The sequence below is a fragment of the Aptenodytes patagonicus genome, chromosome 5, assembly GCF_965638725.1.
Source record: "Aptenodytes patagonicus chromosome 5, bAptPat1.pri.cur, whole genome shotgun sequence".
Classification (NCBI taxonomy): domain Eukaryota; kingdom Metazoa; phylum Chordata; class Aves; order Sphenisciformes; family Spheniscidae; genus Aptenodytes; species Aptenodytes patagonicus.
In genome coordinates, this window is record NC_134953.1 from 15074870 (window position 1) to 15351138 (window position 276269).

A 276269-nucleotide genomic window follows, 5' to 3' on the forward strand; every position below is an offset into this window, starting at 1 on the left:
AGTGAAAAATAGTTATCTTCTACACCTTTCTTCATAGTTTTTTCCATATTTTTTCAATAGCTGACCATTGAACTGATACGGTCATGTACAGACACCTGGGTCCTTCCCTTGAGCTGATACCTAATTTGATATTCAAATCCAACTCTGAAATACTTTATTTTCAAGTCAGTTTTTAATATTGTTGCTGCACAATACGAAGCACCTCTGTGCTATGTTAAAGGAAGAAGAGATCAGAAATTCGGGCGCCTTTCTTACCTTCCATATAATTTCAAAAGAAGCCTGGCCTATGTAGATTCTGATGAAAGGCTTTTATTTGAAACATTTCAGACTCTACTTACCATTCAAAGAATATACTCATAAGTTACAGTATGTGCTGTTGGTGGAATATAACGCTAATAGTATGTGAAATCTGAATTGCAATTCAAAGGAAGAAAGTGTGTGCAAGGCCAAAGGCCCAGCAGTATGGGAAATGTCACAATTAAACCAACTTACTTGAACTCAAGCATCTAAACAGAGTTTAAGACTGAAAATATTTATGGCTTCTTAAATTAATATTTCTAAGCCACCCCAAGGCTGTTAACTAGAAGTGCAGCATTAAAGGATGTAGACACCACACTGCTGAGCATTTGCCACTGTTAACTTTCAGGACTCCCTCTTTAGTGATGCAGTGCAGAATTCTGAATTAAATTTCTTGACTGTTTGTGCAATGGATGAGGGAAGATACACAACTTCAAGTGGACTTCAGGTTGCTGTCGCACTGAGCGAGGAAGAGACGAGGCTTAGCCAGTCGGAAACTCTAGTGAGAGGCATCCAAGTTTAAATCCTGCATCTTTCTGAGGATTCGCCACCACGCGTATTAGACGTGCTTCCTTCTGCTTCAGATTCCCATTACAGTTGTCACTGCCTGCTCGGCTTCCCTTTCAAGAAGGGGAGCAAGGAATCGTGGTACTTTTCTAGTGACTGCAAAAGATACGTAAACTTTTCACTGGAGCAGCAGCTGGAGCTCAGGACCTCCTTCCAGCCCGCCCCTCCACCCGTACACAGAACTGGGTGTCCCATGGTACATGTGGGCTCATACGTGCACATACTTTGGTGGTGAACGCTTAGTCTACAAAATCAGAACAGGTTCAACAGAAGGGAATGAGGAGGTCCCCAACCTACGTTACTAACCCCCTGGGAAGTGGGGAAGAATGGGCTAGAGGAAATTGTAATAGAAGATGGAAATGTCCACTAACTGCTGAGTTACGGCATGGAAGAACATGCTTTTTATGTGAAGTCTGTTGTAAAGGATGAGCTCCTGTGATGGGAGAGAGAGAAGATGACCTGCTTGTGAATTCCAGGGAGATGTAGGAGATCAATACTAACGCATTTTACATGGTTTAAGGCTGAGTCATTTCAGAGCATGCGCAAATATGGGATTCTGGGAAGTCAAATCTAGAAAATGTGGGTGTGTACAAATGTTAGTGAAAGCTGAGACTGGGCTTTGAAGATCTAAATTTTGGATGTGATGCCTTTTAGTGGACAGGAGTCTTAAAAACTTGCTGTATAGCTATTAAAGTGGTGCACTTGGTAAGGCAGTGTTGGAACTGGTTTAAAACACCAGAAACATGTAAACATTTCACAGCAGTAGTGCTCAGAAATAGTTCCCTTGGTATCTTTCAAAGTTTCCAATGTGCTTTGGAATGAAGTAAGTTTGGCAGGACAGGTTTCAACCCAAATGATGATTTGCACGTGTGTGTAAAAGCCAGGGAAGTTCACAACAGATTAGTGCCCGTCTGTGCTCTGGAGTCAGTAAGCTGTCAAACCGTTCAACGTTTCCCCGCTTTATCTTTTTGTCATTATAGTAACTTTTAGCCTGCTAATATTTGTGCGTCCCAAGCCTTCTGCAGTATCGGGGGGAAAAAAGTGTTTCTTATGACCACTTACTGCAAGTGAAGTTCTGTGTTTCGACTGTGAGATACCAATATCGTTCACCGGCACGTATCTGTTAAGGGTGAAGCGTCAGGAATCTGAAAAAAATCTATGCAGATAATTCTCCCCTTCACAGACTTGATTAATATTCATTTCCAGGTAAAATTGTAGGAAGAGAAAGTAATTGTGACAATTCTGCAGCATTCAGTGTATTTTTAGGAACACAGGAATCTGTACGTATAAGTGGATCTGGCATCTCCACAAGCTGATTGCTTAGTTCTGATACTCTTTGTGTCATCTTCAAAGGCAGAGACGTCAGCTGTTCATCTCGCGTTGTGTCATATCTCTCTCACCAAGGTGAAGTGACCAGATACTCCCATTGTCACATCAGCCAGAAGTGTCATTGATGTCCCTTTAGCACTGGCATGCACCGGGTGTGGGCCGCATGCGTGTTCTAGGGTATTTTTTATGTGATTAGAACTTATCTTCTAATCGTGGTAAGCTTTATCCATAAAATTACACATACAAAGATGGCATCTACAGTATGTCAGCCTGGAGAGCCACACTGGACTGCTGCTGAAGCTCAGCAAAGTGAGAGATTTAAGCAAGTAGAACTATTTGAGAAATAACCTGAAAACAGGTGCTACTCAACCGCAGCAGGAGACTGATCTGCTGTTGTATGCACAATATGATTTTATTGCTGTGAATAATCTAATAAAAATGTACCTTATGCAGCCTTTTCCTGGAAGTAGGCATATTTAAGAGTGGAATAGCTTGTAGGCTTTGTGTAACTTGAAGAATGCATATAAAAAGAATGCTTGTAGTTGATTTTCCACTTGAATTTAAATATCAGTAATCATTAGTTTAAAGATGTTATGAATGTGAAAATACAAAAGATTGTATTAAGCTCAATGTATAAAAAAATGTAAGTGTGAGCTGGGGTGCTTGCCCACACTATGAGCCACTTAATAAAAATAATGTTGAAATGGAAGATAATGCATATAAGTTGAAAGCAACTAGTTGCATGCCATTTTGCACTTCTTGTCTGATAATCATGTCTATCTGTTGCGTCATTGTGTATAAATTATAAATTCCTGTGAAAAGGGGTCGTGTGTCATGTCTGTAAACTACCAATGCACAACTGTGGCGCTGTATAGCTAACTATGTATTAGGCTTTTTTAAATGTTGACTTGAGTAAGAGCGAATACAAGACCTTATTTTCAGGACAACTTGCAGTGTCTGAACAGTCTTAAGTTTCTTTGAGCTTTGAAAGCAACAGAATAAAAATAGCAGAATCTCTCATTAATTTTATTAGCTCTGCATTCTCTACCAAACAGACACAAAACAAAAGGCGGTTGAGAATTAATATCTAAATACTTAAGCTGGCCTGACAACTGGAGTATATTGATAACCCTAGATTATAAAATATGTGTATCGTAACAATGGTTTTGGCATAAACTCTTGACTAGTCATGTAAAATTATCTTAAATACTGTTGGAATAGCTCAGTAGTCCTGGAAGTCTTGTAACATTCATGTTTGTTCTTGAATTTGAGATCCAGATATAGGGTCTCAGTCTTGTATAGAAATAAACAGAGCCCTGTAGTTTCATAGCTTGTTGGACTGAGCTTTAATTTGGCGATGGTGTACAGAGATCTTCTGTGACAGAGATGCCAGGTTGCAAAGATGCCGGAGGAGAGCTGCCTTGCTATTCCCCAGGAGTCACCATACACCGTGCAAGCAAAAAGATATACATTATCTTGGGGTTTAAGTTCATCTGCGTTTGTAAAGTATGCATTTGCAATGTAATTAATCTATCACTTTTTTTTAAGATAAATAATATAGCTTCTCAAAACTGTGAGGAAAGATTTCATATATCTGGTTGACCAGCAGCTCAGGAAGAGGTAATTGTTCAGAAAATGGACTGCAACACAAAATCAAAACCGAGTGTAGATTTATGTCTAAGACTATAAGGGATAGCACAATCAGTAAGCTTAAACTATTTTACTTATTCTGTTGGTAATTTTGGGTCCATTGAACGTGCTGAGGTGCCCTCATAAGTGGTACCAGAAATGTACTGGCAACAACGTGCGCAGTCCTGGTAGACTGGTATTGCAGGAGAGAGATCACACAATTTGGAGAGACGTACTGAGAATGGACAGCACTACAGTATCCACAGACCAACAGCAGCTCTTCGATATAAAAAGCTGAATTTGTAACGTTTCTTCCTGGTCCTGAAAGTATGAATGGCTAAATGTATCAGGAGAGGATACATCTTTGTTGGCCCCTTGCAATCTCGGATGGCTTGGGCAAACAGCAAAGTTCTGTTCTTGAGCAGCAGCTATGTCGAATCAAATCTCCTTACTCAACAGGTCTTTCCTTTGGTTCGATTTAATATTAAATGGTACTACCTTTTCCTTGTCAGAAAGGAAATTTAATTCTCTCTCCTCTTTTGCAGTACTTCTAGCGCACTAATCAGTGCTATTTCCAACCAGTTACCTGTGCCTCCAGGTAATGGCTGTGCATATGTGTTTGAAATTACCTGTCACATCTTGTCCCTTACCTTTGGAATGAACAACAGAACTGGGTGTTTTATTTATGGTGATGCAAGAGAGTGAAAGACCTGAAGTTTGATTTTTTTTCATCCCTTGTTGAGTCTTTAGAGCTGGCACTTACCAAAGTATGTTTTGACCTGGACAGTCAAGCAGAAGTGACTTAATTGACAGTAACTATTAAACTCTTTAGTGCCATTTTTACAGTAATAAGAATAGGATTGTATGCTTAATTTGCAGAGGGATGTTCAGGTTCATTATGTAGTCATGTATATGCAATAATTACTTCCTACTGTTTGACCAGGTTGGGGTAAGGGAAGACCAGGAAAGGAAGAATTTTTTTTTTTTTTTAGGTTTTCTTAAATGTTTCAAAGTTTAAAGAAAATTTGCTATGCAAGAAATCGAATTTCATAGCTTAATTTGTAGAAAGTGTCAAGTTTTTTAAACAGGTATATTTTAATTTTTTTAATGTAAAGTTTAATTTTCATTGCTTGGAAAACAGCATATACTTCAGAATAAAAATGTCAGCTTAAAAGATTCACCGTGAAACAAGAAGCTGTTGTGGTATCTTTCCTTCACACTGTAATTAAAATTCTTCTTGGTGCTATACGACATTTGCTGTTATTCCCTATAACAATGTGAAGAGTTGCGCATCTCATCTTTATGCATGAAAATGATTTTCTTCGTTCCGCTGAGGAAAATTGTGTTTGTACGGTTCTACAGATAACGTAGAGAGGACTTTAAATGCTTACTCGGAGAAAATAAATCACTTTTAAATCGCAGAAACGGTCCAGGTGTGTATTTTATAAGGAGCAAGACGGCGTGAAGTCTTTATCTTCACAAGTTTAGCATCTTGTTAGGTGTCCTGTCCCCTCAACCCGATTGCTTTCCAAGGGCTATCCAAGCCGGCGAGGCCTGCGGGGGTGGGCCCCGGGGATCCCTTCTCGCCTCTGCCGTTTGCTGCCGCCCTCGCCCGGAGGGGGCCCGGCGGTGGCCCGGCGGTGGCGGCCCCGTTCCGCACCCCCCTCCCCGTCCCGGAGGGGGCCCGGCGACGGGCCCCCTCCGGGACGGGGAGGGGGGTGCGGAACGGGGCCGCCGCCGCCGCCGCCGGGCTCGGAGCGACGATCCGCTGCCGCGAGGAGGTGCCGCCGAGCTGAGACGCCGTGAGGCGGGGAGAGGGGCCAGGCCTGTGTCGGGTGTGGGCGGGCGCCGGGCCGGCTGGGGGTGAGGAAGGGGCCTCGGTGAGCTGATGGGAGAATGGCGGGCTTGGGGGCGTGTGTCCCGCTGGCCGGGGCCCGAATGGGAGCCACGGCGGGGCCGCGGCCGGGACCGGGGGACGCCGCCTGCCCTGCCGCCGCGGGAGCTGGGGATACGCAGGGCAAGATGGCGGCGCTGGAGCCCGGCGGCTTGGGGCTGCACAGGGACAGCCGGGCCTCTGCGGGCCGTGGGGTGCCCCAGGCTCCATTTTGTGTCACAGCCGCCTCTCTTTTTTTAGGGGGTGGGGGGCTGTCCACGAATTAACAGGGGGGTAATTTGCAGCAGTATCGAGAGCAGCAAGTGGAGCTGCGGCTTTGCCGTGCATGGATTGTGAGACTGATGTGATGCCCGTTATTCTGAGTAAAAAAAATATATCAAATCACGGGCATCACAAGAGGGATTATCTAAATTCGTCGGCACTGCAGATCCCCCCGTGCTGCTCGCTCCCCACCCAGCCCTGGGGAAGGTTGTACTTGTGGAGTGCTTGGCACTGTAGCAACAGGCACCACAGGGAAACTCAGGAAAACAGCAGCAATTTTGCCTTCGAAGCAGGTTTCAAAGAGTGGCATGCAGGCGGCTGTGGAAAAGAGTGAATGGTCACGTCACGGACAGATCCTTTCACAAAAGGGGGGGGGAGAAATAAGGTTGCATAAGCCACCGTGATTCTGGTATTTCCTAGCATTTGGCATCATGGGGAGCTTGGCAGTGAAGCGCCCGTAGCACAGACTTGGGGGTGTAATTGCCAAGTGTTCAAATGAAAAGGGAAACTGGGGGAGGGAGCAGCTTTCATTATGTATTACCTTGGTGACACGGACACACGTTATCTCATGGGGGAGAGCCACAGGATCCGTCACGTGCTGGATGTGCCAGTGGTGAGGACGTGTATCTGTGTGATAAGCCCACGTCACTGGCATTTCCAGGTGCCGGGGAGCAGCAAAGGTGCTGAGGCACACACTGTGACCATCCCCTCCCTCCACGTCTCTGGATCCACATCCTTCTCCCCTGGCCAGTCTCGGTCCTCATCTCACCCCTTTGTCACCTGCCTCCTTCATCCAATCTGTGATCCACTGGCCCCCGCACCCTGAGCCCCAAGCCCTTCTGTGGCTCCCAGGCTCTGTGTCACAGATTGATGCCTGCAATCTCTTACCCATTTTTCTCAGTGACTACTTGGTCCCCAACCTCCTTGTCCTTCATTCACTACAACTGTTGCTGAATCCACATTTTATCTTTTGCCTTTGAGTAGAATAGGCTAAGCAAGGATGTCATTGAGAACTCTGGAGGACAGACTTTCTGCTTTCAGGTCCAGCTATACAGCACTGCAGGTAGCGATAAGGTGCTAAGACCCATTTCTTCTCTTAATGTGCCCCTCTTACAGAAAAAACCCTTGGGAAATTCCAGTTCGGTTTCATCAAAGCACAGCTGAGCAGCTTCAACCTTCAAATTTTCAAGGTGTTTGGGAAAACTCTTCATACAAGTCACAATAGCCACCACCTCAACCACCAATCTGAAGTCCTCCCTACACCTAATTTTCAGTTCCCTGCTTCAAACTTTCAGACTCTCAGAGACCTGACACAATTTCTCATGAAGTGACCAAACTATCACAGAAGAAATCTTCCATAGTTACTCACTGTGGGCCACGTAGCATGGCGTTTGAAGTTTGACAAGGTTCTTAGGAATTGGAAACATGGTCTTATTAAAGGAAATACCTGGCGACTTGGTGGCAGTAGCAGCTTTCTTGTGTCAGGTGGGAGTGGAGGAGGAGGAAACATTTCCTCTCAGAGCTCTGTAACTTAAGGTCGACTTAGCCTTGAACAGAAAGGATCCTGCACATTCATCTCCCAAAATTTGTGCTAATAGTCTCCCCTTGTCTCTAGACTTTCTAGTCTGGGGGAACTCTGTGGACGCGTAGGTATGTGCAAGCAGATGAGTGCTGGGGAAAGAAGAGCAGTATGAGCCTTCACTACAGAGCACCAGAAGAGAAATTGCTTGGCAGCAGTGGGTAACACTCATTAATCGCATACTTTGCACAGTGAAGAACAGAATTACACAGCAATACGGGAATTGTCTGCCCCTTTCTCTGCTCTTTGTCATGCAGCAGGAGCTTCCTTTTCCCCTGAGTGAGGCTCACCGCTGGGTGTGAGCATCCCTGGGCGGCACCTGGCTGTGGTGGCTCGCTAATACATCTGCTTGGAAGAGATGCCTGGTTTGGACATTGAAAGGATAAACTGCTTATCCTGTTTTCTGTAATTCTGTCACAGAGAGCAAAAGCTTATCTGACTGGTTTAACTTCAGGGTAAATACAAGGCAATGTGGTTGAAGGAGATACAGAAAATGGAGAAAGGACTCTGAATCAGCAGATTTGTATTTAAGAGCTTTAGTCTGCTTGCTCTCTCTTTCTAAATAGGGTTTTTTTCTGGTTTGGAGAAATAAGATATAAATGATACCCTGGCAAGAAGTGCATAAAATCTGACAGACGACTAAATTGTGCTCTCCAGAGCTGCAAGCTTGAAAAGAACATTGCAGAGATAATACATGTTCTTGGCTTGAGAGAAGTCCTGTCCATTAGAAATATACCCCTCTGAAGATTGATCTGAACTTTTGAGCTTTCAGTTGAATAATTGCTCTGTGAGAGTTGAAATATTTTGAATTATTTAATTTCCCATTCACCGAAACTGAATAACATTGCAGTTGGTGATTTAAAATGTTGTTGAATTAATTATGACATTTTGTTAAATTCCCTTTCGTCTTTCCTTTGTCGTTTTTTTATTTCAAAGACCTCGGTTAATGCAGAAAGCGTATCACCCCAATACAGGGGAGAGATGAATCACAGATTTGTCAGCTTGAATGGCCTTAGACCTACTTACGCCTACTAACCACCGTGATGCAAGTCTGAAGTGATGTTTACTTGCATATTAAAGAGGAAGACTCAGAAAGTTAAAGCGTCCTTGCTAAGCAATGTTCTTCTGACCCTCTCTGCTACAGACTTGCACTCCCGCTGCCCGACGCACACGTGCTCCAAGCAGAATGGGTGCCGCCAGCCCCGGCCCCTTCCGGCAGGACTCACCACATGAGCTCAAGTGCAGCATTTTTGGTCAAAGCTGGTTTACATATTGATGCCTCAGACCACAGGCAGTATAAACGCCTATGATCTGCCTCAGCTCCAAACTGCAAACCGAACATGCTACCCATATTAAAAGAAGAAAGGCCTGCAGCCATGACTTAGAGAATGTATGATGGGAAGGGAAATTACACCCTTGCTGATGACAGGCCTGTCAAAGCCTTTTAGGATGCGGCACGTTGGTCTGTAACATTTCAAATTTCAGCTGAAGGCAACTTTCTCCCTTGTCTGTATCCTATAGCTTATTTTTGTGTCATCCCTCCAACTTTATTTTTCTCTGGCATAATTTATAGCAAGCTATTTATGGGACTAGAATAACTGTCAGCTTGGAGAAGGGCCACGGTTCCTCCTGTATACAACGCGGGTTAGACGGCTGTTAGAAGGTTGCTGTCCCAAAATGGACAGTGGTATACCTGTACATGAAAGGAGAAAAGATTGTTTCTTACTCCAGTTTCTCACCATCCCCGTTCTTGTAATGAATAGTCTAAGTTTAATTTCAGGATTCTGTATTCTCTTTCTGTTCTAGGTATGCTGTGTTGTATACTAACATCGATACACTAACCGTGCTCTTTCTTACTTGGACTTCCTATGCCTAATGTTATAGTTGATGATTATTTTTAGATTATGAGAGAGTAATTGCTGTCATATAAATCCCCCTGAGACACTGGTTTTCATTTAAAAGGGCAAGTGGATTTGTTTTGTTCCCGCGCTCTTGTCTGCACTTTACTGCATTGGGGCAAAATTTATTTCAGGCAAATAGTTCTTGCATATTTTTATATATCCTTTTATACACTGTTCATTAACTTGAAACATCTCTTGATGAGAGAGCGAATCAACAGGTTAAACAGTAATTATCTCCCACAAATCACCTATCCTTGATAGAATAAGGCATATTTACAATTTATTCACCAGTGTTTGTGGCAACCACTTTATGATAAAACAGAATGACGGTGTTATGAGGTACAATCCAAAGATAAGCCATTATCTAGACAGGACTTCAAGAGCACAACATGGAAGTTTTCAACAAAAAGAAAAGTGAATTTATGTTTTGGTCTTGGAAAAAAAGGCGAAGGCTGGAACTGAGAACAGTTACAAACCTCTACTGAAAAAATCAGTGCATGCTCATCACCTTGATGCTTGCAGGCAGAATCAAAAAAATCTCAGCTCAACAGCAGGAGCCACATGAGGGAAAAAAGCAATCTTCCCCTAGGATTCAGTCCTCAGTCTGACCACCTGCTGGTTTTTGAGAGAGGAGTTATCCCTGGAATACTGCATTTGCATTGTGTCTGCTAACGTCAAGGCTTAGCCCAGGACAAAAACATCATGAATTTAGCAGAAGTACCAATTCAGATAAGTACAGGCTCAGCTGTTGCTAAATTGGCAATTATAACTAGACAGTCTCTGCTCCCCGCCATCATCATTATCGGTGCTGGAAGTTTTGTCTCAGTTCAGCGAGTATTCTATTTTGTAAGCTCTCATTTGTCTTCTGTTTGACAGCTTACAGTGATTTTGTTTAGCTGTACTGATGAACTGCTGTCAATGGAAAAAACTCCAACCACCAGAGGCAAACGAGAAGGATTAGCCAAAATCTACAATTCCTACACAGTTGGAAAATGGGGAGGTCAACTATGAAAGGACTGAACCAGAATATGAGACCAGATCATCTTCTCAAATACTGCATGTGTTCAGGATTGCAAATCCATATCCAACTATCTTTATCTCTGACCTTTAAAAGTAACTTTTCAGCAGGACCGTAACTACTGGCAGGAACAGCAGAAGCAGGAAAAAGAAAAAGTGCTGGCAAGTCCTAGCATTTTACCTGCTGGGAGCCTAGATCTGCTTTCAGATTAATGCAGAATTTTAAAATTCCAGCATCTGCTCTAGGCTTACTTTACAACCACAGCTGTGATAAGGAGGGATGCTCTTGTTCTAGACATGATATGAAATCTATCTCTTTTCTGCCAAGCAGTTGGTACGGTTCCAGAATCCTGCCACAATGCTCTCATTTATATCTTTTGTTATTTTGCAGACTCTGAGGCTAACCTGGCCTCTGTAAAGCTGTTGCACTGTGGTCTGTCTGCATTTTGGTGTCAGTCTTATAATGCACCACTAAAGACAGAGGATTTTAAAATAAAAATATTGTGCCTGCTGGGGAAAAAAAAAGTGCGTGAAACTTGTTCCATAGAGCAGATTAGTCTCGACCCCATCCTTACTTGAAGCAAATACCAGCTAACTCAGCTATCTGCATTTAGGCTGTGCTTTCACCGTACAGCGATGGCAGAGGGCACCCTGTGCCCTTTATGCCTCTGACTCTACAGCATGACTCATGGGCCTTTCCTATGTCCTAGGAGAACTGGACTTGGCTTCCCTCCCAGAGGAAGAGAGGGAAGAGAGAGCCAGACTGGCTCCAGTACAAAGTAATTACTTTCAGGTCAGCTCAAAGCTCTGTAGTTGCCCAGTGCCCCAAGAACAGAGCCCTGGTGCAGGTGTGCAGTAAGCTGGCACCCTCTCAGGTGTACAGATCCCTTTTTTGTATGTATCATTAAATAAGAGTAAGGGAAAGAGGGTCTCAGCCCAGCTCTGAGCTTTCCCCCAGCAGTCCTTATACCACCTATCCTGCTGCTTGAGCTGGGAGCAGGTTACCCTTGCTGCCTGGATGAGCTGTTAGCAACAAGTGGTGGTCAGGCCCCAAAGCAGAGGCACCTGCTGTGGACTGCAGGTGCTTCCTGTTGAGGCAACTGAGCCTGAAGGCAGGAGCATCAGGGTCTCACCCAAAAGAATCCCACTAGCATCCAGCGATCATGTGGAAAGTAGGAGTAGGCAAGGTGCAGTACAATTTGAAGTATCGGGTGGCATATCCATGGCTTACTCCATCACAGAGTTCCTCTATGTGCATCTGCTCATCCAGCAAAGACCATACCTGAGCTGCGTAACTGCGCCTTGAACCAGCTGAAATTTAATCTGCAAGAACATTCAGCTGTGACAAACTTGTCAAATACGCTCAAGAAACCCCACTGCTCCATTAGGATTCACAATTTATGTTGTCAAGTGGTTGCTTTGTTTCTGTAGATGGAAAAGGGAATTTGTTTGTCAGACTTCTGGGACTGAAAAATCAGATTGTGCAGATAAAAGTGACCCTGCCAGTCACTGCCTGTAGCATCCCTCACACTTCAGTCACTAGCTGATTGTGCTTCTCCAAGTGGTTCTTCACATCCTCTAGCTTTTCAGCATGCACTGCTATCTCCAACCAGGTGAGACCCCTGCACAAGATGAAGAGAACAGTGTGTGAAGGGCAGGATGGCCAATACAGTAGGCTGCCGCTCCAGTATCTCCCTTTTGGTATCAGTATTGAGCAAAAAGGCAGATTTTGTTTTGTGTGTGTGCATGGGGGGGGGGGGGGGGGGGGGGTATAAACTGATTAGATGTTTCCTTTTTTAATGCTAATATATTTTGAAAGACAAAATGAACTATAGGCACTACTTCAGACGTAGCACCAAGTTCACCTGTTAATAGCATTGGGAACTTCATTGTACACTCTCCCCATTCTTCTGCTTCCTTACCTATCGGACAGGGAATATTAAGTCATGTTACTGTATTTTGATGATGATACTGTTCAGTTCCTCCACAAGTCAATTGGTAAAGAAAGAGACTTGACTTTCAAAAAAGGGTTGTTACAGAAAAAAAAAAATATATTTTGAGGCCATCTAATTACATCTCAAAAGTGCCATAATAAGGAAAGAATCTGCTTTGGGAATACAATAAATGTTAGGATGCAAAAATACACCACTCACTTTTGGAGTCTGCTTGCCATGTGCCATATAATTGTGGTGCATATTTGATTTATCATAATTACATTTCTGTATATTTATTTGCTTTCTGACTGGAGCAGAACTGCCACACACTGAATTCAACTTGCTTAGGCCTTTTATGCCTTCCCTGTGGTGCGCGATACCACAAGCCTCGTTCTTTTAAAAACAGAACAGAACCAAAACAAAACTAAAACCCACCATCCACCCTGCACATCATGGCTGATGTATAAATACTCAGTTTCTTTTGGTCATGTTCATATGTATGCAAACGTGTTTCAACATTGGCTCAGTGGCTGCCACTCATAAGAACACGTTAGGTGCAAGAAAAGGATTACATGCCTTCCCAGATGATGATTATGCAGCTGCCAAAAGGGATGAATTCAAGTCTTATGCAATGCTTTTTAAAATACTTTGTTAATTTGCTCCTGAGGAATATCCAGATGCAACTAATTACCCTGTAATGAGGCTCCTAAAGCTGACTGTCTAGCAGGCTTTTGAAGGTGTCCAGCTTACTATACAGCATGATTTGTTTTGACTTTCTTTAAACTCTTCATATGTGGATGCCATAAATGGTTGTATTCCTCAATGATGAGACACTCTAAGTGAGGTTTATGGGATTTAATTAATGTGGTAACAAGGACAAAGAGGATAACTATGGAAGACACATTCTGCTTGTCAAGTGCAGGTTTGCAAATAATTACCTATATAACATCTGAATGCCAGCTGCAATAAATAAGGACTTTGGCCACCATTTTGACAGTAAGAAGCTAGTAAAGTTAGTGAATACTTGTATCTCACACAGTTTTGGGAGGTGTCCGCAGTATTGTTTCCCATTCTAACAGTCTCCTATAATTACATTATCTGCAATTGCAGTTTTCCACACAGGGATTTTTCCCTGTCTTGCTACTCAAAAAGACTGAGGCGCAGAGAGCTCAGTGCTGCAAGCCACGTGGTATTGACCTTTGCAGAGGATGTACTCGAGATTCATGCTTGGTCAAGAAAGGCCCCATGATACTCACATTTTTGAGGAGACAAGATGATCCCTGATATCTGGGGCAATTTCCATTGTCTCTAAAATGTCTCCAAAGATTCCACTAGTAAAGCTGTTTTATATTTTTCTTGGTCCTAATCTGTAGATTAGGACAAAATATTTCTGTGGGCTGCTAATGACTCTACTCTTAAGTGTTACATAAAGGGATTCCAACACATAGTGTATGTGATTTAGCTCAGCAAGAAGGGAAATGCCCTGAGCAGGAGTTGCTGAGAGGAATGTTACAGACTGTCTGTGATCACCTACTCCAACTCTATCCAAAATAGCTTAAGACCTGAAGGCTCAGGAAATACACATACGTTTTCTGTCATTTGGCATATAAGTAGCTACATGTAAGTGTTATAAATGTATTAAAAAAAAAAAAAAATCTGTGTAATGAGTCTCACCACCTCTTAACCAGAAGAGCTTTCTGTTTGGAAGGAAAATAGAACAACATCTAGAGCTGAACAAAGAAATGCAAGCACCTGTACTTTTGAAATCACTTGTGAATTTACTCCGTAAGTTAGTTTGCATTTTCATTCTCTTGGAAATGAGATGGGAAAAGAAGCCTAGTTACCAGCAAGGTGGTATGCGACTTAAATACGTAGCACAATTCTGTGTCTTGCAATAGGAGACAGCACTTGGTAATGTGGGAAGGTCAGTTGCATTGCACAGTATTTAATTTATGCCAAGTGGAAAGTACTTTCATTTTTATAGTACCTTGAAATTTAACAACACTCTGGGGTAGAGAACCCTGCAGTTAAAAGACACCATTGCTTTTTCAAAAGAAACCACTGACAAAACAAAAAGGCACCGCTTTGCATTTAAAGGGTACCAAAGAATTTAAGAAAAAAACAAACCCTTTGTTTAATGAAGTTCAGGCTGAATTATCCTTATAGGTTAGCAACAATTTTCTATGCCCCTCTCAGCAGTCAAAAGAATTGCTATTGCGTTGGTTATGAGAAATCCCAGTAGCCATTCATAGCTTGGTACTGAGGGAATTTGGTCCAAGTCTCAGATGCAGTATGTCAAAATGGCATTTTTTTCTACCTCTGAAATGATCTTCCAGTAAGTTTTTATTCCCTCAATCCCTCCCCTCTCCAAAAGGCTTTCATCATGTAACTTGCATTGCATAAAGCTTCTGCAATGCTTCTCATCCAGAGGGAGTTATTATAATGTTCTGTATATTTAACCAACATCTGTCTTGGATTAAAAAAAATAAAAATCCTTGAAGCTGAAGTGCAAATACACTGAAGAAGCAGGACTTTGCTCCTGCATGGTGGTCTTGTTGTTTGAAACAGAGCAAGAGTAATGCTGCAAACTATCACTACTAACAAACTTGGAATTACCCATGGGATCTTAACCTAGAACTATGCAAGGGAGGTAAGGTGGTAGAGATTTTCTTCTATCAAGTTAGTCAAACACTCCTGAACCAGCTACCACTTTGCTGCAGAAAAAAAACCCCAAACCACTCTTAATTTTCATCAAAATAAAAACATTTTTGATTCCGTGCTATTTTATGTATACTTGTGTGTATGAGAAGTGTCTGGAAAAGTAGCGGGGGAGGCTCTTGCAGAGGTAGTGAGTACAGATACTAGCTTCTTGTAATGATTCATGGCAAAGAAATGACAATTACCTCACAAAATCGTAAATAGTCCTTAGACATACAGTCAATACCTGGATCAGCGTGTCAATATCTACCAGCTCCCATTAGCTGCTGCTAAGTGTTACTGAGTTGTAGTAAGAGTGGAGGAGCAATTGAAAACCACAAAACTCCCAAAACATCAAGCTGTGCATGCTGTATCAGAGTGGTCTGAAGCTGGAAATAAGTTGCATAATTTATTTTTAAATAAGCATAGTACTTCCTATGGAGGCCCACTGCTGAGGCAATTGCTTTTCCATGGCTTAGTCATCCAGCATTAAATGAGGTGCCTGCAAGATATGTTTTGACAGGTGTTGCTGAGCTGTTTAGTTGAGGCAGTTTCAAGTCATGTCCACTATTTGCTTTTAGTCATTCTGGAATGGAAATTTTCTACTGAACTACTTAGTATAGCACAACCAGGAATAACTGCTTTATGCTCACAATATTCAGAGGTGCAAAAGCAATTAAATATCCAGAGCACGCGAATAACTAACTGGCAAGAATGGACAAAGACACAGATCTTCAAACCTTCCTGAGGTATAGGGGCCATGATCTAATGGAGATAGTTCATCCCTGTTTACAGAACAGATTTTTTTTTCCCCCACGTGCAGTAATACTCTCTTTGCGCACATGCCTTGTGACTGTTGCCTTTCCAGAAAGTGAGCTATATTACTCAAGCTCTTGAATAAGGCCTCAAAGTGAATTAGTAAAGCCTATGCTTTAAATTAGTAAAGCAGAAAGAATTTAAATGGCTGAAATGCTGAGCAAACTTTGGCACAAATACTTCTAGTTTTACAGCTCATTCCAATAGAGCAACCTGCTAAACAGCAATGAAGAAAGAAGTCTTGGCCTCAGTGCCTACAAGAATTGAACCAACCTGTTAAGGAACACTGGCTTCCGATTTCCCCAGATTATGCTGGAATTTAGTGAAACGGATTAAAATGAGAATCTTCTGCCAAGTCACAGCAAGCGTGAGAGACTAATGGGGGAAGATGTGTCTTTTCAGTCAAAAGGGTTAGAAGATGGTAGTTCAGATACTGAGAGGCTGTGAGGATAAGGAGGATGATACACCACTGAATCTGGCAGTATATTCCGAGTACATATGAGAAGAGTACTTATTTATGTCATTAAGTTAATTATCAAAGAGTATGTGTGATTTCTTGAAGCATTTGAAGTTCCCCCCCCCCGAAAACCCAGGTAGAAACAGTAAGAATAAATTGTCAATAAGTCATGGTAATGGAAGAGTCAAAAGTCTCAGTTTAGGGAAATGGAGCTAAGAGTAAGCAAGATGGCAACAGCTGAATTCCTCAAATGTTAAAGTGAAAAGAAATTAAGCCATTTAGATTAGTGAAGAAGAAAGTAGTTAATTAACACTGCACAGCCTTAATGTTTTCAGGTCATCTTAAATATTGCCTGCATCAAATTCTATTTAGTTGACAAAACCGCAAATAGACTTGATCCTGACAGTGTGTAGTAGTGTGATGGATTAAACTGTTGCCTCAGTCCTAGCAAGAACCGTTTTCCAATACATTGCTATTTACATGTACTTATCTATAGCCAAGAAAACTTTTAGTACAATTTCTTTATTTATACACACACAAATATACTGGAATTAATAAAAACTTCTGAAAATTCAGGACAAAGGCTAGCTGTCAGCCTCCTTGAAGTTTCTTTCAATCTAACAAGTGTCATCCCAGTCAAGTAGCCACATGTCCCTGTCTTTTGAGAAAAACAGGATGAAAATTAAGGTGATGAATAACACTTACATGCCAAAACAGAATCACTTCCATTTTAAGCTCCCTTCAAAACCACAATTACTCTCAAACTGCACAAGAACTAATGAATACTCAACTACTTTTTGGATTTGGATAGTAAGTTCTGTTTCACACTACATAGAGCAGAGCAGTGACTTTGCAAGGGTGAGAGGAAGGGGCCTGTTAGCGAGAAGACAACTGCTAAGACTGTTTTTCAGAATTTACTAGCTTTTACCTACGATCCTATCCCATGCTTTCCTCTATGAACCCCCACCCCCAGCATGCTTTAAAAAAAAACCAAACAAAAAAACCAAACAAACCAAAACCAACAACCAAAAACCACATCAACACAAGTTTCAGCAGCAATTGCCTACTAGAAAAGAATTCCAAAACCAGACTTTTTAGTGAAACTGGCATTTGTACTTTAAAATGGGAAGCAGGAACTGTTAGCACAGGATTTCTTATGAGAACAGATAACATGACTATACTCAGTGATGCATTAAACAAATTTGATCCTAGTTCTTCAAAAAAGAAAACCTGAATATAAAGTGGCATGGACGTAGAACATTACATCTAGGGTTCTGAAAGCAAGATTACTGGTGCAACAGTAAATGGATCCATAACCAGTTCTCTCCATCACTAAAAACCACTATGCAAATAGAGACACATTTGTCTGTGGTTAAAAACTTTTCTAAAAAGCAGCTAGTAAAAAGCTACTCTGAACAACCCTCAAACACCTACTCCATAAACTTGTCCAAGTCCCACAGAATTATTCCACATTTAAAAGAGGGGAATCCTCACAGCTGCCATGATAAACATTATGCAGCTGAAATTCTAGTAACAATTGTGTCCTCAATTAAAAGAGATAATTCTGACTGAAGTCACAATACCTAAGCATATCTTTTCTTACGAGCACAGAACTACTCTAAATGCTGGAGAGGCCTTAAATAGCTACATGGTTGGATCCTTCTCTGATAACCAGGGGAGACAGCTAACCTTTGAGAAACAGCTCCAGATGAGGAGGGAATTAATATACTTCAAACCAGGCAAATCATGCAAATTGTTACAAAGAAAAGCTTTTGCAGGGGAAAGAGGATGAAGGAAAGAACCACCATTCAAACAAAAAAAAAATAGTGACAAGTATAGTAGGGTTCCATCTAAATCTAAGAGTTTAAGATAGGAGGGGAGAGAGAAGGGGAGAAGCATCTCTATGTATTTACATAATCATGGCTCAGATAATTTGCATTGATGTAATGGAAGGCTAGGAGAAACCAAGTTACAGATAAGAAGGTACACTGAGAAATGCTAGATAACATTCCATATTCCTTGTTCTGAAAGTAATGGGACATAAATTAGCCATTAGTGAAAAAAATACTTCCTACAGCTAGTATCATCTTTCTCAAAGAAAAGGGATCAGTGTATTCCCCAAATAAATGCTGCACATCAGCCAACCCAGAGATATGTAGTAACTCCCAACCCCGGTTCTGTATTACCAGAAGTTGTTCCATGTTGCAACAACTCTTTTGCTTTAATTGTTTGAGAAATGCATTCCCCTACATCATTTATTGATCACTAGAGAGGAAAAAAAAAATACAAGAAATGTAACTTTAAAGTCCTATAGTAATTCTTCCTTCATCCCCAAGACACTTCTTTAGGCTATCAACTTAAAATTGATTACATAAATCCTTAGATATGCATTAAAACAAAACACTTTTTTCATTCAGAAGTTTTGCTACAGGCTTTTGTTCAACTGACAAAATACACTAGGGAGTGTAAAAAATATTTATTCAACCTAATTTACTGTAACTATAATTTGCAATACTTAAAAACAAGCTTTACAACAGAGTAATGACCTTCTGCTACTCAGGTGAAATCATTTCATAATCCATACAGTATTCTTGTAATTTTATTTTTACAATAGCTTTAACTTCCAGAGGAGACAATGAGCTTTCCCATGGAACAAGTTTCAAACCCACTAGTTTGCATCATTCAATTCTTCATGAGACTTTAAAAAACAGTAATAAATTGGTTGGAAATCTGTACAGTGAAGACCACTGAAAAGCTGTTTTCTCAAAATGAGGAATTCTTAAGAAATATGTATTATATTGTTTCAAGACTATCTTACAGAAAGCAGCAACTTTCAGAGGTTGCTACTCTATATTTAGAGTTTTATATAAAAGTGAGCCCACTAAGACAAATATAATCAGCAGACTTACAAGATTATACTAATTCTTCAGTTACAGCAAGAACCTCAAAAGTATTTGATATTGATTGAATGTATAATTTTCAATACCTGTATAGTTTTTGAATACTAGGTGGTTATTATATACACTTTTGTACAGTTCTAAAATATTACATCTCAGTAATGAAGATAAACATACTATAGAAAAGGTACCATATTTTGAATTTCTCTAACATACATTATTGTAGTCAAATATGAAGTCCATTCTGCAACTGCTTCATTTCTGGTGAAAAGAAATATTTACTTATGAATACTTCCACTAAAAGATTTTTTTAAACCTTTCTCCATGCCTATGACATACTAATATGTACAAGAAAAAAACAAAACAACTTGAGAAAAACAAATAAATTGTTGTTAAGAAAAACCTTCAAGTACTAGATCTAGGTTAGGTCTAGTATGAATATTAAATGGCCGTATTACATTTGTCAAAAATTAACTTCACAAAACAGTCAGTTTCTGTTGAAATTAAGTTTATAAATACATCAAATAGCTGAAGTGCTAATGTCTTCCTCAGCTGGCTACTTCGAACATACTGTAACAGTAAAGCTTACTGTATAAATAAACTTAGTTTATTACACATTTAAGATTTATCCTTTAGTCCTTTACAGAATGGAGCCAAGTTGTCTTAAGAGTGTCTAGCCTGCTGGTACATACGATGCTCAGATTAGGTACCCAAAGTGTAGTGTCACCCCCTTCCAGCCGATCCTTCCACTGGAATCCTTCCACTGTCTGACCTTCTGCTAGAGGTGGTAGGGGCAGAAGAGAGCCTAGTCCTAGTACAGAGCCAAGTTAGGCACCCAGGTCTGGAAATTTAGAAGGATGCCCTAATCTGTCAGTTTAAATTAGCTGTTTAATTTAGTGTTCAATGTTGTTTCCTCACACCTCTCCTGTTCTTTGTACTTGTATGGATATTTACATAATCAAAAGGAACATGAAAACTAAACAAGTGCTCTAATACTTAACTACAAAATAAGCAACTGAAGTTTACTTTGCCCCATGTAATTATTTTACTGTGGAGGAAAAAAAAAAGCCATCCAGCACCAGTTACAAAACAGTAAGAGAGCCATGAGAAAATAACACTAGGGACTGCAGAAGATACAGGACAGTAAAAGTTATCAGTAATAAAATAGTCACCTGGAAGCCATGCTAATTTCAACACCTAATACTTAGGTGGCTAAAGCTGACACACAACTCCTGTAGAGGGTGATCTACCTTCTGCTTTCTCTGACCAGTCATTTGAGTATTTTACACTCCCTGTTTGATACCAGCAAAAACCAAGGAAATCTTTATTGACTGATGTCCTGCAATTACTTCTCCTTGGTGATGACTCACATTCCTTTCTAAAAAAATTCCCTTCATTGTGTGAAATGCTGAACTAGATGATAGCGTGGGTATGAAAACACATATAGAAAAGGCATTTGGATATAGCCTATGTTAACTACACAAGTTAGTGTTCTTGTTCTATAGTTGATGCTTTTTTTTTTCCATTCAGCATATTGGCTCAAAGAAAATAATTCAGAAGCCTGTTGCCCAACAGAAATACCCAAAAATAATGAAAGCCAAGTCACATTCTTAGGTTCAGTGGTTGCTGAAAGGATTTACCCTGCCACAAGACAGCGCTTTATTAAAGAAAAAAAAAAATAGGAGCAGCAACTTATCACAATTCTCCACTACTGTGCAATAATGATGGAACCAATACAACATGGAAACCTGTTAGGTGAGACTGTACGACATCTGGAGATCACAGCCTTATGCTCCTTCTTGCTCAGGATAATTTAAAATTTTGCGATGAGCTTGGCGCAAATATTGCTGCTGTTTGAAGTAAACCTTAAAAGCTCCTTTTATAGCAACAAAAGCAATTCCACCCTGAAATAAAAAGATATTTTGAAAACCTGCACAGTTCAGTGTCATATCATTGCAAATGTTCTTTTTAAAAATTTCTGGTCAAAGAAGATTTATTTTCCAATCATACAGCATTTTCTTTTGAAGTTTAGCTGATTAGGACAATTCCAACTGAGTATCTCAAAGTTTTCTGTCACAATGCACAATTACAGAGGTTAGTGTTACTTAAAGGGATTACATACTGGATCTATAAAACCTTTCAAAAGCTTTATTTGCTTGGAAGTCTGACAAATTTTCTAAAAAAAAAAAATCAAAATACATCCTATTTAAAGAACAAAGTAAAATGCAGATACGTATCTGCTTTCCTCCCTTCTCTGAATATATACTATACATGACACAAGGGAGTAATACTAATTACCATTCTATAATCACTGTGAAAAGGCCACTTGCCAAAAGCAAGTGTGGAGTGAAATAAAAATCTGTTTTTTGTAAAACAAACCTTTTTCCCCAAAAAGTTTTATACTATGTTTATCTCAAGTCTTCAAAATAAAGAGAGACACTAAGCCACCTTTAGTCTGCATGAACAGTTGTAATATCACTGTTTCTTCCATATGGAAGAGGGGCACATTAACATGTTGGAACTGAAAACGGGCTGAAGTGGCAGTCAGATGACTAGGGATACCAGCTTACCAAACTCAGCGTGCTTCCCCTTGAAAGGCTGCAAGCCAGAGAGGTTATTCACAAAGGAAGAGATTGTCTCCTCTCTTTGTCCTCCCCCCTCCATTCAACTTCTTTGGAGGGTTTATTTTTCTCTCCTTATTTTAATAAGTAACAAAGGGATTCTCCCAAAGAATTAGTAAACAGAAGTTAATATGAAAAGGTTGATAATATAAGCCTCAGTCTTCCCATGCAGAGATTGTTCTTAGAAGATGCTGGTTCCTTATCTTCATTATTGCCCTTAATTACTGCTAAGATCTGCCTAGTACAGTACCAGATACAAGTTTCAGCCTTGTCTAGAATTGAGATTAGCTTCAGTCACAAGGACAAAGTCTCTCACACATGTGATGCTTGTCTACTGCCAAGATAGGCAACCTTAAAAAAAACCCTTTCCCTTAATCAAATGCGACTCTTAAGTTCCAGATCAATGTATGTACCTTTTTTACTTTTCCTCCCTCCCCCCACAACACTTCATATTGCCATATTATAATTGTTCATGAAAAACAATACTGAATCTTACCAAGATTGTCCTTTGTAAATTTGAGTTAACACTGCTGAACATCAGCTTGCCAACTATCGTGGCAATAGTAGGGAAAACTAGAGCTCCACATAGAATACGCGTAGCAGAGACATGATCTGCCAAAGGGTTGGCCTCTGCTGGAATACGAGGAACAGGACATCCAATGCCTAAAGGGGTGAGAGTGGGGGAAGAAAAGGTTATATAGCCACTACCTCAGACAGAACACAGAAGGCACATTAGTGCCCACCCCCCACTCCATTATAAATCTATAGCCCAATTACTTTGAGAACTATCCCTCTTTTCAGTGAATATTGTTTCCGTTAAATGACTGTATTAATTTCTACTTTCAAATGAGACCCATGGTTTTTAGTAGCTTGTTTTGTTACTAAGGCTTTAATTGAAACCATGCTCCTGCTTCTCTTGCCCCACCTTTCTCTCTAGGTACTATACAAACAGTCTGAATAGACGAACATAAAATAGCGGGAAGGTGTTACCACTTTAACTTAAGAATGGCAAAAACTACTTGCCTATCCCCACCTCCTAAAGGCACCAATTCAAGCCTGATATTTCCTTTTAAATTTAATCACATTACCTGGAAATATGCTGTTCAAAATTTGTAGCTTATTAGAGTATTTGCGCCACAGTCTGAGCACATAGTCCTCCCAACGAATCATCTTGCCCAATATTAGCATGACTGGGATAGTGGGAAGTCCAATCAAAAGAAATAAAGGATCAGCTCTCTCCATGACATCAAGACCTTCTTTATGACCCACAACCTGGTAAATATGTATATAGTTGACAAATATAACAAAGACCACAACTGAACAAATACAACTTACAAAAACTCTAGTTTGTTTGGGGCTGCCCATGCATTTTAAGTTAAAGAAAAAAGAATAATACTGTTTTACCTAACATACTCAGTTTTCCCTTTGCATCCTTGATTGCTTATCAAGTGTAATGCAGACGACCTACCAGCCCTAATTTGCAAGTCATTAATCTTGCAGAGAGCTGTAACAGTTCCTTACCATCAAGAAAAATTTCATGTGCTTCTGTATGAGTAAAAGCTTAAACATCTGAAATATCAAAATAGCATGCTTTCCAAAACACACAGAAGAATTTACAATTTTAGAATGATTAATTCTACACTCAGAAATTGATTAGATACTAGTCTTTAAAGGATAAATTGATAGCAAGTATCTCAGGATGTTTTAAGCAAAAATTTCTGTTACTTAGGAATACCTTATGCAACAGAGATCACAGTATTAAAAAGTATTGCTTCTCTAGACAATGCAGGAAGAGGTACATTATTTTCAACTGTAGTGGAAATAGCAGCATATCTTCACTTGTACTTTATTTTTAAATGTGGTTAGTGCTATGATTTTAAAGGATAGTCATTACCAATGTGTCTAAACCTTTCTACTGGCACATAAAAAAATAATCAGACTTTGCAGTTTATAAGATACAGGTATTAAAACTGTAACAGAACAGTGCATTATGTCTTCCTAAAAAGTACATACTTTTTATTTAAAATAAGTAACTCTAATAGGGCTGAGGACAAAAAAAGAAATTGAAGTGGTAGATATCCTCTAGAGTTGTCTCAATTTAAGAATTACTAAATGCTAACAAAGTCCTTGAAGGGCTTCTAGAAAGAATAGGCTCTTTCATTACTTTTTCCATAAGAATCCAGAAAGACTGAAAATACTAAATAGTGTGGTGGTTTTGGCTGGGATATAGTTAGTTTTCTTCACAGTAGCTGGTATGGGGCTGTGTTTTCGATTTGTGCTGGAAACACTGTTGATAACACAGGGATGTTTTCGTTATTGCTGAGCAGTGCTGACACAGAGTCAAGGCCTTTTCTGCTTCTCATACCACCCCACCAGTGAGGGGGCTGGGGGTGCACAAGAAGTTGGGAGGGGACACAGCCGGGACAGCTGACCCCAACTGACCAAAGGGATATTCCATGCCACATGATGTCATGCTCAGCATATAAAGCTGGGGGAAGAAGGAGGAAGGGGGGGGACGTTCAGAGTGATGGCGTTTGTCTTCCCAAGTAACCGTTACGGGTGATGGAGCCCTGCTTTCCTGGAGATGGCTGAACACCTGCCTGCCGATGGGAAGGAGTGGATGAATTCCTTGTTCTGCTTTGCTTACGTGCACGGCTTTTGCTTTACCTATTAAACTGTCTTTATCTCAACCCACGAGTTTTCTCACTTTTACCCTTCTGATTCTCTCCCCCATCCCCCTGGGGGGAGTGAGCGAGTGGCTGTGTGGTGCTTAGTTGCCAGCTGGGGTTAAACCACAACAAACAGTAATTATTACATTTGTCAGGCACTGGATTTCCTGATGTGTTTTCATTGACTTCTTGTTCTCCCCACAAATGCAAAAAGCTATCAAGTCTTCACTTGCACAATACTTAGAATTAGATGGTAAGAACATGCAACAATAGTAAAATGGAATAGGTGGGACACAGGGAAGAAGCTAGGGTAAAGCACCACAGTACCTTCAAACTGTACTTTTTAGCCTTGCTTTGAAAACCATTCCATTTTATTCTTCTAGAACAGGAAGTTATGTTATACACCACATCCTCTAAAAATAGGGATAACCAATATTGTTGCCACCAAAAAGTTATTCCTTCAAAAAAATATTCAGCATTTGTCTTCCAGCTTCTTCACTATCTTCCACCCAAATTGTGATGTCTGACACTATCCTTTTTCTCCTTATAGTCCTTGTCCATCAAAAAAAGCCTCAGTATCTTATCTTTTCTGCTTTAGATTACTTTTTCTGTTTTCAGTAACCCCATATGACTTGTTACTGACTTAGCTATCACTGTAGTCATAATGTCAATTCTGTATTTATTTTTCTCCATGTGAAGCTTAACCTTTAAAAATAGCTTTTGTGCTTCTCTCTGGCCCTTCAACTGAAAGAAAGAGTCTGAAATGCATCAGGAAACAAGTGGTATTAAACCTAGCAAATTTGGGGTGGCAAAAGGGGTGGAACAGTTTAATTTCCTCCATTATAAGCAAAAATAAGTTATTCTCTTACCTAGCGTGCCATCCATATGATCAAAACCACCATTAAGTCAGAGGAAAATAGCTAATTCTTCATACCTGGGATTTGACCAGCTGTCTTAACTAATGTAGATGTGAAGCTCTAACCATGCAGTTGCTCAGCTAGACCCACCACTTCCCTTTGCTTAAGGCCAGATCCCCATTTCAAAAGCAGAACAACTACAGAAAGGAGCATTTATCTTTCCATTTGGTTATGTAGTTCTAGATAAGCTAAAAAGGTCATATAAGTTCCTATAGAAAAAGGCTCAGTGTAGCAGTGAGCAAGGAGATACGGACTGGTACATTTCACGAAGTCTAGTTGTAGTATTACAGCTGGTTGCAGTGTTCTGTAAGGGCCACAACAAGAACAAAATATCAGATGAGGAAATTCCTAAGTGTACCACTCTAATATAGAGACTCATCCACTGGAATGGAGGAAGCATTGAAAATCATTATACATCACTTATGCAGCCGCTTGACCCTGGCCACACTGGTACCAGGGAGACTGCATGAACTCATTTGAGCTCCACTTCAAGTGGTTGTCATATACATTTCTGCTATGAGATCACGTACAAACAGAACTAAAATAGCACACAATCTTGAGATGGAGTGACTTGTAGAACTGCAGGGCAGTACCACACAATTCAAGAAAAAGTAGTGCCATATGACTTACATGGATAAGGCTGCACAGGTTGTATATTTAAAATTAGAACTGTGTAGAGGAATACTTATTAGCATACAGATTTGTTAATTCTAGCTATAACTGAATTAGCATCAGAAATACTTTTATGCTTTCAAGCAAGACACAGGTTATGGGCTTGATATAAGAAAATCAACAACTAAAATGGTAACAAAGGTCCTTCTAGTTGTACAATCTATGAGAATTCTTGTCTTGTAGTCAAACTAGGACAGCCATGAATGAGTCCTTCCATAGTTAAGTCTACCACCTGTCAACGTTATTTTTATACTTAAATAGCAAGTTCACAAGAACAGAAGTAGGAAAAATATGGGGTTTTTTTCCCCCTTTCAACTAACTATACAGTCTGAAATAACTAAAAGAACATACTATTAATTTGCAGGGTTTTGCACTTGTTTATGAATTAATTGCATGATTCAGAGCATGCATTTTCCTTTATACAATAGAAAGTGGTAGGACTGAAAAATTCACCGTATCTCAACCCTTTGAATGTTACCAGCAAAATTTTTCTACAGGTAAAAGAGATTAGTCTCATGTCTTTTCTGAAGAATTAGACTACCCATTATTAGTAGTTAGGTGGTAATGGCACCTTTTCTGTAAGAACAGAAGTGGGTTCACCAGCCTGCCATACAAAGGGCAGCCAGCTGCAGTAGTAGTGAATTTTGTTAGTTGCAGACTGAACCACTTGGCTTTATACAGTACGATCAGTCAGAAGTGAAAAGCTTTCTATCCACCCATCTTGAATTCATTTGTTAACTACACTGAAAGTGCTGAAAGCAGCTAAAGCATGTTTTAAGCCAAGGAAAGAAGCATCTTAAGTTTTTCTTTAGAAAACTTGCTTCAAAGCTGGTAAGATGAGGGAATACATGTGTACCTGCATCACTGTCACAGCTCCATATGTAACAGCCGTCCAGTATATAGAGCCCACCATTATTCCAGCTGCAGCAAATGGACATGCCTTTGAGATCAGTCGATCTGCAAGATCCAAAACGTAAACAACTGGACCTATAAAGGAAAAGCAAGGTTTCAAGATATATATATACACACACACACATATATATATGCGCGCATACTGAAGAAAGCTCTCAGCATCTATCACTGATAAGAAGGAATGAACTTGGCAAAATACAAGTCTGACATCCCACACATGCTGTTTAAATGAGAACATATAATTAAAAAGCTACTAAGCTAAACTTGTAACTTATTTCTACCTACCATTTCAGTCACCGCAACATCTTTCTGAAAGATTAATATACTGATTAGAGCACTGACTGATTTACCCATTAAAGTTGACTAGCTTCCTTTGTGTTGAATCAGAATTGTTCTGTTGTAGAAAACGTATTAGGCTTAGTGGCTTTTTTGTTAGATATTTTAGTTTTCAAAAGGAAGAAATACTAATTAGTTGTAATGTACTTCACGTGCTTATCTTTGACAGTTTCACTTGAGAATTCTGTCACTAAACTATCCTGCTCTACAGTAGAAAGCAGCACAGTCAATATGAAAGATTCCTTCCGCTGGAAGAGGCTGCATTCAATATTTTTAGACGACCACCTCTCAAATGTTGGAGGGAAAAAAACTCCTGTTCAGGTTATTTAGTGCCTTTGACAACAATGCAAGAATAGAGTTTCATTGTTCTGTCTATGGACAACTGCACTTTCTAGACTTACACAGAGCCAGACATTGCCCTGACCAACTTTGGTGAGGTAAACAAGGGCATGCTTGCATATTCTCTTTGAGAGACTGCAAGAGCACCAGCAAAGCAAAAGCCAGAAGTTGAAGTCTGAAATGTATGTATGGAAGTGAAAAATGTCATCACCATGATCAGATTCCACACTACTTTTGTATTTGTCAACTAATTCTACATAAAGACTGTCCTCCTCCAGCTCATATGCATGAATAGTTCTTAGCTCCCTTCTACTTTTTCCTATCGAAATCAGTGAAAATTAAAGTTATTCTCAAAACCAGCCTATAGGCATTCAAGTAACTAATCCTCCATGTCTCTCATCACAGTTTACCCACTCTGGCCTGTAATTCTTTTACTACTTCCTAATCTTTTATCTTTTTTTTTTTTGGGGGGGGGGGGGAGGGGGGGGAGGGAAGGAGTGATCTCTTGAGCAATGGTTAAATGACTTACTGAAGTCCTGATATACTAGATGTACAGGACTTCCACTAGATGAATTTTAATTGCCAGGCTGTTTTCTATACCTATCCTGAGTTGTATGCCATCTTCCTCCTGACCTCCAATTAATCGAAACTTGGTCTGACCTTGCACAGAATTGAGAAGATTAGGTGCCAAGGATTTTTTTTTTTACAATACCTTTACCTTTAGAAAGGTATTTGGCATTCTCCAAATATAGAAAGATCACTTGCAGTTCAGTTCTTAGCTTGAATACTCCTAGTACATCACAATTTTATATTCTTAGTTTTTTAGGGTGGTGATAACTTAGCACCTGTTCCCAAAGAGATTGTCTCTGAACTATCATATTTACACCAAATGAATTAAAAACTGTGCATTTAAACATACAATCAAGATTTGAAATTCACTTCAAAAGAAGTTTGCAGAAAATTTACTTCTGTCAGCCACACTGACAAAATTGTGACTCCTGTTTCATGACTTAGTTGGTTCTTCTCTTTCAAGAGAACAGCTCTAGTGTGAATGCTTTCAAAATAACCTGTTCTACTCAGCTCAAGTCAGCCAGTGAAAACAAGCAACAAGAACATCTAATTGAACTTGTTCATTGTCATGTTTTATCAGCACTGGTATTCTTGTAAAGCATTCCCAAATACATCTGTTTTGTGGTGAGGTTTTTTTTTCCCTTTTTTTTTTTTAAAAAAAGAACAGGGTAGGATTTTACATACTGTTTGTACAGCGGTAGCATCCAGAGACCTTGTAGAAGGATTGCAACTTTTTTTTTCCCCATACACAGGTATGTGTGCGAATACCATATTGAAGAGCTGCAATTTAAACACATTTAGCTTATATGCAGTCTTGACAGAAGTCATTGCAAATATTGCCAAGTTATGTATCAGACTAGTGGGCAGCCCTAAGCAACTTGGGCAGAATATTGCTTAATGTACTCTCTACTTCAGCTCTACTGGAGCCTCAAGTTCTTAACCTACTACTCATGTACTTCAAATTGGTTACCTGTGCATGCATCTTCTAGTACAGCACGCATTCTTTGTTTTAGTAATAAGCTCTAGTTTTAAGGGCAGGAAGCATCCTCCTATGTGGCTTGTAAGACAGTAAACACCTCACCAGCACCCTGCTTCAAATACACCAACCAATGTAAATTAGTCCATAAGTAACTGACAATGTGTAACTACAGAGTTAATTTATTCTCAAGTTGAGCATGCTATTATTGATTAGCTACCAAAATTAAAAGGTTTCTGAAGAAGGAACACTACTCAAAATACAAAACTGGAACAAGCAGTTCAACTGTATTAAGTTATGTTTAACTTTCCAGGACAGACTTAAGAAAGTGCTGGGATGTCTATCAATGTGCTGAAAGTAGCAACAAGGTCATAACTGCAAGTACTAAATGCATGGTAATTTACACATCTTGACTGTTTCCCACAGTCACTGAAAAAGTTTAGTTGTACCATTTTGAAAACTTACATTTGTTTGAAGAAGGTGAAGACAAGAGACTCAAAAAACCCATCATATTTGTCAAGTCCTAAAGGGCAATACAAAGCACTAAGCTTGCCTTATACATCTTGACAAGGTGATATGGCAATAGCAGAAGTCTAACACTAAAAGTACTAACAAATTGCACCTACTGATACTAATCATTGAAAGAAGCAAGCTACAGAATTGGGTATAGAATCTTGAGAAAAGACTAGAACGACATTGTTCCAATGATTGATTTTTTTTTTTTTAATTAGCCCTTTAGGAAGGAAGTAGTGAGAAAGAAGAACAAATGTAACTTTTTTTTAAGATGGTATTAAGGAAGAAGCAGGAAATTAAATATTACTGACATACAAATTAAAGAAGGAAATATAAAACAAAAAATATTTTTCATTTTGTAAAAACTATCATGCTTTAACAGCTTTTTCTGCCAAACTGTTTTCTATTTATTAAACTGAAATAATTATCTAAAAAGATACTTCGGTTACTTTCAAAGTGGCAATAATATTTTCCTATTTAATAAAAAAGTTCTCAGAAGAGAGGAAAACAGCCAGTAAGAACACAGTTACTACCAATCTCTAAAATTGATATGCACTATCAAATTTGAAATGGAATTGTATTTTTAAGAAGATATATCACTAGGGGGGGTGTTTTGAATTGGTAAATACATAAAAAGACACCCACTGTTACTTATAAAGATATTCACTGATGCCTCCTCAAGTTGGTATTACTTCAAAACTATAACCATAAAAGAATGGAGTGCCCTACCACAGAAATTTATTTTTAGAAAAAAAAAAGTTTCCAGCAGTACATTAGAGAAGTCTTAATGTAAATAAGTTTCTGAACTATGATACCTCAGGGAAACTTTAGTTGTTACTTCTTCCCTGCTCAAGTAATTTTAGTTGCTTGAATGGTATGACTAGTAATGTCTTCAAAAGATACCTGCTGCAGCAGAGATGGGGCTACTGGCAAGACTGCTTGAAAACATCTTACTGTCCTAACTCTGCCTGTGTGACCTTGACTGACTTATAGTTGAGCTGCGATACAACAGTTTTGGGTTACTAGAAAGAGCTACAAAAGGGCAAGACTGTCTCACTTGTTTAAGGCACTTCAGCCTCGTGATTGATGTTTGATGGAAGCAAATTCATTTCCCTGCTCTACTATCAATATCTTGTGTACTCTTACACAAGTCTGAATTTTTATGCCCTTCTCTTTAGAAATGGAAAAAGATGGTACTGTGAGGGAAAATACATCAAGAGATTCTTGCAAGCCTGCATGCAAGAGCTGAACAAGCTCGTGCAAGGATTTTAGGCCAGCTTCAGAAGCTAGACATGTTAGCATTTAGGAATCTTAGCTTTCAAATAAAGCATGCCACAAATTGCAAGAACAAATGGAAATGCCTTTTGTTGTTTATGTGCATGTATCCTCTCCAAACTATAGGTGCTTCCCCTTTTTCCCATTGCCAAAATAAAATGCAAATGCAGCTCACATTACAATTTCATCATTCAAGATACAAATAAGAATTTTAAACAGCTTCAAGTTTTGTGGTACATTGTAAGTGTCCAGATATCAAACTATTTTTTACCCCAAAGCCAATGCTAAGTGTTACCATTTGATGCCTTCTTCATGATGGAGATTAAGATTCCTCTCTACCTTAGACTTATAGTGAAACTGAATTGTGGTTGATAGATGAATAACTTGGTAGTAAGTTTCATGCTGGTTTATGTTTTCTTGAATATCAACAATACACTAGTCCATATTTTCTTTCCCATTACTCAGTGTTCCATCATGGAAATAAGTGTCATCACCCGTATAAAATTCCCTTCACACCTTAATTTTGTCAGCCCTTATACTAACAGAAAAGAGGTCCTGTCCCAAAGAACTGACAGTACAAGTTATTTTTAGCTGTTTCATCACAGAAATAAGATACTTAAAAATCTTCTTTAAAATCCTCTAAATGCCTGTACTCTCATGCTATATCAGCATTTCTTTAACAAGTAGTTTTACTTTTGAACAAAATTTAAGTTTCCATGGCAACATTTCATTTTCTTGCCCTACTTAATATACCCCATAGAAGATATGGGCAAATGAGGGCTGGAATAACAGCAACCACTGCTAATTTAAATATACACAACATATTGTGCAGTGTCCTACTCGGCTACTCAAGTAAGTAGACTCTGGAAGTCCATCTCCAACTTTTTTCTTTCACCTTGACAAACAGAGCTAGAGCTAGAACAGTGCCCAGCAACCACAGATATTCTGCCTCTTGAATATAGGGTAATATTGACTCAGGAATACCTCCCAAACAAAGTAAAAATATGTTTTTCAGGTAATGCAACAGGTTGCTCAAGTAAGGTTCTCTGAATTTCCTTTGATAACAGTTTCTGTGCAAGCTGAGGAAAAAAAAGGGATGCATTTATGTGCTAATATGTGGCAATTGCTGAAAGAAGTCACCCTCTGCTCAACAAGAAAAAAAAAATCACATTAACCATGAATTAATTATAGGTCAATCACTTATAAGACTTATCAATATACCTAAGTGGAACACATCCAAAATATTCAGAAGGTATTTAACTAAGCCACCAAATAGGACGCGAGCAGAATATAAAGTTATTTCTTTGTCTGGAAAAGGGACTAGACAAGTTTTCAGCAGAAGTGATGCTCCGAGCACAAAAAAGGGAAAAAAAAGTAGGAACAATATAAAGAAACAACCCATTATATTATGTTTAAAATTTAAATGATACATATCTTACCTAGCTTTGGAAATACTATTAAATATTCTGCATTGCACTGAGGACAAGCAACTCTAGCAGTACTGTTTCCTCTTTGCTTTTCATCCACCCAGCGCTGTAGACAAGTCTGATGGACCCATTTCGTAGAGCCCCTGCACCTGCAAGGTCTCACCCACTCTGCTGTCCGATCATCCTCATCAGTAGCAAAACAAACCCAGCAGCTTCTGTAATTACAGGAAGGAAAAAAGAAGATTTTTTTTTTGCTACTTTTACATGCTTAAAATAAACTTTCACACCTGAAAGCATGTAGTTTTAGAAAATGTGCACCTAGAGGAGATGATGCTTGTTGCTTCATTCTTAATCACCAAAAATCCTAAGTATTTTGTACCACAGTCTTGTTCTGGTATTAACATAATGTTACAGACAGCTAAACAACTAGTTTTAATACATTCTGAATTACTAATTTAACTCCTAGATAATTTATGAATTAAAAGTATTGAGACTGTAGTTCAACCTCTGAATAATTCAACATATGAAAAATCTATATATTTTTAAATGTATTATCATCTCCTTCTACAGCAGACATTTTGGTAAGTTTTTAAAATTAAAAATATAAGATCAATACAGTAGTCTGTTACTTGGGAAACTAAATCCAATCCCCTTAAATGACAAAACAACACAAATTATACAATGTATCACAAAACAAACTTTAAATAATTATTTCAATTCATTCCCTCTCTTTGAAAAGAGAACGTACTTCATTCAGATAAATCGATTGTATATAATATAAGTTAAAGTACTTCAAGAATACTATTGTACCACTACAGGAGGAAATTTCTGCACTGAAGAATTATCTGGATACATAAAATTCAAACATACTAATTCTATAAGGAGAAAAACACAAGACTGACAGGCTATGTGACCTGACCTGAAGAGAGCACACATCCTAGTAATTCCCAGATATCTGATGATTAGGCCAGACATTTGGACACCTTACAGCTTGCAAGAGAAAGTAAAATATGGATCTAAACTAGGAAAGTATCAGGTATGTTGACCCCATAATTTAGTTTTTACTTTGAAATAATTTGCCAATTCCCATATTGAAGTTTAGATAATAAACCAGAATCTAACCAAATAAGGATCTTACTACAAATATAATCTGGTTTGGTACACTTTCTAAAATAAATATTTTACACAAGCCATTGCAATCAAAGTTAAACCTTTATAAAAGTGTATGGCAACAGCATCCCTATAATTTAACTATCAAGATACAATCTAATTAGACATTATGCACTAACTGAAGTTTTGCAGCACTATTTTGATGCTTAAGTTTTGTTCTCTTAACAATTTGAGTAACATCATTAAGATGAAATAGTAAAAGGCTTCTTATGTGTAAACACTAACAGACAGTAATTGAGACAGTAAGAAGCTGAGAAATGCTCTGGCACTCCTAAACAAAATAATGTTAAGATTCATGATTGTAGTTTCCATACGCGGATGTTAGTGGTTCATGACACTTCTCTCCCTCCTCCAGCATTTTTTGTCAGTAATAAACCTTCTTCCTAGCCTTTTAAACTCTTCAATCAAATTTTTCCTTGTTTCAGCTTCTCAACTACTCCTCACTTTTACTCCCTCTCCCCTTCATATTTTTTGTTTCAGTCTGCCCTTTCTGCATCCCATGTCTAACCTTTGTTAGCATGTGGGAGGAGAGGTTACAGCTTAGAAGTCCCTTCCAACTCTAGTCATTTTGCCAGATTGTCATATCCTCTCTTATGGAAATCAGTGCTAAATAGTTGTCAGAAAAAACTTACTTGATAAATTTATACTTGAACATATACATACTGAAGGTCTTTCCTCTGCACACCTTCAAAAAAAAAAAAAGAAACAACACTGTAACTAACTAAAGCTCGTTAGACAAAATTTAGAAGGAATTTACATGCACAGCAAGGGCCAATCTTACTAGAGCCACTTTCAAAGCAACAAAAATACAGTAATTACTTTGAAAGGTCACTATTTTCTCCCTAGCATGTCACTTGTAAACAGGTTGGGGGCTTTGTTTTAGTTTTGTTTTTAACTCCTCTATGAGGGAAAAGGAGGGGGGAAATCTACAACAGGAAACTTGAATTTTGTCAGGCTCAAACTTGAAGTAATGAAAAATACTGTTATCTAACAGCTTCCTTTTAAGACCTCACTATTTTGGATGGTATTCTATTTGTAAACTGAAAATGTTTCTCTACAGAAGAATAACCATGTTTTGTTTATAGGAATAACTATGCCTCTAAAATATTTGCAAGAGATTCTTTTAAAGCACTGAATCTTTTTCTGATTTATAGTGGTGGATGTATACTGAAAGTAAGTTGCGAGTGTGTAAGTGCAGAAGGTAGTCTGCAGCAACTTATTACTGGCATACTTGGGAAAGGGAACACAATTTGAGATGCAGATTCCAGGGAAGACTGCAGGAAAAGCAATTTAGTATTGAACAATAGGTAAAACTGTCATGTCCACATGTCCAGTTTTAAGTACAGAACATATTGTAGTAGGTACAGGTGTAAGTTTTTAACATTGGTGCTCTAAAACTAGAACTGCATCAGTTTTTACTCAAGAAGACTGTTCAGTTGGAAGACTGACATCTTGAATCAGAACTGCAATTTCTTCCATTTGTTTTAACGGCAAAGTAGAAGCAAAAATCTGACTTTGCTTCTTTCTGTCCTTCCCCACAGCATCTGTTTAAATCAGAATCGTCACGTTATGCACTCCTGTAATACGATCCCTCTTCTCACCTTCATGCTCCTGATATGCACCTATAGCAGTCCTAAATGAAAGGACACATTAACCTTCCTAAGCAGGAGGAGGAAAGACAGCCAAGCCACAGGTTCGTAAGAATCTAGATGAAAATGCCGAGACCACCACGAAGATTTGAAAGTATTACAAAGCATGGCAGACATTTTGATTCATTGCAGTTGATATCAAGGAGTTCTTAAGGAACACAAGTTCTTGCAATGTTTATTAATTTTCTATTTATGCCAAGAAACCCCAAATCTACTGTAAGAACAAACAATACAATACAACAGTACTGATAATTGTTCCTCTTCGACATTTTTTTTTCCTGCATTAAAGGTTCACTCATTCATTCCACCTCCTATTTAGGTCTACAACTGCTCTAAATTTGTAACTTAGATTTTTATTTTTAAACTAAAGGCTTCACAATAGAGCTAGTTAGGTCTGTGGGTGCCAGTAAGGTCAGATGCCACCACACCACACACAGAAGTCTACAGTTTATTCAAATAATGACAGATTTAAACATGAACATAACCTTGCTACACTGCAATTTTAACTAGTGAATTTGTCCATGAATACTCTGTAGATTAAATTCCGTTCAAGTTTTCTTGAAACTTGGTATTTTCAAGAAAAATATGCATCTTTCCTTTAATTGCTTCACTGAATTTCTTGCCAGGCAATCATACCTGAAAGACCCATGAAAAGAATAACAAAATCCTTTACAGACCTAAACCTTTAGCAAGTCATGAATAATGAACAGTAAATTCCTTGTATTCTGTCATCAGCTTTATCTCTTTCCATTGACAGCAGCTATAGCAGAAAGGGCTAAATAAAACCATTTCAAAACAACTATCTTGGCTCTTGCCAGATTTTCCATTTTCTTGTACTGAATAAAATATGACCTTGATTTTTAGCACTGAATCAGGTTGCTACTCAGATAACCTGAAATAGAAGAGGCTGACAAGGTGGAACAAAGCATTGTTTCTGATAGAAACTCAAACCTTTTTCCTTTATGACTTTCTACAGATCCAAATCAATAACACTAATGTATTTTTCCACACTTCCTTGGCTTAAAAAAACATCAAAACAAAACATACACAAAAACCATGCCAATATAATTTTTTCAGCTTTGAATATAGGGTTACAAATGCCTTTTAGATTCAGCTCCCCAGCATCTCAGGCTCTCTGGTCTCAAAAATTCTATTCTGACTCCAAGAAAACCCTCATTTATTGCATCTGTTTTTTTTCTCTACAAGAGACAAACTCTTTTCAGGACATTGCATATGTTAAGAGCAAAGCGGATGGAGAGAAAGTTGTACTAAAGACTAGAGATCCTACACTCCAAATGTCATATGACTAATCTAGGAAGCCAAGGCCTGCCTAAAAACAGGTTTCTCCAAACCACGAGTTTCTTATCAGTAAGGAAGCCTGTACCTGGTTGGAGTTACAGCTCCAACACACCAGTAAGATCCTCCAGTACCAGACACACCTAGAGGCAGACTGCTTTCCTTTTATTGAGCTATACTCCTTCTAAAGGTTACTTTTTTCCCCAACCCAGTCTTAGATTGGAGGGAGGACAGGATATAATTCATGTTATTTAAATCAAATCTGCCTCAGTCTGTGGGAGCTGAATTCACCACAATACAGCTTTGTTTTCAAGCTGGCATGACTGTGTAAGCAATACAAAAAAGTAATTTAAAAGCAGAACGTTAATTTTATATATACTAGTAAAAAGTTTGCAGAAATCTTTAATGCCCCATAAGCCCAGCAAATACCCTTGTGCCCACAACACTTAGTGGAAGATGACTTGTGAGACTGGGACAGTACAGCTGCTTTATAGGCTGGTTTAAAATATTCAGTACTGCAAGACAGAATGCAAAAAGCCTTGGAATTCTTCCCTGATATTCAGTGGCACATACGTTTGAATGGCAAGCAAAACCAGAAAACTTCTGGGAAAAGAAAGTTCTTGCAAGACGTTTAGCAGCACCTAACCCCTACCATGGGAAATGCAAATTTGAACATACATGACGTGCTCTAGAGCCATGAGCTAAAAAAGCATTTTTCCTCTCATTACAGATCCTTCATAAAAATATAAGAAATCTCTTTAAGAAAACTTTTCTGCATTTCTCCCACATCATAAAGCACACTGTTTTCCCTTAAAGCAGCAGGAATTTGCTGATATCTTGCTATCAGAGTAAAGCATCCTTGTTCTGCTAAGCAGTGACTGACTGAGTGGCTTATTGCAATTGAATTTCACATCCAAAAAGAAAAAAGTGAAAAGGCTGAAACATAACTAATAGCAATGATAGCACAGAGAGCCAACGCAGTGAGGGGTGAAAATGTATCTTGGAAGAAATGACTGAAAGCACCCCAGTAACTGGCCATAAAAAGGCACTGTTCCAAAGGATGACCCACAAATTGGAAGAAGCAATTTTTCATGAGCTTCTATAACAAATTTTTATGCCTAGGCTATACTGACAGATAAAATATCTTTGATGAAGAATAGTGATAAGCTTCCACTAGACCTGCCAACTACACTCTAAATACTGTAAGATTGTGTTTAAGTGGGAAGACTAGGATGTCGGAAAAATCAAGGGAGTTACCTAGCAGTATACAATATGGATAGGCTGCTTTGGAGCTGGCTAGAATTTTAGTAGGGGAACACAGCAAACTGTTCTCTCAAAAAGCAAGAGAAACAACACATTGCAAATGCTACTGCTAAGCACTTTCTTCTCCTGCGTTTGAAGGAACCAGCAGGAATAAGATTCTTGGGCCACTACCTACTCACAACAGAATAAAAGCCTAGCCTACATATCCCTGATAAAGGCTACAAAGAGGGGAATACCGCTTAACGCAAGAAACGCTAGCTTACGTCATACTTCACAGAGGAGATTAAGTGCTGATAGAGATGAACTCAGCTACAAAGCCTAAAGCATCATGAAGACTTCAACAGCAGAATACATACAGACCTATCTACCACAATGGTGGAAGTTGTTTAGCGCAAGACTGCAACAGGATTATAGATGGAGCACCACTCTTTCCCCAGTATTTTCCTGGCCATCATACACAGCAGAAAATACTTTTATCTTCAACCCAAGCTCAAAAAATCCTTACACTATCCTAAGGCGGGGGGGAAGACACACACAGAGTGAGGAACAGAGATACGAGTGCAAAAATAGTAGTCTTAGGTGCTCCATGACAACTTCTGCAGATCCTTTTTAAGGCAGCGTGGCGTAACAGCCATGTGCCAGCCTGGATCATTCAACTAGAAAACATGCTGCCACGTTGAAACAAAGTCTAAAATCTTGAAAGGAAATTCCTGAAAGTCATCTGACCTAATACCCACTCTGCCCAGTCATCAAGTATAAGGTGTGATGCTGACTGAAGGAGAAGTTGATGAGAATCTAGAAACAATGGTAACTAGCCTTTACTACAAAAGTAGTGCTTTCATTAAAAACAGCAGGGAAAGGTTAAATACAGAATATCAAGTTAATGTTGGTGTGAACATATGGCCACACAAGTGGTATCCATACATAGGTTCCAGACTTCTTCTAATCACAGGATGACATTGTTTAAACTAGATTTTAAAAAGCTTTAATAAAAGGCCATGGATAACTAAAACCCAATAAGCAGTCAAACACATAAAAACAAAACATAGAATAATTAACTAGAAAGTGTACCAGAAAGATCTAGTGATTACCAGAAGTTCTACTTAAGCTTATTTATATATTCTCAATTATAGCTCCAAATAAGGAGAAATATTTTACACTTGAGTTAACCACACTATATAAAGGCAGAGATATGAGTAAAGGACAGTTCACAGAATCCTGCTGGCAACTTTCTAGCTTGTGGATAAAATTAAACCTTTGACTGCCAGGCACCACCTATTGTGCTTGAATCGTGCCTTACACTGCTTTTATGGCCTTTGCTTCTACCCAACTTAGCTAAATCTGTGGGGGATTTCTTATTCTATCTCACTGGGTTTTAGTCTCTAGTTTGTCAAAGACAATCCAGACTATCAGTAAAAAAAATTACCTTTCATTCTGGACAAATTAAACTTTTGCAACCAGTTATTCAGGCATATCCCTTTCGCAAAGATGTCAAAATTCAGTTCTCTTAAAGGCTTTGTTTAATATTACCATACTCTCACTTTTTCAAAAGGAAAATTTGGTAAGTCACCAAGGCTCAGGGGCCTTGCTGTGAGCCTCTAAATATACAAAGAACTTTGCTGTTAAAAACATTTGTTTTATTTCTTAAGGGAGGTAGGGAAAACAGGGCCCTCCTAAAAATGTGCAAAGGACAAATCAGGTAAAACTATTACTCATACAATAAGCACCTTATTACTAAAACATTACACATTTTGCTAATTAAACTATTATTATTATTATATATTAGGAGCTTGGCATACAACTCTAAATTTAAGCTGAGTGCCTGCTAGGGGGCAGCAACACTGATTCTTAACATCATGTTTAGGAAGAAAAATAAAAGAGTGACTAAATCCAAGTGGAAAAAGAAAAACCAAACAACAAACCAAAACAAAGAACCCCATACACACAAAACAACTTACTTCCAAAACTGAAATATGCCTTGAACAACATGATTGGAAAAGTCATCAAGTATATACATACACAGGAAACACTAACTTAATGCTATTAGAAATCTTCAATGCCTTAAACATTTCATGGATTTTTTTTATAATGCAGATACCATACTACATAGGGAAAACATTTTCTTAAGCATTTTTTGACAAAGCTGTCAATCACAAACATGGAAAGTAACAGATACATGAAGCAACTAGCAAATTATGTTTTAGAGGCTAAAGTTACTTCCTTTAACATTCCTTTAAATATCTTAATTATGTATTAATTGCCTGTAATATTCATAAAATTGTATAGCAGTATGTCTGAAAGCTCCTCCTGATGAGGAAAATGAAAAACAGGAGAAATTCCTTTAAGTCTTAGCTTCTCTCAATCTCTAATTGCAAAGCAGCATAATGTCAAGGTATAACTGAAGTAGTAAGAGGCTCGATCAGCTAGAATTCGTATACTAATATTTACACTGGCTGAAGAAAGAAAAGCTGCTAGCATGTTCAAGGTACTGCAAGAACTCTAGATGGCAAGACCACCACACACAGCCTTCTCTAACAGATAACATGACCTACTATACTAGGAAGGTAGTTCAGCTTGTCAGTAGTTGGGTGTCCTATCCGATTTATGTACAAATAAGATTTAAAGGAGGATGGATTATTATTTGAGGCTAAAGAAAATTGTTTTAGTTCTAGCAACACTGCCAGATTTAGCAAAGGAAGACAGCTTCAGACCTCAAAGTAGTTTTAAAAGCCATTCTTGCTGTAATTCATCTGCAATCTACTGTATTAAATTCTTATAGCAGTCCTCACTCCCTAAGGATATTACACATTTCACCCTGTGCTAAACTTTGGGTTTTGACTGTCTCCATGGTTTCCAATACATCGGATTTACCTGCCAGACAATAAAAGTATAACAAACAAGTAACAATATCTGTCTAACTTCAATTATTTGAGGCCTCCTGGAAAAAGTATCTTCAGCTATACCCCTGATTGCAGTCATCATGACCTGAATTCTACTCTTTTTAAGAAAAAAGAGCACTTGCATCATTGTTTTCAGTAGCTCAGTTAATACCCGTTAAAGTGACACTTAAATTAAACCAAGGCATACAAAATGTTGGTGGGAAAAAAAACCCAAAAACATTTGGTCAAGAACAGTGCACAGAAAATTACTCATTTGGCTCTCCAACTTATTAACGCTAAATGACCACAGTTAAATAGAGGATAGAGGGAAGATTTGTGTGAAAAATGTCAATGCAGGCAGCAGAAAATTGATCTGAAGCTCTAGAACACAGGAGGTTATCTCTTAGTAAATAGAGACTCAGGTATGCTACGATGCCAAGACACTGCTATAGCTTAATTACATATACAAAGATTCCCCAGTCAATGTTCCCAGAAAACAACTTCCTAACATTATTGAAGAATTTAAAAATACTAGCATTGAGGCTAACCTTGACATCAAAACAATTCTGCTTACGGCATACTGCTTGCTTGAAAATGCTGCCTATGGACCAAGGTTAGGAATCACTGCACAACTGCTTCATTGCTTTGTCAGAATTCTGTAGTTAGCTGTGCCATTCGATGAGCAAAACTATATCCATTTTTCCTCTATTAGCCAAGATGTAAGTTAAAGCAAGTGTTTTGTCATCTTAAAGGAATTTAACTTTAACCTTTATTCCTTCAAGTTGTGAGACAAGGGATAACAAGCATTAGCCCTTTGTATCTCCTGGAAGATTTACTTTTCCATAACAGAAGGTTAACATGTGCTTATTAGCTTCCTTAATCGAGCACTAACGATATCTGTGTTTTCAAAGATTGGTATCAAGATATTTTTAATCTGCTGTTTTAAACTGGAATGTTAAATACAATTCCCAGTCTCAAAAAGAATATAGAAATACGTAGTTTCTATTAAACTAGCATTAAACAAGTTACTTTGCACTGGGGGAAAGGGGAAGAGAGTTGCATCAGAAAAATACCAATACTGGTATTTGTGGTACATGTACAGAGTAGATGACACGTGTTACAAATATCAGGAGCAACATACATACAGAATAGACCAACTTTGACGTGTCTAAAACTGTAACCGTCTTGACATTGAACTGTTGCTGTGACGAAGCAAAAGAAAAGACAAGAAATGCAAAGTTACATTCCATTCACAGTCTGCATTATGTGAGCTCAATCTCCTGCAGCAATTTTCCAGTATCACACAGGTAATGTAAAAATACAAATTAATCGTTAGGCACAATATCGTTAGTTACAAAAGTAAATGCATTAGCATAGACTTAATCTGTTAGAAAGCAAACTTATGGCTACTCACTTTACATTCCATTCTTAGGCAAGGTAATTGTGAAATAAAAGTTCAATTTTTGTATTATGTGTGCCTAGAGAGTTTCATGGTTAAACTGACCATACAGGGTAAGCAATTTTTCTGTTATGTTCTTCCAAAGAAAAGAGAAGAAAAAATAGGAAGTGTAGTCCTAAAGCTGCAAAAATTGGCAGGAAGACTCCAAAGCAAGCAAATTGCTTTGAACTCAGAGTTTATATAACGACACTATTACTCAAGTTATTCTCAGTTTATAACTTCTATTTTTATCAGATGATTTACAGTATGAGAGCAAACCAAAAAGCTCTACTGAAGTCAGTCATCTTATATCCTCCTAATATACATAATAAAAACTGAACAATTTGAGACCTAAAAATTACAAAAAAATTTTAAACACCAAGAAAATATATTCTTGGGACATTAATACCTCAGACCAACAAAAAACACTCAAATGTGGCAGACATTGAAAACTGGAAATGTCTTTACTCTGAATAAATATGAACAAAACTCCAAGATGTCTGATCATAACATTAAGTAACTCTCCTCAGCACTGTAGCATTGACTGCATGACTCACCGGTAGAACAGTCACAAGCACTCAGCACATGGCCTTCTGTAATTATATCCTTCACAGAAGGCTAACTTATGTTGGCATGTTTTAGTCCAATATAAAATATCCACTTCTAAACAAAAGTATTCAGGTCTGAAGAGGAGGCATTTATAATAGGAGAAACAAATGAGAAGAGATCAGATAACATTACAGCTTTAAAACAGAGGGTCTAATCTTATTTCTTCACAATACCTCTAGAAAAAACTACTATATTAAAATGGCTTTAAAAAAATAAATAAATCACTGAATGCCAGCCCCTCTTGTCCATAACACAGTGTGAAGGTAGTGAATAATAGAGTTAACACTTTCTTTTTAATATGTACACCTTGAAAAAGAGATGCATGACCAAAGGGAGAAACAGGCACAGATACACAAACTGAGAACACTAAATAGTGTATAATGCTCATCAGCAATCAATCACCTAAAAGCCTAGAAACACTAACCACTTACCCAAAAAGTTTGTTTCCTGTGAGAGTTGTTTCCAAACATAAGCATATACCAAGATTCCATGGTTGGCCCTTAAATCAATTGGTATTTACTTATTATAGGGAAACTGTTATATAGTAGGTCAGTTTAATTTTCATTTTTATCTTAATCACTTAAGATAATTAAGATTTAAAACTATAAACAAATGTACAGCTAGTCCCAGATTTAATACAACTTCAGTACACTTTTGTCTTTAAACCAGCATTTAAAAGTGGAGATTTTGATTGGAAGTTTTTCTTATCCTATATTAGTGCTAGGCAGGAGGTGTATAGTCCTTTCCCCAGAATCATTGTCACAAAAATCCTGAGCCTAAGCGCTTTCATTGAATGCTAGAAAGCTATTGACAAAAAGCACCCATCTTAGCATTAAAATAACAGGAGAACAAAAAATCTTAAAGGAAAAAACAAGATTCCAGTACAACTAGACAAGAAGTTATCTTAACTTCTAGGTACAGATTTCAGAGCAGATGCTAAAAAAGGCTAAGTGCAGATTTGCCAGAAGGTATTAGTGGACTGTACCTCTCATATTGGCACCTCCAGCACAATACGCTCATGTCATGCAGTGCAAACAGAGCCCTAATGCTGTGTTGCATCTAGGTTGCATCTAGACTGGTATCATAGAATTATTTGGGTTGGAAGGGACCACAGGAGGTCTCTAGTCAGACCTCCTGCCCAAGGCAGAAGCAACACTGAATTCAGACCACACTGTCAGAGCTTTCTCCAGCTGGGTCTTGAAAAGCCCCATGGACAGAGATCCACAGCTGCCCTGGGCAACCTGTTCCAAAGCTCGACTGCATTGCTCCCCATCCCCACATGCTGAAACCTTCTTTGTTCAAATTTACAGTCATTGTTTCTCATCATCCTGCCAGGAACCTCCAAAAAGAGCCAGACTGTCTTCTCGACAACCTCCTCAGTAGGTATTAGAAGGTTATTAGGTCTCCCCAGGCCATCTCTTCTTCAGGCTAAGCAGGCCTAGTTCCCTCTAGCTTTTTCTAGCAAGTCATGTGCTCCAGCTCCTTGACCATCTTCTGTAACCTTAATAACAGTTTCATTTAGAAACATTAACCAGAAGCAGTTTGCTTAAAAGAACTTAACCACTTCAGATTGGGTCTTTTCATTCTTCTGCACTGAAGATGGATTTGCTACTTCTGGTAAACCACAAGTGCCAGTAAAAAAATTAGCAAGTCATGATCTCTTTTGATAAAGATAGGTACTACATCCTATAACAAGCTAGTACCCAACTGATTCTGTTGCTGAGAGGAAGAAAATAAGATGCATCAAAAAGCTCTTAACACTTTCACACAAGGAACTTCTCACCAACTCTGCAGTACAGTAAGACCATAAGCAGGTTAAGATATCAGAAGCACCAAGCAAACAAGTCCTAAGCAGCTGGAGTATTCATTACCACTTTAAGTATTACTTAAATAGATGTTCCAAAATTAATACCTGAACCTTTTAATTAATCTTTCTCTGTAAATTATTATACATATTAAGATATTTATTCAATACATTTGCATTAATTGTCAAAAGTTTTAACTTCAGCAAGCACAGTAAGACACCATGCCAAAGGAAACAATCACAGTTAAGCACTATTATAGAGGTCTGAGCACTTCTATGTGGAAGATATCAATAAACAGGTTTTTGTATAGCTTTTTTAGATGAAGCAGATACATTGTATAAAAATATTATTTTAACGCCTTGATAATACATGGAATACCAAGATTTTTAGTACCAAAAATGATAAGTAGTCTCTCAGGAGTTTCCCCACACTGAAATAGGAGGAATAATTGCCTACTGTCTGCAGGTAGAAGTTAACAGTTAAGCAGCAATTAAAACATGTATGTTTGTTCCTAAGCATATCAAAGCAGACGTCAAAGATAGAAATATAATGCACATAAGATGACAGCCAACAGGTTAAGATAGTTCATAAATAACATGCTGATGCTTTTGTACTACAGATGGGCAAAAGGCATTCTACAGGTCTGCAACTAATCTTCACTAATCATTTTTACTGATAAGACACAGAAAGAACTCCATCTATGCAGAACCTTGGGCATAAAGAGAACTGGAATAGCAAAGGATGTACCTGGGATGAAGCAATAATGAAAAAGTCAAGCTATTAGAAAATTATTATCATTTCAAACTTTCATTCTTCAAACCCACTCCAAGATACACATAATTTTGCTTTTTCCTTCCTGTATCAACATCAGCTTCCAATCAGTTGGGGTAAAGACAGGGAAGAATACCTTGTTTCCTTTCTGGTAGAGATAATCCAGCACAGCCCATTCTTTATTCTTATACTCTCTTCTTTCCTAAGGATGCATAACCTACTCTAGAGGAACAACAGAAAGCCAGATACTTGTAGTTGCTGACAGACTTCGACCAGAAGCCAAGGAAAGTCCTCTTTCAAAAAAATTAGTTTAACTGTGTTGAGTAGAAAGAAAACAATTCCTTCAGGTAGGACAATGAAGAGAGGCATGCTTGATCAGCGCAAGTAGAACAAACAGACTGAATAACTGCAGAGACGGTAAATAGTTTGTGAAAAGTAAAAATACTACATAAATCCTGTAAAGTGTTTTATGTTGTTTATTACTCTGCATATCTTTTACCCAGTTGAACTCCACTCCTACAACGATTTACTCATGTGTCGACTTTGGTCAGTGAGATTATTCACAGCGCACAACATCCAGTAGAAGTTTAAGGAGTTTGGAATAAAGGTCTTAAATCAAGGACCACATTGCAGTAATTACATTGGCTAGGTTGTAACATTAAGGTCTTAATCCAAACCCATGTCTTTGGTTACTAAGGTATCAACAGTTAATTGTCCAAACAAACCTAAATCAGTGGCCGCACTTCCAAAGAGGGAAGGAAAAGATTCATACAAACACCACCACACATGGAATGAAAGGAGCAACTGAAAATCATGTACAAAACCATTGCATATGTTTTTTTCTTTTAAAAAAGACAACAATTACCATGGAATCAGATGACAGTTCAGAAAACTGAAATAGAAACCCCATGAATTTGCTACTTTGCAACTTTTGAACCTCAATTGCTAGCATTTTTCTGACAAATCAGTGCTCTGGAAAAGAGAAAATTTAGTTGCAACAGTATTCCTCTCTTGACAGTGTAAGTAATTTCTTAAGCCAACTACGATTCTGCATTTTATCTTTTAATTGCTTTTAAAGTTTACCTGCAGTTTCAACTCAATTATCTCCTTTAAACAAGGAATGGCAAGGGTAGAGGACAAAACAGTCGTATGATGTTGCTCTAGTTTCTATCAAGGAGGGCTGCGCATCGACCACAGTTGAACCAACTACTTCCCATTCAGAAAATAAAGCATGCCAATTCAAAAGTTAAACCATGCTAAAACTACCACTACACTGATTCTTCAGCATGTACCTGCACAAGCCTTGAACAGATTATTTATCACATTTTTACTAATATCTCTGAATACTGAAAAAACAGAAGGCAGAAGTGACTGCGTTCTGGCCAGCTGGCAAATATATGGGAAGGAGGGAGCAGGAGTTGTCTTTAAATTTAGATAGTATAAGGAGTACCACAAATCACTACCACAGAACATGCTTTAAAAAAAACCTACAAAACAAACCCCCAGCATTCTGAACCCTTGGTATAGCCAATTGCAAGAACAATCCACACATAATCCAACTGAAGTCAAGAGAACGAAACTTAAAAATATGAGTACATTTTAGCATTACGGCTCACATTAAGGTAGATATAAACAATGACATAGCTAGGAAAAAGCTGGTGTGTGGCTAAGCATTTGGTTTTTTGTAGACAGCAGATTGACCAGATTATCTTCACAAACAAGTAAATTGGAGACCATCTGATGATACACTTATCACAAAAGTAACAATATTTTTTTTAAATTTAACCACATTGAATTTTTTTAATTACTCAAATATTTACATTGTCTAGGTTTTCTATCAACATGGTCTTGCCACTGACTTCATTATGGCAAGTACATGTTTAATAACTATTTTTCAAATCTTGTCACTTCAGAAAGCAACTGCTCAACCAACACAGTAAAAAGACTGCACAGTAAGATAAATAGTTATCAGTTTTGTTTTCTCATACGTATTCTAACAGCAACTCTGGCGAGACCCAGTCAAGTGTTCTGTAAGAAGGCTAAGTAGTACAGGATCACAGCCAATTGATGTCCTGGCAATAAGATACAAGCTATTATAGAAAGCTATAAAAGAGCAAACTGACAAGATGTAGCTATGGACATAACTTAAAAACAAACTGAATTTACACATTAGTTCTACTTAAAAACATAACCATAAAAAATAGGAGAGGTAAAGTCAAATTGTATTTGACAAGCAAGTGACACAGGAAAAAATGCTAATTATTTAAAGGATTAAGTTTTTTATCAAATAGAGCACCAAAATCTGCCAGAAAGTTCAACATCTTACCTTCAAAGTTACTCAGAAGAATGAAAGTATTTGAAAGACACATTAAGAAGCCAGAATACCTGTTATGACAGGTGGTACATAGGGCAGCTAGAAGAAACAATTAGAAATGTTCAATTGAAAGAACTGTTGTCAAACAGTGCTGAGACAGAAAATTTATAGGACCTAATTTAATAGGAAACATGAAAAAAGCCCATAAAAGACTGAAGGGTTTTTGTGTATTTTCAAAGTTATATTTGAAAACACAAGGAGGACTGACTCAGTTCATATCTTGGCATACGAGGCACAAAAATGTCACTGTAAAGGTTCTACATCCTAATACCATTCAGAATATAATATTTCTAGGTATTTCCTTAAAAAATACTTTTACATTAAAAATATGTATAGCATATCAGATAGCCTCTGCCTGTTAAAACTGGACAAATGCATTAGGATTGACTTTCAAGTAAAGTTTGCCCTGTGCACTCAGTAGAGTAATAGCTATAATTTCTGAGACATTTTCATGTAATCTGACAATTTTATTTAAATAAATCTTGAAAAACGTTTTTACACTGATTAACAGCATATAAAAAAATCACTGCCACATAATTTCAATTTTTTAATGGAAATTCCTATGATTCTGTAATTTATGCATTAAAACAACATGAATAAAGGGATTAAAGATAAAACCTCACCATTTAGATAGACCACTAACCACTGCCTTCAAGTGCACACATTAGTCCAGGAGTATGGCCCTTTACTATAGATTGCAAAGAATTCTGCACACAGAAAAGGATGGTATTTTAAGACTATTATCTAGGCCTGTTATTTAAACATGAGCTAGAAGAAAAAAAAAAATTACAAGAGGGATGGAAATTCCAATTTTGAGGCCAGACAGGATCATGATAGTCATCTCAATTAGTTTCCTAAATGCTGCAGACAAGATAACTCCAGAATGTAGTGTCACTTCATGGTCATATCTACTTCATGCTTCTTGTATTTATGCTGTAGCAAATCCTTCAGACAAATATAAAAATCCTTAGCTAGAAATTTCAAATAACAAACTCCTTATACCTTAACAGCTATTTACCTTCTTTGTTACAAATGTGTGGTTTGCTTCCAGACTGAAATTTTGCAGGGAAAATAAAGGAGGATGGAGCACAAAATACATAAAAGAAAGACGCATCGCAGGCAACAATGTTGAGATGCTATCAAGACACGCCTTACACTGGAGAAATCCAAATTGCTTTATTAAGGAAAAAAAAACCTGTAAGTCATACAATCTAAGAGTCAAGAGAAGAAGCCAACCATTTTGTCTCACAAATACATAATTAACGAACTTGCTGTAAGAGCTCTGACCCTTGTACACAAAGCAGTGCATACATTCAGATCTGCAGCAACACCTTACTCGTGATGCAACAGTACATCACCACTCTCAGTGTGACCACCTGGGTATCGGAAACAAAAGAAAACCCTATTTTTTCCCCTCCTAATGACTTAACTATTAGAATCAAATTAAAGTCTTATTTGCTGAAAAGCTATTTTCTGCATCCTTCACTAAAAGATCCGAATTTGATTTAAAAGTACATGCTTTGTGTTAAGTTATAATCCATTAACAGTTACTCTTACACTTTTGCATATGTACTTTTTCCCTTACCCAGGAGAACAACTGTCTGTCATTAGCAATACAGATAACAGGATAGTAGAGGCATTTCAACCCCTCAGAATCCCTACAGATGATTTGTTCACAGGTTATGTCCCCTAATGTGAAATATTGAAGGTTTATCTTGATCATCACTACATACAACATGAAAACAGTTATGTATGACCTTTAGAAACAAGAGATGAATGAAAACCGGTTTCTTTCAATGTAACTCCACTCCATAAACGCAATACGTAACCAAAAAGTTATTTACACTGACTGCCTTTTGAGGTCTTGGTTACTCCAAAATCCTTCTATTGGTATTGTACTACACTCTGAATTAAATTCGAGTCCTAAATACTTGGCTCCTTCTTACCACTCCATTCACCACTTCTCAAGCTACTGTTTCTAAAGTTTCCTATACTGAGCCCAATAAATTCTTATATGAAAGCCACAGCCTCTCTTCATACCTCCTTTTATGCTACCTAGGTACTTAAAACTTTTCCCCCCACTGTCCTTGTTATTGAGGATGTCAGGGACACTTCCAATTGTTTTAGATTGTATCAACTCTGCTACTCCAAGTTTACTGGAGAAAGTCTTTGAAAAGGGCCAGAGACACAAATTACAATTTCACAAAGCTGAAAGGATACAAGAATATTAAATGTACATCAAACCCCACATATCCATTACACATAACAATTGAAGAACAGTAAACTGGTTTGGCCACTAGTTAACTAATTTCCCTTTTTTAATTAACTGTTTAATTTAACAGTTGTTCACAACACAGCTTGTAAACACCACCTTACAGCCATTCCCCAAAAGGGTGAACTAGGACTTCATGGTATGATATAACAGCCATAGGCAGTAGGGAATCTACTCAGAATATCATGGTTTCCTAAATCTCAAAAACAGAGTATTACATATTATTGGACTACAAACTTCAGGATGAAGATGAGATTTTTTTTTTTTAGTTTCAGAGGAGTTGATTCTGCAACGTTCTTCCTGATCTTTTCCTTCCCCGCCCCCCCCCCCCCCCAACAGTTCTATCATCCTCCTCCGGATTCTTTTTGTCTTCCTTAATTCTTCCCTTTTATTCCCTACAATCACAGGAAGTGTAAATGGAATACTTTTCTGATAGTATTTCTAAAAATCTACCTCCTTCCTGTTACTTCTTGGAAATGCACTTATTGTTCCTGACTGCTAGCCTCCTTGACAGGCATTGTTCTAAATTATAACCTAAATCATCCCATTGTCATCTCTCGCTTCTTCAGTTTTTCTAACACACAAACAACTTTCTCTCCCTCCCGCCCCAACTCACTTTTATCCTCTTTCTACATCAAACTGAAATTTCTCATCCTCACCTTCCAGGCTGCACAAATTCTGCCCCTGCCTCACATAGTTTATATCTCCATCACTTGCCTGATGACAGCCTGTGTTTTGCTAAATCCTCTTTCCTTAGAGGTGACCTGGAAAGGAGAAAAACACCAGGATTTTTTTTGCTTCCTTATGATGAAAACTTGACAGGTTCATCAACAGATGCCTGATGTCTTTTGGGTCCCCACCTTCTGAAATACCAGGCTATCACAACTCCTGCAATAAAAGGCTATCAGTTTGGTTTTGTTGTTTATAGGGGCGGGTCTTAAGGGCTTCCTGGATGACTCAAAATTATACATAAGAAATCTTAAGCCCTCAGTAGAACAGGGTGAAAGTGCTACATATTCAGATAAAAGCGTAAAGAGAAAACAAGTGTAATAAAAATAATTTAAGAGTCAGTAAGCGTCTTTCCTCCCCTACACTTAAGTCAAAGTAGTTTTTAGATTGTACTTTTTAACAGCACTCCAAAAAGCAATTGTAGGCTTTCTTCAAAGATCATAAAACCAGCAACAAAACACACAAGGCCAGTTAAGCTTTGGTCGTCTTCTGGTGCCTTATTTTACATACATGCCAATGCGTTCCATACCTACAGTATCTCCTAGACCCACAAAAACCGGACAGCCTTCTGCAGACCTGCACCACTCTCCCCAGAACCCGTGTCAGCCCAGACACACCTCCTGCCCAAACGCTGCCAGAGCGATCCTTCCACACCCCACCGCGGATACCACACTGCCGCCCGCAGTACCTTGCGCTGATTTACGACAGAGCTGGCACGACTTCGCCCAGACCACCAAAGTTTCGAGAAGCCAAAAAGTGAAACCGGACCCGCGCCACCGGCCCAGGCCCTGCCTCGCCACCACCGCGCCTCGGCCCCCCGCCGGCAACGGCTGCAGGGGCCCCGCGCCGGAGCGTCCCACCGGCCCGAAACGCCACTGGCAGCGCGGACCCAGAGACGCGGGGAACTCGCACGCCCACCCTGGGGGTTCCCTCCCGCTGTGCCCCAGCGCTGGGCCCTCCCCATACCTGTCCATGGTCTGCGGCAGGGCCAAGCCCGTCTGCTCGGACATGGCTCCCGGGAGGAGGAGCGGGCCTAGCCGAGGGCCCAGAGCCTGACAAAGGCGGCCCCGGCGCCGACGAAGCCGTGCGTCACGCGTGTGGCAGCCGGGGAAAAGAAGCGAGAGGAAAGGCAGCGAAACCGCCCTCCCGCGAGGCAGCCGGGACGGCCCCTCCTTCAACAGGCGGGTACGGGGCGGAGGACGCTGAGGCAGGACGGAGCCTCAGGCAGAAGCTGCGCGGCCCGGGCCGCCGCGCTGCCGGGATGAGAGGCGGCGGCGACGCCTCTATGAGGTAAGTGCCGAGCGCGGCCGCGACACCCGTCGCCACCTCCCACTCCCCACAGGGCGCCTGCGCCAGGGAACGGGCGGCGGCCCCGCGGCACGCTGGGAAGTGTAGTTCTGCCGCCGCCGGGAGTTTAAAGGTGCGGCGAGGCGCGCCCCCCGCCCTCTCCCCTCCCGGTGGTGCCGCTCTCGCTCCCCTCCCTATGCCTCTCCTCGCCGCCGTCGCGTAGTCACTACCCGGCACCGCGCGCGGGGCAGGTAGGGGAACGCGGTGGCGGCGGGATGGCCGCGCTGGCGTACGGGGGTACGCGGAGGGAAGGTCAGCACTCCCTGTGGTGGCTGCCACCCCTTCCACTGCCCTCCGCCGCCGCCCAGGTTCCCCCGAGGGCCTGAACGGGTGGGGGAGTAGGAAGGGCCCTCGCGCCACCACCCTCCTCCTCGCGCACCGGCCGTTGCCCTCCGCGGCGGGTGAGGGGAGGGGCGCAGCCCCGCCCCCGCCGCCGGCCGTCCCTCCTCACAGGCGGAGGGAGGGAAGGAGGGAGAGAGCGGGCCGCCTCCTCCCTTGCCCCCTCCCCGCTCACGCAGGGCGTGGGGGCCCCCTCGGGGAAGGAGTACCGTCCTGCGCACCCCCTCCAGTCCCTCGCCTGCCGAACAGGTGCAGGCGGCTCCCGCCCCCTGCTCGGCCGGCCGGCCTCAGCGGGACCTGCCCTTGGGGCAGAGAGGCCTGAGGGAAGAGGGGACCTTGCCAGGTGCCTACCCCGGCTAGGCTGCCGAGGAGGGCGGTGGCTGGCACGGCGGAAGGGAAATTAATCCGTTTCTGTGGGCTTGTTGGCAATGACAAGGACAAGCACCCGGCGCCCTTGTAAGTGGCCCTTCGTGCTCGATGGAGGCCTGGTGGCCACTAGCTTCGGCGCGCAAGTGGGGTGAGGCGTGGGACGGCTGGTGGTAATGACAACGCTCTCATTTCAGTCTGTAGGTGTGCTTCCTAATGGGAAAAAATCCTTCTAAAGTGCTTTTAAAATTTGTTATATGTTCTGAAGTCAATACACAGCATCGCAGTCTGTGAAACTGGAAATTCAGAAGCTGAAAAGCATTTATAGAACAAAGAGGTGGATAGCACCTGGAAAGAAGTTGCCTTCCCATTTATCTCCACCATGGGTGTCTGTCTCCCACTCTTCTCAGTATAAGTCTATGCGTATTTGCGTGCATGTAAAGGTTCTGCATAATGTCATGTTCCCCAAGCAAAGGGCGAGATCCTGCTTTTCAGAGGCAGTTGTGACTTTCCAGATTCTTGGGAAGGTTGGTCAGTAAAGATCAACTTTGAATTTTCCTTTTCAGGTTATATATAAATATATATGTATGTATATTTTTAATAAATAGCTCTTGTAATAAGTTTTGTTACATGTAGCTTGTCCCTGATACCTTGTGTAAATTACAACTTTGTTATACTGGAGTTGCTGTACAAGGTAGTAATTTACATGGCCAACCCCACAATTGTACAGCTGCATCAACCTACATCTGTTCTTGGTTGAGAGAAGTAGCATTTACATGGTGGATATACATGACTATAGAGATCAGGTAGAATAGGAAAGAGACTTTAGTGCATATACTGGATTTTTTGACTGTGCTGCCTTAGCTAGGGAAAAACCAGTATGGTTTTTAGAGTCTTTGTTGAGAGAAAAGTGTTGTAAAAATGTGTGTAAAATATCTGGACTTGGACTTGTAAACTGTGTTATAGGTATAGAGTAGGGAGGGTGTTGTTTATTTTCTAATTGCTACAAATATAAACAGGAATGCTAAAGTAGTTACAGTGATGTAAATGTTCTTTACAGGAAGTATATATAGAAGCAGATAGGAAGAAGGCATCATGCTGACGTCCTGTCCCAGAAAATTTATTTTGTACCTATTCTTGGGACAGTAAAATTCAGTTTTGCTTGTACTGCTGAGAAGTCTTGGATGTACAGTGGCCCGAGTAAACCATATGGTCATGACTTCCTGGAAGAGAACCTAATACACACTGTCCCAATTACAGCTGTTCGTGAAATGTAAGAGCAATATTAGATATCAGAGTTTCTGGTTCCTAATCTTCGTCTGGAGTAAGTGCATTGTCTATTGGCCAGAGCGATGATCAGCTAGACTAGCCAAAAGCTTAGGTTTTATACATTTATATTTATTCTCAAATGTTACAAATGGAAATAGGGAAGCTGGTTTTATTCCTAGGATTATGTGATTTGTGCAATTTCTGTATTTTTGCTTTGGAGTGGGAGGGATATGCTAGTTGCCTGCCATTTAGGATAAAGCTATGAGGTCATGATGAGTAATAAAGGCTGTGAACAATACTTACCTGAAGAAATGTAACCGGAACCCAGGATCGCTTGGCTACCATTTGAGGCTGAAGAACAGTCTGTGACAAAGGTGGCTGCTTTGCTCTACCACTGGCACAGGGAAGGATGACAAGACTGGACAAAACTTGAATATCAGGTCAAATAGTGAACGCTTGGTAGGTTTGGACATCTTTTTTTTTCTTCTTCTTTTTTTTCCAAACATGAAATATAAAAACATAATAGGATACATAAAAACATGATAGTACAAGGGGGAATGGCTTTAAACTAAAGGGGGGTAGATTTAGACTAGATATAAGGAAGAAATTTCTTACGCTGAGAGTGGTGAAACACTGGAACAGGTTACCCAGAGAGGTGGTGGATGCCCCATCCCTGGAAACATTCACGGTCAGGTTGGACGGGGCTCTGAGCAACCTGATCTAGTTGAAGATGTCCCTGCTCATTGCAGGGGGGGTTGGACTAGTCGACCTTTGAAGATCCCTTCCAACCCAAACTGTTCTATGATTCTATAATGGCAGACCTCTTAACATCCCATAAATAGCTTAAAGATCCTGAAATTTAAAAACTGATTTGTGCCTTTTTATTGTTGAGGAGTTTGTTGGACAGCTTGGGGTATGTGTTCTCCATTTGTCTGCTCTTCTCAGAATCAAAGTGTGATCCTAAAATACATATATAACCAACTGTTTCTAAATTTGAGAAAAAACTCCTTATTCCCTGACAGAGCAAGAGTTGTCATTCCATCTTCATCTCTTCCCCTTAACAAGACCGGATATGCAGCTGCTCTATTCAAATGCTTGCTTTATTCTCCCCAACAATCTCTTCCTTTAATTCACTCTCATCCCCTTTTTTTCTTCATTTTCTTTCCACTTTTTATTCTTTATGCTTCCTTCTTTGCATTGGCAATTTCCACTATGAATCTCAGGTTGCTTCTTGCAGTTTTTTCATTTTTTAAACCATTGCTTCCCATAGCATCCCTTAATAGAGTTATCTTTGTTCCTTCCTTCTGTCTCCATGATGTTCATTGCACTGTCTCACTCTGTCCTCTCTTACCTTCACCTGGTAGTAGCTGCATTTGAGCCCAGAAAGAACTCTCCCCAAAACAGACTCACTTTCGTCAATGCAAAGTGAGGGAAAACGATTGCTACTAACTGAGATTCGACTGAGTTCAGCCTCACTGATACTAACTGGAGATGGCAGCCATTTTGAATTAAATAAAACTGCACATTTGAAGGCAAGTACAGAACTTAATGAAAATCACCAAAACCAATATAGGTTATTTAGGGCTTCAATTTGAGCCCTAAATTTGGCTATCAGATTTATGTCAAAAGATCAACTTTTAAAACACTAAATTGATAACAAATTTATACAGATTTAAGCTTAATAAAGAAGTTGACAAGCAATTACTGTAAGAATAATATGGAGGTATATTAAATATTTATCTGACCATTTCAGCAAGGCCTGAAAAAGAGGCCGAATAATGAAGGAGTAGTATCTTAATACATTTCTTTTGATTTGACAACATTAAGACTGTTGGAATTATTCACTGTTTTCAACAAAACTAAGTAACCTGGCAATATGAAAGTATTCTATTTTGGCAAAGCTACATTTTAACTGCTATGATAGTAATATGTAAAATTAAATTACAAGATCAGTTAGGCCTTTTTAATGTACTTGATTCCATATTTAAAGAGACAAGGAGCCCTCAAGCTAAAATGAAACAAATCTGAACTGAGAAAAATGTTTCTACAATAAAACTCATTTTTTTCAGTAGCATAATGCTTCATTTTAACCTTCAAGCTAGTTGGAATATTCACTTTCTGGCAAAAAGATTAGCGTGGTTTGTTAGTCATAGTAGGGTTAAATTGCTTCATAATGAATTTCATAAAATAAAAATACACTCAATACAATGTTAATTGAATTAGCTAGGCTTATTTGGGCCTTTCTTACATTTGTTTCTTTGGAACTGGCCCAGGTCAAGTAATTCAGATACCAGATTGAACTAAGCTCTTGTGTTCTGATACAGCTGTTGTTATTATCTTTTAACTTCCAGTTACGAAAGAGTTGGCTGGTAGAAACAAACAATGTTTTTCTTCTAATGGCTAGTTGATCAAAAACTGTCTTTACATCCTGATTTTCTTTGGTTCTGGAGTGCTTCTCCATTTGTGAATATCGTAATGAGCACTCTCCTTATGTTAATAATTGATCTACAAAGTGAAGCTGTCTTCTGGGAAGAACTGACAGCAAGGGTGCGGTCCCTTCCACATGAATCCTCAAATCATCTGAAAAGCAATAACCCAGAAGTAAATAGGGACATAAAGGAGGGGTATAGAACGCCTAGAGCCAGCCCTGTGCTAGCTGGGATATTTCCACAAATGAGGTATTTTCAACTGCTGTAAGAAAGCAGTTTTCCTGCCCTTAATGATTCAGAGTAGCACAAACAGGTTAGAGCAAGTGCTGAGAAACTCATTACAGCATTGATTTAAGGCAGGCAGACCATACAGTCCAACATAAACAGACTGTAGAAAGCAGAGACATAAGTGTTTTAACAACCCATTTTCAGCTGCCCTAATTTATCTTTCTCAGCTTTAGTCATCTCTTTTTCACCCATAAAGCTATGCACATTTCATCCTTTGAAAAATCAACCACTTCTGGTTTCAACTATGTAATTTCCATACAAGCATTAGTATTTGGTCCTGAATAATTAGTATTATGAATAATTACCCAGAATAAATATCCAGAATAATTCATGGACCAATACAAGACAGAACACAAGTGCCAGTAAATGAAATTCTGAAAACTTCACCCAAACTACATTAATCATCAAAATATTAATATCTTATGAGAGGAACTCCTGTCAGGCTGCGTATTGATGTGGAGGTTGGAGATATGTGGCTTGTGGGTAGTGGAAGGGAGGTAGTTGAAATGTGGAACCACAGTGTACAGAGTAGCTGGAATGTTAAATAGTAAAATTTGCACCTTCCTTTTTTTCTGAGTAGCTTATTTTTTGGTGGAATTTTCAGTGCAGTAACAGTAAATCAGTAATGAAAAAGTGGTAACTTGGAAATTGGAAACTATTCAAATAGTACAACTTTTTGCTTACGTGCTGATTTTGATTTTCGTACTCGACCTATTTGAGTTTCAGAATGTTTTTTGAAATTATGATGGGTGATTATTTAATATTTTCTTCAGCTAAGCAACATGACACAATCTCCTTTGTAATAGCTGTATATTTTATAGCTGGTATGAGCTTATACTAGAAGCCTGGAGTTTGGAAGGAAGTTTGGAAATACTAGAACTATTTCTTTGTCTAGCGATTGTTCTGAATAGGTAGATATTTGATCTGGGCTTATAAATTAAACTGTTAAAAGGTCTTATTTAATTACTCACTTTCAGCCCAATCTGACAGATATTTATTTTCTCAGAGCTGGTGATTCAGATTGCAGCAATTTTCCCTGGAAAGAGGGAGTGTGCACGCATTTTTTTTCTCCTTTCGAGCCCTCTTCCTTTCAGGATAGGCAGCAGTGAAATGCCATCTATAGGTAAGACTTCAAACCCCATGATTCCTTGGGAGAGCATGCGCTTAAAGCTTCCAGTTGTCAAAGTGCTCTTGCCAGAGTGGTCGACTATTTGTCATATACCAAACCTGAAAGAAGAAAATAAATATACTGTCATTTTGTTGATCTTTAAATACAGAAAATCCAAAGGTAACTGTTCCTTAAAAATTTCTGTGTTGAGTGCGTGGGTTATTGCATGCAAACGGAGCTGGTATTGCTATGGGGATATAGATTTCCTGTACTGGATTGTAAATTTGTACAAATACTTACACCAGCAAATAATCAAGAGGTACTGTGTATTAGTCCAACATTAGACATTGGCTGGCCTGTCTTTCAAAGTCAATTATTATGCAGTGTTTTTCCATTCAGACTGGCTTCATTCATTAAAGGTAGGTCTTGACCTTGACAAGAGGGTTGAATTGTGCAGTGATTTTTACCTTTAAGAAGCAGCATGAAAATGAATGTGGATTACAGTCCTTAGGATAAAGTTCAAAAACAACTAGCTAAGTCAAGGTACATATTTGAAGCAACTGCTGTGCTTGCCACTATAGATAACCTGATGACTAACTGATTTAAATATACTTTATTGACAACACAATTTTAACATTTCATTTGTACTGAACTAGGGGAGGGATAAATATAATCTTCTTCTCTTTCTGATGTAGAATCATCAGTGATTTTATGTAGCCTTAGGAGTAATAGTGATTTTGATAGAAATGAAGCTAATGGAAAGCTACACAGAGCTTGGTATATTATGGCTTACTGCGGTATTGCTTTAAACTGCCTCGCAAGGTTTTCCAGCAGCAGCAGAGCTGCCTGTTACAGATGCAATAGTTTACTCCATTCTTCTTAGGAACTTGCCTTAATGTTGTCTCACTATACAGTCTGTTCATGAACCCTTGCTGTTCGGTTTACATATTGAACAGGTAAATAATAGGGAGCATGAGCAGTAACTTAATAGATAGCAGAAACCTGTCCTGACATTCATTTTAACTAAAAAGTGTGTGTATGGCTCAGAAGAGATTTAAAAGAAAGAAAGAGAGAAACAAAAAATGCTGAAGATGCACATGGACCATCTGAAAACTGTTGATGTCAGAAAGGAGAGGGTCATCGATTTCACTCTTTGCCACCTTTCTTAAACAGTTAACGGATTTGGCTTAACTTTACTGTGTTACATTAAAAGAACAATCCTAAAAAAATGCAATCTTAGGAATGTACATGTCATATGATTAACTCAACAGAAATGCAATTAGGTATTCAGCGGTGACCATCTTTAACATAGTTACTCAATTAAAGTGATTTTTGGCTCATTTAAAATACTTTCGAGATTTAGAACAATCTCATCAATTGACTGAAAGTCTGCAAAATGAGGAGGTTCCTGTTCTAGTTTCATTGATGTCTGTATATGCATTAGTACTACTGTGTTTCAAAATAATAATCAAATTATATGATCTGTCCTATTTCATATGAAGGAACATTTCTTGCAGATATAAGACTCAACCATTCTACATACATTTACTTTTTAAAGTTTAAACTTATGGATTGATTTAGCAAATAATTTGCATCACTAGTCTTTGTCTTGTGCATATAAAGATGGATTTTAAAATGTGGCATGTCCATATTTTAGATATTTCAATTTGCCCCATTTTTATTTTTCATTGTGAAAGCATCAGAAACATCATAGTCTAATAATACCTCCCAGATCCACTCATTTTGACCTTATTTTTTTCTGATGAACAAATTACTGATAATTTCATACATAGAGAAATACAGCGAGTAGAAATACCTTTAAGCAAAGGACTGCTTTGATGTAAAAGTGTTTTACACGGAAAGATCGTAAGGTCACTGAAGGCAAATACAACACCCGTCGGTGGCTTTGTACACGGAGTGTCTTCACACCCCCCCTCCCGTCATTGCGATCGCTTCTCATGCCTTAAGCAAGCGGCGAGCCGTGCGGCAGAAAAAGGCCAGAAAACGATCGTGCAGCTAAGAACCGCTCCCGTGTCAGTGCGAGATTTCGTGTGTGCTTTCTCTCTGATAAATGTAAATAATTGAAAGCTTGTTTGTTAATTAAGGAAAATCGGTACCCGGCTCCTTTAAAGGTCCCCTAATAGAAAAGGGGGTGGAGAAGAGTGAAGACTGGTGTCTTTTTAACCTTGCTGAAGGACGCAGCAGTATTTATTGACGTATGCAAATAACTAGGGGGAGGAGGTGGAGGAGGAGGAGGGTGCTTGGAAAAACAGGAACCAGAATCAGTTTCTCATTGCAGGGTGAGAGCTCTGAGTTCCGGTGTAAGAGAAAAGAGACGTGGCGAAATTGCTGTATATCTCTGCCCTATAAGCATATCTCTCATTTAGACTGAAGGGAAACAAGGCATCAAAAAGGGTGAAGCATCTTAAGAAATATTTTAAAGGCAATCTAGCACGATCAAAGGTTACATATTCCTAAATGGGGGAGGGGGAAGATTACGGGTTTGCCTTGCAACTTGCTGTAGCATAGCACTAGCAATAGGATGAGATTTTTGGCCGGCAAATGATTAAAACAGCCTGGTTTGTGGTATGAATGACAATGTTAATAATCTGTCTTTGTGGTTTTTTCCCCTACTGTTTCAGCTGCGCAAACCATGCAGGATGATTTACTGATGGACAAAAGCAAAGCCCAGCCCCAGCAGCAGCGGCAGCAGCAGCAGCAGCAAGATCCAAACTCAGCAGAAGCCCCCTCTACACCCATCTCGTCGGAGACACCCAAACCAGAAGACAACAGTTCAGTGACTAGTATCGGCACATCGGCTCCTTCCCAAAATAGCAAGGAGAAGATGCAGATGGAGTCTCCCATTTTGCCTGGCTTGAGCTTTCACCAGCCTCAACAAGAACCTGCAGCCGGCACCTCCTTGTCTCCCTCCTTCGGCAGCACCTGGTCTACAGGGACCACAAACACGGTGGATGATAGCTTTTTCCAAGGGATTACTCCAGTCAATGGGACAATGCTTTTCCAGAATTTTCCGCACCATGTCAACCCTGTATTTGGTGGCACTTTCTCGCCTCAAATTGGCCTAGCTCAGACTCAACACCACCAACATCAGCAGCAGCAGCAGCAAGCTCAGCAGCAGCAGCAGCAGCAGCAGCAGCGGAGGTCACCTGTAAGCCCTAATCAGGCACCTTTTGCCCAGAGAAATGCTGCTTACAGCCATCAGCCCATCATGACCAGCAAACCGTCTTCCTCCTCTGCCTCCTCTTCTTCCTCCTCCAGCTGGAATAACCATCAAAACGCAGCTTGGAGTACACCTTCCAACCCTTGGGGTGGGCTGCAGGCTGGTAGGGACCCTCGAAGGGCAGTTGGAGTGGGGGTCGGCGTGGGAGTGGGGGTCGGCGTACCCTCCCCCCTCAATCCCATTTCACCCCTTAAAAAACCGTTCTCCAGCAATGTCATTGCCCCTCCGAAGTTCCCACGGGCTGCACCCTTAACCCCCAAATCCTGGATGGAAGACAACGCGTTCAGGACGGACAATGGCAACAATCTGTTGCCTTTTCAGGTAAACGACTGTATGCACCTTCTACGTGGTGACAGCTATTACAAAGTTGTATTTTTTTCAGGGGGGTGTTTCACGTTACTGTTCTATCTGAGAGGCATCTCCATAACTCATATTTGCATTGAATAGTCACCTTATATGAAAGAAGTGGGGTTGATCCTAGGGAGTGCATACACAAAGATTCCAAATTCTGGTTTAAGGTTTGCAGTCTTATTTTTCTTGTAACTTATTCTTAAATGTGACAGGGCTTTTTGTGTTTTTTTTGTTGTTTTTTTTTTTTAGCATCCGAAAGGTAGTAGCCTTCCTTCATGAAAAACAGGTTTGGCAGACTATGTGCTCTTGCTGCTGTGTGTTATAATTTTTTTTCATATTCTCCCATATGTGAGAAACAGGAGACGTTAAAATTGCTGGCTTCAGTTTTCTAACTGGCATGTTAATTTTAACCAAAGATGCTTCTTGACCTGATATCCGGTTAATTATTTTATCACCATTGAAATAACTAATTGTCCTTATGTTGTGGTGGGATTTAACAGGGAGTCTGTTTGCATAAGGTATATATATGAAAAGCTGTATACGCCTGATATGTACACCCTGCTGTTATATTCACAGTGGACGTTTTGAATACATCTAGAAGCAGCGTGGGTGTGTATGGAAAGAGTGGCGTATCTGTCCTTTCCAGTAAGGAAATGCCTAATACAATTGACATGATTTAGAAATGGCAGGGAAGTATTGTATAAAATAAACCATTTTATGCTGTTCAAAATATTTGCAGGGAAAAGAGACAATAGGACACGACCTTCAGAGCCATATTGCAATGGAGTCTATTTACTAGCTACATAGCTCTGAAATATTTAAAGCTGCAGTGCCCTTCACTGTTTTTTTTTTTTTTTTTTATCTATGACGACAAAGCAGATCAATTGCAGCTGAAACTGGGCCACATAGAAGATTTGCAATTTTAATGCAGAATGAAACCTGTCATGGTGTGAAATCCATTTTAAGTTGAAAAAAGCAGAGCATGCACTTGTGGTTATATCTATACAAGGTGAAGTGAATCTCAAATTTCTTCCAGGTTAGCTTTTTTAGTCTCAGACAAATTGAAAATTTCTGTTTTGAAATACAGTGAAATCATTCATGTATGCTTTCTCTTTAGGTAATCGCTTTCTCAACAAAGTACGAACTCTCAAACATTTTTAACTTACCAGTATGGTAAGAATAGCATCTAGATTGACACTTAGTATTAGAGACAAAGTAAAAAAAACACCAACCAACCAACCCCCCCCATTACTTTAAGAGATTGTTGAAGTAAAATATATGCATTCCTAAGCACTTTCCAGTATCATTCAAAGAGGGCACCTTATAGTCAGCCCTGAAATTTCATTTTGCTGCTTCATTCTGTTTAAAGGGAGAGTTGCTAATTTTTTATTGGCTACCCTAAATGAAGGCGGAGTGGCTTCTGGTGAACTGCTGGTCAATGTCTCTGTAGCACTGAAGTCGGGAGAAAGATTATACTTTAGACACAATATGCCTGGTGAAACTACTATGTTCCACGAGCACAGCAACACAAAAGCTAATGAATATAGCTCCCAGTAATTTTTTAGGAGTAGGAAATGTGTTTCAATTTACAATTATTCTTTTATTTAAATTGTCTACATGTAAGACATTACAAATTCAGGTAAATTTGAATTAGTAGGGAAAACAACAGTAAATGGTCTTATTTCTGTAGTTTGGTCAGTGAGATACATCTTCAATGAATACACAACTTTATTATTGTGACTGTAAATTGTCACAAATTAAACTAGCAGGTATTTAGTCATCACTAGGAAAAAAAGTAGATAAATATTTTTAAAGAAAAGTTCCCTTGATTTTAAAATTAAGGTTTTGAAAAGCTAAGGTATTAGCCAATATGTAAATTTGGAAACTTGTTTTCTTCTCTGTGAATTTAAGCTGGTATTTTCCTGTTCAACTGAAAGCAAATACTTAGACTACTCTCAGCACCAGCTGGAATAACAGTCTGATTTCAGAGACTCAGAAAACTTGTATTTTTTTTCCTATTAGGCTCTTTTTAACACAAGCTGATGAATTTTGCGTACAAGATTGTAATCTGGGTTAATGTTGCTCCTATACTTAACAAATTGCCAAAGAAGACTTGAAACCATACTAACGCTAGGAGTTTAGTTACATTGATAAAAATGAAATTCAAATTCATATGAGAGTTTAATATTTGCTGCCTGGGTTCTGGTTGTCTTTTTTTCTTCTTTTCTTTTTTTTTGCCCCCCCCCCCCCCCCCCCTCAGAAATTGGGCAATATGTTGACACAGTACGTTCTGCTTGTCAGCACTATCAAGTAATTATTGCAGGTTTATCCATGTACATCTGCCACCCTTCATAACTGAGCGTTTTTGATCTGCTTCAGAAATACCTTTCAGTAAACTTGCTAGCAACAGGTTAATGCACATTAGCAAGTTCTTTGTGCTAACCCGTTCTTTTCTCTTATGTTGAGACTATAAGACTCTCTAAAATTTGTGGTTTATATTTAATTAATTCCTTAATAAGATATGAAGCTCAAGATGTTCTAAGTAAAAAGAAAAATATTAGTATGTTTACTGGTTGAATTAACATCAATGATACCTATTTTTTAGTTCAGTGATCAAAAATTTTAAGCAGAAAACTTCTATAATCAAGATTTGTGTTTTGAGTCTGTAATATTTGAATACAGCTGATACTCAGCTACTGATATATCTAGTTCTAGGAAAAAAAGTTGAATTTGAAAATGTTTCTCTTAAGAACATGTGTATATAAAGCAACATGCTAGATGTCTTCATCCCTGAATTTGAGTAATACATTAGTGCACCTTGTATGTCAAAACCAATCGGCATCTGTCCCAAGGAGTTGTGCTGCGGAACATATCTGAACGTTTACAATATCAATTAGTAGGAATTCTGTTGGCATCTGCCTTGTGATTGGTGTTGAGAGGCAACTAAAAATGCTTTGAAGGAGACTGTTTTCATATACTTACTGAGGAAAATTGATTGCACTGTAAAAAAAAAATTCGAAGATACAAAGCTGATCGTAGAAAGGGAAAAGAAAAGAAGCAGTCAGTCTGGAATGAAATGTAACGTAGCAAATAAGAGCTGGAGATAAGATCGCAGGAATAGATGTGGAACAAGGCCAGACATGAAATGTAGAAATGTGGCCAGCTTGTTCTTCTGACTATTCTTCGGCTTCTGGGTGGTTCAGGTGAAGGTCCTCTATTGTGATTGTCATGTGACAAGCAATAGTGTTGTGCCATTATGCTAGGTGATCCCCATTTCTGGCATTTGAGGCTGACATTAAGTGATTGTCCCTGGGACCTGGGCAATGGTTCAGTTCCTTTTTACAGCAGAGTGGTGGGGCTTGAAGAGAGTTATTGTCATCTCGTGTTTCTGAGCTGCTCCCAGAATTCTCTTCTTCACTTCTCTCAGGTAAATAGCGTATTTCTTTTGGCCATATGAAGATACTGGGACACAGCTTGTGGGGTTAGGAGGATTGATAGTGCCTGAAATAGACCCTTGGAAGCATGGATAAGAAATTCTCTTTACGGTGGAGAAGATAGAGAAGGAATTAAATGTTTGGAGACCAGTGTGCTAATTAAGGAAATCTGCCCCGTGGATGATTAATAACAACAACACTATAACAATTTCCCAGAAATTGTTCAAGTTTTGCTGCTTCCTGAGTAATGTTCTTTAGAAACAATTAAAAAAGCACAATTGCAAGTTTTAGATTTAAAAAATGCATAGAAATTTGATGCTCTGAAGATTCTGGCATACATCAAGTCATTCTTGGCAGCTTTACTGATAAATATTTCTCTAGCAGAAATAAATAAGATGGTATTTATTGTGGATAAAGATAGTTTTAACATGCTATCTTTTGCAGGGAGGCTGAGGTTTTAAGGGGGGGGTTGGTGGTTTTTTTTTTTCCTTCATTGATTTCAATAGGAATTAGTCTGGACCCAGATAACATTATAAGCTAAATTTAGAAATTATATATAACTTCAATATTTCATACTTAAACAAAAAGCAAATCCAAACATGCAGCAAGTTTGTGTATAAATATAAGTATATATACATAAATATATGTTGGTATGAATATATATTTATACATTTAGATATAGATACACTAATTAGTAATACATTAGCAGGCACAAGTACTTTGTCATGTGTTGTACTAAACACCCTGTAGTTGTTTGTTGAGTGAAATGAAGGGCAAGGGAATGGCCACTGTATGATGTTTATAATTCCAGTGTGACTTTTGGTAGATGATTAATAGACAGCTCCTTAAGAAGCTGCTTCCTTTAAACATTTAAAGTTCTTCAGGCCTGTGATATTAGCCCATACTTAGCTTTCTCCATGCTAATACAGATTGATATTCAAAATAAATTATGTGCATACACACACTTACATACAAATATACACGCATATGCAGTAAACTAATGCAGAGTATTTTTTGTCTGCAAGTCCTAGGGAAAAAAATGTTAACTACACTATTAACTTCAGTTTTATAATGTTTGTGCTAACTTCTTCGCAGGCAATGAATTGGCTGTAGCTTGTTTGTCATAGTTCTGTTTCTTAGCACTACAGTAACCTGAAATGCATGTTAGCATATATATATATGTGTGTGTGTGTATTAAAAATGATGACTGAATTAAAATGAGTTCAAGTATTGGAACATTCATGAGTGTAACAAATACAGTTTTATATTTATGAGTAAAGGTGTTTTACAAGCTAATACACTATGGTGACTGTCATTTTAAAGTCTTTGTTTAAATCTAGATTTTTTTTTTTTCCAACCAGAAATAGTTGTATGCAATAAGTCTATTTAAAGATTAATTTTTAAAAGACTGTATTTCTTTATTCTAAATTTGACATTCTGGGCTCTGGCTTCTTGACAGTTTAGTAGGTAACCATACTTAGTAGCATTACTGGTGTCTTAACGTGTAGTCTAATCTATAATTTTTCTTACATGATGACACACAAGTACTGGCAGCCTGCAACTTTATGAACAAAAAAAAAAAAAGAAAAGGACCTAGTTGTTGTGGAAGTAACTTAGTCCACTTTTTTTTTCTCCTCCTTTTTTACATGCTTCTGTTGTTACTATTAACTAGCACAATAAGTAGGCTGATTCTGAATATTAAAATGTGAGAACACATGCAATGGTATCTCAGTAGTCTTCCAGTGTAACAGATACAAGCAATACATGACATTCTAGCCTTAGTAGTTGTGAAGTATTTTACAATTTTTGTTAGATTTTAAATTTGATTGAGTTCTAAATGTCTGCTTTTTCAAATTAATTAAAATACAGTAACAGTACAAAAGAAAAAGCACATGACTGTTTCATATTTAAAGTATGATGATTTGAGCACTAATTACTTATTGATTATTGTCTTGATTTTAAGTAACCAACGGAAGCATAGATAAGCCCTCAAAGTTAGTGAAGGTAGAGCAACGGTGCGAGTTCAGTATGCAGTTGATATTCTGAGCAACTCCGCATATAGGCAGGACTTCCTTAAAAACATTAAAGGTATTAATATAGAACAATGAATCAGTAATTTTGTCTTAAAGATTTGATAAAGGAATTACCTGTCTTTCCTTTGGGAGGTAAGGTAGAAGGGAAGGTGAAGGGCATGGCAATTTTGCTATTTCCCTTCTTGGATCATCTTCCCCAGTTTTCATTTTTTTGCTTAGAGGCTGCCCTTGTGAATTGAATGTAAGAGGAATAGAGACCTGGAAAAGTAATGTTTTCCTGTTCCAGGTGATTTTCAAGAAGAAAATTAGAGTTTGCTGAGTGGATGATGAACATTTCCATTTCTTAGAAGTTGGTGAAATAGCTCCCCTTTCATTAAGGTCACTCGTGAGTGATTCCTGGCTGAAGCATACCAAAGGGAAGCTAAAAGATAGCGCTGCTTAGTTTGAAGTTATATAGTGATCTTAAACTGTATACATCTGAATTTTGCTTGGACTGGGTGGACTACTGTGCTTTCAAAAACTTTTAAATTAGGCTGAAGAGAAAAACATCATACCAAAACTATACAGTGATGACCTTTGAGAGAGACTCTAAGGCTCTCTGGCCTTTGTTTGTTTTTCTTTTCCCTACTGATCACTTGAGATAGTGTCACAAGTTTGAAAATACTACTCATAAATAAAAGATGCTTGTCCTAGAAATTAAATCAAAACATTACTCCAAATTGTGGCATAAACTCCCACAGGAAATAAAGGCCTTTACAAACTTCACTGTTTTTCCTAAAATAAGCATGCTGCTTTGCTTTTGCTTTTATCATAGTAACATGTAATATGTTATTTAAGGAAAAGGATCAGTTCAAGACCTTTAGCACAATGGCAGTTAGCAGACTTTAGATAGAAAAAGCATCTCTTTTCTCTTTCTTTTCCCTATTTCCCCCACTCTGTCTTCTCAACTCCCAGAAATCAGTATTGAAAGCTTTTCATGTATAATTGTTTGTTGCAATTAACTGCTGAAAATGGAGCACCATATTCTTTAGGCATGAAAGAGGATTGTTTGCTCGTATTCCAGGTCTTCAGAAAAATCATGGTTTTATTGTCAGAAGATATCAAAAGCTAGGTAAAGAAATTCCATATGATCTTCAAGTGGGAGGAACAATAGAAGTAGGTGGAAGTTATTGCTTTCTCTCAGGGGTAATCAGACTGTTGTGCCCTTCTAGCCTATTGCAAGCCCAGTTAAGTACATAGTTTCGCAAGATGCTGCCTGAAGTAGTTCTTACCATTTCTCATCTCAACTTGCTTGTTTGGTATGGTGGGGTGGAAATAAAATTTCAGAAAGGGCAGGAAACAGAGTTTTCTAATTCCTATTTATTCAGCATAAGGTCAGCTAAATTTCCCTTTGGATTCTTTCTGGTGCTATGTGGGCTAATAACTTCCCTTTTATAGGGAAACTTCCTAAATGTCCATATGGGTTTAGAGATTTTTTTTTCCCACCCTCTAGCCAGCAACTAGAGTAAGTGGAACATGTAGTATGAGAGAAATAAACCATGCATATTTCAAAGCTTTAGGCAAATTTTCCATTCCTAGTAATGGTAGCATTCTGTGTATAAATATACACAAAATATATATGTATGTACATCTATAATCTATATCTGTGTATGTATAAGCAGTTCATTTTCTCCAAAAAACAGTTGTTACTAATTTCCAGTAACACCTGCTTTAGAACTACATTGACAAAATAAGTTTTGCTGTTATTGAGATAATTTGCCTCTTTTTCATACTTAAACTAAACCTATTTTTTCAGCGACTGTGCGAGTTGAAATGTAATAGTTTTCCATTCTCATTTTCTAACAAGTATGTCAGAGCATGTTTAGACTTTTCAGGTTTTAGGCTATTGTGACATTTTATACATTCTGTAACTCAATTTAGGGTACCATTACCATGTTTTGTTTCATTATTTCTTCTTTATTAAATTTTTCCCTGTTTCATTTAGTAGAAATTTATGAGAAGTGCAAAAGCATTGCTTTTAAGCAATTATTAGAATATTGTACATACCGATAATAAGGAGGTGTCTCAGTAGCTAGATGAATGTACTGTTTTTGTATACACAAATTAAGATCTATTTCTATAATCTTTTAATTATTACTTATAAATTTTAGAATTTAAAAAATGCAAGTTGTGAAATGTCGCAGAAACTTTACTTGTGTATCGTCAGACTTGGTCAACATTTTCATTTTCATAAGTTTCAATTATATGATTCTGTCTTTTCCTACAAGTTCCCAGTAGCATTGTGTAATGTAGCTTTGTCTTTTTATTGCATGCTTTTCAAACTCATCCCAGAGATAAAATTGTCAATTTTTCTAAGATCTTATAGAAGAGAAGCACTGTGCTGATCAGCATAGATATTGATCTGCTTTGTCACAACACCGTTAGGAGAAGGGGTGGTGTCATCTCCATTCTACAGATGTAAATAAGAGGCACAGAGTTTGGGGAAATCATTTTCTTCTCAATATTCAATCTTAGAAGACTAAAAAGTTGATTCTTTTTCTGAAATACTTAGCATGTATAGCTCTTTGAAAACAGAACATCTATTGACTGTCCCTAAGTTTGCTGTTTGTGTGAATCTCAAATTAGGCACCAAAAAGTGAAGAAAACAAATTGTTACTTGTGAAAAGCTTTAGTTTAAGTTACATACCAGTTATTCAGGAATTAAGAACTTTTCATCAGGGAAGAGAAAAGAAGAAGAATATTTAATTTCCTTAATTGAGACCCACTTTTCTTTTCCTTCAACTGTCTATGTCATTCTCTGTACATCTTCCAAATTCTGCAAGAAACAACATAAAACTTCTATAAACAAACAACCTCTTAATTATTCAAAAACATCACTGATGGGCACTGGATGAGATAGAGTTTTGTCAGAAAAATGGTTTTGAAACTTAGCTATGGTTTATTAATGCAAAATGGTAGAATTTAAATTGCACAGGCAGTCTACCTCCTGCACTTCCTAACTTTTTTTTGTGTATGGCTTTGCAAAATTTGCAAGAATTGCAGATTTCTTTTAAATTCCTAGAGCTTAAGTAAAATACTTAAGCAAAACAGATTCTGTAACATGTTAGGATGATGACCTTCACATGATTCATCAGCCAAGTTGGAGTCTTTTGATCAACTCTACAGGTTGTTCTTGGTTTAACAAAGTTAATGAAAGTAATGTGTACAGAGCTTATACTGTCAATGGGTTTCAGTTTTGGGTGAAGTGTGATTTTTGTGGGCATGGCCCCGTTTTTTTTGTTTCATCCAGCCTTGAACTGTTCAACTCCACTCCTTTCAAACTTCCCTTCTTCGACTTCTTTCTGTTCCTGCTTTTTGATGCCCTTTTTAACGGAGGCTTCTCATTTGAGTTGGCCTTCCCTATTCCGCTATGTCAAAGCTTCAAGGTACAGGGGAAGGCCCAATAAACCCTTGTAATCATAAGCTGAATTGTGCTCTCTTACTCTGAGGGAATTACTCCTGTGCAAACTGAATAGCATGAGGGGGTTTAAGTAGGTTTAAACAAATTCAGGGAAAATGGAGTTTTCAGAAATACTAGCTAGATGTTCTAAATCTTAGAAATTCAGAAATCTTAACCAAGTGATAACTTAGTCTGAACATGCTGAACTGATTTTCTTTCCCCGTCCCTGCACCCAGCTTCCAGAATGTGTGACTTGGGATGGATTTTCACACAGACTGACAGAAAACCGCTTCTGACATAAAATGAGAAAAGCATTGTGTCTTTAACGTGGACATTTTTTATAGATATAATTTTCTTTTGTGTCATAATTGTAAGTGGATGTTCCGGTGAAATTCATCTTTCCTACATGGAAGAATTATTGCTAGAGGTGCTCATCTTAAAAAGTTTCACCCTAAAAAGTTATTTTTGGCAACACTGTAAGCAACTGAAAGCTGACCTTTTATGAGAAATGTCAGGCAACTAGTGATGCTATCTATAATGTGTTATGTTTCTGAATTAATCTCTTCTATATATAAGAATGGCTCTTCAAAACAAAGAAAATCACCCACTGAAGCTTTCTTGGTTTTGCTCTCAGTGGTAAAGGCTTTTTTTTTGAGTAAGATTTATTTCCTAAAGGAAGTCTTTGGAATTATAGTTTCTTATGAAAGTTGCTAAAAATAAAACATAACAAACATTTTATTTTAAAACACTTGAATCCAAAAGAATATTTTACCATTCAAGTGTTTTAAAATAAAATGAAAATTCATAATTCCTCCTTGGAAGCTGCTGCTTCATTCTGCTTGAAGCAATGGAAATGTTTTAGGCTTTTACTACTGCTGTTTGTTAGTTACCAGCAAGGGGAAAAAAAAAAAAAGAAAAGGAAGGAGTTGCCATATTGTCTTGAATGATTATGTAATTTCTACCTGATAAGAATTAAAAAGGCCAACCCAGTGATTTTGACTTGATTTTGAAGGATGAAGTTTAAATCATCACTATACTATCAATACTACTACATTATCACTACTGCCTAGTTTATTTACACTGTATGAGTAGATGGACTAAATTTAAGAACAGGAACTAGAACCACCAAACTAATTATATTTTCTTCATTTTTTTGTTATTTTTCAAATTTTTTTTTTACCAGTTATTTCTGTAATTTTAAAAGTTTTTAGTGGTTGTGCTTAGTCTTTTACATGGTCATAATGAAAAAAAGCAATGTTTATGTATTTATGTCTGTATTCTAAATCCTCACTACAGTGGTGTGTGTGTGTTGAAGTGTGAATTTTAGGGTTTTCACTTTTTACGAAGTCTTTCTTAACATCCTAAAAGGTCTCCTGGATGTTTCTTCAATCTTAAACTTACTATGCTTATCTCTTCTGCTAACCTCAGATTTCTTCTGCCTCTAGCCTTATTTAAAAAAACAAATAAATAAAAAATTAAGACCAAGTTGACAGTTTTTTGTTTCCAGATTTTACTTTGCTGGTAAAATCAGTAACCATCATGATTTACTAAAACTTTCTCACTGGCATCTGACTGTGAAATGCCATTTAATTCTAGTTACATGTCATACAATGTATGTAACGAACAGTTCTTACCCTGAAAGCATTTTAAACAAAAAAAGGCATGAAATGGGTGAATAGTTTTAGAGCTTGTGCCAAGTATCGTTGGACCATCTTCTTAGCTCAGCTATGCTGAGTGTTATCCTTTATACATACATTTTTACTTTCACCCGGGATGGTGTTCTTTTATGGAATTTTAGATTTATTTTTTATGCCCTGTTTGTACAATTGCTTTTTCTGATGATATTTAAAATAGTATTTTTTTAAAATAATTATGTTTCATTTGGCTTACAAAGTTGCTTTATTAAATTAGAGTATCTAAGAACAATGCATTGCAAGATGCTCTATTAAATGTTAGATCATATCAGTTTTTCAAGCCTGCCTTCCACTGACATGACCATGACCATCCAGTCATTCTTTTTCTCCTTTCTATTTCTGACTTTCAAATTTTTCTATTTCTTTCCTATTAATCTAAAAAAATATTTTAAAAAATCAATCTTTCCAGACCATACAATTAAATTTTAAAAAGGCAGTGTTAAGTTGAAAAAATTTTACTGGAAAATTTAACCCTTATTTATAAGAAAGTACTTGTGCTTTAGTTCAAATAATGCATTTTTCGCATGTTCAGTAATATTTTTTTCTAAATCTCTCATGCAGGTATGACAAGCTCTTCTTGAATTGCTCTGAGCAGTTCTTGTTTGTATATTACTGGTGGTGCATTGATTGAGGTCCAAGAGAGCTTGTATCTGCTTAGTTTATCAGGGAGACACCTAGAATGGAAAAGACAGAAATCTAAACTTCTCTGTAAAGTTTATCATGTGTTAAGCAGCTGGAAATAAGGTAGAGAAGTAGCAGCATGTGATAGACAATCATGAAATGTTATGACCTTACAGCAGTCAACAGATCATACTTCAGAAACCTTAAATCTAATATATTAAACTCTCATGTTCCCTGTGGTCTCACAAGGAAGTGTTTTCCAGACTACTGCTCAGTGCTTTTTTTCGGCAGATCCTTTAATGCAGTATTTTACTTTGTGAAGGAGACTTGTTAATTCATTAATGCTTTTAACATGTAGGTAGCTAGTGTTACTACCATTTACTACATGACCTTTACAGTAACTGTACGTTTGTAAAGGTTTAATAAATTATTAATGTACTGATTGTTACGATCCAACACATTATCAGATAGCTTGTAACCAAATCTAATACCATCTATTGATGTGCTTAGTAACCATTAAGATGTATAATAACCAAGTCTGCCAAATGTTTATAACATACTTTGTGGTTTTGAAATTTTCTTTAAACTACTTGTAAAGGTACCTTTTAGTTTTAAATTACGATTACCATAACAGTCTGACCTAATATTTCATCTCGTTAAATAATTCTCTTACTCATGTATTCTTTCTAGGATCATATTGTTTATTCCTGTGTCATTAAAAAAAAAAAAGAAAATTTGAAAACAGTGAAACCTCTCACAGTAACAGAAAGGGCTTAAAACTCACAAAGCCCTAAGCAGCAGCTAACTGTTCAGTAGGAAGACTAAGGCGGAACAAGAGGGTGGAGGAAACAGAAGTCAGGGATAAGAAAAAGTAGGATATAATACAAAATGAAAGTGAAATTGTGGTGTTTTCATATGTGGTAATCCAAGATGGCAATATACCTGTTCACTGCCTGTGGCTGAGAATTTCTGCAAATAAAATCTTGCAAACTTTAGGCTGGGTTTGACATTTCAGCTTGGTGGCTCCTGCTACTTTTGGCTGCTAATAAATGAAGCTGTACCTGTGACTTCTGAGTAATAAAATCAACCATAACTGTCAGCAGAGTTTACAAGTAATGTTTTGATGCAAGCTTCTGCAGGCAGTCTTACCTCCCTTGTCTAAACAGGAACACGCTATTCTGACATGATTTCTCAAAGTAGAAATAGTAGATTACTTATATAAAAAATTTTTCTTGTCAGGCAAGAGAGAAGTAACTGACATCGTGTGCGCCATTTAAAACTACTTGAAAATGGATTGTAGTAGATTTTACAGTTTGTTTGGAAGGCTTCACTTTCTAGAGAAACTGGAAAGTTTTCTTGCTATTTCGCTTACATAGTAGCCTTGTTTGAATATAAACTTGAACTGCTCAATGTTTCAAAATACAGCTCAGTCCTTGGCTCTGTTGGGCGTGTAGAGGAAGGAGAATAATTTAAAAGAAGAAATACAATGAAAATAGCTTTTTTTTAAAATGAATACAGATATGGATAGATGCAAAAGGCAACCCTACTAGAATTTTTCATACATTCATACACTGTAATTTTGTTTACCTTTTCACACTTAACATTTTACTCATGGTTTATAATTGTCCAGAAATTAACTAATAAACTCTTGTCTGTCTTCTTTCTGTGTCCTTTTGGTTGATGAGGTGCCAGTTTATAGTGAAAATTGAGTCCTTGAGGTCATGACCTTGTAGTTAGTGCTATTAAATACCATCCTGCTTTGCTGCAGTTCTTCAAATTAATTCAATGCTTTCTGTATGATGAGCTGATCTCTGTATTGATGATATCTTATGAATATTATTAGCGTGTTCCTACTTTAATAACCAACATTATTGATAAAATTGGTCTCAAGATTTGTCTTTAAGAAACTCCATTAGTTACTTTTCTTTAGCAGATTTCTCTGTTTAGCACTATCACTTCTTTCCCTTTTTGTCATTTTCTTTCTTACCTCAGTTGCACTAATTACCATTTTTCCCCCCATTTATGTAGTTACTTTGCTTCTAGCACCATATGAAATGCTATGTTGAAGTCCTTGTTAGATCAGCCATATCATATTCTTTCAAGAACCAGAAATCATACTTTCCAGGATATTGCATCATTAACGTATGATGCTACGTTATCTCTGCTTGTTATTTCTTAAAGAGAAGACATCCTTGAATTTCAGTCATAAAAGCTAGAAACAGTGTTTGTCATCTATAGTTTCATATCCTGCTTCAGTTACTGCAGTTCTTTCATTTTTATTTTGCTGGTCAGACATACACAAGTACTGACATTCTTACTTGGACTAGCTTTAGTTGTTCCACTAACTGTGCCTTGTCAACTCTGGCTCCTTTTGATGACAGTGTTCACATGCACCTGATGTCTATTATTGAATTGGATAGATAATATTGCTTTGTCTCTTACTGTTTACCTGATGTTTACCCTTGTTTACCTGATTTTCCCCTCTGTATGTGAAGACTGATTATGGAGGCTACATTATTTTCTCCTGACTTCTTCTGATACATTTTTAAGTCTTTTATCAGTCTTGCTAGACTTTTTCCTAGACGTTTGTTGTCCAAGGTATTCATGCTGAACTTGTTACGGTTTCCCTGAATGCACTTAAGTGGCTGAACATCCTGGTTCTTTCCTTATAGCAACATTTCTTAAGGTGCCTGTCAATCTTTATTACCTTGTACAAAAAAGGAAAATTCTGTTGCAAATCAGGTAGGCTTTTATCCCAAGACATTTTCCCTGTCTGGAACAAACTTTACTAAATTTGCCAAGTGCTAAATCAGTTTAGCTCTTATAATGTAAAAGGAAACCGTTTTTCTTGCTCCTGTGAGTATCCTTTCCAATTTCTGTGAAGAGTTAACATAAAGAAGATTTCCTTTTGGTTAATTGTCTGTTCATACATGTACTTCTATATCTTGTATGTGATTTCTGAATTATTTTAATTCATTAAATCCAAATGTGCAGCAGTAATTTGAATGCGTAACCCCTAACTGATAACACAAAAATGCTTATGGCTTCTTCTCTTCTAAGAAGAAGAAATATCTCTTCTGGTTGTTTTTCAGGGTTTTAACATAAGTATTCAGGCACCTTGTACATGAGACAGTTGTTCTTTTCCTCATATCCTGTATGCCTTTAAGCCCCTTAGGTAATAAAAGATGCAAGTATGCATAGTGTGATTCAGTTACTATTTTAATATATTTATTATATGAAATAATATTTAATATATTAATTTTGAATTTGTTATTAAACTGAATTTTTTTAATACACGGGATGATTCACTACTTGCAACCAGAAAAATTCCTTCTTTGTTTACAAAATTTGATCTGAAATGGAATTGCTTGCATATAATGGATTTGAAGAGTTTGCTTTTAATTAAAACATACTTTTGGGCTGGGATTTTTTTTTTCCTCCCCTTCCGCCCTTCCTTCCTCTAAGTGGAGCTTGATGCTATGAGTGGTCTTTGGATTGCTACTTTCTGTTGTTTCCCACCTGTTCAGTTGCATATATGCAGCCTGTGGTAACTTTGAAGCTGATCAAATAGTTAATAGCAAATATTCTTAAATTGAAATTTCTAACATAATGACACTTTTGGAAAAGGATTGCCTCGTATCCCAGTGCCTATACAGGAGTCCTCAACTCATGTTTAGAAGTAGGTGCACAGCTTGAGAGAGCCTGTAGTCCTCTTTCCCTTACGAGAAGGTGACTATGACAGCTTGGGATTCTATGATAGATTATGTCATCGATAAAGTCGCAGGATGGAGAACATTTGCTGCCTAACTATTCTCAATTCCCATTAGGAAGAAGGTGGCAGAGTCGATTTTTGTGTGTACCTCTTTAAAGCAGGTTTTAAATACTTGTGCCACAATTTGTCATGCATATTAATCATGCTGTAATAATATAAAGTTAGGACTTGGACAAATTACGTGAGTAATGTTAGTAATTAAAAGTATATGGCAGCTAATAGGTTAAATCCTGCTGGATGCAAAGTGACATCACACTGGAAAGGTCACCTCTGTCTTCTCTGGGAGCTGTTTTTCATTGAGAGTGTTTGTGGCCTGGTTTAGGCCTGTGAGTAAATATTGGTAAATGACACACACCCACACACACCCACACCCACACACACCCCCACCCCCCCACACCCCCACCCCTTACTGAACCACTATTCCCACTATATTTAACATTTTCGTGGTTTCCTTTTGGAAATAAAGGGCTATATTGGCATTGAAATGGCAAAATTACTGTCTTCTCTAAGGGTAGTTCTCGAAACCAACAGGTGAAGGTCTTGTCCTGTATGAACAGATGAAATGTCTTACCCCTTTTTTGTTGAAATATCTATCTGGAGTTCTGGGACCTACAAGTTTTTTTGCTCAGGAGGCACTATTTCCTGAGCACAACAGAAATGGAACAGGAGCCTGACTTGAAATATGCCAGTTAGATATTATTTTAGTCACATTGTTCTTAAAAGCACAATGAGTTTGGGTGAGAGACAATATTTTGTTTGTCACAAGGCTTAAACATTTCAGTGACACTTTTTATTTTTTAACCTTACCAAGATATCCCACATCACTGATGATCAGTAACCGTACACAAACCACTGTTTCTGTTTAAGAGAAATCCTTGAGATTCATTTACTGTGGTGGCCACAGTAAATGAAGCTACTGGGCAATGGTGCTCAGACATCTGTTTGACAGTTATTACTTGTATTCTTTTCTATCTCCCATTTTGTCTCACTATCCTATAATATCATGAGACAGACTGTTCCTATTGTAAATCTTTCTGAGACAATAGCTTCTTTATACAGTATGTCTCTACTGTCTTTTATATTATGTGGTCCAGACTGTGAAGTGTGATCATTCAGATCCTTTCATGCTGTAGCATCCCCAAAACTCCCTTCTCCTCTGTTTGCAGTCTTTGCATCTTTGTAGTGCTTTCATCTTGTGATTTGAGGTTTGCATTTAACTCGTGCAAAGGTGTTCTTAGGTCAATGTTAGTTTTTCCTTGCTATGGAACACAGGCATCATTCTACTGAACAGCGTGGTAGAAGCCCAAAGGTAACTTACCAGCATTGAACTCTTGCACAGCAGGCCAATGAACCAGTTAAATTATGTCATTTTAATAGCTCAAGGGTATAATGAATGGCCTTGTAAATTCTACTGCTGACATCTTTTTTTTTCCACTTGCTTGTTTTTGTGAATTGATGATCATCTTGGGTGTAACTACTTTAATCCTGTATTTTACAAGTGTTAGAACCATTTGTTACTGGAATCAGTAACTATAATAGAAAGTGGATACATCAGCTTTTTGAGATGCATTCAGCCACAGGACTGATGAGCAGATTTTTATCTAAAGCATCACATTGAACAAAATATGACTAAACATAAATCCTGTCAGTGAGTGCTCAGTCAGTTGTAATGTCTGCAGATCATTCCCTACACTAGTGTAATGGGTGTAAGAATAATAGCTGTTTTGTAGATTCTTTTGATTTTTTGGTTGTTGTGGAGTTTTTGTTTGTTTGGGGTCTTTAAACACATTGTCTAATTGTTTTCACCGCAAAAGGAAGATGTTTGAAATATTAAGTGTATTATATTTATGTTTGCTGGTAATAAACAGTGTTCACTATTGAAGCATTAGGTTAGGTGATTTAAGCATTTGACTAGGTGCTTTACTGTCTTTGAATATGAGGTAGAGAAATAACACTAGTGATTATGTAAGTAGTGTGCTTGGCGTATTATAAAAGTCTGTGTTGGAAGAACAGCTAAGGGTGCTTCAAAGACCACAGTAAGTAGGCTATTGCTTAGTAAGGCTCTGATGAAAAAATTAACAATATAATATAGAACAAGAGATAGATATATAGTTTGTATCCAGTAGGGCCATATTGTCGTTTGTTCCCTGCAACTCCAAAACATGAATTGCCTAAACCAGGGAAACAGTTAAAGTATTCCTCTCCGTCTGCCCTGTAGCTACCGCCTCTATTTAGGAAAAGGCAGGGTAAATTCTATTACTTTCTTCCCCGCAGTTTGCAAGCAAATACTGAATATTCAGTAACTTGTCAGGGTATTCTGTTTAAGTGATTATCATGCCAAGTCTTATGGCTATAAAGCCTGAACATTTTTATATATATTTTGACTGTGTATTAAGTGTGTACAAAAAGGGAATCTCATCTTAACTGCAAAGTAAAATGGCCTTTAAATTGAATAATATAATTTATATTAGTTTTTGTAATTCTATATAATGCCTGTTGTATTTCTTCCTATTTCTGTGCTTTTTAGTTCATTTGGAAATAAAAATTGCAAACATTTCACTGAAAGATTTTAGTTTTCTGGTAACATTTTAGAACTCAGAATTTATAAGGGGGTAAAGTTTGAATACAACCTTTACCTTTCTTTGCGGAAAAATTGCTTGAGTAGGTCAGGTTTTCAAGGCTTTTGGATTCAACCTGAGTTCTTGCATGTTAGCTATAAATGTTTACATAACACAGACAAGATGATTAAATATCATTAACTAGAGTTCTGAAATGTTATTTTTCAAATTACATGGAAATGTTTCCATAACCTGTGTACAATTAGAAATTGTTTTATATTTGTATTAAACTTCCTTATTTTTCTCAGAAACTTTTTGAACAAGCTTAAAAAAATTCACCTTTTGCCCAGCGAACTTCTGAACAGCTATGAAAGTAAAATGCACTACAGTTGGTAGTGAGAAAAGACAACTGTATGAAAAGTTGATGTGTTTCTTCTGTGGGCATTCCAAAAGCAATAATAACATAAGAAAACATTCCCCTTTTTGTTCCACTAAAGGAACATAATAAATCTGCCTTAGATTAATACTATCCAAAATTAACTGGAAAGACCAAAAAAGAAAGTGGAATTGAAATAAAATTCCATTAAGACTTAATACTAGTAGCTCTGCTGCAATGTTCTTTATCATTGGCATAGACAGATTTACCCTATTTTTCCCTCCTACCTACATTTTATGCCTTCTTATTTGTTCTGGTTTATTTTATGTTTTATTTTATATTTTAATGAAATCAAGTATAAGGAAAAAAATGCTGAAATTTCTGGTTATTCTAGTTCTGCATGCATCTGTGTTGTCAGTCATGTTGTTATTGGCAGCATTCCAGCACCAAGCTGCAAAGGAAGTGACACTTGCTATTTACAGGGGTTTTTTTATTCTTTTGCAAAGCGATCATTTTACTTTACCATGTGACCATATTCCTCAGATTTCCTATCTTTTTAAAGATTTTTTTTTTTTTTTTTAAACTTTACTGAGAATGCAAGTGGGATTGCATCACAGCTGAAGCTGTTAGGAGCTAAAGACTGCTTAGTGAGTATTTAGAGCTTGCTGTATGTGATCATTCATGTGCACCATCATGGCAGATTGAGCATGTATGTCCCAAGCCAAACTTCATAATACTTTTTTTGCAGTTGCTGTTCTTGCTGGTTTGGATTGGGATATTGGCATGAGACAAACTTGTTTTCCTTGTGTTCTTAGTAATAACCCCTGCTGCAGGTGCTAGAACAGAGTGAGCAAGCCCAGTTTAAAACAGTGCTGGTGTTTTACCCTGTATTTATTCAAAGCTGTGCTTCCATTGACTTCAGCTTTAGTTGGCGATGCTTAGCAATCCTGTGCAGCCAAATCCAGGCTTATGTCAGGCACAGAAGAATGAAACACAGCAGTGACCACAGTGAAGAAGTTTGCACCGATAGGAAAGTTGTTTAAGCCATAAGAATTTTAGCCGTTCCCCAGGATCTCATCTCTTTCTTCCGATCAAAATACTACATGTAGTGTCCCAGAATCTAGTAAGTAAAAAATGCTGAGACTTCTGTGAGCCTAACTGGAGTTTTGGTATTCTCCTGGAAACAGTTAATAGTTCAGTGAGTGGAGGCCATCTTGTTGCTTGGCAGAGTTGGGCTGCGTTGTGCCACATACTGGTGTAGGAAGCTTGAAAATCTAGGGCAGCATGAAAATGTAGAACACGGAAATAAATTACTGAAACGGAGATACTGTTCAGAATATAGGAAGCTTGGAAGTTTAATAGGAAGTCAGTCAACAAATGGACTGAACTGTATAGACACAGGGAAATGTATCTTTGGAAGGGTCTAGGTACCTGAGGTTTTGCTGCTTGTATACTAAAAAACAGGCAGATCAGGTGTATCTCTCAGCTCAATGTGTATTTTATGCTACAGATGCAGATGCCCATGCTAACAAGGATTCAACACATGCATAAATACATGGTCAAGGGTTTTGATTATGGACAGTAGCTAGGCTTGGGCAACATGTTAGATTCCTGACATGGTTTGTGTATCTATTGGGAGGGAACTGAAGTAGTGCTAGGTGTGCCTTGCCTTATATGCCCATGCTCTGAGTCTGAAAGGGGCAGGACAAAGCACACCACATTACAGGGTATGACAAAGGGAAAAAGTTCTTTTGATTTCAAATGATACACATACATGTCAATTACATACTTCAGGTACTGCGAAGTAATCTTTGTTTCACAATTAAGATAACCCTTAACTTTAAGAATGTTTTTTCCCCCTCCTGGAATTTGCTGACACACTGATTACACCTCAGCCATCTCCTGGAATAAGCAACACAGGCATCTGTCTTAGAGATAAACAGACCTCTTCAAAGCACTGTTCTGATTCATTCCTGGAGCTGGTTCATTATGCATATTGGATAGAGACTGGAGACCTCTGAAAAATTATTATGGTTGTGTTATTAAAGGCTAGCATAATACCTATGCACAAAAGTGTAAAATGCAGGTAAAATGCAAATTATTGTATTTTCTCATTTTATTTTAGTGTCTTGACTCTGCAGTTATTTTTTGGCAAAGTTACTGTTTTCTTGGTTTTGTTTTTAAATTAACAGACAGATTATAGACACTGTATTTTGTAACATTTTTAATCAGCCTTACAAGTGAGATATTTGAAGGTAGACAGTTGAGACCCAGCTTCAACTGGAAGTCCATTTCACATTGTGATCCTTCAAAAATCTGATCCTGCATATGCATTTGTAATTTTTCACTACACTTAACATACACACTTTGAGGAAGTCTTTGTCATGGATGAACGTATAGATAACAGCCAAGGGCTGGGATTTAAAGTGCTGGGACCCATATCTTCTCTAAGAGTTGTTATTACTAAGCTGTTTTTCTTTCTTTCAAGACTAGAGTATTGTAAGAACTGAAATATGCTGCCACGTACACTAGAAGCTAACAAGGAAGGAGCTGCTGTCTGTACACAGCAAAAGTACAATCTGACATGGGCAGGCTGGACTTAATCTTTTGCTGATTTAATGATTGCTGTGTAGCCAAAGACAGTGCCTTGCAGCTGGAGACTTCTCTTTTATCCATAATGTAGTTTATCTAAGTAGGTCTTAGGATCTTCGTCTTCTCTAGAAGATCCCAGCAGATTTTCCAGACTTGCTGGATTTTCAAACTGCTTTTCCAAGTTTTTTTATTCTGCTTTATGATTCTGTAGTTTATATTTTGATTTCCATTCATGGTTCTAGTCCCAGAACTCCTTGCAAAGTTCTCATGTGCTACTGAGGACCTTTATGAATTGTTTCCATTGTGGGGATTGTTTGGCAGTAGATCGGTAGCCTGTGGAAACAATGCAGAAGACAAATCTGGGAAATGGAGCAGTATCAGTTCATAAAACCAGGAGAACCTGTTCATGTTGAGAAATAAGGAAACATCATCCTGTGCGTGTGTGTGCAGAAGCACCAGGCTTCTTGGAAGAAACTGCTGAATTTAGGAAACAATCTTCAAATCTGCTGAGTACAAATGAGTTACTACTGAAATGAAAGCTACTAAGAAAAATGGTAGTAGCCCTTTTACTTAGGAGCTAGAATGTTAACGCTGACTTGTTCATCACCCACACTACAAAATCTGTAGCCAGCATGCGTTATACGTGTGCACGTGCCACAACATATTCATAAAAATCTGTTATGTCTAAATTTCCTTTGCTTGATTTACCTTGCTCAAGTGCTGTAGTGGGAAGGGTTATAATTGCCTAGGTAAAGGGTTTTGATTAAATTGATCTTCCTGTGTCCAATGTAGGTCTAATTTAATCTTGAAAGTATATTGCAGCTTTGTACGCCCCTTAAAAGATTAGAAAGATCCTACATTCTAGCAAACCTGCCCTGTATAGCCTTGCCTTTGACGCTACGATTTTTTTCTCCCCTTTTTTCACATGCATCCATATGCACAGCTCCTTGGGAAGTTTTAGAACAAAGTAGGACCTGCCAGGGATTTACTGCTATAGTAGCATACTTAAAATATAACATACGTATGTTAATAAAGGACAATTAAATTCAATTTGTACACTGTGTCCTCTTCTGAACTCATTCCTTCTGGCCTCTAAGACTGTAATCTCAGGAATGTTTAAAGCTGGAATAAACTATCATTGTGGCAAAAGCAGCAGTTCTGCCCTTTTGCTCTCCTGCCAGTGTTGGTTTTGCCAGCTCATCTCTGCTACAGCTGTATAGTAAACCAGATCAGGGGACTGATCTGACTGAAAAATACTTCCCCACCCCTATTTAGGATATAAGCTGTGTATTTGCTTTCAAATTTTCTCTTCAAAAAGATGCCATAGTTCAGTACTGTAACACCTGACCTCCTTACGTATTCACAGTACAGATATTTAAAAGGTATTTAAAAGAAACAAATAAAAAAAGATGACTAAAATCCTTGCTTTGAGGGAATAATATAGATCCTATTTAATCAAGTTACTAATATATCACAAGAATAGAAATTTTTTTGCATCTAAGTTACACTTTTTCTTTTCAATCTAGCCTTGCATTTCTTTTAAGAAAGTTAATATGAAATAAAATGAACTCTTCTCTCCTACTACATTTTACCAGTGTGTTGTTTTAACCAAAATAGTTTTCTGTTAGGGAAAAAAATTACCTCAGGGTGGTGGTTTTTTGTCATCCCAGTCCTGCCCCCCCGCCGATCTATTTTAGATTTCATGGGCATAAATTTTATTTCATATTCCATATGTATTGATCCACTTGGATAGGTGAACAAGTACTCTTTTAAATACAGTATACAAATGTTGGCATTCTAAGCAGCTGTAGTAGACAAAAATCATCAACAATGAAGACTGAAAATCAGTGAGCTCATTTGAACTTTAGTGCTTAGTATAGCTTCTAACAGAAATCAAGTATTATTCTTTGGACATCATGTTTGCCAAAAATGCTCAATAGATGTGAAGAAAATAATGCTAGTCCACTTACAGAAAATACAAAATTAGCATGTTGGAGAAGGGAAGTTGGATCTTCAGCGCAGAGTAGGCAGACTGGGAACATGAGATTTTTGGCAGTAGGAAGATCTGTATTTCAGAGCTTTCTGTAACAGCAAACTTTTAATAACGTGTATTTATTTGAATTCCAGAACAGGAATATTAAAAGAAAGCTTAATTATACCAGTCAACTCATTCTCTCCTTTAGTTTTATTTAAAGACAACCTAAGAAAAAGAGGGTTCAAGAGAAATAATACTTATTAAGACAAAACTTGTGTTACATTTTCTGTGGATACTGCTGCTTCTTGTCTGAGGATTTTAAATTTTATTCTTTCAATCAATAAGATTATCTTGTAGTAACCAGCATATGGAAAACATTGTTCCAGGAATTTTGGGGGCATATTACAATGAAGGTTTCAGTTTGCACAGTAGAATGTAATACCACTCTTTATTAACTGTAGCATAATACAGTGTACAAAGAAAAACTGCTATCTTTTACATACTTGTGCTTTACTACTTTTTTTAATGATAGTGATGAGAATAAGAAAATTAATGCTTTTTAGAAACTGACTACAACAAGGGGACCGTTCTGTTATGCTGTCCCATTGCGTACAGTACTCCAGATACATGGGCATGGGTGGATTGTTCCCTCAGTAAGATTGTTCCTGAACTTTGAAACTGGTTATTTTAATAGGCCTGCTAAAGGTTGTTTGTGGTTTGTTTGGTTGGTTTTTTTTTTTTCTTTTTCCCTTTTACTTACTTTAAAAAAAGAAGCTGAACTACTGTGAATTAAAAATGAGAGGTTCAAACAATACAAACCAACCCTTGCTCAGGTTTTTGAGTGCCCTCGTCTGAAAGTGTTGCATATCCTATCTTGCTTTTTGTTTTGTCTTACATTTAGTGTGCTTTCCTTAAACCTGTGAGATTCATGTTAGAGATTTGAAGAATTACTAGGTATTTTCTGGAACAAATGTGCCTGCTGGCATCTTGAGCATTGCTTGCTTCTGCTCTGATGTTAAGGTAGCACTGTGACAGAAGGCAGATGATGAAGCTATAGAACAAAAATCTCCGAACTCTGAAACAATTTCACTTCTCCAGTGTAAACATTAACATTGCTTTATTTCTAAGTTCTTATTTAAATGATAATTTTTAGAATTAACTATTGTTTGTATATATATTTTTAGAAGTATTAAAAAGCCTATCTGCATAGCTGTACTGGTGATAGCAGCAGTTGCAAAATGCAAGGTATCATTTCAACAACTGTAGGCTTATATTTATCAATTTTTTTGTAATATAAAAAGTTCTATCAAGAAGAAATGTAGAATTGGATGCTGGAGTTTTATAAAATAAGAAATGAGCCTGTGTTAGAAAATTAATTTTTTTTCTATAACAGTCTTTTTTTTTTTCTTTTTCTTTTTCTTTTTTTTTTTTCCCTTCTAGGACCGGAATAGGCCCTATGACACTTTTAACTTGCACTCTTTGGAAAATTCCTTAATGGATATGATAAGGACTGATCATGAGCCTCTGAAAGGTAAACACTACCCTCCCAGTGGCCCACCAATGAGTTTCGCTGATATAATGTGGAGGAATCATTTTACAGGTTAGGAATATTCATATGTCCATGCTTGCTTGGTGTTTAAACAAAAATCAGCTTTTGAGTATTGCTATACACTTTTTGCGAATGAATGAGTTGTCAGTTATGTAAAACTTCTGGTTTCCCATCTTAAGATAATCATCTCTACTGTAGGAAGATAAGGTGAAATGTGTATACGTTTATTATAAGTGCACAATCATAATATTATCTAACTGGCATTTCCGAAACTTGGTTTTGTGTATCAGTAAATTGCACAGTTGGGTCTCCTGCTGCAGTCACTCAGTTCAGAAAATGAGTAGTGCAATTGGAGTCCAATTGTTAAGTTCAACATCTTATTCAAAGTTAATACCAGAACCTGGTATACAGGGTTCTGAAACAACCACTGTATCAAGCTTACTCTCTACAGTTGTTTCAGGTTTCTTTTAAAAAAATTTATCTTAATTTGGATTTCAAATTGTTAGGAGGAGCCAAAAGCTATAAGATGTTGTTAAGTGCTGGGAAAGTTTTGATTATTTATACTACTAAACTGTGTTTGTTCTACCAGGTGTAGCATTGGAGATGAAACCATTTCTAATACTTAGCTGATACTGAATAGTGAAAGGATGTGGCAGCATTTCAAGGAATAAAACTGGTCGACTTGCACACTCCTCTCTTAATCTTTCATTGGCTAAGTTTAAAAATAGGTACACATTCTTGCTCATGTGTGTTCTTGCTGACTTTGAAGACTGAAGCTAATAGTAAGCCACATACAAAGGAAATATTGAACTAGAAATGATTCCCAAAGTCTAAGAAGTCAGGACACTGGAACTGATATAGAAGAAATTTAGCTGTGTATGGCACTTCCTATGCTAATGCTTATACGCGTACTTTTCTGATGTCACGACTGCCTCATTTGCTCCCCTCCCCATTTATATATTACATGTGGAAAAATATTTTTTTTCTTGGTCTAAGGTCTTGTGCCTTTTTCACCATCTTTCTGGGTACAGAGTTTTTTTATCAACCGTACCAAACTGGGTTCTGTACTCTCAGCTCTTTTAACCTGTGCTTTCCATTATTACCTTGAAATTTGCTGTGCTATAGCCTTTATGTGTCTTTAACCGTTATTCATCTGTCTAAAATGGCAAGAACTACTCTCATATCTATTCTGATCATAGTCCTCCAAAATAAGTGTTAACCTGAAACTTAAAAAAACAAGCTCAATAAAATTGAGATTTCTGCTGGATATACATTTCGTATAGCTTGTATTAAAAAAAAAAAAAAAAATCAAATTGCTAGTAAGTAGATTTTAAGTATTTATTGTATCTTACTCAATGTATTATAATCTAGCTAAAACTCCATGTTTTTTAAATCAGTATTTATTTAAATATACAAATTGAGACTAATTTTTTAAAGACTGAATTTCCATATGAACCTGAGGATGGAAAAAATGAGAAAGGTTGGATTAGAAGTTGTATTACTCTAGAAAGACTTTAGCATCTTGTAAGTGCAATTTTGCTTATACTTTTATTACTTTTATTATTGTCTCTTTATAACAATTTTAAAATGTTTTTTAGTGAGAATATTAGCACATAAAATAATGATGGGTACAAATCTTTAATTCTTTTGTGTTGTTTGGTCATTCTATCAAGAATAGTTTCCAATACTCAGCTGAGCTGGTCTATGTAAGTGTTGCAAGTGGCATATTCCATAGCTGCACCTGAGTGTCATAATGCTATTTAATGTTGGTGTTTTGCATGAGGTAGAAATAAAATTCTCAGTTTCCTTAAGCATCTGCTTTTCTTGAAAAGTATCGAAGCCTTGGCTTGACCTAGTGTGTGCTTTCCTCTATTCCTGTTTTCACACTCTGCAGCGTACTGGCAATATTCACAGGAGTGGCTGTTTCAGGACACTCTCCCTTCCAAGAAGTGTTGTCTTCCTCTGTGTTAAACAGATCTATGTTACTATTTCAACTGAATCCTTTTCATAAAAACCTAACTATTTTTCTGCAAACGTTGATCCACTCCTCAAATCACTTTCCTATTGCATTTTCATTGTTGCCTTTTCTGTGGAAATTGGTCTTGACTCTTCCCCTGTACTTCCAACTTTCTGCTTTTCCTCCACCAAAGATGCAGAAGGTTTTCAACTGCTGTCCTTCTCTGCACCTTCCTCAGATTTCACTTAATCTTGTCTTCTAAACTCACTTGCTTTTTTCTTATTTATCCCACTCTCCTCTGTCTCTCCCCCTTAAAGTAGCAGCACATTTTAGTCTGTAATTACCTTGAGAAAGTAAGTGATCGACTCTGCTTGCTTTTGCTTGTTTCTTAAGTCGTTGTCACATTTTCATTTATTTTTACCTTGAAGCTTTCTGAATATACTGGTTATGTACTTCAGCTTGATTTTTCAGTTCCTCATAGGCATTCCTGTGTGAATGCCTCTTGTGCGAAATGTCAACTGCTCTTTCTGGATTCTTATTAACCAAATCACAGAGCTACTTCCTCTTCATTTTACATCCTCTGTCTTTCATAGTAAACTGGGTGTGTTTTTTCCCTTTAAATCTGGACTTCCTCTGGCATCTGTGACTGTCCTCTCCTAGGTTTTGTGCAGCTTAAAACAACCATAAAAATCCTGGTTTAAAAAACAAACAAAGGAAAATAATGAGATGGCTTTCAAATTACTTTAAAAATTGTTCACCTTTTGGTAAATGAGCCTTGTTTTCTCAAACAATTTTAGCTAACAGCAGTTACATGTCAGTTGGCCTTATATTTACTATCCAAATTTTTAAACAGAAGGGGTGAAAAGATGAGTACCAAAAGCCTCTGATTATGAAAACACAAACATTTAATTCTAGAAAAGCTATACATGTCTTGGAGCTTCCAATGCATGTTACAAAGCCAGTGCAGCTATTTCAGGAACATTTCAGCCTGCCGCTGGCAACAAAGTCTTCAGCAAATCCATATTTTTTAGAAGTACTGTCTTTATATGTATTCATTAGTAAAATATTGCAGGTGGTTTATGTGAAGTTTGAAACTTTGCTTGGAATGTAGCCCCTCTTGGCATATGTGCCTCCTCACATCCCAGCAGAAACTTGAAACAAAAAAATAATTATCTTGGATATAGAACAAGGGCTCTAGATTAGAATGTGGATGGGAGGGTTAAGCATAAAAGATTCTGATGTGAAGACCAAATTGACATGGTTCTGGGATATTTTCTTCTCATTTTGGTGTATAAGTTCCTCATGCTCTGCATTGTTCAGTGGAGGTAGTGGAGAAGCTCAGGGGTGAGAAAGGAATAGTCTATCCTCTTGTTTGTAGTAGTTGAAGCTTCATACCTTCTCTGAATCTGAGGTATGATCAGACTTTGTCCTGCAGGCTGAGGAAATTGAGTTTATTTCAAGTTCACCGAAGCAGGTAATTTTTTTTCTTAAAGCATGATCCACTTGGCGTTGAGAGGGTATGTGATTAAGTGAAATTTTTTGGGGGTGTTGCTTTCAAGTGTGGAACAAAAGAAAGGCTGTAGGATTGTTAGTGCAGCAGAAACTAACTGATCCTCAGTCTTGTGATATTGAATTACTTACATTGAGCGAGTGCTAACTCAGTCTGATTGGCAGGCTGGCTTGGTGCTCTCCAGCTAGGAGAGCTAGGGTCACTTAGTTCTTTTTGGGTGTTTCTTGCTGTAAGAGAGATTTGATACCTAGCTCTGAGGTTTCTGGACTTAGATAAATTACCAGCTTATCCATCTATGTTGCATTTTATCTTGAGCCAAGTCTTGGGAGAAGGTGTTCAGTGTCAGCTCTTATTCAGTTTCTGTCTAAAACTGGTTTCTTTTTCTCAGCTTTTCCTACCAGATAGGGGTACCCTGCTGTAGGTTCCTGTCTTTCTGTCCTCGTAGTCTGGCAACTGTGTAACTTTACAAATTGTTTGCCATTTCCATGCTTTGAGATCTAAAGAATGTAAACTCATTAAAAAGGAAGTCTCGTTTTCTTTTCTCCCAAGATGGTTAGGTAGACTTCCTTACCTGCTTTCTCTACCATCAAGACCAGCTTCAACATTTTTCTTCTCTTTCAGTCAATACTCGTAAATCCTTTTCTCCTTTCAAAAAGGAGGGAAAAAAGAGGAAAAAAGTGCAGTAAAGGAATTGTTAAGCTTCTTATAGTTAAAGACGAATTACTGTATATGGCCAAGGGTATCTGGTTGTTCCCTCTGTCAGTCATAACCAGGCCTATATGACAGAAGTGTACAATATTTTCTAAGATGTTTTTCCTGAACTGTCTTACTTATTTTCTGAGTTGCCAATAAAATACATTATATGCTACAAAAACATGGGAGAGAGTTTTGCTTTAGGGAGGAAGGAATATATTTGCAGTATTTTATAACCTGTTGGTATTTATATACTGCTTCTACCTAATGCTATAGGGCAAAACTGAATTATCGGAATAGCTATGGGTAGATGCTACTTATTACTGACTAACATTGCTTTCCTACATCAAAGTGTCTCCAGTCTATGGTGTAATATGTCACTGTTGCAATATGTTTATCCGTGTCAAACTATTGCATTACAACACAAACAGAGGCATTCTGATCTATAAAAAATATTTTGATCAGTAGTAACTAGCAGCTGCCTTTGTTCTATTTTTAAATAATTAAATAAAATATTTCAGCTGTGTTAGATCATATGCTATGCACATGTGCTACTGACAGGTCATGAAACTGAATCAAAATATAAAATTGAGGAGAGAAATCATGTCCCTTTTGAAATATTTTTAAGTTTATTGTTACAGTAGATAACTAATATTTGGGGTTTATTCTAGATCAGAATGGAAAAAAACTTTGTAATGTGCAAATCCCCAACTAACAAAAATTCTGAGGTTTTTATAAAGTATCAATGTGACACATCTTCAGGTATGAGTATTTGGAGACAGCACGTGTACAAGGAGAATTTTGAGAGTAGGCTTTATTAAAACTCATTTTAATGAATATCATACTGTAGGATACATAAAATGTGCTGATTATGTCATAATATTTCAGTAGAATGTACATGTTCCCTGACTATCTTAGCATTTGTTGTTCTGAGATTGAGACTTCGAATACAAATGTACAACACTTCAGAGGTAGAAACAGCATCTGTGGTGAAACTTTATCTTGATTTTCAATACTTAATATGAATGACACCTATATATTTGCACAACGGAAAACTGAAGTTACTGGGGTTACTACTTTTTAGCTATTGTAAAGACTGTATCAGGTCATATGAAAACTAAGTAAAATTTAAGATTTCCTGTTTACATTTAACTTAACTATGTTGTTTATGAGGTTTGACAGCAGTGTTTTAAGTTTATATGCAACTTAGACAATATTGTAATACATATAGAATGGATCTTTACTTTTCCATCTTGATCTTCATTTAACTTCAATGCATGCCACCAGATTTTGTTCAGCTCTTAATTGTTCATAAGCTTTCTGTAAGCAAAGCAGTAAGTTTGCCACATGACCTGAAAAAGTGAAGGTGAATGGATCGTATTTGTGTTTGCAGTCAGCAGCTGAACACAAAGGTCGTGCAAATAGAACAAATGTTGTCATCTCAGTCCTAGAAATGGTGCCACCCAGTTAGAGCTTTTTGCCACACTTTCGTTAGAAAAAAGTGCACTGTAACCGCGTTTCTCAAAATCTCAATGCGCATCAGGCACCTTTCTGTAAATGCACATGAAAACCAGAGTGAACAGACAGATGTGTTTGCACATCTATTTGTGCGTAAAATTAGGGCACTCAAGCTAATCCTTTTAAAGGAAACATACTCTGTTTCCTTTCCATTTGAAACTCTGTTTATTTAAGAAAATCCTCTTTAACATTTTGTTTTCAGTACAGAATATGACCATTAAATGGTTCATATTTCTTAAAATAAGTGCTTTCTTCAATGATCCTGTAGTATGATCATACTTCCTAATTTGCTGCTGGCATCCAGCATGTCCTTGTCTTTGACCTGCTGAATCTGTTTTGGGCAGGATTGGTGGGAGTTTTTTGTTTACTTTGTTTAGTTTAAGGAGTGGTGATACAGATACCAATTTTTCCTTCTCTTTATTTCCATTTTTTCATTGTACTATTGAAGACTGGCCTCACAGAGACCTAAAGCTCTTTCTCTTTTTTCTTTTTTTTCCTTCCTCACTTCTCTACTGTTTTGAGGGTTTTGTATGTTTTAGCATAGATTGCTAGTGGAAAAGTCTGCTTTCATATTGGTTTATTTTATTCCCTCCAAACTCGCCAGTAAGAATACCAATGTTGCTCTTCTGAGTACAGTTCTAGAACTACATGTAGAATGGGTATATGTGTACATACACTACCCCTCACAAGTAAAGCCAAATTTCTTTTTATGTTCATCAGGTCTTGCTTTTAAAGTACTAATATTTTGAAAATATAACTGTTTTCAAGCGAAAAATGTTTGCACTCTTAAATATATGCAAGACTTTTGTGTTTTATTGGAGCAATGTAATTTACTTATGAAGAATGTATTTCGTTGTAATGTATATGCTGTTATATTTTATAGTTTGCTTTCTCTACTGATGGCATGCATTTGTTTAGTCAGTGATAGGAAGAAGTTAGTATCAGCAAGCTTTATTACTGATATTCATAACTGATAATTATATACTTCTGTTCACATTGCTGCAATATATATTTGCACAGTAAAAATATATATGTGTAAACACAGTAATACTTCTTCGTATTTCCCTTCTGGCAAACAATAGTATTTTTGTTCTGCTGAGTATGTTAACGTGTAAAAGATATGTAAGTCCCAAGTAGGTGTTTAAATTATGGGTGTGAACAAATGGCAGATAGACTTAAAAAAAAGGAGTGGGGGAGGGGAAAGGAAAAAGAAAAAAGCCAACAACCTTCTTCAGGGAGTTACCTTTTATGTTTATAACTCTTTATGCAGACCCTTGCTTACGTAGTTCTTGCTTTTGAAATTGTTTTGGGCATGTATGTTGAGTTAGTGTAGCATCAGTTTCAGTTGTTTGTATTTTTGGGGGAAGAGGAGGGAGAATGGTCTGAGGTCTACTCAGGTAAAAATGATTAAAATTCTTATATATACACACACATGCTTCATGCTTTTTGGCCATTTGTGAATCATGGAGCAGAGACTCACGGTTGAGCTGAGGCATGGGTGTGTGTGTGTGTGGGGGGATAGGTTGTCCTGTAAACTAGACCCCTGAATACATACGGCTCAAAATAATCTTCTTGTTTCAGATGTTTGACAGAATAGTGGTCTTTGATTTTTGCACTTTCCTGTGTCTAAACTTTGCTCTACCCCACTTGCTACCTGTCCATCCAAATAACTATTGGTGTTTTGCAATGCCTTTTGTTGGCACCAACTTTGAAATCATTTGATAGAAGAGATAAGAATGATAAAGGATGTATTATTACTAAGGAAATATAGCAGACCTAATCCTGTTGCCAGTTTCATTTGACCTTGCCACTGGAGTGTCTAGTCATAACTTGTAATTGATATCAACAATGATCTTAAGGACTATGCAAGAGGAAGTTCTCATTCCCAGTAAGGTCAGGACAGGTCAAAAGCAGGCCAGCTTTGCTATTTTCTAGCAAATCTTATGCCAAATACCAATTGCTGAATTGGTGTAAGTGGTTGATCTTGGTGAAAGACATGAGGTATAACAGTGCAAGAAGTTTTACTCAATATATAACCAATGAACATCGTTTCTTGGAACGTTGATTGTAACATGAAAATGATGAGAATAGGTAACTGTAATCTTAAAAATCCTTCACTGAGTGAGTGTTCATGTCCAGGAGCTGATTACGATTTCACAAGTTCAAAAAACCATAGAGCACTTAGGAAGAGAAAATTAATAAAAAGAGAAAATTAATTAAGAAATCTCTTAAAGCAAAAACAGTAGTTATAGATCTGGAACTGGTTAATCACTGATGTTTGTTTCAGACATGGGAAAATAATGGTAATACCAGCACTTATATACGAAGATTAAATCAAAGATCAGTTTTACACTTACTTGTAAACAGATTGTGCTCATAAGCTTGAATATCTGCGAAAACCAGTGGATTTTAAAGTTGAGGTTAAGGGGAACACTATAGGCAAGCCTGGCACTAAACACTGTCAAAAAACTGCAATAGTGGTAAAACTGTGCCTGATATCCAGGTTTGTTATTTCTGGAACAACGTTCTTTTTCAAAACTGTTCATGTAACTTGAAATTATCTAGACAATTAAAAAAAAATCAGATTATCTATTTGTGAAAGATTTAATAAAGAGACTCATGTGGGAAGGGTATAATTCCTTAAGTTACTGGAAAGATTTCAGAATTGTTTCAAAATCATGACTCTTTTCTACAAAGAATGAGGTGAAGTTAAATTCCATTTAACATCTTATTTCCAATATAATACAGAGGAGAAGATGCACATACTTGAGATGTGCTCTAAGAAGGAATTGGGCTCTCTGCCATGACAAGCATGATATTGGGCATACAGCAGAGCACTTAGGCAGTCCAGCCAGAAAAGTCTCTCCAAATGCTGTTAGGAGAGAGAATTTAAGGAATTTAATAACTTAAGATACAAAAAAGAGCAGCCCAGGCTGTACAAGAATCATTAAACCCTCGTTTATACTCTGAAATATTTAAAAAGCAAGAAGTATACAACTGAATTTTTTTTAACTTAGGAATTGAAAAGACTTACGTAAAAGAGCGATTATCGTTGCAGCCTAACTGCAGTAATATAAGTGTGTGTTATAAAAGCACATAATTGAAAATATACTCAGTAGATAGTTATGAAACCAAGACAGGCAAACTGAAAATGGCAGATGTACGCTGAATACAAGTACTGGGGATGTTGTTACTGGAAGGGTTCCTATTTATGACTTCAGTGAACTGCTGGAGTCCATAACTTCTGTGCTCTAACTTCTCTGTGTTTCTGCTTGTTGTGCTTAAGATTCTTGAAAAGTAGAAATTTTATCCAGAGATTTCATTTTAAAACTATAATTACAAATATGTGCTTATATAGACTTCGTAAAGGTCCAGGTAGCATACATGTGCTTTTCTTAAAATTGACTGTTTTCTGATAGTTGTTTCTATGTTTAACCCAAATATGTCTTTGAAAGTACATATTCTTAATTACATTTCCCAGTTTTAAATTGCACCTTTAAATGAATAAATTTATAATTTCCTTTTTGTGCTCTCTTCTTGTTCCTTAGATAATTATGCAGTTTTGTAATCTGCGTATGGCCTCTTTTTTCAGTTGAGTGATGTCCTTCAGGCAGCAAGATATTCAAATGTTGTAGCTAATATGAAAGGCTATATAATTATTGGTAACTAATTGTCTTACGATTGGTGCATTACCAGTCTGTTTTGAATGCTTTTCATACAGGTGTGTTTTGAAAGTATTCCATTAATTTGTTGCTATAGAATTGCACTAGGGGACCTCTGAAGATGCACAGAATTATCCCACACTGTTGCTTAGCTCAGCGTGAGAACATGTCCTTCTGCTTGTGCTGCTCTGTATTTTCTGCTCCTCTTAAAAGATAGCTGACAAGAACTGTTTAAAAATAGCAGGCCAAGGGCAGGTGACAAATGTCACACAAGCAGCACCTGGTCCAGTGACAGCCTGGAGGGAGGAAAAAACCAAACCCAGATGTCACAGATACGATTCTATTTCTGAAGCTGGTCAAACAGCAGAATTTCAGCTTCAGCAAAGGAAAAGAGAAGGGCCCATCCAAGCATTATGCATTCAAATTTTACTCTAGTTTTTTCATAGCAGTTCCCTTTTTTCCATTACAAGTATTAGTTTACAAGTATAGATTATTGTATACACCTTTTCTCTTTACAAGTAGTACCTGTAACCTCATGCTCATTAATATGCTGTTAAGGAAAAGGGAATTAATGTCAATCTGGCAAGATTTCTGAATATTTTAGCACAAGCTTATACTAACTGAAATAGTAGCAGCTTTAATGTTTCTGCAGTGTCAGATTAATGTGAAAATATGTATAGGAGAATTATGTCTGTAATTAGGAAATCTGAAGTAATTAATGAAGATCTCTTTAAGAAGCATTGCTCAAGGAGTTGGAAAGTAAAAATGGAAATTTTATTTACCTTCTTTCTGCCCCCACTTCTTTCTGGAGGTGCTGTTTGCTTCATAGTCTTGTGGTGGTGGCACTTTTTTCTAAAAGAATGAGAAAATTCTCTGAAGAAAATAAATATATGGGTTTTTTTAAACTGCTTGTGACAGTTTCAGAAGTGTACTGAAACTTCATGTTGCATCTGTTCAGAAAGAATATTAATTACAGCACAGCGGTCTCTGTGACTTGAAATAGAAGGCTTTAACTTATTGATAGGAACTAAAAATGTTGGAGAAGATTGGCTTTAGTTCTGCTTTGTCAAAGCTTATTTGTTAAAACTTGGTTTTGCAGAAGTATGGAAGAGAATTTACACTACAGGAACTTAACGGTTATATTGGTTATTCAGTATAGTGAGTGGGTCTTGAGCTCCCATATTTGAGGGCCAATGTAGTGAAGAAATGTAAACTGCCTGCTTCCTTAGCTCCTGAACTTAACTGCGAATCTGGAGAGAGCATATGAAATGGATTACAACACTTGTAAGTAACTTAAGTTACTTACATTATTTAATTGAAATAAATTTTTACGTGGCTATAATGATCCTTTTATATCTTTTTCCAAACAAGGACTAATATCAGTTAGAGCTTTCAAATTGTTTCGGGGGGGGTTAATTAAGAAAGTCCTGTTACAAAGTTTCTTCAGGGTAAGTTTTTAATACTTCAGCTCAGTTAAATAGTATCTAAACCTAGTCTGAACAGTAGTAGAGTTGGCTCATTTCTTCCTTTGACAGTAAAAGTAGATTTCAGTGGACTAAGTCTCCTTTGAAACAAAATAACCGTGTGTGAATTTGTTCCCACTTCCAGTTCCTGAAGTCATCAGAGATCTTCTTAAGCCAACCTTTCAATTGTTAAATCTCACCTGAGAAAATTGGTACTATTTTGCATCTCTAGCTTCCTGGAAACTGACACCAGCAGAGTTCATTTGAATTTCATGGTGAACCTTCTGTATATGATGGTCCCATATATGGGTCAAGAATAATTATTTTTCAAAGTACATATGAATGTACTCCATGAGAACAATGGTCCCGCTAACCCAGTATCTTATCTCAAATAGTAAGCGATAGCAGATTCTTAGGGAAGAATACAACAACAGCGTAAGCATTCTGTCTCCAACAATCTGTTAACTCAAGAGCTTCTGGTGTCATAGGCAGTATGGAAAATAGTGATTTATTTTTGCTGATTAAGTGGAGTTTTTGTAATGCTGTACTCGTTATTTGAAGCCTACTATAAATGGCATAACTGCAGCAAGGTTGAACTTTGAGGCCTTATTTTGAAAGGGTAAATGTAATACTTTCCTACTACAAAGCAAAGGGATGTATTAAAAAATGATTATTTCATCGTTTATTTTGTGATTTTCAGTATTTTAAGTACATAACAGTAAAGGTGTTACAGTGTTAAATATCTTAAATGTGTATTCTTGGGAAGTTGTCTTCAGTAGATGGAAGATTCGGCTACCCGGACTGTTCATCCTCTTTAGCAACTTTTCATATTAATAAATTTAATTCAGTTTGGAAATAAAAACATTAAAAATAGCTTTTATTTATATTGCAGGGCGTATGGGAATAAACTTCCATCATCCAGGAACAGACAATATTATGGCTCTTAATAGTAAGTAGTTAATATCTAATGACTAATATTGTAATGTTGAATATTATTTCTTACATTTATTGTGTACGTAGCTGTACAGTCAGACATAAATATGTGTAATAATATTTGCATAGAAGTTTATGTGCACCATCTTAAAACGATTTTCATAAATCAATTATCTCTGATTTTATTGGTAGAATTGGTGATTCTTTATATTAGCTTTATAATAGCTTTATGTGTTCCATTGGAAGCTTCATAATGCCTGCTATAGATAGTATTGCAAAACAATCTCTGTTGTTCCCTCTTTTGTGGGTGTGTATGCGTGTTAAATCTGTAATTTTAATTTCTGATCTCTCTCTAGACATATTTCTTCTTGTTGGGATGAGTTGTTACAAGTTTTGCATACAGCTACATTGGCTGATGGAGTTTACTTTGTTGGTTTCCCTAAAACATTACGTAGGCAGGACTGGAGAGAATGTTTAGACATCTAAATGATGAGGAAAAAGTGTGGGGCTGAATGTTGGGGAAAGATTATTGCTTTTGTTTGTGTTGGAAAACAAAAATAAATTTTAAAAATCCAGTCATGAACATACGCATTCAAAAACACCTGCCAAAATGGATCTGGAAGCTCTAGAGACAGCCTCGTATCACATAGTGGGGGGGGCAGTGGGGTGTTAGGCACCACCAGCAGAATGTAGAACTGAACTATGCAAATCAAAGCACAGTTTCTGTCCATCTAATCCTAAGAAATGCTAACTATTTTGAAATGTCCATTTTTGCTTACAATGTTGTATTAGAGGTGTTAGGATTAATTTACTAACTTCTCTAAAATTTTTTTCCATTGCACTGTCTATATAAGTTATACTGTGTATAGTTGAAAACTGCAGTTTTTTAGAGTCTTAAAATTGTATTATTGTTTGTGTAGTACCAAAGAGAATTAAAAAATAATTTATAAATGTGAAGAACTGAAAATTTGTAATAGACAAGATGCAAGGGTTTTAACATTTGGCTTTAAATGCGAGCTTTTGGAACCTATAAGACTTTGATTGTGCTCTTTTTCTTAGTTTGATACCGTTAATGATGAGGTGATATTTTACAGTTTCTGTTGTCATAGTTAGCATATATGCCCCATTTTCTTATGGGCACGTGAAATTATGGGAAATCAAGTAATTAACTGGGAGAAATGCTCCATTTAATTAAAGACTTTATTAAAAGGGGAAGCTGGTCATGTGGGTGTGCGTGTGCATAAATATGTTCTACACAGTACAGTCTGCTGCTGTTTGACATGAATTCTGGTCTCAGAATGTATTTGTTGTTCTAATGTGGGCATTTCAGTGAGCTGGTTGCAATACTAACATAATTGTGAAGATGGGAGATTGTGATTGAGTTTTGAGTTATTTTTAAAAATTGACAGTTACTATGAAATATATAGCAGTATTTCTTACAAAGTCTTATAGAGATTTTTGAAAGATAGGAATGAAAAACTGATACAAAAAGCTATATTATATACTGTACTATATCAAATCAGGGTTGTTTCATTTTGAGACAACTCACTTTTGTCCTAAATGGATGAATATTTCAATGTCTATTGTTGCTAGATAAACTTTAAAAAAAAAAAAAGTTGCCTTTTAAATGGAAATAAATTTAAGAAAATATTTCTTCTTCCCTAACTCCTTTGAAATTTTTACAGCAGATATATACTCTAATTGTTTATAAAAAAGTAATGATCCTTTGCAGCTACAGGCCTGGTATATGGCTAAAAGATTAGTATAGCTAACTGAGGGACCTAAACAAAATATATTTATGCATTTCCAGTATTTAAAATATTATGGGTTTATTGAAATATTAACTGTTTACAGACTTACATAAACCTGGATTCATAAATATGCAATTCATGCAAAATAGTAGTGATTGTTCTTTTGAATGACATTCAGCGCAAATCAAAAGTCTGGGTAAATTCCCATATATTTTCCCTCTCCTGCATCTCTTCTCCTTCCCATTCTTTACTAGGTGAGGCCACACCATTTTTGGCCATTACTAAGAGCCCAGAAGTTAGCATTATTGTACTGGTTTTTTGTTCTTAAATCTTTGAAGAGTTAAGAATAAAAGCAAGTATTCAAGTACATAAGCTTAAAAATTACTTTCTGTGATTTGAAGCCTCTTTTTTATGCAGCTAAACCTGAGAAATTTATAACTATGTAATTTCCATGTGATCTATTACCTTTGCCATGGGGAACTATACTAAGGAAAGTTAGTCCAATAAGAAATATTCTTTCCTGTGCTGGAATGGTTGTGGTTTGGGTTTAAAAAAATAAAATAAGTAAAATAAAATAAAAATTCCCCCAAAAGATTTCATCCCAGTAACTTCTGGAACAATTTGGAGAACTTATGTAACTTCTTTAAATCATAATACTTGTAATATCTATATATAATTTCTGTGAAACCAAACACCGTCTGCTGAATTTGCAAATCCAGCCTTCACATTCTATTTATAGTCGTTGCTACATAAGCATTTTTCTCTTTTCCTGCGAAGACACGGTAATAATCTTTAAGATGTATTACTCAAAGCTCAATTACTTACTAACAGTGTACGCAACCTTTTGAAGCTGGAAGACAACATAAGCTCATGCCAACAGCAATGCAAAACTTTACTTCATGTGTGGTAGGGAGAGGGGAAGTTTTCTGAGGGGTGTTCGTCTCTTTAGCTCCTTCTCATCCTTTATGGCAACACTTTCAACTGTACTTCAGCTGATATTCTTATTTATTGACTACAGCCTTTTGAAACTAGGGATTTTCCTGACTGACTGTCTTGAGCTACTGTCTGTAAATGTTGAAAGGGATTGTTTGCTTTGAGGGAAGGTGTTACTTGCTTAGTTGGCAGGGCTTAGTGTAGAGCATTCTACCGCCATTTTGTTCATCATTGTGCAAAGCTATAAATCATCATCATCTCAAAGCACTGAGTTTGGAAATAATAAAATTAGTGAGGTAGAAGAGATTACTTTTAAATGCATAATTATTATGAATCTTTTCTTGTCATTAATGGCATTATGCTTGTGTACATATACGAACTGTTGCACATGTGTATAAGCATGTTTATATTGTAGAGGCGCTTGAAGTTCTCTGTCAGAATTAGACTTCTATTGAGGAATGCAATGTTTATTCAGAGAGATCTGAGCATAATCCTAAAGAGCATTTAAACAAAAGGAAGATACAAATATTTAGATCTGAAACATTGTGTAAAGAGAAAAAGCTATAGCTTTTGTCTATACTAGCTCTAATTGAAATAGTGTTTTTAATCAAGTAGTGACATGTTTGTTAACTTTTTAATAATGTCATTCATACTGAGCTAAACAGTAGAACAATTTTTATAAACTTTCATCTACAGCACCTTATTAAATACAATTGATACTGTAATTTCTAGGGGAAATGTGGCATAAATTGCATTATTGATTTTATTTATGTAAATTCATGTATGAACTTAAAGAGAAACCATCTATTGATGATACTTTTAGTAGATGTTTGCAATACTAATTAAAAGTTATGTTTACAATACTAAGCAAAACCTGAAAATAAATTAATTTGCTTTCCCAAAATTAACTCAAAGGTGTCCTCCATCCCCTTCTCTTGCTAGTATTCACTCCTATTTGCAGTCATACATTTCTGCAGCCATTGCTTCTGGATGTTCTCTTGAGTTAATATGTGCTCCTTTTTAATTAGCTATATAAATAGGACTAAATGGTCAACATGAATACACAGTCATCTATGTGCTAGGTAGCGAGCTATCTTTAATGCTTCCTGTGAACTCCAGAAAGCCAACAATAAACTTTAGTGGGAGAGAAGTATAGCAGGTGAAAAAGGAAGACAGGGAATAAATGAGGGTGTGTGATCTTTCTAAGGAAGCACTGAACTGTATTGCTGGGATCCCAAACGCACTCCTGTAAAATGAGTTTAGACTAAAGGTAGTTAAACCAACAAATGAGAAAAACCCCTTTGTGAAATGCTGGAATTTTGTTTTTCCTAAAGCTCCTCTGTACAGTGACTTTGCACTGCTGTTGGGCTTCATATGTTCCATCTGCTTCCAGTGTTCATTCTTGCCTTATGTGAAAATAAATGTCATCTGTGAGGTCTGGTACTGTTTGCTCTCCATCTGACTGTCTTTTCTTCTTTTCATTAGTGTCATTTAGTTCTGTTTGTTCTGAATGAAATAATTTGAAAAATACATTAAGGCAAGGGTTTAGGGCACCTTTTTAGATGTTTGTGTAGAGATTTTGGTTTTGTTTTATTAACATAGATAATAATTATGTGGGGAGGTCATCATGCCATGACAGAAAGTGTAATGGCAGCAAAACAATTTCATTTTTTATTTTCATGCTTCTATTGATTTTAAAATTGCCTTGTCTCCTTGAGAGCTATTGTGCTTGGCTCTTCCTATATTCTGATGTATTGTTTTCAAACACATACAGTGTTTAGATATAACTAAGTTGCTGAAATAGCATTTTATATTTAAGTCTTTTGCCAATGCTATTAGTATACCTTGAAATGAACCGCTCTGAATAGAAAGTTTATTGAATTATTTTTGTCCTGCAAAATCTTGGGTTGGCAGTTTAATAACTATTAAAAGCTCGGGTTTTGTAGTGATAATATTCTGGGAAAATGGGCGGCTAAATTTCAAGAGGCATCAGTCTCTTCTAATAGTTTGGTACCTGCCTATAGGAATTTGCTGAGCTCTTTAGCCCAATTGCCAAGTAAGGTTAGTAATGTGTTACTAGCTTATCAACATATAAGGAATAATATAAAGGAATAAAAGACACTGAGAGAGCTAATAAGGTTTGCAAAACTAGACCTGATTTAATTGTGAAGAGATCAGAGTTTATTTAACTGGAGGGAAAAAATGAATGATGTAAAGTGTGACATAGCAAAGGCAGCAGGGTTCATAAGAGTCCCAGAGTGTGCGAACTGTCACTTTATACATAACCTTGATAAGTCTTTCAGAACCAGCTGTACAAACAGTTAGTATTGATGCTGCCTTGGGGGCCGTGAGGCAGGCTAGCTGATATCTCAAAGTCCCTTCTATACCTGTTTAATAAAAAAAAAAAGGGGGGGGGGGAGGCAGGGGAGCAATAAAATACGCTTTTTCTTCTTTCTTCCCTTCAATTTTTTATATTAGCGTCTGAACTTTCCGAGATCTGATTTGGCTATTACTGAAGTCAGTATCTCTTATCAGTGGCTGCTCAAATCTTTTTCTAGCAGAGGAAGATTTCTTAAATTTTCTTCCTTTTAATCCAACTTTGTAGCTCTTTACTACCTTCTTGTTTGCTTTTTTTTCCCCACCGCTTTTCCTGCCTCATAACCTCACCAATGTGCTTTCCTTTCATCTATGTGATCCTCTCTATTGTGGGTGAGTGCCATCTGTTTCTGTGGAATTTTAAGAAAAAGATTTGCCAGGCTATTCCACAAGCATTATATATGATGCTAGAAGAGATGAGACTGCAGTCCAGAATTAGGTTTGGTAGACTGGGAGCAATATGAAGGAAGTTCCTATCAGCCTGGCTGTTAGAAATGTGAGTTTTATCATTAATCTATTTTTTAAACTAAAACAAAGAAATGAAAATAGATAAGCCTTACCTCCTGCACAGATACTTGGCTGGTCAATATGCCTAAGGAAGGAAGAGCTAAGCTGGTTAGACAATAGTTTTGAGTATCAAATGCAGTTCACATGTGTGATCAAGTGTTTGAGGTCAAATGTGTTGGGCCTTAACTGCATACAGCTTGCATATAGATTGTATTTTTCCGATGATGGGATTCAATTGTATATGTATGTCAGCACATGTTATCAGGGAGATTGTTGTAACGCTTGCATCGCTGGCATTGGAAAAAAGTGAACCAGAAAGGACTGTTGAGGCTAATATCACAAAACTGTTGCAATGCCCATCTGCACGTCCAGCCCATCTATCAGTGGAAATTGAGCACCGCCTTTTGAACCACTCTTATATGAGCAATAATTTGTCCCAATCCCAAAACCCAAATTATTCGAATTATATGTTTTCTTTCAAAGACCTCTTTAAAAAGACTGGAGGATAGAAGTCTTGTTCTTTGTGAACAGCTTTTCTAGCCATAGAAAAAGGAGAAGAAAGAGCATTATTTTCTTAAACAAGCTGTTCTGTTGCATTGCTCATCATGAAAAATAACCCCTTGAATCTCAAATGCTGAAACATGCTGAAGTAAAAATAATTGCAAATGCTATCCCTGAAAAAGTGGGGCAAGCGTTCTGCAAATAACGGATTAATGTATACAAAACTTCCTTTGGAAGCAAATAGATTTCTGTACACATAAAGCTCAGTACAAACGTACTATGTCAAGGAACCCAAAAGTTAATATAGTGAACCAAGTTTAAGTCTTTATTCTCCCAAATGTAATTCTTATTTTTCCCCATGTTTTTATGCACATGACTTACTGAGTTTTATCATGTCATGTTCATTTATCAGCTTGCTTCTTATCTAGATAAAATCCAGAAATTGTTATTCAAGAAATAGTATTTTATACTCAGTTAATTCATGCTGGTTTTATTAAGCATTGGCCTCATTTTTGTATGCAAACTGTTCTTGTCAACCTTTACTCCTATTTTAGTTAGTAAAAATGTTGAATTTATTCTAAACTATGTTTATGTGCATATAATTTGTACCACTCGACGTAAAAAAATTGTTATTCAAATTGCTTCTGCTTTAGCTACTGCCTTTCATATACCTCCAACTGTATGAAAATCCACTTTTTAAATAGAATGTTCCTTACCTAGCTCTTATTCAGTGATTCCCCCCCCCCCCCCCATTTTGACAGTTTGTTAGATAACCTTGACCATTCAGACAGAGTAGCATGGACTGACAGTGATCAAAGCGGAAACTTTTGATTTGTCTTTCTGGAATTGCAAATATGATTTTTCCACGTGGGTAGTTTGGGACAGGTTGGTGAATGGTAGATACCTTTAAAATCATAAAGATGTAAATAAAGTTTATTTATGTCCATTATCGCAAATTAATTGACTGAAATGAACAAAGTCAAGGATGTTTCCGAAAGGAACTTTGAATGTGTGGCCCAAAGTTTAAAAGAAGTCTAGTACTTTACAAAGATGCAATATTCATATGTCTCATCTCAGAATTTTATGATGACTCAAAGGAAATCTTCAAATCCATTGATAGTAATTCTATGTTGCATGCACTTCTTGCATCTGCGTTTCTTGTTATATGCACACAAATACTTGATCTCAGTCTGTGTATTTTTAATGACGTAAAAATAGAGTTCCTAGATTATTCTGGTCATTTGCTTTTTGTTACTTTAGCAAAAGAGTTCTTCAGTGAGTTCAAGGTGTGTGCTACAGAGATACTGTTATAGCAAAGATACATTGTGTAATTATACTTGATTCTCTCAGTTCATCAATTCATTTTCACTGGCATGTAATTCACTTGTAAACTTCCATATCTCTAAGAACTTCAGAGACCCACTATTCAAAAGAAAAAGCTTGACATATTTTCCTTTCTGATCTCAGAAAATTATTGGGCAACTCATAGTGTCCTAAAGCAAGTATTGTTCTGAACTGCTGAGTGCTTCAAGATTACAAATGAGTTTTCCAAGTTAGAAATAAGATTCTAGTACCTTTGTAAATCAAGGAGGTTCCCAGTCTTGTCAAATAAACTTTTCTTTAGCCCTTCTAGCTCCAAAATTTCAAATCTGGAAATGTTGACTTTTTTTTTTTTTCCTCATAGAGATAATGCTATTTTAAGTCAATTTAAGAAATGTCTTTAAGATTTCCTTGAAATGTGTATCTTTGATATTGCGGACACATTATTGTGTGAACAAGATAAGTACCAACAGTGAAGAAAGCATGTTTTTAAAAATCTCAAAATACTTTCTGTTAAGTCTTCCGTAAAATGTGATAATACAAAAAAATGGCGTCGCTTATTTCTATATTTGAAATTACCTGCTCAGATTCACTTTTACCTATGATATGGAAAGAGGGTAGATCTAGTTCTTTTGAGTTAATGTTTTATGGATTCACAAATTTATTATTTCCTTGAAATGCTAACTATTTGACCCATATACAACGTGCAGATCCAATCCTGTATTACAATAAAGTAATGAAAAAAAATCAGAAAAGAAGTCTCACTGAGATCAGATGTCAGTAATTTGTAAGTCCCTATCTTATTTGGCATATAAGATCTCATGGCTTAGGCATTCTAGTTAATCTAAAATAAAGAAAATTTTTTAAGGGGCGTGCCTAACCAGGAAAGATTATTTTCATGGTCCAACATAGTTTAATAACATTATAATAAATGTGTTTTCAGTTTCTTAATTTTACAGAGTTCTTCCAGTAAGGAGCGTCATGCAGTCTTCAGACTCTAGCACAAATTAATCCTGTCCATACCTCTGCTGAAATCTGTGAAGAGGATCTTTCACAGCTTGTCAGTTTTATGTTGCTGTTAGAATCTGATTTAAAAGACAAGTCAACAAATTAATTTGGCAATATAATCTGCTATATGAGGATACTGGAAGTACATCAGCTTGTCTATAGACTTAAGTTATCAGATTTTTAATGAGGTTTGATGCACTTGAAAAGGTTCTCCAGAAAGTTTTCTCTCATGAGTTATTAATTAAGCCACAATGAAGCTGCTGAAAGCTTTTGATCTGCTTGATGTAGGTGAACAATACTCAGGTTTCTATACAGAACATTTTCTTGATGCTAGTGATAGTAACATGTTGAATAAATATCAGCATGTGATTGATTGGCTTCATAAAAAAAATGTTTTAAGAAGGTGATTGTGTTTCAGTCAAGCTTGTTAATTATTCTACCAACTTTCTCCTTTGTAGCTAGCTGTCTTCCCAGGGGAACTTTTCCCCACAGTTTCTGATCCATAAAAATTGAACCCTTAATTAGAGATTAAGCTGTTAGAGTAGATACTCATTGTTTCACATGACTAATATCTGTTGTCTCCAGGAGATCAAGTAAGGTGGTTTTTGTTTTCACAAGTGTTTCTTAACTTCAAAGGCTTGGTTCACAGGGATGTTGAACTAGAAGTTATTATTACGCCTTCTTGTACTGATGTATTGTGTCAGCATTTAATTGAATCATGTCAGATGATACACATTTCTAGGTTGAGCTTTTGTGTAATCATCACTGATACCTATTTTTCCCAAGTGCCACCGATTTTTATTTTCTGTTGTCTTATAACTGAAGTGTATTGTGAACAGTGCATACTACAAGCCTTATATGAGTATAGCCAGCCCAGTTACAGAATAGTAAACCAGTACAAGCCCTAAAGCATGCATAGGTTTTTGAAGAAAAGTGTTCTCATGGCCTTCCTATGGAATAATCCTATTCCATAGGAATAAATTAAACTGGTGACAGCACATAACTTTGGGTTTTGGAAACTTTTTGTCTTTGCAGCCTTGGGCAAAGCTAATGAGGCTGATAACAAACATCAGTTTCACTGCTTTATTTCAATTTTCTCTATTCCCTTTGGAAGCTTAATTTTTTTTTTTTTTCAGTTAGCTATGCTCTTTCCTTATTTTGTATTGTCAAAATAGCTAACTACTAGAATATAACTTTCTCTGGATCTTATAACTGTTCTTTCTTATAGTCTGTCTCTACTGTGACTGTACTGAGTTACCAAGAGATGAAAGAAGCTGAAACGCTTCAGTTTGGGGAGGAGAAGGCTGAAGGTGAATGTGATGGAGCCTTTGAAAAATCCCAGGGGAATGCAGAACTGCTATTCACCATGTTCCACAGAGCTAGAACTAACGGAGCAATTGGTGAAACTTCTGGGAGATCCACTTAAAACCCACAAAAGGAAGTGCTTCTTTAGTTTACTTTTGGAACTTGCTGCCACAGGAATTTGTGGAATCAGATAGTATCAGCAGGTTCAAAAAAGCATTAGACAAATTGTTAACAAAAGGCCTTTAAGCAGGGATTAGAAGTAGGTGAGAGTGTGCCTCCTAACATGTTTCATCCAAATACTGTGAATGCTAAGGTAATAGGAGAGAAACATACCACTGATATTGGCCAGTCTAACATGCTCTTTCTAGTGTCACTATTGAAGACTGAACACTTGTCTGGATGGTTCATTGGTCTTACCCAGCAGGGCATTGCATATGAGCTCTCATAGGTATTCTAGCTGAGCTATATGGTTCATGTCTACGTTATGCACTAAGTTAAGTTCATAAGAATATGTTTTAGTCACAGTCCTTTCTTTTCTGTAGGTTGTCACTTGGTTTCATCTCTTTCAAATAAATTGCAGAACACCTGTCTTGCTAGTAATAATTCTCAGAAATCATTTGTGCAATTCTGGTATTTATTTACATGGTTTGCTTTTATTACACAAATTACACAATGTTCCTTTTTGTGTTGGAACCTTCCAACACAAACAACAGGGCAAAACCAAACTTACTCCCAGCCTACGTAGTGAGCTGAAGAATGAAGGTGGTTTACTTGTTGATATACAATAAGCTATGTCCTGTTGCTTGATTGTGTTCTTGGTTTTCAGGATGTATGTTAACTGAGCAAGAGTAACTTTAAACAGCAGAGTAACTTCCATCATCCACATAACTTGTCTTCTCTTGCCAACATTGTCGCACTGTGGATGTTCTGGTCCTCTGCCTTTCCAGGACCATAGGCAAGGGTTGTTAGGTCACTCTTTCCTTCTGAATCCTTGAGGGCTATCTTGTGTGGATGTGTGCTTCTGCGTGTCACACAGCTATGCTTGTCTCATAAACTGTGTTATCTGGTGGCTCACAGCTTAGACAGGTGTACTCTTCACTGGGTAAAAAACTGGCTGGACGGCCGGGCCCAGAGAGTTGTGGTGAATGGAGTTACATCCAGCTGATGGCCGGTCACGAGCGGTGTTCCCCAGGGCTCAGTTTTGGGGCCGGTCTTGTTCAATATCTTTATCGATGATCTGGATGAGGGGATCGAGTGCTCCCTCAGTAAGTTTGCAGATGACACCAAGTTGGGTGGGAGCATTGATCTGTTCGAGGGTAGGAAGGCTCTGCAGAGGGACCTGGACAGGCTGGATCGATGGGCCCAGGCCAACTGTATGAGGTTCAACAAGGCCAAGTGCCGGGTCCTGCACTTTGGCCACAACAACCCCATGCAGCGCTACAGGCTTGGGGAAGAGTGGCTGGAAAGCTGCCCAGCAGAGAAGGACCTGGGGGTGCTGGTCGACAGCCGGCTGAACATGAGCCGGCAGTGTGCCCAGGCGGCCAAGAAGGCCAATGGCATCCTGGCCTGTATCAGAAATAGTGTGGCCAGCAGGACTAGTGAAGTGATTGTCCCCCTGTACTCGGCACTGGTGAGGCCACACCTCGAACACTGTGTTCAGTTTTGGGCCCCTCACTACAAGAAGGACACTGAGGTGCTGGAGCGTGTCCAGAGAAGGGCAACGAAGCTGGTGAGGGGTCTGGAGAACAAGTCTTATGAGGAGCGGCTGAGGGAACTGGGACTGTTTTAGCCTGGAAAAAAGGAGGCTGAGGGGAGACCTCATCGCTCTCTGCAACTCCCTGAAAGGAGGTTGTAGCGAGGTGGCTGTCGGTCTCTTCTCCCAAGGAACAAGCGATAGGACGAGAGGAAATGGCCTCAAGTTGCGGCAGGGGAGGTTTAGATTGGATGTAAGGAAAAATTTCTTTACTGAAAGAGTGGTGAAACATTGGAACAGGCTGCCCAGGGAAGCGGTTGAGTCCCCATCCCTGGAAGTATTTAAAAGACGTGTAGATGAGGCGCTTAGGGACATGGTTTAGTGGGCATGGTGGTGTTGGGTTGATGGTTGGACTTGATGATCTTAGAGGTCTTTTCCAACCTTAATGATTCTATGATTCTATGATCTCAAAAGAGTTTTGTGGCTCTTCATGAAATTGTACAAGTGTGTTCTTATGTCACCAGTAGACCCCTTCTCCCTTGACTGCCAGATAGATGTTTGCAAAATGCAAGCCTTTAAAGTTCTTTTTCATCAGTTTCATATAGCTTTCCTTGAGATGCAGTTAAAATTGGAGCATTTCAGTTGAATGTGTTTTGATTTATTGCAACAATGGGTAATCTTAGCTGGAGGCTTTTGAGAATTCCAATAGTGTTAGCGCTAAATTTACTTAATTGCATTGCAAGATTTGGGGTTTGGGGAGTTTGTTTTGCTTGCTTGTTAAAAGCTTAGAGTTCTGTTCTTCAACATACAGTTTCACATTTGTAAAAATATACTCGGCTTCTGGGATGAGGTGAGTTAATAGTTTCAGGAAGGTTATCAGGAGGTAAAAAAGAATGTATTGTTCCTTTGTATTTGAGTACATGCAATCTGGGACACAGTGGTTATGTAACTTTCTACCTGTCAGAGGTAAAGAAAGTTGCAAAGGGATGGAGAACCACTAACACAGAGGTGATCATTCTGGGAGTTGCACAACTAATCAGTGCCTGCTTGCAACAATTCACATTTTACATGGGAAAATGCACTCACTGCTTCTTAAAGCAGGTATGTTTTCATTAATACTGTAATGTTGTATGAGGTACCTAGGAAAGAATCACTTTTGTGCTGAATTTTGAAACCTTTCAGGAGGTGGTTTTCTGTGCAAAATGATGTTCATACTTGGCACCAAAACCAGCATATGGGAGTGGCTTCATCGGTGGTGGTACAATTTTGGGAGCTCCCAGTCTCTTTTCTTTTGTCTTCTGTTGGAATTGCCCAAGAGAGAAAGTAACTTCAGATACATAACACTGGTAACTTCATTGTTTGTAGCAGTACAATAATTTTCTTATTGGCTCCCAAATGTCTTCATTCAAGAATAATTTCTAAATCGCTAAATTTCTAAAATATTTACTCAAACTGGAGGTGTTATGAAATTTACCTGATGACCATTCTATTAAATCTGTTGTGCTCTGAACTTTGACTTATGTACAAGATGGGTATTTTTTATTAACTTGTCTGAAATGACACATTCTTATTTTGCATCCTGTGTAAACAACATAATAAAATGTGTGCTGACATTCTTAAGTTACCATGCTGAATAACTGTCAGCTTGTTGGAAAAAGTAACATTTTAATGTAAATACTGGATAAACTTGAGTTCATTTTCAAATTGTGTGTGTATATATATTAAAAAAAAAAATATAATCAACAATGGTGAAACTTCACCTTCTTTGAGTGTTTAAATGTGATGCAATGTTTTTGAATCAGCAAAAGCTGATTAGGCTGACTGTCTTCCTGTTTAAGTGGATTGCACTATTTTCCTCCTGGAATTTACAGGCAATTGTAAATATACCTTCAGTAAATTTTTTTTATGGACACAAAGATTATGTGTGTGAGTGCATATATAAGATAAAAGTAATGTTATACAGTGCAGTATAACATTGAAGTGTTATAATACATGAATGGCAATAGGTTATTCTAAAATTTACAGAAGTCTGTGGTAGATTTCTGCCATCATGTACTGTTATCTTGTCCAGAGCCTAAATGTTTACATTAAGCGTATAAAGCTTTATTTTCTTAAAAAGAAACACAGAAGTCTTTTTCATCTCATACTAAAGTAATGCTGCTTTATTTAATTTTTAGATTGGTAACGTTGTTTGAGAAACCTCTTCCAGATAAATTATTCTCAAAATGATACATGCTTAGTTTTTGGTGTATGGGCATTTAGCAAGACCAGGACTTGCTACATGAGGTCTGACAGTGATTCTTTGCTATCATAATAAGTAACGAAATACAGCTTTCGCAGTAACTAGAAAGGAGGAGGATTAATTTTATTCTTGCTGCAAAGCCAGCTCTAGTATTAATTCTCCCTATCACTTGCTGTGCAAGGAGCAGAGTCTCTTTCAGGGCTTATCAACTACCTCACTGTGGCTGAATAGTTGTTCACACAAACAGCCCCTACTGTCTTTACATTAAACATAAATTGTGAAGGAGTTCTTCATCATAGCCCTTGACATTTTTTTAATCCCCTTAATGAAACACTCATGTAGTTGCTCTTCTGTGGCCTCACTGATGGTGGGGGAAAAAGACAGAGGTGTGTGGTATCTGAGACCGTGTTTCTTCAGGGCTTGAGGAGGAAGCTACTTGAGTGGAACAGAGGTTACTAGTGCCTGTGCTGAAGGAGGTTCAGCCTTGCTCTGGGTAGCCCCTGTGGCCACTCAGAGGTGACAGCCAGGGGACCAGTCAGCAGATGAGTAGTCCTTGACTAGCCACAACTGATCAGTCATGTAATTGCTGGCAAAAGAAAAGTAGGTAGGGAAAGCTGAGGGGTATAGTAGGACACCTCAGGATGTGCATTTGAAGATGGAAGTAGAAAAATGGGAACAATGGAAGGCTTTATGGTAGAGGACACTTGGGATGTAGAAGGAGGGAGTGGGAACTAGATGAAGTGGGCTAAGGGGGAGTGTAGGGAGAGCTAAAGGAATCACACCTAAAACCTGGGCACATAGGGTAGGACCAGAAGGCATTGTGTTAGGTTTGGAAATGAGATGGGGTTGGGAAGGAGGAGGAACACAAATGGTATTGCAGTGAAGAGAGAAAGAAACAAGACAAGGTTCTATTACCTATTGCCTACGCTCATTTTCTCTTGAAAAACTTCACCTGATCCCTAGCCTTCCACATTTAATTACCTTGGAAGACCATAGATATCTTTTGTGACAGATTGAAGTCCCTGTGTAGAAGACACTGTTTTCCAGATTATTTTCTGGTATTCTAAAATTTCAGATAAAAAATGCTGCTTTTTGCATTTTCCATTATATCATGAAATATGCTTGTACAACATTGTGGATTTTGCTATTGATGCATGTGTCATTGAAATGCTGTATTTATTCTGGTAGTTATAAAGACGTTTTGTCAATCTGTTTTTATTCATCTGAACATACTGGCTATTGAGTTCATATTGTTTTGGTAGGATTTTAGTATTTACAGATGGTTAATTATTTAAATTGAAACATAATCGGAAAATATGTTCTCCACAACTAATTAATAAAATGCAAAATGAATTCTTTTAATTAAGATTACTGTTGATGAAGTTGATTGCCTCTTAAAACCATAATCCTAAATTATTATTTTATACTACTGTAAGTCTGATATGCCTGATTTTTTTTAATACCTTTGCTATGTAGAAAACTTGCACAGCAGGTATGTTCCTTTTTTTTTTTCTTCTCCCCCTCTCCCCCGGCTCTGTCATCTTCAAACTTTTTCTCTTGTCTTGGGTTGTTTGAATTTCATCTTGCACTTTTTTAATGTCTTTTCCTTCTTTATGGTGGGAGGGGAGAAAGAGGAGAGAGGGGAGAAACAGGTAGAAGCTACATTTTCTTTGCTTTTGGAGCTAAATCTAATGACAGCTGTACCCACAATTTTCTTCTGTGTTTACATGCAGCCAGGAGCTATGGGCGGAGAAGAGGTAAAAGTATTTACTAAATGTTTTGTTTGCTGAATAGTGGGAGAAGTAAATATTTAGTTCTCTTACTGTAAGATGATGTTACCAATTTTAACATTATTTGATTGATCAATTGCTTCATATAAATCAATCTCATATTCTTCATTTGCAAAACATCTCCCTTTTAATAGCAGCTTAAAGCAATGGTGATCTTGAGCTGATAACTTCAAGTGTGTTGCTATTACTAGTGAGCTGGAGGATGACTGATTTTAAGGACTCTTTCATGACACATATTTATGACTTCAAATGCGTAATGTTCCAAAAAAAAGATTGTTTTCAGGTTTGGGGGTTTTTTTGGTAGAACTGCAATGTTTAACTAGTACATTGAACATTTAAAAAATACTTTTTTCTTAGATGAAACACCTTTCATTGAATATTACGCTTGAGTATTACATTGGATTGCCTTAGGTAGAACATTGTAAATACGAATACTAATAACTGTCCTCAACAGTGAGTATTGATGATGATGATGATGATAATAATAATAATAATAGATACAACATTTGAGCACATTTTAACTTTATTTCATCATAGGCAACCCTTAAAAAATAAAAGCAGACTGAAAATATTTTCCAAATGGACAGTGCTGCATGTAAGTTTATTCTGAGAGATTAATGAACATGGACAATAGCAAGCTCGCTGACTACCAAGAAAGCTACTAATGTACCTTATATTTATGTACTGTGCTGTAGCTTAAACAGACTGGTTTTTATTGAGAAAATAACGGTGAAGATTGCAGCTTTTAACAATTAGAGTTGGGCAGTGCCATCTGCTTGAGGTACTTTGGCATTAAACTTCATTTATTTTCTTTTTCATCTATGTTCTGTGACAGCTGTGCATGTGACACCACTTCCTTTTCAAAATGTAGAATTTGCATCACATTTGTGAAGAAGCTTGGAGACAAACCTAGCCACACAAGCAAGCCGATAGCGTATAAGTAACTTGTAATTTGCACATATGTATGGATTGAGGTAGTAGGCTGTATGGGCTGTACTAACACAGTTAGAATTTGAGCTGATTTTGTTCAAAGCTGACTGGTTTTAGTGTTTATTTGATAGCTAAAACAAAAAGAAAAGATTTAAAGTTTTCCCCACAAACTTACCTTCCTATTTTTACCTGCTTCCAGAGAACAGGCTATTGTTAACAGATGTTGAAAGCATCCTAATACTTATACTTTTTCAGTGCTCTCATGGTACTGAAACAAATTGGAAGTATGCGGAGTATATAATATTGTATACTCTCTGTGCATCTGAACACTGTTTTAATTTCATTTTAAGATTGTGGCAAGTGTTTCCAGGTTGATCAAATGGCACCAAAGTAGGGAAGGAGGTGGGAATCAGTTGGAGGCGATTAACTTCTTGCAACTCATATTTACTTGCAGAAGCGAAATATAGTAATGTGGCAGTAATTGTGATAAACACCCTGTAGGTTGTTTTATACAAATTGTAGTGATGACAAAACAGGGCAAACAAGTTCTGAATGTGCTGGACTTTCAGAATTCTTTTTACTCTACCAAAAAAACATGTTTCACTCCATAATAATGGTTTCCTATGTGAAATTCAGGCTTTTCTATAGTAACAAGTAGATTTGTGTGTGTGTGCGTGTGTCTTGTCATTAATGTTAGGGATTTTGTGACTTGCCTTATTCGTACAATATTAAAGTTTGTGATATTCATGCTTTTTCATTACCTTGAGTTTTATAATGTTGTTTTGAGCTTTCTTAACCTTAAGAAACATGAAAATCTACAATAGTCTGTTAAAAAAATGATGTTTTGTTTATCAAATGTTCTCATATATCCCTCTCTATTATTGTTTTTACTGTTTGCATTGTGATAATATGCAGAGTACCCAGAGGCGAATCTGTGCAGGGACTCATTTCATGTTTATTATACTTGGATTTGTTTGATTCTGTCACTGTGACTAAGCATCTTCAGTGAGAAGAGGTTTTGTCAGAAATTTCTTGGGGCTTGCCATAACCTATCAGTTCTCTACTTGATCTTCTGTTTTTTTTTCTGAGTAAAGAGTCGAGCATTTCTTTGTAGGTATCATGCTTAGAGCTGTTGAGTCATGTTCTTTTAGGTACGTTGTTTTAACTTTTACAACCAGTTTTTCAGGTACAGATGTAAGCACAGCTATGGGAAATCAGCCCAAAATCTCTTCTGCTACACTGACAACTCAGAGATGCCAGGGGAGGGGTGCAGGAGTGTAAAAATAGGGCATTTAGTGATGCTTTCCCATAATACTGTCACAGAGATTTGCCTCTGGGGGTTTCTTGAGGTGACATCTCAATATTTATTGCTTCAGAATGGGTTTTTCTCCTGTTCCTGCTCATTCCCTTTTCTGAACCTACATAAACTTTTCAGCCACCTAAAAAGCCTGTGGCAAGGGGTTCCACAGCTTGACTTGCTTTCAGCCTTGCCATGTACTGATTGTGTTCAATGCACTTTAGTTTTCCCTTACTGGAAGAGACAGTGAATGACAGAATCATTCTCTATTCCCTTGTCTGTATGCTTTCCATTATTTTAAATGTATAGTTCATACATTTAACTCTATACTTAACTATAAAGTTTCAGATCATCTTTTGCATTTACTTAAGATGAGTACAATGCTTCCAGACTGTCAAGCATCTGGCATAAGAGGTGATATCTTGCTTTTTAAGCTGCTGTCCATTTTTATTATTTCCTTCAGAACACAGCACTTATTCAGCTTTGTCTGTAGACCTGTATTTTAGTTGAACACCTCGTTCTAGTATCTGTTAATTTGTCAACTTCCACTAATGGCTCATGTTTGTTGGTTTTTTTCATTTTTTACAAAAAAGTAGGTTGGGGGGGTGGAAATTAAAAGATTATTTTGCTTCTTAGTAATGTCAATCTCTTAGGGATATTCTCAAATTTCCTACTTTTCAATGGCTTTTCTGATTTGATATTTTTACAGTTTTAGTCTTCCTAATTTCTCCCATGCATGTATTCTCTTTTATGCTGAAATGCGTATGTTTATATATGTGCATGACCTGTTTATCCATTAATGGAATATTCATCAATAGTCTTTCCTGTTTTATGCTCTAAACCCACCATTTCTGACAACCAGTTACACTAGGCTTTGAAGAGTAGCATCTCTAAATCCTTCTCTGATTGTGGCATTTACCCTGTTTTTTATGTTGGCACTTAAAAGCACAGTAGGATTTTTGCATCAGTGGATTTTTGCTTCTGTGATCTCTGTCAATGTTGTGCATTCAATATATTCTTTCTAATCAAGACTTTTCTAGTACCTGGTGTTCATAAAAAATCAGGCTGGTGTTCTGTGTCAGTCAGAGCATCTTTCCTGGTTTTTGTTTGTTAGCTTGTTTTCCATATGTGGCATTGCTGCTTCTTTTTGTAATCTGTCCTTTACTACTGGAGACTCAGACTATTACTGATATTTTCAGTGTATACATTTTTCTGACTAGTGTCCCTCTGCATGTCTTGATTTTTCTCTTTGCCCCTGTTTTATTTCCTGTACTTCCTTGTGCTGTTAATACCAGTATGGTATTAATTCTTCCTTAGGTCTTGCTGGAAGTCAGTTTCATGTGATCCATTACCTTTGAATTTAATTATGTGCCCTGCTACTTATATTTGTTATTAACCCCCCTATAAACTGTTTGTATCAATTAATTCTAATTCCATCCCTGGGAGCAATCCTCCATGATATGAGGGGACAATTAGCTTTTTCAGAGTTGAGATGGGGTTCCCATTTATACATCTCTCAGGATTTAATTTTTCAACTCAGGTACAGGGAATTATTAAATTCTAAAGTTGGCATGTTCTACAGTGCTGCTTACATACAGACTTTGAATATTTCTTTATCTTCTGGGTTAATAAATCTGTTCTTAAGATAATGTGTGTATACTTTGGCAGTAATAGCAACAAGTTAATTGCATCAGATGGTCACAAATAAATTCTTTACTTTCCATTAACAAACCGAATAGCAGCCATTTATGTTGCTTTTTGTTAATTTATTACTGAAAGAGTGTTTTAACACTGAGTAACAGCTTAACAGGCTGTCCTAGCTAACAACTTTTTTCTTCAAGTGCAAGTTTTTTGTGGTTTCTTTAATAAGATTTTTTTCTCTTGTTACTAAGCTTCTTGCTTCACCTACATGTTTAATATCCCCAATACAAGGCTTTTCTATGTTTATTTTGCTGTTTGCCCCCTTACTCAGACTGGGCCTCCTTTCACTCGAGGAGGAAGTGATGCAGCCCTTGTGGTTAGGACCCTGTAAAGCACTCTGAAGGAGACTGTCCTGCTCTGCAGTGTAATGGCTTGAGGGATCTGCTCTTTAAGATCATTCCTTCAAGATCTGTTACGGAAGATTTAAATCTCTAAGAATCGGTTTGAAATGTAGAACTTACGAAGGTTCTTTCTATAGCTGTGACACAATTTCATCAGATAACTTGTTGGTTTTCACTGCTAGCCATTTGCAAGGGTTTGTTTTAAAGTCCAATTAGGTTTATTGTCTTGAAAGGATAATATAGTCTTGGAAAAATAGAAGCAATACTAATGAACATCATTTGGATAACTGGACCACTTAGCTGGGCCCTTTAATGCGAATTCTATTAAAGCAAAACAGTAAAAGGAAAATACAATGTTTTTTACTGAAACATTTAATTCTCCACGAAATAGCGTTAACGATAGATACTACAAAATCTGTTACAGGTCGGTCCTCACTCTTTCCTTTTGAAGATGGCTTCCTAGACGACAGTCATGGTGATCAGTCTTTATCATCGGGTCTCAGCTCTCCAACACGCTGTCAGAATGGTGAAAGAGTGGAACGCTATTCTAGAAAGGTGTTTGTTGGAGGTCTTCCTCCTGACATTGATGAAGGTACTGTGAATAAGTTACATTGGTGAGATGTGGGAATTGGCTTTCATGTAATTACTTTAAAAAGGTCAGATTTTCATAAAAACAAATGTATTTTCCCAGGTATGTCACTTGTAGCGCTTGTGGCATTATTTAAAACAAACAAACACCACCACCCCCTGCAACACCTGAGAATTTACTTGACATTCTTTTGTACTGTAGATCAGAAGAGATGGAGACAGAAATGCCTGCATAGCAGGCCTTCTAATCTGCAATAGCAGCATGTGTTCCCACGTATGTAAAGTGGGAAAGCTGAAAAAGGGAACTTAGTGGGTACTGTCACTCCTCCGTAGTCTTTCCCTGTTCTTTTTAAAAGATGTGGTTGACTTTAAGGACTTTGTTAATACAGTCCTTACCAAAATTAATCGGGCTTTAATTAATCAGCTCTTATATCCAGCATATATGCAGTGTTCAGTTGACAAATGTAGGGCAATTAATATGGTTACAAAATAATAATCAGCTTAGTAGGGATGGTCAGGTTTTTTCTCAGTCTCAATCAGTATCTGCTCTACTTGTGTGTGCCCACACACACCCCGACTCCCAAACCAAAAATATGACAGGTTTTGGTGTATTTTTCTTATTATAGCTGGAATCCACCACTATCTAGCTTCAACTGGCATACAATAGGGAATCTGAGGATGCCTTATAATGAAAAGAGAGGGATCTCCGAATCTGATCTACTAAATTGAAGCTAAACCACGTGCAATTTTAATAAAGAAATAGTATGAGTTGCCAATCTGTGGTTTACAAACAGCTCAAATGCAGTTCTCATGTCACATCATGAGTTGCAGGATTGTTGATACATGGACTGCTGGGTAATCTGAATCCCCAGCTCTAAGAAGAAGCAGGCCAACAGGTACAACCGATGTGAACATTGCTGGGTCACTCAGAATCAAAAATAAATGCCCAGCCTATTCTGTGAGGAAGTAACATGGCCACTTGGGAGCTGTTACCCTCTTCCATGAGAGGTCTGCTCTAGTAACACCTTTTTCCTTCAGCTCCTGAGTTATGCGATATGTGTTTTGTGGCTCTAGTTGCTTGAAAAATCGGATGTGCAGCTCATGGGGTCACATAAACTGGACACATCTCAAACAGCAATCGGAAAATTGGAAAACCACTGCCTTTCTGTTCAAACTTTTCTCCTGATGGATTGTTGCTCTGATCTATCTAGCATCACATTAGACACAATTTTAAACTAATTATTTCTTTAAAGTACATAAATAAATGCATTGAGAAAAAAGATTTTTTTTTTTTTTAAATAACTTAAAATACTTTTTTCTGAAGCATTTGCATGTAAAACAAAATTGTCCTATAGGATAGTTTGAGATGTGTGTTCCACGGTGTTTCTAAACTGATGCTTAAAAATCAAAGAAATAAATCGGTAATTCAAGGCAGATTTCTAGAGGGGACTGAGGAAGGTGAAATCCCCACAGTCGCATGACCTGATGCAGCCTGCTTTCTAGGGCATGCTACAAGGAGTGGCCGTGCTGACATGTAGCTCCTCTGTCAGTCCCATGTGGCTGCATCTGACCCTGCTTTGTGGCTATAATTAGAAATAGACCGCAGCTGAAGCATATTCACTTCTGATAGATCATGTTTGCATTTAATCCTGCTGCAAACTTGCATTAGTGGAATGTAAAATTACTTTTTTAAGCAGCCATGTGTAGCATAGAGGTGAAAGAATATTTAGGCATCCTCTATGTACATTATTGCAGTTTTCACTGTTCTTAATAGGTGTAGAAAATAGTCTGTTTTTTGTTTTGTTTTTTTTTTTAAAGTAAGAATTGTTACCTTACCACTGTCAGTCTTTGGATTCTAAGGTGCCTCATTTGTTTTTTGTAGATGAAATCACTGCCAGCTTTCGTAGGTTTGGACCTCTTGTGGTGGACTGGCCTCACAAAGCTGAAAGCAAGTCGTATTTTCCACCTAAAGGTAATTAGTTTAAAATACATTTATGCAGGCTGTTCTGGTAAAAGGAAACTACGTCTGCAATGTGGCACTCCATTACAAAGAAAAGATTTGACTCTTCATGATGAATTTTCTCTCTTTCAACAAGCATATTTTCAGCAGTTGTCATGACGGAGAAAACACAATTCAGTGACTGAAATGTGGTCCTGTGTGTGTATTTCTTCAGTAAGCCTGGAGTCCTTGAATCATGCCCTAATTTACACTAGGCTTACTTTAGAAGGCAAGTTGCAGAAATTTCCTAGTGCTGATTTTGTTGCAGTTTGCATACTGTAGAAACTATAGGAGTAATAGCTGGAAGTCACTGGTGGATGGCAGTATTTTGTAGAGACGCGTGAGTCCGCTTTGTGTGTTCTGACCCAAGCAGCTGTGGTCCTGCTCAGAACCACAAGGTCTGCATCGGGGTGTGCCGGGTGCTGAACCGCAGCAACGAGCTCTGCTAAAGAGAGGGCAGGCTGGCATCACGCGCCAAGGTCACAGAGCTTCTAGGTTGGAGCTGATTCGGTTCAGGGTGGTTTAGAGTGCGTGCAGGTTGGGCAATTTCATGTCTGTCAGCAAAACACTCTGCAGACCTGTTTTGGTTGAGAAAGAACAGTTTACGGGAAACCTGTTTGGGAGAGTTACTTGGCTAAATCACATTGCTCTTATTGTATCCTAGTCTCTCCTATGAGTTTGTATTATGCTATATACATTCTATTCTCAGTCACACGTGCCTCTTGGATATAGTTTGGGAGTTCACTCATGATCTGAAACAGTAGCATGAAGTTATACATAGAATTTCTGATCTATATGTTAAGATTTTCTGTTCTCACTGACCCTGAAAGTTCTTAATTGCTCATTAAGGCCACTGATTATTTTGGCAGAACAATGGGCTGTTCAGTCAGTGAACTAGCTAATCCTACAATATTTTGATAGATATATTTTGACTGTAAAAAACACACAAATAAAAGCCAATTTAATTTATCTGGAAGCTTAAGTGCTGGAGGTGAGAGAACTCTGTGACAAATGCTTGCCCTGTAAACAGTATTTGGGGCACTTAAAAACAGAACAAAAACCCATACATGCTCCCTCTTTCCCATTCCATTCTCACAACTCAGCCTTGCTGTCACTAGTTATTATGCAACATCTGTTCTTGAATTTAAAAATAACCTAAACAAACAAAAAAACCCAAAACCAGCAACAAAACACCCCAAACCTCCCAAAATCTAATATATTCCTAAGGACAGTTGGTAAAATATGATTTTCCCTTTTTATTTTATATTTAAAGGTCTTTAGGGTCTTCCTGGCTAGTGAATTCTGATTGTACCGTCACTTACAAGTTAAAAAAAAAAAAAAAAAAAAGTAAAACCAGCTTCTCCTTGTCCCTAATATCTCCTAATACTCTCCACTTTTTTTTTTGTGTGTGTGTTCTTATTAATTCAGTAAGTAACTATTCATGGTAGATCAACATGGGACTTCAATTATGATTTTGTTCTGTATCTGACAGTGGACTAGTTATGCCTCGCCAAACTTGTAAAAATGTTTTTGAGTAAGATCTATTTTAGCAGAAGACAAGGGAATGCAGCCTCACTTCTATTTTTGTCATGATTCTAATGTAGGAAACAGCTTTCAAAGCCCCTGCCAGTTGCCCTGAATGTCTGTCTGAAAGTGCTAAACAACACTCAATCCCAACTGTTCCAGATTTATTTATAACTGACTTCTTAGTTATCAATCAGGACTGCAGCATCATACATCCTGCATTCCTGTCTTTGAGATTCACTTACAGTCATGTTAAGCTCGGTAGGTCAAATGTACTTGACTTACTGTGATCCCATATAGGCAGCATCTGCATAGAAGACAGGATGTTATTACCAGGAGTCAAAGGGTAAAGTTTGAATGTGTATTATAATTTTTTTCACAGCTTTTTGGTGTATTTTATATATAAAGAGTACTTTTTTTCCAAAGTTGTTATGCAATCATTGAGAGAAGTACCACAATAAAATGTCTCCACTGCTGTTTTTCATTAGAAGTTCCTTTAGAACTAAAATTGTCTTTTTTATTATTTTTTTTACTTTTTTATTTTAAGTTGTTTTGATGCATTATCAGGCATTTCTTTAAAAAATAGAGTGAAATGAAAAGAGATATTTGAAATTATGCTTGGTACAAAATTCAGTGAACATGACTTACTCAGCTGTCAAATACTCATGAATTCAAATGTTTTCTCCCTTCCTTTTTCTACATATCTTCTCTTCCATGTTGCGTTGCTAGTCTGTAAATTCTCTGACATTTTGAATACGATTCTTTCAAATGGAAAAAATGTGTCCCCCCCTAAAAAAAAGACAAATTAAATTATAGAGGAGGGAATGAGTTGGTTTTTGTGTGCTAGCAATCTCAAAGGAAAACAAGAAAAATGCATTGTTGGAAGGCAGTGGGGATGATGTGGAGGCTAATATTTGTTCACACATTAATAAAGCCTGACCTCCAAGGCTTCTCCCACCTACTTGAATGTGCCCCACTGGCAGTAAAATTGAACCCTGCTCTTTCTGAAAATCAGCCATCACCTCCGGACAGACTTTAGTGTCCTCTTGATGGATAGCCTCTTTCATCACTCCTTCATGTCTGTAAGGTCAGACCAGCGGGCATTGTCTGGACTTACAACAAAGTTCAGTATTTTTTGTTTGTTTGCCTTGATAAGCATTCAGTTACAGGTTTGGAGCAGACAACATCGGTAGTTGATGCCATGGGTCAGCCGAGTTTTACACTGGGGCAGTTTTATATCATGGTTTTCTGTCTTCATAGTTACATCCAGGTGATGACATCCCTCGCAGTCCTAAGTGTATTAATACAGACTTCCAGTATCTACTTGCTGGTATAATTTATTGAATTTGTGGAATGTTTACTATATTGGTGCAATATATGATCTTCCTATAGTTACACTATATTAGGAGCACTTTGTTGATATTCTTAGGACTAGGAACAAAAGGCTGCAGAAACTATTAGCTATGGCTAATCTGATCAAGCATGAAATCTGAAAGCTTAAAATAAAATGTTGCTCACAGTCTAGTGACCACCACCACCCCACCATCCCCCAACAGCTTTATCTAGCTAGTTTAGTGGGCAAGTCAGGCCATAGATGTGTAGTCAGTTCTAGCAAGCCTTGTTAGCTAATTTATTAGTTGGTATGGTTGACTAGCTTAGGTGCAGTGGCATGTAAGCTGTTTTCAGGACTAGCTGGGGTCCAGAAACATTCCTGCAGCACTGAGCTTGAACAAAGAAGGTTTTCCTGGATTTGGCATCCTGAGCAGGATGGTGTCACCACAGGTCCGCTTAGGCATATTACCTCAGATTTAGTGCTGGACCTGATGGACATAAACTGGTTGTGTGTGAAATACGCTGAACTGCAATCTTCAGCATGGTGAGTTACACGAGGCTTATTTCAGTGCAGTGCCAATGTTATGAATTTGGACCTTGTGGGATCGCAGATCAATGCGGATGTGTCTGGACCATATTCCTCAAACACATCTATACTAACTATATTATCCAGGTTTTCCTGTTTTCCCAGATATTCTAGGTTTTCGTTACCCTTACTGAATCTTGCCTGACATCACAGAATACACTGTGAGCACGTGTTTGGGACAGCCATCTGGCTTGGTCAACGGTTGAGTTTTGGTTATTATAATAACAAAACCAAAATCATCTGATAGATCAAATAGCCTTTACAGGATGCATTGGTTGCCAGCGAACTCAATATTTAGGTTGCTGAGAGAAGAGGGTCCGGTGGCACCCAGTTTTTTCACTGAAAGTGTATATTATGCACTTGTGCAAGAGAAGCTGCTAACAGCTGACAATGTGTGTAAGAGGTTGCTATTTCTAGTTCTGAGCATCTGTATTATTGCCTTAACATTTCCTTTTACCCCTCCTATGCATTGTAAAGCTTAGCACCGTGTTTTTATGTTCGTGTCATCCATGAGGTGATTTTAATGCTTTGCTTCTGAATAAAGCCAGTTCATTCCCGTTGCCTGAAAAGTCTTTGGATGACTTCCTTTGGCATCTGTTTGGATATGTTAGTAACGGAACTGGCAAAATTATAAATGCCACGTGTTGGTCTTGGGTAAGCAGATGCCCAGTTCGTAATGTGTTTACTTGGCTTTCACCACAGAGTTTTGGGAATTAAATGTGGTTTGTGGCTAAGTATTTTTTGAGTACCTATGAGATGTTGAGAAATAATGAAATATGCGCTAAGGAATGTTACCAAATGTAGTTACACATTACCATGACACAGTCTATTTCACTCTGGCAAAATCCAGATAATTCATATTTTATTGAAATATAAATTGATGGGTTTTTTAACTTATTTGCTGGTCCGCTGAGTTAAGCAATGCTTATGCTAACTACAGTCATTTTTTTCCTTTTTTTTTGTTAAACAGATGGTGCCAACTGTTTCGAAAACATTCTTTTAGGTTTTTTTAACAGATTGCTAGCTTTAAAACAACTTTTTAAAAAGTCTTTACTGATTTTTTTCTTTGTGATAACTATGATTTTTCTAGCAATCACTAAAAACTGCACAACATATTTTAAAATGACAAAAATTATGCAAAAGTCTTCCTCTGTTTCTTTTCATTTAGGAGGACTGATGTTTGGATAGAGATATAGAGTGAGAAAATGAAGCATGGCAGAGCTTGGAAATAGGATGGGTTTGGAATGGGAGGAATGCTTTGGCTTTACAGTTGATTTAGCTGTGTGGTGCAGCAGTCTGCACCTCTTGTGTTTTCCCTGTTCTTCAGTTAGTTATTCTGTTATTTCATAAAAATAAGCACACGTGTCCCTACTGCTCCACAGGGGACACTAAGGGTGAACAAGATCTCGTGAAGAAGAAAATAGCATATGCAAAGTTGCACAAAGTAGCATTGTGAAGTGATTCTCATGCTTTGCTTTAAAACTGGTGGGACAGACTGTATGAGCCTTCCTGATGATCTCTAAGGTAATGTTAGATGGGAACACTGTTGCTGGTAGTCTTCTGACCTTGATTTCATGGATGAGGACTATTTGCATGGTTAATTCCATTGCCACTGCAGTGGCAACGGTAGCTTCTGCCAGAGGAACAAGAATGAACGGTTGCAAGGAGGAAGTACAGAGTCATAATTCTAATTTCATCAGCCATATTCACGAGAAGGTATCTGGTTTGTCCGAATACAGCAATCTGTTGTACTGAAACTAATTGCTTTGGCTTAAACGATCTAATACCATACCACCAAAGTCCAGCATAAAATGCCTAGCCAATTGTTATATTTTAAAAACTGAAGTCAGAGATCATAATATTTGCTAGAATGGAAACTGACGTTCCTTATTGAGAAATATATTGTATGGCAAATAGTGATGCAAGATCTTTTTTAAACTTTGTTTACGTATGTTCCAACACACACATGCACAATATCAGTCTTTTACCCACTGAAATCTGAGGCCATGTATGTAATTCGTAGTCCCTGTGTCTTCCCACAGCAGGGCAGCATAATCCTCAATCAATGCAATTCACAAAACGCGTGGTAGCAAAATGCAGTACATGCTAATCTGCTCCTCTGTAGCTGTGTAACTTGAGGTTGTTCTTGTATAGAATTTTCTTTTAGGTTTTCGATGACTTTTGTTTAAGCTTCCCTTTGTAAAGCTCTTCACGCTATTTCCTGTGGTGGTGTACTGATAATGATGATTTAAAAATGTTTGTCTTTGAGACTGCTATGCCAGTTATCAAAGAGCATTCAAGGAGCTTGCTTCATATAAGAGAATCTCTGTCCCTAAAACTATGCCATTTGCAATTTTTTTTTTTTTCTAGGGGTAAACAAGAATCTGATGAGGCAAAATATAAAAATATTTTTGAGCAATCAAGCCTAGGCAGAACAAATCTGATTCTGAAGTAGCTTTGCAGAATTATTCTCTCCTAGCTTTCCTGTTGCTTTCAACAAATGCTATTTCCTTTCAGAATTGCTAGGTTGCAAGAGAATTTTTTTTAACCCTGAAGAAACCACAATTTTTTAGCAAGCATTTGTTGACCCTTCTTCAGTCAGCAACTTCTGATGCCTAAGGAATGACCAGGTCTCTTCAGAAGGGGCTCAGCATCCATAGTCTCCACAGGATTTGGTAGTAAAGGTGTTTCTGTCAGTCTTACTAGTTGCTTATGACTACAGTAACCAAATAAGTAAATAAAGGCTATTTATTATGAGAAGAATGTAATGATTGTAGCCAAATATTCCTAATGTAGTTTAGGTTATTACTGAAAACCTTATTTTGAGAGCCAGGACTGTGCAAGTTTAGAAAGGATGGGTAGTGTAGAATTCAAGAATGAAACTTGGGTTTCTGGGTTCTAGTACTAAGTCATAAAGCAGAGTAAATCCAACCCCAGCAGCTTCTGTCTTCCTCATTATTGTAAACCGAATGTTCCTATGAGAAAAATCTTACTTTTCAGAAACCAATTTTTCCCTTTCTGCCTACTTCCCTCTCTTCTTTATTCTCCTTCCGTGGTGTCAGAAAGCTTTTTCCAATCAAGACATGACAAATTTGATGTAATCCCCACAATTACTGGATTGGCTCCTTTTCAGGACTGTTTCTGAGGTGTGGGGTCGGGGTTGGGAGGGGCAGATGTTGGGCTGCAATTACTGATAGTGGCTCTCAGTTATTAGTCTCAATTATTCTTCAGTAAGAATCAATCTTGCAACACTACATGCTTGATAACACTCCGTAAGACATTCTCCTAAGTGGAGTAATCTCTTGTGAGATTTTATGTAATGGGACCAAATCAAATTATTTTCTGCCTATAACACAAAAGAAGGCTCTTGTCCAAATTTAGATCTCTGTCCTATCAATAAATTTATCCCTCATTTATGTTTTTTTTGTGGTGTTTTTTTTTTTGTCATGTTCTCAAGAAATTGTAGTTGACTTTTAGTCTACAGGACACTTGTCTATGTGTAGACTTTTTTTTTCCTTCTTTTTTTTTTCCTTCCTCCAAAGACTTCAAAGTTCTTAAGATATCTCTGATAGGCTGGAGTATATCCTCAACAGATTCTTGGTTACTCACCAGTGTCCTGGCATTTTTGATAGTTCTTTTGTTCAGATAAATAACATTTTTAGGATCAACAGTCAAATCACACTGGATAATACGATGCCTGTGTACTGTAATATGTTACATGTGTACAACAGACAAAGGACTAACTTTTCTGGTTTTTGAAGAAGTAATACGCATTTGGGGCTAATGTGTCATACAGGAAATAAATTCAGTAGCTCTCCATCACCTAGGTTCCTCTTTATTGCTTAAGCAGATTATTTAAGCAGGAAAAGTTCTGTTGCCTCAAAAGTAAGAGTTCAAGGGCTGTGATAGTCCTAGAGTAGCTTTTCCAGTGCATGTTGTTAATATGATAGATTTTACTGTCAGACTTACTTGTTATCCACATGAAAATGAAGGTTTTAGTATTTGGCATCTGAAGATGAATACAAGTCTACAGGTTTTCATGGCTGCACTTCTAATTTGCTAGAGAAACAACTTGTTTTCATGCTCTTCCTCACTAATGTGCTAGTCCCCAGAGTTTCCAGAAAAATATTGTAAAGACAATCCTGTGTGATGTTTTCAATTTCAGCCTGGATGTGCATCTGTCAACCAGCCTTTTTCATATCTGAATCTATTGAAAAGTGGTTTATATAATCGGGGGGTTGACTGCAATTAACCATGTAACTGCATTTTACAGCATTAGTAATAAATTGCTAGAAGAGTTTTGTAGTCATGACTGTTCAGAGGCTGTTCACAAGGTTTTGATAGAGGCAAAATACCTTTTTTACAACACAGAAGTCAATATGGAAGGTTGTTTTGCTGTATTCAAAACCGCATTAAATTCTAGACGACTTCTGTTGGACTGTGTGTTTATTGGAAGAAGACGGGATGTCTCATAACTTGGTCAGCAGTCTTATGGCCAGTATCATCAAAAGGCCTTGAATTTCCCACAGAAAAAGATCAGGTTTCTAAAAGACCTAATTGATTTGTTGGTAGCAATTAAAGGAGGCGTACTTTGGAAGCCTATATCATGGTCTGCAGTCTACGTATCACTTTTCTATTAAGTTGTCTCTAATGCCTCTCAGTTTTGCTTTGACTGATGGGCTAGGTAGTATGTTACATGAGGAGAGATATTCTAGGCCACATCCATTGCTTCCAGCAAAGCCAGTTTTGAAGTTCATATGCATCGCATCTGCACCTACTGATAGAGTTTTTTTCATAAGCCTCCTGACTCTTTAAGAAAAACTAAAGGTCACATGTTGGAGTTGCATAATTTCCTCTTTCCAGAACAAAGTCTTTCCATAAATCATCTAGATGCTTTTCTGTTGGTCATATGCCAGAGGCAGGCTGTTTTCTCTCCCTCACTGCCAGGAAGGGTTAAGATTGCAATGGGATTTCATATATTTTACACAAACTATCTATTTTATTAGACTACATTGAGTTAAGTCACAGTTGATATTTAAGGCTTGTCTCAAGGGGATGCCCAGTTCAGTAGGTTCTGTTTAAATAGCAATTCCAAGCATCCACTTTCTGGACTAACTGTTGCAGTAAATTTGTTTGGGCAGATGCTGAAATAATTGACTAGGATTTTTCAATAAGATTTACCTGTGTATAGTGCCCATATTTTTTTTTTCATTGTTGTGCAGCTGTTACTTGCAGTAAAACTTCTTGAAATTCTGACTTATTTAGACTAAATATACCTCTGACTTAAATGGAAAAGAGACAAATGTTTGGTTAAATGATGCAGTAATCTGAATAATTGATGGTGGCTAAAAAAAAAAATCAAATTTCAGACAAGTTTACTGATGTCGCTTTTTGGACAGAAACAGGAAATCTTAAAGATAGTCCTTATTAAAGGATGCATTCTTCTTTGAGTTTTTCAGGAGTATGTCTTGGGTATTCGGTATTCTGTAGTATGTAGGTAACTGACACCAACTTACATGCAAATTGAGTATTTTTTAATTTATTGGGCAATTAATTTTAATAAAGCTAGACTTGGTTCTGATCACAGGTTTTAAATCTTAATGTTCTTAAAGATTATCTCAAAGAGAAAAGAGGAGCCCTATGAATTTGTCTTCTAATAATCAAAGATGAATCTTACAAATCATCAGCTATCCAAATCAGGGACAGCGTTAAGTTCAAAATTTTAACTGTTTTTAGCTCTTACTTCAGGAGATGCAGATCCTCTTTCAAAGAAAGCTTTGTATTTAGTGAAACAGAAGCACATAGAGCTTGATGACTGACTTCATGACGTTTCCTAAATAAGAACACTGAATCATGCATTTTTAGGGGTGTGCATCTCTTTGTCATTTTTGTGGATGATAAATAAATGTATTAGACTGTGATATATGGTATACTAATTGAGCGTACATGTATATTATACTGCTTATATCAAAGTGAGTCACTGACTAGTGTGATGTGTACATCACAGATGGCCTGCTCAGGAGGTAAAAATACGGTCTGGCATAGATTCCCACTGGATTTGTAGCTACTATGAAATGTCTGTATGGGGAAGAAAATATGAATTCCAATTGAGAAGTCTCTTATTGATGATATATTTAAATAGTGAATGGATATTTAGCTAAAATGAAGTATATTAAGTAATTCTATGTAGCTACTGTTTATACTGAAATTTTGCATAGGATAATGGCTAAAAGACTCCTACACAGACTGAAAAATATGTTCCTTCTTCACTATTGTCACTTCATAGTACACATATGAAAGAAAATGCTGCTAATTGTGATTTGAATGACTGTTAGTTCATAATATCTAGCTAAATTTTCTTTCAAAACCCACAATGATCAAGACACTAAACAAAAGGTTTAAGGTGGCAAAAACAGAGTGGAGAAGTGAAAGCATTACCTGGAATTTGAACACACCTAAGTACAGAAAAAGCTTTCCATCACTTATCTATAGGAAGTAACCAGACGGCTTTTGTCAAATGGAAGCAGTTAAATATTTGTCTGATTCTCATTAACCACTTCTAAAGCCAAGTAGATTTTACTGTGATTTGTGTACCACCCCACCAGTTGAAATACTACTTTCATTAAATGTTGCCTTTTCTTTTGTTTTGTAAATGGAAATATATTAATTGATCTGTAAGTATTACGGGCTCCAGGATAAAAGCAGTCCTTTGAATAGTGATATCAAGGACTTGATAATATTTAGTGCTTTGCTAATAGCTTGTGCTATGTCTTGTTTTGCTAATAATTTATGAAGCACCAAATTCTTCTTTCAAATCATTGAAATAAGTTCAAGGGGATGACTGGGGGTGGTGGAGAGATTCTATACTAGTACTGCAGCATATTCACTGTTTCTGAGGGTCATCTAAAAAATAAGTTGTTCCTTACTTGCGCCCCCCTGATCAGTTGTAATAATTTCATGCATTACAAGCTCATGCTCTCTTTATAAATTCCTATAAGCATTACATTTATAATATTCCATATTCCGTTCCTAAAATCACTGCAATGATGCACACAATTCTACCCCTATGGTAACGATACGGTAATATAAAATTAGTGCAATATCATCTGAATATCTAAATCAGCAACTTATCAAAGGTAATATCCCAAATTATACTTCTGTTCTCTCAAATCAGAGGTTAGGACTGACAATGGGCATTCATTGGGTACTGGAATGAAAGATGCTGTGGATGCCTCTGCCCAAGGCAGCATATATGCCGTTTTCTGACTTCAAAAGCTAGGAGCAGCTGAGAACTGGTGTGTCTCTCAGATGTTTCAGTGCTGTGTTTGGCAGCTTTTATCTACTTTATACCATGCAAATTTTACCTAGTTTTGGGACCTATGATGTATGATTATACTACCTCAGTATAATCAGTAATCTGTTGTATACCAACGGAGGCTATGCAGGGCTGTGCAGTTTTCGTTTAATAAATTGAAAAACAATGTTTTAGAGGATTTGATAAGTCCAATAATTTTTTTTGTAAGATGTACCATTCTGGTCTCCCAGGAAAATGCATACTCTCGCTAATCAGAAACTTCTTTTTTCTGAGAGAGAATTTGTTCTGCAACTATGAGTAGTCAAGTTTTGGAAAAACCTTCCGTTATTAAGGAAGGTTTTTCAAGCTGCATCTTTTCTATATAGTTAACAAAGACAAGAAACTTTAGCAACTAGAACCTGAAAACAATCCATGCGTGAGTGAACATTCAAACCAGTTATTAACCAGCAACGCACCACAGCAGCAATTGACAAATTGACTACTTGATTAAAAGAAGAGAAGTCAAAGCCTAGTACTGAAGCTCTGCATTCTGTCTTAAGAAATGTCTTACAGCTTCAGTCCCTCTCTAGGCACGGTTCAGTCACTGTGAAGCGCAGATTATCTGTCTGCTCACAGGAGAGTTAGAATCATACAAAATCAGGAAATATGTTGCTGGCTTCATCTGTGTAATGTCTGACATTGGGTATCTTCTCTCTTTAAGTTCTTTACTTTGAATTCAGCTCTTGACAACAGTCCCAAGTGTTTTGTGTATCACAGGTCTAGTAAGTGCTGTTTCCTTTCTTCTTTTAAAATAAATTTTAAGAAAAATATATCATTTAAAATGAAATAGATTGTAAACCCCAATATCAAATTTTATTAATTAAAAATAACTGACTTCAGCAAAAAGGTAGCCTGGATTTTTGGACCTTTGCTTTCTTCCCCTGAAAATCTTTGTGTTGAATTTATTTTACCTCATGCTGACAGTATGCATGAAATAGAAGCTGAAATCAAGCAGATGATTTATATTTATCTAGAATTTTTCTGTGTTAATGTTGCTTGCAGTAGAATTGGAAATTGGCTTATTTGCGAAGAAGAGTAACAGGTTTTGTTCAAAGTTGGAAACTGATCTCTTTTCAGCCATCTGTTCAGAGTAAAAGCAGCAGCAACAGACCTGACCCCCTCCAGATGATGACAATGAACTGCCCTGCCCAGAGCGGTCACCATTTCATATTGCCCTTGAAAACTAAAATTGAAAAATTCAATTCTGAATTTGCTTTTTTGATATTTATGAATGTAAATGCATGGTTTTCATGCTGCTGACCCAGTAAACTTCACAAAGATAGCTCTTGCCTCATCAAAAATTTAGTCTTTGTCATATGATTAATTCATGTGACTACTCTTATAACTCCAATAAACCAAATTGTATGTTATAGCCTTTCTTTTATGTTTTTATACCTTTTAATTCTGATTTATAGCTGCTATAGATAATGTTGCAGTCTGAAGTCTGAAGTTTTAAAATGGCTGTGACCTTTGAAAGAGGAGACAACCCTATAAATTTGCTGTTGCAATGTTTTAGACTAGTGTACAACTAAAATGCCAGATAAAAAGCAAGGCTTTAGTACGCTTGTCGAATATTCTTTTAGTTTAAAAAAACAAACTGCATTTCAATGTTTTCTTTTTCAGTACAGGTGGGTAGGTGGGTAGGAGTATTTTTACTACAGGACAAACTGAGATGGTATATGTATGCTGGTTTTTTTCCCCATAAGCAGTGAAAGTCTTGAAGTAGTGATGACTACCAAATCCTGTCTGCTTCTTGACGTGTTTTGGAATTGAAAGGACTTTATAAATCTTTAGCTGTACATATTCACTATGGCATTATCGAAATGTTGTCCTTTCTATTCAGCACTGAAGTGCAGAGGAAACATTGGGGCAGCTCTCCAGTGTCCCAAAAATAATGTATGTCCTCATGGAGCAAGCAGACATTCTGTGGGTGGTTTTTTTCTTTTTTTTTTCCATTTAAATTGAAGATGTGGGGAAAAACTCCCCATAATATTTATGACAACATAGGAGGTTTCTAATTTCTCTGTTATTTGTGATATGGTAAGATCATCAGTAGTAAGGGTTAAATATTAGTTTCCATTCTTTTGGTAATCTCAGTGATGTGGACTATTTAATGGTAAAATTGGAATTATGAATGCATGCAATTCGTTTTACAGAAGCTACTGATACAGGACTTCAGTTTTCATTCAACTCTTCCATATGATATGCTTGATTGCTGACTTTTCTTGATATGCATCCTGCCTTCCATTTAACTATGTACGCTTCATTTAATTGCTCTTTAGATTCAGGATCCAGTTATTTTTCAGTACATACCTTTAATTAAAAACAAATAAAACCTACCCCAAAACCTGTATTTAATGTGGCATATGGGGAATTTCTTACATATCAGACTACTCAGACTTAGTCTGGTACTCATGAAAAACGCGTAAAAATGAATAGGAGTTGTCTTGTAAGATGCTAAACTTCGCATTTCTTATACACCTTTTGTTTTTCAGAGAAAGGAATCAGCCGACAGGGTCGTACACCGCCATTTAAAATTAGACTGACTAAAAGAAATTCATCTTTGCAGCCCTGACTAATACATAGTTTCACTCTTCTGCAGTAGCTAAGTGAGATTACAGCCCTTTCTATTTTGAGGTTTCTTAAGTATTTAAAACCTTTGATGTTTTTTGAAAATCCAGTCATGTCACTGCAATGTTTAAAAGAAAGCCTGCATTTTTTTTAACACCTCGGATTTTTATTTTTCAAAAATGAGTTTAATTTTTAATAGTCATTTCAGCTTTGGATTTAGAAATGTGTTTTATTCATGTTCAAAGCATCTTCTAATAAGATTACTAAGGGTGACTTTGAGCAATGACCCTTTTTCATCACATTAACTGATGTAGAAATTTGGTTCACACTGTTTCTAAATGTTCCTTTGCTGTGGGCTTTTAAAACAATTTTATTCTAGAAGTTCTAGTAAATACAACCGTAATTCAATACAAAACTACTTTTAAAAATCCAGAAAAAAATAAGAAAATGCTATTGATATTTAATGAAAAAATTAACTCTATTTAAATCTACTTTTTTGAGGTAGCCATCTCAACCATCTAAAAATAAACCCAAAGACATGAGACTAGAACATTAACTTTCTTTGCCAGTTTAACTCCATCTTATTTTTTACATAATAATATCAGGTAGATATATATATTGAAATACTTCAGTGAGAGATCTTAGATGGATGGTAGATTTTATTGTAATGTTGGAGCCTATAAAACATCAGAAAAGACACTGTCTAAACTTTAAAGACGGAATGAAAGAAAATGTGCTTCAAAGGTAGTTTAACTTTTTTCAAGTGTAAGTAGTCTTTCCATTTTGCATATGAAATGAATACATGTGACTACCCAAAGACTTTTCTGACTTGCTATGCAGTATGTAAAGAGAAGAGAAAGTCCTTCTCTTCATTGTCTTAGTTCTGCCACCCAACATCAGTGTTATAAAACTGGAAACACATGACCCTTAGAATATGATTTTGATAGCTGATTTTGTAAGTGGGCTGAATTTGGGGAATTACGGATTTGAGGTCAATTACATAGGAGATCAATAGATGATATGCAGACCTCTGACATGGATATTCAAATACTCTTTGACCTTCTATATAATTCTTCATTACAATTTTTTTTTTTATTTGAAAAGTAGCCCTGATTTCAAGAGCCAGAAATAGGTTAATCTTTCCCTATTGGTTATATAACATTTGAATGCCAAAATGCTGGCTTTGTGCCCGAAGATGCAGTTCATGGTTGACGTATTTGAACAGCAATTTATATATTGCTGTTCACAAATGCAAGAACTTATGAATTACTTTTAGTATTCACAAGTTGAGCATAAAATGATAAACTTCAGTTAATATAAAGAGATGGAACTACTTCACAATTAACTGAAATTTCTAAGAAAAACTTCTGATTTAATTCAATCCACTCTAGACTTCATTAAGTGAGATCTGTGCAGCTACTCCATTAGCACCTTTCTCAAATATTCCTGTATCACTAAGTAACTAGAGACTGTTCAGACAACCTTAGCACTCATAACATTAGTAATTAATCACTTACTTAAAGGAGTGTAAAAATTCTAGTATACCAAACTTCTTTCCTACCTTCTCCCATGGGTTACAAAATACAGTCAACGGTTTCATTTCACTCCACCAAACTTTGTGCCTAATGATGGAGCTGTACAAGAAAGGTGTTACCAGGTTTAGAAGAATAAAAGAAAGCTCTTTTTTTTTTTTTTTTTTTAACATCTTTTATTCATGGATGCTCTGAAATGCAGTGAGTCTTTTCCTGGTGAGCCATGAAAGGCATGAAGCTGGATCATCTTCCAACTCAGAAATATTTTGGTCTAGACAAGAAGATAAGTCTTCTCCAATAAACTCTACCAGCTATGGCTTGCTAAGTTGAATGGTGCCTACAAGGCCCATAAGTTAATGTTCTCCCTCACCTGATACACTTAATACACATTCTGCCCTAATAAAGGTTCATGAGTAGTTATTTTCACTTTAATTACATTGAAGAAGGATGGGCAGAACGCATGCATGATGCACTTCTAGCTGAAACTCCCAGTATGATTCCCTGTAACTTGTACCAACATGCCAGTTTTTAACATAAAAGTATGAATATCAAGATTCTGCTATTATGAGAAAGGCAGAATAAGCACCTTAATAAGCTTTCCATCTAGCATGTTGTTTTGAAGAGATCACTGAAGCCTTATTACAAAATGTGCTTTCCGTAATACAGAAAGGTTCCCATCATTAGAGAAGCTATGCCTATGTTGATATTAATTGAAATAGAGATTTTCCAGACTGTCCAGGCTGGCAAAAATGCATTTTCCAGACTATAGCAACATTATACGGTAGTTCCAAGTGTATCTTGCGTTTCAAGTGACAACCTTGTTTCAAGCTTGTGGGACACAGCGTATATGCCAGATTTTCCAGTTTGTACTCAGCAAGGTTAAGTGAAATTAAACCAACTGGACTAAATTATCCTTTCATATGAAAATTGTGTCACTGTTTAGATGTCAGAATGGGACATGTACAAAGGAGCTTAGTTCTTGTACTGCTTTCCATAAAATAATGAATCCTTGAGCTCAAAGTTGAGGAGCTCCTAGGCTGTGCCTCAGAATCTAGGGAAATTAATCTTCTTATCTTCCCTCTGCTGTACCCCTTTAAAAGTTGTAGTGACTTTTCTTACAGCAAAATATGTTGTTGCCTTTTTCCAGTGGATTGCAAAGTGCAATGTTTATTGTCAGCACTACAGTGACGTGTTGTACCAACAGCTGAGGAGGAGCTGGATTGTTTCTGCTCTGCCGAGAAGCCATATATCTGTGTATATACAATATTCAGCTGTGGTCAGGTACCTTGCTATTTTCTGGGTCTTCAAATCTCTCACCTGTTTTACTTTGTGGAATATGAGTCAGGAGCAGTCCCTTGAGCCCTCAAACGTTTAGAACGTTTGGTCAGGTAAGAAGGGATCACTGCTGAAGTTTGTTTGCAACATACTACCACAGCATGCTACCAAGATTCTGCTGTAGAGGAGTAAAATTTTGAAATTCATCAAATCTCTTACTTCTTGGAGAAAACCCGTATGCTTTAAGTCATACGATACCCGTGATACACCGAGAGGAGAATGTGCTGAAGCACACGATGCTGAGGAATTTGAAGCAACTTTCAGCATCTGCTAAATAATTCAAGTTATTTAGATTAATGTTTTTGTTTTGGAAACTGATCATCTTATTAATTCTACCTCACCTACTGTCTTTAAACATGAATTAAGTTTCTTTTAAACTTAGAAGCCCCTATAATTGACCATTCTGAATGTTAGAAGTCAACTGGCCATGCAGTAAAGCTTTTTGGGGATTAGGCTCATCTCTCATTGTGTGTAGTAGAAAAAGGAATAGAAATACGCAGTAGAACAGGATATAATACCTGAAGTAGACATTTTTGAGAATCTCTTCAGGAATGAATACTCTTAGAGTTTTATAAAATTATAGCCAAACTTAGCATTTCAACACAGCTGACAGAAAAAGATAATTAATTACTGTTAATTTACAGATTGGCATGCTGTTTTCTCTTTAAATTGTGGCTGAAGTTATTAAAAATGGTGTTTTGTTCCTATGCAAAAAAATTATTTCATTATAAACTGCATCTAGTGTGAGATAATTCTTTATGCAATGTCAGTTTTGGCATGTGTATTTTCCAATTTCACTTTTTGTACTGGAATCTGAGTTCAGAGTGCATCTCCTGCTGTAGAGTTCTAATCAAATGCAGTGCATCCATGGAAGCATGTATTTGCTTCTATGAACAAGCATAATGAACAGTGGTACTGTGAGCAAGAGGGTAAGTCTTCAGTAATAGCAATGCCTAGCACTTCCCACTGCTCATGTGAAGGAGCTGCACCTTTCTGAATTTAAGGTTTTTGCATCCCTCTGCACTTCTAGAAAATGACTACAAATACCTTTAACTTTGGCAGGTATCTTTCTTGTCCATATCAGCTTCTACATGATCCTTATATTATTTCAACTCCTGTTATTTAATTATTTTTCATTTCAGTGTAATCTTTGTTAATCTTGAGTACCAAGAGTCCTTGAATAATTGGAATAGATGTGCAATCACCAGGTTTTGAAGTAAGGCTGGAAATCATGTCATGCTAGTCTAGACTGCTTGCTTTTCTAGATTAACAGAAGACTGCTGCTGTAAACTGCTTACCTGCCTTTCCTCAGAGGGCCTATAGAGACTCTGTAGCAGGCAGGAGAGTGTGTTACAGTCACAGAGGTCTAGAGAAATGAGGAGGTGTTAACTTACTAAACTTCATGGGAGGTGCTAGCCCCGGGTTAGAAAACTGAATTCTTACTAAATTGGACTGCTCTTGTAATCTAGCAGCCAGAGAAAATCAACAGGTTTGGTTAATTTTAACTGGTTTGGGAAATTATGATCATACCATTTACTGTACCCCCAAACGGCTGTCAACTCCAACTACCACAGATTAAGCCACAATAAACATTTTCCAATTTTCATTTTGAGTTTACGCTAAAGAAATTTCCAATATTTTGCTGGTTTAATATTGTAAAAGTCTGAAATATACAAAATTCTATTTTTTAGAGTTCAAATCTTATGGTCTGGTCAGAAGATAAATCCTAAGTGTTTAAATCTATTTAAGTATATTGTAAACCATTCTTTTGAAGTATGCATAAATGTACTTGTATTCTTATTTGGATTTCATAGTACTGGGATGATCTGCACTGCATCTTCTGGAAATTTGTCTCACAACACATTTAGATAAAATATAAGGCAAGGATTGGGCTGAACCATGAAGTGGGATCAGTTGGCTTTGGAGGTGTAGTTGCCATGGTAGTCTTTTCGAAGTATCTAGTTTTCTTACTGGGGCATTTTGTAAGGCTGAAAAAACTGCTAAACTAAAGATACTTTAATTTGTATAAAGTTTTTGCTCTCATCATTGACTATAATCAGAAGGGGCGGTATGGAGTGAGGAAGATATAACAAGCTCATGGATGGAAAATAAAATTAAACTAAAAATTATAGTGATTGCAAGCTAATTATTTTTGTACTCAGTTAATGTAATTAGTTTTGTAAAGTCTAAAACTAAAATGTTGAAGTGTGTTTATGTCTTTAGGGGACTGTTTTAAGAGTAATATATCTGCTAGAGAGGAAACCGATGTTTTTACTCAAGAAATATTTCACTTTTTATTGGGACTGGTATCTTTAATCTACTCCCAACTCTAGGTATGCAAGTTCCTGGTTTGCTGATGATCAAAACTATTTTGTTTTCTTGGGGAAGTCAGTCTTTCTAGATGTGTTCTGGGCTATAACTATGTTGTTAACGCAAACTTTTTTGGCCTCTGAAAACAAACAGCTGCATAGAATTTAATGTTCTTTGAGGAGTCACACAGGACGAGAGATAGTAGGGTAATTTGGTAGATAATAACTCTAAAGGAAAACACTTCTTCAGTGTCTAAAATTTTTTTTATAAATCAGAGTTGTGTAGTATTTCCTCTAAAAAGGACATGCCAAATACTATTCACTCAATACCCAGTGCAAAATTAGGGTAAGTCACTAGTATATATTAATAGCAAACAGACTGTGTAAAGCTGTATCAAAAGTTGTCATAATTTAAATACGGTATATCATCGTGTAGGTGCTTAGTTTGTGTCAAGAGTCTTAGGTAGAGAAAGTCTAGCAGTCCCTGCTTAAACTCCAGCTGCCTCTAATTGCTGCAGATTTTCTGAAAAGAGGTAGCCTGTAAGACACGTAAGTGCCAAATTATAAAGGTCAAAGCCAACACGTTCACATTCAGTGAGAAAACTGAGTCGTACTGATTATGGAGCAAAAGAGCAATGCATGCTCGATAGAAAGTCCTCTTAACTGGGCAGCTGCATTCAAGTCTAGCAGCCAGTCTTTAGATGGCTTTGCTTAGTGCAGAGTGTGCTGTATTAGTTTCACTTCTAAGGTAGCAAAAGCATGGACTGTTTGGGTCAAATCTTCATTCAAATTTAACAACATTAAGACTGAAGAAAGCTTTCTTGCCAGCTGCATTCAGAAGAGCACTGAATGCCACACACACTTAGTTTTACTGGCTAATTTAAAGTCCTAAAATTCTGAATCACTTGGAGCAATTTTTATGGGACTTTCTTCTTTCTTTCTTTTGAACTGCTTTATTTAAATATAAATAACAGCAGGTCTTTGACTCATAATAAAACACAATGCATGCCATTCTTTTTTGCTTATGCTTATTGTTTTTAGGTGAGTATTTTTTTTCCATAGTTAAGTATGTGAGCATAGAAGTCTATTTATCTGTTTACTTGTCCATTTTTTTTTTACCCTTTCTTCTAACATTTATTCATTGTATATAGTAACCAGAAACCCGGTGCCTCCATTGTAAGATGATAATCACTGATACCAGCAGATACCACTGATAAATAGCTCAGATACAGTTGTTGGATGATAAGAACCCCTTATTCACCAGCCTATATTCTCACCGCTCAAAATCATTAATTAATCAAATAAACATACTCATATGCAGCAAACACTTTTGTCTCCATTCTGAAATCAATACTGTATTGAGGGTATGATCTATTTGGTGAATTTAGTTTATGAAAACAAACTAACAGCCTTAACAGTTATTTGTAATTTGTATATCTTATTCACTTCTTGGGTTTGTTTTCTTTATTAAAAAAAAATGCTTCATAAATTAATCTGTTTTTTCTTTCTTGTGCCTTTATCCTTTCCAAGGTTATGCCTTTCTGCTGTTCCAGGAAGAAAGCTCTGTACAAGCTCTGATAGATGCTTGTCTGGAAGAAGATGGGAAACTTTACCTGTGTGTGTCAAGTCCCACAATCAAGGATAAACCAGTAAGTAGCTTGTGCCATGACGCTTATGCTGGTTGCTAACCCATTTGCTGTTACTCTTTCCAGTTAATAAAGAAAGAAAGAAATACCTACAGTTGATTGGCTTGTCCATTTCCTGTTGCTATTACATTGAATGGACTTTCTGTATCAGCGTAACATGGTTTTAACATTTGCTTCTTTCTGATAAATGCCATGTTCAATTAACTTTTATATTTGGTACTTCTGGTATCTCACAGGAGTATGCATCCTTTTACAGTGTTAGGTGTGAAACAATCAGATTATAATTCTTCCCTCTATATTGTTTGAAAGAAAAGAAAGCCTTATGCAATGAAATGAAGAAACTTAACCCCCTCCAAATTAAAATCCAGATAGCTTCAAATATCCCCTGTACTTCATTAGGTTTCTTAATTATACAATAGCTAATCAATTTATAATTTAGGTCTCATTTACCTTATATAAACTGCAGGGTAAAAACAAGTCATGCAGACAGCTATAGCAGAATAGAAGACATACGGTAACCTGTTTCTATTGTTCACATCTCTAACATTCTTTAATGCTAGTCTCTTTTGTGGCTATGGATACATACAGATTATAAGCAATAAAAAAACCCAAAACATGCTGCCTCTTAAAACCACTATTAAAAAGCTTGCACAGATAAATGAACAACCCAGTATTATAGCACAGTGAGTGTGCTTACGTGATTTCTATGATCAATACATGGATGGATGAACATTGTTATTCAAATAACTTCTGAGCAGTTTTTTTTCTGTGTAATCTAAAGATTTCTTATCAACTGTGTTGCTTGCTGCTTAACAAAAGTGAGCATTCACATATTATAAAAACTCCTTTTGTATCCAAGCACAAAAATTAACTTTATCTCCACTCCTATCAGTGCTTTGAAATTTGTGGATCACTGTATGTGATTTCAGGAAAGCCAGAAGCCCAGACTGCAACTGTAATTGCACATACATGTTCTGAAAGTCCTTTCACAGATTTCTTATTACAATGGTGATTAGGGGCAGGGAATTAATGAGGTAGGAGTTTGCTGTGATGAAATTTAACTCGAGCCTGGCCTCTAGAGGTGATAAATGAATTGTCCACCTTCTTTCGAACACTTGGATAAGCTATGTTCTCAAATTGTTTTGGTGGTTATACCACTGATTTACTGCTTTTGCTAAGTTAAAATTATATTTTTAATTATAGAAAGATTTGGCAGTTGTTTCTTAATTTTAATTGAGTTCTCAAGTTCCTCTACTAAAAACAATACAGGTGCAAATTCGACCTTGGAACCTGAGTGACAGTGACTTTGTGATGGATGGGTCTCAGCCTTTGGATCCAAGAAAAACTATCTTTGTTGGAGGAGTTCCGCGGCCCCTCCGAGCTGGTGAGTAGAAGGAAAATGTAGGGCATGTAGTAGGGGGTCCAGATTAAGCAGAAAAGATGAGAAAAGATATACAGTATATGTAAAAGAGCAGAAAATATACCCTGTCTTTTCCAAAGATTGTAGCTCACTTTCTGAGTCAGTGAGTGTCTTCCAGTCTACAAAATATGAACTGTGAACATTTTTTATCTTTTAAGTAGGTTACTAATTAGGAGTTTCAGTAGAAACAGTTTTCCCCAAGTTTGCATAATACTCTAGCACTTGGCTGATTTTTCGTAATTTATACCATCTTAATCCTAACGGTGACTTGCTTGCTGAGATGCAGGCAAGTTCCCCTCTCCTTTGACTAGACGACAAACTTCTCCCAGCCCCTTTCCAAACCAATTCCAACTGCAGCTCTAGGATTTCTCTTTCCCTTTTTCTCAACCCTAACCCTAATTTTCCCATGGAGCTATAGACAAGGCCTCTCAGCCATTGTCCAGAAGAAAAATTTCTCCCAGCCTAGGTCTCTTGGTAGCCCCACTCTGTACTGAAGGCCGCTTTCCAGGCCCACTCCTAATGTAGCTCTTTTTCTTAATCTTTTTTCTTCACCCTTAACTCTTTTTCTTCACTTTCATTTGCAGAGCCATAGACAAGACTCCTTAGCCTTTGGCCAGAGGAAAGATTTAACCCAGCCCAGATCTCCCGGCAGCCCCCACTTTGTTTTGAAGGCCCCTTTTCAGCACTGCTCCCAACTGTAGCTCGACACTCTTTTCTTTCTTCCTAACCCGTGTATTTTTGGTGAGCCAATGACAAGGTCACAAAGCCATTAGCAAGTTGAAACATTTCTCCCAGCTTAGGTGTTTTGGCAGCCCTCACTTCCTCTTAGTAGTCCCTCTCCATCCTCACTCGGAGTCAGCTGCATGGTCCTCTCAACCCTAATCCTAATTTTCCAGGGCTGTGGTAGACCAGGCCCGTCAGTCATTGTCTGGAAGAAAGACTTCCAGATCAGGTTTCCTGGTAGCCCTCACTTTCCTTTGGCAGCCACTTTCCAGCCCACTAGAACTTCAGCTCCTGGCTTTATCTTTCTCCTAATCCTCATTCTTTTGGGAAGCTGTACACAACGTCCCCAGCCATTGCTGACAGTAAGATTTCTCCCAGCCCAGGTTTCTTGGCAGCTTTCACTTTCCTCACCATCTTAAAATAAGGCATAATTGTAAGATGGTAATTATGTAAATAGTAACAATTAAACATTACCTCATTTCTAATTATAGCCTTTGTAAAACTGTGTGTTATTTGGCCTGTCATAGATTACACTTGAAATGCATTACATTTGAAAACTGATGCCTTTAAATAGTTAATTTCTCCAAAGCAGACAAATAGCTTCCAGTTTTTCTTGTTTGCAACTTTAAAGGTCTGATACAGAAGTTTTTCCTAAGATGTCTGAACACTGCATCGTTTCCTTGCCCTGGAATCCTATATATTCTTTGTCTGTTGGGAAGAGTAACTTACTGGAACTACTATTGTAAATGTTTTTAAGCGTTCCTGATGTCTATTCCGTACTGTCACTTTCTGAGATCATTACCCAAATGATGATTCCAAATCATTAGAATGCAGAAGAATCTACTAGTCACTACATTATGCTGATAGTTTTCCCTTACTGTTTGGAGCAGGAGTATTGTCTGGTTTGGTAGAATGAGTTAGACGTTTGTTTGCTCGTTGCAAATGGACAAATTAGCATATGGTCTTCCCTTAATGTGACACACACATTTTTACAAACACACATACATAGTCAATTTAAAAATTGTCTCTATTCTATATATAATTAGTGAGAATTTTGTGAGAACTACAAGGATTTAAATATTTAGTATATCTTTTTCATTTTATCTTGGATAGCTAAATTTTAACTAGCTACCGAAAGTGTTTTCACATAAAGCATAAAAAATGGCTGACTTGGCAGGGCCTGTACAGGTCCCAGTATCGTGCTTTGTGAGGGTCTGCCCTTCATCCATCTGACAAATTTGTCTGCCTATCAACTTTTACAGAGAACTTGGCTTGGTGATCAGTTTACATGCCTCTTCTCCACTTCCTTCAGCCTCTTTTCCACTTCATTCAGTTCTTTCCCTTAATTTTCCTCCTGTATGTGTCCTCAGCCACATACACTCATGAGACATGCACTCAGCCTGTCTTATTTTATGAATGATATTTATAACTTCTTTAGAGTTTTTCTTAGTTTCAGAAAAAGCAACAAACCGTTTTAAAAGATCCACAATCAAGTCAATGTTCTACAAAAATACTAAGTTAAGTTGTACCCAAAATGTAGGCTTGCTTTAAGTGCAATAAATTCTGATGTTTCACAAAATTTTGTTTCAAATGTAAAACACTTCCTTAATGTCTTTTCAACCTTAGTACTTAGGCAAAATATCGGATTCTAAATACAGGACTATCTTTAAGTGATCTTGTATGTAAACTAGCATTAACAAGCCTGGCTGGAGCTGGGGGAGATCCTGAATACCTAAGCCCAAATACCACAGTTTTAATTTACAATATGATAAAGTCTAAAACAGTTGACCTGATATCTACTTTAACAATGTAAGTCTGCATTTTTTTCACACTTCAGTCACACCAAGTTTCTTTTTACAGATTATACAAAATATAAAAGCAAAAAGTTTTTTGCTTTTATATTTTACTGTAATTATGTCGGGTTGAATCAATCTGTTAAAACCAATGTTTGGGTTTGCTATTTTAGACTTTGGAAGACAAGCACGCTAAGGCAAATAGCGCTTTTTTTAATGCAACAAACCAAACGCAATGCTGCTATTTATGTTAAATCTATAATATTTAACAATTGACTTCTTGCAGTTGAATTGGCAATGATTATGGACCGTTTATATGGAGGTGTCTGCTATGCTGGCATTGATACAGACCCAGAGTTGAAGTATCCAAAAGGTGCTGGCAGAGTGGCTTTCTCCAATCAGCAGAGCTATATTGCTGCTATCAGTGCTCGCTTTGTCCAGCTCCAACATAATGACATTGACAAACGGGTAAGTAAAATAGCATGGAACAGAATGGTTGTTACTCACAAAACTCTACAGAAATTAAAAACATCCTTATATTAATATTGTGTTGGAGAACACTGTAACCTCTGTTCTTCAGATGACATTTGTTAATTATTTAAAAGCTTATTTAAGCAGCTAAAGCAGAGTGAAAAAATCTATCTTAAACATCTTAAATAACCTTTTAGCACTAAAACCAGAAAGTAGTTGGTTGTAAGCTCATTTGTTCTTGGTTTTGTTTTGAATTCTGAAGGTCAAACACTGTAGAATTTCCCAGCTTCTTTCTCCTCCTTTAGACGTTTGCTCATTGTGCATCAACAGCTTTTAGTTAGTGGCTACTTACACAGCTTCTGCCATTTCTATTATTAGGCAACATTTTCTCACGACAATGTACGCCTAGACTTGAGGTTCCTAAAACACAGGTTTATCACAAGTATAATAGGTAATGCTGACCTCAAAAGTCTTGAGAATTATTTAACCAAAACCAAATGCCAATAGATGCTTGATAGGCAAAAGGGGGGAATATGAGACGGTTTTGTTCAGTCCATATGACATCCTGGTTTCTAAAGGGCTTTTCGAGTTTAGAGTGAAGTTAAGGTATTTACTGAAATGTGAGTTGAAGACATTAAAAGAAAACATTACTTAATTTCCAAGATTTTTTTTTTTCCTTTAGACCTTCTGTCTTCACCTCGATTACATGTACAAATAACACATGTTTTTGAGGACTTGGCATTTAGAATTATTCAAAAGAATATACAGCATGCATGGCTGCTATGTATTTTCACAATAGGGATGGCTTGTTTTCTACTTAATCTAATATAAATTGTTTCTTAAGAAGTCAGCTTGACAGGTATTGGGTGTCTATTATGTGCGGTATACATATAAAAACACATGGCTGAAAGTCCAAGCTCTTTTTACTTTCTCTTTAAAAATCTGAACTGAACTTTTTGTCAGATTAGATGAGGTCATGGAGTTATAAGTCCTCAAACTATTTTTCTATGGTGCTACTATACCTCATGATTTTAACTAAAACAAGGCTGTTCCTAAATATTTCTTGTCCATTGAATTCTGAAAAATTTTACAAAGAGACTAAGATGATTAATTCTGGAGTCTTAATCACAGTGTTGAACCCTTTGAGATTTATGTATCAGCCATGCGTAAAAACTTGGGTTTTTTTTCTAAGCTTTAGGATAGAGCCACAAACGATGCTAGCTGGTAGGTTTTTTTCCATCAATCAGTACTTTTCCCAGTTGGTTGATTGATAATTTCAGTTTACTTAATTATCTTTATCTGGTTTTAAAATAGGTTTATCTGTGAGTTTGAAGAAGTGTGAAGTCTCTTAATCAGTCCTTAAATATTAGTTTTTAAATCTAATAGATTGAAATCCCTGAATTGTAGAGCATACATTCTTAAAATTATTTCATTAGTAACCAAAACAAGAAAAGGAGTGAGAGAGAGAATCTATTTCAGACCTTCAAAAATCATGCTTCGGAAATGTGAGTAGGTGGGGATCTAGAGATGTGCTGGACATTGGGCCTGCTTTCTTCCAATTTCATTTGAGACAGCGCTGTTTTATTTTACGTGATGCTTCTAATTTTAGTGGTAGGGCATCTGATATGCAAAATGGCAGTTATTCAGACTTGTTCCATGCAATACTAGTAGTACAGTGTAATTTAAAAAAAAAAAAAAAGATTGGCAGTTCTAGCTGTTCCATAGGCAAGAAATATAATTCACTGCATAAGCTTTACTTCAAATGAGTAACATTTGTTGAAATGTGATCAGGATAAGCTGAAGTAAAATTCAGCGTAAAGCTTTTCTGTATAATATGTTTCTTGTTTTTCAACTTAGTATCTCATTCTGTGTTTCTTTAATACTGTATGTATTTAAGTGTAGTTACTGGAGTCAAGTTTTCCTTGCAATATACAAATTTTGCCAGACTAGCACTTGTGCAGTTACAGCAAAATTATTTATAATAAAAGCACGTATATTTCAATTTTTTCTATCTCTTGTAATGTAGTTGACTATACTTAAACCGCTTTATAAATAGCATCATAGAGCCATAAGAATTACACGTGCATAAACTAACGATTTCCCCAGAATGAATAAACACTCAATTTAAATGTGTAGGCTTGATTTTATAGGAACAGACGCACAGGAGAGAACTCGCATGTTGTCAACTTCTGTAATAGTATTATTGCAAGTGCCTAGTCATGCATCAAAATACTGCTGTGTTTAGCACAAGTGCTTTAAAACCAAAAAGAATTCCGGTCCTAAGACGTTTACAACTGAGCGTAGGACAAAAGTCAGCAGCTCTCCAGCCTATTTCTAACTGATGGCAAGGCCATAGTTGGAACAACTATGAAATCTTACTACATTTCTAGAGCTAAAAATCTTTAGATAGTGATTTTTGTCAGCGGAAGGCAGAGTATTTAATACAAGTGCATTCAATCTTGTTTAATTTGAATCTTCTCTTCATTTATTAGTCTGGTCCTGCATTTTGCAAAAAACTTTTTTCACAGAAAACAAAGAAAGAAAGAAAAAAACCTCTCTGGGAAAAAAACTCTGAAACTCACCAGACCTCTGAATTTTAGGAATATAAGTTTGTTCTTTATAATTTTTCTTCCTAAATGCTGCTGCTCTCATGCCCTGCCCCCGTAACAACTGTATTCACATTCCTGGAGGTTTCTTAGACAGCAGCAAAATCCTTGGAGATGCTATTTTTACTGAACTTCCATCTTAGTACTTCCACATACCTAACTTTTCCAAGAAATGTTGAATAGTTACCAAAGCACACCCTTCTTTCTTGAGATTTTCTGACAAGTGAAGTGGTTGGTATGAAAACTTAACTACCAACCTCTTCGGGTTCATCAGCATCAGTTGAAAACCTTCCAGAGAGTCAGAAGAATTAAAACATTGCTCCTTCTGTTAGTTTTACATAGTTAGCAAAACGATGTAATCTTCTTACGGTTATTTTTCTTCTTCCTGGTGCAGGTGGAAGTGAAGCCATATGTGCTGGATGATCAGATGTGTGATGAATGCCAGGGCACTCGCTGTGGTGGAAAATTTGCTCCGTTCTTTTGTGCCAATGTTACCTGTTTGCAGTATTACTGTGAATACTGCTGGGCAAGCATACACTCTCGTGCTGGGCGAGAGTTCCACAAACCACTGGTAAAGGAGGGAGGTGACCGGCCCCGCCACGTCCCGTTCCGCTGGAGCTGAACCCCAGGCCCCACCCAGCAACAAGTACTGGAGTAGATAAAATCGAGTGAAAAGAGAGCGCTGCCTCAGGGCTTAGTGTTCTGGAAATCTGTGCATTCGTCCTCGACTTTAATGAAGATATGGGTCTTTTTATTACTATTATTATTATTTACAGTCACATTACTGAACTCAGTGTCCAGTATAATACAAACCGGCAGAGTGTAACTGTACTGATTTTGCACTTTGATTCACACGAACATCTGCTTGGTACCTTAATTTCCTACACAAGACTTGTCACTAGTGACATTATGTAGACTGCCATTCTCATCAGCCTTCACTGGGTTGATGTGTATGTGATGAAGATTTTTTTATTATAATTATTTTTATTTTTAAACTGGAGCATGCACTTATTTTCAGAAATTTAGACTTGCCCCTAGCAGATGATTTACCAAAGGTAATATTCACAAGTAGGTGGCAGATGTAGCAAAAACTTAAACGGATATTCAGCAATCATTAGTTTGGGTCATTTAGAGTAGTAATAACCCTTAAAGAAAATAAGCCTTTAGTTGCTCTCCATTTTGACTTGTAAGGATGATACCTCATAAGCTGGATCAGACTTTTTTCTTTTGTTTTGCTGAGGTTTATTTTTGTTTGTTTGTTTTGTTTTGTTGGTTTTGGGGTTTTTTTGTTAGGTCTTTTAGTGTTATGTAAATGTATGCTGCAATAGCTTTTGCTGCTATTAAAATGGTATTACTAATACCAGAATACTCTATTCAGGCTAGGGTATCAATTAAAAAATGAATATGTGATTAAAATAGTGATGGCTGCTGAAAGGAGATCAGTATAGCATACAGAAAAGCTTCCAAGGAAGGTCAATATTTTTTGACTGCATGTTTACTTAATCAGGTTGCTGCATGCAATAAATTTTATATATGTCTAATATAAAACCTGCCCACAATGCACAAATTATGAATCTACGTAGGCTACAAAATACTCAGTAACAAAAAAAATTGATTACTGACTGGAGGAAGGCATGCCTCAGTAAATGTAATGCTTCTGAAATTAGGATCAGCCCATTACAGAACGACCTATATTACAACAAATATAAAAACTAGCTGTAGGATATTCTTAAAACAAATTTGTGGATGGTAGATGAAGTACTTTGCGGTGCTCTGTTATATATCGTGCAATTTATTTTATATAGTAAAGTGATTATGTCTAGTACTGTGATCAAACTTAACTGTTAAAGCCTCTGTATCCAACATTAACACATTTTTGACAGTTCATAACAGGTACATAAACAGAAATGAGCTCTTAGTTACAATCTCTCTCCTAACGCTTGCATCATTTACGTAGCTGCAGACCTTGTCCAGAAGACCAAAGAGCTCATGCTAGCGTACATACACTACCGATTAGATAGTCTGTCAAACTAATAAACTAGGCACATTTAAGAAAGTTAGGAAAAAAGTGGTGCTAAAGAAATGTCTGCATATAAAAGTAACATGAGATGTCTGCTCTGTGGATGTGGCGTTATCTCTCTAATCCCTGGATGCATCCTGTGAAGCTTGAATACAATTAAGACCTGCTAACACAGTGGACATTTTTTTAGCATGAACTATGGGGCTGCAGATAGCATATAAATATAAACACACTTGGTATACTAATGATTGTGAGAATGTGTACACTATTTTTTTCTTTTTCCTCCTTTGTTTTTGCAGTTCCGGGGACAATCTGACTGGATATGACACCGCATAGTAGATTTAAATGTTCTGGGTTTTGTTTGTTGTGATGTCCTTGTTTGTGTCTTAATTTAGTAAGTTGTTTTTCCCAATGTTTAGTTGCGAGTATTGGCTTTGAAAGGGTTTTTTTTTCTGTTTTTGGGGAAAAAAAAGAAGAAAAAATAGTTTTTTACTGGTTTAAAATGCTTATTATAATTATCCCTTTTGAAGTTACTTCTGGGCGTTTTTGTGATATTGCTTTTCCCAGCCCAGGTGTCTTTTCTGTTTTTTTTTTCATCTGTACAAGACATTTTGTTATGCACTACTTTTTGTATCTAGACAGTTTTCAACAGTCGGCTGATGATTTTTTTTAAAGAAAAAGGCATGCTTTCTGACTGACATGATCTTTTGCAATACCTCAATTTTGAAATATAGGAAAGAAAATGATATTTTCTAAGTAAGTTTATTCAGAAAAATATATATTAATTTAATTCTGCAAGAAAAATGATTTAACAGATGGGTAACTTTATTTTTTTCATGCTTATTTGAGTTTTTTTGAAAATGAAGAAGTTAGAGCTTTATAACTGTAATATTAAAGATCATAGCTAACCTACAGAAATCTACCTAATTATGTGAAAGAAGTAAACCTTTTTGAAGAAATACCCCTCTTTCATGTAGAAAAAATAACCCCAGAGAGAAAGAGAGAGAGAGAGAAGCTGGAAAATGTACAATATAGCATAATGTTGGATTAAATCTAAAACAAAATCATCATAAAGAACAGGTGTAAACACAAACTCCATTTGGTGCTGAAAGTTGTGAATAGAAGGTGAAAAAATATTTTCCCTTAATTTGTATATTTATAATCAAGTGTGATTATGCACGACTGACCAGAATTGTGAGAGTTCTTCTGTTTGTATTTTTTTAAAGAGAACTTTTTTTAGTTTATTAAATTATGACATGCTCCCTTTTGTTTTGTAAATGAATGTGCCCCTGAGTTGTTAATATGTTATATTAAAAGAGGGTCCTTCAAAAAAAGTTATTTTTTAAAATATGGAGTTCTGAACTGCAACTTGACTAAGAAGCCCCTGGGTACAACAGGTCCTATTGTGGCCTTTTCTGATGTGAGACTTGAACTAGTCGATTTTTTTGAAGGCTAACCTAACCTCGACTATTTGTTGTTATGTGCAATACTGTTTGTACTGTTTGTATAAAAAAAAAGAAAAATGAAAAGAAAAAAGGCATAAATCTTTATTGCAGATTTATTTTCATTGCAGACTTTAGACATTGTGATTCACTAAAATCATTTTTCTACTGTCAAATATGTACCTTTTCTTCATGCTGGTATTTTTTCAATAGTAATGTAGCCTTTGTACTGAGACAAATTTTCATTGTTATTTTTAGAAAGATTTTTTGCTAAGAAAAAAATTAAACATATTTACATATTTTTCATTTTTATTTCGTATTTTCTTTAAGGAGTGCTTTCTCAACCATTAATATAGTTGTTTCTGGGAGAGACTTTCATATCTGGTCAATGTCATTAATATTATTTTGTATTTTTACTTGGAATAAATTAATTTTATGATGCTAATTCTTTAAAAGTTTATTTTTTTCATTTTCAGTTATTTTTGAAGCTAAAATCTTTGTAATATTGTTACTAAAGTGTCTAGTTTTTTGAAATGCAAAGCTTTATGTATTAACTTGCTGATGTGGTTTACAATAGTGTGGCAATGATGAAAATGGTTGGTTATGTAAAGTGATTGGAAAATTGTAACAAAGAATTGGGCAATAAAATGACAGAATGAAGCAGAAAAAATGTGATATTTTGAAAAGCCTTTTCCTTTATCAAAATGATTTAGGGAGATAATAGGGATGTCACAGTACCAGTTCGCTGTCTAGATTTATACACTACCAGTGTTGATGAAATACTATTGCCGTTATAAGGAACTAAATCTATTGAAACAATGGGTTTTTGACCCTGCCCATTCAGCATAATGCTCCATTACTTTTCTCGTCATGAACTCAATAAACTCTTTTCAATAGTCTTAGATTGAACCTCCTAAAATATATAGTCCTCATTGTATTTTGCCACCGTGTTATTTATTTAATTAAATTGACCCTTTCCCGCACAACTTCCTTCCTGCATACGTTTATCAGTGGCAGCATGGAGCAGACTGTAGGTACCCACATCATTTTCTAACGAAGTTACCACGTAGTGTTGGTAGCTGCCTAGTTAATGCAAAATAACGTATGTCCATTTCCTGGTAGCAATGCGGTAACCCATATTGCCACCATGTCTGAACATCTGTTCAGCTTCTTTGTCTTTCTCCGTTCTTCTCTGCATCTCTTGTGTCCTTGTCCTTTTTTTCTTTTGTATTGGCAATACCAAGTGCCAGTATCGAAACACCTTTCATTCACCGCCATTTACATCACCTTTGTTTCCCTGTGCAGCCAGAAGAAACCCCTTCCTGAAGCCAGCGACTCTCTGTTCTGGCACCTAAACCAATCCAGACTAAAACTGGTGTTGCGTAAACAGGGCATACAGTGACTTTCTCTAGACAAAACAATTACTTCAACAAGTTATTGATGACCTTTTAGACTAACTTACGCTAGAGTGTTAGAGTGGCTCATCTGTAACTTGCGGAAAGAAAAGTGTCCAGAGTTGGTCTGTTGTGTATCCTCTGTGTGTTCAGTTCTGTAAGTAATGTATAGACTAGATCAAATAGTGAAGTAAAATTTAGACTCAAATTAGGTACTACTGGTTGGAATGTATGCAAATTGCAAACAAAGGAGATTAAGGAATGAAGAGGGAATAAAAAAATTCCTGCTAAGTGGTACAAAGTTTATGCTTATATTTCTGCCTACATGCTTGTATTTTATAGCCTGCTAGCAAGGCATGGGCTAAAACAAATTGTATTGCAAATATGCAGTTAGCAAATAACTTTGCTGATTTCACTATCTGTTAGAGTAGCAAAAAAAGAAAAAAAAAAGAAAAAAAAAAAAGGCACTTAACTGGGAAAAGCTCCCATGTTAATATTTCAGTATTGTGACATCTCTACTTGCAAGGTATGAGTGAAAGATTAGTCACAGATTTGTAGAAATGTCTCTTTTGTTTAATCTGGCTTGTATGTAGTTGCTTTTATGCTGGTTTGTATGATGTCAGCTAAACCCTTTTTTCTTTTCCTTCCTTCCTTTCTTTTTTTTTAAACCAGACAAACTTCTTAATCTCTGCTGCTATAGTGTTCTGTCATACCACAGAGTATTTTATATTCATGTTAGTGACTACTCTATACCCCAAAAGGGTAGCTGGTCAGAAATCACATTGGTCACATAATTCTGACACACTCAAATTTACATGAGAAAAAGTTTAGCAGTAAGTAGAGAACCAGGGTGCTAGTAAGAGATAATTTCGGCTCTTTTTTTTTTTTTCCTGGACGTAGTTCTGTTGGGGTATAAAGTATTAGATATTTGTAATTTTACTGTCAAAATAATGGACATGACATAACTTTTAGAGCATTCACAGCTAAGACCTCTGTACTTGTTTTTCAACTAATTTTAAATGTACTGTATCTTTTATTACATGTTCTCTTAGCTTGTTTTTGCTAGTAATTCTAACAAGGCTTCTTCCTTTTTGGCTTGGACTAATGCTTGTATGGAACTGCAGTACTGTGACTAAACATGGAGCTCAATGCTGCTATTGCTTACAACTGCTTAAACTTTGTAGTTTGGACTTTATTTTTTTCTGTAATAACTTATTAAATATAGTTGTACGAAGTACTGATATTTGTCATCCTTTGCACATGCTAAGGAAATCCTGGGATATGCATTATGGGAATGTAAACTAGCTGCAAACCCCCCAAATCTTGTATTGGAAAACTGTTTGCGCTAGATAAGGTTAAGCAAATACACACCTTACTCACATGCACACAAACTATCTTTTCTAGTTATTTTATAATACAAGTATATGGTCCACTTATGTTTTCTCCTGAAAATAGAAAAGCCACCCTTGATAAGGCATTTATTGTGCTAAGCCGAAGGTAAATACAAAAACACACACTATGGAAATATTTCTGAGAATGTCGTTTTCCCCACCAAATGCAGTATCAAGTGCCTTGAAAAAAGGAACTGTTGAATTACTTTCTCTGAATTTAACAAAAATTGCTGGCTAACTTATATTGCATTTTTTTATTAGCAGTTTAACAATAGCTGCAGGCTAGAGATTAGACTGATCAGTTAAAAAAGAAAAAAAGCACTACAACGCTAGTTTCTAATGGTTTCTATTTTAAGAATAGGAGACAATTAAAGCTCAGCGATACAGTTGTTCAGAACTCTACAGAACAATTCCTTGAAGAAAATGTGAATCCTGCTAGGCCAGGGCAAGTGAAGACCACAAGAACAGTGCGTGTTCTATGTCACTGTTTTCTTTCAGTGTCCACATAAATGCAGCTCAACAACCCTGCTGGAACTATCAGCACTGGAAATTACAGGCTGACTTCAACGTATGTGTTCTTCTTAAAAAGGAACTGCCTAGGATTACACTAGAAATTAAATGCCCCTTGGAAACTGTATGAAAAGCTGATGAGGTTACATGTGCCGACTAAGCATTGTGCATGCTCCTTCAGTGTGCAGAGTCCTGTGGCTTGTGTTATGCTATTTTAGGCTATCATCGCCATGTGCAATAGCTCATACACATGAAAGAAGAAAGCTTGGGTGCCAGAAAACAAACAGAACGCTCAGGCATGTTTTCAAACTGGTAGAGAATAACCATAACTCTCAGGAGAATGGTCTACTGACTGTTCTTCCAGGAGAAGTGGTTTTACAAGACAGTGATCTGTAATAGGAATTCTAGTAGTAAATAAATGTATGAGAACTTGTAGGCTTCTGGTTACTTCAGAGTTAAATTTGAGAAGGGAGTTCTTATAAAGGTCTTCCAATTAATGAGTGTTAAACTACTTATTGTAGCCTCTCTCCGTACAATGTTCCGAGTCCGTCTGGACAAAATCAGTCTGGGTTTACCCCATCCTCTCTTACAGAGAACAACTGTGGGAGGAAGGGCAGCCTCTCTGGAACTTCTAATCCCCAATCCTTCCATTACTGCATTACTGATAAAGTAAGCCATGCCACTTGTAAGGTACTGACACTGACAGTTTTCCTTCTCCAGCTGATAGCAGCATTTAACTCAGCCTTTGTTTGCATTAAAAAAAGGTCGCACTAATTTAATTTCAACCAATGCACTTAAATAAGTACAAAAGGCTGCATGGCCTCTTTTGCTTCTGGTTTGTATGTGTTATTTTTGCTAGGCTTAAACTGAACTTAAATAGCTACCTATATGACTAGTGAAGCTTGTGTATTAAACCTATTTAGGCACGCTTCCAAGCTAAACATTTTTGTACTCAAGGCACCAAAGCAACGTCACCCCTCACACAGACCTGCAGAAAAACCAAAGCTTAGCACTTAAAAGCTATAATCTGCTTTCCTCATGTTTAGCAAAAGCTAAACAGCATGAGCACACAGGGACAATTGTTGCACTCTCTCTCCTAGGGATCAACCAGAGAATGGGTTTTAAAACAAAGTATTTAACCTGTTTTCATAAAAATGTTACTAGCTACTTGCAAAACCCTTATACCACACAATTCTATTATGAACACAGGACAAAGTTGCATACCCCAGATGCACACCCAAACTATGCTTGTTCAAATGAATTCTCTCTCTCCCCTCCCCAGTGGCAAGCAAGGTTTTGCAAAGTTTATCTTGGGATGACAAACTGTACCTAGAGCAATTTGAGAAGGAAACATGACAGAAGTCCAGAAGCCTCCCCCTTTTCCTGTTTTGGAAGGAGAAATAAAATATCAGCAAGTATAAAGTCATATGGCAGGCCCTTGGCAATAGTTAGGACAGAACTCATGCTGCCTCACTCATAGCACGGTAGCTTTCCAGTGTGGCCAGGCCCACCGTTACTTGACTGGCATAGTAGGCACTTGGGGCTAAATCAGTAAAGCCAGGTATCCATTTGCTACTTTTAGGTGCCTGAGTGACATTTATTCGCTAACAACAACTTCCTAAAAGCCCTTTGAGCTGCTGCCTAGCATTGCTTGCGCCTACGTTTTTGTGAACAGGAATATGTAAAACTGCTTGTGTCTTAATACTTCTGAATTGTTCAGTAACCCAAGATCTACTTAGATTCTTAAGGTATTTCCCTGTATTTTTTTTTACCTGCATGTTAGACAGTGCTAACATGACACATATTCTAGGTTGTGGGTTATTGTTTGATGGTTTGTTTTTTTTTTTTTCCCTGATCACTACCTGTTGTGTGATTTGTCACAGCTCAGAAGTGGTCAGTTTTACTGCTGAACATGTACATTTGCATCCCTTCATCTGCTGCTTGCAATGACAAAAGGAAAATATCAATCATGAATGAACATAAACAAAAGCTTTTCCCCTCCTTAAGAACTTGCTACATATGTTACAAAATGTAAATACCTTTAGACAACACGCAGCCAACGTTACCTCTGTATAAGAAGGTCCTTATATGCTGAACACGTCAATGTGAATTCACTTGCTAATCAAAATGGTATGCAATATCAAAGGCCAAAAGAATGCATAAAAGATAAGGGATAGAATATTGTTCCCACTAATTCGAAGACAGAATACTGTCTTACAGACTTCAGTGGGATACCACTTCACCAGGAAATGTTTCAACTTTCACCCAGGTATCATCGGCTCCAGCTTTAGACAAAACATTAATGTTACTCTGGTTACTTTCTTATGTTATGGTCTCTCTAAACATGTTCTAGCTTAGGAAATGCCTAATCATTGCTTTCTACCCACTGATGAATTTACTTAATTGCACTTAATGGCCTGCAAGTGCACACTAGCAAAGGTGAGGTGAGGTGAGGAGGAATGGGGAAAGGTTAAGTAGTCCATTTTATCTCCATTTTAATTAATGTTTTATCTAGAAAAAATTCAGTCACTCTGGCAGAAATAAGTAGGAGTATTTGATACCCATTATAACATAAACTCAGAAATAGGGCAGAAACCAGAACCGAGAGCTCCTCCTCCCAAGCGGGTGTCCAAGCCTTTCAATTAGTAAGTCGTTCCTTTGCTCTCACCCTCTTAGCCCAGAGAGTCTTGATTTGTTTTATATAAAGTGGAACAACAGAAAGCAAAAGCCTTCCTCCAGCTTCAGGCAGCATAACTCAAGCTAACTCCACTCTTATGAGCATGAAATGCTCTGTGTGATAATCCCCCCTGAAAAGCAGCTAAATTAGCCAATGCTAAAGCACCTTGGGTATCTCTACATCACACTTACTGTACAGGTGCCTAACTCAAGGACATGGATTATGCTCTGGCCACCACAAACTAAACAATTAGTCACAGTGATGCTCAAATTCACACCACTTACCTAACTTCGTGGATTCGGCTTTGTGACCCTTCCTCTTCTCAGTTGAGGAGATTTGTTTATATCTACTGAAATGTTTACATTAGGTGCTTACGTTGTTCTATTAAAAGTTGCTAAATATTGATGCTTGACCACAGCAGAAATAATATACTCGAACAAGCACTGAAAAAAAGACCTGCCACATAGGGGAAAATGACAGTAAAGCCTCAAAGTGCTGAAGAACCTGCATCCTATGAGGTAAAATATGAAACAAGTGATAATGCAAACCTCACACACACAATCCTAAAAGGACAAAAAAGCAAAACCAGAGCTAGAATGTTCTAGCACTTTTCTGTCAAGAGAGTTTAGAGGCAGAGAATTACCATTACTTTATGGCCATGTAATGAAAGCACTACCCCCCCAGCACATAGGGTATAAACATGACAAACTGTAACGGTCTCTCCCTCTGATTAAAACAAAGTAGAAGTCCACAGTTGTGATTCTGGGACACATTTTCCCAATGATCAGCCAGCAATTTGGTAATGTTTTGTTCTGGAAAAATCCCTAAGGTACCAGAAAATTTCCATGCTAAAATTCCTTCAGTAATACTATTTCAAGCACTGCCCTGAAAAAAGTTTAATATAGACTATATAGCCAGAAGGCCAAAAAAATACCCTAGTCATGAGGAGATATGACTTACTGAGTCTGCAAATCTTTACACCATTATGTAACTCAGTAACTCTTGTGTCTAACTCACTGCTGTGTAATGGCTGTTGATAGCTAATCCTCAGTGAAGCTAGGTGTCGTATGAGACAAAGAAAAACGAAAACAAATGCTAAGATATGTGGAATCCTCTGCATTTGTCAGACTATTCACACAGAATATATATTAAAAAAAATCTTAAATTCACATCCATCCTATGAGTCTGGGCTCCACTGTACAGAGTGTATAGAGTGTAGAGTAAGTGTATAAAGTAAGAGGAAAAGCAGCAAAGTATGGGGGAGGATGAATCTCTCCTGCAGTTTAGCCTTTTGTTAACACAGTATCTGAGACATAAAAAAGGACTGTTCATAGAAAACATAGTTCAGTATGCCTTTGACAGGGCAACTGCAGCCCTGAACTGAAGACGCCTGCCACTGCTCTAAAGTAGGACAACGATTTCTGTTGGAAAAGGATTTTAAGGAGCACCATTTCTGTCTTGTTCTTGATTTCTTGTTTCTGAATAACATGTGAGGCCAGATGGGTGACAATGGCCTTTCCACTGAGAAGTAACGCCAGAAATAGGACAACACTACATGACATTCTCCTTTTGCTCTTTTAAATACTATCCAAACTCATGCTCTCCTAACCTAATTTGAGTAGAATTTAGAACTATATTTATAGCAGCTTTTCCACTCTGGAAACTGCCTTCACTTGCAGAAATGACGTTCTCTAGTAATTAAGTTGTATATTATAAGCTGCAGTATTGCCTCTGAGCAAAACGGTTTGGGCCAAGCCTGCCTGCTTTTGATCCCAATTTCCTCATTATTATGGATCAACCTCTTCACTTGTGTTTCTGTCAAGTGTGAAGAGTTCATGGGGATTGGTTATGTCAGTTCTTTTCACAGGGGAATTAAGCTGCATTCAAAATGCTGCAGGAGCTAACGCAGAGTCAGCAAGTGGCAGTGCCTTTCTATCAGAGAGTCCTCTTAAATCATGCTCTGAAGGAGGGATGTAACAGAAATAGCATTAGCCAGAAGTGAACACTTCATATCAAATACTCAAACTGAATCTTCACCCAATTCCTGAGCCGATTCCAAACACACTGTCAGATTAGAAATTGGGTGTGTGTGTGTGTGTGTGTGTGTTGTCCTCCGTTTTGTAGGACAACATCCTTGCAGAAACAGGGCTGTGAGAACAACCCGTTGGTCCCAGGAAAGGGAGTCACGGTGCTATAGAGTCACTCAGCTGCAAGTTCTGAAAACTTTGCCCTCTCAGCTTCCTAAAGCTCAGGCTGTACAGCTGAGCCAGGGCCCATGTGACTGTGAGTCTGCCCGGCTCCTGCTAAAATGAGTTCTCCCTGGCTATCTCCAGCACACATACTGTTCCCACAGACCGAGCCTGTCATCACCAGCTGTACCACCTGCTTGGACTTCTGGGGCCCTTCTGAAACTCCTCCTATTACCAAGCCTTTACTTGTTATAGCCTCATCCTGGCAGTGGAACAAGGCAATCAGTGAAGATGCAACTTCTCTCTGGATCTGAAGAACATGATATCCCTTCTGAGGCATCAGAAGGTGACTGATACCACCTTTCTGTCAGTTCCACTTCTCCCCATGAGCACAGTCCCAGCCATGCTCTAGACCCTTACACACACCTCTCCTCAGATCATCCTCACTCTTAAGTATGAACAGAAGCCTTACTGCAGGACTGCACAGCTGAGGAAAGGACAGAACAGTATCAGGCTGTGCTGTCTGATGCAACTCCCAGAGCTACATACTCCCATTTATTCTATAGAAGCCATGAAAACCTGTCATAAACTGCACTCCACTTCTTGCTGTTTTGCTTAGCGATATTTGGGCTGCACCTGGGAACAGCTGTGGATTTTCTGACAGAGAAGACACTAGCTACAGCTGACAGGACTCCCCAGCTACTTGTGGCTTTTCCCACTGCCTGGAGGAAGAGCTGAAGACGTGAAAGTCAGCCAGGATGTAGTGGGGAGGGTGATACCCAAGGCTACAAGGTGCTCATCTAGCCAGACCACCTCTGATGTGAAGTTGCCTTCTGTAGTTACAGACAACTGAAAGGTCCAGGCAGTATTGCAGGAGCATAGAAGCTGCCTGTGCTGATCAGCCAATGATGACTCTTGTAATTCCACATCCCATCTCAGAGAGTTGCCAGTCTCAAATGCTTAAGCAGGAGGCAAAAGAAATCTTATTTTGGCAACTGTGGAACAACTTGCCCCATAGGAGAATTATGCTGGAATATGTCAGAAGTCCCAGGAGATGAGAAAGGGTTTGATGCGTGTGTACAGCAGTGGTATGTATGGTCCATGGTTTGGAAAACCTAGCACTGAACAAGACTCTTGTGAAAAAGGGCTCGTGTCCCAAAACCTCAATGGTATAGGCAATGCCAGTTTTGAAAACAGGAAAGAGTTAAATACATATTTAATGAAATAGCAAGTAAGTTTACCTGATACACGTGGCTGGTAAACAGCAAAAGTGCAGCCTTACAGGAAAAGCAAGTCTATTGTTGCTTTTGCCATTCTCCCATTTTGACCTGGGCCAGGCTGGACAGTCCTCTCTTCATGGGAAGGATGTGGTTAAAAAGAAAGGGAAAAGCCTGCACTGTAAGGCAGTACTCTCTCCCTATTACAGGTTGATTCTTCCACAAGCAGGGTTGAAGTGGCAGATGGCCTGGAGACATTTCGTAGTACAAGTGAGTACAAAAAAAAGATCTGACGCATCGCTGCCCAGAGGAAAGGAGAAACTCCCTCATTCATCTAGGTTAGGGTGCAGTAAAGTGAAGGATCCTTTTTTTTAAAAAATCAGGACAAGGAACAGCACCATAGATTTAAATACATTTCCCTTACCTACAAATGTCCCAAACAGTCCTTCCTCTCCCTGAAGAGTTAAGCTGCTATACCTTCTCCTTTACAGACCCAAACAATATTTATCTATCTCATAAATATAGCATGGAGCTGATGTAGCTTCATGTTCTAGTTCAACTAGTTCAAAGGAGCTTACACATTTCTTTCCCAATCCCGGTGCAAAAGCAATTCCATTTCTAATATATCTCTTGGTTCTTATTCTGTACTGCCCTATTTAGGCTCTGTAAACTTCTGAACTTTGTGGAATAAGCACCCAACTTTATAACAGTGTGTAAAATTTTTGCCAATGAATATCAACTTTAGCAACACATATTGCTTACCCTCTCAAAGTTAACCATAGGGTGTTTATTCCCATCAAGTTATCTGTCCAATGCATAAATGATAGATCCTCACAGGATGGTAGCTATAGCAGATTTGCTGTCTGTGCTGACAGCAAAGCAGGCTACCACTTTTCTACCCCAAGAGAGGAAAGCAGAAATGCTGTTAAACTTGGAGGAAGACTCCTGGGAGCCAAGATCTGAACAGCTATAGGAGCCAGAAATTCCCCAGTCAGCAATGGACTTAAACACAAGCCTGACTGACTGGAATTACTTATGTGCTTAAAATTACATACACACTGAAGTAATTGCCAGATTGGGGCCAACGGCTATATCTGACAGGTTGAGCCAAAATATTCCCTACCCCAGTACGTACCAACGTTTCTGCTGTTCAACCTGCACAAAGACCTGTACCATTAATACGTAACTGAAGCCCTTGACTGAAAGGCTATGAAGGACCTAGTGCTAAGCATTAAACTAGACATTTGTTGACCTGGACATGGATCATATAGGTACATTTGCAGCACATCAAAGCCAGATGTCACCTGTAAAAAAAAGGAGCTGGCCAGCAATCCTTTCAGATTTTCTGGACAGCTATGTCCATGCTTTCAAAACATACTCTGATGACACCCAGGACAAGCAGATTCCAAATCTAACTCCTGAATGAGGACACGAACCTCAGACTGAAGGGAATTCCTCTTGTTTTGTTATCTGTTGAGCCTTTCATCTGCATTTGCTCCTGGCTGATGGAGCAAATCAAAACCATCAAAATGATTTCTAAGAATATCGTATGCATCACTTAGAGTGCCTGCCACATAATTCAGGGCTGAGCAACACGGCCCAGGGAATTAGCCCTTCATTTCCATTTGTGGCTCTTAGAAGAGAGAGTTGTTAATTCAGCAGTTCATTTCAGAGAAAAATCTAATATCTGCCCCTTTTCAAATCAGGTGGGTAGGTGAAAATTCAGGGTTGGCAGATCAAGCAGACAGACTGCAGGCAGAGAGACTGCACATAAGAGTCAGGATGTTCTCTGGCATGATCCTATTTATGAACAGCAAACATGAATTCCTCCTTCTGTCAGTAGAAGAGAAATAAGTGAAACACAGAGACAGTGTCTGAGGTCACAGCTGTGAATGCCTTTGAAGGTGAAATTGTTGGTGTGGAAAACCTTTAGTACTGCCTTAATCATATTTCACTGTAGGGCCAAACTGAAAAAATAAAAAAGGATGTAATTAAAAATTAAAGTCCAAAACTGCTCCTGAAAATTCCTACTCAGGTGCTGCATAACCTTGAAGCTGTCTGAACTCTCTGGCTGACTAAAGTTGCCTAAAGCTGCCCCTGCACAGACCCAGAATTGCCCATCCTGGCAAAGCAGAGTACGTCAGTATATAGTACCTGTGTGAACAGTACCAAAATCCAAAGAGCAAGTGCTCTTGTAGACCTCCATTGTCCACTTTCATTTCATACCACCAAGCCAGAAGCTGCACCCTCACCTCTTCCCACAATTCATCAGGAGAGTTTCAGTTATATTGACATGTTTAGGAAGAAAGAAAAAAAAATTGGATGACTGCAAGGACACACAGGTGTGAACTCCAAGTGACATTCCCACATGCTAAAGAAGGGCAAGATCTCAAATGTGTGTCTGTCCACATCACTTCCTGTTAGCTAGCTCTAGTGAAGTTGAATGGCCAAGTATGAAAGCATCTAACTGCCCTTGACACTGTGCAGGTTCAGGATTCTCCAGCTATCTAACACATATCTAACAGCCTATACAGATGCACCTAACTTACTGGATTTATGAGATATTACCTCCATCTATATACACTGTAGGCAAGTGACAATGAGCCTGCCTTGAGGATCGGGGGCTTTAATGACCTGGTACTATTTCTCAAATAATTTCAATGACTAGGAATGCATGTTAGCGAACTAGAAGGTGAATTAGAACAGTCCACCATGATGATACCAAAGGACTATCTAAACCTGGGCCACTCCCATGGTAGAAGTATTTTCTCTGATTAGAGGATATTTTGGCAGCCACAAATCTTCTGAGTGAAAACACACACCCCCCAACTTTGGTGTTGCATCTGTGGAATAATTAGTGACACTACCTACGTTAAAAGCTCCTTGTACACCAGAAGTGGGGTGAAGCAAACTGCACATACTCTACCTGTACTTAAATGTGCCCTTCTATGATTACATCAGTCACTCTGTTAATTAAAATCATTTTGGTGGGACTTCCTTTAGCTTTTAAAACAAAGAAATTAAAAGCCAGAGCAATTTCAACAGTGACTATCTTTGCAGGTGCTCCTCATCACAGCCTGGCACCAAATCAGTGAGAAGGAATTCCTGACTGCACTTACTTTCTACACCCGTGAGATCAGGGCTGACTTACATCAGTGCATGTTCGCTTGCTGTGTCTTCTGCTGCTGCTGATGGTTAAGAGGTTTCCACTCCCTGGATACTTAACCCTATGTCTCTGCCAGTGTTCCACCCATCTCAGCTCTTCATCTAATTACTACAGAATGCAGTCTGACTCTATAAAAAAAGTCTAGTTCAAAAAAAAAAAAAAGATTAAAAAATTAGATCAACTGGCAGAACTGAGATGACAGGAACTTCTGGAGAGAAAAAGGTTATAAAATGTAGTCAGACCAGGCATCTCTAACAACTTAATTTGCTCCGCTCACTGTACCCTGAGACCAACTACTCTTTGGGGAACAACAGCCTTTTTGTGGCAGGGTTTGTACACTGCCTTGCTCTTTATGCTGACTGGGACTCTCAGGTGCTATTGTGATAAAAATAATAAAAAACAAAATAAAGGAAGGAATGGAAGATTTATATCGTTCTTCAAAGTAAAGCCTATTTTGATTTGTTTGTTTGTTTGTTTTACAGCCTAAATATTACCACATTGTCAAGTTCCTCTCCCTCGAGGCACTTGATGGTCAAATTTTATAAGTAATCATGAGCATCTGCTTAGGGCAGGAAGTCCTTTAATTTTTACTGAACCTCTCCTGGGCTTTGGGTGCTATTGAGGCATACAGGTATCAATAAAGCTAATCTGATTTTCAGCCAGATGCAATCTAACCACTCACAATCCACCTCCTTCAGAGTCTGCCACAACTGTGCAAGTATTTTGAACATTTATAATGTTTGCAAAAATTCCGAGTCTCTTCCTTTCCAAGACAATATTAATCAGCCGATAAGGAAGAGCAGTAAAAATTCCTTCTTCTCAGGCCAGGCTATGACTCCCCATTCAAAGCCAGTGTTGCTAATTGTTTTTGAAAGTATTTATGTTTCAACAGTGTCTAAAGGCCTCAAAGTAAAGCAGAGCTTTGTTGGGCCTGGCATTACATAAAGCAGAGAGACAGAGTCTGTCCTTAAGTGCCTTCAGTCTAAGTAGTCAAAACAAACAGCACATAAAAGGAACAGAAGGACTGAAAATAAGTGACTTGTCTGAGATCATACAGCAAGTCAGGAATGCAGTGGTCTCACTTGCAATAATCAATAAACTCAGCCCTTTTTTCAAAAGAAAAAACTAATCAGTGTGATGATCTGTTTCTGCCTCTGTCTCCACTGCAGAAAACATTTATTGGTGCCTATTAATTTTGACACTTGACAACTACAAGGATTTAAGAAGCTTTAATTGCTGGTTCTTTCCCACTGTGTAAAGAACCGAGGTTGAAAGTCTGATCTCTGTTTGGAGGGACTGGGTTGGGTAGAGAAGTTATGCTTGTTTCACATTTAACAGGATCCCTACCCCCCGCACTAGATTTTATTAGGTCAATGCTTCAAAGACATGGCTATGATGCCCAATAAAGTCTATGGCAGCATGCAAACAAACCTTGTACTCAGAAGAGCGCAATACAAGAGGCTTCTTCTCAGAAATATCCCATTACATGCAGAGTCATTTTCAACTGAGACTGAATTAGTCAAAAGCTATTCAATGTACTTACGTTAACACTACAAACCCCTTTGGATTGCAAATCAGATTGGCAGAAGCAGCAAGAAAAGGCTCGCTCAGACATTAGGAACAATTCAGGCATCCAAGCTCACAACAGTTATGACTCAATCTGGCTTGATTTCTGGTAGGCAGATTAAAATGCGTTGTTTGTACCAAATAAAGCATGAATAATAGTATTGCCTTTGTCTGCCTCTTGCACTGCACTGCTGCTAGAGCTGTAGGAGACAATCCCCCCTACTGGTGATACTCACAGAGACTTTACCTTCAGCTTCCTGCTCTTAAGAGACTTTATGGTGGGGCAAGGCTGGGTTCAGCGATGCAGAAGACTGTTCAAGTAGCTCTCAGCTTCTCTTTATCTTGCCAAGTCCTAGGGTCAATATGGTGAGGTCACTGCTGGATTGTTCCTATTCTTCAAGTTGCTCTGATCCAACCACTCTATTTAAGAAATGATAACAAAGTGTTCTTATTAGCGCATTTGATGAATTACATTCTAAAGGATGCAACTCTGACCCCCACATTAACTTTTTTGTTTTTCTTTATTCTTAGAAGAAGAGCTAACAAGGCTCATTTCATCACTGCAGGCCAAGTGGCTGTAAGAGTGTGTTATCATTTCTTTGGCCCACTGGGCAGGATGCTGTCATCTTTTTGAACAATGGGCATATTTTTAATTTACACTGAAAAGAAGCTTAATAGAAATTCAGGTGATGTAATTTGGGGGAAACAAATTCCCTTCTGTTTGTTTTGTTTCTGTATCCACTCGACAGTCAAGAGATTTTTGAAGTAACTGTAGGTAAGTAGCAGTTACATTACCAGGACTTTTTCTGCATTTTAGCCAAAGGAAGTTTTGCTTAACGTGCATAAACTGAACAGTCTGTGACGCAGAGACACAACTACAATCTGTCCCATAGAGAAGCACATAAAATGCCAGACTATAGAGAGCAGCCTGATATCCTCACACACTTACTCTCACACTCTGCTCCTTATGATACTTCAATTTGTTTTGCATTGTGGCACAGTTTCAGGGTAGAAAGCAGTCCCACACAGATCCACTCATAGGCTAGCGGGTTGCATGTCTTTATGCTAACATTGCTGAACAAGCACTGTAGTCAGTAAGAAGAAAAATAGAAAGACCGGCACTGCCATTTCCCCCTGGTGCTCCAGCTGTGCTCTAAAAGAAAAGGACAGCAGCTGTTATCAGGTATTTGTACCCTGTTATGCAACCAGGAAGAGGAGCACTTATTTCTGAATCCAGCTTTGGTTTAGGTGAGACAAAAATACCAAACTGCTCAGAAAGGAAAAGTGACAGGCATATGAGAAAGCAGAAATTAGATGCCTAGAAACACCGAAGTTGGAATAATAAGGGACCTCTGCCAACATTATCTAGCTGAGGTGAGCTCACAGGTTTGGACCTCTGTCCTGATCTCTAGTCAAAGGGCAAGATACAGGCTTGTGAGTGTCACTGTTCCTGACTATCTGTTCTCACTATCACACTTTGTCTAGCTGTATCTTGAATTACAGCTGAGTAACTTGGTTACCCACTTTAATTCCCAATGAACTCCACAAAGTCCCACTGCCAACTTTTCTACTATTATTCTTTTCATTTTAATGAGCTGTGTACTACACATACCAAGGTGCTACTGCATCGTGGGATGTGTAAAACTGCCTGTGTACCTGTTCCTGGGACCGAACTAGCTAACTGAACTGTTTGCTGTATTCATCATTGTAGAGACCTGCTTTTCCCAAGCCTTGCATCGCTCTGCCCTCCATTCCCCCTCAATACAGGAAGCTTGACAATTGTACCATCTATCACCGCATAAAACTACATCGTCTCACCACACCTCCTCCTGGGACATAAAGTCTTAGACTTCCTAACTTCCCAAGTTTTATTTTAACAGGATCCACCTACATCATTTTTTTTCCTACTTATGTTTCAGAAACTCAGGCAACAAGAACACATCATATAGGCAATGCAGAATGTCTCCAGCAGTAACACAGCACAAATTGACTACTTTGGAAAACATAATTACTGGGTTGGAGTTTTCAATACATCTCTGAAAATATAATCTTTTATAATTTGAGTCCTGACTATGCTACCACCTACTAACACATAGAAAAAGTCACCGAAATGGAACTGCTCTTTAGTCTCACCATGATTAACACCTGCCACAGGAAATGTAAATTCCCTAGCAGCTGTGAGCTAGCATTAGAGCAAGGTCACGGTTTTTTGTGGTTTTGGTTTTTTTTGTCTTCCACTGATGAGGAGGGAGGAGGCATAGAAGACATGGGAGGCGACATTTTTTTCTACTTTTCTTTTCCTCTTTTCCCATTTCTCAAACATAAGATTTTTTTTTTCTTTCAGAATTTGCTTTTGAAATTTTAAATGCTGATGGGGAAATTTGTTGCAACAATTTTTGGAGCAACCTCCCCTCCTGTATTTCATGTGCTCTATGAAATTTATACTACCTTAACTACAAAGGCTACACCCCACATCACTAGGTACTTCCTAAAATATAATTCACAGTTCATGAAACATTTGCTGTAGGTCTGCAGAGAACTGGCTGATTACATGATCCCAACACCTTTTTGCAACTCAGTAACTAACCTGGATAAATATATGAGAATACCTTCTTTCCTGATACCACATTTCCGAGCAGGCAATGGCAATTCCACAAGAATTTTTATTAGTCATCCATGGGAAACAATAAGGTAGGACTCAGCATTGCCAACTCCCAAATATTTAGGGGAATGTTTCTTGCTCCCCTCCCCCCCAGTAAAGCTCTCTGCTAGAATCAACAAATTTACACAAGCTCCTTGAATTTCCAGCCATAATTCTAGTCCTCATATGGCCAGATAAAAGTTTGAAAACATGATGCCTAACATTTTTGTTATTTTGTGAACTGCTTTAGTTTGAAACTAACGTCTGATTCTGGTGGAGGTATGGGTTGAGGTTTGTAGAAATAGCAAAACTTTGTGTCCATGCTGTAAAAAAGCTTGCATTCATACTACAAAACATTATTCTAGTGGGTATCTTAAGGTATTGAGTTGTTCTAGTCATAGACAGATCTTGATGCTTTTCAGCTGCTTTGAATTTCTGTAAGTGCTGCTATACAAAGAGTCATGATACATAAAGCAAGTATGCATCTGAAATCTTCCAGTATGAGAGATCTACTTCTGCTATTGTGTCCTGGGCTTCAAATACTCCTAATTAGCAGCTGTCTCCAGTCTTTTAATGAGTCTGTAACACCATTTAGTTCTGAAGCCACACTGTTCAGATTGCCCTTCTGATTTTAATGTGAGTTAAATTGGGGTTTAACTTTTACTCATCTCCCAAGTTTCTCAGCTGTGAATAATCCTCACAGCTCAGTGATTTGGCTGGTATTTGTTACCTGTGCCATGCTGCTAAACTGCTAATACCTGTCCTAACAAGCTCTCTGACTGGGCCAGCTGACAACTCTCTAAAAACAAAATGAAGGGGAAAACAGCAACAAACTCTCCTAAGCTTAATTAGGTGGTGTGAAAAACAGGTTACCTCATCAGCCTTTGTAATTTTCATGGATTAATTAAAGGATAATGTTTGCTGCAGAGGAGTTTATGAGGCAATAAATAGCTTTTGTGGCTGATTAAATGCTAAAGCAAAGCTGATAAAGGCATCTAATAATTGCAAAAGCCATTTAGTGCCTTGAATACATCTCTGCCACGGATGTAAGTCTTACTATATGACAGATCAGCAGCAGACTAACAAAACAGAGAGGAAGTCTCCTTGCCTCCAGAGACCTTGAACAGATAAACAGATAAATTCATAAGGCTGCAACTCAGCCCCAAATCCAGGTTGATCCTCACTTGTCAGGAAACAGACAAAATGCAGATGAAGATGATGATTTTGCTGCTCTACAAACACTTCAACAGCACACAAGCCACCGCCTTGGGCCAAACACCATCGTTTTACCTGCAGGACCGCAAAACCCCTAAAAAACCCACCGGAGCACCTGGCGCTCCCCGGCTTTTCTAGCAGCAGCCGAGCAGTATTGCTGCCGCTGGGGGAGGACTGCAGCCCAACCCGCCTTGCCCTTGGTTGTGAGGTGTTTGGGTTTTTTTGGGGGGTGCCCAACGGCAAACCCGGGGGTGGGATGCAGCGGGGGGGGGGACTCTTCGAGGCCGGCTCGCACCGGGCGGCGGCGACTGTTGGTGCCTCAGAGGGAGGCAGGGGGCTGTCGGGGGGAGCCCGCACCGTCCCTCTGCTGTCCCTAAGAAACGTTACGTTACCTGAGCACGCAGCCGGAGCGGGGCCGCCGGCTTCTGGAAAGCTCGACGGGGGAGGCGGGGCGGGCTCCGCGTGCTGCCCAACGGAAACTAACGGCTCGGCTGCCCCTCGGGCTGGTGCCGCCCGCTCCCCCTGTGAGTGCTCTGGGGTGCGCGGGAGGAGGGAGAACGTGAACTCTGAGCTCCGGGGACGAGTGAGAGACAGGTATACTCGTGATTTCGAGGCCTTTTCTTCTATTATTATTATTATTATTATTATTATTATTATTATTATTATGGATGGTGAAGGTATGAAGGCAGCCCTGGCTGCTGCATCCTCGCAGCCAGTGTTGGGCCTTGGAGTCCCTGTGTAAGGGTTGTATTTTCTCTAGGGTTCTGTGCAGATGCAAGGAGCTGCAGGGTCTTTCCAGCTATCTGCCACTGAAGCTTATTTGGACTTCCAGGCTGGCTGGTTTGCTTTCTCCTCCGGTGGTGGCACACCAGGGTTCCGTGCTGATGGTTGGAGCTACGTTTCCTGCTCAAGTGGGAAGGGGATGAAGCGGCACACTAGGCTCCCAGGGATAAGGCGTTCAAATCTCTTCCACTGTGGTGACTTCGGGAGCTGTGACCACACCTATATTGGAGGCAAAAATACTGCGCAGTGGGAACTTGGGGAAATAAACCAAACTGAGCCAGGGAAAATGGGTTGACTGCAAGTGCATCTCATGTCCCTTCCTCCTCCTTCACTTTTCCTGACCCCACACAAGCCCATGTGAACTGTCATGGTATTTTTTTTTTTCACTCTTCTTGCTTTGTTTGTTGCCTTGCTCTTCAGCTGATAAATAATAGGCACAGCCAAAAAATGATGTAATTTGTAACTGCAAGAACACACAGTTCTGCATTTTATAAACAATAATTAACTACTGCTGACTGTGCCAGCCGTCAGAAGCCTGAAATGCTGATCACATCTTGCAGCTCTTACCATGGTAGCAAAGAAAGCAGAAGTATCAACTTTGAATTCTGCCACGTTGTCCTTTCCAGCTTGCAAATGAACCGATAATTTAACCAATATGATGCCAAAGTGGGTGAGCATTAAATTAATCATAAACAAAGACAAACACCGGTGGCCTGGTGTTGACTGTTGGTTTGGTTAGTGTGCATGATGCTTCTCTCTGCAGTCTCTTGAAAATACATTCTCCTGAATATGAGTATGGGCAGTATTTTGACTTTATACACAGGAATGAACTTTGCCTATGTTTATATAGGTATCCAAAGCTTCCAAATGAACAGGAAATAGCACATCAGTACTTTTACTTTGGTTGACAAGATTGTTGTGTTTTGTGAGTGATGATACTTGCAAGATAGAGGCACCAAGGGTGAACAGTTGCAAGCATCCCAGAAGTGTTTTATAATTTGGACTGAGTGGAGATGTGGGCAGTGTGGAGAAATAGATCAAAATACAGTGCAGCTTTTTCCTAAAGCTACACTTGTTTTGGTTGCACAGAGTCAAAAGTCAGTTTTGCTCCTAAGTGAAGTAGCTCTGATTGAGAAGAGAGGCAGGAATCAGAGTGCATTGCTTTCTGGGGGTTGATGTCTTTTTAGTGTCTTCCTTCTCTGGCTATGGCAGAGACCATACACAATTCAACTGGCTTTTTTCCAGCTCTGTTTACTAACTCACAAAAGCAGTTAGGTTTGAACATCTGCATTAGCTCTTCCCTTGGTTTATCATTACAGATTTCTACTTGAAGTCTTTATTTCTAGGATGCTAGGCTGTGATTGATAATTAAATCGCCTTAAGTGCAGCATGAGTCATGCGAAACAGGGTTAGAATACATAAACGTGTATTTGGAGAGAACAATATTTATTCAAAGAGAAATAACACAGAAACAGTAGCAGAAAGCATACCACAGCTAACCACTCAATTCACTTGCTGCTGGTATAGTGATAAGTATTACTGTATTCTCGATAGAGAATCTAAGCAGCCAGCCTGCATAAACTATGAAATATAATTACTCTGACATATGGGAAATCTCTGGCAGGCACTGACTTGGCATGGACAGCGCAGCATCACCCTGCAAAGGCCCCTGGAACCAGAGTGTATGGGAGACGTGGCCAGCATGTTCCAATAGCTCATCTATTTCTGAGCCTCTGACTGAACTGCAGATTAGTTCAATTTGCCGCGTTCCTGGAACAGCCCTTTGGCAGGACGCAGCATATTACTCCTCGTTTCTCCCCATTTCTGCACTTCATCCTCCCGTACTTTTCCTGCCGTTTTTGTACCTGAGTCAGGATTTATGGGTTTGAAGTTGCTGCTCTCTGGATCGACTTCCTTCCCCCATCTAAAAAGGGAAATTGAGCAGTAAATGTTTTCCTTTAGTATGTGGAATTTTCCTCTTGCAACTTAGCAGATCCTGGTCTGAATTTTACTGTAAAAGAAAACACTGCAGGTCATCATCTGTAAGAGCGTGTGTTTGTTGATTACTTGCTAAACTGACAGACACCCAACACTGAGTTAGCTATCCACATGATGTAGAGCTAAGAAAACAGCAGAAGTTTTGAGCATGTGACTTTTTTAAGGTTTGGGGGAGGGAAAGGCAAGATAACCTAAGAAAGTTCCTAAATCCCTGTTTGAGTTCCCTAGTGTTATTTGGTGTTAAGTACTTTGTTTCTTTAGCTATTCCTTTCTTCCATTTAAAGTATTCAAGATTTGGCATAGTTTAGCATTAGAGTTTGTACAGTCTTTCACATATTTATATACTAAAATGGATTTAAGTGGCAACTTTTTAGTCAATGTAAATTCAGTCTTAGCCCTCTTTGTATAAGCAGCAGATCTGCTAATTTTTTCATAGAATCTCAGACTGTTCATCTGCGCAGAAACTTCAGGTTCTGAAAACCAGCCTCTCATCCCATTCAGCTGTACGTTCCTCCAGTTTATTTTAATGAGAGATCAGTGGTGCACCAGTCTTGAGAATTATAGCAGTGTGTGAGGAATGACACGTTCAAAGTGATGATGGTTGAGGGTGGCACCTCACTCAGCTGGCATGGCAATATGTTAGCACTTGGAGAGGCAATTGAACGGGAATGGGCTCTAGCTGATAGAAAAATCTATCAGAATTGATAGAAATTACAGTCCTTGCCATATTGCAGCTTAAATATTTGTCCTGAAAGCTCCAATAGTAGTATTTGAAATGTATCTTTTTTTTTATAGTTGTCTTCCTTTTTCTTGGAAGTGAGTGTAATTTTCAAGCCTGACTTATTGGCTGGTATAGTTGTTGGTTAATCAGGATATGAGCATCATTCCTGACTTTATGAAGGACTGAGCAGGTAGCCTCATTGTGTGATGGTGGGCATACTTACATGGGCATAGTGCAGGAACCCTACCCTCACCTGTGGTATTATGACATCTGTGCCTGGAAAGCTCTAGGTAAAAGTTGAACTTCACGTGGCTCCCTTGTGCAAGTACCATATGACCACATGGAGTCCCTCCTTAATCTTGTTTGTTTAATAAGATCAGTATTTCATTTTCTTACTTATTTTGCACAGTATGATCCTAAGCCTTTACCACACCTTTTACTGCTCAGAATTCAAACCTTGCTCTGAAGGTGGCTTTTTCCCTCCCCACTGACTGCTTCTAACGCTAATCGTTATAGCATCTGAGTATCTCACTATCTCAGTTTTATAAATCCCTTGTGAGATGAGGAGGTGATATTTCTCCTTAAGCCTTGGCCCTCCTCTGTTAAAGTAGTAAAGAGACAAATCTATTAAACTTGGGTTCCTGACATAAGGTGCCAGAGACATATTTTTATACTGACTACTCTGAGAATTAACAAATCATTGTTCCAGAAGACTTCAGCTTTAAGTGATGGGCCTCCTGGTCTTAACTGCTTCCAACCAGTGCCAACAGAGGCCTTAATTTTACTGAAATTGCATTTCATGAGCTGTACTGCACTTCCTTGAAAACTCATTTAAATTGAAAAAAGTAAGTATTAAATCTATTTAAAATATTTTTGCACAGCTCTACTGATAGGTGAAGCAGAAGTTTAAAGTGTTTGAAATGTTGTTCACGTGCTAGTTTGTGCAGATGCAATGCTGGCTGGGTACAACTTAAATGGAGATGTAAAGTTGCAAGTTTGGATCTCTGTGTCTACAAGAAGTTCATAAAAATGGCTTAATCTTAGCAAGGACAACCATTAACAGTTACTCTGTTGTCTTCTTGCATATCTGTTGCAGTTTAGCATTAAAAAAACAAGATCCCAATGGGCCTAGTACACTTACTGGAAAAGACAAAAATCAACCTTCTGAGCCAGTAAGAGAGCCGTGCTTTTCAGTAGAAATAAAAGCTAAATATGAGATGTCTTTGGTCACCCAGTCTAGCCCCTGTCACTACAAGGTTGTTCTCTAGAATGGAGAGCTCTTGTTCTTGGTTGTGGGTTTTGGTTTGTTTGGTTTTTTTAATTAAAAAGACAAGGCACATTTTCTCTTTTACCTGAAAAAAATGTTCCAGAGCACAGCATATCTCAGCAGCAAGAGCGTTTTCTGGTCAGTCAACAAGTCTTTTTAGGATGGGCTACATACCTTAGCCCATCTAACTTCATTTTTCTTTTTGAGGTTGTATGTCTCGGTAATCTTTGTTGAACTTCACCCATATTTAACTCTTTCTTAGTATTTCTGTAGGAAGTAAATTCCTTTTTAAACCCTTTGCTGTGCATTCGTTGTGCAGGCAATACAAATAAAAATGTGAAGACATGCCATTTCAAGGTTCCAGTAGTATGCCTTGCAAATAAATGCACAGTTGTGTGTAATTAAAAAAAAAAACCCAAACAGTTCTCTGCACTAAGAGCTGGAAGTATGTGCATTTGTGGAATTCATTGTAGATCATCAGGTATAAGTTTTTGGTATAAAACTTAGTTTATAGAAGTTTATACATTTTGCACTGTAGAAGCACCTTTTTCTCACCCTGAACAAGGGTAAACACAGTTCATAATTTCCTCTTTGCACAGGACTACTGTGACTGAACAGTTACAAACATCTAAACTTGAACAACTCATCATAGCATTTAAGCAATATTAAAATGGTGATTAGAGTACTGAAATATTTTGCTTTCCTAAGCTATTCCCAAGATTTTGATTGCTTTAGGCGCATGCAGTTGTTAATCCCAAGGCACTGAGAGGGTAACCAAGCTCTTATTAACTAACTGCTCAATTGTGGACAATTTAGTAGTAAAGAAAAGGGGGAGTGCTACAGAAATGGAGATCCTTCCCTACTTCAAGAGGCTTGTGAAGGAAGGTCTTTAAAAAAAAAAAACAACAAACCCCAAAAAACCCACCTAGTTCAATATAGTATATTTAGCTGTTGACCAAGATACATAGGAGCTTGGCACAGACCTTCTACTTTGTTAAATTAAAGATACCTTACTGTAAGAAATAGAAGAAAATTAAATTTTGTTATTTATTGCATAAGGCTTATGAATGGAGAAGACTAAAAGCCTGCTCTAAATCTGTGGATTGCCATTTTGTTTTTTGAGATGTGCTTGCTTGTTTAGTACCTTCCCTCCCCCGATGCCACCATCGTGCCAGCAGAAAGCGCTGCTTGTGCATACACACAGCAGAAGGAAGAAATGCATCTCTCCCTTGGGTCACACCCAAGCTCCCTGTGAGTTACATCAGTGTGAAGTTAGAGCTCTGTTATCCTGCTGCTGTATGGTCCTCACCGGAGCACCTCCCAGGAGTGGAGTGGCATCCCTGTACTGGAGAGGGTAGTTCTGTCAGTCTCACACCAATGGGGACTTCCTTGTGTTGGGCAGAATCCCCTATTTCAGCTAGGGTTTGACTCTAGTTTTGGCTGCCAGAATAGCAACTGAAGCTTGATTCCTGAACAGTGAGTCAGCCTTAAAAATAAACAGTGTAACTGAACAGATAGCTCCAAACCCGCTGTAGAGAATATTGAAGAACTAGTGAAGCCACTAGAAGGTAAGGAGCCAACTGCTTCTGACACAAATTCAAAGGTCCTGTCTTTCACTGGGATGCTGAAAGAATTCAGATGAATCATCTCTGTAAGAATGCTTATACTCAGAGAGCTGCCCTTGAAGTAACTCTCTTAAGTGTGATTTAAAAGGTGAATTAATTTTTACTATAAAGCATCTCCCTGCTGGGCTTAGATTAAAGAAAAAAAAATGCAGCTTCCAAGCTTTTGATTACAAACCAACTTATCACCAACCACCAGTTATTACTGCAGTCCTTAAAAGATTTAAAGCTTGCCCTATGCCAAAGCTCTATTTAATACTGCACACCTAGCTATATTTAACACTACATTATTTGCCATTTGTAATCAAGTTAATGAAATCTTATGTGAATATGTTTTCATCTTTAAGTTTTCCACAATTCCTAACATGGCTTAAGTTGCCCTACTTCTGCTTGAATTAAGGCTTAATTAGAAAGATGTGCTCATTGCCTTAGTAGCCTGTAGAACCATGGGATGGTAGTAAAGTCAGGAATACCACTGATGTTAAGTGTAAAATTACCAGATTTAAAGACAAATGCTTAAGGTAAACCCCAAGCTTTCTAGAGATAATGGGCATCTAGTACAAAGGACTAAAGCAAAATACTAAAGTTGAACTAACTTGAGTTAAACTAAATCATGAGTATGCATACCTTGGATCTTCAGTGTAATTTTGATTTCAGCAAGCTTGGAAAAAAAAACCAAACCACCTCCAAAAGCATTAGGGAGCAGGATTAAAAAAAACCCCAAACCCCAAACACTCACAACAGTCATAACTACATTTGCAGAAAGACAGCAGCTTCCTGCTTAAGTGGATTCCAAAGATGACATGCATGGAGAAAGACAGACTTGTCAGACTGAATACTTAAAGTATAACAGACATTTCAGAGGTGCGTGTTTGCAGAAAATAGTTTTCCATTTAGTTTCAAGTAGAATTTCAAGCAGTCTTAAAGTTTGGTTGAAAAGCACCATTATGTATACAGTTGTTTCCAAACAGTTCTTCCAGCCCAGAACGTGGTCACCAGCAAGAGGTACTTAGTTTTCACAAATTAGGAAGTTTTGAATCTGGGACTACATCATTAATTTGGACGACTGGCTTCAGTGACTATTGCTGTTCTTTTGATGCCATTAAATAATGGAGATAGACAGACTACTAATTCAGTGCAAATTACACACAATGCATCAAGGCTTGGGCATGTGCGGTTCTACTCATGGGTCATGTTTTTTGGGGCCGGCAAGAACCGAACTTGCAGTCAATTCAAGGTTTAGGTTATGTCTTTATCAGCAAGTAACACACTGCAGTAGGGGCAGAGCTGTAGAGCAAAATGGTTGGTGCTGAGAACCTGACATCCCTGCACTATCTTTGAAATTTTTATTTCAGCCTAGAAATAAAACACTTTTCTATTTCAGCCCAGACCCTGGTCTGGTCCAGCTGAATACCCATTAAACAGGTCAAATGCAGTAAGAGGCATTCCAAGAGCATATTTCTTGCTTGAGTTTTGCTGTAAGTGAATCCAGTTTATGCACTGAGAATACTGCACTAACCAGCCAGATCATGGTAAATGGTCTGCTAGCTTGGAAGGCATAGAAAAGCTCTTAGTTAAATATTAAGGTGACTAAAAATTTTTTTTTAATATACTTAGTGCGGTGTTCCTGCTGGTTTCCATTTTGAAGGTGTTAATTCACAGAACACTTAAGATCAGTACATATAATAATCTTGAAACAATTATTCTAGGTTCTGCTCCCCCCCATTTCCCAGGTGCCAGAGTCTTTTTGATGTCATATCAAAGAGAGTCATCACTAAGTATTATGGTTGCATAGCAACCTCAACATGATAAACAACTGGTTTAAAGCAGTCCTTTGCTGTTTTATTTCTTTTCCAACAGGAGCCAGTTTCCTACCACTGCAACTAATAAAACTCTTGAAGAAAAACAAATGCAGTGTTTTATGACTAAATAAGAGGTTTCTTTATTCAAGTATCCTGTTATTTCTGGGCACTATCACCAGATTACTGCACCAAGTTATCTTAAAGTACCCAGTATTCCAGCATTATAATTTCTCTGCAAACAGAACACCAAGCCCCATCTTGTCTCTCCCCCCACTTGGATTATCAATTGAAAGCATAACAGAAATATTCCATGTATGAAGGTAGAAATCTAGTAATACTAGTAATCCAGCTGTAATTTCCAAAAGCATTAGTGTTTTTTTTTCCTACTGTAGCTGACTAGGTAAGTCTTCTACAGAAAAAACACCTAAACATGGACATACACAACATACAAGTTTATATTCCCAGTTTTGTTTATTTTCATGGAATGCTAATTTAGTTACAATATGGCAGTTCATAACTACTGAAATGTGACATTAATTCATCTCCAATGCTGCAGAACAGTCTTGATTTATATATATTGTTTTAAACCAATCTTATTTTACATAGTTGAGGTCTCTGGTGGTTTTTAAGCTCTGATGCTTAAGCACACAGCAAGCTACAAACCTTAGGTTTTATATTTATACATATATTCTGTGTATTCAGACAACTGCTGTAAGTTATCTATAATTTAATATTTATAAAAAGTGCATATACTGGTACATATGCACATCTAGAAACACACTTTTACTACTGCCTCCCTTTTATAAAAAGCTGCATAACATACAGCCATATTATTCTCACTCACTGCTATTGAAGTCCTTTACTATCTTTGTTACACAATTTCAACTATTTAATTCCCTCAAACTGAATGTAGGTATTTCTATGTATATTTTCTCCTAAAGAAAAAAAGCCCTCCCTATTCCTTTAAGAAGCTTTAAATCATGCATCAGTTTAGTAAACAGTCACTTTAGCATGGATTTTAGAATCCTAGACAGTGTAAAATCTACTTCTGGAAAATGTCTGTCTGTATATTTAATTTCCTCTTTTAGTTACAAAAAAATATATAGGATTGAATCATACTGAATACATGCATCTCTCAAAGTGGCTATATTCTAGCCTTATAGATAAATTAAAAAAGTACACCCCTGCTAATAGGATGCAAACATGGCCTCAAATAGGCCATTACCTGTATTTAATATAGCTCATTACATTAAAAAGTTCAAGTCAGCTGTTCTCTCAAGATGGTGTCAAAAGAGTGAAGAGCATAATATATTTATACTCAATATACAAAGGTGGTGCACATACCTAGTGCCATTTAATTATTCAATACTTTCAAGGCTCCTAGGCTTTGCCTCTGGTGATACAAGTCCTGAAATGATCTGAATGAAAGTTTAAGTTGAAAATTGTTTTTAATACACCATAAAAACAAGTTGTGTTTAAAAGAAAAATGTACACTGAACAACCTGAAGTACTCACTGAAAAAACTGTACAAAACTATTATAGATACAGAAAGAAATAATGGTGGACTTAACTGCAAACAGAAGTAACACTTGTTAACATATGTAAAAACTTGCTTTGTTTTATTCTTCTACTAAGTAAGAATTTGCAGCCGTTCAGAACAAGTAAAATTCAAACCACCTCACAATGTTTACATTTAAAGTTTTTTTTATACAGTGCAAACGTTTAAGACAGAATAACTCCCCAGTGAAACAGGTGACACTACTCAGTGCCAGTCTTTTGAAGATTCTTCTTTCAATAAGTCTATTTACACATTAAGCTAAAGGTTCACTATATATGCTTTGAAGTTTGCTGAATATCAGCAGAAAATACGTGAACTAGCAGCAGTTGTATTACGAATATATGATGGTTACTTTAATGAATGCATAAAGTTTTCAAGACTGTATTCAGTGTCATACTGTTCTTGATCCCATAGTTCTCCAAGGTTTTCGAGTACTGATTTCATTGATGCTTTCCCAGAAGAGGTAGAGGTATCTGCTTTTTCAGTTTTTCCATCCTTCAGAAAAGAAAAAAAAAATCAATTAATATACAGAATGTTTTCAGGAGTATACTAAATTCTTCGAGTCTGATGATTCTTTTGGGGAAATATCACTTCCTCCTGTTTTTCAGAGAGCTGTCTACTATTCATCATTCCAACTTCAAGTGTTCGTCTGATTAAATTTTACATTTCAAAGCAAAACTTTTCTCTAAGTTTACTCTATTTTTGGTAGGTATTTGTAAAAACAGTTCTTTACTTTGTCAAGAGTGAACAGATCAAGAAGCTGTTCTGTTCCCATGCTCTGTAGGCTTGCATTTTCTTGGCTGATCACTGTATTTGCAATATTCATTTTGAACTTTTGAAGACCCATGATCTTCTCCTCCAGAGTTCCCCTGGTTATCAGGCGATATACATTAACAACACGTTTCTGAAAGGGAAAAAAAAAGCACACACAGCTAAAAAAATACCATCTTACGTATTCAAGAAAGCATAACTTTTTAGTATTCATCATGGACAGTCTGGAAGCAGTTTGGCTTGGAGTTACCAAGTACAATTACTGAAGGGTAACTCTGACTGATGTTATATGAAAAGAATGAGACCATGCCAGCATATAGTAATAACCTGCAATTGCATCTGTACTCAGGAAGTTAAGAATTCACTGCTTTTTTTACAGCTGTAGAGGGAGACTAACAGCAGTTGCTCTTTCCCTGTCCAGGCATCAGAGAAGGACAACCCTTCAGTTCCTTGTCTCAGTTGCATCTCTTCCTCCACTGAGGGGTGATTCTTCCCTAACCCTCTCCTCAGCAGCTCAGCAAGTACAGAGGAGAAGGCATACCAAGTTGGGGACAGGATAATAAAGTACACACTTCAACATCTGGCATATTTGCAAGAAAGCAGTATGAATGAAAGCTTAGTGGAAACCCCCAGACATCACTTTTATTATATGCTACAACCTTCTCCAAATTCGAAGAAACAGAAGTTCAGCAAGGGAAAAAGACTATGAGAAATTAAGAGGTTTTCACCTGCCCAATGCGATGTGCCCGATCCATGGCTTGCAGGTCTCTCATTGGGTTCCAGTCATGTTCCACAAATACTACTGTATCAGCCCCTGTTAAGTTAAGTCCCAATCCACCAACATGAGTGGTGAGCAAAAGAACATCTATAGATGGGTCATTATTAAACCTGCATACAAAAAGAGTTAAGCATGGTAAATTTCATTTAAATAATGAACTTATGAACCTCAATTGCTTTGAGGCAGACAAAAGAACCATTCTGTACCATATAAATAATACAGTTCATTACAGTTGGCTTCATATTGGTTATGAAGGGATATGCTTACCGTGAAACAATGGAATGCCTCTGACCAGCAGGTATACTGCCATCTAGTCGTAAATAAGTAACTGAAGGTAACTGAGGTCTGAGAAGGTCATGCTCCACTATATCCAGCATGCTTTTAAGTTGACAGAAGATTAGTACTCTGTGCTGGGCCACAACAGCTTCTGTACCGCTTTCTGAAGATCCACCATTCCCCAAACCACAGTCCAGCAGCAGCTTGAAGTAAAAGAGCATTAAAGTGCATCATCAAAATGACAGTAGATCTCATGTAAATATTGACATTGATGGACTATTGAAAGTAGAAATAAGAGAAACAACTACAGAAGGAAGTCTGTAAGTGGCAGTCACTTGAATGACATAATGCAAAGTTTGGCTTCACTGTCAAACTATGAAAAATTTAAGAGTCAACAGAATAGTCATTTTCTTCATTTTGCTTTACTTACAATAGAATTTAATTAGGTAATGCAATCTAACTTTATCAAGCTAATAGTCTCCTGTATAATAAATAGGAGAAGAGTTTTTCTGTAACAAGAGGGACAGGAGAAAAACAGAATAAAAGTAAGGTTTTTGACAAGGCAGCAAAAATTATGTAAACATCATCACCTTGAAGCAAGCTTGTGCTTCCCCCTCCCCCTTGAATTAACCGGAAAAATAAAGCATATGCCTAAAAACCCCTTGTACTCTATATTTCATTTGCTACTTAACTAATGTTTTAAGATCAGTTTTCATACTGATGAAGTCTTAAGCAAAACCTTCTAAATTGTAACATCATCAGGAGACATACATTTAGGAAACTTAAGGCACAACATACAAGTTGACTTACTTGTTTTAAAGCAGACAGCTTAGGTGCATGTTGGATATCTCGAAGGGATGAATTATGAGCTGCAAGTTGCTCTGTAATTCTTTTATATTCTGGATGTTGGGTTGTTAACACTAATGCTGGATGGTTGCATAGCTTCCGTAAGTATTGCAGTGCCTTTAATTATTTAGGAAATGAAGTTCAAAGAAGTGGTTAGCAACAATGTAGTTACAGAAAAAGGATGAACAAAACTGATTTTAAGTATAGGGGCCACATTCCACAATTTGGACTTTAGGGTATATTTTCATTAAAATAAAGTTGCACATTTATATTAAGGAAACCTGTATTTCAAACTGTATCCAGTAACCATTAAGAGCATAGCGATCTTGGTTCCTGCAACAGGAACCATGCAAAGACTACCATTCCCCACACCTTCACGTGAGTGTGGGAGATAGTAGAGTTTGGGAGCTGTGCAGAGCCTTTGAGAATTATTGTTTCCAAGTAGCCAAGACTTAATCTGCAATTCTGTAAGACCATGAACCTTCATAAATTCAGATCTAACCTTAAGGAAACTTTTTTGTTTGTGTTTTAGAAGCTTAATTTTGTAGTGTAACAACTGATGAGATCAGGAACTAATTTTGATCTCGTTTTGAGGTTTTGCACTTTTGGTAATCAGTTTTTAACTGACTAGTATCCAAGATCCACAAAACTGCTGAACTGGTGTTTAATGTAATTTAACTGTAATTATGTAATTTAAGCATAATTAGCTATACATCACATTCCAGGCAATCTGATCCAAAATCTAAATATTTTACTTAGATCATATGGCCACAAATGTATAAGTTAACTATCTGGATTTTCATCTTTTATTAAACCCAGAAGTACAGTTACAAGAAATAAGTGAACTAGGTAGTAAAAATTACTGAAGAAATCTGTACCTGAAATACATGACCTGTAGCTTTAAGCTTTGGTTTTTCAGTTTCTTCATTCAGTGAAATTGAAGAAACTGTTTCATCAATATCACACTTGGCACGAGACTTGGCAAAATCTTCATAAAGCTGAACCTGTAGACCAGGCCCCAGACAAGAGAATGAGTATGTTTTCCCCAACAGAAGTAAGATGAACAAGTTCCGAGTTAAAGTTCTGAATTCTCATAAATCAAGAAAGCTATTTTATACGTAGCACAACATTAACAGTGGAATCTCTTGCAATTTATTTTCCTTCAGCTTGGGAAGTATTCTTTAAAAAAACCCCTGCAGATGCCTAGATGTTGTTCTTGTAGAACAATACCAGAAATTAAGCTAAAGAAATACTCTACTGCAACTGGTCTGAAATTAGTTTTTAAACACGTACTAGAAAAGCTTTAGTCCTGTGGTCCCCAGAGAGTGTCAGAGCTGATAACACATTGACCCAGGAATACAGAAGTGGTTCCTTTGTGGTCTTAACTGTGCTGAAAAAACTAAAGCTTCCAGCCACTTTTTAAGCATACCTGTAGAGGACTGAGAATACAGTAATAATCTTGAATAATTTTGGGTGGAAGATCTTGCAGTACATCCTCTTTCATTCTCCTTAGCAGGAATGGCAGAACTTGGCGGTGCAGTGCTTCCATTGCAAGAACCCCTAGTGAAGGCAATGAAAGCAGTATTTTCGGCAAAAAAAAAATTTTTCAAAACATTCAGCCCCCCCAATCTCACGTTGGAACTGACTGCACTTTCTGTTTTCGTTAGCAGTTCTCATTTAAAGGAAGAAAACAGGAAAACCAGGATTTAACATTTGATCCCTACCAGCCTCTTGTTCTCGACTGGAGCTTCGGGCATCTCTACTTGCCAGTATTGGTTTGCCATATCGAGCTGCAAATTGGCGTTCAGTACCCAAAAATCCTGGCATAAGGAAGTCAAACAACGACCACAACTCTAAGACGTTGTTCTGAACATAAAAGAAACATTTGTTACATTATTTTCAAAAGTAATGAATTGCTACAAGTTATCAGAAACATTTCCATACATATTTAACACTGCCTATAAAACACTACAAACATAACACTTCAACATACTTTTGAGCTCCTGGAACTTGGTGGTTCTTTCATCAACCTTAAGTTACAGGAAGACCTGTACGTGCACTTTAACACATAAATGGACTTTCTACTGTGTCTGATGTCTTAAGCCATGCCCTGAGTTGTTCTGGACAACAAAACCCAGGAGTGGTCTTAGTCCTGGATGAGACAGATACTCCACAGACAAGTCATTTTGGGCAAAGCCCAAAATCTGGAGTTCTCAGAGTCGAGTTTCTTGCTAATTTCACTAGAGGCATAAGGAAATGCTCTCTCCCCTTCCCTGCCTGCTACTTAAAGAACAAGTGGTAGAGAAAATCTCGTTGCCAACTTTTGAGCCCCATTAGTACCACGGATCCTGCACCCATTCCCCTATACATGGGTATACTGGGAAAGGAAAAAGATGTAGTTTCAAGCATTTAGTAATGAAAGGCTTTTTTACAATGTATACTTTGAACAAGACAACTCTGATAAAAAGCACAATAAAATGGACTGCAAAGTAGATCTCTTTTGCTTGTTTTCTACTACTCCCCCAACTCCTTAGGAAAAAAGAAAAGCAGTTACCTGGATTGGTGTCCCAGAAAGAATTATCCTGTAATTGGCAGTCAGCTGTTTTACTGCTTTTGACAGCTTTGTTTTCCCATTTTTTATTACATGGCCTTCATCAAGAATGCAGTAATTAAACTTAATATTTCTAGAAAAGAAGAACATAGACTTAAGTAGCATTTAAAATGCTAAGCTATTAAAAACCTCAGAACATGAACCAATTCTTACCTGAAGAAGTCAATGTCATTTCTCACAACATCATATGAAGCCACTATGAGATTGTGTCTTTTCACCTGGTGTTGTAATCTTAAGAAAAAAAAAGAGGAGATCATAACTGAAGTGTTCCTTACATACGTTATTAATTTCAGCCTTTAAAGGTACCACCACAAGTTTTACCATGTCCACAAACTATGCTTCAGTAGTAAAGTGAATTTCAAAATTCTGTGGGTGGTTTTTTACTCTACCCAAGTCATAAATGCAAAGTGCATTACCTTGCTCTCTCAGTAGGAGGTCCTGTATAGTGCAAAGGATTAAGATATTCTTTTGAGCAAAATTTGCCCACTTCATCCACCCAGTGTCCTGTAAGCGTAGGAGGGCACACCACCAAGGAGGGAAGAGGAACACTGTCCACCAGTTTTGTTCTTGCATATTCCTGAGCCCTTTAGGAATATCAAAACAAGTTTGAAAAAATTGTTTTTCACAGAATAGTTGAGGTTGGAAGGGACCTCTAGAGGTCGTCTGGTCCAACCCCCCTGCTCAAGCAGAGCCACCGACAGCCAGTTGCCCGGCATTACATACAGAGTCATTACCATAGATAAAACCTATCATTAAAGTCTTTAAGCTTACCTGAGGCAATGATCACCTGCAAGAATGCAAATGGATTGTAAAGTTTTTCCTAAGCCCATATCATCACAAAGAATTCCATGAAGTTTGTATTTATTGAGAAATGCCAGCCAGTTCACTCCATCCTGAAATCAGAAAAAAATAGTGCCTCAGAAGTAAAAACTGGCTTTTGGCTAGTTGAGCTTCAGTTCAAACATCTCTATGTTCTATCATCCATCACTGTCAAACTACGAGCTTGTTTCCCACCATAAATGCATCCACTACAGCCCATTCACTCAGAGGGGAATAAAGGGAGAAACATAAGTGGCCAAATAGTACAGCGAGGCCTGGTTTTGCAGTGGTGAGCTGCCACAGTCAGCCTAAGTAAGGCACAGCCCATTGGCCATTCCCTGAGAAAAATGACAGAATCCAGAGAGGAGAAAAAAATATCATTAAAAGAAAAACAGTATACATGGCATGCATTACTTAATTTGTTCTTCCTTACCCAAGAGTCCAAGATACACACAGAAACACACTGTGTTTTAGCACAGCTAAAAACAAAACAAAAAGCCAAAAAACCCAGCACCCTAACAACTCCTACCCTTCCATAAAATCATATCAGACTAGAACTTATTGTTCTTTTAAAATAAAAGTACAAGCTGTTACCTGCTGGTATTTTCTGAGCTCTGCTTTGATTGGTACTGGAACTTTATAGTTTTCCAGTTTTTTTCCATCCAGTAATTGTTCCAGAAAGTGGCGTTCTTTAGCTTTCATTCGGATTAATTCTTCAGACATGTTTGGTGGATCTGGTATACCAGCCTAGGATAATGTTTTTAAAGCAGTAATGTAAGGGCTACAGTACTTAATTCTCACACAGACAATAATAAAACCTCATACTAGCTTAGACATTTTAAACAAACAGATGGCAAAGATCTGCAGTCTCCTCCATTGTATAAATCCAAACTCAGTGCTATACTTGTTTGATTCCTTGCAGATCGACTCAGCCAGGGTTGTAGGGTGCAAAAGACAAACTCTGCCCCAAAGGACACACTGAAAAGCTTGATACAATTGCATAGAAGAGGGGAAATCCTGGTCATGCCTGCAAGATTTTACAAAGACTGAGCTATTCTACCTCTAATCAGAGAGTTTATCTGGCTGGCTAGAGAATCCTTTGACACCCATTTTGCCTTACCCACAATCTACCATCCAAAGTTAGATGGATTTTTCTCCTACAGACATTAGCAGAATTAGATCTAAAGTGATACTGAAATCCATAGGTTGAATTCAAGCAGTTGGAAACTACTGGGAAAAAGAAAGATGTAAACCCCTCCAGGTTTGTAGCAGCAGACCTTTGCTTCCTAGGTACTTCCCATACCAGGCCAGAAGCCCAAAGAAGCTGTATCTGGGGACCAAACATGCTCAGACATTCTTGCTTGCTAATAATATAAAGTAGCAAAAGAGGCACTGATATTTTCCATCATCACACCTGTCATCCCAGTTTTCTGGGCCATCTCCATCTTTAGTTAGCTTTACTTCAAAAGTTACTAATCACTTAGGGAGGTCCTGGCTGAGAAGAAAAACTCTATCAAGTAATTCCACCATGTATGTGGTTAATAAGGAAGGGGGAAAACTAACTCAGATTTCAGCTGTTAGAAGTGCTCCAATAAGGTATTTAAGTACATACATACACACAGACAACAGCCTACTTGTTCAACTGCTCTTCCTACCCTCCCTTTTAAAAGAACATGTCTGAAGTGTGAATACTATGCCAGTTAATTTGATTCAAGTATATTGTCAACTTGCAGCATGATTGCTTATCAATAAAACAGGACAGATTAAGTTGAACCATTTACCTTATAATCCTTCTCTCAGTCATATTTTCATTTTTATGGTTGAATGAATAATGAAATTGAGAATAAAGATACAGGAAACTGAGCATAGCTAAGTTCTCCCAACTCATTTATTACTACTGTTCCCAATTCCTCACAATTAGAAACCAACACAAAAATACAGATTAGAAACTCCACGCTTATTCAGACCTCTATCGCTTTTACTTATCCAGCAGCTGAATTCAGGTCATGCATTTTAGGCAGTATATAAAATGCCAGCAATAAACACAAAAGACTAGACAGACTCTTTGTTTTGTTACAGAACTAGAAGTCATGCTTCAGGGACATGAAATTGGAAGAGTGGAAAAGTTTTTTTTTTGTTTTAATGATACCACTATAACTACTGAAAACTAAGATTTTTGTCTTATGAAATATCTGCAAGACTACCCTAAAAAGTCTTCCCATTTTAAAAAGTAAAACTGTACCCATAAAATACCACTCCATAAGTTTTTTCACACAAAGCATGTGTAAAACTTTGTCTATGAAAACTTGATAAAGTTATTACAGTCTCAAAAAAGGATTCCTTAATAAAGCATTTCCCCATAAAACACCTATTTTGCTAGTCCCCATCAATCTACCCCCTACTCTTTCCACTGAGATGACTCCAACCCCTCTACATTTATCAATTTAAATTCCTTGTTTGGCCTAACATTTAAAATTGCCAACATTCAAAAGACTGTCCCACAACAACACTGGTATTTTCTCTCATTAATCTACTTCACTCTAAGTCTGCATATTTCTAAGTTTGCATATTTAGTATAGTTCAGTATCTGATACTGAACTTCCTTAACTGGAAAGGGAAGTCTTAAGGGAGATCTTGAGTAACTGTGGAAAAGAAGCATGAACTGATCATGCATATGTATACAAATTAATAAAACAAGTATTCTTCATTTTTAAGAGATGCTCACTGAATTCTACTAAAATAGCTTTAAAAAAGAAATCTAAGCTACATGTATTCCATAGGTTGTATTTAGATGCATATGAAGGGCACAGGTGCGAATGGCATTGGAATGAACAGCAGCATGACAAATTCATTTCTACTTTTCTCACTTTCAACTTTTTCAACATTTCAGTGTAAGCATACAGAAAGTGCTCCATTTAAGGCAGATTGCTAGTTATCAGATTCTAAGGCTCTATTATGCTAAATTAAAAATTGAGATAATAAAAGATACTAAACCCATTAAACTGACATTGACAAATTCTGAACTGTCTTCTATTACCATCTGGTGGTGAAAGTAAGTTACTTAGAAGCCTTGTAGTCCTTGAAGCGCAAGGTTAGAAAGTGTCTGAGATGTGCAAGTTGTAGGAGGAGTGAAAAACTGAAGCAAATCTGTACTAATTAAACACTACTGGATCATAATACACATAATATTTTGCCCAAAGCTGTAGGGTGGGGCTTTTTGATTTTAAAAGCTAGGAATAAGTAATTGTACTTATCTCCACACTATTTCTATTACTACTATTTCATTTTTTCCTTTTAAATCAGTATTGCTTTTTTAGGCATTTCTCTTGACCACATACACAACACCACACATACCTAGAGAGCGCACACATAAAACTCCCAGGACTTTTGAGCCCAAACTAGCAAAAGCAGCATTACATGCAGTTGAAATGAGTTTCTTATAAAGAAAAATTTTACTTTAACATTAATTTAGAAAATTACTAACAGAGGGTCCAATTTTACTCATTTTACATTATAAAGGACACATCTTCAATTATCTGATATGGACTCAACATCTATAACAACAGTTACTTATTCAGCATTTAATAAGCCGGAAGCTTGGACTTTGTGGCTGGTGAAAGTGGATACAGGGCAGTTCACATACTCGGTATACTTACAACTTGAGCTTACCTCAAGAGGCATTAGTCTAATTAGTGTTGCAAAGCACTGAGTAGCCATAAAACGTACACTGTCTGTCTGATCACTCATTCTACCCAGAACTGGAACCACTAGAAGAACAATGTACGGAACAATACCAACATCTAGCTGCTCCATTACACCTGGATCAGTTATTAAGGAAATAGTTTTTACCAGTTCAGGATTGTCTGACATCAATATATTCCTGGCAGATTTCACACTCAATATGTAAGAGTCATAAATACATTACATTCAGATGAACAAGATTTCTACTAACAAAGCCGGCGGGGGGAATGTCTGATCTACCCAGTTACATTTAGCCCAGTGAATTCCATGGTTTGAGAAACTGAATTACCTCCACCAAAACTTCATTTGATAGATAAAATAAAGGCAATGGAAATGAAAGTTTCTTCTGTTTCTTATCTACAGGAGAAAAATAGCTTAACATTTTATTTCATTCCTCCTCCCATTTTTTTCAGGCAACAGTTTTTGTTCCCCCAAATTATGCAACTGCAAAGAGGTTTCTGCATTTTTGAGTACTCAAGCAAGGATACATGCAAGTGCTTCAATTGCACCTTCTTGTTTGGTGTTGTCATCTATTGCTCCCAACCACGGTAGAACCTTCTCTAGAAAGATATTCATTGTTTCCATGGTAGCTATTTTGCTCATAACACCTACACAACGAGCAGCCATGTGTCTCACTGCAGTGCTGGGATGTTGAAGACACATGTAGAGATGAGGCAAATGCTGTATTAACTGAATAGAAGAGAAGAGTGGGGAAAAAAAGGCTAATATGAGTTATAAACAAATTACTTTATTATTTTGAAGTAAACAGTCTTTTTAAGTCACTGTTGCCTCCCAAAGAACGCTTGAAATGGCTCCTTAAACAAGATCTAATTGTTTAGAACCGAAAAATTGTTTCGGAAGAAAAAGACAATTGAATTTTGAATAAGTATTACTCCCCAATACAGTTAAAATTCAGAAAGCAACAAGATGTTTAGGGTTTTAGTCAGAATGCAATTTAAAGAAGCCCTTGATAATTAAGGAAGTGTTTCACACTGGAAGAATACAGTACTAAGTACTCTGAACTTTTTATTAAAAAAAAAGAATTATTGCTTAAATACAGATAGATAGATTAAAGAATTCCTTCCAGCTAGCAAATTTGTCCTAGATTCATCCCATTTATGTTTAGGCAGACGAATTAGCCATGTTGGGAGTCTTATTAACTCTGTGTGACAAGACAGACACCCAGAAGGAAATTCTTATCTTCCCAAGGGGATACGTGTGTACGTACATGTCTTTTCTGTGTCAACACAAATACATTTTTATGTCAGGTATCTTAAATGGATGGCCAGGTTTTTCCTAGTGTGGAAGTCCCTAAGTATTAGCTTTGATGAACCAATTCCACCCTCTTTGACTTGGTGATTTTTTTTTTTTTTTGAAACCTGTATACAATGTTAGCACCCCCAGAACCGATCTACACATTAACTACACACCATATATATAGGTATATATATAAAAATACATGTATATATAAAGAAAAATCTTTCCATGTCATATGCTAAATTCATTCACAATCACTTCAGTATTTTACTAAAATAGATAAGAAACAATTCAATATGTTCCATATGAATTTTCTCCATCTGCTCAGAATTCTACAGCCGTTCCTTATGCTCATCCTTTCCCATCATATCCTTTCCAGACAGAGTTCTGGCCTACTTATTCCTTTGCATGGGAGCCTTTTCGTATATTTTTATCATCCTGTTGCCCTTCTCTATGCCTCTTCCAATGCTACTATATTTATTCTGAAATACAGTACTGCAGATAGGCTAGTACTAAAAATTGTATTCAGATGCAGGCATAATGGTGACTTGCTTGTTCTGTTTCTTTCTTAACTATTTTTTTTTTTTAACCAGTATTTTACATTCAGCTGATACTTTTGCAGAACTATCCTAACTCCAGGATCTCTCTCCTGAGTAGAAATAGTTAGTTCAGAGCCTACTACTGCGTATAAGATGTTAAGTCTTTTACATTGAGTGGTGGGTAAAAAGAAATAATTTAAGAAATTAATCAAATCCAGTCTACTTGGGGGTAACTGAAGTCTCCCTTAACTCTTGCATTCCCTGCACAGGGAGCCTGTCTGTTCTCCAGGTTTAGGAAATCTGGAATTAGAATAAAGCAGAGTTGATATGCTGACTTCAGTGTAACACAGTAGCATAAATATTATCATAACTCAAACTTTGGACCCAATCTTGTTTGGGCATCTCATCCAGAAAAGGGTAGGCCAAGTCTAAATTGTAGGTAGGTGTTTGCTGTTGTGGTTTATTCTACAACCTGCATAAACAAATACAGAACTTAACAGCCTATAGGACATGGGGGGAAAAAATAGCTTTGAAGTGTAACAGCTTAACTGCTGACGATAGAAGGCTATGTTTTCAGCTTATCAAGACTAGGATACAGGATTTGGAGAACAGGCAAGCTAGCAAGTGCAATAAAAACACCATTTGAGCAAAATTAGAAAAACATCTAAAAAGAAGCCTTACAAAACAAAGATTTAAAGCAGTGGCAATGAACAGACTTAATTGCTTCATACAAAAGCTGCTTTGGAATATGATTACCAGAGGATGTAGCTGAGTATCCATCGAAGCTGCTGTTGTTTCAAAAACCTGTAAAGAATTTACTAGCTCCTGGGCAGGAGCATCTCCTTTTTCCAGTAAGGACTTTCGGTCTGTTAGAAACAGAAAAGGTGTTCAGTTTAAGACTGACATACTGCACCCAGCCTACCAGCCCCCCCAGCTTAAATCAGAAGTGTAATTACCAAAATTATTTATGTGAATGTTGTTCCTTAATGAACCAACCATAGCATCCCAGAGATGTGGCAATCCCGTTGCCATTTCAGCACCAAAATGTTTAGCTATAGTAGATAAGGCAAATTCAGCTCCTCTTCTCTGTACAACATAAGGTTTCTGAGCCTAGATTTAAACAATTTAACAAAGTAGTGAGGACAGGTACAGTTAAGAATAACAATTATTTTCAAGGAGGCTCCCATTGTTATATAGGCATTCAATTCCGATTGTGTTTATAGCTACCTACAACACATTTGCTGGTTGATTTTTTTCTTTGTAAGTTATTTATTTTTTATACAGCTAAAAAATGAAAGTATTTTTATAGCAGATTATTTAAATCCTATAAATTTGGGGATTTTGGTGACACAAGCCCATTTCAGCAACAGATTTTCCAACTGGTTCCAGTTCCAGAACCTCAGACACTGCCAATATAGGGGACACCAAGAACAGTAGCATGCTAGCAAAACTTCCCAAAAGCAGTATTAAGCCCTTTCTCTTGCTCCCACCCTCTTGGGAGAGGAAACTGATGTTTCAGTGGAAACAAAAAAGTGGAACTGATAAAAATCACTTTAACAATTAAGAACAAAATCCACAACACCGTTTAGGAATCACAGTCCTGACTAGGATCTTACTAAAACATGCTGAAGTTTTATATGAATAAAACAGTAACAAAAAAAGCACATCAGGTGTGGAAGTCACACGTACATCCTAAAGCCAGTCATATTTCAAATACTGTTTTTAATGCTTCAGAGCTTCCATTGTGCATCAAGACGACCAACACTGACATGGGTAATGGGACACAATCACAGCACAGTTTGTGGAAATCCATTTGCGTGGATTTATATTGAGATATTCATATCCTGTGCTAAATGTAAAATATTTCAGGAGTATTAATTTTCTCAATGACACACTGAAGATTTAAAACATCATCATCATCTAACATATGCTACTTGCATCACAAAATTTTACGTCAACTCAGTTCTCTCATGAAAAGATCCTGGACATCCCTATTATAATGCTGTCAACTCCAGTGAATTCAAGCTAATGGAAGGGAGGGGTGGATGTGCAGACTGCAAATGCAAGTTTTTGAAGTTTACCTCATCAAGTTCTGTAGGAATGCTTCCACTACTGCCAGTGGGGAGATCTGCAATTGGGGCTTTTGGAGCTTTTGGAGTAGGACCTCGCCGACTTGTGATGGCAAAAGCAGCTTTCTGATGTCTGTACAGTGTAATTATTCCCCTGTGCTTAGTAACTGTATGATGCATCCCGTCTTTATCAGAGTTGGGCCCTAAAGGAAAAGAGAGAATAGCTGACAATTTAAGCTGCAGTTTAAAACGTAGGTGGAAGTGATAGCTACCTACAAGTCATCTGCAGATCTCAATGTGCTGTAAAACAAAAAACATGTCATCGTCCTCAAGGATGGAAAAAATTTAAGTACAGAGTAGAGTTACTCTGTTAAGAGCACATTACAGACTTGGCAAGAAAATCTAAGTGTGCAAACTGCCACATAAATTCTTATTCAGCAAGAAATACAGATAACAAAACGTCAGTCAAATATAAAAAGTTTGCACAAGTTTTTTATATAAAAACACATTATGTCTAAAGTTTAAACAAATTTATGTTCTGTCTCCTTTACAAACAGTTCAAGACTTCTATCATGATATAACAGCAGATGCCATCAGTATCTTTGGACTTCTTGATGTTTCTGTTTATGCTAATAAGCTTAATTTTCAGTCAGATATGAATGTTATTCTATTTTGAAACAAAGGAGAACACGTTCATTAACAAAAATTAAAATGTATAATGGTCAAACCTTAAAGCAGGTTAGAATCTTTGAGAGTATTAAGGTCTTAATTTGTGTTGTTCATTCAATCCATACATTTTTAGCAAGGGACAGTCATTTAAAGAAAATCCATGACCATAGCGTGCACAGGATTATTTGTTCATTTCGAACACTGTCCTCATCTTTTGTTATCTTACTATTAGCCTCTGGAACATAACACAAGTCAGACATTTTTCTAACAGCCTAATTTCCAGACTGATTCAATTGCAGTGAAAAGCTTCATAATACATGTAAACGAAATGTGATCATAAGTGGATAATAATTGAACAACAGTAAATAACTGAAAATTGGAACAAAAGTCTTTTATACATAGTTTCTGAAAACTATACAAATCATTAGTTGCACACACTGTGTAGTTTAAGATACCTAAATGAAATAATTACTAATAAATGAAGACTCAGTTGCTGGCATTTTAAAAACACTGAAAAAAAAGACTCACTTGAATACTCATTTTAACAGTTCAGAGACAAGCAGGCATATTTTAAGAATCCTGGCTGTCTTAGATATCATACCTTTTGAGTTTTCATGGCTACTCTGAGGCTGTGCAGGACATGCTGCTAGTGGGGTAAGATGTGGATCCACACAGAGGGAGTTGCAGAGATTTTTTATAATCTTTGAGTTGGGACAAGGAGACCTTGTTGTACACTGCTGAAGTAACTTCGCTATACATGAAGCCACATAGTTTTGTACAAGTGTATTCTCCTCTTTTTTGATAGCTTCCATTAAAGGTTTTATAACAGGATTTAGCTTTTCTGGAAGTTGCTGCAAGTTCACAACTGCACATGCAGCAAATGTATGGACTCGCAGATGCAACACTTGCCATTCTTGATTTGTTTCTGTAACAGTCATTTGGACTTGTTGTCGTTTACTGTCCAACTGTTGTAGAATTTTAGGATTCAAAGTAAAGGATGATGTCACTTCATTGAAAACAGAAGTAACCTAATAAAAAGGAAGAAAGAGTTACAAATCTGTTTAATTTACTGTAAAATGGGATTTCCTCTGAAAACCACGGTTTTCATGACAGAACACGAGTCACTTCACCCAGTATTATCATCTCCATTTTTCCAGCAAATACTAGGAAATGCTCCAAAATGTAGTTTCTGGAATCCTGAACTGCAGCTCAAGGGGAAAAATCAGGCATATTATAAACATTTCAAGTCTAGATTTCCAAAGCTAAAAGAGGAGCTTACGTACTCCTCCAAATTTAGATTGTCCTATATCCGCCAGATATATCCAGATATTCTGGCAATACATAAGCACATGACAGATAAGCAAAGGAGAATACGCTATGAATACAAGAGGCCAGAAAGGATGTGCAAGGTCCCGTGCATGAAGAAGTTGTTTCTAAGCTGATTTTCTTTTGAGGAAAGAGACTGGGATAACAATCTAAGGAAAAAGTCAGCACAACACAGTAGTTGCAGGACTTGCCATATCCTCCCCCACTCACAATTGGCTGACTACTGTTGCTTAATTCTTTCACAGGAAACAGGTTAAAAGCAACGTGGAATCATGGAAATGCTGAACGTACTCTACTGATGGGATAGTTAGGCTCCTAAGTACAGGAAAGATGACAGCTCTTGAGAGGGTTAGTCTGAGGGGGGTTTTTTTTGTTGGTTTTTGCCTTGTACTTTTAGATGTTCTGGTCAAGTCTTTCAACTCAGACTTGTACTGCTTCATTCTATAGATACGTCAAGTTCTACTCCACATGACCTTGATGACTGGAATGACCAAAGGATGCAAAAAAAATATGAATAGCAAGGAGCAGCACAGAGTTTTTACATGTAATGCAGTACTATAATGCAGCGTAGGTTTGGTGTCTGTATTTCAAGAAAACCTGAAGAGGTAAAAAGGGTGCCAAAGACAGCCACAGAAAATAGCAAGTAGTGATGGAATGAGTCTTCTAATCCAGAATGGATGTCTTTTGAAAAAAAACACGCACTGGTCAAGCAGCCCTATTACTAGACTCAAGAGTAAACAGTTGAGGTATATGAAAACTCCTGTACTTCACAGACTAAGAGCTCACATGATTCTGTCTGACTTTACCTTGGGAATTTACTCATTTTAGATTGTAGCCATAATCAGACTGGCTGCCAAAATTCCCTCAGCCCATATACACAGTTATCTATAACTTTAAAGATATGTTGAGATTTCCAAGTTAAGCTACTGCATATTACTACCTAAGTACTACCATCTGAGAATTTCAAGATCCATCATACTACAGTCATCATGGCCATAACAGTACAAACGTAAGCCTTCTCTTATTCTTACTCTTATCCTCAGCATCCCAGTTGCATACACAAACACATCCAGGATCTTAATCCCCCTCCTCCCCCGTCCCAAGCTGCACCACATCCATCACCATTCCTTCACCCCCCCAAATCTACACACGCCTCCCAGCCCAATCCCCTTTTGTTTTGCAGGCTCTCAAATCCACAAGCTCTTCATTGACATCCTGCCTCATCTGTCCATACTCATCTTTCTCTCTGCTTAAGAAGCCAGTTTGGGGTTGGAAAAAAGACCACCTTTTAATTTGTTGTCCCAACATTATCAGCTCTATTTCTGCTTACAGAGCTTTTTGTGTCAAGAGCTACCTTTTATTATCACATCTAACTCTGATGTTTTCAGATTAAAAGAGACAAAACAACTGAACAGCTGGAAAAAAACCCACTTTAACATGCTTGGAGGGTCTGGGGGGAGAAGTTCTAGAATTTACACAGTTTATTTACTAGTCTTTTGACAATGGTTTTGAAGGAATTCCAGCCTGCTTTGTTTTCTTCTGTGTAGATTTCAATAGTGAATCAACACCTGAATCAGAACACTGTCAATTTTTTCTCCTGTTAAGTATCTACCTTGCATTCTACTCAATTTTTGGCATAGTCTGTAAACACCACAGGGGAAGCGGTAAGTACCTATTACATACCTCATGTCAAAGGATGTGTAAAGTCACATTATTTCTGAAAGTTACTGGCTGTGTAATAATTATTCTAAAGATGTATTTCAAGACAAAAATAGATTGGAAGGAAGAGCAGGCATGCCTCTACTTACCAGCTCATTAGCTTGATCTATTGTAAATACACTGCAGTTTACTCTGTTTCCAATGTCAATGTGTGCATCAGCTAACAATGAGATGAGTTGTTTACATTCATTCTGCATTCGAGTAAAAGGAACAGCAATTTCATCATAATAGAGGTGTTCAGAAAGGACCCCAAGTAAACGAGGTTGCACACAAATGGCCACAGTTCTACACTCCTATAACAGGAAAAGACATAATTTTTATTTCTGAGTAATCACAATTTCTTTTGTTCAGTTTTGGGCACTAAACAGTGCAATCTAGCTACAAAAATCCAGTTTCCAGAGGGACCATTAACATTTGTAACCCAGAATATTAAAGATTATGAACAAACCCTTCAGTCTGCCACTAGAATGGAAGTGATAGTGAATACAGGGAAGACAGTCATGCTAAAAGGAAGCATTGACCTTAAATAACCTGCATCTTGAGAATAGTTATTTGTAGAAGAAATGTGAACGTATTTACTGATTCATAGTTCTGACAGTTGGCTTTTAGCTACCAAGTAATATATTCCTTCATTGTCTAACAATCAAGATTTTAGTATTTAGATGTATAAATACCATTTTAGCTTATCAACTGAAATTTTATTTCAAGCTAAGTAGCAGACGACAAGCTGTGGATTAAGATAGTAAGTAAAATTTATTTTTACTGCAGAAACATCCTACCTTTTGCAAGGCTGCCCACTCACAGATTACTAATGCAACACTAATCCTCTGCAAGGCAGATTTAGAATTCAAGTGGAAGAGCAGTAGCTGAGCTAATGATTCAGCTGGCTTTATTTCTTGAATAACAGTATTTACACCTGGGTCACAAATGCAGCAACAAAGTGCTCCCAGCAACCTGACAAAAGGAGAAAGAACAGTCACTTCAATGTTACAATTGCTTGGCAATTAATGATTCAAAATGAAGATGCCAAAAAAGTCTACATAATGAGATTTTGGCAAAACCACTATATAACAAAAAAGATAAATTGCTTTTAAGTATTTTTTCAGATTTCCAGTAAACTGACTTTGCTGCCATCATCCGAGCTCGCATGACAACATAATCCCTGGTTGCTGGATCTTCTGCAATGCTGTCTGCCCCAGCAATATATTCCTGAATCACTTCCTTATTCTGGGTTTGACCTTGACGCAGTTTAGCACCTGCCTTTTCCTACGGAATAAAGTTGGGAAAGGTTGAAAGTAAATGTGTTTGTAACAGGAAAGATTAATTCATATTCCATAACATTTCCAATAACCATCATACCCTGCAGAAGTTAGACTAAGCCAGAACATTTCTTGGATAACAGACTTCTTAAAGTAGTTAAACATTGTAAATCACCTCTCCATTAATAGTATTCTATGGTCCTATTAAATGTATGATATGGTTCCTTCACTGTAATATTAAAACTAATACTCAACATACAGCTGATAAACTGAGTCCACACAGAGGAAAAAGGAAACCTCTTTCAGCATGTTTTCAGAAATCATGCAATGCTTGTAGACTTAACTCAGTCCTGCAAACAGACGGTTTTGGAACCATGATGGTTATGGAACCATGTAAATAGAGACTTTATAAAGTATTCACAGGGAGCATGCTACATGACAGAACTTTGAATTCTCATGGATAACCTGACAAGAACTATTTTCTTCTAAAGACTTGAGGTTTGTAAGATAGGTTACATTTAGAGTTGTAGAAAGGCACCACCACTCCCCTCTAACACCTTTAGAATGTGTCTTTACATACAGCTAATCAATTTCCTACTTTCCCCAGACCAGTTAGCAAGGTCACATTTCACTTACTTTTGATCTGGTTTTTACTTCTAGCAACATGTTTAAGTCAATGGGCAAATGAGACGGCTGCATCATTAAGCAGAGCCAGGCTCCCATCCATGGACAAGCAGCTGCAACCACATACTGTACAGACGCCTTGTTTAACAGTTCCAGCCATACCTTGGGAAAGAACCATAGTGGAAATCATGACACATTTGTATGTGGTCTACGAAAGATCATATGTGTGCTGATAAACTGTAGGAACCATCCTGTTCTCCTTCACTCTACAGTAAAGCATCAAATAGGCTAACTACAAAATAATTAACATGAACACACTATTCTTTATCTGCACAAAAGTCCAGAGGGTATGAAAGAGCAGGATACACAAACAATATATATCTAAGTCGTAAGTCATGCAAATACCTTGTGAATAAGATCCAGAATTTCTTGGTTGCTTTCTAAGATACAAAATTGAAATATGTGCCTCAACATGTCTTGCAGAATTGGAGTCAGCCACGTTGAAGAGCTCTGAAACAAGGATATCATATGATCAAGCAGATTCCAGTATGTATCATAGTAAAACACTAATAACTAATTCTTACCTGGTCTTGAGTAGACAGCAGTGTGAATAATGTTTCCAGTGCTGCTTTTCGCACAGAAGATATAGTATGATGCAAGAACGGCCACACACGTGGAACCAAAACTGTGAGTGATTGCTGAATACTAGTACATGAAGTGGAGATGTAGAGACAGTGACAGGGAAAAAAAACAAAACACACAGAGCTAAGTTAATTTTGTTTATCCTCAGTTATAAAGTTTTATCCAAAAGAAAGATTTTTAGAAGAGTATTATTTATCACAAGCATATGCTTGTGATTTTAAGTGAAGGATCAAGTTACTACAGCTTAAACATTTAAAATAGTTTGAGTCAATATCTTTTTTTCAGGAAAATACTGTTTTTTCTTACTGCTATAAAGAACTAGTCAATTCAAGCATGTATTTTTACCACGTTGTTTCCCAGATTATACTTTGGGCTTTGTTCAGCTATTTAGAAAAAAGTTTTTTTGTTTTTGTTTTGAATTTACTATTAGGCATTTATGAGTTTAGAAATAGTTAAAAACAAGCTCAGATCTTTTGTGCATGAACTTGCACATCAACTGATGCAAGTAGTACATGCTGAATTAAAGATGGCATTAGTGACAAAACTTCATTCTTAATTTTGGATTTGGGCAAAAACAAGCTTTCAGTGACAATCATATAGTATGAGAAAGATTAGATGTGTAAAGCATCTACTTAAGTGCAGATGCTATGAGTTTACCATGTGTATTATGAAAAATGTTAACATACTAACATGCAATTCCTTTAATCTGACAGTCCCAAACAAGAGGAACTAGGCATTGTCTTCAACCAGTCACAGAATTACTGGTTGTACTATTGATGTGATTTTCCAGTTTGTAGCTTTCTTTAGAACTGTTCCAATAGTAAACTTCCACATGTACATGCATGTGTTTTAATGTACACAGTTTGCTCTCTTGTTTGGAGTTTGTCAACAAGGAGCAGACAAACAAGAAGTTTGCGGGCAGGACCACCATATGAGTGGAGCAGATATCCTTCATTAAAATACCCAAGATGAAGGGGGGGGAGGAGTCACATATAAACACTGTCTAGTACCTTTTAATTATTTTCTTGCCTTTTACTAACGTCATGAAAATAGAAGCACTGTCCTAACCTTCACTTTAAGGAAAAGCAAGAGTAAAATTAAAATACTGATTTAAATGAAGCATCTCCTTGGCACATGATTTGAAAGCAACTTTGATTATTCCAATTTGAAAATAACTGGACAGTCAAACCTGCAATACTGAAGCAATACTAATTAAAAAAGTTACCTGCATTTGCGGACCTGAGGATAAGTCAGAAGGGAAGAAAGAAGGATCATGATACTGTTTGTGGAAGCTGTCAAGTCATCCAATTCCAGAAGTGCATCCCACAAGGTATTAAGAATAAAAGGGACCTACACAAATAAGCAGAAGAGGTTATCGTTAAAAAAAAAAAAAAAAGGAAAATCCAAGTGCTGCCTCTAAGTGTTATTTTCTTCACTCAGACCAAAGGTGAACTTTTCAATTAGAACTGATGGAAAACAATTCAGTCACCTTCTGAGACTGAAGTTGGACCAGGCTTTCCACTACTGGTACTAAAGATGCTGCAGCAACAGCTCGGACATCATCATCCAGATCTTGGAGACCTTCAATTATTGCAGGCAACACTTTAGGCAATAAAGTGTTGATCATGTCCTGCCAAAAAGATTAAAAGCCTTTTTAAACTTAAAAAGCATATAATGCCCCAGACAACTAAGATGTACACTGAGTACGTGAATAAACCTGTTTGTTATATAAAACAGAAGCTACAGGTCCAAGACTATAATCTAAATATTGTAAACTACCATTCATGAAGTAAAACCTAGGTTATAAATTTGAATGAACTGTAACTCAGCTCAGTTTTAGTGTAAACAAAGCTCAGTGTTTGCAGAGTAATACTGTGAATAGACTAAACCTCTTGCAGCACTCAGCTCTGTTAACCTCGCACATGAAAGTATCGTCAAAACCAGGCAAGCATAGCCTCTATTTATGATGTTTTGTGCAAGTAACTTATCAAGTTACAACAGTACAACTTTGCTGTATACTTGCAGATTTCTGCAGCCTGGATATAAAAATGCAGTCACACATCTTATAACCCACATGAAGCTGCAGTGCAAGCAAACTTGCTTTATCATACATACCTATTGTTCAGCCACATCCTCAACTTTGAGCAGAGCTTTCTGTTCCAAAGCTCTCTGCAATTTGTCATGAGGGTTATTACCTGACGTACTGCCAAAGCGTACTTTATTCCTAGGAGACCACCATGTCTCACTTCCCACTGTTCTTGTGTAAGCAGCTTCAGGAGAACATCCACAGTTTTATGAACTCCAGACTCATTCATATGTTTCAATACTACTCCCAAAGTCTGAGCACAAGTCTCACGTACCGGTGCTACCACCTAGGATAAAGTAAATAATAAACCAGGTATTTCTGTATGAAACTTGACTTAGAAAGAAACCAATACGCATAGAGTCAGATGACCAAAACTGCTATACAAACAAGGTGAAATTTATGTATTGGCTACTTTGTAATAAGCATCTGTGAGCAGTTACAACAGGCACATGCAGTAGCACTGTACAAAGCATAGTTGACCTGCTGCAGTATTATCTCCTGCAGAAGCCTGCTGATCTACCTGTTCACTCAGAGACAACTTACTTCATCTGAAACAAAGTCTCCAAATCTGTCTAATGCAAACACACAAAGAAGTCTAATAACCAAGTCTTCTAGCCACTCCTGATGCTGCTGAATCATCTGTAAAGAGAGATAAATTGAACACCTTGACTATTTACTCATAAAGGATTTCTGATATGCTTGCTGTAGCTAAAATTTATGTAAAAGATATGACAACATATGTTTAAATTGACTGAATATAGTCATCTTGCACAGACAGTCAAGGCAAAACAGTCAGCACTAATTCAGCTCACCTGGCTTATTAAAAACTTCATAACACATAGCACCTTTATCAAAATGCTAGAGAGCACCTTGTAAGGTAGACAGGTAATTTTATCCCTACACAGCACACAAAGGTAAGGTGATTCAGATAATCAATACTGACTAATGTCAACACATCCTAGGCAAATCAATTAATATGTTTGAAGAATATTTACAAATAAACATAAACTATGAAGCAGTACTTCACTGTGGGAGACCCAGTGAAAGGAACTTGCTCTTCAGCCATGTCTCCTCCAGATTTAACAAAGCAATTTAGACCAAGCTTGTCTCGAAGCTCTGGCCTCTGTTAGAGACCCAATAGCTCTGTAACTCAATCTCGGAGCAGAAACCCCATAAAAGCTAATGCTCAGGCATCATCTTTCTGATCTCCACTGTTTGCCTCCTAGATTACCATTTCCCTTGAAAACTATCATTTTAATGAACGAAACTTTCATCATATTATGGATTTCATATTCCCATACATGTCAAAGAATTATAGCCTGCATATAGCATACACAGCAGCCTTTGAAGCTAGCCTGGAATACACATACTCTTTCTATAAATAGTTAAGAAACTGTTTAAAGTATCTTATCATTGCAGCATGTGTTGTTATTATTACCCTGCAATCTCCATGGAACAAATACTACTCCACACGGAAGCAAGGAGAGATAGCAGCTTTTGCTTTCCCTATATACGAAGTATGCTGAAGTAGCTTGATCTACATTTGATAAATGTATATCCTCATTCTTCAAAACTCTCTAAACCACAAGCTCTCCCAGCTGCTTTTACACCAGGGAAGTTGGTATGAATCTGGATGAGATTCACTATTAGTAAACAAGTTATTACTGTCAGGATATTTTTAAAAAGTGTTCTCCTTTTAAATAGACTATGTAAATACTTTTTCCTCATAATAACAAAGCAAGCAGATCGATAGAGTCCCCTTACCATTTAAGTGAATAGAATCAGATGATCTGAGACACTTCACTAGAGTTACATAATCAACTTGTCAATTCTGTTTCAGTGCACCCTTACCATGACCTGAAAATAATATTTTCTAGTATGGAAGCTAGCGTTTAATAACTTTACACACAGTCTACATATTAATGGCTGCTTATACAGTAGATTTGGTTTTTGCACAGGCCTTTTAAAAATGTAAACATTTCATCAGTGCATACAGTAGTTTCATGCAGATTATTTTCAGCAGACAAATCTCATTGTTTATATTGTCCCTGATCACCCACCTCCTGCAAAGCTTAAGTATTTTAAGAAGTCTGTTTTCTAAAACTTAAATTAAGTAACATGTTAAGACTACATGACTGGAAACTTACCTCTTCTAAAGAGCTATCTCCCATTTTACCACCACTTTTACCATGAGCTTTAAGTATCTCTCTCAGTCCGGTACCTGCACCATGTCGAACCTAGAAAAGTGAAAGAAGTCAATTTTTAAATATTTAGGAACAGAAGATAAAAACCACACTGGGTAACTGAAGCAATACTACTTTATTCTTCATAGAGACGTTTCAGGTGCTGCAGAGTTAGTAGTACTTAGTCTTGTGGGAAGAGGTAGTATTTTATTAGATCAAATCATATACTTACATACTAATCTGTCCAAAACCAACCTGTTTTCTCCTAAGTATTTGCCAGCCTATGGACAGAAGCAATTAAGAATTGCTTCTATTTTCTAACACAGAAGATACTATTATCATATTTGCAGTAATGTAGCCAACAAAGACAGTTTTCATTTAGTTTTACCTCACTATAAGACTAACTAGTTTTCAGAGAAAGAGCAACTAGAAGATATTACTGTTTTTAGTAAGTTTATAAGCTAAAGAAAAGCAATATTCTTATATTTCTTAAACACTTTATATTTCTCTTTATATTATATTTAAATTCCTCTACAACTCTTCATATTTCTTAAACAGTTTGGATCCCCACTGAATATTTTGGGGTCTGCAAAACAAATTTCTGAGAATTACTCTTCTGCATAGCTTACAAACCTGCCTTGCTTGGCTAAATATTAAAAAAATAAGTGAACAAGTGATATGGGAAGGCAAGTTATAGCCACTTGTATGTTCCCACCAAACACAAACAGCTAACATGCTAGGAAGCATTTTGGAAATGACAGAAGACCAGTAGAAAGATGTGCTACAGACACACCTGTTTCTGGTATTTTTGATATGTAACTGGACTAGTAATTGACTAATCAAGAAAAGCCCACTCAATAGATACACAGAAAGTTGCAAAGGCAAAGTTTTGAACCAGGTTTTTATTGAGAGGCATTTACATACGTTAGAGCAGAACTTACTCTTTTTTTTTTAAGGGCACTTCATATACATGCTTGTTGCTAGCAGAAAATTACTGTATTTCATTTCATGATAGTAACAGTTACGACTGAGCAGTTGGTAGGTCTGCCCTTAATCAGAATATCTTAGATGAAATGCAAGCATACACATCCCCATATGTAAAGCTAAGTGGCTGTTGGTAAAAGCTATAAGCAAGCCAATAAAAACCAGCCAGAGACCTGGTCTTAAAATCCTAATTGTTCATAATACACTAACAATTTTTTTTATTTGGTCCAAGATTGCTTATGAGTTAGTTTTTACAAGCCAGAAGAGGAAGACTTTGCTAGTTAACTTCTCAGTTTCTGCAAACACAAAACAGCAAGACAGACAAATGTATAAAGGAAATACCAGTAGTAGGATTCATCTTGCCTGACTTCAGCTGCCTATAAGCTAGGCAAGCAGTCTGAACTAGTCATGCAGGCTGCCTCTAGACACTGCAAGAAGATGCCAGAGGGCCATTTCATAAACATGTATTTTGAGGTAGTTTAACCTGTTTTTCATCCAGAACATACCGTAATAATGATTCTGTACTGATCTACTTCCTTAATTAAGATGTGTGCACCCTCTATCAAATGTACTAAGAAAGCTATGAGAATGTTTGCATTCCAGAAGACAAGTGGACTTTGGCTTCAACTGCAAACAGCCTGCTTTCAAATAAGGTGAGGCTTATTAGCTTAGACAGTGATGTGCCACATGAATACAATTATCCTTTTTCTGGTCCCAAAATAATGGTGCTGGCTGCATATGATTTATCTCCGTGTTTCCAAGTTTGAGGTCATTATGGGCAGAGCCAACTTGCTATCACTGAAACTGTGCTACAGATGTACCTAAGTATGTTATAGTTGGTGTTAACATTTAACCTTTCAAAAGATCCAACTGTTTTATTAAAAAAATTGAAGTTTGTTGACAACAGTTATTTCCATCTTCTGCTCAAGGAAGACAGACCATTGTCAGCTACTTCATATTTGTGGAAAATAGTATAAGGATTGAATAAAAGGGTGAGCAGAACAGGTTTTGAATCTTGAAAATACATTGTCTAGGCAACCAAATATATAGTTTTTGTAGTTGGTATTTACTGTCATTCTAAAAAAAGTTAAAAGTTCCTTTTTATAAATGAAGAGAACAACTAATGATTTGTAGCCTACCCCATTACCAAAGGATTGATTCCTCCCCACCTTTTCTACTAGCTTAGCATTAGACAAACATGCCACTGTTGTCAGCAACACTCGCACAATATTCCTCAAACTCTTGATTAATTCAAGCCTGTTTTAATTGCTTAATCTTTTTGACCATAGATTAATGTGCTTTTATTTTGCTTGAATTTCAATACTTCCAGAATTCTCACTTATAATCACTGCTTTCCATATCTTTCTCACTCTCCACTTGAGTACACATTACACATCTGTTTTCACTTCCTATTTAAATGAGTCTTAAAAAACACTTAAGTTCTCTATAAGCAGATTTGTCTTGGCTCTGTAATCTGTATTTACAATTGATGTAATTTTTGATTATCTAGCAAAATGCTCTTAAGTCCTATGCATACAATTTATATGCTTCTATTGAAGCCTTTTAATCTATAGTTACACTTTACATACTGCACGTATGTCTTACCTCCCAAGAAGGGTTAAAGAGATCATTGCACACCTCTTCACAAAAGCTTTCCAGAGGCCACTCATTTGCCTAAATTAAAAAAAAATTATTAAGTACGAGATTAAAAGAGAAAGGGATCAGGCAAACACTTCTTAGATTGTATGCCACTTAGATACACAAAGATAAGAAAGACCTCCAAAAGCTTAAGTATTTATTGTTCTTTGTTAGTGGACAGAGTTGGAAAAAAAAAAAAAGCAACCTTCTTCCACACTTCAGAAACTTTGCTGACTAGCACCGAATCTTTTAAAAAGCTTATAAAGTTTGTCTGTTAGTAGTGTAACCTCTTCTCTATGATAATTAATTTTGATGTTCTGGAATTCAGCCTTTTAGGAACCACGCTAAGGCAGAAAATTAAGCGAAGTTTCTTATCCTCCCCAGTGATTCTTTAAATTTATGAACTTTGCCTTTAAAGAAGATAATAGGCAAGTCTCAGTTTGAAATTACACTACACAATCAAATTGGGTCAATTAATCCAGTAATAAACACCACCCTTTTCAAAACACATTCTGCATTTTTGAAAGCCAGAAGCATATCCACTATCCCAAAGTTTCCTACAAGGAAACTGACATGCCTGTGGAAAGGAAATTATGACACTAACATTAGTAAGTTCACACCATCACAAACAGAAAGCATTTGAAAGGCTAGCAACCAGCAGCTATTCAGCCTGCAGTTATCACTAATCTCTCAATTTCATTTTCCAATCATCATTTTGCAAATAAGAATTTCATTACTAAGCTATGTTTGGAAAAATCTTTTTGTAGAATAAAGTCTAATCAAGAAGAAGTCTCCTCAAATAAACTTCTATGTGCCATTTGTATTATGGTATAGCATTTCTTACAATTTTTCAGCTTTTCAGTCTCTTGAAACAAATGCAAGTTTTTCTAAGAGTAAGGTAATTGTTTAAATCTTCAACTACTAAAGATAGAACTTAATTCTAAATTAAGCCTAATTAAAGTAAGGCGAAGATTAAATAAAGTGTACGTGAACATTTAGATCAAATTATTTATGGCTCAGGGTAATCCTGTCATCTAAGCATTTAGCACAGTTTTACAGTTTAATACCCAGGTCTGACACCTGTAATCCACCTACTCTGGTTCATTTGGGTCAAACTGCTACCAATGGATTAAACGCGTTTTCTTCCTCAATGCTATACACAGTTTAAAGCCCATTTGCTTCATTACATATAAAAGTAAGCTGGCAATGGCATTCTTTACTCCATTTCTCTTAATGCTAAAATGACTAAAGAATTTGGGAGCATAAAGGAGTTTTGTTTTACATTACTCTGCTAAAAAACTGAATGATCATTCGTGCTAACAGCAGAACAATACATCATACCTCTTCCGGAGCATTTTCTACCAATGTTTTTGAGTCTGTGGCAGGCTGGTTGATGACAACATTTGCAACTTTTCTTCTCTTTTCTTCTGGTTCCCCATCAGTGCTATCATTACTGAGAAGGAACAAGTATAAGTTTATGAACTGAAAGTATGCTTTAGGGGAAGTAATTACTTCTACAACTGAAGTCTCAGATACAATAAAGTGTGGCAAGAATACAAAACAAAAGTTTAACATGGCAATATGCAAAATAGGTAAGTTTACATATAAAAAAATTCAGTGAGGAGACAGCAGAACGCTGTCCCAAATTGGTAATTCTTCTCAGTCTTTTCCAAGAAATAGAAGAATTCTTAAATAAAAATCAAGGAAAGATAATTTTGCTTACTGCTTTATAAACACAGTAGGTACAATAATGTCACTATAAATTACAGTGAGGAACACAGCATACATCAGAAAGTTACATCTTAAATTTTTAGTTATTGTTTATCTTCTTCAATCCCACATTTTCATGTGCTATTCTCAAGCCATATTTAATAACAGGGACAAACCACAAATTTTAACTGCGGCATCCCATTACTTCAAGATCCCTCTGAAGCTAACCTTAACAAAGCTCTACTGGGACTAAGTATGGCACGCAAGTGTTTTACCATCAGCACAATTAGCACGTAAATGATTAAGATGCAAAGACTGTAGGAAGTTTTTCAACAGATAAGCTGGGATTGTGATTTGATTTAACTGAAATAAAAGCAAACCAGTTCACTATTATACCTCTTCTCATTAGCTTCCACTGCATCTCTGGATCTTTGCTTTGCAAATAGCTTAGCCATTCTTTTGGCTTTATTCTTTTGTCTACTGCTCATACCAGCTCGAAATTCTGAGTCAATTAACTCAGCAGCCTGAAGAGTCTGAAAGAGAAAAGTCATTCACTGTCAATTCTTACAATGAAGGTCCTGAAAAATCCTCAAACCCACATTGCTCTCAACTTCCCCAACCCTCCATCATTTCAAACTCAGAGCAGCAGTTTGACATCAAATAACACTAACATGCAACTATGGGGCATAGGAATTCAGGAAACCAAAGTATACCATATTAGACATTGATCATCAGACTTAAAGGATAAAGATTATAACTGCAGAAGCGCAAATTTGGTGGACTGGGCAATGTTCGGTTTATGGTTGGACTCCATGATCTTAAAGGTCTTTTCCAACCTAAATGATTCTATGAAATAAAGCAAACCCACTATATTATTCCTTGCAGTCAAACAGCCCAAGGTTTTACCTACAGGTTGTTTGTTTACTAGTGAAACTGAAGAAGGGGAATAGTCCAGATCTTCATCATTGAAGAGATCTTCAGTATTCATCCCAATCGCAGCACCCATATCTAAGCCAAGTTTCTTTTGTAACAGTTTCCTCTGTCGCGCTATCCTCTCTTTAGGATCAATTTCACCTTAAAAAAAAGTTTTCAAAAAACGGGAAGATGTGTCAGATTTCCAACCAGATGTATTATTGAAGATTTACTCAATGAAATAACATAAGAAAGGCAAAAGTTACAGAATTAAATTGTACTTGGCTAATACATCAATAGAATCTTTTAAACCAAATCACACTGATTCCTAGGAAGACCTTTTCTGCTCCTGAAGCTATATTAGTACTTAAACTGTAATAAATTTTTAAGCGGAAAATAGCTCCCATGAAATTCATTACTACACTTGGTCTACAGAAGTAAAAACCAAGTTTTCCCCAAATTTTTTAGAAAGTGCACTTCAAAAGGAGTGAATTAACACACTAAAAAATAAATCCAGCAACTGATTCAAGAACTAGCGCTTTTTTATTGAGCACATGCATCCTTGTGGGATCTGTTGATTTTGGCATTGTGAGTTTGGGGGGGTGTCTTTTTTTTTTAAAAAGATTTCTTTTCCTCCTAAACTTTATCTAAAAAATAACAACCACCAATAAAACCCCTCAAATTATATTCAATCCAATATCCTGTATTAAGCGAGGCTGAATCTGAACCTGTTTTCTTCAGAAACATTCTTCCTTGTAAAACGCACTAGACCCAGGTGTCTCTCCTTTCCTTCTGCCCAAACTAACTCCCGACTGCAATGTAGACTGAAGCATAAGCATGATTTTCCTAGGGTGCTGGAGTCTTAATCTTATCCTCAAGCTTCATGTGTCAAGCAAGGCTCATTTAGGAAGTTAACAGAAGCTACCTCAAGAATGTTGTGAAGCTTCAATGCTTTAATTACTGAACACCTAGACTTTGGGAGCACCCACATTTACATAAAAAAAAATAGAAGATTTTAGTGCCCAAGTAGAATAAACCCTCCAAGTAAACCAAACCTTGTAGCTTGTAGGGCTGTCAGACTTCACTCTCCTTTTACACGTGCAGTATGGAAACCAGTCAGGAGATCGTTTTTTTTGGTCAAATATCTGCACATAAACTTGTAAGTAGGTGACCAATTTGGCAGAATTTTGGGGTATACACCAGGTTGAGTAGTGATTAGTTGTTAATGATATCTATACCAATAAGCCTTTTTTTTTTAAATTGCATTTAACTGACAAGCAGAGAAATACAAACATCTTCAATTCTCTAGAAAATATTTTTCCTTTCAAAAGTTCATCTTAGGAAAAAGCAAAGACTGCTAATTCCAAAGATTATTCAACTTGCTTTACGTCCACTCATGTTGGCTACTTACTTGAAAAGGAAAGCTGCTACAAAACGCGGAAGAGAAAGCAGCCTTTGTACATTTTCCCATCAGTTAAAAAAAGCAGCAACTAGAGCTATTTTTAGTTTAATTTTCTTATTTTTTATATTAAATAATTTTATGAATGAAAATAAATAAAAAAAATATATGTGCAATCATATGACACTGGGATAAATATCAGACTTCTATGAACTAAAGTGTCCTATTCCATCTATTTGATTTCTGAACAGGTAGGGTTTCATTAGAAGAGATGAAACTTGCACAACACCTTATTAACCTAGCATAAAAGATGGCAAGCAATAAAATAGCAGCGAGGCTTAACAGACAGGATACTGCTTAAGTGTCAGGAGCCATGGGTTCTGTTCCTTGCTGAGCTAGTGATCTTCTGTGTACACTGCACAGAACGCATCACACGCAGGGAACAAGTGAATCAGGGCTATGCAGTCAGAGCAGATTCTTATCTATAGCATCATTTCATTTGGTGCAGAAACTGGAAGACAGACTGGAATTGGAGCAGGAAAGTACAGTAATAGCAAAAAAAAAATATCTTAGATTAAAATAATTCAATGCCATTACACTGATATAAACCAACTCCCAGCTAGAAAGTTGCAGAAAGTTATCAGACAAATCACTTGAAACAAAAGACATCACACAGGCACTGATATTTGACTTTCCAACTTTGACAGTTTTATTGCGGTATTTTTCATGCAATCTTTCTATATTTGAAACCTTCAAGCTTTTCAATAAACCACATCCTACTACCATATTTGGGAACACTGTTTTAATGAAGAAAAAGTGGTGATGGTTCCTGCACCTCTTAAAAAAAGTCTACAGAAATTCTACAGAAGCCTTCAATATCGCTTTTTCTGCTCCCTCTTTCAGGTTTCCACTCTCCTTTTCCCCCCGTACACATACGAATTCTGGCGAGAGAAAAAAACAAACAATACGCACCCCCCAAAAAAATCATTTAAACTTGAGAAAGATAATATAAGCTAGCTATGTTGGGGGATATTTTCTTCTGTTATTTCCTAGCATTCTGAGAAACCATGGATGACTAGACTCACAATACTGCCACAACAAACTTTTTCAAATCAGTAAGTTTTCTTGTCTGCAAGTAAGATATGAAGATATACCTGATTTATCATCTTGGACTTCAAATTCTGCACCAGCAGATCCAAGAAGAGATGCACCATGTTTTAACAACCGACATATATCAAATCTGTCAAAACGCAACCGATCTGTTGAAGGTGAATCTTCCATAGGACTTTCTGAGCCTGGTTCTAGATAGGACATTGAAAATAATATTAAGGACAGCGCGATGAAATTTTTGTTCAAAGTTCTGGCAGAAGATTAAGAAATAATGTCTCTCCTCCAAAGGAATCATCAGACATACAGCATTTTGATTCACAAAGTGTAAAGGCTCCACAAAGACAGACTGAAAAAAGCTCACTTAAACACACTTAATTGAGTAGAAAAATTTTTTTAATGTTTTTCCCTTGATAACTTTAGCTTTTTAAAATCTTGGACACTGACATACTACTAGGTCTTCTCTGTACGCATACAGCCAACTTGCACTTTGAACTGCATATGGCTCAAAATAGTTCAAACAAGTATGTCAACACTGTATCATATGACCAACAGTCAAGCATCCCTGGTATGGAAGCTGGAGAGTAGTCTTAACAGGTATGGGAGAAAATCAGCTACCAAGGACTGCTGAAGACTAGTTATCAGCTCTTCTCAAATCCAGTTGCATGTACAGTGCAGTTCAATACTGATACAGAAGATACTTGTTCCTCACAAGGTGTCTTATCATTTCCTGGTCATGAATTCGCTTCCAAAGTATTCCCTCCCCTCAACACTCAAAGATTAGTGTGTTTTGTGGCTCCTAGTCATGTGCAGCTTAGTATCCGAAAAGATTGGCCATTCCTACATAATCCAGCACACTCACATCCTGAATTACAACCAGCAGCATAAATACAGTTGTTGCCTACAAGAAATACAGCATTTAATTTGGTGTGTTTCCTCCCACACTCACACTTATGAAAGCTTGTTCATTTACAGTAGAATGAACCTAAGTGCACACAGAACACTGTACAAAATAAACACCACTTACATTTCTTCAGACCTGAAGAAAAAGTTAACATCTCATTACACATATACAAAAAGAGAAGTGATTTATAGCAAGCCTAAGAACCTAAATACAACCAATCGGACCACTGTAAAACGTATTTAACTACTACATCAAACAATTTAACTGAAATAAAAGAAACAAATGTCTGCATAGCCCATTAGCCCTGTTAAATGGTACCTTTTTCTCAAACAGACATAATTACCTTTTCAATTTCATATCTGATAGGCAGATACGCAAGAACTGGACAATGCATGTAACCCATCATTCGAAACAGCTGCTGTACTCAAAGACTGACAGGTTGCCTAATTTCCATGTACAAAAGGAGTACTGTAAGTAATTCTTGGAACTAGACTGGTGAAATTAACTTCCATCCTTGGGAAGATAGTAGAGTCTATAAAGTTATTAAGTATATGGATAAACATGATTTACTGGGAAAGAGTCAGAACGGCTCCTGAAAAAAAAAAAACCTCATTAACCTGATTATCAATGTCCTTAAAGAGCTCCAGCAAGCGGATAGAGGGGATCCAGTGGACATAATATATTCAAAAGCTTTTGGCAAGGTTTTGTATAAAAAAATTGAAGGAACTAAGTTATCACAGAATTGGGGAAAATATCCTTTTACAGACTGAAAGCTGGTTAAAGACAGATAAAAGTTAGCTTTGGAGTCCTTCAGGGATCAGTGTTGCAACCAATTCTAGCAGTCTTTAGCAATGGGAAGGAGATTTCACTACATACTCTTCTCCAAGCATGTATATGACACTGAGCTCTTTTGGGTAAAAGTCATAATGGCATTAAGGAATCCAAGAAGGACTCTCAGAACAGACTAATGGGCAGAGAGGCAGATAAGGTGCAAAATTAATAACTTGAACCATGCCTACACAACACTGAATTCAGAACTGGCAGTTAACATTCAATAAAGATCTCGGAGGCGCTTCTGACAGTTTTCTGTATTCACCAGCTTATTGGGCAGTGACCGCCAAAACAGCCAACTAATTAGTGGGCATCATCAGGAAGGACACTGAAAACATGACAGAGTGCATCATTTTGCCACTATGTATAAATATCAGTATTTGAGATGTAGGTACACTGTGTGCAGTTTTGTGCATCTCAAGGAGGACACGAGTAAGAAAAAGCACAGAGAAGGACAAAGTTATCTAAAAGACAAAGCAGCTGTCTTGTGAGGAAAGACTGAAGAGACTGCAACTCTTCAATCTGGAGAGAGGAAAATTGTTGGAGGAAAGGAAATATGATGGTTTACAAAAATCATAAAAGCAGTGGATAACACAAATGCAAAACTTGCTTGTCAAATTCTACAGCAACAGAACCAGGAGGCACTGAATGAAACAAATATGAGATCACCTCAAAACAGATAGGAATTTTGTTGTTGTTTTGTGGTTTTTGTTTTTTAAGTTAGTGAATTTCTGGAACCTGTGCCACATAAGGTTGTGAACATAGACAGTGCCAGCGGGTTTAGACAAAAATCACTGACAATAGGTCCATAAGTTGACAATAAAAGCAACTCTAACATCCCTAACATGACAATTTCAGATACAAAGTGACTACAAACAGAATAGACTTCAGCAAGCTGCTATTTCACCACCCTCAGAAAGGTGCTTTGAGCAAGGGAACAGAGAAGAAAAAGAGTGTCTGCAAAATACCATGACAAAGTTGATTGATTAAAACTTTTGCCATTTTACTAGTTATTATTCCTTTTATTTATAAAAGTAAAGCTTTATGAGGATACAGTGCACAAGCACAGGAATCTCAGAAGAAACAAAGGTCAGGCACATAGTTGTAATTGCATATGAACATCTAAAGCCAAAAAGGTTACTACAGTCCATGCATATAAAAATCTATGCTCATAAAAAACCAGAATGACACAGTTGCCTTGAAAAGTCTCATATCACAGTCAGTTTGCATCAGATAAACAAAGAATTCTACATAATTAATTTAAGCACCACCTTGTTTTGATCTTGGAGTTGGATTCCACTCAGGTACATTTTTCACTATTGCTTCAACAGCCTGGCCAGCTGCAATACGAGTATCCCAATTCGTACTTCTTAAATACACTAACACCTTTAAGGAGAGATTAATAAATAAATAAATATTTGCTTAAAATGTACTTTCAGAAAATCCATCAGATGTTCTGCTCTATTAAAACACACTTTTAATGCTATGGATTAAGACAACATTCAAAACAACAAAAACAAAGGATAAGAAAACAAACCAAAGAAATGTGAGCAGCCTTCTCTATATTGCTCACTGCTTCATAGAACTCTTGCCGTAGCCAGACATTAAGAATTTACAAGATGTATTTAGTCCCATCAATCAAATTCAACCTTGATTTCCTCCAGGTACTGAACAAGACTTGAGACTTTGGGGTTTTTTGCTTTCTAAAAGGAAGTGTTCAAAAGACATTAATAGACCTTAAAACTTTGAAATCATTTAACCCAAGAAGAGGGACAACATGGGTCACTTGAAGCAACACATACTCTTCTAAACTAATTTACCACTATGTCTCAAATCTGGAAAAACTATTTCTTTCCCTGAAAGTGGTTTGATATTCTTGATTCCTTAGCTGCTCTGTTGACACCATCAATTGTGGTGAGGACACCTGTTCAATAAGAGCAGAATTGAGGTCACTCAGCCATCTCCAGCTGTCAGATGCAGACTATTTTTGATGTTTTTACTGGATTTGGCCAGATTGAAGTCTCAAACTAATGGAAATATCTTTCCATTTTCCAGCCCTTTTAAAGACATGCAGCCTCCTTTATTTTTAATGCTGTATCACACCAGTAACAATCTTTAAAGGCAGGAGCAGAAATTTTTATAAGGTAGTAGAGCTTCTCTTTATAGAAGAAAATCTGAGCTTACAGGAAACATTGAATATCAGTACTGAATGCAAAGTGAAACCTGACTTATGTAGCCATTTCAGAGGCTGACAAAACAGCAGGCTTAACAGAAGTAGTCTCCTAATTTTCAGAGAACACAAGACTTCTATGCTTTTCCTTCTCCTTCCCACAGAACCCACACCTCTTTAAACTAGTTTTATTCTCACCATTAAAGTACTGAAAGCAAGCTCAAAAAAAAAAAAAAGAGATGCTTACTTTAGATAAGAGATTATTCAGTTCATGAGGATGCAGTTTCACTACTTCCCCAAGTTGCTGTGCAGCTGCTTTTCTTGTTACTGGTGTTGTACCGGTGTCCAGTAAAATAAAGAGACGATCAAGCCTAGGTATGATTGACAAAAAACGAAAATGTTATGCTATTCATAGTTCAGCTGCCCATTTCTATTAATATTACCCTGCATTTTTCAGTTTATCTAATGCAAACAGAAGAAATGTTTGCCTGAAGACTGTCCATTGACAAGGTGACAAGTGTACTTTTTTCCCTAATAGTAAGCCTAGTTGTTCTAAAAGCACATTTAATTGGGTGAGCAAAAAAATTGAGAGAAACTGTTAGAAACATTAGTTTAAAAAAATCCACAGTTACAAGAAAAAAGTAAATTGTTCCCTTCTTTGTTCTGTGATAGAACATTTTCGATCTTGAAAAATACAGATAAGTTGTAAATGATCTTCATCAAATTCTGTCTGATAGAGAAAGCAAAGGGCTCAACTGCTCATATTATGCATTATCATTTCTTTTGAAGACATAGCCTGTGATCTGTAACATCAAACTCCGCTTTTCCAGGATACCACAAATTTTTACTTTTCACATATTTTCCCCCTAACTACCTGGAATGTAAGACCAAACCTGTTGTTGTATTTACAGCTTTGAAATAATGATACCTCTGACCTTCCCATGAAATACAGGAATTTAGCCAGCAGATCTGTTTTCACAGTAACTCTGCATTTAGTGAAAGAGACCCTGATCATCTATTCTCAGAATAGCTAGCTTATTTCTTGCTTAGAATTACTGAATGAGAAAGTCATCATATAAAAAAAAGCACGTAAAAATAGAGACTACCTAGATAATCAAATCAATGATGGAAGTAACAAATGTTCATTATTTCCTCCACTATAAGTGGGACAGTTAGAACTCTCTTTACAGAGTACCTAGTTTATCCATTAGTTATTGGGCAGTATGAGGTTATTACTGAATGCGAGTCTAGAATCTGTCCATGTAGCGCAATCAGAATTGTCCCTTCTAGCCTTAATCATAAAAATACTCCTCCAAATATTGCAACAATATGAAGCTGGAATTTACACAGCAGTGATGCTCACCTAAATCTGCCTAACGAAATAAGGATACAGGTACGCTGAACAACTCCCCTTCCTCAAACACATACCCTAGGTTTGAGCAAATACAGGAAAAGGACAAATGTTTTGCTTGTTAGTCTGTTGCTACTAATTACATTTCACCAGAATTGCCTTTAACATTAGTTCCAATCATTTAAAAACATCCAAAAACTCTTTCCAACGTCACTGGATTTTGTATTTTCTTTGACACACTTAAATTGCATTTACTCCTGAGAATGTCTTAAAGTGTGTCGCAATACATTAGAAACAACAGTGCTACAGAGCCAAGGCAGTTCCAAAACCCAAATGCTCTAACAACTGGAGATACTAGAATCATTTGAAATACTTTCAGTTAGAAATTTTTTTTATCAATGTATATTTAATCTAGTATTTTAGACACACTTCTGATATTTGCCAGCTTTGAAATAATTATCTTCCTACTGCTAAAATAGGTGAGCCCATTTCAATTTCTGTAGATAAAACTGAAGCTTTATAGATCCAACTCTTCCAAATCACTGATAGTAGACTAGTCGGGAGGAACATACCAGATACTTAGTCATTTAGCAGTATTTTTTCCCTTAATGCATTTGACAGTAATAACCCAACCTGATTTGCAGCACCCAGTATTATTCAGTACAAAATATGCTAGCTTGCAGAGCAACCACAGCTTGCTCTAACTTGCTTGTTCTCTTATTCTTAAACTCATCCCTTTCAGTCTTCATCTCTCCATGAAATTTCAGTGTTCCATACTCAGGAAGTTTCCCATTTAGCACCACCCATTCCTTTAACTACCAATGTATCTTTTTTTTTTCCATCTCCAAAGTCAAGCAGAATGTGCAACTTAGACCACTTCCTCAGCTAGAACTCTTCATGTGTCAAAACAGGAGGAAACCACTATGACGGCCTACCCTCAAAAAACCTCAAGTTTAATTCCAATCTTAGTTACAACACTAGATATTCACTCCTAAAACCCACAACTTTTTGAAGCTGTTTTACCTACAAAATAGTTTTTGTTTTTTGTTTTTTTTTTTTTTTTAACCTGCAGTATGCTTGGTTTGTAATTTGTGATTTTAAGTTGTAAAATGCTTAACTTACACACAAATGCAAAATAAAACAAAAAGTCTTTCTATTGTCTCACATCACTATAGGAAGGTTTCAGCATTCAGCCCCAGCAAAGTAAATAGAAACAGGATTAGCAAATACAGCTAACTAATAGCAGACTAACAGTACTCCTGGTCACGCTAATCATTCTTCCTTTCCCTCCCCCAGACTTCCCTGATGTGCAATTCCAAAACAGTTAATATTTTGGAGGTATTAAGATTCTTAAATTAAGTTTTGGTGTTGCTGCAGCAGAGTATGGCACAGCCCGAATTCTCCTGCTCTAGTTGGGATGGGTAGCACTGAGAAAGTTGCCACTGATCAGCAGCACTAGGTTTTTTTAAATTAAAGTTTTCATTCTTAGTTTCATTAAGAATTAAAAAATACTAAAACTTCTAAACAAATTAATTTTGAGGACCTGCAGTTTGGAAAGAAATTTCCTAAGTTCTGGTAAGGTTTTTATTCTCAGAACGAACTAATAGTCTCTAAACTAGTTCTTAAAGCCAAAGAGAACTAAGAGTTTTCTAATGACATGTGGTTCTGCCTCTCATGCTAGACAGTGTTGTAAGCAGAGCACTGCGTGGCTCACATCATTCACAAATGTAAAACAGAAGTCTGAATCAGTGTGGTAGAGTGAAATATTTTACAATGCAGATAAAATTTTTAATTATTTTATGAAAGAGTTCAACATAGGCTGTCAGAAAGTTGTTCTACAAATATGGAAGACAAGTGAACAAGAGAAATACAGGGAGTACTTACGTGAAGAAAAAAATTAATAAGAAAACCAAAGAGGTTTATGGATTGTTACAAAAAGTATAAATACCAACGAATGCTAGAAATTAAATATATCTCAAACTACTTTTCCTGCATGTTAACTACTGTAATCAGCTCTTAAAAATACAAAGTCCTTCACTTTTAACTCATAAACAGTGGTTTAGATAACCCTTCTGTCACCTTCCAATCCTGAGTCAACCACATCTCATCAATAGGACAGCAACCATACACCACCTCTATGTGAACTCATGCTATACGAGCTCATTACAAAGCACTAACTTGTTCAAAGAGGTGGATACCTTTTTCCTCTCACTTGAGAAATCTGACGTTTTTCTAAACACTGATGAAGTGTATCAGCAAGACAGAACTTGGAGCAGCAATTCAAAGTTCTTATGAACAGCATTACATTCAAATTAAGTTTTTTTTTCCTTCTAAGAAATACCACATGAGCTTTTACACTGACAGAGTTCATTAGAAATGTTTCTGACACAAAAACATCAATTCAGGTGCTTAAGAACGGGCATCTAATAGCATCTGAGACACTTCAGAATGAGTCATGCACATAGGGTCAGCAGACATGACGCAGGATGCAGGAGATCCTTGTCATTCTGAAGTGGCAAGGACACATTATACCATCTAAACTGGCACCAGAGACCTAGATTAGGCAAATGAATCCTCCCCACATAAATATTCCAAGTCAAACCCAGAGCATTTAATTAAAGCACACTAGTTTAGAAAAGACTAAAGCTTGAATTCTTACTTTCAGAATAGAACCACCTGAGAGACACTCAAGAATAATCAGTAGGTCTGTGATCAGAATATCAACTGGAAGAGCCATCCCAAACTGGACCAGACTCTTCCACCACTGGACTACCACCACTCAAACAATTTTATCTAACAATTCTAAAAAATTCTAAAAAAATTTAACTAATTCTTAGAGAAACATTGCAGGCAAGAATTCTAACAGCAAACAATTCCATTTGCATTACTATTCATCAGAAAAGCAAGGTTGGCTGTCATAAGGGGGACCATGATCTCTCTAATCAACATGATCTCTCTAATCAACACCATTATGAAGAATGATTATGCATACAGGCTTAGTTCAGTTAACTAAAGGGGGTTTTGTGAATAAAAGTACACAGAAACTATTATTGACCCCCAGTCACTAAACATAACAAGCCTTTTGCTCTTCCAGTGCATTATCACAGCAAAGACTGCAAATAAAAAAATTACAAAGGACAAACATGAGAGCAAGTACTTTCAAAAGAGCCATCACAACTAACTCAGTGACACTCTCCAGGTAGCATGGTGATTCCCTGTTCTAGTCACTGCTTGCCCATCAGTTTTGCATATTCAGCATTAAACTAAGTTAGACAGGACTGTACCCAGGCACAGTAGGCAAATGTTGCAACAAATGACCTGTTCTGTTCTTCATGGTAATCTTCAGTTCTTTGCTGCCTAAAGTTATGTCTCCAAATAGAGGGCTGATCTCCATTTGAAGGGACAGTTATCATAATATTTAAAGTGAACCTTATGGCACTCCTGTGGAAACTGGATGATGTGGATTTGAAAGCCCTTCAGCTATAGAGGCATTAGAAAGCTAGCAGCGGAGTAGTTAATGACTAGGTCAAGATACAGAGGTTGTCAACAGTAACTCCAAAAAGCTTCCAAAAGATGACATATGCAGCTAAATTGTCTAAGGATCCTGATCATCCCAGTGTAAGCATTCTGACTGGATTGGGTCCCCACAGGACTTCAGATGGTTAAACTTCCAATTTGTTGATTTCAATGAGCTGAGGCTTGAAAGGGACAGTGAACTGATCACTGCTGCCAATGAAGCGATCAGTTTGGACTCTACATCTCTGTGTGCGCCAGTATGTTTAACTGTCCAAGGAGCAGTCTCTAACAGTAAAGGCCAACTGGTACAGAACAGCTCATAACTATCCTAGCATATCCTCCAACCATTAAAATTGTGTGACTGTACAAAAAACCTTTAGTGAAGTAGTCCCTGGAACACTCTAATGTCAAACTCTGTCTAGAGCTCTGTGGAAAACTGCTAGCTGGCACCCATCAGAAGGCAAGGGAATACTCCTAGGAGTTTACCATATAAATCATATTTCAACACCCAGGAGCTTCCTCCCAGGCACTATTTCTTAGTACAGAAATAGCCCAGAAACCTAGAACACATCACTAAATTAAAATTTAGACTTGACAGGGGTTGACACTCACTGTGAAATTCAACCTAAGTTCTAATGGAGATGCCTTAGCTTTTCTTGTTGACCTGATAATCCTTTGTTCAGGGTGGTGTTTCATCATTTGGTCAAATCCCAGCCTTGTCAGCTTCACAGCTCAAAAAACGCAAACGCCTACATATAAATATACATATACACATATATATACACACATATACATATACGCATATAAACTGTTAAATAATCAAGTAAACAACTTTCCAATATACAATCAGCAAGCAAGAGAAAAATCACTGAACAGAATTCAGAACAAAAAAAGTGTGATGATACACATGAAGAATGGATTGTGATTTTACTTCATAGGTGGGAGACTGTGGAGTAGATAGTTACGAAGGTGGGGCTGTGGACAACAGAGAAATCTTGTCTCCTACAGAGCAGTGGAAGGGACACCTGGAATGAAACTACAGCTCCATCACCACACTGGTCACAGTATTATATATTGCATATGGAAGCCAACTGAATGCTAAAATTAGTATAATTAATTCCATGTGGAATGTAGATTTCATATAATATGATCCATAGCTTTAGGCTTTACAAGTTTTATTTGTAAACTATTGCATATGTATCTACATCCAACAATGCAGCCCAAATACATACAACCAATTACATTACAAAAACTGTAAGAAAGAATAGGAAATTAAAACAGCTGTAAAGACATACTAATACAAGAAGTGTATCAACAAGTGACCTAGGGAATGCCTTGTGAGAATTCCAGTTCTAGCTGCTGGAGCAGGTTAGAATTCTTATCAGAGTGCAATCCTGAGTTTCAGCTTTCATTTCAGTCTGTTAGGTGTCTGAGAAATTTTACAGCTCTATCTCATTTGGGCAGTAGTGCAGATGCTACTTCTGCTTCCCCCCCTCCCCATGACTGTGTGGGCACTCCCTCCCACAAACAGCAACAGGGAAGGCAGTCCACTGTTCCGGTCATCAAGTTCATCTCCATCAACGAGAGAAGAGTTACACTTTTCCCCCCTTTTGAGTCAGAACTCCTGTAATCACATTGGTTAGAGCATCTACCTATTCTGATGTTACAAGCATATGCCTTTAAGTAGTAGTAAACATACTTCTTGTTCAGTTTAACTCTTGCTTTTCATGCAAGAGCAGCCATGAAGTAATAGCTTCCAAACAAGCTAGAAGCTGAATTCTTTCTTTAGAAAGTTCGTGATAACCCCAAAAAAAACATTTCTAAAAGATACACAGGGCCCATAAAAGAGATTTTGGATAATTTTGGTATCTTGTTAGAACTTCAACCTCCCGATGATGCAGTATTAAGCTTGAAGTGTTACGTAAGTAATGATGCCAGTCAGTGCAGCCATTTGTTCTTGGGAAGTCACAGCCCTACACTTCAAAAGCCAAGAGCAACATATGAGGCCTGCTTATTTTCCAGGAGCTTTACTATCGTAGCCTTCTGACATTATTTTTATTTTAAAATAAAAACTAGGTTTCTAATCTACATATTACCAACTATACACAAATCCAAGTAAATGAAAACACTGGAAACTCTAGAAACTAGTATTAAACTTACATGGACCAAATCAAGAATGGCTTGCAACAGCGGCAAGTTGTTATGCTCTCCCATACTTACTTAAGGAAGTGTCTTTAAATTACCTTGAAGAGGTTGTCTTTAAGAAGGTATTTCAGGGTGAACTTAAAGGTATACCTATTAAAATCAAATTGTTTATTCTTAATGCATCTTGCCAGTTTCATGCATTTCATCACATTTTAAAAGCATATTTGTTCTCCTTTGTACTGTGAAGGCCCTCAAAAATACAAGAAAGCCATGAACAGCCTTGGTGTTGGAATAACGATACGAGGTGCCTTTGAACACATTAAAGAAACTGGATTTTATTAGATATTGAAAGGGACTATCAACACTATTATCTACTGAAACTCAATCACACTGACTAATCTATGAGCATTGCCGTTTTCCATAAACTGGCAGTATTCCTTTTTCATCTAAAGTATCTCAGAAGATCACTAGTGAGCCATAGTATTTATTCACTTGGAACATATACTTTGCAGGAATGAAGCTGAAGCAAAACTTGTCACTTCCTTTTTTCCTTCTCAGTTCCACTATGAAGAACTATTTTTATTTTGTTATTAGCTATGCAAACATTATACTACTTCATATATACTTTTAAGACTGGAGATAAAGCCTACCAAATTAGCTTACGCATTCACAGAAAGAACATCAACCTTCCCACCCACCTATACATACTTCTGGAGGATGGTGTTCATCAGCTAGTCTTTTCAGCATAAAACTACCAAAGAGATGAGCATATATGAAGTGACTGTTCTGCAACATCTTTTGGTATGAGGTATCTACTGTTCTGCTTTTAGGTCTATTTTCTAGTGCATCATCACAGAAGTGTTATATAGGTCTTCAGTCCGTGTAACAGCAGAATCCGGTAAAACAAGCATGTATACATATAATGCAGAACAAAATATCAGAATCTCTTTTATCCATAGTTTGCAAATAAGTGACAATTATTTTTAAGATGACCTTATTAATAGCAAAGCTGCAAATTCTCAATCTAATTTTGAGATATTTCAAAGCATTCCCTGTATTTGTTTAGATCTTCCTGATCTGAACAGACTAGGGTTTTGAGAAAGGTTTGCAATTGGCCAAACAGCAGAAACTAAACTTTACTGCGAAAGCCACCACTTGATAATTTACTGTTTTGAGAATGTAAAAATACCCCTCCCTCCACCTCCACAAATAGTTATTTTTTTAAAATATGGTTCCAATACAGAACTAACTCTAATGAAGTTTTTTGTTAATATCAGTGTTTGGTATGCACTCAGCAAAGACTATGGTCCTTGGAGAAAGATTAATTCGAATCAACTTATCCCTCACTCTCCACACTTGTATAGTTAGAATCATTCAACAATGAAGTATTATGTTGGTCCTCCAAAAATATAAAATATAACTGTAACTACCTAGAGGAAAAGTGCAGATCTCTACAATTAAATGGAGCTCCTACAGAAGGTGGAACAACTACACCCTTTACAGAAACACAGTTATGTGGTATATAAGTGTACAAAACAATTATTTGTAATATGTTTGAAAGGAAAGGACCTTAGAAATTCAATGTTCTGAAGTAAAAGGTGAAGACAAGATTTTTTTATTTACAAAAGCAACACTGACATTATATCATCAGTGTTCCTATGATCCAGCAGCCAAAAGGTTCATTTGTCAAGAGTTGCTGTGTAACTCCAGAGGGATATGGACAGGTTTTGCTGTATCTATTAAAAAACATGCACGAGGCCAAATTTACACAGTATCACTTCTTACAATTATAGAAACATTGGAGTTTGCCAGGAATAACCAAGATGTTGCAGCACTCCAAAATGTGTAATTATTTTACCTAATTTACATGTGGAACTGAAACAATTCTATACCAACCCACAAGTATTACAGCACCTTTAATGAAGTTCTATATCTTATGTTCAACTTGTGTAACATTTTGGTCTTAAAACTGTACTCTGAAGCAATGTATCACATGTGACATTATTAACACACCAACTTTTTTAGTGCTCCATGCTGAAGCTTAAAATGAGCCTTACCCAAAACAGAAATTTTTTTCCTGTTAGTTACCAGACCAAACAGGTGTTAACTAAATCTTTGCATAGAGCACTACTGCTTTTCACTAAAGCCACGTGGTTTTACAGAAACATTGGTAACTGAATTTGAAACCAACCTTTACAGTAGACATGACCTCAGCATACAGCTGAAAAGCTGTATCTTGATATTCCAGTTCGCCCCATATCCCATGTACGTTAGCACAGTTATTTAAGCAGACTGCCCCAGACCTAATGTAATTAGACTACTACTCTATTTTACATGATGGCTTACAGTAGTATTTTAATGTACATAGTAGTCTTGTTACAGCAATCCTTACAACTTCCAGATTCTTATGGACAGCTTTGGAAAAAAAAAAACAGACAACCCTAATATATAACAAGTTGATAAAAACAAGAGTACAATAAGATGAAGGGATACTCTGTAGGAACTACAAAGCTCAAACTAAAACACCTGCTACTAGAAATCTTAAAAGGTGTACTGCTGCTATAAGTTTTGATTAATAACGGATTTCCATTATAAATGTGCACACCTTTACTTTGCTACACAGAATTGTAAACTTATTCATACACGGCTTCAAAAACCGAATTTACTTTTGTTATAGCACTTGGGAAGTACAGAGATACTACCAACTCATGACTTGAAGTTAATCTATCACAAGGTTAATTTGGATTTACGGTTTCAACTATCCTGTTAGGAAGCTTAACATGCCCATTTCGCACAAAAAAAGATGGCAGGAATTTGTGCTCGGCATTTTTTATAAGACAGCTCTATTAAGACATACCTCTGTATCTGTGAATACTTTAAACGCTGGCACACCCCAGCGCACATGTGCGTAAGCAGATACTACCCAACATCTTGAGGCAGAGCCAGAACACGCTAATCACTTTTCTCCATGGAAGCCTGTTTTATTTCGGTTACTTTACAGCTAAGGGCTCTGAAAGGCAAAACGGTTTCTTGCCAGTTTTTGAAACTCGGTATCATTATCCTCCATTCCCTAGCAGTTTAACACGAGGACGGACTGGCCAACAAAACGAAGGTGTCGAATTCAGGAGGAAGCCCGAGACGGCCCAGGCAGAGCCCCTTCGGCCTGAGGAAGGGAGGGGGCTTCCCCGTGCGCCAGGCACGGGAGTTACCCCAGGCCAGGAAGCAAACCCAGGCGCCGGAGCACGCAGCCACCCGCAAACCCCACCGAGGCGGCCCATGCCGCCGATGAGCGTGGAGGCCCCGGCGAGGCCTTCGCGGGCTCCCGAAGCGAGAGAGGGTGGAACCCCCTCTCCAACCCCGCACCCCCCCCCCCCCCCCGAAGCCAGGCCACACGGAGGGCCGGGGACTCCGGGCCGCCGCTGCCGGCCCTCCCCGCCCCCCCCCCCCCGCTTCCCGGCTCCTACCGACCTGGAGACGGCCATGGCCGCCCGGAGCTGGGCCTCGCTGGAGGCGAGCGGCGGGACAGCAGGCGGGGGGGGCCGGCGCCGCTCTCCCAGGGAGGAGGGCGCAGGGCCTAGCTCGGGCCTCTCGGGCGCCGCACCCGGCCTCGGCCCCGCCGGTGATCCGCGGGGAGCGGCTGAGCGCAGCTGTGGCCGGCAACGGTCAGAGTCTCGCTCCCCCCGGGGGGGCAGCAGCGGCGCGGGCGGGAGCGGCGCACAACCCTCGGAGCGCGAGTTAAAGCTTCTATTCCCCCATCGCCGGGGCGAAGCCCAATGCCTGGTTTTATATGAGCAGCCATCTTGTATTTATTCCCTTCCTCCATGATAGCCGCTTCCTGATTGGCAAGAGCGCCCGGCCGCAGCCAATGGAGAGAGCGCTTCTAAGAGCAAGGAGGGCGGGCGCACGGAGCGCCCGGACTGAGCAGGACCGGCCATGGAGCCTGCCGAGCCGGCTGGGAGGGGCGCCGGCCTCCGGCGGGGCGTACCATCTGCACGTGTGTGTGGGAGGCTCAAAGGAGAGCGCCCCAGTCCCTCACCCCGAGGGGAGAAGAGAGGCACCAGAACGCGAGGTACACGCGTTTCCTTGCTCAGTCCACCGGGTGGTGGCGCTTTTCCCCCGCCAGCATGGCGGGAGAGGGCGGCCGGGAACTCGGCGAGCTCACGCCGCGCTCCCCGCTTGCCGAGGTGCGCTGCCCCTCGGCTTACGTCCGGTGCCGCGGCGCGGCCGCTCGGCCCGCGGAGACTACGGCTCCCGGCGTGCAGCGCGCTCAGCGCCGCGCCCCCTGCGCGGGGACGCAGCCCCGGCGCCTCCGGGGGCCGGGCCTGGCCGAGCGGGCGGCCGCCCCCGTCCTCCGTCCCTCCCGCTCCGCTGCTGCCTCGCCCCGCCCCCCGGGGGGAGATGGGCACTCGGGGCCCGTGGTGGCCTCACAGCGGTTCACTTCGGTTACTCAGAAGGGTTTATTAACCGCCACCGGCCCCCCAGGCAGCAAGGGGGCATCTGCGCCGCTCCCCGCAGCGCGGCCCGGCCCAGTCACGGCGCCTCTGTAGCCGACCGCGTTTCCTTCCGCTTCCTGCCGTCTCCTCCTTCACTGAGGCAGCCAGCCCGTCCTCCCGGCCCGGCGGGGCTCCGGGCGGCCTGTGGAGCAGAGCGGGGCTTGAAGATCCCCAGGATCCCAGGCAGCAGCCTCTTCCGCCGGGCGTGTGCCCTGGGCGGCTGGCCGCAGTTTCCCTTGACTCTTGCGAAAGAAGGCCGAGCTTTCCAAGTGTGTGCTATCGGCTTCGGGCAGATCCGGAGAAACGCAAAATAAGAAATTCGACTAATCGTTTAAATTAACGATCCCAGGCAGGGACGTAAACTTAGCCGACGTACGTAACCTTTCATCTGATACGTTGAAAACACAGTAACAGATTTTTTTCTTTCCTGTAGGTGATGCATAAACTTGCATAAATACATTAATTTGCGTAATTATGATAAAGTTTTCCTTTAAAGCCCATTGTGGTGCGTATTTCATACCAAACCTTCCTCTAGGGATTTCTGCTCGCCCCTGGCCTTTCTACTGGATGGTTTGCCTTCCCTGTAGTAGTTAACTCTTCCTGTATGGGTTTGCTCATTCATTCCCTGCTAACACACGCATATTCCAAATAGACGTACTAATGCTGTCTGCATGTTCACTGTCTTTTTATAGTTCTATAAACAAGGCACTGGTACATAACACCTCAATCTATCCTCATCCATGCGGGTCCAGCCTATGCTTGAGTCCTCTATAAGGTTTGCCCCGGGTGCTTCTTTCCCGTCTGTTCCCTCTCCTGTCCTTTGGTGGGAGCTCTGGTGATTAGGAGCTGGTGTTAAAGCGGCAACTTCAGGAACACCAAACACCAGCAATATGAGTCAGCCCAAGGCCTCTGCATCCCAGAATGTGGCCAGAGCAAGCCACAGATTTCATTTTCAGTGGTGGAGACGGTTTTTGTCACAGTGCTACACTCAATGACCCAGATAATGCCTTTTCTCTTCCCTGTCATGGCTCTGATGTAGTAACTACCTTTAGATAGCTCAATATGCCTCCTGTAGCAGAATACACAAAAAAATACAGTGGGTTTAGTTGGAGGCCAAGAGCCTCTTACTGAAGTACTCCAACACTATGTGCACCTTCCTTTCTGCCATCACATGCCATTATGTGTTGCAGATGCATCTGCCTGGGTTCCTGACCCATGATCCGAGGCACATGTCTACTCCTGACCCATGTGTCTACATGTTTCCACATGATGGGGTGCCTGCTATTCAGCCACGTGATGGGGAGGAACAGCAGGGAGTTGGGGTAGGGAGCAGCAAGGAGCAGGCTGAGGGTGGATATATTTTTCTTGCATGTTTGATGCTGTCGACACGGATCTACAGCAACATCCCTGATAATATTTCCACGTTTGTTTAGCCAGGAATCAGCAGCCATCTTGTCCTGCTGTGGGCGTTACTGAAATGACCCTCAGGTGCTATTTCGAATTCCAACACCCTATTTCCTCTTAGGTTCCTTAAAAACATTTTGTGCATTGTTTTAATAGTAGTCAAGGCAGAGTGCCTACCAAACATGCAATAAAATTTGCTTTGAACAGCTCCACAGGGGTTATCCTATCTGATAAAAATCAGTGCAGGGAAAATATTGGTGGTGGGTCTTATGCACTAAGTACTTGCTGAACTGATGATAAACTGCAATCCAGGCAAAACAATCTGCAAAAGATAGAAAGAATGATCTGTTATTTACCTAATAGCAGGCATTCTGGACTGAAACACAATTCATTCAAGTTTCACACCATATATTTTTGTATTCTGATGTGGCGTTTATGTAAAGCACATCGTTACTTAACTGTTCACCTGTATCTTCCGCTCAATCCTTTTCCTACACCCTATGAAAACCAATTATTCTTTGTCCATGCATCTGTTCACCTGCTCCATAATCATACCCGTCCTTTTTGCACATATGTTTTCTTTTGGCCCATTTTTCAAGGAGTAGCCATACATTTTCTCCTGTTTCTTTTCGCATATGTTAAAAGAATTCCCCCTGCAAATCTGCTGTGTGCCAGTATACTCTCTCAAACCTGTTCCTAAATTAGATAAAACTCAATAACTTCCAGTCAGTTGGTATGTTACGATCATTACTTCCTGCATTGATCTAAATTATTTTTATTTTTGTTTTCCTCCTCCTGCCAACTGTGTCCACCTGTGAACTCTTACTGCTTAGTCTGCAGATTCATAGCAACTGCAGCTTTCTTACTTGCTGTGTATGCCTAGGGAAAAAATGGTGCAGTCTCCAAGTGCTACAGCTGTGCAAATAGTAGATGACAGAGGCACAGTTTTCCTGGTGGAATCTCTCCTGATTAGACCTGACGTACCATAATCTTCTACATGTTCTACTCTTCTAGTTTTATTTTTCCAGTTAGTTTTTCGTGTCCTCAAGATTTGTATTGCTTAGGATCACACCAACCTCTCTGTAACTGTAGGTATAACATTTGATACCTCCTAGTCTGGTAAAAAAGATTATTTTCATAATAGTTCGCATGTATTTTAGTGACTGTCTTATTTGATTTCTAAATTCCCTTGGAAATCTTGTCTGAAGAGAAGCTAGTCTTAGAAGCTTGTCCCTGCTTAGCAGTTTGTTCAGACATCTTTTCTGCTGGTGTCTTAATCACGATCATTATTTTGATGATCTGGGGAAAAATTGCTCTGAGATAAATTTATGTATTACTACCTTGTGCAGGTAAATTGTGCAGGTTCTTTGCAGCATGTGTTTCTTAATGATGCTTTCTGTTCTGAGGTCTGCAAACTAACCGGTTATCTTGTAGGCTATTTCTAACATACTTTAAAATTCTTATTTATTTTTATATATCTAACTGTTTCTTCTTCAAGTATTATTTAATCTTCCTAGTTTTTATTTTACATTTTTTTCTCTGTAGGTTAGGCCCCATTTTACTGGTGTCGTCACTAGAATCAGATTTCTGATTGCTGATGGATTTTTTTTTCTTGAATAATCTTGTTTCTTGCTAATTAATACTTTTTATTGCTATTCTGCTTATTTTTTATTTAAACGTATATTTATTTTTTATCATCTAAGCTTCACTAGTTTCTATGCCAACTTTCATGCTTTTAATTGTCTCATTTTTACTCCAAGGAAATTTTTGACTAGCTGCATAACATTCTTGAAAAGCCTCCTTAAAAAGTGGCAACTTGTACTTGGTCTTCCTCTTAAGTTCTTCACCATAAGTGATGGTGGCTGGAGGCTGGCTGCTGGCTGATAGCTCTCGTAGTCGAAAAAGCGCCTCAGAGATACCAATGAAACGCTGTATTCTGAGAGAGAAATCCGAGCGAAGGCACTGCCACCCACAACACAGAATAGCAACATTTGTGAAAAAAGTTTGATGAGCTCCAATTTCTCAACATCAAACAGGATTGTAACAACAATCAGTTAGTGAAAATCACCAACATCTAAAAGGTTCCAAATGTCACCAGAGCTGTATAATTATCTCATTAGATTTCCTTACCTCTGATCATATTTAACGTTGTACATTCAGGACAATTTTCCTGAATGAGAGGCTCCTGATATGACAAAGAGAGAGAGAAAAAACTTGTGGTTCTCTTTTGTGATCTTCTGTTCCCAGGGATTTTATCTCATGAGATTGCAGGGAGTTGTTCAGAAGTGATGCTCCTTGCTCCATTATCTCCACTATAAACAGATACCCTGTACAACTGATCAACCTTGTTGTACAACCACCTCGTTTTTGTTAGCCATGGTCTAATTTCTCCAGCATTTAGTTCCATGATCTCAAACTTCCCATTTTCTAACTCCGCTCTACTTTCCACCCTATTTTATAACAGATGAACATTTAAATTACTGATATTCTCTGGACACACTTTGTGTATAAAAACTGGAAGTTCCTTAGTTTTGTCTAGCTGTTATCCACGCTCCTGATAAATATTTTATAGTTTGGGTAGTTTATTGTTCCTGTGGCATGTTTTTCAGGAAATGGTATAATCTATCCATTTCATACAGTTCTTTTTTCCAAAATAACTTTTATGTTTACATTTAAATCCTCTCTCGTTTTACCTCTCTCTGCAGGCTGTTCTTAGTAGCTACACCACTTCCTATATCAAGAAAGTGACTAAAGTACATGTACATTCACTAAATCTAACTTATGAACTCTGAACTATTAGGAGATTAACAATACTAACTCACATGCACAATTGCATCTTTATACCTGATCTCTTCACTGACATTTAGGAGAGCAGAGATCTCCATTTATATATAGAAATTTATATATATGTTTATAATGCACATATACATACAGTTATACATACATATACATACCTATATAAAAATGAATTTAATATTTCATATCCAGAAAGAAGACTGAAGGGGAGAAAATCTCCTGTCAAGTGTCTAAGTGGTTTTTTTTGTATCAAGGTAACAGGCAAAAATGAGCCACAGTTGGAGACAAAGAGAAATGGAAATAATGAGGTCAAACTCTTCCTGTAAATCTGCAGGTCTTTCTACATAGGCCTGTGGAAGAGCGCAACATGAAAATAACATGAGAGAAACAAGTAGAGACCTTTTATTAAGTTCTTCTATTATTTATGCTTGTGTGGCTGTAAGGGTTTTTTTTATTTATTTATTTTTAGTAGTCAGATTGTTCTTTTTTCATGAGCTAAGGCAAGAGGGACATTAGCCTGTGCAGTTTAAAAAAAAAAAAAGTGCATATAATTCCAGTGTGCACAAACTGAATACAAAGAGCATAAATAGAAAAGCACCTCTGTCATCAGGGACATAAGGATTCAGAAACACACTATAATGCTGAATAAACAGGGCCAGAGGTTTCACATCTAGTCCAGCTCTTTCCAAAAGCCGTTGCTTTTCAAAGATAGAAAAGAAGGCTAATCTGTGGCCATCGTCACAAGTTCTGCTACAGTTAATGAGTTTAAATTAGATTTAAAACCAAGTCAGGTGAATATATCCTTTGCTCTCTATATATTTTTATTATAACTAGTATATTAAATGATAGAAAACAATGTTTTTCTTTTAATTTGTAAACACTGTTTCTCAGAATATATTTTAGGCCTATTAAAGATTTATGGTGCGTAACTTTTGAAAATCAGAATTTACCATTCACCATGCAGCAGAATTGCTATTAAATAGCTCCAACATGATCTAGATACCCGGGTATGGTGGTCCCATTTTTCATCTGGGGTGTGCAGACAAGGATGAATCAGCGGTGGCAATTCATTGTGCAATGCCAGTTTATACTTTTTCTTCTATTTACTATGTGCATGCCTGAACATCTGAGTACACCCCAAAGATGGATTGAGGTGTGATTAACAGATATCAACAATAGCTTGTACTCTCTTATCTTCTTCTTAAAGGGTTAATTTTGCAGTATAGACTTTTGTTTGGTAGTATAACTTGCAAAGTAAAAACTTCTGTTTATGTTAGAAGAGGTCCTTTGAAGAACTGCATGAGGATCATCCTTATCTGTGTCAACTTTTAAGTGTATCTATCTTGGGGGCTTTTTCATCTTCCTTTGTGGAACATTCAGTCCTGAACGTTCCTCATAAAGGAAGAAAATGCCTCCTGCTTTCCATACGACTCTGCATTGACTTGCTCGTTGTACTTCTTATAGAGGCAGTTACTTCAGATTTGTTTGTTACACTTTTAACTGATTCATAACTGTAAGTTTTGTGTGATGGGTACAGTAATAGCAACATTATAGTGTGTTTTGATACTGCCCTGAAAGCGTGCAATAAGACAGGTATGTATTTGTAATAAACAAATTGGATTTGATTCTCAGATTCCTGATACCCAGTAAAAACCTAGCTTGTTTTCAATGTGTGAAACAGATTTGTGGAGTAGTTTCTTACTTGATTGTCTGAAATTCTCATTGGATTCTGGAGGGAATTTCTTCAGGATATTATACTACACATAGACTAGATTTAAAGCTTAAAGGGAAGCCTTAATTAGTTTTAAGCTCCCACATGACTTTATTGGAGGATTAGAGGTCTGAGTGCTCCTGTATTTTTTTGATAACTGTTATTTACATCAGCATGGTGCTCACACAGAACCACAGACACAGCGTAGAAGACCCAGATAAGAAGTTGCCAGGAACTCCTCCTCCAGCATGTGCCCTCTTTTTATATCTAGTAATCTTTCACCAGCTTTTTATACGTGCATCTTTTGCACATTTCTTCCCTCACACTGATAACTCCCTTGATGTTTTAATTTTCATTATCCCTCCTCCTTAATTTTTCTCTTTTAAAATACTTTTTTTTTTCCTGTTCCCCCCCCCATTGTCTTCTCACCTCAGGAGGAAGGAGAACCAAGTCGCCTTCTCAGCTGGTTCCTTTTTGTCATCTGTTTTTTCTGACTCCCCACAAGAAGAAGGAAGGGATCTGCAGGTTTGGAAATTGCTGTCCACTGGAACCAGTAAAGCACGGTCCACTGACAACTGGAGCAAATAAGAGTCAGCCTGGAGAGGAAGCAAACTCTAGTGGTTGATAACAGCATGGAAACTATTGCTTTTTGTTTGCACACACATTTTAAATAAACTGCCATTCACAGCGGCCAGGGATTCATATGCCCTTGCTGAACCCCAGACGGGGAATACATTCCTTCTTTCCCCAGCACTGAGCAGATTCTAAACCACAAATGATGTTTGGGTGTCTGCATTTCTGGATGCCTCATATGAGACATCTTAAGAAGGAACCGATCTTCAGAAGCTAGTGCTCAGGTCATTTAACCACTGGTCCTGGCACACTGGTTGTAGCAGTGCACCCCAAATTTGAATCGTAACACATTACTGATCACTTTCACACACGAAAAAAAGCCTGCAGCTTGCTAGCAGTTACTTTAGATGCAAATAAACAGGAAAGGATCCTAATTGTACTTGGGGCTCCTTGTAGGTCATTTACCTTTTGCCCCAGCTGAGAGAAAAATAGTCACATGCAAACCTTTCTAGCCCTTTTTTAGATAACGGTGTATTCTTCACATGCAAAACTAAATTAGCTGTACGCATAATGCAGATTTCTACATACAAATTTAGTCGTATCCCTGTGTTCTAGTTTTCTGCTGGAGCTGGCCTTTCTGTTTCCCAAGCCCTTCTTGGGAGTCAGCCTTCTGCATAGAGCTCACCCGAACTTTCTCCCAGCGCTTTCCAGGAACCACCTGAGTGTTTCCTAACTCGGTATGATCATATCTCAGAGCGAGCTGGCCCCATGGCTTCACCACCAGATAAAAATCAGGCCTCCAATTAAATCATGACTTCAGGACAACAACAGAAAAGGTTTTCTGTGAGCTCAGAGTTCAATAGTTGTATATATTAAAACTCTTACAACTCCTTCAAATAATTTTGTGCTACCTCTGGATTTTCTGTATCCTTGTGTTTTTCTTCAAGATTTCACACTCAGGACAGCGGGAAACCAACACTGTCCATCCAAGTCTTGCTTTTGATTGCTCTGTGATAGAACAACAGCTATTTCTAGGTTTGCTGAGAACATACACAAAAGAAGCCAGCAAGATTTTATGACATTTTTGTAGAACTGCGAAATAAATAAGAGAAAAAGTGTTGGGGGGTTTTATGTGATTTTTTTATGAGTGCCACTGTGATACAATAGTCGGTAAAAAAACAAGAAGCATTTTATTTCATTTAATTTCATTCTCTACCATGTGGATCGATTAGTAATTGAATACTACAGATGCGAATATGCAGAGATGACTCAGCTGTGGAATTTGAGATGAATGTCAGTAACAGTTTGTAACGTATTATGTGGGCTTAGCTCTGCCTAATTCCATTAGGAACAATAGGGCAGAAAGCCTTACCCCAAATTCTAAAAAACCCCAACCAAACAAAAAAACCAGCCCCAACTTTGGCTATTTTCATATAGTCATCTCAAAGCCATTTGTGGGAAACATCGTGTCTGTTAATTTTGCTTGAAAAGAGGAATCCAACCTAGTTACGAAAGTGATGTTTTTGTCAGGTAACAGGAATTATACCACCTGACTGTTTGTATCTAAACCCTCAGAGAGTCCTGCAGGAACCGACCAAGGACTGGTAACAGCTAGTGCTGACCGTGACCCCTTATGCCACATTTCTCTTTGCAGTGAGCTTTCCAGTGCACCAGCTTTCCACCTATCCAGGGAGTCCTAGCACCCCCAGTCTGAAGTAACAAAGGATTGACTGTAGGGTCACTTCAATCCTAAAAAACATAATTCAAACCCCAAAACAAAAATATGAAGGGCAAACGTTTGTTCTTTATTCACTTTATGAATACTGCATACATAGTATAAAAAAAACCCCAAATGCTTTTAACACCAGTCCCTAATTCTTAGCTCCCTGCTGGAGAACACCAGGAAGGGGTTTTTTGTTGTTGGCTTTTTAAAGAATCTGGCAACGTAGTAGCCCAAGTTGCAGATCTTCCTCGCCTCCAAATAAAGAAGCATAGATGAAGATTCTCAGCTTACCCCTCATTTGAAAAAAAAAAAAGGGGGGGGGGGAGGGGGAGGGGGCAAGTGAAGGAACAAAGGCTTTTTCTTAACATTTAGTGCTCAGTTCCACAACCGGTTTATATATAGAGAGAGCTTCATTCCTGAGACCACATGAATGAGGCTCACAATCAGAGATTTAATGGGAAATACAATTGACTAGCTGCTGCGAAAAACGAGAAAACTATTTACTTTGTACCATGAACAAAGCCGAAGTTGTTCTACCAGTTGCAAAGGCAATGAAGCATTTGCAGTTTGAATTTATATCCACAGAATCCTTTGATTTTGGGAACTTTTTGCATGCGTTACAAAACAAGAGGAGTTGCCAGATGTTCCATGCTTTTCAAATCCAGTCCTTATTTAATAGCTATAGAACTGTGAATTCAGAAATCTGGGGTTTATGCTGCTAGTTAAAAGGCAAAAAAGCTCTGTGGGTTCTGGCTATGAACACTTTTTCTTTTTTTTGCAGTTTTCTAGTGTATACCTACACCCTCTTGCTTTATGCTTTACAGCTGTGCTGCTTTTGAGGCAGTTTCTTAACTGTATGACTTAAGTATCTGGCATTCATTTTGTTTATTTTAATACCATGGTCTAGCTTTATCCTTATTCACTGTGATACCTTTTAAAAATACTAATTTATGAAAATGTAATAATAATGAAAAATGTAATTTTTTTAATTTACCCAAGTATTGCATTAATACTGTTTTCCATCCTATGAACTAAGATTTGTTTATCCACAGTAGGAGCTGTTGGTGCTACTGTGCAGCTGCTGGCATGAATTGAGTTACCGTTTGTTGCACTACCTTCTTGAGACCCACTGAAGTGGCAGTTCAGAGAAGACCATCCAACACATGACTCTTAAAAGTAACTTACCTGAAGAGGTTATTCTTCTATTCTGATTACATTATTCTGCTGTGCTGTAAAAAGAAACTAGTAGAAAATAGAACTGGAGAGTAAGACAGATACGACTGACAAAGAGGGAGGTGTAACTATACAGGCACCGGTGATCTTGGCCAGTTGAGACAGGTAAGCTGATGATACATGAGCTACTTCATTTGGATGCGTTGCTGAGAAAATTGTGAAATTTACCTGCGCTGGGCTATTCTGAAACATATACAACCTAAGAGATCAGGAAAAATACACAATCAGGATGGGATATTCAGGTTACTGAAAAGCAAGTTTGACATTTAGAGTATTCAAGCTCCATTTGCTTCCATGTTCTTAGCAATCTGGGAAAAATTCTGCTATGAAAAAGAGTGTAACTAAGTCAGTTCAGTTGATGATACAGAAATTCTGGAATTAAACTGCAATGCTGCAGAGATTGTTAGTGATAATTCAGACTGCTATTTTTAAATTAAAGGATGAAGTGGACATAACTTTGCTTCATTCGTTTCACAGTATTTTTTCTATAGTCTCAATGCTAACCTACCTGATAGTGCAGTATTTTATTATGACTTTTGCATCTGGAAATTACATACATTTTAAAGAAATGTAAAACAAAAGACACAACTACAATCACTCAGAAAATTGTTTGTTTTAAGGTACAGGGTTCCAATTTCACTAAAAGGAAGGACTACTTTAATTCCACGTGTACTGAGACCTTGTCTCCAACTACACATAACAAATACACCCTAATAAATTTAAAGAACCAAACATCAGTAGAAGCTAATCTTACAACAGAGACCAGTTCTCTACTACTGAAATTTGCATTTTCCTAATTTGTTTAAAAAAAAACAAAACAAAACAACTTGGTCCACAGACAAAGTAAAATGGGTAAAAGTAAGTCTCAGGTGAGCGAACGTTGTCCTTTTTATTCATTTCCAGTTGTAGCGGTCCCTTGGAGGTAAGTCATAATGTGTTCTCTCTTCCTCTTCAGGTCCATAATCTAATGGCAGACCATAATTGTAATCAACTGTAACAACTGGTAATCTTTTACTTTGTTCCATCTCTCTGGTAGTTTCACCTTGAAAAGGTTTTCTTTCATAGTCTATTGAAGTATCTTCTTGGTGTACAGATGAAGATGGATGCATTGTTCGTGAAGAATATGGTGCAAATCTGTTTTTTCCTCTATTAAATTCATCTGAGGGATGCATTCTCCTATTGTCTTCAGGACAATTTGGTCGATTACTGTAAGAAGAACAAATATGAACAGTGAAATCCTTAGAAATAAAACAGCTGATTTATAGTTGGTGGCCACCATTAGAAACTAAACTTGTGTAACTTTGAAAGAACAATTCAGACCCTCATTCTTGTTTTTATCCCCTAAAATTAAAATCCTCTCTACTGGATGTTGCAAACTTGTCTATATTAATTTTTCGATTCTAGTGGTTAAAATTACAGCTCTTTATAGTAAGTAATTCTACTAGAAGATGTTTTGTTTCAAGTGCTGTTTCTAATTAAAATTCCCTGTTTACAGAGTTTTTCTCTACCTAGGGGCCATTTTTGTTCCTAAGCCTATGTTTTCATTTTTGTGAATAATGTGTAATAGTAGCTCCCTAGTACATAGTATCAACAGGCAATAATATACTTTGGATTTATATCTCCAAACATTTTAATTATTAATTCTTCTGCAATAGAAGAATCACTCTCCTACAAAATACATATGGAAGGATCTAAAAATGCATATATGATAGATATGCTTTTTGTTTTGGATTCTCTTTACTCTCAAGTACCTTCCTTACTTTGTAAAATAAGTGGTGTATAAAGCCAATTCAGAACAATCTTTGTAATTTTAAAATCTTCTCCCTCACTGAACCATAGATTAATTCAGACTGGAAAGGATCTCTAGAAGTACCTAGGGACACCTGCTCAAAGTAGGTCTAATTAGATGAGTTTGTGCATGGCCATGTCCAGCTGAGTTCTGAGCATCTCAAAGGATGGGGATTTCACAGCTGCTCTGGGCAACCTGCTTCCGTGTCTGACCACCCCACGCAGTAAAACTCATTAGCTTCTTGTAGACAGTAGTTAAGAGTTAAATATAGCATCTGTGTTTTGCTTTTTTGCTTACTGACAATAGCTTTTCATACTTTGTAGTACGTTAGCTTGAACTGTCCTTGTCACGACTTATGTCAGGGATTCTCAAACCATTTCATAACCACACTCAATATAGATGGACCACAAATGAGTCACATTATTTGCTCAGTGTTCATATTCAATGGTTTAAACTGCATTTAAGCAAAAATATTAACATCAATTTTTACACTGTGCAGTTAATTTGTTTCTTTTTCTAGCTGGGAAACTGGGGGAATAACAGTATAAAGGTAAGTCAGAAAACAATGTATGAAATCTGATATTTACCTGTAACTTCTGTTAAAGTCATCATTATCAGACCCATAATCTCTCTGAAGTGAAGGAGATGAAGAGAAATGAGGTTCTGGTACATTTTCATGGGAAGAAAAAGACTGACTTCTGCAAATAACCAAAAGAATCGCATGTTAAGAAAAGTACAAATGGTTGTAAGCTTTTGAAAAATATGCGTTTATCAAATGAGATAAAAATCTTTTTACTTTTAATTAAAATTTACTTAAAAGTTTAATAAAAACTATCTCAATTGTATTAACACCTCAAAATGGTATGCTTCATTGTAATGATATAATATCCTGTTTCAGCTGTACAATGGAAGAGATTAAATTGAACTTTACTAGCCCAACAAATATCTGAAATGCATTCTGAAATATTAAAAATATTTTGAAATACTATGTCAGAATCCAATAGGTTTACTAATAAGTGATATATATATTTGGGAGAATATAATGCAGGTTCAGAAGCAAAGGGATTTCTAAAAAATTATTAACTCATGGAATAAACAAATGCAAGTCAAACTTCCTTGTAGCATTACTGTATCTCTGTTTGGCTGAGGGCATAAATAAAATTTTGTATCGTCTTCTCTCTTGAGGATTGCTTTTTAAATGTAAGTTTCTATACAAAACAAAGTGGGACAAAGAGTTTTGTTTCAAGCTGACTCTAAAAAGGTAAAGGAAACACATAAGCTTTAATTTAAAGGAGCACAACCTTCTAATTTAGGAAACATTGGCTTTCAAAGCTGCAACACTCCAGCTTACAATCAAACCCTTCTGTAAGTCAAAATAAAAAGAGTTAATTAACCGATCGTTTATATATGATTTTAAAAGAATGATTAATTGATTTAAAATTAATTTATTTTTAAAAGTTAATTAATTTGAAATTTAATTTAAAAGTGCTGAGGTTTACGTTTTTATTCTCTAATTCTGGTCTTACAGCTCAAGGATACTTTACCTGTCTGAACACCATTCACGTGGCAAGTCATCGTGACCTGGATGATCGTGAAAAGGTTTTGGCCTTTGTCCATGCCCTTTATTAATATAATCAAAATCTTTTAACTGAGTCTGTTCCTGTAAGTCATCATAAGGCTGATGGTCATGAAAAGGTCTACGCCTTTGTCCAGGACCTTTATTATCATAATCTTTTAGTTGCATCTCTGTTTGTAAGTCATTGTGAGGCTGGTGATCATTGAAAGGTCTCAACCTCTGCCCACGACCCCTATTAACAAATTCAAAATCTCCCAATTGCATCTGTGGCTGTAAGTCATCATGTGACTGATAGTCATGGAAAGATCTCAGTCTTTGGCCAGGACCTTTGTTGACACACTCTAACTCTTTCAACTGCATCTGAGTCTGAAATTCATCATGAGGTTGGTGGTCGTGGAATGGTCTTCGTCTCTGGCCACAGCCCCTGCTACCAAAATCATAATCCTTTGACTGACTGTCTTCCTGCAAATCACTGTGAGATGGATGGTCAGGAAAAGATCTCTGCCTTTGTCCACGGCCTCTGTTAAATTCAATGTCCCTCGATTGTCTCTCTGCCTGTAAATCATCATGAAACTGGTGTCCATGAAAAGGTCTCAACCTTTGTCCAGGTCCCTTGTTACTGAAGTCTAGGTCCTTCAGCTGCATGTCTTCTTGATAATCATCATAAAACTGGTGATCAGGAAAGGGTCTTTGCCTCTGTCCTGGTCCCCTACTGTAGTCCCAATTTCTCATCTGCATTGGTGCTCTTAAATCATCCTGAGTCTGATGGTCATGAAATGGTCTTCGTCTTTGTCCAGGTCCCTTATTAATGAAATCAAAATCTCTCAACTGTATCTGTCCTTGCAAATCATTGTGAGAGTGGTCATCATAAATTCTTAATCTTTTCCCAGACCTGTAAAGAAGTTTTTGTCTTAAATAGAACATCATACTAATAAGTACTACAAGTCATTAATGAAAACAAGTTTTTTTAACTGAGAATTGATATGAAAGACATTGCAAGTATATAGGTATCAAAGCTACTAAGAACCCAAACTATAAGATTATAAAACTTTCAATGTCATAGTAGAAGCTGTGACAAACATTCAATTGTAATTCTATAGCACTGTTAAACAGGCAAACCCAGTGATTCAAAATTATTTAAAAATAATTGCAGATTACTGTAGAGTAATAAAGAAGGACAGGCAAAGTAAAACTCTAAATTTTTCCAAGTGAACTAATTACGGACTTCTAATAGCACACATTCTCTTTCTTTCCCTTATCTTTTCACTGTTTCATGAAATTCTGTAAATATATTTTGCACGAGTAAGCTATATTCATAAAACCTCTTTTAAATTAGAGTATCTACAGTATTTTCAATAAAAAACAATTATCTTTCCCACAGTGTGGTTTTTTTGGCTTTTGATTCCATGTTTCAGCCTATTACCCCTGAAAATCTTCATTTGGGAACCGCTCTACATGTCCTTCCATTGCATGTGGTGGGGGAATAATATCTTCATCTGAATCCCATACATCCATTCCAAGGTTACTAAGAGGAATAAAAACATGTCACATAAGCTTCCTTTTTTAAAACATATCATTGAGAGAGTAAAAAACCCACACAAATTCTTCAGTTTGGAATGACAGAAATTTTTGTATGTTAAGTTAAATTTACAGACATTCGTAACTTAGTAAATTTTAATCTTGTAAATTTATTTGGGGAAGGGCTGCAGGGAAAGCAAAGAGAATACCTAAACTTCATAAGCTTGGACCAACATCCTAAAGGATGTGAGACAAGCACCATACCTATTCAAAAATCTGACACAGGACTAACTTAATCATGCACAGACTATAAAACAATGATAGCAGTAAAACAAAGGGCTTTCAATTAAACTAAAAAGACGCAAATCAGTCAGGTATTATTTTAAAATCAATCTACTGCTACAAGGTATCATTCGCACAAACAACTTAGGAAGATGTAAAGGTTAGCTATTCTTAGGTGAATATGATAAGCATAAAATTCTTACGCATCAGGGATAACAACTACTATGAACACAGGAGTTGAGAACATTCTTCCACCTTCCCATACTTTTTTATTCCTAAAACTGTTGTACTTTTTTTTTTAAAGTATCTGGTTCTATCATGCCAACAGCAGGCAGATCATAGACCTTACAAAGAAATCTTTGCAGTGGCTCCTTTCAGCTTATAAAGAAAGAATACAGACTCAGTACACTTGTCATAGGATGATAAAACCACACCAATGTTCAATAGTAGTTGTCAGATTAAAAAAATCTTTTGAACTATATAAATTCAAAAGATGAACGAAGGAAGTACACTGCACTTCATGTTATTCATATCAGAAGTCTTACAATATATGTGTAGTTGCATATTAAAGGTTTAAGGGAGGGTTAATTTTGGCTTATGACTGGAAGTGAACTTTTCAAAATACCAGTAGACATACTGGAAAATCTTACCCATACAACTAAAAGCTTTTGTTTACCTTCTCATTGGTTGTGTTCTGAGATCTGTGAGATACACAAGACCATCCATGCGATGACCTCTAGCATCGCCAAAAGCTAAGAAAAAAAGACACAAATCTAATGAAATGTGCTCAAACTGAGCCACAAAAATGTGAAAGGCAACTTTCTGTTCACCATGAGATGCTGAATTTGAAACAATTCTAACCTGGTATTAAATACTTCAGCAAGCTGGCAATGTTGCAGCATTTTTTTTAAACAACTGAAACTAGTAGTGGTAGCAACCTATGACTGAAAACCATTCAAAGCAAAAGGAAAAAAAAAAGATTTTAAGCAGCTGAAACATACTCCTACTATGCTGTCAATTTGCTAATGCTGAAGCCTTGCCTGGAATAGAATCAACAGTCAGAAAATCTTCTATGGAAGCCAGCAAATTAAGTAACTCTAAGGATACTAAAATAGAATGGTAGTATTTGTGAATACAATTGTAGTAATTGAGAATTACAACCTAACATGTGCCTCAGTTCAAACTGTATAAATACCTTGGATTGCTGCCTCTGGATCCCAGCCTTCAACATCTATAAGATATCTGAAGAAAAATATGATTAGATTATTGTCCCAAAGGGATTACAGGTTAATGTATCTTTTGTGAACAATGATTTCTGTTTTTATACAACCCTTACCTACATATAAGGTAGCCAGTTCTATTGATTCCATTAGTACAGTGAACGCCAATGAGTTTCTCTATCAAAAAGGAAAACAGTCTTTAATAGTTCAGAATGTGAAATTACTAAAAAATTAGTGCAAGACAAAAAAAAAAGCTGTACTTTTCTAGCAAAGTAATGACATAATGCTTGCTATTTACAAAATTATACTGTCACGCCTGTAAAAGAACAGACACATCCAGACTTTGTCCTCTTCATGCCGGATCTCTAGCAGAGTTAGCTCACTACTTCCAAACCTGTGAAGACTGAGATTAACTCTGCAGAACGTAGGAAAAAAAGAAAGAGGAGTGATGACAGGTAAAGTGGCTGGCCTCAGCCAGAACTGCAGGAACAGCAGAAAAAGAATAAAATACGGTTTTGAAAGCAAATCTAAACAAGCAAATGTAAAATTGAGGAACTTAACTTACAGATTCTCGTAAAACCTACCAAAAGGAGAAAATAAACATAATACCCCAGTGTCTAGGAATATGAAATACATTACTAGAAGAATTCATTTAACTGGACTAAAAATTTGGATCGTTACTGGGATGAACCATAGAGATGAGGAATTGAGGTTCATGTATGGAGAAAAGAAGCACTCTAATTGGAAACAGTAATCTCTAAAGAAATCTTGTCTTTTTTGGAAAGGTTATACTAATCAGCTAAAGGCTAAAAAGCAGAATAACTTACTATTATTAGGGTGTTTCAAATGAGGTATTTCCAACAGAAATAGGGAAACACTAATATGGTCATGCAAGGCACTGATAAAACCTCATCCAGACTATTCCATACAATTCTAATTACCCATATTTAATGAAAAAAAAATTGAAATATGTATAGAAAGGGCTACTATAATGGTCACAAAAAAAGTTTAAGATGGGATCTAGGAGGCTTGTCTTAGTCTGTAAAACCAAATCTGAGATACTGAATATAATAATGGGCATGGAGAACAACAATACTTAAGGGCAAAGTTGGCATAAGAATAAATGTGTATTAACTGATTGAGAGTTTTCGGCTAGATTTTAGACGAAAAACTTTAATCATCAGAAGAACAAAGTTGTGGCAGAGATGAAGTACTGACAGTGTCTTTGAAATGGGACTTTGATAAATTTTTGAATGAGATAAAATACAGTTGTATGCCACAGAACAGGACAGTCACATTGCAATGTAAGTTTATTATAAGTTGGTGTCCTAACTATTCAGACACTAAAAAAACCCCAACTTCTCAAATATTTTATGTAAGAACAATATTGAGAAATTTTAGGGGTAGTCTAAAACAGAGGGCAAGTTACAAACGAGTAAGTTAATAAAAAAATGAAAGTTCTCCCAACCCTGAAGTTACATAAACCCTGTCAAAATGGTCTTACTAGCTGAAACTGCAGGTCTTCATCCAGTAACAAATTAGGAATTGATTCTCTCAATTCTGAGAATCAGAAATAATTAGATTAAAATACAAACTATTCTTTGTCACACGAAAAATCACTAGATCAAAACTAGAAGAAAACTAGTAATTTCCAAGTAATTTCCCTAAGCCAAAAAAGAGCAAAGGAAGAACTTACACACTAACTTCCTGAGCAAGGACAAAAGCTGCTTCTTATACCTTTTAATTTTCACAGCACTTTTAATTCAGGCTCTCATACCTGAGATTTAGGTCAGAGCTCTTTCACAAAACAGAGCTGACCATCCACAGCAAAACCACGGTTATGCTCTGCAGCAAAAACTGTATGCACTTGGGCAGTTAATATCTCTACTTTCTCACAGAAAATGCCAAAGTAACCACAGCAAATAGCATGAAAAAGCTTGAAAGAAGCTATTGGTCCTTCAATATTGGATAGACAAACAGTTGAAATCTGCCCACAAAGAATCACTAGCAAAAAAAGTGAGAGGGTAAAAGCTGCAAACAGGCTGTGGCAAAATACATGCAAATTTATTTCTGCAAAAAGCGCCTTATACCATCTCAGCAAGAACTGTACTATTGCATAAATACTGAAACAGCAGCAGATCTACACTGTGGAAACATTGACACTGTGTCTGTAATATCATTTTTAAGAATTGCTAGGATATGAGGGCAATAATGGACTCATAAATCAAAAAACTGCTACGTCAGACTAAACCGACTTAAGTTGCTCACATGTATCAGCGCCTATTGCCATCAGAGAAACCCTGTGCCATTTAGAACATCCATAAGGGGCTGGCAGCTGCCCCCGATGGTAGACAACCTGGGTCAGACAGATGAAAGCCTTGTTGCAGTTGCTTTGACACACAACGCAAATATAATACTATTAGGAAGGGCATTTAAGTTACTAGTCATTTTTGAAAAAGACATGTATTGAATGCAAAAAAGATATGTAGTGCTTCACATAATGTATCTTATTATGATAGCAAAGTGGAAAGTGCTATGGAAGGTCTGACATCCCTGGTGTCTGAAATATCTATCGAAATTAATAAATGATACAGTTAGCTCTGAAATAAAATTTTCGGGTTTTTACAGCATAAGATGCTGATATTTACCATTTCCCGCATTTTCCCACAGGAATTTTCTGACCCATTTTTTGAACTGTAGGATAGTAGCATTATCGGGGACTTCAAGTCCAACAGTATAAAGTTTCTTATACTGCACACTTTTAGGTAAATCCTAGCAACAAGAAGAAAAAAATAGTAAAAATTATTGAAGTCTTGCACAATGAAAAACCTTAAGCAGTATCTAACATAATGCCAACGTAAAACAATAGTTCAAATCCTGAATAGAAACTGAAAACAATCTTGACACAATTCTATAGAGATACACTCTCAGAAACTACCATTTACATTTCCACTTTAAAGACCTGACCTCAAACAAAGAACAGTTTCAACATAAGACTTATTTATCTCTGCTAATAAGGCAGCACATTAACTAGAGACCAGATTCTTGTAACTCCACTCTAACCCATTTTACAATTACTAGCGATATTTGTCCCTCCCACCCACAATCATATATATACTCACATACTCACGCCCTTAATGCTTACAGCCCACGTACGTTCAAAGATTAACATTGTTATCACACTGCTATTTATTCTCCTTTTCAATAGGAGGCTGATTAATCACAATTGTTTGGACCATACTGGTAAAAAATTTTAAATTAATAAAGTAGTTTAAAAATGTACACTTTCTCAGTGGATTCCACTGAAGATCAGTAAAAAAAGACCCTAGGAATAAATGAGAATGTCTTCAGGGCAAGACTGTAAGCCTTCTGCATCTTTTCTGCGGTGCCTGGCACTGAAGTCTGTATCCATTATTCTGAGTTACCATAATACAAATAAGCCACAAATGCAACTAGCTGGGAGGAGGAGTTATTTCCTCTGTGATAAAGCATTTAGTTTCTATTGGAGACACAAAATAAGTCTAGATGGCTCACTTGTCTATTCCAATTCAAGGTAAGCAAATGCGTAAATACTTTAAAACAGAGGTTGCAGTAACTAGCTTATTTTGTTATTATGCTTATATTACCTTAACTTCATAGTATCGCGTGGTATATGTTAAATCAATAATTAATCCAAGCTCCACATTTAGGGCTTTCATTGCAGCAATTAAGTCTTTTGGTGTAAATTTCTGGGTTGGGGTAAGCCTCTGGTTAATTGCCTACAATGAAAACGGAAAAGAAAGATTCTCTTTTTAAGTTAAAATAATATGACGTTTGTAATATTCAGCTGTTTTAATTAGGACTAGGAAACATCAGTATTCAAAAGGGAATGTTTACAGTATCAGAACTATATCCATGTATTATATGGTTAAAAATTAAAAGGAGCCAAATAAAAGAAAGCAAGAATTTGTTGTGTATTCCTATTCAGATAAAAATGCAAGAAAACGTGAGAATTTCCACTTGTACAATGTTAACAAACATTATTAAAATAAGCACTAATTTGATAGACACAAAGATCCTGCAAAATGCAGCATGTATATACTGATTTTTAAGTAACTAAACATCAGCAAAAAGTAAAACGCCACAATCCCCTTTCCCCCAAACATACTTTGTCCTGCACAATAACACAAAATTAACAGTGTATTTCACATAAAACATTAGAAGTTGTGATACAAGAGTTCATTTCTTCCAAAGGTTTTAACTTTCTCCCCACAAATGTTGTGCAGACATTTTTATCCCTGCTTCATCTCTTGGCAGAGTGTACTTGCATGTCCTTTAGCATTGGGAAATATAAGACTAAAATACGGTGACTAAGAAAGCTGCATGTTGGTGGGTAAAGAATAATTAATTTCATTTGACAGAAACAGTGGGGAGAAATGTTTACTCACCCTATTGTAGCTGTGCTTTTTGAAATGTGTTCTTCACTCTAGGTATGAAAATGCCTCATATACGCAAGACTGGATTTTCTCTGAATAGTGCGCTTGTCCATTGTGAGAGCCTTTTGACACAGGCTCAGCCACAAACAATAGAGACAGTGGCAAAAGATGCAGCAGCCTCAACCACCTCTCAGTTCCTTTGTCAACAAGAAATTCAAGCAGACTGGACTCAGAACTAATGGAAAGGAAGGCAGCCACAGACCACACACCTCTTAGAACCACAGATGCTATAGTGTAACTAACCATTCCTTCTTTTGATTGTACGGATTATGATCTAAGATGCTAGCAAGCACTTATCTCAAGTCTGGAAACGGACACAGAAAACCAAATTAAAGAATAAACAACAGGACAGTCCTATCAAAACTGGTATGTGATTAGGAAGCTTGAGCTAAAAAGAGTAGGGTAGAAAGCTTATAGAAGTATTCAGTCCTATGTGTTTCAGATACTGGTGCACTGCTGAAAAAACAGTGGAGGTTGTTGAGGTTCAAACAAAAGGAACAAGAGTCAGTTATCTCACTGCTATTCAGCAGTGATTTTTGGTAAAATCTGAAACTGAACTTACTAACTTTGAGGTGACAACAGTGAATCTGCAAAGGGTCTATGATAGAAAGTTAAAGAATTTTTTCTTTTGCTATGTGAAGTCACACAAACTGAGGTGGAACACAATTTCCAAAATAAGATATGTCTAAACATATTGCTTGATTGACCGAACAGTTAAATGTGTTATGAAAGACTATGTTTTGAAAGACTATTCTGGAATTTTCTGAAAAAATCTTGCTGAGTATTCAGTAGGTTAGGTGTTTAATTGGGCTCTGAGAATGTGAGAAATCTGTATCAATTCTAAAATCCTTCTATGACATGGGAAAGAACTTGCCCAGTCCTTACTATACTACAATGTTACTGTTAGCATTACAATGATGAACCCGAAAGGAAAGACAGAAAACCCTTCCAAGTAAACCCATGACCTTAAAGCCTTTACTAGCAGCACATCTTCTGCCAAAACAATAACCCTCAAGTCTTGAAATACTGAAAATACGCTTTCTCCCTTTGGGTTAAATCACTAATCATCAATTTCGTAATAGGTAGCAAAGAAGGAAACTGCTGTATATTTAAGAGGTCTGTTCCACCAATTTAATAATAGGACTTCTGACAAGACTATGACCAATCAGGTCTTCAGCGTTTCCAGACAGATTTACTGACCTCCACCTTCTTTGCAAAGACATCACAGTTTAGCCAGTTATGCATTTGATGTGTATTCTGCCACAAACTCTATGAGCTTCAAGCACAGTCTCTGGCAGACTTGTCATTTCTGTATCTTGCACAGTTGAGACTGAACAAACTGAAGGGACAGAAATGTTACAGATCTTGCTTTCTTGGGTACCAGACTTTCTATCTGGCCAAGTTCAAAAACAGCTTCACAGAACAGGGATCTATGCCCCAGTGAGATCAGTAGGAATCAAAGTGAGCAACACCCTAAAGTAGAGTGCCTACCTGTGATATATAAACGTTCTCTGAGAATGTCTGCCCTTTTTATGATCTCTGGTGGAGCTCCTTCCAGACTATCACAGGAGCTACAGGGGAAGAGTGAAGTTAGCAACGAAGTATCTTCCTCTGAAATCTGGAGTGGCAGGGACAGGGAACTCGAAATACACGCACTGAACAAATCCTGCCTAGAATAGTGCGTCTATGCAAAAAACTGGTGCTGGATCAAGTGGAATTACAGGAGCTGATGATGCAAAAATCCCCTCTCAAATACCTCAATAGCAAAGAAGCTAATTATAAATCTACTGAATTTTATATTCACTGCTAGATCTGTCCACTGGCTGTCTTTGGTAGAAAGACACACGGCTATTGTACTATCCATCAGCACCACGGAGAACATGACCAATGTCACGTATGAGATCCTTGGTGTCAAAGGAACCAAACCATCACACTAAATCTGTAATAGCAGCTGCAGGAAGCAAACCCTGCAAGCATCCCACTTCAGTCATTGCTGATAAAAGCAAACTGAATGGTGACTGAAAACGTAATGGGCAATAGTATACCCAAAGAACGACATTTTTTGTATACGAGTACTAGAGTGCCATCTGTAGACTACAGCTTAGACAGAATATTTACTCTTAACTGCTAAGGTCATGTCTAGCCACTGAACTTTAAAAGGGCTTAGAAACTTCTACTTCCTGTGTATCTGAAGCAAGGACTTGTAAGAGTTAATTTATACAGCACTTGTGTTAATTTATACAGAAGGGCAAATTTGCTCTATGCCTCAATCCACCAAAGAACTGAAGAGTCTAAAAAAGACAGCCTCCACATTTTGTATTGTCACAAAGAATTAAAAGATCTGACGCAGTGTATTTAATAGATTAAGATTGCACTCCTTGTTAGTAAGAATGTAAAGGAAGTACTAACACATTAATAAAAGAAATCTATAGAGACTTATTTTTTAAATATACTGCATTCCTCCAGATCACTGACGCTTTTTGCTTATGAAACTGGTAATCTGAATCTATAATTTTAAAATTACTGCAGTGGCTGGTATCCTTTAATGAGTGCTTTGATTTCCGTAAAATTGTATTTTGGCTTACATAGATTGTTATTCGTATCATAATCCCTTCCATATGATTTTCTTACAACAGTCATGAAAAGATCATTAAATAAGAGAATGAATTTAGGCCACTTAATAGTGATCAAATGGATCGTGCTGATTGGTTAGAGATTTTATGATTTTAAAAAGATAAATAAAAAGACTAACACCAAATACAAATTTTAAAAGAAAGAGAAAAAATACAGAATATTATGTAAAAAAGCCACTAGTAGATGACTGGAAGGGCTAAATCTGAATAAATTATTTTTTCATAAAACTTTCCTGAAGTTTGCATGAATATTCATGCTAGTCTTCATTACTTTTGCACTGTATCTAATAGAGCCAATCTGTAGTTGCTTTTTATACATACCCCTTTTAAAGGTACTTTGAATGCAATAAATCTAGTTCCTGGTATAGGCTGTCCAACTGGTGTCAAACTCCGCCATCTGTAATGAAACAAATATTTATTTTTAAATATTTTCAAATGACATGATTCAACACAAGACACCCACACCTTCATGTAAAACGTCTAAAAAAAAAAAGTTCCTCTTTGGTAAAGCAAAGCACATAAAAATTATGCTCCTTTAAAATTATAGTAACTGACTTCAAATTATGGGAAGTATCTTACAAGTATCAGGCAAATCTGGTGCCATATTTCACAGTTTGAATATAACAATTATTTCAAACTTCTCCAAGGAGAAAGATGTGATAGTTATCTTTTTTTCTACGATGGGCCATGCAGCTACTAGCATAATATATTAAGATTTAGATTTCCAAACAGCAGGATCGAATAGTTCCTAAAATTCCTTGACCACATATGCAAGAAATCGTAACTGATGTGCACAAGTTTGAAAAAATGACCAGTTAAACCCTGAAACGTAAATAAAACCTTTTTAAAAATCCATCTTCCATTCGTAACCTGCCTGTTTCACCAAGAAACTAACATCTTTTTAGAATAACTCTAAAAAGTTGTTACTATATATTTGAATAAAATTAATAGATTAGCATTATTTTGGGATAAAAGAAACAGGGAGTTGCCTAAAAGATGCTGGAAGAATATCAACAGAATATTGCTACAGCACTGATCAGGGCAGAAGCTTATTTAGCACACTACACAGCTTAAATAAAGACATTTTTATTGTTTGCAAGTCTAAAGTCAGGAGCCATAATAAAACAAGTCTTTATTCTCCGTAGAGCACTACCACAAAGAAAACACTTAGAGATATTGTGCATGATTAGTCTTATCGTACAGTAGAATTATGTCCCCAAATCTGCAATTATTCCATGAAGTGGTTTCAAGGTATCATCAGGACATTTGAAAACAGTCTTTTTCCTTCCTTCTTCTTCAACTTCCAAAATATTCCTCCCCTCAAAATGGTAGGACAGCATTTACAAACAAGTAGCACCAATATAAAGCAAAGCAGATGGGTAAGGTTCAACAGGTAAAAAAGTATTCTTATATTATAGTTGGTGGTAATTTTTCAACTTGGCTGAATCAAACACCTTTAAAAAGTTGTCATATGCTTGCATCAATCATTTAATTGACAATGAAATGCAAAGTTTACTTTTATTAAAAATACAAAACTTCTAGATTTTGCCAATGTGTTTACTTTGTAATATGCTGCTTTTTCAAAGAAACATTCTTGACTGCACTTTCTCTTGGTACTTTGAAAAATACAGAGAATATGCCATCACACCAAAACTTAGCAATAATCACCTACTAATAACGAAGATTTGTTACAACACTCATGATACTAGTAATTCCAAAACCACAAAGAACTGGTATTCACAAATTCTCCATTGTACTGAAAAAACTCTTGACGTATCACATTTCAGAGATTTCAGGTTTTTTTTAAACAGTACGAAAAGCTTTGTCTGAAGAAGAGAACAAGTTAGTCAGCAGATCCATTTTACCTTCAAAGAGGTCACTTACTAAATTTAGGACTTTTATTTCTTCTCCTCATGTGAGGACAGATTATCTCTATGACCTCAGAAGATGCAGCTGGATGACTTAAAATCTACATGGCCTTTTTGCATTCTCAGCTTGTACCTCAACTATTAAAATACAAAACATTTTCGTAAGATTCTTTAACACTGGTGTCCATTCACTTACAATTTTCTGAATTAATGTTTAAATTAATCTCTTCCTTTACAGGGAGCATCCAACAGCTTCTAGATTCCTTTCTGATTTCTATAAAACCACATCATTTATGAAATAAACTGAATAGTCTATTTTAAAATATTCTAACCACAGAGTATTTTGCTTTGTTCACAATTCCCATATGGGACCGTAACAAAAACCAGATGTTGGCTGGCAAAATTTTCAATGAAATATCCATAATTATACTTGTCATAGTATAGAAATCCTAACATTACCATTCATACATGCTTGGAAGTCACAAAGGAAACACACAGCATGGTGACTGGAAGCATAATTGATACTAACAAATTATGTAACAATCTACTACATCAATGTCTTTAGCACTAACTTATCTTTTTCGTCTTCATCATGAGCTAAAGAACAGATTGAGGCTCACGATGTAGACATACAGATGCTTAGTTTAATGGATAACAAATGAAATAACAAAAGAGTAATAATAACGCAGCATTAGGAAGGCTGTTGCAAACAGCTGTCACGTAGAAGACAGAAGGTGAGAAGGTATAAGGGCAAGCTAGAGATTAAATCACTGAGAGGTGTTTGCAGTAAAACCTTTTACTAAATTCTGAATTATTGCAGGAACTTTGTACCTCATAATTGCAACGAGGGAACAAAAACAGTCTCCTACTTCATATATTCCCTTAGCTTAGGATAGTTGCATATGGGGAAAAAAGCACGTTCTCAATCACCATAGCCTGAAAAGCATTGCTCAAAAAATCACGTATCATGTATTATCGAAGAAAAGTGTTCTAACTTGAGAAGTCTTCCCAAGTGAATCTTCAAGCTTGTAACCTTTGGAGTCTGGTAGTTGTACACTAGTTGTAAAATATGAAAACAAAAATCTGAGACTATGTTCAATTTACCCTAGTTTAAGATAGAGAAATTGTATATGAATCCATTAAGATCATAAACAGCGTAAACGGACTGAAAATATTACCAAAGCTAACAAAAACCGCAACATAATGAAATATCTTAGTTGCAAGGAGTGCTCAGTTAAAAAAATAAAGAAACAAAATCTACAGAAAAACTGTGAAATCCACCCTGCGCATTGTTTAATTTTTTCTCATTCACTTCATCTTAGAAAGGTACTAAATGCTGTGAACCACATTTAGACGTATATTTAATCTGAGCTACTGTTAAAATTAATGACAAAGTCAGGTTTAGTACCAGCTCCTGCCTCTCGCTAATGTTAATAACTCTGGAAATTACGTGTCTTTATTTAAAACAAGGAAATGCTCTTCCTGCTTTTGCTCTTAAACTTCCAAATAGAATTAGAAAATGGGCTGTACCTGGAGATATAGAAACTAGTGCCGCAAATGCTGTCATAGAAATAAAACATACAAGAATACGATATTTTTTCTTCAACCTAGTTCAATTTCTCTTTGGTGTTACCTCTACCAATAAAATGTACCAAATGCTTTACAAAAGTAGGATTTAACCTGATAGCCAGCCATATTCACATATACATGTTTAGAAACATTTTGAAGGAAGGCAGAAGTAAAAAAAATCCCAACCACAAAAGAGCAATTACCTTATGTAGTAAGACAATTTAAAAGATGCCATAGATTAGAAATTCAGATCTTTTTTAACCTGCTTTCTCTTGGAAAACTGTGAGTGGAAATCTACCATGATTATCATAAATACGAGCAATTACGAGCCAGTAAGAAATAATCAAAAAAAGGCTTAAAAATCTTTTTTTTCTTTAATTAGCAATGTAACAAAGACTTCGTAAAAATTCTGAACTTTTTTTCACATTAAGGGATTGACAAAACAATGCACCAAGATTACACAGTTTATTGTCAGACCTTAATAAACTTGGGTTTTTATTCTCCTGTTTTTAAAGCCGTTTAAATCCTCCCAAAAAAAAATCTGCAAAATCAGCAAGAAACTCAAAAGCTGCTGACAGCTCTATGGTAGAAAATGAGCAGAAGGCACTCTTCATCAGAAAATATAAAGGGTATGTGTTCCATGTTATCTTTAAAATGATATTTAAAAAGGAAATTTCAGCATACTGCTGCAGAATTAAAAATTATCTCAAATTGAAAACAGCATATTGAAATTAAGTACTTAAGAGAGAACAGCACTTAAATAAAAAGTGACATATTGCGCACACATGATACGTTTTCAATTACAGCTTTATTTTTCTAAGTTTTCAAACAGGTAAACAATCCATGGACTACATGCAAACCAAGACCTGAAAGTCAACAAAACATGTAAATTAACCAATTATTTAACTATTTAGCTTTTGCAGTTCCCACTTCCCTATCACATTTTGTCTTCATCACTCCCCAACTACCATCAATTATCTTAAAACACAGGCAGAATTTTGCTTGCCATTCTGAACAAAAGAATCACTTCTTGGTTGAGAAAAAGTGTTGAAATCGAACTAAAAAATCGTTCTCCTTTCCCTCTGAAATTTCTGTGATGCTTGAATGGCTTCCAGTTAAATAACTAACTACAATTATTATTGATACTACAGACTCTAGTCAGCTAATCTGTTAGAGGTTTTTAAGTCTAGTTTACATGAAAATATATTACTCTGCTTATCCATTTTAATTTAAATGAAAAGCAAGCATGTTTTATTGTCTTTTTAATATAAAAATTTCAGAGCTATTCAGTAAAACAACAGAAAAGAAACTAGCTTCATGCATCCTAGCAGAAGTTTACAAGACGTGATCTAGATTAACCCAAGAATCTAGCAGCAATATGCTTTGTAACAGCAGCAATTGGTGAAATGGCCTCTGTTCGAGGACAAAAGAAAAAAACAAACTGCAACAAGCTCAGAAAAACACTTGTAAAAAACAATCAGCTCCAAGACCAATCAACTGAGGATCATCAACAGGGCCCGCATAGCTTCAAGTGGGATAACAGAAGACATTATAGAAATGCCCATGATAAAGACAAGCTTACAGTAAATTTGAGTAAGGCAAAATTTAGTATTCATCCTGAAGCCTCTTTAGTTAAGCTCAAAGGTATGTTGAATACCAAGATAATAATCCAAGCAAAGAACATTATAATAGCTATATTTTGCATAATCTTGCTATTAAAAAAATGTGATAGCAAAGATGCTTATGTAAGTTTTTAAACATACAAAACTACGTATCAATGAACTGCAAAACAGCACAGATTGTAAATATCACTAATATTTGTAATTATTCAACACAATTTTGAAATCTAGTTAAGAAAACTTTATTCATTTGATATGAGCATAATTTGTAGTTGTTAAAGTAAATCTTACTATGAATCAATTCTAAAATTTAGAAAATCATACTGGAAGTTATAGCTACTATATCCCCTTAACAGAAATGTTAAACTAAAATATGACAAAACTGTGTGTTCCACACCTGGCTCTACTAAAAGTTTTAACTGAAGCAGATAAAATACGCAGCTGTATGTAATTCATACTCAATCATTTAAACAGATGGATACCTTGCTATTTATTTTCTTCTGTGATTTTTAAAAAGAAAAATATTATGTTTCATATAAAGATATTACGTACATTTTTAATGGCAACCTAGACAAGAAAGCTACTAAATAATTCATAGGTACAATACAATGGAAACACTGAATTGGAAATAATTTGGAAGTTTCATGTCTTCAGTCTGTCAGATCCCCGTGACAGAGTTACATAAAAATATAGAGCACAGCAAACTGTCAACAGATAGCCTACAAGTTCTTTATGGCAAAACAGAACTCGGTCTTTTCTGAAGCTTAAACCCACTTCAGATCGCCTATGAAACTGATGCTTACATTAGCATATTAAAAAAAACCCCAACTCTATACTGTAATACCTCTACAGAGTAATTATGGTATTTTTGACAGGAAAACAACTTGAGTATAAAAGGAAGTAAACTCTCTTATCTTACATTTCTGTATGTAACATTCAGTTCAGCAATAACGTGTTCCAGTATTCCAGAGTAAGAGAAACTAGTACTGAACTCAAGGCATCAATTCAGAATGATTTTCATCTAATAGTTAAAAATCAGTTTTAGTAAAACAGTGTAAATAGGTATACATTACTCAAAAGCTACAGTGGGTGGAGAAGTAAGTCCAGAGAGCAGTACCTGAAGCTATGCTTAACAATTCAAGGGTTTCTACAATTCTGGAGCCCCTCATGAACATCTATGATTATGAAGCAGTTATAAGTTTAGAACTTATCTGGGCAAGTGAATTCCAAAACACCTCAAAAAGGATGATTATTATAACCATAGAGAAACTCAAGTCTGAAATATTGTCAGCTGTAGCAAGATCACTTAGAAAATACTACTTGGAACCTCTTCTCCTTTTTTTGGCTACTGGTACTGCATGATATACACACAGTTTTATTTTCTAAGTGGCTTCCATACCTCTACGGACACCAGATTCAATACTATTCCGCTGAAGAGAAGATAGCCCTACAAAGACTGTGACACACTGTCAAGACAGAACACATACTGAACAGCTCCAAAGTGAAAGGGAGGGAATACAGCTCTTAATCATCTGTTACAACATAGATTTCTCACTTTGCTTTTCTTCAACCCCTACAAGTGGGATACAAATAAGTCATAGCTTGTAAGAAAATAGTGTGGATGTAAAGCATGGGAGAAGTTTCCTTATCATGTCAATAACTGCATAGCTTTGTACTTGTGGTGTATTGTAACACAAAATATGGACCTTCCAGTCTTATAGCAATGTTATCATTACTCAGGTATTATAAGAAGTAATTTCTCTCCATCCCACGTTTTTAAATGAAAACATTCTATGCCTGATGGTATGAAGCACTTTTACTTTACCAGGAAACTCTCACCTTACGGTAACCCTTCTCTCCCATCCACCCTTGAACATGCACAATCAGTTAAGCCATAGACTTCAACATTCCTGTCTAAATGAAAATGCTGATGCTTTTAAGTCTGCACAGAAACAATTCAGTTAAACATGTATGTTTATGGTGCATAGGCAGAAATAATTTGGCTTTGTCCTTATAAAAAAAAGATCCCACTCCTGGTATTTTTTTATGCCATTTAAGGGAAACATGCAAGAAGGTGACATTTCTGCAGGTGCTTTTCAGAACCGAACCTGAGTTTATGAAATTATACCCACAGTAGGATTTTGCATGCTGATGCACAAACATGTACAGATCTGTAAAAACATCATAGTATTTTATGACTGTTCATTATGTAACTTGAACTCCTTTTACTGGCTGGTTCTCCACTACAATATTACAGTATACAACTACTGAAGGACAATAGCATTTCAGACACTGCGAAGAACCAGAACTTGACTATGTGGTGGAAACTGCAGTGCAAGGGGTCACTTGAATCTCGCTTGTATACTGATGTCTCACTTCGTTACAAAATTACTTCTCCAGCACTACTTTCTAGGATTGAGACTGCAATGGACACTGTACACCTTAGCTCTCCTCCAAGACATTACTGGGAAAAGAGAGAAATGCTTTTTGCTATGGAGGACTACAGAAGTCTTGCTTCCAGTCCACCTCCTCCTCTCACTGCTGGAGCAAAGACTGTGCAAATAGCATCAGATCAAACTCAGGACAAGGGCTGAGTGACGGACACAAGAACAAGAGTGGGCCAAGAAGAACAAGGTACAAGACCGGCAGTGCAGATCCAGTGGCAACACTGGCAATTAACACCACTTTAATATTACTTTAGGTGCCAAGTACACTCAAAGTGCTGATATCTAGCAAGGTTGCGCAGTGCTACAGCACAACCCTTACATAAAGGCAACTTTAATTATACTGCAGACACAGTATTGTAGAAGGTGATAGTAATTAGCTGACCAGTTAAAAAAAAATTCACCATTTCTTGTTTAGTTGCACTTTCCCTAGCTACTTATAACTTAACTGAAACCTCAAGTTTATTGTATTGCTTTAATTAGCATAATGGAATTTGGAGTAAAACTGTTAAGAACTGTATGAAGAATTGAGGCAGTAACAGAAAGACAATCTTAAAAAAATGTCTGTATGTAGTATGACTTTCTTTTGTTTTTCTACTACAGTGTTTCTCCCGCAGTATCATTAAAAACAAAAGAGTTACTGTTAGATTTATTGGTATTACAATACTGTGATATGATTGAGGTTGTACTTCCATAGTATGCTACTGTCTGGACTGGTCCTTATCCTATAGCGTACCACAATCTCACTTCTACCAACAACTATTTCTGGGGCCAGTAAACTGCACGTGCAGGATCACCTCGGCTAAAAATAATTTCCTTAAGTCCTCTTCCAGGGCTCACTGCTTTTTTTTCCCCGGTGTACTAAACTAATTCACAGTGAAGAACTACAATGCTGTGCTAGCACAAGGATGACATCAATATACTGCTGCATGCGATTGGGAGACAGACAATTCCTTAAACTCCTTTACTGCCAAAAACCCAATACTGTGGATGTCAAGCCTGATTTGTTAATAGTATCAAAAAGTAAGTATCTGGAGAAGCTGAAAGCACTTCAGTATCATGAGCTTTGTCAGTGTAACACTAGCTTTATAACCAATTACTCCACAGTAGATGTTTCTCTCTCCTTGAAAGATACACAGGTATTAGTTTCCGATCATATAAGCCAAAAGTACAGTCCACTGCCTCTTCCATACTTAAGAAATGCACGTAGCCTGAAAGCTGCTCCAGTTCAAACGCAAGGGGGAAAAAGAAGGTAGAAAGGAGCACCCCATTCTCAAAGTTTTAGTAGTAATTTCCAAGTATGGAGAAAACAAGGACGACAGTCATCCTTTCAGGCTTTCTGCATTACTGCTTGCAAACCTAACCCACTTTAGCTCAATTTTGTCCAACTTTTAACTGAAATTTCATAGAAACTTTCAGAGAAAGACATGCTTAAATAGCTTTTCTTAAATTTTATTCTAATTTTAATCCCTGAGTTTGTCAGCTATGAAAAAAACTTCAAAGTTTCTTGAAGTTAGTTTTAAAATTTTGTTCATCTTTTGTTTCTATTTATTGCTTTTAAGCCAACATATTTTGCAGGAAATCATGCTTTTAGTATTTTATTGCTCCCCTTAAGAATTTTCTTAATAAACTTATTTAACACTTCCCCTGAAACCAGGATAATGTCAACCTTTCCTCAAACAATGTATAAACTGCAAGTTACTGTCCCATTACAGTGTGCCTTTATATCTCAGCACACACCCCTATCCAAGAAGTTTGTACTGATGTCAGCAGTAACACATGGGCTAAACTTTTAAACTTGGACTTCCTTTTTTTTTTTTCCCCCAGTAGAGCTAGAGAATAGAACTATATCTGTTTTAAATGAGCTCATTCTATGGTCTCTATATGCACTCCCAATCAAGTCATAAGAAAGCCTGTATAGTGCATTTGGGGTTTTATTATTATTTTTGCCGATAAAACATTTTTGTTGTCGTTAAAAACAAAAACGCAGGATGTTTCTGGATCTGAAGTCATGAAAATATTCCTTGATCACATACATGCAACCACCTGCTCCCATCTTATCAGCTCTTCCCCCACTCCTTGTAGCAAACATCTAAGTAGTCAGAAGGATGGACTACTCTCCCATTTCCCCAGTAAGTATACACCTGGGGGTAAGAAGGTTAGGAAGAAGGGACTGTGTTTGGTTGATGAAGGAGAAGTGTTCACAGACAGGCTGGAGCATTATACTCACCTGGGGGATGAAGGGCTGGGCTGTTCCTGTCTTGGAGAAGATACCTACCTTACCTGGCTGTAGGTGGTGAAGATGCTTGTGGCAAGAAAGCGCCTGGGGCAGTCAGTGCCCCTTCTCTGTGGGCAGGACCGTGCCCGCTCCTGCCTCTTGCTTAGTGTGAGGGATACTTACCCATCAGGGATAGTATTCTTCTTTACCATGCTGAAGGCAGGAGCAGGCAGAGCAGGAGGCAGCGGTGAAAGTGGGCACTGCAGCAAAGGAGAGAGAACCGCGCAGTTAACACGGTGCTAATCTCTTTCTCCATCAGTGGGCCTTTTCACAGGGCTGACTCTCAAGTAAAACAAACCAAGCAGTCAGCTGGGGCTTGAAGCCATCCTGAACAAGTTCTGCAGCTTGCAAGCTAGCCTATTTTCTCCACTGCTACAGTACGACAAGAGGGAAAGACAACAACTCACCTCTCCTCTCCAGGAGATCAAAAGAAACAGAGAGGAGAGGCAGCAGGTTTCTCTCTAACTCTAGCAGCAGCGCTGCAGGGATGAAGATCTTCCTGGCAGTCCCTTCTGTCCCTCTCCTGTGGCTCGGAGCAGTCTGTTCTGCCCTTGCGCTCGCACAGCTATAACTCTTGTCTCAACGAGAAGAAACTCCAGGCAGCTGCAAGAGGCGAGGCCGGCACCTCAGCAAGGGAAGGATCATCACCTGCCCCACTCTAACCTAGACGGGTCCGATCCCGCTAGACCCTGGGCACCGTCAGCGCCCGCCGCTCTCAGTGGGACCAGAGCAGGGAGGAGAGGGGCGAGGGGAGCTCCCCCCCTCCGCGGAGGGCCCATGTCCGCCGCTCCAGAGAAGACGCTTGAGGCTGGCGCGAGGCTCCCTCCTCAAAGCCGCATGTCCCCGCGAACGCAGGGAGCCCCGGGCAGGACCACCTCCGAGGCCGGCTCGGGGCGCTCTCTTAGCGGGAGGCGGCCCAGCTCGGGGGAGGAAAAAAAGAGACCGGGGCGGGAGGGGGGGGGAGGTCGCGGCTCGACTGCGGGGGGCCGAGCAGTCGGCTGTCGGAGAGGGGGTGGGCTGTGCGGAGAAGGGCGCGGGCTGCAGCAGGAGTCGGTAACAGAAAAAGGCCCGGGCGAGGCGGGGCGGGGAGGACCGGGACTGCGGGCGGCCCGTACCCTGACAGGATTTCCCTTGCAGAGGAAGGTTGTTGCGATACCGAACGTTCCCGAAAGGGTCTCGACTGCGCCTGCGCGGCAGCCGGCCAGCTTGCCGGGAGGGGGGATTGCGCCTGCTCCCCTGGAGCAGGGCCGGGGAGCGCCGAGAGCGCCTGCGCGGCGGCTGGCGGCCGGTGAACCGGGGAGCCGCTCCTAAGCGTGCAATAAGCTGCCGGCCAATAGGACGGGGGCGTGCCTCTGCGCGTGCGCGGCAAGCCCGTGGGTGAAGGGGCAGGCCTCGGAGCGCATGCGTGCCTAGGAGGGCGCGGGGCGGGGCTGGGGCGCATGCGCAGCGGCTGGTGGCGCGAAGCGCTCTCGGGTGCTGTTTCGGGTGGGAGGTGAATCGGCGTTTTCGGCGGAGGGGACTCTGAGGTGCGGCTGCAGCGGCTGGTGGGGGTCGTTCGGCTCCTTTCGGGCTCTGTGCTGGGTGGGTGAAAAGAGACGGGTGTGCTTTTTCTCGGTGGGAGGTTTTGTGTCGGGTGCAGCCCTGGAGTTTGGGCTCGGCGGCCCGGTCGAGCCGTTGAGTGAGCCGTTGTCGGAAGCTCAGCGGAGCTATGGAGGCTTGAAGGAGTCTGTGAGGGAGAGACGCACGGAGCGTGCCGGTCGGGAAGGATATATTGGCCTCGTCTTACATCGAGAGATGCGCTGCGTCCCCGACCACACCTTTCCGCTCGGAAGAGATGCCAGCTCCGGCGCTCGGGGCCGCTTTCGACTCTTCTCACTGTGTTTTCTTTGCTTTTTTTGACTCGGTCTGTCTGCAGATTGCCGTCGTGTGCCGCGCCAGCTGTCTCTGGCTTGCAGCAGTATCCTGTTCACGTCTTGCTGTTCAGAAGGGGGATAGATGAGAGGGCATGCCCTCCTCTTTTTAGAATGCAAGGCAGTTGGGTGGTGAAGGAGAGGTAATCGGTGAGCCAGTGCTGGATCACTTATTTTAATGTGCAGTCTGTGGTATTAGCTTTAATTTTTATTTTCGGGCTGGCCTTTAAGTCGTTTCTGAAACTCCTCCAAGTGTTTGTCATTTAAAAACACTTTAGTTGATCACTTACAGTGTATTGATGTACAAATGCTGTGAAATGATAACAGCATTCTTACACTTCGCATTCACTTTTTTATATGAGACAGAAGTGTTAAATTTCAGAGTAGAAGTTCTTTACCACATAATTGATAAGCCTGCTTATTAATTACAGAGCTGCAATTTAGTCTGAAGTTACTGTGCTGGTATTAGAGAAACAGAACAACTTTATTTCTGTTTGTCAAGACAGTAACTTTTAACATTTCTAAGACTACAGTATTACAGATTTCAGCAGTTGTGTGTGTGGGTTTTTTTTAAGTTGATGTACTGGAGAAAAAAATCCAACTATAACTCCTGAATATATGTTAGTTACTTATTGTTTCTTTCACTCCTTTATTGCACACTTCAAAGCAATGTTTATATAACTTTTAGTTTGCTGAATTGAATGTACTCTGAAGCAGTGCTCCTTTTTCCAATATACATGTTAAAACTTCTTTATTTTGTAATGCAGACACTTCAAACAAATGAATCCTGATCAGAAACAAAACGAAAAGTCGTCAGATGAAATAATTAAGGGAAATAATTTAAAAAATGCCGGATTTCATATTTTTGTTCACACTACTGTAAAGTAAGAAATAGAAAAATACGTAGCAAATGTGTGAGTTCCATAAGCGTTATGTTTTGCCAGAAATCTTCACTTTCTGTCTTTTTTCCACATCCATGTAAGAAATGTTTCATGACTGATCTCAATAAGTCAGTGGAATGAGAGCAGAAAGTCTCTATTTAATGCTTTAGAGCTGAGAGTTCAGGTTAGAAAGAGGGTAGTAATCTTTTTGATACACATCAGAATAGAAATAGCTTGATGTTCTTTAAAGCAAAAAGCAACACCGGAGACATTGTGACATAGTTCCATGAGGAAGGCCAGTCTTAACTAAATCCATTTGATGTGTGCAGGAAAACAATTCTTCGGTACCTGATCATGCCTTCAGTGAGGCATTATTAGCTTAACCAAGCAACTATACATACAGTAAGTTTTCTGTGAGTTCATTCTCTTTGCTGAAGTGCTGTCTGAACATGCCTGTGCAGTTTATTCTGAGAGAATGGAGACAGCTATTCTGTGGTATTTCATCACTTGGCTTTCTGCACTACTATTTTGTGATACTGTAGCGGTTGGCTCACAAGCACACTGAAGCATCCAGTATAGGCTGGAGTTGACCATAGAGTGCATTCTCTGCTTTTAGGGAAGTGTGATGTAGGAAAATGGATTGAACTGCTTCTATGAAGATGTGTGTTGCCATGAATTCTTGAAATGCTCATAACGCTTGACCTTTGAAGAATAGTTGAATTTGACTTTCTTACACTTAAGTATAAAGTATTCCTCCTGAAACCTGATACTTTAAATGATAACATATCAGTTGTTTAGTGTCCTCTTTATTTTGCTAGAAAAATTACGCTTGTCAGTAAGGTCCTTCTAAGCAAGGTGTGATATAGTGAATGCAATCACTTCATTGCCTAATAAGTTACAAAGCCAACATCAGAGGAAAAAGTTTTAGAACCTATAGCAAGATTTAAGTAAAATAATCTTCATAGCCCTGGAGTAAGAAGGCTGATATATTTAGTCTGGTATGTAATTTTTAACAAAGAAAATGCCTGGTTTCTGTCTCTTCAGAATATTTTGCGTAGGATACTTCCAGAGGTTGCCACATCAAATTAGAGAGAGTACAGCAGGCAAACAAGTAATTAGCAGTCATTCAGCCAGGTAGTGCAAACAAGGAAAAGCAGATGGTAATCAGAACTCAGCTCTGCAGTTTAAGTAGGATGTCAAGACACTGATTGATTTCAGGGACTTCTGAGCTGTTACCTTGTGTGTTACAGCAATTTATTACCAACTTTATTGTAGCCTTCTACTAGTGATGTGTATTTTATAAACAGTAAGCATATAATCCGTCTCTACAACACTATTTTCAATTGGCCAGGAAGAATAAAGGATGGGGGGGAGGGGGGGATCTTTAAGTACAGATTTAAAAAAAAAAAATTGCTTTGTTAATGTTACCTTTTAATATAGTATAACTGAATGTCACTGTATTGAAAGGCAAAAATACTTGATCATTGTCATTTCTCAAGTAATTAAGATGCTGTGATTCCTCTGTGTAGTTTTGGAATGCCTTATTATGTGTCAGTATGAATGACAGCAGTTACATAAACAGTACAAATAACCAGTGATGTTCTTCTCTAGTAGTTAGGCAGTTTTAACACACCTAGAGAAAAATGATCTATTAGTGGTCTTATAACTTAAAATTGTCTTTTAAGTGTAATTTACTAAAACAATTCATAATATTGCTATTTTCTCAACAAAGTGTATTTATTAATGTTAGCAGAACTATCCTCTAAGGAACTGAAGTTTTAAAATTTGTATTTAGAAGGGTCCAAAAGTATTTTCTTACAAAAGTAACTTTTTCTTTAAAGTGAAGGTCGCTGGATTCTTGTTTTAAACACGCTTTGTTTAATTGTTAATACTAAATTTTCTGTTTCTTTTGAATTTGAGCCATATTTGGATTATAGTAATATATTTTTGTTTGTTTGGAAATTGGTACAATGTCATTATTTTAGACAAGAAGAATATTTTTAGTCTGAACTTTGAATAGCTTTGATTACTGTCTGAACCTGGAGAAATGGTTGCTAAATTCTGTTGTGCTGAATTGTTTTTAGGTTTGTTTCATAGATGCCTGCAGTGAGGGGGGGGGGGGAAGCATGTTATTTTTCAACATGAGTCCCTTTATATCTCAGGTTGCTTAACTGAATTGATTTACATCTATGTTAGAAGTTATAACACAAGCAAGCATCCTGCTCTATTTGTATCTCTCTGGAGGTGGAGAATCCACTTCCTCCTCTTAGTTTATACCTGCATTTAATCTCTAACATTTTACTTATAGCTTGTATTCAGTTTCTTGGCCCTTATTTCTCTTTCTCTATAAGAGTAGTCATTGTGGACATGGTAAATTCTTCTTTCAGTGTGCTTAAGAAGATTGAAGTATGATTTGAGTCATAATTTATTACGGTTCTCAGATCCCTCTATAAGAAAGTTTTCCAGCCTTCTAATAATTATTTTGCAGCTTTTTACTGTATTGTTTTCCTCTGTCGTGTTTTGAAATATGGACCCCTAAGTTGTGCTAGTGTGGGCTAGGTCAGTACTATATAGATGTGCAATTCCTCTGTACTCTTACACTGTTACTGTTTCTACAACCAAAGATTACACCTGTTCTTTTTGCTTCACATCTACATGGAATTTTATCTGCAGTTTGTTTTGTTTTTTTTTTTCCTAACTTCTAGTTAATTTTTTACAGTGACTGCTTTTTTCGGGATACCTTTTGTAGGTGTGATGTACATTTCTTGCATAGTGCAGCTTTGTTATTAAAAAGTATCTTGGATGAGTGTGTGTGGCTTGAAGAATATGCATTGCTTTAGTTCTGTCAGAATTTACCGTTCTTTCATCAGTTTTGTTCTGTCACCTGTATGGTTTTCTTTGAGATTTTATATTTTCTTTATTTGGTTGAAAAAAAGTAAACGTTGTTGGTCTGTGCAGTAAGCCTTTTCATCTGTAGCTCACAAGGGACTCTCTAGGTTCGTCAGGTTCTCATCATTACTCAACCCTGTTTAGACACAGTTGTCTGGTAGTAGCACTTGAATGTACTTTGAATTATGGTGCATTCCCAAAGCTTGTGCTTTTCTTCGCTGTCACTTGAGTGTCGTGTCAGATACTCTATTTAATCCATGCTGCTATCGTATCTCCTTCACAGCTAGTGCTAATGCCAAATTCTTTTCTAACTAGACGTTTCAAAATAGACAATCTCCTTAGTCAAGGATGTGCGAGTAACACAGATTTAAAAAACAGCTAATCATCTTCCTTGCTTAAGCCAATTTATTTTTGTTTTTAGTGTCCTTGAAGCTTCATTGGGTGATGCTGTTTGGTTTGCTTAATTATTCCCATGTACTCCTGCACACTGCTGAGTTGTCATCAGTGGATGACAGCCAGAACAGTTGTCAGTACTAGAAGCATGTTCTGAAAACTTAAACCGTCATTTACAGTGAAACAGCTATTGTAATGTTGGTCCTCATAACTTGTTTATTAATGTGTTTTGACATCTACTTGATACTGTATCATTTAACATGGGTCATGTACATTAAATATTTTAAGCAAATATTTTCAGTTTGTTCTTCTTTGCTCTGTTGTATCTTATTTCCTCAAAGACTTATTTCACTCTTGTCCTTGAGTAAGTGCTTTTGTACAGCAGTTTTGAGATGCCTCATTTATGAAACTTACAAATACACTTTCCATACACTGTTTCCAATGCTTTTCATATTGGATTATTCCTCTTGGCTTTCAATACAAATTAATAATTCATACCTGTTCATTCTATTTTGCATATTTATTTTAGTATAACTTCACTTTTTTGATCTCCTGTATAGTTACTAAACATCAGATGGACACTTACATTTTTAATTGAATCATTCTTTGAAGTTATGGAGTCTTTATTCTTTTTAATCAAAGAAGTCTTTGGGATGTAAATGAAAATTGACAAGTACAAAATAACAGAATTTTTTCTGTTAATAGCAATGCTGGTATAAATCTGTTAACAGCTTGTTTTATTTTTGAACGTAAGTAGTGTGGATTTGCATCAGTGTAGCTGATGAGAGCAGAGTCCCTTTTGAAAAGGGAAAACTTGCATCCAGTGATTTGGCTTGGATTTTTTCAAAGAAATATTTGTGCATTTTTGAGAGATGTTTGTATGCGGTTTGATTATGTTGTTAGATTGAAGGAAGATCAAGTACTCACAGCTGAGCTGTGCTGTAACCCAAATATCTTCAAAAAGTAGCTTTGACATTTGGAAAAAATTTAAAACGGCCCTCTGAACAATAGCTGTGTTCTCTTTTTAATGGTACACAGTGATACTACCTAATATTCCTGATTAATTTGATGTTAAATACTGGTTTCAATGTGATAGGTTCTTTACAGCAGTTTACTGGTTATTAATCTCTCTTCCTTTCCTGTATTGTGAACTAAGAAGCCTGCACTTCAGTCTGATTTTTTTTTTTTAAGAATATAATAATAAATTAGAAACAATGCAGATCAAAAAAAGTAATTATTTTTATTTTTGTTGTATAAAGTGCTAGTCTCAATTTGGAAACACCCTACCCCACCCTCCACCGAGAAATAGGCTTTGCAATCTGCTTTGGAACACAGATTTTTAGCTGTAACCACCAGAGGGAGCAAATTGCACGGTCAGGACTCTTCACTAAAAATGTCTTCAGTTGTCAAGAATCGTAGGCTAGGAACTAGCCCATGACTAACTCACACTCCTGATTTTTGCGTCAGAAAATAATCCGTTTGGAAATTAACAATAAATGTTAAATCTCAAATATCAGAAACATCGGGCATTTTAGTTTATTAATATTTATATTCACTAATAAAAATGTGACAGCAGTTGGTCAAACAGTTAACATGTAGGAAAAAATTATATGGGATTTACATTTTATTTAAAACATTGAAAGCTTTTCCTGATTTGTTTTTCATAGTTTACTGAAGACATTGAGTATGTTGGTAGAAGACAAATAGAAGAATTTGTAAATCAGAACCTATAGGAAGGTAGTACAATAAAATACTTATTTACATATTTCCTGCTACTGTTCTGCAAAACTTAACCAGTCAACTAGAATTCTATTAATTTTTATTTTTACATGCTTACATTGAATAGTCCCATTGAACTCGGTGGCAATTCCCATGGTTTAAGGTAGAGGTTTCTGAATTTAATTTCCTCATATTCACTCAGCAGCAGTAATACTAGCTCCAGATGGTGTATGAGGCCTTATTTCTGAGGAGGATTGCCCCAACCTCTGTAAACGCTTTCTCTCCCTTAAATGAGAAACCCATGCTGCTGTCTTTTCCATCCCCATCACCTCAGCCTCAACTTTGCACCTACCTGAACAGTGTCAGTAGTGACTGGAAAAATAGAGGGTGGACACAAGGTCTGTTACCATGTACAGAAGGAAGCTGCCATGAAGCATGATGAACATGATGCTCTTAGTCATATGATGTAGTTTTAGGTAGTCCTGTGAGGAGCAACGATTTGGACTCGATGATCCTTCTGGGTCCCTTCCAACTTGAGATATTCTATGAACAGAAGTGGCCCGTGTGGAGATCCTTACTCTTTGGGTTAAGTTTGTTATCTTCATACAAGCAGGATTATGAGCTGCACAGGCATGCCACTTTGAAGTGGCTTGTATGTCACACATGCAACTGTTGGCAGTCATACTAAAAATGATTTCTTTCTGTACCCTGTTTCCAGCAGTCGTGAGTACGTGCGTACAGAGGCCAGTAGTACTTGCTTGGAGAGAGTGTAAATCCGAGTACTGCTTTAAGGCTGTGTTGATTTAGTATTTGTTATCATTGTTTAAAAAGGGCTAATAATTTGGCATTTCTGAGTGTACTTTTGTGTTTCAAGAATTCTTGAGATATAACATTGCCCAGAGGGAACTGGAAAAAAATTGGGGGGTGGAGGGGAAGAGAAGTATTTATATACACTGCAGATACCTTCAGTGTCAAAGCACAGACAAAATACTGGTTTAAATTTAAAAAATTGAGATACATCTGTGTTTTCTCATCTCAATTCACCTAGCATCAGTTCTGTGAATATAATAGGTTTGAGGATGTGTATTGTTCTGCTTCTTTAATCTTGCTTCAGTATGAAATTATTTGAAAAGTGTAATCTCAATATCTGTGGTTGTTCAACACTAGCTTGTATAAAAAGTATTTAAGTCTTGTCAAACCTGAATTTCAAAACTATGTTGGAGATATTTAAGATTTATATTGGCCTTGCTAGTTAACAGGCAATGCTTGTTAGACATTTGAAAGTTGTTAATTGTGAATTTATCATTCAAATCTGAAGTTCACACTATAGAATCTAAACTGGAGAGGTGTTTCAGTGGTATCAATCCTGCTTTCTTTTAAGCGAATGGTTCTTTCAGATGAATGAAAATCATATGTTCATTTAGCTACTTTAAATGGTATCTCCTTGTTTAGATTATAGCAGATTATAATAAAAGAATGGCTAGATACCTTTTTGGCTAGTGCTTGAAACCAACTGATCATCCCTGCAGTTGTCTATTTCCTCCTGAGATGGGGTATTTTATAAGTAGTAGTACAATAATAGAGAATAATTGATGTCATGTTGGACAGGGTGGTTTTTAAGTTATTAAACAGAAGAGGACTCCCTGTTTTGTAAAGGCAAGTTTAAGCTTTAAATAGTTCGAATTCATAAGTCAAAACTTGGCTGAGGTAATTTTTTTAATACTTTCTGATGTTGCGTTGAATTTTGTGCGAATGTGGTGAGGAGTTGCTCCTTCCCTTTTCTTATAGTTACTTATCAGACAAGGTCTGCCAAACTGAAGTCTCAGCAGGAGGAATAGAGAACATTTTCCACTGCACTGAGTTCCATGCTGTCATAGTTAGGCTTCTGTCTTTTGGCAGTTTAAAACTGATAAAGATGCATTTATACTATCTAGCCCCTACTATGACTGCATGATAACATACTTTTAGATTTTTTTAATGACAAATCTATATGGCAGATGTGCACAGTTGTCTTGCAACTGTCTTAAATGAAAGTAATTTTTCAAGGTGAATGGTCTAACAAAACCTGACCCAATGTATACTAAACCTTAAGAAAAAAGTTAAAACTGCAATTAAAAAAAAATGGTTTTACTTGGATTGTGTAATGTACTTTGAGTTAGTTTGAGTTCTGTAGAGTCTTCTTGCCAGTTACTTCATAGTATTTTTATTCCAGGTTAAAACAGTGCTACAAAAAATAGGAGAAAATTTGGAAACAAGCAGAGTAAGCAGAAAAAATCTAGATGACTACAAATGGCAAATAAGATAGTATAACTTTGAAAATAATCAAGCTTACCATATCTAGAATATACTACTTTCAGCTTTAATTTTTCTTTTAAGACAGTATGTACATTTTCAGTCTGGTTTTATAAATAATTATGGCTAAAACCACTGAGAGGTTATAAAAGACTGAAGATTTTCTCTGCTTAATTTAGAATAAAAAAAAAATCCTTTCTGAAATTGCTAAACTTTGTGTGACATTCTCCATGTATCTCTCCTTTCATTTTTACAAGCATTTACTGTATGTACAGTGTAATACAACTTTTTTCCCCAGTAAAGGAAAAGGGGAGGGGGGAGTAAGAACTCCCACAGTTGTCTGACCATTTTGCTTGGATATTGTACCTCATAGTGTAATGGATTATTTTAATTTATTGCTCGATGCTGATAAGTTTGCTCAGTATGAAACTGGAGAAAATACTCATGCACCCCCAAAAAGTAATTTCTTAACCGATCATAAGGTACAATTCAAACATACACAGCTATACAACAGATAATCATGTGAGTTTGCAGAGACGTGTTCTAGCATAGAAGCAATCTCTTTCAAGTATGTCTCTCAGAAATATACGCTCAAAGCACAAATCTTCTATGAAATGCATATTCATTGTACAATACACGCTTATTCAAACACTTATTTGCATGAGCATCTATAGATGTTTATGACTGAGATCAGAAACAATGCCTTTGCAAATGGACTTCTGTGAAGTGTTATCATTTGCTCAAATATTTGTCATTTCAGGTGCATGTGTTTATGTTTGAGTACAGATGTATCACTTCTAGTAAAAGTAGTTGATATGTGTATTGACTAGAAATGTTTCTTTTCTTTGGAACTTTTTTCCCTCAGATGAATTTGAAATTCAGAGAAAGCAGGGAGCTCGGTTCCCATCATTGCTATTGCAGCTGGAGATTGCGAGCTAGGGAATATTGCAGTGACTGGTGAGAAGGTGAATAAGAACACGAAGCAAAGTTTGTTTACGGTCCTAAGCTATGCAGAGTGATAAAAGTAAAAAAACAAATGTGAAGATTGCAGAAGATTTTTATGACTAAGCGAGAACATGGCAGATGGAATAGAGGAAGCAATAATTCCAGCTCCTTGTGCACAGCGATAGCTTATGACCTAGTAAAAGTTTCTCAAGTTTTGAAACTTGACAGTTACATTAGATGTGACAACATCAGATCAGTGCTCAGTGGTGGTCAGAAAAGAAATGGGTGCTATGAATTACTAGGAACGGAATAGGGAATAGAAGAGGATATTGTTATGCCACTTAATAAACCTAGACTGCCCCACCTTTTTGAATAGTATTGCAGTTCTGCCCCCCATCTCAAAGATGGAAAGCTTTCTTCAAAAATGAAAGAGAAGGATAGTGAGATGAATTTAAAGGTGTGTTCTTGTATAAGGAATTACAGCTGAATGTGCCAGTGTACACTAACCTGGAAAGGAAGCAGCTTAGAAGGGGAAAGAACATGATGAATGTCTATAAAATCATTAATTGAATGCAGAAGATGAACAGTGCACAACTGTTCCCTTTTTCTTCAAACAGAAAGGTTAGACAGACATTGTCAGATGAACTGTCAGGGCCAAGTTAGTACCAAACAAAAGGAGAGAGTCCTTCCCAGAGTAGAAGACCGTATTCCAGAATATTGTTAGGGCTAAAAATTTATACAGGTTCAAAAGGGGACTGGATAAACTAATGGAAGAAATCTGTTATGAACTGTTGCACATAAAGGTACTAAATTTTAACAGGTATGCGAAACACAGACTACCTAGTGCTGAAAGAGTACTTAAAGTATCATTTACTTGCTCCGCAGATGTATTTTATTGTCTTTATTGGAGATTGAATAGTGCCTAGATAGACCTGTAGACTGACCCATTATGGTTTTTATTAATTTTTTCTTTTGCAGCTACTCTGCCCCTTATGCTGTGTCGTAAGACACAAAATGGCACTGCTATTAACTGGAAAATCTGATCTGGCATACATGGTGTGCATTTAGAGTGACATTTCTATACATCACTGTATACTTAATGATACCGCTCTGACTGTAATGTGGAAGAACAAGTTTTCCTTAGGCTATATAAATATTTCTTTTACTGAGATCAGTAAAGAAACTTGTATATGTATTTAGCTGTATTATCAAATATATTATGAAAAAAAACCTGAATGGTTGCTCACTTGTATTGTGTCAGTCGTTGAAGTAAGTTTATGGAACTTACTAGGGCAACTAGATGTCCTGGTCCTGCTGTAGCTGCACTGTGACCCCATTTTAGTTTCTTTAAGTGCATGTTCACACACAATCTCAGTCTTCACAATGCCTCTACTTTTAGAGCAAATCAAGGATTACAGTGCCCCCTACAGCAACTGTGCTTTTTTTAACCAGGTGAAGCTTGGTACAGATACTTGCCAAATATTCTACCTGAAAGCTGAGACCAGTAATAAATAGTGGTTCAGAAAAGCTTTTAAAAACTTTTCTGACTTCTTTACTTCTGGGATTCTAGGTAGGCCTACTTATAAATTCAATCTTCAGCAATTTCTAGCTGACTTTCTTCCCTGCTGCTCAGACGCTCTTCATCCATCCTGCAGCTATTTGTTTCTGTTTCCTTACTAAATCTCTTCCTCTCGCTTCCTCTCTAGCTCCTGTGGATTATAAACCACGTGCTTGAGCACAGAATAACTGGAAATGAACTCCACAGCTTAGGATTTATGCCTCGCTCTTTCTTTATTGGTGAAGAGGACTGTTACAATTTACCTTCTTGTCCATTTTTCTGCATCTTTACTTCCTCTGGAATTGAGTTATGGTAGTTTACAAAATAATCATCTAATATAATGGTTCTTGGGTAGTCCAAGATCCTTCAGAGCAGAACTTATTCTTGAGTTAATGTATACTTTATTGTTATCACATGTGACAGACCAGAGAATCTTTATAAATCATAGAGATTAACAATTTAGGAAAGTGCCATCTTAGGTACTTTTTGCAGTGTACAGTATCATATCGGTTTTTAATGAAAAGGAAGTAAATACCAGTGTAAGTTAGTTTCAACTGTAACTTCTGTTATAGAAGGGGTTAATTTGTCCATCAAATTATGAATGAATAGCAAAAGGAATGTTTGGATCCATTCCAAAACATTCCTAAAGTGTGTGGCTTGTGTGATTCTGATTTTGTGATTATACAGAAATTTGTGGGCAAAAAGTAATATCATGGCAAAGCATTCCTGTACTTTCTTGTACTTGTTAGTTTGTTCTGCACTTTATCTACAACAAAAGATGTGAACAGAGAAGAAATAAAGTTTAGAAGCTGCAAGTATTTTATAAAATATTTTAAAATGGAAAGTAAGTCTCTAGCATATCAGTGTCTTCCTCACAGTTAGTTTTAAAGTGGTATCTGATATTCATCAGATACTCAGCATTTGGGTACCAAATTGATGTGAATCTTAAGATCCAGTTATCTAATTTACTTTCACTGTGAATCTCTGCCATGCATGGTCCTGATATAACTCTCTTTAAGGTTCAGAGAAATACTATTGCTTTTAGGGAGGCTGACATCAAGGCTCAGGAATTGAAAACATAAGAGATTCTATCAATAACTGAATGACAGAAGTGTGATTAGTTCAACTGATATAAATCTTACTTAAAAAATCACTTCAATTACAAACCTCATTGATAAATTTCATTAAATATATTTTACGAATACTAATGCATTAGTATCAGATAATAGTTTGGTAAAAATTACCATGTACAGTATCAGTAATCATACATTAAATGTATTAAGATTTGGATAAAATTTAGACCTTAAAATAACTGTCACTAAATGGATAGATTGTTATCACACAGAAGCACTCCTAGTGAAATCAATAAGCCTGAATATTTTTCAATAATCTGAAATTCCAGTATTTTTTTTTCCTCTGTCATCTGAAAGTGATCTAAAATCATTGCTGACAAAAATCTGCTGTTGGATAATGGCACTTGTACATAATGGTGCAGATCTTTTCATGACTCAGTTATGAAAATGTGCATTTGCAGCCGTTAAAAAGTCATTAATGCTTAAAAAATGGGGGGTATATCTACAAAAGATAACTGTGTTCTGGACAGTGACTTTGAAAATAATTTAGAGGTCAAATAATTGTAATGCCAGAGTAAAAGTGGCTAATGCTGTTACGGGTATGTCTTTCTGCTCTTTTGTACTGAAATGGCTTAGTAGTCCTTCGTTAACTTACGAGGTATTACTGGAACAATCACGTGTAAGGTTGTGAAGTGCCCAGATGCTGTGAAAATTGTCACCAGACAAGGTGGGCCAAAATTCTTAGCCCTTACCAATAACGATATTAAAAGCCAAGATGTACTGAAACAGGCAGAGTTTAGCTGTGATCTGCAAGTTAAACCTACAAATTGAGACATAGGAAGTATTAAGTTTCTAGTAGGCATATTGTACAAATTTATTGTGTTTGCTTATGTCGTAATTTCAAGGGAAGATCTGCAGCTTAGGTAGGGCTGTTAAACTAATTTTGAACTTCATAGCCCCAGTATTGAAAGCAATATCCTTTGCAGTGTGGAATTCCATGAATGTTATCCGCCTTAGTATTTACTAGGTGACTATCCTTTTACAGATCATGCTGAAGCCCAAGTTAATAGGGCTATACTTTTGTAAGTATCCAATGGAATTACGTTAAATTAGCTTGCCTGTATTCCTACAAATCACTTCACAGCTTTGGATTGCTTTGTAGCCTGGAAAGACTCGATGGATTCATTTCTAATATGTGTGTAGCCTTCTTTGATTTACTACTTATAAATTTCTGAATCGAATTCAAGGGAATATTAAATGTTAGCCAGCCCTGTGTTAGGAACAGTTAAATTGTTAGACCACTAATCTGTATTAGTGTAAGGATTTTGCTTGGAAACTCCTTGTCTTTAACTCAGTCTATCAGAATCACAGACACTTTGTGGTTTCTCTTGTTTGTTCAGCCCATAGAGGATTTTTCTCTTCTGACTTTCTTAAATTGTAACAGGGTTAGATAAGGCTTTTTTTTTTTTTTTTAATTCTTTCCCCCTTTAATGTCTCCATTATAAGAGAGAGACACCATTTGAGAACCCCTCTGGAATAATGTGTACAATTCCAGTTGTCTGTGTTTAAGAAAGATGAGTGCAGAACAGAACTGGTGCACCGGAACACTGGGAATTGCTGGTTGTGAGAACAGACAACTCTTCTGAGCAGAAACTAAGATCTGGGAGCAGTTGTGGTCAGAGAAGGATTTACTGAGGAGGTTGAGGTGGCTGCAACTTCCCCTTCCCATCTTTAGCATTGCATATTGAAGCACATGCTCCTAGATATGGGATGGGGGGAACAGCTGTGCAGCTCTCCCATAGCTGCTCTATTTAAGTGGAGCAGGAAGAGAAACCCAGAAAAGGAAAGACTGATTTGCATTAAAAGACAGCACTGGTGTAAGAACAAAAGTCCATGAATATATTCACAGACACGACTTGTGAGCTTTAAACCTTGTCATACCAAGGTTTCGGAGAAATTTGATGAAAGGGTTTATATGACATATTTGCTTATGATAATAAGGTATTGGACTTAATGACCTGGGGATCTCCTCCGGCACAATGTTTTTATGAAAGCTTTCATCTATGAGAAGTTGTTTCAAGATTTTTATAACAGATTTCAGTCCAAGTCATTTCCCTTGGCTCATAGAGTTCTGCAGTAGTCCGTGGTTGTTAAGACTCTGCTTTTCCCCCTAGGGATTCTTACAGAGACCTGTAAGGATTGTGGAGATTGCTTTTTTTTTTCTTAAAGTTTTAAAGAAAATTACTTGAAGTGAAGATAACATGCTTTGTAATAGAAGTGCCCATCACTGTGGGTATCACATGATGTGCCCATCATGACTGTACCATTTCTGTAGTAAGTTTTGTTACAGCTATAGTAGGTGATAGCTTAAAAGAAGCAGATGAAGTCTGGGTTGGGTTCTGAACATCACTCTCTTTATCCTGAAAGGAGACACCAAGGGATATGTCTGTTTCCTACAAAAAAAAAATCCACTCTGACCTCTGATCTGACAGACTGCCAATACTGACCTCTACCTGTTCTTGTTAAGTATTTGTGAATTACATGTTTTCTGGAGGTTTTAGAGAATTGAGTTTTTTCCCTTCCATTAACTCTAAATTCAAGAAAGCATCCTCCTTCAGGAAGATAATTATGCACATGCTTATCAGCCATTCAGATGTTAAAATGCAGGTGAGGTGCTATGCCTGTGAGGTAGCGAAGTGTAAATTTTGTTTGAAAACAATGTAGTTGCTATGGTCAATTAAAATTAATTGGAAGTTTAGCTTCATTGGGGGGGTGACCTTTCAAATATATTTAAAAAATATATTCACGCACCATTTTATTGAATGGCTTTTTCTCTTCTGTCAACAAATTTTGACTTAGATGTACCTTTCTTTCTAGACGACAAAGAGAAACTACATCCTTTGATGTCAGGCAAACTCATGCATGCTTTATCATGGGCAGCTGATGAAGGAAGTGCTTTCCTGTAGCACCCGTTTGTCAGCTGATAAATTCTGCTTGATGCAGTTGGTAATGAATCGTATATTTTTAAGGTTTATCAGGATTCTCATCTGTTAGGATTTCATGTTCAGAACTGTGGGAAATGTTTGTATGATGGTTTAGGGTTTCTTAGTGCTTCCTAGTTGATTTTTTTAATAGCTATAACATTAAATCAGATAATCTGATTAATCTGTCAGAATTGGAAATGTGTTCTAAAAATTGTATACATTATAAGAAATTTCTGATGCAATAAACATTTGTTCCTTTAAATGTTCTGCAATTAATGCTAGATGGTTTTATTTTAATGTGCCAAGAAATATAAATACAGAAATAGCTACTGGAATTTGATGGCTCAGTAACACACAAACTTATTGACTGGGCCAAAGCACTTGAGCTTCATCCCAAATATCCTATTTATGTATGATGGAATTGATTATGGTAATGTTTAGCAGATTTTGATAGCACGTTTTTACATGTTTTCTAGAAGAAAATACATATTGTCTGTATTGTGTTAGGAGATGGGGTACTTGTAGATACTATTAATATTTTTCATGCAAGTTCTTTGGCTTCAAGATTACAAATACCAGGGACTGAGTTAAGGCTAATTATGTTTTTAAAAAGTTTAATAGATAAGAGCAAAGCATGGGAACAAACTTAAGTAGTTGTCATAGTTATTTAAAACCCTAGTGCAGAACTGTTGCTTGAGATTAGGTTTTGTACCAGAATAATAAAACCAAATTGAGAAAGTTGTATCTTTTGCTGCAGTTACATAAAGGTCACTTCTGTGGCAGGGATAAAGGTCCTGTCCTTTCCAGGACGCACAGATGTCTTGTGCATGCTCAGTAACTCTGGGATGTTCTGGATGCATTAGATTTATTGTGAGTACACAGATTAACTCTAGAGAATACAGACTGTAATTCTGATGTGCGGGCATTGCGTTGGATTTACACTGCATATCCTGAATGGTTCATCTAATTGTGCTCCATACATCTGATGTATCTAGTAACTCTACTGGGGATAGCAGGTATCTGATAATCCAGTGAAAAGAAAAAAATTAAATGACATTATTTGGCAAGAAACATCTTTAATTTACAGCACTACTCATTAGAAAAGGGCAGCTGGTCATCTCTTGGATGATTTTTATGATGCAGAAAAAATATGTATGTATGTTTTAAAGTAAAACTACAACAACAAAGGAAGTAGAACAAGCATTAACAAATCCCTTTACTTTTAAAAATTCACTCCAGTAAAAAAAGTATGGATTTGTTCACAACCAAAAGCCATTACAGTTTGGCCTGACAAGTAATTTCTGCTCAGATAAGCCACAAACTAGCATATGCTTATGCTATTGGTGCTATTCAGAAAGATATAGTCAGAAATCTTGAGGAAATTTGCATAAAGGCTGTAAAGGTTAATTAAAAAAAAAGTAATTTTGAAATCGGGACAATTTGTAAAATCCTCCAGCCTTGCTCTTGCATTCTGTCACAGTGTGCAGCATCCAAGGAACAAACCATTCCAAAATACTTTTGCCTTGAACAGCTGCAAGAAGAATTTAACTTTGTTACTGAAGAAGAGATTAAAAAGTGTAAATGCTTCCAGCTGTTGCAATT

General features: G+C 37.5%; 4 protein-coding genes across 14 annotated transcripts; 1 reads left to right on the plus strand and 3 right to left on the minus strand.

The window, feature by feature from the left end:
* Positions 1-18839: 18839 nt before the first annotated feature.
* On the minus strand, positions 18840-52030 carry MARCHF5 (membrane associated ring-CH-type finger 5). Of its 3 annotated transcripts, none has more exons than XM_076338788.1 (7): positions 51724-52030; positions 32515-32717; positions 28996-29091; positions 27011-27141; positions 22985-23168; positions 22393-22559; positions 18840-21179 (listed from the first exon to the last, which is right to left on the minus strand). In XM_076338788.1, the coding sequence occupies exons 1-7, from the start codon at positions 51765-51767 to the stop codon at positions 21063-21065; spliced, it is 942 nt and encodes a 313-aa protein (XP_076194903.1). In that variant the 5' UTR covers positions 51768-52030; the 3' UTR covers positions 18840-21062. The 3 variants fall into 3 exon arrangements, with proteins under 3 accessions (XP_076194903.1, XP_076194904.1, XP_076194905.1); XM_076338789.1 differs by lacking the exon at positions 51724-52030 and adding an exon at positions 34305-34353; XM_076338790.1 differs by lacking the exon at positions 28996-29091.
* A 204-nt stretch (positions 52031-52234) lies between these two features.
* On the plus strand, positions 52235-152851 carry CPEB3 (cytoplasmic polyadenylation element binding protein 3). 7 transcript variants are annotated; one of them, XM_076338795.1, is made up of 11 exons: positions 52235-52295; positions 60546-61465; positions 85430-85589; positions 97234-97290; positions 112644-112667; positions 117394-117561; positions 119440-119529; positions 139630-139748; positions 141015-141129; positions 143968-144149; positions 147153-152851. In XM_076338795.1, the coding sequence occupies exons 2-11, from the start codon at positions 60557-60559 to the stop codon at positions 147378-147380; spliced, it is 2052 nt and encodes a 683-aa protein (XP_076194910.1). In that variant the 5' UTR covers positions 52235-52295; positions 60546-60556; the 3' UTR covers positions 147381-152851. The 7 variants fall into 7 exon arrangements, with proteins under 7 accessions (XP_076194910.1, XP_076194907.1, XP_076194908.1 ...); XM_076338792.1 differs by lacking the exon at positions 52235-52295 and adding an exon at positions 52831-52899; XM_076338796.1 differs by lacking the exon at positions 52235-52295 and adding an exon at positions 54386-54537.
* A 23983-nt stretch (positions 152852-176834) lies between these two features.
* On the minus strand, positions 176835-224590 carry BTAF1 (B-TFIID TATA-box binding protein associated factor 1). 3 transcript variants are annotated; one of them, XM_076338799.1, is made up of 38 exons: positions 224288-224590; positions 214055-214178; positions 212909-213023; positions 209950-210096; positions 207395-207558; positions 206881-207017; positions 206116-206227; positions 204742-204810; positions 202117-202206; positions 200513-200608; positions 200079-200255; positions 199373-199513; positions 199109-199233; positions 197826-197946; positions 197647-197751; positions 197254-197403; positions 196482-196624; positions 196138-196312; positions 195448-195651; positions 192915-193341; positions 191657-191847; positions 190532-190685; positions 190332-190441; positions 188268-188469; positions 187708-187856; positions 184633-184785; positions 183991-184112; positions 183636-183803; positions 183373-183450; positions 183163-183292; positions 182333-182474; positions 182038-182168; positions 181487-181612; positions 180573-180725; positions 179754-179965; positions 179437-179596; positions 178671-178841; positions 176835-178432 (listed from the first exon to the last, which is right to left on the minus strand). In XM_076338799.1, the coding sequence occupies exons 1-38, from the start codon at positions 224299-224301 to the stop codon at positions 178286-178288; spliced, it is 5535 nt and encodes a 1844-aa protein (XP_076194914.1). In that variant the 5' UTR covers positions 224302-224590; the 3' UTR covers positions 176835-178285. The 3 variants fall into 3 exon arrangements, with proteins under 3 accessions (XP_076194914.1, XP_076194915.1, XP_076194916.1); XM_076338800.1 differs by lacking the exons at positions 212909-213023; positions 214055-214178; XM_076338801.1 differs by lacking the exons at positions 209950-210096; positions 212909-213023; positions 214055-214178; positions 224288-224590 and adding an exon at positions 208452-208541.
* Positions 224591-233879: 9289 nt separating this feature from the next.
* Positions 233880-259223, minus strand: LOC143160720 (uncharacterized). The gene is made up of 12 exons (XM_076338802.1): positions 259139-259223; positions 258147-258223; positions 248567-248642; positions 244764-244895; positions 243786-243909; positions 241254-241314; positions 241113-241159; positions 240594-240669; positions 239541-239642; positions 238086-239009; positions 237129-237239; positions 233880-235958 (listed from the first exon to the last, which is right to left on the minus strand). Exons 2-12 carry the CDS (start codon positions 258173-258175, stop codon positions 235646-235648), a joined length of 1995 nt encoding a protein of 664 aa, XP_076194917.1. The 5' UTR covers positions 258176-258223; positions 259139-259223; the 3' UTR covers positions 233880-235645.
* Between the last annotated feature and the right edge of the window lie 17046 nt (positions 259224-276269).

Bases quoted from the DNA above. Each gene is read 5' to 3' on its own strand.
- MARCHF5 (XM_076338788.1), bottom strand. From the start codon at position 51,767: ATGTCCGAGCAGACGGGCTTGGCCCTGCCGCAGACCATGGACAG. The intron at 32,718-51,723 runs GTATGGGGAGGG...CTGTAATTACAG, and splicing joins CTGCCGCAGACCATGGACAG to AAGCTGCTGGGTTTGTTTTG. The intron at 23,169-27,010 runs GTACACATGTAT...CATATTTACCAG, and splicing joins GAGCTGTGACAGTGATGCAG to GTTGTGGGTCATAAAGAAGG.
- CPEB3 (XM_076338791.1), top strand. From the start codon at position 57,936: ATGATTCCTTGGGAGAGCATGCGCTTAAAGCTTCCAGTTGTCAAAGTG. The intron at 58,084-60,545 runs GTAACTGTTCCT...CTACTGTTTCAG, and splicing joins TAAATACAGAAAATCCAAAG to CTGCGCAAACCATGCAGGAT. The intron at 144,150-147,152 runs GTAAGTAAAATA...TTCCTGGTGCAG, and splicing joins ATAATGACATTGACAAACGG to GTGGAAGTGAAGCCATATGT.
- BTAF1 (XM_076338799.1), bottom strand. The intron at 182,169-182,332 runs GTAGGGATCAAA...TGCCTTCACTAG, and splicing joins CAGTCGAGAACAAGAGGCTG to GGGTTCTTGCAATGGAAGCA. The intron at 179,597-179,753 runs GTAAGCATATCC...TTTTGTATGCAG, and splicing joins AGGCATTCCATTGTTTCACG to GTTTAATAATGACCCATCTA.
- LOC143160720 (XM_076338802.1), bottom strand. From the start codon at position 258,175: ATGGTAAAGAAGAATACTATCCCTGATGG. The intron at 248,643-258,146 runs GTAAGTATCCCT...GTTTCATTACAG, and splicing joins AAGAATACTATCCCTGATGG to ATGGCGGAGTTTGACACCAG. The intron at 239,643-240,593 runs GTAAACAAAAGC...TATTCCTCTTAG, and splicing joins AGAACACAACCAATGAGAAG to TAACCTTGGAATGGATGTAT.